Raw genomic sequence first — 245,319 nt, 5'->3', positions numbered from 1 at the left:
CTGTGTAGCAGTTTATGACGGATTAGATAACCATGGAGTCCTCCATTTTGTTTGTTGTTTCTGCCTTACTCCACTCCCCTCAACACATCCAGAAAGCTGATCCGTGTCAAACGTGTTGATTTGTTGTCTCCTTACTTTAAATAGGACTGGTTCGGTATGTCTGTTGCATAACCAGTCTGTTGCATCACAGAGGATAGGATGGTCAAAGTGAAGTGACCCATGCCTGACGATGTCCAGGCCGGATCATTTCAGCTCTTGGTTCAATTCTTCCCCCACAAACCCACCTCACAGCTGCTCCTGCTTCCAGAGGTCCGCGGCCCAAAGTAAACCAGCCAGTGAGGCCTGAATAATGGTGGGTGTCACAATGCATGGTCTAGAAATAAACCAGTTTGAGCTTTGAAGTTCAATACTATCTCGGCTACCACCTGTAATGTAGCTGGCCTCATTCATTGGATCCTTCTTTTGACTAATTTCTTCTGTTAAATGATATTTTTGTTTGCCTGGCGTTAAAATACCAGGGATAATAGTTTCATGTTTTCCAGTAACCTGAGTAGGAAGTAAAAACAATTACCTGAAACTGTTGACAGATTGTTCTTTAGTCTGATGAAACCAAACTTAAACTTGGCCACATTTGGCACAAAAACAACTCAGCATAACCAAAAGAGCGCCACAAACCACTGTGAAAAGGAACGGTGGCAGCATTATTAACTTGGCGTAGTTTTTTCAGATGGGGCTGTCTTTCTTCAAGATGGACGAAGTTATGAGTATTTTCAGTACAGCATGTCCTAAACATGCAGGATTGAACAGGAGTCCCAGTGTTGACATGAAAACAAGCAGACCTTTACACATGCTTGCACAACAAACACGCTCTGCTTTGGGATAATCTCTGAGTTTCCTGGAGTCGACATGGAACCACATCTTTCACTCATTAAAACATCTCAGTAAAACATTCCCTGTGTTCCTCTCCTGGACAGATGTGCACTGGAAAATAAAGTTGCATCACTCCTTCCCCCAACATCTTCCTCCTTCATGGATCAGCGGAGCCTAAATCTGGAACAAAGACTGGGGGAAAAAATACGAGGCACATGGCAGCGAGATGCTGTGTGCAATTACTGCTAATGATATGCCTCCATGCAAGCTGCAGCCTTAATTAACTTTGGAGGAAGCCAGGCCTGTGCGAGCTCAGCGTGAGGGGATGCAGACCCAGAACTTGAAGGCAAAGCTAAGAAAGCACACCTGTCCTTGACGTTGCTCAGACAAACACGCCTGTTATCCCAGATTAGACCTGCTGGGTGGTCCTGAGTGAGGAGTAACATGATACGGATATTGGAGGAGTTAAAACTGAGGCTCGCACCAGGAGTTCTGGTCGGGATGAGGTTAACCAGTAGTGGCAGAGGTGGATCTTAAAATGGAACCTGAGGAACGAGGACAATTGCAAGCTGTGCAAAACTTTGCCTATATTCCACTAATGTCGGCAAAAACACAACTTTCTACTAAATAAGAAAAATAGTTAAAATCACACATGAATAAGTCTTTTCTTTGTCTTTTCTGCAAGTAGGAACATTTGTTGATCACATGACTCACATGATGCAAAAATGTGTTTCCATTGCAGTTTTATGAAATACACAAATTTTTAACGTTTTGATGGGAAAAACATGTTTTTTCCTAAGTTTCTATTTAGCAGATTTATTTTCGTAAATTCATAATTCTCAATTACATGATCAATGGAAACACAGCCACAAACACACAGTCAAAATAATTAACAATTCACTGTTAAATGTAACAATGAGCCTCAGGTTTATGGGTTATTGTTGACATGTTAATGCATTAACTTTACTAAAGTTATTCCCAGTTACATTTACTTGAATAACATTTTGGAAAAAATTGTATTTTAGGAATAGCTTTACTGTCCTGTACTTTTATGTTTTACTTGAGTAATATTTTTATAAAGTTAAACATAAAGTGAGTTCTTACAAAACATAACAGTAAAAAAAAAACAAGAACGCAAACTGTAAGATATTTGCATTACCAGCTTTTAGTATTAGTTTCATAGTTTTTTATGATTTGGAAATTTGCAGATGTTTTGGAATCTTTATCTATTTGTTTTTTGTTGTTTTTTTTCATTTCAGTCTCCAGAATTCAGATATAAATTTTTAGTTTTTCCATCTGCTGACATTATTTTTAAGCATTAAGTCAGATATTCTGATCAGTTACTTGAGTTAAATTGATGCATTTTACTTTAAATGTGATAAGAATATGTTAAGTATTGCTACTTTCACCTGAGAACAACTTTTATGTTCTCTACCCACCTCTTCCCTTCAAGTAAATCACCCTTTGATAAGAGAAGTAATTAGTCAGATTTATAGATTATAGCTCCACTATAATCTTTAAATTGATTATTTCACCTCGCTGGAAAAATTCTAATCATTGCATAATCCTTCAATCCATCAAGTTTATTTGTATGGCACATTTCAGCAGTTCATGAAGTACTTTACATCATAAAAACACAAAAGTCTAAAACTGAATCATTACATTTTGCCAAGTGCTGTCATTACACATCAAAATGTTGGTTAGTGTTTCATTTATTATGTTTTAAAAGCAACTCTAAGAAGGTGGTTTAATGACCTAATGCATAAATCATGACTTCATCCAGTTTCTGCCAGCATCATTTTCTTGTTTTCCTTTTCACTCACCGCAGCAGATGCTGTTTGGTTTCTGAAAACGCAGCACTATGGCCTTTTAAGGGCATAAAAACAATGAAAACCATCCCACCCAACAGGTTAGAGTTTATTCAACGCATTCCACCTTTGGCTGAAGTTGCAAAACAAACGGTAGGGCAGCTCCAGAGACACGGCGTTGGTTCCTGTTCAGAGCCGTGCCCAGGAGGACTGTCACTATCTTTGTCCTTGACGTCTCGCAGTCATTTCTCATTTCTGTCGTTTGTATCGACAGGCACTTTTTGCTGCCTGAGCTTTTTTAGACGAAGTCGTTTTTATTGAACTGGGTTAATCATTCGGGGATTGATCGCTGCACTCCTGGCATTCAGTAGCAGATTTAGGATGGTATGGAGTCGGACAACATCCAGAGTTTGATACTTTTAAATCTTCCTTAATAACACAGGTTACCGTAACGTTACAGCATGAATTACACAATAATTACATATTTTCTTTCGTCCCATAAGAGAATGCAGTGATCATGCTGTCAATATAGTAGATCAACATGGCAAATGTTAGAGCACAGCTACACACTCAAATGCACAGAACGTAATAATACGACCTTCGAAAACATGTTTCATAAGATAAGAATATCAGTTTGCAGTTCCTCTGGATAATGAGTTCTGGAACTTCCTGTTCATGGTATCCTCCTTTTCTATTCTCTGCAAACACTTCCAAAACACCGTCAAAATGTAAATACAAAGGGAAATAAATGGACGATGATAAAAAGATAAAGGTAAAGATAAAACAAATAAATGATGATAAACTATAAAAATTCTTCCAACACTAATTAATCACAATTAATTGTGTTTTAATAGAAAACTTAATATTGACCAAATAAGCAAGATTTTCAACTCAAAAACCTCATTGTTGCTAAATTATTGAAAAAATAAGCATGAGCTCAACAACAAAGATATTTTTTGTTTTAAATGTGTTATTTAACTAATTCAACCATCAGATTGGTGCAAAGTGCTGCTTTAAGTAGATCATTTTATGTAAATCCTCCAGAAATGTGGACTGTGGATGCTGACGTTTGCATTGGACTCCTGTGCGCCTGCAACATGTTTAGCATCGAGATGCTGTTTTAGGCCAAGAGGAGCGTCTTTGCTGCATCATTGTTGTTTGCAGATGTCGTACCAGAAACAAGCAATGGTTCTGGCTGGAACCTTTGTAATAAAAAAAATGTTAACCATTTGGACAGGATTAAAAGAAGAAGTCATTTGAATCATTTCTGTGTTGATTTGGCATTTTGTTTCCTGAAAGTCCTGTTGGCCGTCCTTTATACTGTGGGTATATGTGCAAAAGTCCTCAGATTTCAAATTAAGATGTCCTGGTATCTGACATTTGGATTCCCAGGACCGTAGGAAAGAAAAAGGCCTGCTGCGTTACAGATCTTCCACCATAATAAACAGCAGACATCACTTCACGCCAAACCCATTTGCAATGTTTGTTGCTCCTAAGCTGGGCCCACATTACACTATTTTTTCAGACAGGAGTCTTTAACTATGTGAAGGGAACCAACCCGACTTCAGTCACAATCAAACAAACATGTCTGAAAGCTTTGAGGCAGTCGGACATTTCCAAACAGCCCAATTTTCCATCTCTGCTAAGCGAGGGAAAAATACTGACAGGCAGCTAGTGAACCCCTGCTGGAAGTCTGCTTTCGCTGAGCTACATTTCCGTCCACAGTTCCTAAGAACAGCTGTAAACAGCATAGTGGAGGAGCATTGTTGCCATAATGAAATGTCGAAGAGAGCTTCTTAAAGAGACAGAGGCTCGATTCGTGAAGTACAGCACATTTATAGCAACTGAAGGTGACATAGTGACCTGATGGAAACCGCATAATACCGGCTGTTTGAAGCCTTAGTGTCCTGCTGCAGTGTGAACAGAACTTTGCAAATGATTAACGGTAGGAAAGCTTCTCCAACTCTAAAGATGGAGCTAAAAAAACAATATTCATGATCGTCCTACTCATGCTAGAACATCACAGCAGTCGCAGTTATTTCAAAGCGCTTTATTAAGCAGCTCTTCTGGGGTTTTCTTTCTGTTTTGTCTGAAAAATTTCCAGTCCTTTCCAATTGTGACTCATGGCCTTCAAGAGAGAAACTCCATGAATGACCAAAGTATCTGGGTGTGGCTCCAGTTGACAGTTTACATGACAGCCTGTGGGTCAAAACATGTGACCTGGATAATCACAATCCAGGCCCTGGCAGGAAGCAGCCGTCACTTATGATGGACTTTAAACCTGTTAAGCGCTCGGCGTGTTAGTGTCTCGCCTCCTCCCACCCACTCAGACACGTAGCGCTGCTTCAAATATTGACACAACTGGACAGACTGAGTAAACATCAAGACGGCCTTCTTTGTGAAGGCCGTTTTTTATTTCAGGGCGATCCGCGCCGAGGCCGTGAGCATGCATGAGTTCTTCCCTGAGTCCTCTGGGATGCGGTGGTGGTTCTGGTTCTGCTGGGCCTCCCTGAGCAGCTGTCAATGGGCCCCAGGGACGGAGAGTGAGGCAGAGGCAGGGAGCCGCCCTGCCCCCATCTCTTACCAGCCTGCCTGCAGAGACTGAAGGAGGGGGATGGGCTTTCATGCTCAGACATAAAAAGGGAGGAAATTATAAGCTGCTCCTCTGAATAGCCATACAAAATTTATTTTAAACATGCAGATTTGTACAGACAACACAAAGCAACTGAATCTATTTGTCTTTTCCCTAATGCATCCATTACTTGGCCGTTTTAATTCTCAGTCTCCAGCTTTGCTCTGTTGTCTTGAAAATCACAATTAATCCAGTGTTTAGTCTGCTTTAATTGAACTCTGGGTTGGGTTTGTTTGGAGAGGTGAGACTGCGCAATCAAAATCTGATGCAAACCAGAAAAGCAAACTCTGGTCGACCTACAAAGTTAGGTTTCAGTTCGGGTTTGTTCAGTTTCAATCTGTGTAACCCCAGTATTATCATTCCACGACCCAAAATTCTGTTTGTCATTCAACCTTAAGAAATACGGAGATTGTTACATATAAAAATGTTTAAGTCCCAATGATATGGTGTATAATGCAAGAACAGAGATGCAGTAAATTGAAAGCCTGTCGCCGTCCAGTGCTGGGCTATCTGTCTTTATCAGTTTATCCAACACTTTGTGTGACCGGCGCCAGTTTTATATATTTGTGGTTATGTAAGCGTGCAGCAGATAAGAGCTAAAGAAAGAACACAAAACCATACATCCATAACAGTTTCAGTGAACTCTGGTGAAGTTTCAGAGTGTATGTGAATGCTAAGTGGACCAGAGACTGCTCCAAAAACAGGAAGAAGACTCTAGCGCAAGGCTTTCTGGGTAAATAGAACCTAAACAAGCATGGGACTCTTGTCCCAGCAGGACTAATGGGCCGTAGGCGTTTACCAACAACAAAAGACAACTGCCAAAATCTGAGACTGCTTACTTTTTATTTGCTTTGTTGTTAAGAAGGAAATTGTACTCAGTGTCTTCTTCAGAGGGTTTTGTGTTGTTTTCTTCAGCAGTTCTTGGTGCAGCGCCCCCACAGGTGAGATGGGGAACAGAGAGTTTAATTCGTTTGACGCAGTGCAGTGTGAAAGCGAACTGTACCAGAGAAAATGTAAGAAATGTAGCGATTTTGGTCCCAAATCACACTGAGTCTACCGGATTATGAGATGTGGGAAAACCCTGAGAAACTTTTGAAAATTTATTCCCATAAAATCAAAACCAGTCACGAGTCTTCTTTACACGAGATACGAAGCAAACATATTCTCAGATTGTAAGTTTAATGATGCATTTAGCTCAGGAAACAAGACTGGGTCACAAGAGATGCTCACAATAGTTTTTATGTTATTTGTCTTCATAAACGCAGTAAAGGTTTCACAAAACAAAAACTGTATCATGCATTTGGAATCAGTGGAGAATAATTCAGCGCATCTTTCATCTCTTTAATAAGAGAAGTTTTCAAACAGCATCCAATCTAATATGCCTATAAAGATATCAATAAAATGAGAAAAGCTTCTCGTTTAAACAAGAACAATTTCAACATTAAAACATATCAATCATTGAAGAGTATTTTTATATCTTCTTACCTGAAAAGTTACTCTTCAAGTTATTTTTTTCACATTTTAAGTTTAATAACATGCTTGCTTTAGAAACTAGACCTAAATACTTTGTCCGATTTTGTGTTTTTGAAGTGTATAATCTCCTGAAATGTTGAGGGTGAATGTGTTGTGGTAACAGCAAAGGTATATTTAGCTCAAAAACAAAACAACACTCGACATCACCAAAAGGCAACTGTAAAACAAGGTGGTGGCAGCATCATGTTCTGGGCCACTTTTCTTCAGATGGGACTGCGTAGGTATTTTAAAGAGGCTTTGAATTACACCAGATGAAGTTGAAATTATTCAGTCGCAAAATTTCTTTTTATTTTGACATGATTGTGTTCACTGGACGTTTTATGTTCCTGCATCTCTGTTTGTTGTCTGATCTTTCAGACTGTGATCTCTGGCTGCTTTAGGAAATCTTTATTTGTCTATTATTATGATCCGCAGCACGTTCTCAGCGTCAAAGTCATCTGGCACAAAGGAAGAGGACGTCTGAAGATCATGTGACTCACACATACTTTGTATGTGTGAGTCACAAACACACATACAGATCTGTTTCCATCATATTCCAGAACGGACTAAAACTTGGTTTTGGTTAATCTATGTTGAAGCGCAAAGCGATTGTGCAACTAAATGATTCTACAGTTATTGCTTGTCAAACATTCATCTATCTGGTGAGACGAGGGGGAAAATGTGAACACTATCTAGAGAATTGTTTATCTCGAGGGCCATCTTACCACTTTCAATGATTGGTCTTTCACAGTAAAGTGATTATATAACAAACTACTTCACTTAAATCCAATTTATTTTGGCTTTTCTCCAATCTACATGGGGTCGAAGGTTTTTATTTATGTTCAAGTAAATACAAAAGCGGCTGATTACATCTGTTTCAATTTTGGGTTACGTCTGCATGGGAATGTTTTCCTCTAAAAAGGAAAGGTTTTAATCTTTTTTTGGCTCCTTCATTGTCTCAGAAACTGTATTTCAGGGGACCCCGAGCGAATGTTTCAAGTGCATGGCGAAAATGTTTGCCTGGTTAAGCATATGACTTCATATGCTTCATATTCTCATATCAGATTCTCATCTTCCTTAAGGACTCCTTCTGAGATTTCTCCCATTCAGCTGACTTCTCTGAATTTCAACCACCCCAAATAGCAAACAAAAGGAGAAATTTTGAATGATGATGTTGATTTTCTGCATTGTTTTAAAACAGTTGTTTTAGCAAAGGAAACAAATGAAGACATTCAGTTGGTCACACTAATTTAAAGTGATTGAATTCAGAGTGAAAGGGATATTTATGACATTTTAATGCTGGTAATGACATCCTGGCTCTACTCCACATGCAATTTTCCATAATTTTCATCGAGCTGGCGCATTGTATATGTCACAGTCAAACACTAGCGACTAAGCAAAATCAGACACAATCATTGCAAATTACAGCAATGATTGTCCTTATTAACATTATGAGGTACGTGTGTGAAATTACATTTTTATGGTAATAGATAATTGTGATTTTCTTGGAATTTTTCCACAAAAATGGTCAAAAACGTTTGGTTTAAGTGACTTCTAACTCCCACCTGTAGGTGGCAGTATTTCTTAATGCTACACTTCTGCCTCAGGCTTGCTATATCTCCAGTTAGCTGTGAAGTTGTAACTCGAAGCAGGTTTTGACCCGAGGCAACAGCGCGCTATTAAAGAAGTTGGAATTTCAACATGGCGACCCCCATAATCATTGTTCGCGGTACGTAATTTCCAGCTTTGCTTTCTGTAAGAAAACACGGCTTTCAACTGTTCAGTTTATAGTTGCAGTCACCACATGTGACATTAATTTTAGATGCACTGTTATATGTGTGTCTTGTAAAATAAACACGTTTCCACCACATATTACTGGAGGAGGAGCGGCCATATTGAAACGCGATGTCAGCCTTATGAGTCGCAACTGGGGAAAGTTGGAATTGTTCCCAGTTTCCCACTTTGGAGTTGATTTTTCCGACTGGGAAGTCAGATTTTATCCAATTCCAAGTACAAGTGGAATGCAGCATTTTCCGTAATTAATGTGGTGAGTAATAAAATGGAGCTATTTAAGTTATTTAAAGAATAAAAATATTCTCATCCTTTTCCTTCTATATGTAGATTTTGGAAAGGGCCTGGATGTCCCTTTCATGTCCATGTGAATGTTTGCCTGCAGCTATGCTGATCCCATCTGTGAACCCTGCCTCCTCACAGCTTGATCCCACCAACACATCTATTGTTTGACTAATCCAGACTATTAGCACTGCTGCACCACAACAGGCTCTCGCCCGAGCTCCGGATGGCTCCTGAAACTCTCTCCTCTAAACTGACAGCAATCTAATTAAGTCAGAGCGTGCTGCAAGTCGGTACATGACAGTCAGTGCATGACAATGGCAGAATCCAGAGGATTAGTAGCATTTTGGTAATGGGGTGAGGCCAGCCAGCCACAGGTGGTGATATGAAAATTACTACAGTTGTAAGATTGATCACATTATTATATGTATTATTGGATTTCATGGCATCGAGCAGTGCAAGATTGAGAAGTGAAAGAAAGACACATCGTCAGCATTTTTACACTGCAAAAACAAAAAGTATTTTTTAAATCTAGTTTCCAGTGCAAACATCATAGTACATTTGAATTTAGATCAAACTAACTTGTCAGTAACTTTTCAGCATAGCAGATTGTTTAATAACTCCTTAGTATTGATGAGAAAGTACTAGATATAGGTTTTCTAAATATTTCCTATATATAATGACTAGATATTCTTGACTTATATCGTCACCTTTGTAAAATAATGGCCTAAATTGACGGTTTAGGCAACAACAAAAAGATACTTTTTGCAAAATCTGACTTCAGACATTATTTTAGGAAGGTTGAATGCAGCAGCAGAAGATTCTTTAGGATTTTATTTGTCTGTGAAAATGTCACCCTAAAAGATTTTTGTGAAGATCTTCTACATTCTAGAATTGTGGTCAGGTGCCACAAAAAATAATTTAAAAGGTTCAAAACGCGCCCCCACGCCGCCCTTTTCACACCCTTGACCTGCACTTCAAATGAAGGAAGTTGGGATTCTAGTTTTGTCCTTCAGGCAGTTTTATTGATTCCTTCAGCTTAAGTTTGCAAGGCATTTCTCTTCCTGGTAAAGGTCAGAAGCGATGTCCACTCTGTTGAGTATTTCTTCTGAAAATACATCATTTCTGCTTTCACTTGTACTTTTTCTAAATGTGAACACACACACACTCATAAATCCTTTCCTCTGTCCTCCTCAGCCTCTCTGCCGGTTCTCAGCAGTTTTGCTATAAACTGCTTTCTTCGAACGCCTGGAGGCTTGTGGTGTAGCCAAAGACTTGGAAGCGCACATGAATAGTTCATGCAGATAAAAATCACGTATTATGACAAGGTGCGGGCATTCATGTGTTTACCTCCAGGGCCTTTGCTAACTGACCTAGCTCAGCTCTCTGCTGGAAGAGAAACTGGATCTCTCTTCTCGTTGCGGTTAATCCGACTGAAAGTCAGAGGAGCTGAGTTTGCAAAGCGTCCAACTCCTGAACCCTGGAAGCTGTTGATTCTTCACTATTCCTGCTGCTGTGTGTTTTTGCATGCTCAGATATGTGAATGCGTAGCTTTACTTTGACATAATCTCCAAACTGAGTGCTCTAATTGCATGTATCCACTGAATCCTGAGATTCAAAAGCTGGAGAGGTTTCTTTGTAAACAGGCCGCCCTTCCCCCCGCGTTGAAATTCTTTAGCCTTGTAAGGCAGATCGGCCTCAGATGTTGCTCCAGAAGAGAATAACCACAACTCGCTGTGTCTACTGTGCACCACCGCCCAGTCCACAGAGGATAAAAGACTCTCGCTTCATTTTCAGTCCAACATCTGGAGAAATGCACCGTCTTTCTCCCGTACCAATGAGCAAACTGCTTTAGGCCTTGAAGCAGGATTGAATTCCCAGAGGAAGGAAATGCCAGTCTGCACATTCATACCCAAACCAAAGCTGCTCAGTCATTATTTCTGACTGCTCATGTGAAACACAGAGACCTTTTTTAAAGGTGACCTATTGTGCTTCCTTGAACAGATTAGGATAGGTCTATGGTCTATGAAAAATCATGTTCATTACATTTTTGGCCCAAAATTATTCACAGATAATGAGATTTTAGTCAGGTAACTTCTGTCTATGAGCTGTTTTGCTAACTGACCTAGCAAAATAGCTAAGTCGGTTAGTGACAAGACTTCTGGATTTAAAGTCTTGTCACTTTAAATTCAAAATAAGATGCTCCTAGCCAGGCCCCCACAACTACATGTTTACACTCGCACATAAAAATGTCTCCAAACACATGCACAATGATACATCCGTACAGCTTTGAAAAGAAAAACTAGAGTCTCCTACAAAACCAACAGGAATGCAGCAAGTGCTTTCTGGATGGTCAGTCAGTAACAAAGTATTTCCAGAAGCCATTGTGCAGGTCATAAAACCAACTGACCAAACATGCTGGAGTTCAGCTGGGGTTGCTAGGTGAGGGACGTTTTTGAAACGGCTCATTTTTCAGACATAAAAAAACATTAAGTTATTGGTAAATCAACTTGTTTTTTTTTTTTTTTTTAAGTACTTGGGCTGTAGAAACCCAAATGGAAGTACAAAAATGTACAAAATGTGAGTTTTGCACATCGAGTCGCCTCATCGTCCAGTGAAACGTCAGGATGATTTCAGGCAAAGGGAAAGGAAAAGTTGCTCCCTGGCAGCCAGCTGGAAGTTGGACCTTGTAACGGCTGCTTTGTGCCTCAGAGCAAGTTAAGCTTGTGGTTTCGTCTTTCTCTGGTGAACACTTGGAAATGTTTACCGTCATCGAGATGAAAATCAGATATGAGATGACACAGATGACTGAGCTGCTTAGAAAAACCAAGCAATTTGTTTTGTTATTAATACTGAAACTAAGTCTGCATTAAATGATAAACTCTGGTGGATTTTTAACTGGATGGATGTTAAAATTTGACTATTTAAGCAACATTTTTTTAACCTATGCTTGTGATTTCTCCCATGTTTTTTCATTGTGTTTCTGTCTGCTGAAACCACGCCGCTCCTCCCCCACCTGGTCCGACTACTTACCTGTCACGCCTGAGCTAATGAGCTCCCTCTGGTTTGTCTACCCCAGGCCATTTTATGCACATAATATGGAAAATTTGTTTTCTGTAGAAGGTGATCAGACTTGCAGAAACACAACAGAACAGACACAAATATTGTTTGTGCATTCCTTTGCGTGAAAGGCGTTCATTCTCTCAATGCATGCATCAATTTTCTTCACACAGTCTAAACCAAAGACCCGCTTTGCCCTCAGTCGAGCTACATAAAAGTTATATATTCGACAAAGCTTCATAGCCTTTTGAAAAAAAGGCAACCTATTTTTTTAGAATTTTTTTTTTTTTAGGTTTTACAATAAAGACAATACAGAAATCTGTAGAATGTGACTCTTAAGTTTTTTTTCCAGAGCATATCTAAAATATTTGGAAGCTCTAATGCACTTTCCAATCCAAGGGCAACATTTATTTTCCTTGATGGAAAAAAGAAAAACTGTAGATGTTTGTGCAGTAGAGCTAAATTGATTTCTTCTGTGGATTAATGTATATTAAAGTGCATTTTGTGTTTGAACTATTAATATTAGGAGTTAAATGTGTTTTTAGATGGAGTTTCAAGCTGATTCTCGCAATTATCAGTGGTATTTCCTAAACCCTTTTATTTATCTTAAACAGGGCAGCTAGTAAAGCTAAAAAACTTTCCTTTTCAAAACTATATTACAGCTGGGGGATTTTTGCTGTTTTTGAACAATTTTACAATGAATGTCAATGCTGTGGAAAAATTCCCAAATCTGTAGATTGCAAATGTGTACCATCTATTCTGCAATGCGGTGAATTCGCACACAAGTCTTAAAAGAAGCAAATCTGACCTCAAAATTCATATAGTGAGGCTCCTGTTGCAGAAAGTAGCCAGAACATATATAAATGAGGCTCTTTCATCACTGCTGGCTGAAGGATGGTGGTGAAGTCGAGCAGAGATGCAACACATCTCTCTCCCACAAATCCCTGCGGACACAGTGGTATCTAACAGCCACCTCACAGGTTTCCCACTCTTCTCATCAACGACAGCTCCAAGCTTCAGTCCACCACACACCCACACACGCACACACACACACACACACACCCACACACACACACACACACACACACACACACACACACACACACACACAACCACATGCACAGGGTGATTACCCTGTGCATGTGGGGAGGAAATCAATGGCTGCCTCTGTGCTGAATCGCAGTTTAAGCCATCCCAGTTAGACTCTTTCAGCCGATCAGCATTATCCTTCAAATGTTTAAATGAACCCTCCCAACCAGAGGATGAATGTATCTTTGATTTGCCCCTTAATCTGAGCAGCAATTACACACTCCCTAATTATATCTAGTGCAATCTGTGTTTAATTTGATAGCAGACCTGAATTTGTTATCGTCAGTGTTTCCATCCACAGTTCAGGAGAAATGGAAAATCTTTACGTGATGCCCGGCAGTGCAAGACATCCACATTCAGCGAGGCTAACTGCCCATATCCTCGCCGCTTATGACTGTAATATTAAAGCGAGTTGGGGTTTGGATTGCAGGGGTGGAAACACAGCAGCGTGCGGCTCTGCAGAACAAATGCATTTAGGTAAAGAAAACTACTTTAAAGTCAAGACGCATTGAAAACTTAATAGTAATTTTTGGCATTGGAAAACATTAAGAATCACAAAGTAAACTGATAAATTAAGTTCTGATCTCCATAGTGTGATAATTAAAAATGTTTTCAGAGCTGATTTTAAAGATCTGACTCTTTCTGCATATTTCAGGATTTCATTCAGTTTGTTCCAGAGCTGTGGAACGTAAAAAATAAATGTTTCTCATCTGGAAACAATGAGTCCAATTAGTTTATAGATGATTCATATTTAGGTCCAAAAGCATTCATTGTGTTTTAGATAAGAGCATTTTAAAATGCTCAAATTGGGAGCCAGTGCTGGGATTTGAGGGAAACAACACAAAACTTCTGAAGAAACCAGTGAGAATAATATCCTTCTTTATAAAATGTAAATAGCGTCAGATTTTAGCGATTGTAGGATTTTTCTTTTATTGTTGATAAAAGACTGTGTTCCATTTCTCCTGGTAGTGTGTTTGTTTTGGATTTATTTACCCAGAATGCCTTGCACTGTAGTCCACTTCCTGCTTTTGGAGCGCTCTCTAGTCCACTTGATGTTCACATATGCAACAGATTTCACAACAGAGTTCATTTGCGCATTCACACAAACACAAAGTCTGATTAAAGGTGAATGCACCTTTAGATGAAGAGCACAAACACGAATGACCTTTTTTTTAAACTCAACATAAAGAAAATATTACAATGATCTAATCTGGTGAATATTTAAGCACTGTTTTAAAAGCAACTCAATTTGACAGGAGCTTCCTGACTTTTAAATCTTAACGTAAGAATTTATCAACAGAAAAATACATTTTTGATTAATGAGGTTAATTTGGTCTGTTATTACATTTTCATGGAAGATGTAAAACATTTAAGGGTGACAAAAAAGTCAGCACTGCATCGGGGAGCACTTCTCACGTAAACAATTGTAGAGTTTTTTTCCCAACTTACCATATTTTAATACATTATGCATCACTATAGTTAGCTAGTGTTCATTTTTAATATTTAGCAATAATTCTATTTTTAAAATGTGTTACGGTTGGTAATGTGAACTCATCTAAAGTCTGTCGCAATGAACTGTTGCATCTTTTGCAGAAATCTTCAGCAGTAAAATGATCATAGCTTAACTTTCTCATGTAGCATTATTTTAATTTATCTTCTCAAGGAAAAATAAGGGCTTTATGCATGTTTGTAGTGTGGTGAAAGTGACTCATTCGGTCACATGTGGGGTTGGATTCAGTGGCCATTAAGTCATTTGCGGTTTGGTATTTTGTTGTAGGGAGACGACTATGAATCAGCCAAAAGGATTTATTACCTTTGTTTAATTTACAGCCAACTTTACAGCTCAAAATGTGACTCCGTGAACAGTTGAAGGAGAAATGTCAGATTCGTATTCTGTTTCACCTTCTAGAGGAATCTAAATGTGCATTTACAGGAAATAATCAAACCACTTTGCAATTAAAGATTAAACCATTCGTGCATGAAGGATGTAGGCAACCGACTGCCAGGATGAGGTTTAAAGAGAGCCTGCTAATACAGGAATGTATGTGCTTTGCTTTTTATGCGCTCATTAAAGCACTCCTAGGTATTGTACAAAATCCAGAAGATCACTTGACAAAAAGGTCAAGATGAACGTTTTTCTGAGGCAAATTAAACATCGTTCAACGCAATGCCATAAAATCACTCGTACTCTCCACAGGAAGTTTGATTTCTCTGAATTTTAAATGTTTTATCTTACAGTAAAAGCGCTGCCATAAGTTCTCTGAATGATTTCACAATCCTTTTCTTTCAAAATATCCAATTGCTCTGCTGACTAATGGAACAGGAAGCATGAGACGTACAACAGCGATGACTGAATGTTTGCCTTTTATGAGCGGTTGCAAATGACTCAGCATCCACTCATGACCTCCAACCACAAAATTATGGCCTCAGAGCCGAGCCTGGATGACACCTGTAAATTCTTCATCGTTTCACAAGAAAAAAGAAATGTGGATATCAGCACAGAGTCACTAAAGAGACGCAGATGGTTTTGTTTAATGCTAACCTAGTTGAGATCATGTTCAATAAAAAATACCTACAACTCTCAGGTAGTTTTATTTTTTTAATATAGTCTTTAAGTGACCCTTAGTTTGTGCTTAATGTTCAAGAAATATCCAACACATCTTTATATTTTACACATTGTTAATTTACTATTGTTAATGCTAGTTATCAAATCTTTTATGAGCTAATATTGTGACAGCAAAAAAAGAAAAGCAAAATTAGTTTTATTATGTTTCAGTGCTTTGACTCGGTGCTGTAGTTTCATTTTTTTTAAAACTGTTCTTATAGTTGCGATTTCAGTCTATTTTTATTAAAAACGTTTAATTAGGTTCTCAAAATGTGTTTTTAGTCTCATCCCCATGTTTATTCATAACTGAAAAAATGTACTTTCTAAAAATGCATTTCTCAGAAACATTGGTGTGGCTTTCAGAATAATTATATCTTTTATAATTATGCTGACAATATTCAATGAGGAAGCTGTAGATGAACTTTTTTACATCTTTAACCATCAACGAGACAAAATCAGCTCAAGATGTCAATTTCTTTTTGTCAAAAGAAGATGTTATATATACATATATATATAACATTTGTTATATATATATACAAAATGAACTAAAGTTTATAGTATTAAAGTAAAAGGATGAGTTATTAAGCCATTATTGCAACATCGTAATAGGTGGAAGTGAAACAACTGAATATTTATCACACTTTGAGCTTTGTTTAACCTTACAGTTTCTCCAGTATTATGAGATAATCTAGATTATGACTCTGTGACCTTTAGATCGTACAGTTTCAGTGTAATGAAATGATTAAACTGCTATCCCAACAAAATAGCACCACTACCTAAAATGCTGATATGACTAAATATTTATAACCAATCAACATAATTTCAAATTTAATAGCTATCATATCAAAACAGTCTTGAATTCTCAAGACAGTGAGATAATGAAAATGATCTTGAGATCTTATTTGCTGAGTTAATTTCACCTTGTCACATTATTGTCAACATGAAATTTTCCTTCTGAGAGATTATTGCGCTCTGTAATCTTTTGGTTTAATTGCCAGGCCTGCAGATTAAAGTTATTGCTTCATTATGGCAGTTTTTGACTGACTGAGATAAATCCCAAGCACCAAAGTGTGTGCACAGTCTTAGCTTCAAGTATAACATGAGTGGTAAACAGTAAAAATGACATAAAATCAAACCATGTCAAATGTTTTCTTGGTTGCTAAAATTGGCAGAACAAATAAACTGAGCTTCTTGAATCTGGAGGAGTCTGGCATGTGTTCTGTTTCTCTCCATTGCCAACGTTGCTTTTTTCTGGTTTGTGGGTTTTTGTGTGTTTGAGTTCTGGTTTCTTGAGGCGCTGTGATCTTTTGTTTTCTCCTCGTACAAAGTTCAATCTTAGTTTTAGTGCTTTTACTTTCGCCTCACTGATGTTGAGTTAGATGTTTTTTTGTTTTGTTTTTTTTTTTACTTTGTTTTGTTTTTAATGGAGACATTTTATGAAATGATCTTTAAAGCTTCAAAAACAGCTAAAGCACTTTAAAAAAAACACCCAACTGGTTTTTGGCAATAAATTCATATGTTTTGTGTCTGGAAAATGAGCCATTTCAAAATCCTCTGGAATGTAAAATGTAACAGCCTGAATTCTAGCAGGTGTTGGTCAGCTGGTTTTACAATGGCTGCTGGAAAAGACCAGTTTTTAGTTGTTGATCCACCAACTAACTGAGCAAACGAAAAGACTCTACCTGAGAATGATTATGTGCAAATAAATGTGACGCGCAGCTTTGTGTAGCACATACTTATCCTAACCTGTTCAAGGAAGCACAATAGATCACCTGTAATGATTGGATATTGTTAAATGTGTTTAACACACCTGGCCTCAAACTGGGGTTCCCACATCTGTTGTTTATTTTGTTTCACTTCCTTACCTTCCTTTGTCCCTCACCAGATCTTGTTTCCTTTTTGCCGTCGGTGCACGGTTAGCTCTGTTTTAGAGTTTGGTTCAGCTCATTCTTTTCACATCTTTGTTCTCTGCATCTGCCGCCTCTTTGGTTTATAAAATATATTAAATTCCAACTGTGAGATGACCACCACTTTTCTGGCTCTTTTGAGGCCCGGACTGACTTTATTCACTGCTTTGAATTCGTCCTTCGAATTATTGACAAGTGTGGAGGTTTGGAAGGTCAGCAGGTTATGGGTAGAGGTAATGATGTGGAAAGCTGTGCCGGAGGAGGTGGCTGAAGGTGCGAGGGGGGCCGTGACAGCTGTCACACAGGAACAAACGGCTCACTCTGTGAATAAGCGCTTGGCGATGAAAGGTGGGGGCAGGCGGAGGCTCCCTCACCCCCCAGCTGCTGCAGACTTGTCACTCAGGATGTTATCATCTGGACTGGATGCTGGCCGTCGGCTCGGTTAGTAATCGCTGCACATTGCCACGGTGACTGTACGGAAACAGGAAGTGAACAGGGATGACCCTGCACTGCTTTTTATGATGTAATGAACCAAAAATGTCTTAAACATTCTGGACTTGGTGACTTGTTTAGACAGAGAAGGATGTTGAAGTCTTTCAGTCGTGTTGATCACAAATGTAGACGATGCTGCACCAAGCCAAACCAATGTTGATGAAACATAAAGTAATACCTAGTTAAATGGGCTCACAAAAAGAGACCAACTAATCTGTAATTCATTGGTTAGATAAATCCAATGCTGCCACCTAGTGGTAAAATAACGGAGCACTAGGGCCAATAAGAGATCAGTTTTGTTGAAATTATGAGAATAAAGTACGGGAGACGAGTAGGGCCACTACATTTTTTTTTCTGAGATTGAAAGCTAATTTTTTTACCACAGTAAATAAGTCTAAACTTTCTGATTATTTTTGGTGGGACTTTTTTATTTTATTGACTGACACCAAGATCACGATGCCTTTAAACCATTTTGGAAAGTCCATCTGCTGATATTGTCATCTTTGATTTACAACATTAGAGATAAATGGAGGCCAGTCTGCATGTACCTGCAGAAATGTCCAACCATTAAACACGTTCTGGGCCCAAAGATGAATGTGTTTTGGTGCAAAATGTGAGAATAAACTCCAATCAGTGGAAGCAACAGTCATGTTAACTGCGCATGTGGGACACTTTCAGCTCGTTTGCAGTTTACACTGGAGATACGAGTCGCATCTGAAAGTGTGAACAACCACGCCAAAAAAACAAAAAACAAATCGGATTTGACAAAAACCTCAGAATTGATTCACTTCATCCTGCAGTACGAACGCTTCCTTTGCTACACCAGTTCAGTCAGAAGGAATGGACCAACATTACAGAATTCCCAAAATGTTTGATCCGAGTCATATAGTTTGAAATGCAAGTACACCGAAAGGAACAGAAACACATTTCAGCTGCACTGTCTCGTTATTCTTACATTCATACATTGAACTATTAATAATAATAATAATCCTGCCCGTCAGACAAAGAGGACGGTTGTGTTTTTCTTTGTAATTTAAGTAAAAATGTCAAACAAAGCAATTGCAACATTTTTAAATTGAAAATAACAATTTACTGTGACCTTTTCTAATTATACTGTATTTTTCTTTAAAAAGAGTTTATTATCAGAAGAAAAATGGGAAAGTAAACCTTTTTTATGAGGGTCATGATTTCATTAGAGGTGCTTGTGCTCCCTCTAGTGGTAAGTAGAAGTTTTATCATCACATTTGGACAGTAAGTGGCACAGAAATAAACAGTAAAATATGAAACTATTGGACATATTTTGAAGATAATCTATAGACATATCCACCTTTCTACTGATCAATCACTTTTAATTTGTTTAAATATATCACTGTATAAAAAGTATATTAAAAAAATATTCTATTTATATCCTTTATTTAAAATGCTTTACTCTTCCATAGTAAAAATAACGATTTTATTCAGACTGTGTAATGTCAAGCCACAGCATCTCAGTCAGTTTTATACCAGGCTTTGACTAGGCCACTCAAAAACCTTCGTTTGTTTGTTTTGGATCATTATCACAAATGGATGTTTGGAAATTGTCCTTTGAATTTCCAGGTTTTTAAGCCTGGAAAAGGAGTTAAGTGAGGATAAAATTAAAAAATAGTCAATGGAAAACAGAAAACATGAAAACAGATACTGAGCAGAGAACCAGGAATGAATTAATAAAAAGAATAAACAAGGTAACAGTCAAAAGCAGAAACACAAACAACCCAATATCATAACAAGTATTACTTTTGGGTTTGGAGCAATTTACTTCAAAATACATTTTCTAAAAGAATAAAATGTTCAGTTTAACGTTTTGTCAGACCTGGAGTCAGCCTAAGGTTAATCAAATTTGCACCTAAACTGACTTATGAAAGAGCAAAATGTCCAGGTTTGGGCCAAAAATGGAAAAAACAATGAAAAATGATAATTTTTCAACAGCTGCCAACCCAATGGGTGATCTGTGTTGTGTTGGACAAAGCAGGGAATGGATTTTGTCTGCAGTAATGAAAGTATTTCTCCTGTTTGTTGTGGTGAAGAAGAAACTGAGAGACAGTATTCAATTCATCAACCATCACAATCTGAAGAGCAAAAACACAAAATCTTACCCAGTAGTTTTGCTCTAGTTTCTAGTGCAGATATTTTAGCAAGCTTGAAATTGGACAAAAACATTTCAACAAGGTACAGGAGCTTGTTTAAAGTAAATAATTCTTGAATATTGATGAAAAAGTACAAGTTCCACTGACAGATTATTTCACTTCTTGTTAAAGGTAAATTAATCTGTCACTGTGTTGATTTCTACTGCCATCTTCTGTAAGAAAGCGAGAATGCGCCCAATTTTCCTCATTTTCTTCTCTGATCGGCTTTCCTGCGTCATCATCATGACCTCAGATTCTTTATTCCCACAGAAGATCAAATAAAACTTTCATCTTCGCCAGATGGTGCCTGTGATGATGTATCGATTCACATCGAACTTTAAACTTTTATTTCTGCTCAATTGTTCTTTCACTTCAAATGCAAACAAAAGTGTCTTAAAATCAAAATCTTGTGGTCAGAAGGTGGAAAATTCATTTCTCTAATCCAGCCAAAGCCTCCAGTCGATGCCAATTAAGCCCCAGTCTGCCGGGACATTTACATAAGGCTCTGGAAGCAGCACAGACCGCGGCTTGTTTCCCGATTTGGCAGCGGCTGTTTCCTAGAAACACACAAGCCTGTTTTCAACACCTTCAGGAGCTTTGTGTTTGACAAGCAGCAAAAACACACCAAATGGACCTAATCCCTGAGGTTTATACTTAGAACAGCTGTCTCATTACAAGAACCCTGGATCACCGGGTCGCTTTCTTGATGTGTTTCCAGTTATGCTTTTAGTTTTCAGAAGGAAAAGGTGATCCACCAACAAAAGGACATGTTTTATGATTTATTTTACTGCTGCAAGTAAAATGGCTTTTTTATGGTATTGTGGAATAGAAGTAAACCATCTGTCAGCCAAAAGCAAATGGGTGAATAAAGAAATGAGCAAACAGAAATGTGAGGATGTGAGCAATCAACAGGATCCAGTTTATATCCAACGATGGTCCCATGCCTCTGATTATGAAATGAAATGAAATCTTTATTTGCAGCCCTGGAAAAAAATTAAGACACAACTCAAAATGATCAGATGTTACTTTTTATAGGTACTCTGTATGTTTGAATAAAATGAACATTGTTCTTTTATTCTATGAACTACTGACAACATGTCTCTGAAGCAAAAATTTAGCATTTATTTGCAGAAATAGTCAAAATAACGAAGAAGATGCAGTGCTCTCAGATCTCAAGTAATGCAAAGAAAACAAGTTTATATTAATTTAGAAACAGTAATCCTATTTTTTTCACTCAAGAAGAATTCAGAAATCAACAATTGGTGGAATAACCAGGAGGTTTTCAACAGGGTTCATTTTTATTCAGAGCTGTATTTAAAATGTCTGAGAAAAACAAATAAGAGGAAAACAAAACATACAAATAATAAAGATTATGTATAGCTGTTTCTTCTATATGTCCTCATGACGATGCCTGTTTTATGAAATGAATCAGTTCCTCCTGCTGCAAAACAGCCCCACAACATGATGCTGCCACCACCATACGTCACCTTCTGGCTGATGCAAGGATCATTGTTTTTCCTCCAAATATAACAGTGGTCATTTTGGCCAAAGTTACACTTTAGCTTCATCAGACTGCAGGACATTTATCCTTGTTTCCACATCTGGATGCTAGAGCGCAGCAAACTAGTAAAGCTCCTACAGGCCTTCACATCTTCTCAGGATCTGAAAATGACATTTACTTTGCTGAGATTTCCTTTTTAAATCATTTGGAGGCAGCAAGAATGTTTTATTTTTGTTCATAAAATGGTCACAGTGGGGCTGAAAACAATATAGTAACATTTTATGAACCAATTAATCCAATCCCAATCCAGTGCAGTTTTGGTTTAACATTTTTACTGCTGCTTCCTGTTGACTGAAACTTATATTTGGTCTCAAAATGTCCCCAGCTCTGTGCTGCAGCAGGGAAGGTTGCATCAGTTTCTCTCTCTGCTAAAATAAAAATGATTCAGGCCGTGCTTCTGGCCCCTTTCAGAAAATAACTGACCTCTTCTCCCAGCAGAGTATCGTGTTCCAAATTAATTGGTAGGGGAAGGCTAAATTAGTAATGGAGCAATATTCTGAAGTCCCCACTGGGAGCTCAGAAATAGGTTTCCTCGCAGTGGGATCCACTCTGGCCAAGAGAGGGAGATGGAGAAATATGCCAAAGATTTTAAGATCACAGTCCAGGCAGAACACAAAAAAGCTAATTTTGTGCTCTGACCCAACTAAAATGATACGATAGGATCGACTGAAGCTTCCAGCCAATCACAGGGCAGCAGATGGACTAAATGCCCTGCTTAACTTGTAAATGTACTGATTCATGTTGTATTTTTTCTTGTCAATAATGTGCAAATCAACATTCCAGTATGTCATGTTCCATAAAACATTTATTTTATCCTCAGAAGTTTGCATAGTGGTCTGCCTATTCTGGTTTTGACAAATGGAGGAACAGAAGAAACAAGCTGAGTGGCAGAAATTAAAGAAAATAAACTCTGTCTCCATGGGAAAGAAAAAATAAAATATCTTCAACTAGAGAATAAATAATTACTTGATGGAGCGAGACTGTTTTAATCCCACGGGTTAATTTGAGTTTTGTTTTTACAAGTCTTTCCTGTTTTGATTCTGTGTTCATTAACAATTTCTCTGTCATCTTCTGTTGCTTTTCTATACTTCTGTCATTAAACAGTCCTCTGTTTACTCCACTTTTCATTCTATGTAATAGCCTCACATGTTCCTGGCTCCCCTGCATTTATTTTCCTGTCAGTATCTGTTACTTGTTGGTAGATCTTCGCTTGCCAGTCCTGCAATTGTCACACCGCTTGCCACTGTGTTTCTGCCTGTCTGTTTACCTGCCACTTTGTGTTTCTTCCATAAGTTTAATTTGCTTTTTTTTTCAAGAAAACCTTTAAAAAAATAAAATAAAATTCAGTTTTCCAGTTAAATACATTGACAAATCTTTGGTTAAAATTTAGTTTCTTAATTTTACATCAAACCAATTTGAAAAAGCAACTCGGTGGATCTGGGAGTAATTAAATTTTTTATTTATTAAATAAAAGGTTTGTTAATGAAATACTGGGTCAGATTCACTGTTATCCATTTTACTGGTTCTGTCATCTTTCGCTCACTCTGGAATAAAAGTTTTACATTTAATTGGAAATAGACTCTGGATTAGATCCAATCATGAAACAACAGACACCAATTTAAGAAGTTTAGTTGAAGTTTCATCCTTCTTCCTTTTCCAGCCGCTGGAAAAAGAAAATGAATGATTAAATGAGATTTAAGTCAGTGGAGGAAAAATCATGAGATGATGCTGTGAGGTGTCTTATCTACTGAGGATGGTGTGGTTTGCACTTCTGTTTATCAGTGATGATGTAACGTATGTAACATCACAACCTGGAAATCTCACACAGAAAGGGCCTTTTACTTGACAAAAACGTTTTTTATCAACAATCTGTTGAAATGTCTCAACAAATTGGTTGGATGAGCTTTTATTTTTGTCACAAACTAGATTGGCAAAAATAAAATAAAATCTTCTAGGATAAAAACCACAGCTGCTAGAAAAGAGAAGTCTGAAAAATACCGCAGATAATTTCCATTAGACTTTTTTTGATGCCCATTTTGAAGTATTTCATTAGAAAAGGTTGATGGAAACCACAAAATTCAAAATAACTTCCTGAATTTCGCAGAAACATTTTCACACTTGAGCTGGTTTTGGGCTTTTCTGAAAAAGAGTTAATGCGCAAAAGGGGAGACGGACACATATTTGCTGAATAAGTTCTGACATATACTTGATTATCACAACCATGCATAATGTCAACATCTGACAAAATCACGGACTGCATAGCCTGGTTGACTCGATCCAAACCACTTTAATATATTTTGCGCAAAATTTTAAAAGTTCATTAAAAATCCCTTGACTGATGGATTGAAACACAATTACAGGCAGACTTATGCTTCAAACCCTTCTGTAAAGTCCCTGTTTTATAGGTATCGACGCTGTTGGTCTTAGTCAAAATTTCTCCTCTACTTCTAACTTTAAGTAAAGCATAATGGATTCTTTGATCTCTCACATTTGCTGTTTTTTATGCTTCAACATATTTCTGGATTTTGGTTCACACATTGATGTAATTTAATAAAGCTTTCATGATCTACATAACTGTAGAGGAAAGAGAAACAGATTTTAATGTGTTGGTATTTGTCCTTTAAAACACAGTAAATAATGTTACGGTTTCCTAAATTATGGTTCACTGAGCAAAACCTATTCCAGCTGTTTTCCAACAATGTGTTGTTTGGTGGGTAAATATTTCACTAAAGTGACAGGAATATTTATTTGAAGAAAGAAAACTTTTGCTCCGGCACGTTAAATTCCCAAGCTAGCAAAGCAAACGTCTCATGAGACCGACAGATCAGATCCACATGACTGATTCCCCGAGTTGCAGCTGGAGATAAAAACCTCAGATTGACTGAGTCTGGATACATTATCATGTGCTCCCTCGAAGACATGTGAACGCCTGATAATTTTCCAGGTTTGTCTATTTTTAGATAACTGAATTTAAGTCTTAGTAAGATCGGGGTCAAAGTGCACATATTTGCTAGCAGTCTGGCATTTAAACACAATTTTTTTCCATTACCCACAGCAGACACGGGGGCTTTGTGGGCAGTGAGTAGAGCTTCTTTATCAGTGGACACCACACACACACACACACACACACACACACACAACACACACACACACCACACACACAACAACACAACTCACTTGCGGACTCCTATTTGGCATTTTCCATCTACAGAACACAGTGCAGTATTTACTGACCCATATGCACCATGTCAGGACTAATAACTCTACCTGCCCAGACTTGTGCATGCGTCTCATGTTACTCTGTTTTAAGAACAGATCCACTCAGTTTGACCAATAATAGGAAAAGTGGTGGCACACAATGTCCGAACCTGGGTTGTTTTGATTATTTGGTTCTAGTTTCATTATTATTCTGTGTTCCTTAGTCTTTTTCTTTGATTAGATCAGAATTGTTTCTAATTTACTTTAGTTCAGTCCTTCTTACAGTTTCTAGTTATGTTTACTCCTCGTTACTCTAGTTTAATTAGGTCTAGTTATTCTTTAGTGTGAGATTCATTTCCTAATCCCTTGTGCCATTTTTCTCTCTTTCCCCTCACAACTGCATCTCGTTTCTAATCAGTCACCTGCTCCTCGATCAGTGATCAATTTTCCCAGTATGAATAAAACTCATTCTCAGTTCCTTCTTGCTGTTTCATAAAAGTTTACTTCTGCAGTCTGTATGATCATCCACTACATCAAGAGCCTGTAGTTGGCCCTACAATGACATTTTATGGGTTTGTTAGACTTCTCTTAGCTATTTGCAGTCTTGCCTGGACAAGCAGTCAGTCAAGGCTGCTTGTCTGCAAGCAGGTTTAGGTTGCAGACAAGGTAGTTTGCTTTGAACGTCTTCTACTTTAATCCATCCCATGAAAGGGATCAAATCAGATTCTTTTGGGACCTAATTTAATCCCTTCCCCTCCCAAAGCTGCTACAAACTTCTTTCCGACATGCAGCCTCAGGTAAATCTTTCCATGTTACCACAGTGTTTGTTTTTATTTCTCATGGGAACAAAGCATTGCATTTTTAAAATCATGTTTCACAAAACATTTTTAAAAATTTTCTTCCGTTTTTGTTTTCTGCTCACATAAGGCAAATATTCAGTCTGCACTCAGAATGTAGCCTGAATATTCAGGATGTCCTCTAATAAACCTTTCATTTTTAACTTCTATTTGTTTGGATGATTTACAACAGACTAAGACAGTCTGTCAAATGCTGAGCTTAGCAAATTTTGAGGTTTAAACAACTTGCAGATAATGCCTGATAATGCTAAATTCAGTGCAGTAGGAGCTGGAATGACAATCGGCTAAAGAAGCATCATCATATTTGGATTGCTTTCAAAGCTGCTTTGAGCCCTTTTCAATTAAAGCTCTCGATGTGTGCACACACAGAGTAAAAAAAAAAAAACACACACACACATTAGTAGTAGTATTAATTCCTGCTGTATAAATCCTAGCATGCTTTTCCACAGCTGAGTCACTGATTACGGATATTCTGCTGCATATCATTTCCATGCATAAATCCGCGTGTGTGACATAAGTAGTCGCATACATTCTTGTTCTTCTATGCAAACTGAGGACTTTGCATTAACTTCCTTTATTTTAGTAATTGCCTCTAAACCTAACAGAACAACATTCTACAAATGTCCTCCCTCTGTTGGTGAAAGAGGTCCTCAATATGCAGAATATGCAAAAGAAAAAACACACAGATGTGTTTTTATATCTTCAGCAGGACTTTGCATTGTCATCCATTCATTTCTATAGAACCAAACAGGAAAAAGCAGCATTCAGCTTCTATGCACCACAAATCTGGAACAAACTTCAAGAAAACTGCGAAACTGCCAAAGGTTTCTCTAAATCAAGACTAAATACCCACCTATTTTGAGCTCCCTTTGATTTACACTGAATGGAACACTGATCAATATATTTGCTGGATGATTTTCATGATGGCCTTTAAACAAAATTCAATATTTATTTTATATTTCATAAGTAGTGACTGTATTGTTTTCATAATGTGAAGCACCTTCAACTGCCTTGTTGCAGACATGTTCTATATAAATAAACTTGACTTAAGCTTTACTAACCCTGACTAGTCTTATCCCTAAACCAACCACAACTCTGTATGTGCAAGGAAAATGGTCAAATACAATGCCACACACACACACCCACACCCACACACACACCCACACACACAGACAAACTCTGTGTCTCTCATGCCAGACACAGCTGTGAGCATTTACATTTTGGTGAGAATCTCTTGGCTCTTCTCATAGACACGTGTTATCCATGACTGTAAGCTCTCCATCCCCCAATAAAAACATGTTAATGTTGTTAATTAAAGCAGCACAAGCCTTTCAGTGGGAGTCTGAGGGCCACTATAATCTCTACAAACCTCGACACTCACTACATTCAGAAATATAAGGTTTAACTCACACACACTGCAGACACTGCGATACCTTGAAGACATTTAATATTTATTTATTTATGCTCAAGATAGTCATAATTGAACTGTCCTGTTAAGGTTGTTCTAAATTATTTATTCTTAATAATTTATTTTTTGATTTATGAAACAAATACACATTGAGCAACTTATTTAAAAAAAATTTAAAATTATTTTAAAAATGTTTTGATCTTGAACAATCAGCACCTTTTATTAAGTACTTTTTAACTTTATTTGGATAGCTACTTTTTAGCTTTACTTGAGTAAAAACATGTCAGTAGTACTTGATTACAGTTTTTTGGATTCTCTACCCACCTCTTTAGGAGACAAAAGTTGGACTGAAATTATTATAAGTGTACCTCATTGAGTTTGATTTAAATAACAATGATATAAAAAGATGTTGCATGAGTACAAATTGAGATAGCCCAATCAAATGGCGCACTGTCCGATAATGAATGACGTCGAGGCGGTGGCTGAGGGGGATCCTGTGTTTACGGTGCGCGGGCCCTTTAAGAGAGTCCCGTGTTTCCATTGGCACGGTGACGTCAGAGCGGCGAAGGACTTCAGCCTATCCTCGGCTAACGATGAAAGCTACGGTCCTGGCACGGCGTCCAGCTTCAGGAGGGGGAGTTTTTTTACACAGCTCAAAAAGGTTGGAAAGCCTTCCCCGCTGAAGCCATCTAGCCGCTCACCGTGGATTAAAACGGGAAACTTTTCACGATGATCCTGAGCGTGGAAAAGTAGCAGCCGCCGCCGCAGAACACGGAGCCTCTGTCACCGCAAGCAGCAACTCCTGGTTAGATGCACGACCACTGCTAAAGGAGAGGGGAGGGAAAAAAATATGCTCCAGCCGAGCCTCCGCGGCAGCAACAATCCCGGTTTCAAGCGCAGGTTCCCCGCGTTTTAACCGCTTTCCTGAACGCGGCCGTCGGCCCTCCTCCTGGTTCGTTTCAAGCGCCTCTTCGAGCCTCCAGAGCCCGCCGTGAGAGTCTCAACTGCCGAGCCTCCAGATGGCAACCCTAATGGCAGGAATGTCGGCAGGAATGTCAGAAGAGTGCGGCGCAAAAATACTGCTGGTGACAGCCAACGTTGGATCCCTGTTCGAAGATGTGAGTGTCTCTGTTGATAAACACACCCGGTGGCTTTTGTTTTCTGCCCCACGCAGTCCACGCCGTGTCCAGGTTGTGGCTGAATAACGGGTGATGTTGACATGACTCGGACCGTTATAGTGTCGCCTATAAAGGCGTCGCCGGTTTCCCAGGACACCGGCGCGTCCCAGCATGGATATGGTCAATAAAGTGTTGCGACATTTGTAGAGAAAAAGCTCCTAGAAATCTACTTTAAATATAAATCTTATGTGCAGCAGCTCTATGAAAATAAGTAGCAAAAAATACACTAACATTTACAGACGAATGTGGAAATATATTCTCCTTCCTATGAAATATAGTATAGAAGACGTATAGCTTATGAACTAGACCGCACTTTAAGAAATAAACATTTTCTTTTCATTTCTACACCCTGTCTAGCTGTTTTGAATGTTTTTGTGGGTTTGCGGTATGGTGAGGCGATACGGATTTGAAGATTTATTGCGATATTTTGTGGTATAACAATACAAGTGACGACACAAACTGTTTTTTTTTTAGTTAACTGTTTGGCTGTGACTGCATTGCAGCCTCACAAGAACAAATAATGATCTTAAAATGGATAGCATTTCTAAAATGCTTCTTTTAAAAAGTGTTTACTATCACTAAAATGCTCATATTTAACCATATGCTCATATTTATTGAAACAGCTTTATTGATCAAATAGTTGAAAAAAATACAAACCATAACAAACCTGAGCACATAGACAGTTTTTAAACACCAACTTATTGTGACAACAATAAATCAAAATCCTATCATGATGATAAATTTATTACGATAAATGGAAGATGATGCGATTTTCGGCATATTGACAATATGGTGACACTGATAAACTCAATTTATACATTAAGATAATTTTAAAAAGCAAATAACTTTTAAGCAAATTAGACACACTCCTCATGGTGAAACACGGTGGTGGTAGCATAATGCTGTGGGGAGATATACCGTGGGACAGATTTTTTGTTTTGCAGCGAGAAGGTCCTGGGTTCGAATCCCAACCTGGGTTATTACTCATAAAACAGTTTCAGACTTGTATCTAGAGGGATAATTAATCATTTATTATATATATATATATATATATATATATATATATATATATATATATATATATATATATTATATATATATATATATATATAAAAACAGACTGTCAATTTCCAGATTTTCTTGCTTTGTCTTTCATTTTCTTTTTTTGCCACTCTTGCCACAAATGACCCCCGACCCGCAGCATAGACCAACCAGCTGCAGAGTATTTTTATTTTAGAAATAAAAAGTGTGCTCTGTATCAAATCTGCCCTCCTGTGGAGTTTCGGGGCGATTTGTTGAGTTTTCTCTGAAGTTTGTTTTCAGAGACTCTCTCGGTTCTGATCATCCTGCATTAAGGATGCGAAGCAGAACTGAGGGAATAATAGCAGTTCAACTTTCAGAGCCAGCCTCCTCCTCCTCTTTCCTCCTCTCACTCATGTGAAGCGCCGATCCCAAACATAAGGGAAGAGCTGTCTCCAGCACTGGAGTAAGCCTATAAATAGCTTGCCTCTCACCAGCATCATGTTTTGGCTGTCGTTTTTTCCTTTTTTCCTTCTCTAGACTAATAAGCGACTTAGGCAAAAATGCACATTTGAACATGATTTCTGCGATGAGTGGGTGAGCTGCTCACACTTAAGGCAAACTGCAGTCTGATGCGTTGGTACCCCTTGTGATGAATCTGTGGGCTGAATGAATTCTTTGTCTTTAAAAGCTGTTTCTATTATTAGCACTCTTATGTGCTGTGTAAAGCGGAACTGGTTGACCCTGATTTAAAAAAAAAATAAGTAGGAAAATATTTTTCCCTTTCACTTCTACTCCAAGACGCGTTTCCATCCACATTCACATTAGAAAAGGTTGATTGGAAAAAGCAAAATTGGTAAAAAAAAAATCTTTTGACAATATGGAGAGCTTTTGGAGCTGGAATTCAACTGGAATTTATTGTGACAAATATAAATGTTAGAAGAAATTTAGCATCATAAATGCCAATCTTAAGGTGGTTTTTGGCTGTTCCAAGAAGACTTGATGTGCTTTAAAGGCAGATGGAAACACATTTGCCGAAAACAATCAAACGTAACAAACACTAGTTTGGATGGGGGATTTCTGCATTTTTCTGATGCGTACGTTCGATTAGGGTTGAGCATTTATAGTATCGTTTATCATTTATTGCAATACACTTATCATAAAAATTTTGATTTATTGCTACAATAAATTCCAGTTAACGATGCTTAGAACCTCCCAAAACTGCACCTATTGTGGTATTGATAGGTTTACTTTCTTCTCTATTATTTGGTCAGCAATGGCATCAATAAATTTAAAAAATACAGTCACAGTTTAAATGATACTTTTTTTATGTGGCTGATGTCCTAAAGAAGCAGATTATAAATGGGAATGTTTTATAAGCGCAGTATTTGTGGGGCTACAATTGCTGTGACACACAGTCACCTTTTTTGGCACAATAATACCACAAAATATTGTGATAAAACTTTAAGATCGTATCGCCCACCCTTACAGTGCATCCTGGTTATTGACCTCATCATTTTGCAGACAGAGACGGTGGGTTGGAAACCAGAAGGAAATGAAGTTATTTTGAGATTATCCCGATTTATGATTTAAACTTTTTTTTCCTCCCATCACAAAATGTAAAAACTGTTTTTTTCCAGTTTATTTCCAGTGCTATATCTGGTGTTGCTGTCAGTATTCTTATCATATTCAGTAATCAGAAAAGTTGAGATTTGACTCAAAAGCGTGAATTAAGCCCCAGTAAATGCAAAGTTAAGTTGGTTCTTTCCACCTGCTGCCTATCATTCATCTTTTTGGAGCAAATTATAGCATCCTTTAAAAATGACGTCAGGATTTATTTTTTTATAGTGAGCTGTTTTAAAGCTAATCGGTCAGCAGCGTTCTGCTTTTCCAGTTTCCATTGTTACCAAGGTGGTGTGCAGTTGTTGAGCTTTTCTCTATACACCAGAGATGTCTCACACAGATAGCGCTCAGTTCAGTCAGCGGTGCCTCCATGCAGCTTTCCTCCTCTACCTGCATTGCAGATGAATTATTTAAGCTTCTTCAAAATGCAAAAATGCTCCAACTTCGAGATATGAAAGTACAAAAAATACATAAATGAGACAGTTTGAAGTTTCTGGCTTTTGTGTGTTTTCATTTTCTGTTTATTTTTACTTTAGCATGACTCAAATTGATGCAGACCATCCTCTACTTGTATTGTATCGGCCACAGCAGTTTTGTGCTGCCTATTTATAGTAGATTGTAAGTTTCCAAGCAGCAGTGGAGGGAGATAGCCGTTCAAGCAGACAGCTGTGTCATTGCCTGTAGGAAAAAGTCAGATGCAATGTTCTTATTTCAACTTTTGTTCCTGTTGTTAATTAAATAACGTTTCAGTTTCCCTCAGGCGGCTGCTGATCTCATAACGACAGCAAACTGGTTTGTTTGGTATTTAGAACAGTCAAGATTTAACCTGTTAAATGTAATTTTCTTTGCGCCAGTTACACGAGAGCTGTCAGCTGTTTCCACAGCTTCACCCCTGGCTAGAAGAAAAACATTACAGTGCTGTGAAAAAGTAACTACACTCCAACATTTCCGATCATCAAAGTAGATTTTAATGTAAGATAAATTAAATTTAGATTGTAGAAACGTCATAATCCATTTTCTTACAGCTTTGGTTGTAAGTGGCACTTTTTTGTTTTTTATTTATTATTTTTTGTCATATTTTATTTTGGATCATTAAAATATCTTTCAGTTCCAGTGTGAAGTATTCTGTACAAAATTAAAGTTTCTTAGACTTTGAGAGGTATTATACAAAAAAAAAAAAAGAAATTAGTAGATTATTGATACTAATAGGAAACAGAAAATGCTACACACGTTGTACTTTGGTTTGGTTTCATGAACTGTCACCTCCTGAAATCACGGCTTCCTCTGAATTCTCCTTCTTACAGTAAAGCATCTTTTTCTGCATCGTTAATCATAGATGTAGCGTCTTAATGGAGCTGTCGCTGCCGTGCTCGCTAATGGACTTTGCAGGGAAGATAAGTGGAAGAAGAACAAATCGGCAACTTCATAAATGAAGGGTTGTGTTATGAAGTGGAAGGACTGCAGGTCTGATGGAGTGACCTGAAGAACAGAGCCAAACTGAGGATAGTTACGTAGTTATAGTTTGAAACCTTAAGGGCTCAGTGTTCGTTTGTTTACACAGGTGGCTCTGACTGTCGATAAATTATAGATGAGTTGCTCAGTGCTGTGATATTAAAACAGAACCTTTCAGATTTGGGAATTCATGCTGGAAACAAAACGATTTGGCAGAAGAAGCTGAAAGATGAATGAAATCGAACATTTCCAATTCAGGTTTGGCTTCGTTAAAATCACAAAGAAAATATTACTGACAAAATTGTTCAGATTTGTCAAATTGCTTCACTTAAAGCAACTAAAATTGAGTAGAAATTAAATCGGTGGCCAAATTGAAACGCTTCATTGTAAGCTGTAAAGATGTTATCTTATTTTATACATCTACACGTTAACCCTGGGTAGATCCATTTCATTTATTTCAACTATTTTAGATTAGACAAGTCAGGGGAAATTTAGCGGTAAAAGCAGCATTTTCCCAGAAGTTATTGCAATAAAGAATAATGTTTTGAGACACATTTCAAATAAAATAATAATGATGGCATAATAATGCAAGAACACATTCTCAAAGATCAGTCAACTTCGATATCCAACAAACATTTAACACTGGAGCTGGAAAACATTTTAAATTTCACACATAAACAAAACACCCGAAAAACAAATAAAATGGATACTGAAGTCCCTACAAACACAAATCCTTCAAAAAAAGGGCTAGTTGAGACAAAAGCATCAGACTGAAGACTTTTATCATCCAGTTTTTGGTAGGAAGAGAGAATAACAGAAAAACAATGATTAATTATTGATCTCGTTTTCATTTACCATGCGATTCATTCATTTATTGCTTATTGCAACAGACTTGGGTAGATTTAGGCACACAAGATAAAAAGTATTTAAAATATATAAAAACAAAGTTAAGAATAACTTGCTATAAGCTAAAGTTAAAATAATCAGTTAAACATTCTGTGCAGTTACCAGAAATAACCAAGTAAGATCATTTATAAAGACAGAAATACACAGTGCAAACATATATTTATGCGTTAAAGGTCAGTAGATTATTTACAATTTATTGCAACTAAAAACTGTGCAAACAGTGGCAGAAATGTTATTTGAGATGAGTAAAACTGTTCAAATAACAGCAGGGTTGTGAACACTTAGTTTGTTTGGAGAAGTGATAGTCGTAGAGTAACAGCTGCTTGAAGGAAGGATCTATGATAACGCTGCTTTGTGCACTTAGGATGCAGCAGTCGGCCACTTTGTGCGGCTTCTTCTGTGAAGCTTATCTAAAATTTCCAAAATGAAATTCCAGGGGTGCGCAGATTGCAATTTTCCAGCCGATCGACAACCTTTGAAATGCCTGACCCGTCATTGCAATTTTCGCCGTCACCAGTTTTTATTTTTTGTCTTAAAAATGATTAAATGTTGCAAAAATTCTGGGGTTCACTGTACATATCTTACGTCCCTCCATTTTGCTTCTGATTGCAGTTTGTGACACTAGACACCAATGAAATATGACAGATTGTGACCTTTGGTCAAACCAGAGTAACCCTCAGCAGTTTCAGGAAACGGGGGTGAAATTGTGACGAGTCAAGATCAGGTTTAGAAACAAGTTGGATAAATATGTGGATGTGTACTAATTTGAACGAAACACCTGCTGTGTGAACACTTTGTGTTTCTATATGATGTGTTTCTATCTGTAAAAGAGAGGAAGTCTTTGTGAAGACGTAACCTTGTAGTTCCTGTCTTTTCTTTTTTATCTCTGCAGCAGCCATAAATCCTTCAGACTAAATGCAGCTTTTAGTCACATGGTGGATGGTGTTGAATGTCCTTATTGAATAATGCAACTGAGCATTCATGTTGCAATGCTTCAGTCCAGTGGCGCCATGTGGACGTTTGATTGAGTGTCAACAATTCACACAATAAAGGGAAACTCTGCTGCACAGACAAAATTTCTGTCTCTGTTACAGTTTTTTCCAGCGTGACGCTGTAGGGGTGGAAAAGTTCATGAAAGAAATGTCAGATGATTCTATTTCTGATGGCTCTGCCCTGCTTCCATTTTGTTGTAACAACCAGCTAGGATTTTCAAAAGAAAGTAAATAGATAAGTGCATCTGGACTGTGATTCTGAATGATTAGCTCTGTGTGATTAACAGGCTGCGTCAAATTATCCTTTCCAAGCACCTGAGCTGTGAATTAGAGGGCGGTGCGAGTATCGCAGTCAGCACATTTCACGTGTAGCAAACGTTCATTTCATAAAAGAACGATGAACCAGACTCAGCCTCCCTCTTCACTCCAGGTCGAGTTGAAAGGTTGAGAGTTGAGGGGGTTTTCTGATTCTTTATCACTGTTCCAGCAGAACATCGATCAACGTCAATGGAAACCAATTTACGGCTGATTCTTTATTCCCAGTTGTTTTTCTGTCTCCACAGGATGCAGCTATAAACCTGAAACACTAAAGCTTATGGGGACTCCTGAACTTGAAACAGATTATTTGCAGAAAGCAGTGAGATTTCACATTTCAATTGAACAAAGATGAGTGAAGAATTGGTGGAAATGAACTGATCTGTGAGACGGATTGTGCAGTCGTTCGATATATTTGTCTTATACGTGCTGTCATTAGCAGCAGACTCTTTGCAAAAGAGTCTGCTGCAAAGAGTCTGCTTTTTTGGATCAACAGTAGCTACAGTTAGAGAGCTTTGGATTAACATAATTAAGTTTTTATGGTTCATTGGTTTATTGAAACCACTGAAAACATTTGGGTAGGGCTGAAGTGATTAATTGTGATCAAACAATTATTGAAATAATCATCCACTAATTTAGTAATCGACTAATCATTAACAGGACCCAAAAAAAACCCAAATATTCAGTGTTAACTAAGCCAAAACTCTGCATAATATATATACATTTGATATAAAAAAACCTTCCATTTGTTTTATATTGGATTACTTAAAATTTGTTAAAGGAATTTGAACTGTATTACCTTATTTAGCCAATAAAATATTTGTTTTCTAATTTAAAACAGCAATGGAATTATTTGCATATTTCAATGTGCTTCTAATGTTGTATAAAAAGGACTTATCTGTATTTTGTGCCAGTTTTTTTATTTGATCGTAAAAGTATTTGAGAGAGTAATCGATTACTTCAATAGCTAGTTTGCACATTTTGCTCTGAAAAGGAACTTCTAAAAGTGGCTTGTGAATGAATTTGTCTTTGAGGCTTAAATATGGAATATTTTAGCTTAAATATTTTTACATTTTGTAACCCCCAGTCTTGATTTATCTTTTCTTTTTTGTTTTGCCATTGGCGAATGTGAAATATCTCGCCAAAGTAGTTTTGTTGCTTGTTTTAACTTCATGTCTTAAAGCTGTTTTTACATGGAGTGCAGTTTATGTTCTGTTTTCCTCGCTGCAGCCGTGTTTATTGGAAGAATTTGGCTCCACTGCATTTGTAAACCCAAACTGTGACGCTTTAAGAGCCTCAGACGTTCGCTCAGATGTACATCCACTTCACTTTCTCAGAAGTTTCTCTCTCTATTGCTGTGTTTGTTAACAGTCAACACGCTCACACCTGCACATCTTCATGCTTTGCTCTGTCCTGCCGTGTTTTATCTTGGCAGCTGGCGAGGGGATGCGGCAGAAGCTGAATGATTATAGGAGCGCTCATACCTCTTTTATCACCACAGAAGCCAAATTTCTTCAGCAGCTGCCTCGTGCCGTGGCTGAAGCCGGACGTGAATTGAGGTTGTGGTCGCTACTCTAGTCCATGTTACCGAAAATAAAGAAAGAAAGCTTTATGATCAACTGCTGTAGAGGTCGATTTGATCAGATGAAGGTGGATTGGGTTCAAGAAAGCTTTGAAGTTTTGCATTTTAAGAATTTTTATCTTTAATTCAGCTAAAGAAGAAATGGCAACAGGTAGAAAATTATGTAAGTGCGACTGATGATTAATAATTATTGTTCCTTTGGGGTTATCTGATGTCAAGGTATATTTTTTTTTACCTGCAAGAGTCGTCTACAGTAGAAGCAGGGACCGGGTCGATTGGCATGCTTTTTTTGTCTGTCGGCCATATTGGATTTAACAAAAATTATTTCTTGGATTTGCAGCTGATGGCCAGTAGTTGATAATGTATTTTATGATGCATTAGTGTCCACTTCAGTGGTCTCTGTGCATTTATGACATAATAATTCACAAGAAGCACAAAAAACTGGCAAGTGACCACCATGAATGAAAGGGTAAATAATAATCTGTGAAAAAATCTAGCTCCTCTTCCTTCTACCAGTGCTCCCAGTGCGTACTAGAAACAACCAATCAGAGCTAGGAGGCGGGTCTTAGCGCTGTCAATCATCCTCAAGAAGGTGTGGTGCTTTCACTGATTGGAAAAGGATTTTATTTCTAATGTCACAATATTTTCTAGTGTCACAACCCCTAATGAAGGGGTTGTAATTTAAATCATAATTAATGATTTAAATTGTTGGATGATGAAAAACCTTTTTACAACTGTTGACTCAATAACCTGAGAAGGTTTTAGGTTGAAAGAAGGTGACGTTCAGATGGCGAGAGATCACTATCCTGATGTTTTACCTCCACATTTCTTCCATTTCCAGTGCTATAAGACAATGTAACTGCTTTGTTGTACTTCTGTTGTAGCCTATTCACACTCAATAAGTCATTCCCAGCTGGACGGGTGTTTATTTAACCTCAAGTCTTGGATGGGGGAGTCTATTTTCCCTGGTCTTTGTACAGTCATTGGTTGGGAATGGGGCTATTGTTTTGCTACTTCTGCTTCCACTATGGCTTCAGCAAGAGAAGCACAGACTGGTCTGGCCAAGTCATTAGGCCAAGTCTCATGAAGGCCGTCCTTATCCTGCGTTGTCGTCCTTTAGGACTTCCTGCTCCAGACTGTGTCTCTGAGCGCCGGGGGTTTCTCTGCTTCTATAAATACCAGGTATCACTGGGTCATGCCCATACATTAAAATTTAAAAGAGAGCTCCTGCATCTTGCAGTTAGTGTTTAAACATTGTTTACTTCCCTTGTCAGTCAGAGTTGAGTCTGGTTTCCCTTAAGAACTTTTCCCAACCAGCCAGTATCAGTATTTCACTGCCTCTGCTTCCCATTTAAGGCAAGCAAAGCCATATTTCAGAACTACATACACAAACTACTGCATACCTGCTCCTGGTATTCCATCTCTGCAGATGTAGCTCCATATTTTCCAATGGACTGAAATGATTAATCATGATTAATTGATTATTGAAGTAACGATCAACTGATTTAATAACAGATTCATTGTTAACTGGAATATGCAGACTTTAAAAAGGGTATTTGCTAATTAATTAGCATATTTCTTGCAGAACTGTGCAAGAACTATGTATACATTTTGCATTTAAGATTAAAACCCCTTCATCTGGAAATAGGTTCCACCCAAAACTCTGTAAGTTGCAGTTTTATCGTCATCTGACTCGATTTATGTAAATAAAATCTCCTTCTAAGCACCTTTTGATATCCAATTATTAATCAATAATTAACAGGTCAGCCCTACCTTTTATTGATAAGTCATTTTAGACAATAAAATGCTTATTTTCTTATTTAAGAGAAGAATTGGATTCTTGTTTGCATTTTAATGTATTTAGACCATATCAATTTTTTTTCTATCTTATTAATCAATTAACCGTCGGTAAGATTAATTGGTTACTTATATTATGAGTAGTTGCATTAATTTTTACTCTATAGAGACAGAAAAGTGTGCATTGCTCCCTAAAGTTATGCAAATACTTTATGTAGAGCATTAAAAATTTGTTTTGTGGCTGCTGCTCTTGTCGCCGAGTCGTGATGCATCCATATGGCTCGTGTCGTTTCCTTCCCGCACATGCAAACGGAGGGTGAGAAGCCGCAGGGGGTGGCGGTGGCACTGGGCTTTGCTCCCCATCAAGAGTTGGTGCCTGCTTTAATCACGTCGTCATTAGTCTCCCACGCTCAGCCACGCTTTGGGGGAAAATTACGGCCTAGAACAGTTGAAAGCGTCGCAAACGGAGATGATGGAGGATCACTTTAACAGCGTGTAATGACACAGAAAAGCCTATTTAGGCTTATTATTAACCAAAACAACAGTGATGAAGTTTCTTGTTTCAGCTGTTGAACATGGAAAGTAGATTTTTTGGCTCCAACGTTGGGATTTCAAGAGATTTTAGTTTCGCATTTATTCGTTTTAGCTCCACCTGGAAACGTTTAAAATAAACTGCAACTGTGTGCAAAGGTACATTCATTGACATTTCCACACAATTAGTGGCAACATTTTTCAATCTAACAGAATGTTGCTTAACAGGTGGGTGAAAAGGTAACAAAAAACAAAAAAACTTTTCTTTTTAGCAGACTCCTTTAAACTTTGCGCTTTTATTGACTAATTAGAAATGGCGAAATTATTTTTAACTTAGTTTTAATACGTATGTTTTATATATATTCACCTTTATGGAACTTTGCAGTCGTGCAAAATTCAAATTTAACTGTTTATCTTTAGTTCGTCATTCAGTTTGCTGTTGAGAGATAAATACAGGTTGATTCTATCCTAAGGTAAATGTTTCAAAACTAACATGGATCTGTTGTACACAAAACATATTTTTTACAAAACATATTTTTTACAGCGTAAACAAGGATCTGGTTTCTGCAAATACTCGGTAGCAGCTCTAGTGTTTCTGGCTTGTTGGTAATTTTACACGCAGTTTTCCTTTTCAACAACATCAACAGGTAGGTTGCAACAAGTTAGTTTTGTTGCTTCACTTCTTAGTGTCTGACTGAGCCGTTTGTAGAAGAACTTTGCAGCCGTGAAGCTCATCTCGATGGCGCTCCGGCTTTGGGTTGTTCGTGTTTGTGAAGCTAATATTTAAACAGATAGTTGTGTCTCGTGTTGATCTGGGTGTTTATACCTTCACTGCTGGAGATACCAAAGCTTTACTGGCCTTTTTTGAGCTGTGCTCAAACATCAGCAGTCCTATGAAGCGCTGCTGATGTTTCCCCATGGTGAATCAGAGTGACCACTCCCCAAATGATTTCCGGTGTGTTTTGAAAGGACGCAGGGGCTTTCTGCCAGTTTTCCATCAAGCATGCTTCTATTGTTGTTTGCGTGGTTCCTCTCACTGCCTTATCTCTGCCGGCCTTTGCCGAAGGTTATCTCTCGCTCGTCCACTGTGGACAGTGAAGTTTCCACTGCAGACAGCTCAAACAATACAAACCCTCCCCACTTGTCTCCACCAGGTCTGTAGCCCTTCTGGTGGCTATGTTTAGATCTCAGTCAGAAGCACATATTTGCACATATTTGTCCAGGACATCCTATTTTTTTTCTATATTTATGTTGTTGATAGAAAAGATCTTGTGGACCTTGGAAGTTGTTTGGTCTGTGGTTACAAAGTGTTCTCTGAGATGTTTGCCACACTCAGAGATAAAAAAAATAAAAAGTGAAAAATGGATTAATATTTTAGATCCCTGCTAGAGATTTGAGTTGAGATAATGCTGCCATGTTCCTTTAAAGGAACATGTTTGGTTTTTGAAAGCTTAGAAACCATAGTCCTGGTCATAATTTTACCTGAGTTGCAAAATGTCATATTGAAATTGTTGATCGGTGAACTCCAGAAAACCGCAATCTGGACACATTCGAACACGGCTGAAACTTTCAACTACTGATGATATGGACCATCCATGCCTTAGGGAGAAACATTTAATGGTCAGAGAAGATGCCTTCAGTCTCTGCACCAACTGTGTTGCAGGGTGGTGACCACTCCATACTGCATCTTTTTGCAAATTTTGCCAAGAAGAGTGATCAAGTACCATAACAGACATTATAAGTACTTAAGTATTTCTGTCTTTATCAATGTTTTTATTGAACTGCAAAAGTCTGAGAACAAGACTCCAGTTGTTCTCAGAAACTAGGAAAATCAGGAAGGTGAGGAGCCCCTGGATTGATAGGATAGATAGAGGAAAGTATACTTCACACTTGGTTTGTAAGCACACACTCGTTTGAAGAGCTCTCTTGGCGGTTTGCCTGCAGCCTGTCAACGCGTGCCGACTAGCGTCCGTACGTTTCCAGGGCTCCATGGAGCTGGCCGGCCACATGCCCTCTGAGCAGATGGCACCATCTCCACCTCTCCTGCTCCGTGGCTTTTTATTACCCAATTTGGCCGGCGGGAGGCTTGTTGGAAACGGAAGGCGAGTAGCTTCTTAAACGGGAGCACGTTTATATCTTTGTGCTTTTACAGGTGTTTGCTTTGCTGGTGTTGAGATGGAAGTCTTCTTAATTTGTATAAGAGAAATTTTCAAAATGGATTAATGCATTGGTTGGTGGATTACACACAGATTCCAGTGATGATGATGGGGAAAAAAGGGCAGCTGCCTGAGGGGTTTAAAATTGTCCAGTACGCATAAAAATGTCTGAAACCAAGCAGCGTGTTCGTTTTACAAGGTTTGGCATTTGTCCTGTTGTTCTCTCCTGTAAAGTGAGCAAATACTGAGTGCTTGCCTGCCTGTGTAAGCTGCCTATCTTTATGGCCATCAAATCTAGACCTACAGAGAGATAAACTCATGGAAAATAGTTATATTTTCACAGGCGGCAATGGCCCGTGACTCTTACACCCCTGACCTAACTGAGCCGAAATGTTCTCTTCCTCCTTTACACATGTAATAAACAATAGAGTGTGCTAATAATAATCTTAGTTGGTTTTAAGTCTGAGAAGATAGAGATCTTACTGTGTTTGTTTTTGTCCGAGTGACAATCTTAAGAACAGAGCTGCTACGCAGAGCAGGGTGAAGACTTCAAGCTTCAATGGTTGAAGCGGGACGTGAGTAGCAGACTGAGACTGCTGTTTGCCCATTGACGCTTTTTATTACATGAAAACAAGCAAGATGTACATATTGTCCCATCTGTTCACCTACTGGAAACTATTCACACATAAGAAAATTTGGTGTGTGTCTCTTTGCAAAATGGTGTAAAAGTGGTTGGATATTCACATGGCTAGAGTATGGCCAAAGCTCCGAGTGTGGATTTATTTAGTTACTTGGTCAAATTCTTTGTGAAGTAATTCACGCAGCACACAGGGAAGTGGCTGGCACTCTGAGTTTCTTTTCTGATCAGCTACATGTAGTGAGAAAGTGATTAGACGCAAGGCAATAAAATAAAAAAAGTGGCTGATGATGGAGGTCATGGTTATTAACTTTCTTATTTCTGACTTCCTGTTTAGATAATTGTGTACAAATGTCTACATATCCAGTAATGAAAACAAAACTGAGGGTAGTATTTGTTTTCCTGGTGCTCCCCAGATAGCTTTTCTGTTGATACCAAGAGTTGGAGTGATATCTAATCTACAGATTGGTCCAAACTACGTCCAGATTGGTGCATTCTTTCTGTGGGATCAGCTGTTTTTGTTAGCGTGTACAAATTGTTCCCTCAGAATTTCGGACAGCCTGGAAAAATCTTGAAATTAAGTATTTTCCAGACCTCAAATTGAATAAATGAAATAGCGTGGAAAAGTATTGTCAATGCATGTTAAAACGCAGATTTGTTGCCATCGTAATATTTTTGTACAAAAAGCTCTTGAATACAGTAATTACACATTGGTATTATTATTATTATTATTGCAGGCTGAACATGGTGTAGTTGTTGGCTCTGTCCTGGGTTTAAATCCCAGTGAAAGCTCCTCTGCATGGAGTTTGCATGTTTTTTTCTGAGGTTACTACAGCTTCATTTCAAGGTTCATGCTAGTTGGTTATCTTAAGTTATCCTGAGGTCTGTGATTGCATCTGTGTGTAACTGGTTGGCCAGAATGTGCCCAGTCACATATTTTGGATCATTATCTGGGTTTATCTTTACAATGGAGTCAAAGCAGAAACCCATTAACACTTTTGATGTATCAGAAGTCATATCATAATTGCTATATTCAGTAACATTATTGCATATCAAACATTTTCTTGGTAAGTTGCAGCTATGTTATTATTTAATTGTTTGTGATTTAAAGTGGAACCACCATGATCATTTTGGAGATCTGAGCCTAGACAACTGTGGACTTTGGCTCCAGAAATGGGCAGGAACCCTGAAACACATCAAGTACCTGTGGATTAAAATAAATAACATCACATTTATTAAATATTTATTAAATATGGCTTGACCATTCAGATGTATCTGGAAATTTGACCAGATTGAACTTAAGTAATCTTTTTAAATGGCATACATTTAGCCTTCTCACTGTTAATACTGTGTATGAAGAATATCACAATTTAATTGTTCAAACACCAAACAATATGTATTAATATGCGCAGTGGAAACCATTTTGGTTTCGGCAGTGTTTCTTTTTTCCGCTCTTTGAGGCACAGCCAATCAACACCAAGGAAAACGAATGGCGCTCCTGGATTGGCTGCTTTGCAAAAACCACCCAATAGCATGCCAAGTAGGATTGCTTCTAGGTATTTCAGCTGCATATAGTTGAAATATACAAGTGTCCTCTACAAAATAACAACAACAGCAAAAAAAAAAAAAAAAAAAAAATGCAAAGGTGAATTTTTCTGCCAATAATTTGGAGACTCGTTCCAATGAAAAAAACAAAAACACTTTAAAGACAAGTTCTTTATGGCCAAAGAGGTCTGTAAATAGATTGTCAGAAAGTAGTCCATCAAACAGTGTTGGTTCTTGAAAGAATTTTTTATTGTTTAAGTAATTATGAAAAGTTTTCTCCAGCAGAAAGCAGGTAACTGTGACCCCCAGTACTGAGCACCAAGCAAGGGAAACGAACTCCACTCCACATGTGTCCAAGAAGTAACAAACATTTTCAGGCGACTGATTAGATACATTTTTTTAAATAGTTTTTTGTTTTGTTTTTTGGGAGTCCTGCACTTTTCTAATGCCGTCCTGGAAAGCTCCCATATGATGGTGTGAAGCAGCAGTGGTCACATTATTGCTGTTTTCTTTCTCTCTCTGTTTGAAAAAGACATGTAGGGACATAATTCTGTGGTTGGATCAGCTGCTTCACACCTGTTATTTAACAGAGTTTATAAAAACTGGGTAGTCTTACCCTGAGTGATGACAGAAATGCTTGTGTTGTATTACTCAAATGCCATCCAGCCGAGGCGCAGCGTGCGAGTGTCATCTTTACATGTTATTGTTAGCTGAACCTGCTCTGAATGACTCAGCTAATACACCATGTTTTTTTAGCACATTGAAACCATTTAATCTCTCCTTAATTATCAGCATTTTATGTCCAGGCCTGCTGAACACCATCATATTAAAGCGAGTGCCTGTATTTATCCCCTTAGTGCCTTCAGTCCCTCGTCAGGGATTGTTAATGTGATTATCATGAACAAATCTGTTGATTGTCCGTGTTGTGAGGTTGGGATTGTTTTGTTTGTCGGTGTGTAACTGAAGGAATGGGAGAATGAACATGTCTGATCTTTACAGGTCTCTGTTGATAATGTCTAAGCAGTCTTGTGCATCTTCCATGAAAGAAATGGTGATTGTGAGAGGATTTATCAGCGGAGTCTGTCTGTATCTTTGTTTTCAGGAAGATGAACTAAAGGTGCGTTGAGTTAGATGGCATGTGTCTTTTTACCTCTTGCTGTGTGAATTAGAGGTGAATCAGGCTGTCTGTGCATCCTTAAAATATCTTAAATTCATTAAAGAAAATGTAAATTAGCCTTAAATATGTTAATCATAGGTCTTTTTGAAGTGGTGGGACTATTTAATCTAATATATTCTGTGTAGGTTTTTTCTTGTAGGACTTTTGTTTGAGGAAAATGTTTGGGTTGTGCAGATGTCGTTATTTAATGTGTTTTGTGATTCAAGATAATTAAAGTTACCAGTAATAAGCTGCTAAAACTAGCCATTAGAAGCTAGCATATGATTCAAAAGCTAAAAGCTGCTGCTCTTTGGTCCTCTGCATTTCTTATTTGCATTTCTGTCATGACATAGGTCTGAAATTTTATTTATAATGATCTTAAAAGTCTTAAGTTTGGGTTGGTGAAGCCTGCATAACGCCTTTAAATGCTAAATTGCTGCCACTCTTGCATCTGGAGCAGAGAGATTACATTTCATTGTGTCTCCCAGTTCCTGTTGACGTGTCTTCTGAGGAAACGTTTTTGCTTCTCATTCTGTGTGCGACGATACTTTGTGCTCAAAAGTATTTATATCCTATGAACAAATATCTGTGCATTTGTTTGGATTTTAAGAGATGGACCAAAACTAAGCAAGAGGCTTGCAATTACAGCTGTAGGTGTTTTGGTGTTTCTACCAGCTCTGCACAGCAGCTCGAGTTCAGTCATCTGAACTTTGACTAGGCTGTTTCTTTATAGCCATGGCTGTATTTTCAGAGCTGCTCTTATAATTTTCTCGCAGGATTGTTCTGCATTTAGCTCCATCCCTCTCCTATAAACACTGCACAACTTTCCATTTATTGATTAAGAAATAATAGAAAGAAATTATCACCACAGAATAATGCTACCACCACCGTGGAAATGGCATCGTCTGAACAGAGCAATGTGTTGTACATTTTGTTTTGACTCTCTTGTGTGACCACATCTTCTACGGACTCTGATTGGTTCCCTTTATGTTTTTACTTCTAAGGCGTGAACTAATAGTGGCCAAAAAAAACTAACTAAACTCGTATCATTCAGATTACACTGTCTTAAATATAATGTGGCTTGAGTCTTAATGAAATAAATCAATAAATCTAGTCTGGAATGTGAAACGCGACTCGTTAAAAGCAGAGCTCTATCCATGTTATGGAGAATATCTCTACTTTCTAGCGGTTTTTCCACCATTTTTCTGCTTTAAACGCTCACTAAAGTCCTCCTCATTTCTCATAAAATTGTGTCACGTTAGCAGTTCTCCTATTGAGGGGTTTTTTAAGGACATCAGAGTAAACTTTTCCCTGCAGTAACTACTTTTTTGTTACAGTGAAGTGTTTATATCATGAGAAAAATGTGAAACAGCTGAAGTGTGTGAACACCTGAAAATAATTGTTGATTCCTGACAGCCAGGGTTCATTTTAAGCACACAAAGATCTTGTTTCTGACTTGGTTCTTGTCTAGACAACATGTGAATCATTCAACTGAGGGGCAAAGTAGCATTTTTCTTCACATATGTGCCCTTTGTGCACACTTTGACTCCTCTATTGTTCAAATACCCCTCATGACCAGCGCGTTAACATTTTTGTGGTTAGAGAATTTATTAACTCCTCCTGAGATGCTTTCCAGCCACTTCACTTGCCCAACAGCCCCTCTGTGATGTCGCTTCTCAAGAAAGTTGCAAAACCGAGTTGTGAAACTGCTCAAGAGTTGTCATAAAACATAAGCGTGATCACCGCTTGCCGAAAAAGGAAAACGACAAAGAGGAGCGTGGCGTTGCTTACGCGGGGGGCTGTAACTCTGCTGCACTGCGACGTCTGTGGAAGCAAACGGGGAAAACCTAAAAGCAGCAAGAAGAGAAGAAGTCGGATTCAGGAAGGAGAGGTGGGGCAGGGAAGAAGAATTCGGATGCAGGGCCAAATCCATGGGAAGTTTCTCATTAGCCGTCCAACACAAACCTTAACACTGATGTTCTGCATCTGCTCTGGTCAGATGTCTTTCCTGGACGCTGTCCAGGGTGTTTCTCGCAGCCGGAGACCATTTGTGGTGAACTCGAGGTGTGACTCTTTCTCCCGAGTTTTTCACGGCAGCCTCTCTCTCTCTGTTTATTTTGGAGGCCTGGTTCTCTGTCCGCCTCGGCCAAGGGGGAAACATTGAAATGAGGGACGAGTTGGAACATGCTTATAGCTGCAACTAATGATTATTTTAACAAACGATTATTCTGATAATTAATTGAATAAAAAAATGGCACTTTCTGCAGTTTTTTCATTTGATCACTTAAGCCTTTTTATGCAATATTAGGAAGATGCAGTTCCTTTTTAAAACAAGAAAAACATTTTGTTCTATAAAATGCAAGGTTAACATCACCATGTGAAACACTCAGCGCTTTCTGTTTGACTTAACCTCAGTTCAGTGTAGTGCTGGTCTGTTAACTAGTTTCTGGATTAACGAATTAATAATTGTTTAGCAAAAAGTGCTTATTTTGATCATTTGAATCAGGTGAAACTAAAAACCACTTCAGGAGTTTTTACAAAGAATGTTTATTTTTCTATCGTAAATGCAAAATGTATATATGTTTAGAACAATTGGGCTGAATTACTGCTCTTCTTTTAGCGTATAGTCTGTTCTCCAGTTAACAGTCAATTACTAAATTAATTGGTGATTATTTCAATGATGGATAATTATGATTCATCTAATTATTTCTGTCTTGGTCAGGTTGTACTTTTCCAAATGAATTAAATGACTGTAGAGCATTTTATCGAGGTGGAAACCAGTTAGCTCCCACTGCCTCACCTACTTGTTACTCGCCCACTTTAATTTTTTCTTCTTTCAACTCCCCACTCACTCCCCCAGCAGGAAGAACCCAATTACAGAGATATCAGGGCCACGCTGGAAACCTGACAGCCTGTGAAACGTCTTCGGCGTCACACAGAGACAATGTTTGTCCTGCAGCAGCGCAAACAGGATGCTGTATGCAGACAACGCCATGAGATAACACACTGCTCTTCAAGAAGGGAAGACGGAAAAAAATTAAAAAAAAACTGCATGCAAGGAGGCGGGAAGACTGCTTGGACAAAGGGAGGAAAAAACAGCTGTGAGACTGACGATGCAGAGGTGATCTGATGACCTCATCAGGAGCTTCAGCTCCGTTCTCGAGAGTTCAAACCCTGCACAGGAAGTAGAGCTGTGTGCAGAGTAACCTGTTGCGTAGACATTGCCTTGTTTTTCTCCTCCTACTCCTAACCATTTCCTGTTGTCTCCTGTCGAGAGTTCACTTGATTTAGGGCAGCAGCGTGATGAATGTGAGTGACGAGTCATAGTAAAGGTTCAAAGAGAGACGAAATGTTATCGTCACAAAGCAGTGGGTTGAAGGATGGTTTTCAGACCCTTCCCCTTCCTCTTGGCTTACTTTTACAGCAGCGGTGCCATTAAACTAAATCAGTCACTGTTGACTGGTGCTTTGGTCTCAGCTTGCCCATTTCTGTTGAAGGACAATTTACAGAAAATTCATAATTCGTGTTATTTGTTGTTTTTGTATTATTTTATTTCACGTTTCCCAGATATCTTGGAGGCCTCTGACTCTGTGTCCTTCTGAATAAATTTGCTGATAGCTCACCACAAGGAATGTGAACTGGTTTCTGCTCAACGTTTTTCCCCTCACAAATAACCTCTGCATTACTTCCCTTTGAAGATGAGAACTCGTCTGACTTCTGCTTGTGTTTCTTAACTATGTCCTTCAATGAATAAGTCTTGAAATATTCAGAGTTAATTTCACGCTATTGTAGTCGCCACACCCTGAAGTTGACATTTGCTTTTGAAATGCCCCCCCAACCCCCACTCACACACATAACTTCACTTAGAGATTGTATTTTGCAGTAGCACAGGATTACTTGTGTTTCACTGTTGCAGCTCGCTAAGATCAATGCCACAATTCCTTCTCCTTTTGTTAGTTTTATTGAATCAATACTGCTAATGTGCCTGACATCAACACCCATCCGGCAGGATCAATTTTACAGTCAGTGCTCGACTTTTAGCTGCTATGCACAAACATCCGGATATAGAGGAGCAAAATCCTTCTCTATTCCCGTCGAGCGTTTCTTCACAGATGCCCTGAGAGATGGAAAGCTTCTGAGTCGCATTTTAAACCAGAGAAAGTATGCCGCAGCCTAATTCTTGTACTCTGTCTTCTGTTCCTAAATTATGCATGGGTTTCCTAGGATTTTGTATTCTTGAAAGTGTTAGCAGAACCATGTTGGGCGGAGTCCCTCAGGATGTGTTTTTAGGCCATCTGAGCACTTTAGTGGCTCACCAGTTGACACTTTCAGTTTCAGTAATCAGACTGGGTATTTCTAGGGTAGCAGGGTTTTTACTAAGCCTTTTCAGTGCTTGCTTAGCAGTCAAAGCATTTATACTTGTTTATTTTCCAGGCATATAGAGCCATTTTATAGGAAAATCTATTAACAATGTTACCTTCAGCTGTTATAAAAATGCTGTATCAAATATGACTTAAATAAATCTTGACTTTTTATTTTAACGCCTTGAGATTGGGCCTTTGTTTCTTTTTGAAACTCCACCTTCAGGAAGTCATGAGAACATCTCTCCTCTCTTAGCACTTTATCAAAGTTTGTACCAGCGTTGTACTGAGAAGAACCTTGTATAATGAGCTCATCAGATGACCAGTTCTACCAGGTGTTTGCTAATTGCTTCTGGCTAGTTTGAAGGAGCTGAGGCAGAAGCTTGAAAGCTTTTACACTTCAACTCTGAGGAGGAGCTTCGTGTAGGTCCACCCAGGCGTTTTGCACAATTGAATGGTTACCATGATGATTAAAGGATTTCTCAAACATGTATAAAGGAATCAGCAACACTACAAGTATCTTTTAGATTATAACATGATGTAAAGCTCAAAAAAGTAAATTTTACATAATACTACCCCTTTAAATTACATATTTATTTAATTAGTTTATAACAGAAAGTTTAGTGTTCACCTTATTGTAAAATCTGATATCTAGAGCTCCAATCATCTTGCACTTCAATGTAGTACAAGCTGAGGTTCCTAGGTGAGGGACTGGACTTTAATGGGGTTGCTGGGTAATGGACCGATGCCTGCTGATTTGTGACGACACATTCCAGATGTTGTTGAGACAGATCATTTTTTAAGGCACCGAAATACTAACTTGTTCCCAAAAACCCAGACTGAGTGTTTTTTATTTCTTTAGAAGCAGAGTCCCAAATGGAAGAACAAAAATGGGAATTTTGCAAGAATGTTCCCCTGTAAGACAGTCAGGGAGGGATAAAGTAAAAATAATAGTGTGAAGAAGATTTGGTCTAAACACCCTGACACTGATGAGAATCTGATGGATGCAGGCTGAGAAGTGTGGATATCTTGGGAATGAATCATGGCTGTACGCAGTTCCTTTAATCCAGTACTCTAAAGCTAAATGGAAACTTTTAAGGCTTTTATTTACGTAATGCTCAGGTTCAAACAGATCTTTACCCCGTTGATTCATAAGAGAAGTCCTGGAAACAAAAGAAAAGTAATTGAAACTAACCTTTTCAGTATTTAACTGATGAACCGGTTGAACTTGTTGCCGTTTCTCCTCCTTGATTTTGAGCCAGATTGAAAATGACAGTTGCTGAAAAATTAGCGTAAAGGTTTTATCCTGCCTAGAAAGAAAGATGGAGCGGGACGAGAAAAATGGTCTCCTGTGGCTTTGGGACTGTCGGGGATTTCCTGCTCTTTGTCATGTGATTGTATTAGGACAAATAAATAGTCCATGACCTTTTCTTGGGTTTCCAGTGGGGCAGATTATTTGAGGTCATGGGACAAGTGGCGTTTTTGGGGAAAAGACACTGTAGTCTTCTCTCAGGATTCCTATATTGTTACAATGTGAAAAGCGAAGCAGCCATGTCAGCTCCTTCTGTGTAATGGCTCTGTTGGGAGCAAAGTAAACATTAGGATTAACCTTCACAGAGTTGCATTTGTCAGCGTTTATGTCTCAAATGGAGGAGAAACCGACTGAAAAATGCCAATTTAACCTGAACCTCAAACACATTCAAGCTTGTTTTGAAGATGTTCTGCTTACTGAGATGGTAACCAGGCATCCGCAGCATTTATTTTTATTTCTTGACTTCTCTTAGTTACTGATTTTATGTGGAAAGTCACTTGACTCTGCTGGGAAGTAATTGCCGCTCATTACTTTCCTGGAAAAAATAGGAAAGTATTTCATCCTACTGCTAGTTCAGCAGTGAAACTAGCAATTTTTCCAGCTGTTTTTTAGTTTTTATTAAGACTTAAACTAAATTCCCAGAAGGAAATTACACTGTTGCAAACATGAGAATGTGATTATATTTCAGTAATTTACTTAAAAAAATTAATGCTCATACAACACACAGTGATATATTTACATGATTATGACTTATTGCTGACTTCCACACCCATAAAGATACATTTTTAATGATGATTAATATATTTCGGCTTACAAAATGTTAAGGAAGAATGCAGACTTGACAGTTATTGCCACAAAAAGGTAATTGCTTAAAAAGGTTAAACTTGACAAGTTGCTGTACCCAAACATATTCATGGAAAGTTGAGTGGAAGGAAAAAGCATTGAGAGGATAGACAAGCACATGTAGTGTATATTTATGCACATGCTTTTCAGTTGGGTGATATTTTTGTCTCCCAACTGAGTTGTACTTTTGTTTGACTTTTTGTTCCTGCAGTTTGGCTTGTTTCTAAATTGCCCTTCTGTTGATTAGGGGGTGTCTGAGATTGTAAAAGACAAAATGAAAGTGTAAATAACTTTGTCTGCCAGAGTCTTTAGTAATTATAGTTTTTAGTTGCTTGTTCCAGAGAAATATATTGTTTTAGATAACCTGATCATAGGTTTTCAATCAGCCTTTAGGTCTGTAATTACAGCGTGTGAAACATCCTGCTTTGAGCTGCAAACGCAGCAGGCCTCCTCATAAGAGATGGTCTTTATCATAGATGGTAATTAGACTCTGGATTGACTGTCAGGGTGTTTTGTGTTTCCCCTGTTTGACATTTGTTGAACTTTTATAGGCAAACCTTTTCTGGAAAATATTTGGTGCCTTTTTTTATGTAGGTGTGATCGTTGAATGCAAAGAAATAACGCAGTAAATTAAAACAGAAACTGCAGTTGATGCAAGGTGACGATGTAATAATTTTTCTAACTATTTATTTCTTTAATTAAATTCAGCTTTCTTTCTTAAGTTCACATCTGAGTGAACTTAAGATCGAGCTGCTCGAAGTGGATGATTTGCAGAAGAGCTAAAGAGTCGACTTTGAACAAAGGTATCAGTCTGGGGAAGAATAGGAAACAAAACTTAACAAATGCATTTTGTTTTAGATTCCCCACAATCTCCCGCAAATAACTAAAATACACAAAAACTCTAAAAGTGTCTATAACTGCCAAGTTTAACAGTTCAAATCCTAAATACACATTAATATGCATCAGCAGTGGAACTGGCGATTATTTTGATTATTTTGATGATTAATCAGATAAAAACATGGAACGCTGCATATTTATTTATTTTTTTAGCTTTTTTAAAATTCAGTATTAGATATGCATTAAAAGATGTAAATAAAAAACTGTTTCTTTTTTTATTCAAAACATATTTTAATTGCCTAAAATGCAATTAAATAAATTCCTTTAGTAAATGTTTGATCATTTGTAGCAAAGGATTCATCTGCAGGTTAAAAAAATACTTTGAACAATACTTATCAGCTCAGGCCTATCTGCTTGACTAGACATCAATATTATTTCAGTAATCAATTAATCTGATTCAGTCTTTCAGACTGGATGCATCCCTAAACCCAAATGGTGCCTTCATAAAATATTATTAGAAGGGAGTGAAAACTTATGCAAGCCCGATTTTGTCGGTGCTTTTATCAACTGAAAACGCTGTATGGACTCAGTTTTTATTTATATAACTCACTTCAATTAATATCCTGTTCTGTTTGGTTTCATGTACAAAATAAAATCAACAAGAAAAAGTCCAGATCACCGATCAGAGAATGAAATTGTCCCGATCTCTTGTGTATCCAATTCAAATGCTCAGTCATGCAAAGCTCGAATTGTCAATGATCTCATGATTGTAACTTTGTGCTGAAGAGATATTTGCATCATATTGCAGTGCTGAGTTTGCTGGTGTGTGTTGAGTAACACAAGGCAGAGGTGTGAGTGGGAGAATAACGCACACTCTTTGTGTGTGTGTGTGTGTGTTTGTGTGTGTGTGTGTGTGTGTGTTTGAGATAACAGCTTTGTCAGAGGTCCCTTCGGGGCTGCGGTGGATTGCACAATGCAGCATTTTTCACATCTGCGTCTTGTCGTAGAAAGCTGATTATGATGTCATGCAAAATATTCTTCCATTTGCAGAGATCAACAATCTGGTGACGACAATCTCCATCAGGATTGTCTCCTGATGGATCCTGAACCACAGCATGACACAGAACAGCTCACACCCTCATGCTGTGGGGGGAAAAAGCTTTCTGCTCTTACAGCTGTGGTTTCTGAGTGCCATAATTTCCTGTCTGCTGGAGACACGAATCCCAGCTGACTGCAGTGTTGAGTCGCTCTTCAAGCTTCATGCATGGGCTGCATAAACGTCATCATTCAAATGCAACTGAATAAATGAGAAAATTATATATTATCACAGACTCATTCAACGCAGAGTGATATCTTTCTATTAAATTAAAAATATATATATACATTTTTGTTTGCTGTTGTAATAAGCAAAACATGAATTTCTCTTTCCACCACAAGTCTTCAGTCTGGCGCTTTAGTCTCAACTAGCTTATTTTGAAGGACAATTTTGTTTACAGAAATGCTATAATTTATTTTATTTGAAGTGCTGTCATGATTACTTGAAGAGTTAATTGCTTTAAGTTAATTCCTTAATATTGTTGAAAAAGTACTAGCTATAAGGGAAATCATCTGCCAGTGAAATAATGCATTTCAACTAATAAAAAAAATTTCTTCATTTAAAACAAGCTCCTATATCTTGCTGAAAGTTAGTTCTAAGTTAGTTTTGTCTTATTTCAAGTGCACAAGATATTTGCACTAGAAACTAGACAAAAATACTTGGTAGGATTTTGTGTTTTTGCAGTGTACAAATATCAGGAATGAAACTGTAACCAGTTACTCTCCCTAAGCTCTTCGGTTTATGGGAAAGTCAAATCTCTGTGCAAAGGATTAACTGTAGTGATGATGGGATTTCCAGTCAGAATACGAATCTGCTATAACTTCTCAGTCTGTTGCAGTTTTAGTTTTTAGTTTTTTTTCCAAAAGTCCCATCTAAATATGTTCACATCTCTGATATTGGCCATTACTGAGAGCACTGTATGTAGTCTTACGACTGATAGGAGAAAAGTTTTCTTGACATCTGAAGATGTTCTTACAGGGTTTCTGCAGAGACAGTAGTTTGCTGCTTTTGAATAATCATTTGTAGCAAATAATTTCTAGAACGTTTGATTTTCCAGCTTTAGCAGCAGGTCCGTCGGTTTTTCACATCAGATGATTTCATCGACTCCTGATCTCAGGAGTCGATGGTTCACTGGTTTCCTGGTTCACAAAAACTGTTAAAATCTAACGTGAACAGCACAACTCTTTACGCATTCAGAAATTATTTTCCCATGTCTGTTGTTTAAAGGGAAATTTATTAATTTCAGTCTCTGAACACTTGAATTGTTGTTTTTTCTTGAGTTTCTTAATATTGTTGTTTTGAGACGATTTTATGGATAATGACATACTAATACAAGTTTGCCCACTCCAACCAATACATTTAAAAAATGTGTTAAAAGAACACTTAATGCTGGAACTGGAAGATATTTTAATGGGACTGTGAAGTCTCTGTAAACAAAGTTGTCCTCCAAAAATTTTTAATTATCAAAATGAAAATTATTTAGCTAATTTAATCCGTCCCACGATTAATTGAATTATCGATTATTGCAACAGGTTTTTATACTTAGCAGCATCCAGACTATGATCAGAAAGGTAGAGATTAAAAACCGCTGCAGATGAGGAAATCAGATTCTTTGGTTGACACTTAAGTCAAATTAAATGTTTTTCTTCACTGCAGCTTTTAAACAGGTTAATTTAATACTTGTTTTTGTCAAAATTATTGTAAATCTAGGCTTCAAATCTGATGCACTACAGATTAAGTGGCTCAATCTGAATACATACATTTTGTAACAGTAGACTTTGAAGTTTTGTTCAGGTGGGCGATCCTTTCTCGTTACCTTTTCCTGCAAGATAATTTGTCTCATGGTGACATAAATGTAATATGTGGGCAAAGAGCACTTCAGGGAGACATGAAACGCTTCGTTTGAAGCATACCTCCTCCTTACTTCCACCTTTTCTCTCTTGATGGATGAAGACCATCTCACAGGAGCCAGCCTCGGTCTAATTTAAGGTTTCAGCGCGGGTTTGCTCTAATTAAATCCTTAATGAGCCCCCTTGATGTGGAGTTGCATGAAACACAGAAGGGACCTTCCTCTGCGCCAGCCGGCCTCCGCAGAGCGACTCGGAAGAAGAGTTGTTTTCAGCTCCGACCTGTTGAAGGATTCTGGGGCAGCCTATTCTCCTTCATCGGACCCCCTCCCTCCTCTCCGGACCTCCAGCTCCATCCAGCCAGGGTATTTTTAGTCCGCTGCGTGCTCCCTTGAAAGCCAATAACCTCCTTTCGAACAACTTGTCAACACACAAACACACTCTTAGCTTTTCATACACAGGAAAAAAAACGAGATGTTAAATGCTTCTCCTTTCATCCTAAAGCCAAGTAGGCTTTATTTTCACCTAGGAAGTGGTCGGGGTCTTGTTCGTAAGAGGAAAAGTATGCTAGCACATCAGAGCAGTGGAAAGATTAGGTTGGGAAAACAAGCTTTATGAGGTTTTTGTTTCCAGACACGTTAATGTTGTAAAGTCAGACTCAGATTAATTGCTGCATTTTTGCATCGCAAATCAGGTGTTCAGATCGGTGTGTTATCATGTGTTGTGGTGGAGTTTGATTTGATGAAATCAACTTTTCTTCTGTAAGCAGGAAAAATGCTGCTCAATTTGCACATAATTAAATATACATGACATTATTTTCATCTGTTTTTGCTTGCTGTCTCCGATCGCTCCATTAACACCAGGTTGAACCCAATTCCATCTGTCGTCTATAAATCAGTTAATTGCATGATAAACTAAAACTGAGTTTGATCATTTCCATTTGGTTGGTTGTTTTTCTAATGTCTCTCTTTTCCACCAAACACTGGATGACAAAACTCTGGTGCATTGGTCTCAACTGAACCTTTTTTGAGACAGAGACATCAGTATCCATTTTATCTGTTGCTTTAGCTGTTTCTTTATGTATTTTGGGATTTTTAAAATGTCTTCCAGGTTCAGTGGTAGTCACAAATGCAAAAAAACAAAACAAAAGTATATATTTACCCATGTTTTTGTTTTATTATCCCAAAGGGAAATTTGATGTCATAACTCATGTCATTCAGTAGCAGTCAGTCTCGCGTCGAATCTAAAGTAGCCTCTGACTAAAGACTGTTGCTCTATATCAGTCTGACATGTTAACATCTGAATTTTTGGGCAGCATTTCACATCATAAATTGTTGCCACTAGCTGCTAACCTGTCTCATTTGCTTTTGCCTCTCCCATTTCAATCTTTGTGTGGCTGTATTGTTAAGTTGGGTAGAGAGACTCTTTTTCAACCAACAGACACAATCTGGCACTGGTCAAATAAATGTATATGTTTTGTTCATTTTGATGCCTAATTTACCACCATCTTCCTCACTTCTATAAATTCTGCAGACTCTGCTGCTCAGTTTGTAAGACAGACTGAGGTCAAACTCCCTTGACCTCACACTCACTGAGTTAAATTTGTCTGTTAAGGCCGATGAGTCCAGACTTTGTGCGGGAGTTTTTGGGTGGATTATTTTTTAAAATGCTTCCATGTGGGATTAGTTTTTGATCTGTATTGTTACAAACATCTAATAAAAGCTGCACAATCCAATTTCAGGTTGTATTCAAGCCTTGGTTGTTTTTTGGTTTGAAGGTTAGACGTTAAACCTGGCTGGGGTTTTATTTCCAGCAGTGGACTCGTATGCCTGCGATTAGTATCAGGTGTAACCAAGCAACCCGGGCTTTTTTAAGGCTGCTCATCTCCACTCTCTCTTATCAATTATAGAGTCTCCAAGCAGCAGACCTTTTTTTTACATTAGTGTATTTTCTACTTGCCGAGGAAAGAAAGCAATTGTATTTGGAGACTTTTTGATTGCAAGGATAATTTGTTAGTTTTAATGATTTAGTTTAACTGCAGAGCTGAATAATTGCATAACAAACTGATTCAGTTATTTTAAAAGCAACAAAGTTAGTTTTCCTATTGGCACTTAGTAATTTTTTAACATTTTGCTTTCGGTCCAGTGAATATAACTGGTCCGATTTACATCCATCTTGTGTTCAGGAGGCGAAGGGTATTGTGTTGGTTATGTGGCATTTGTTTGGTCATGTGACGTTGATTGTGTCTCTTATTGAAAAGATTTGTAAATATCAGTTATTGGCCCAAATGTTCCTTATCTGTGCATCTCTTATTTGTTTAATACTTCCAAGATTGGGACATTTGTTACATTTTCAGTGGCTGCGGTTTAAATTCACTCTGCACTGAGTCAAACGAAACAACCCCTTTGAAAAATCTGTTCCCCTCCTCACCTGTGGTGGCGCTGCACTAAGAACTACGAAAGGAAACGCCTTCAAATTCCGACAGAATTTGCATCAAGTGAAGCTAAAAATACCAATTAAGTTCTGAATGGAACATATTTACAGACAAACAAGGTTTGTCATCTAATATGCAAAATGTTAATATTTTTGTGCGGTTTTGGCTTAATTAGTGCTTTGAGTTTGTTGTTCTTAAAAGAAGTTGGGATTTTTAAGTTTATGTACTCCAGTGACATATTAATCAATTACTGAATTAGTTAATGATCATTTGAATAATTGATTAATGGGGATTAACTGTTTAAGCCCTAGTCAACGGTACAAACATTTAAATCCCACCTTTTGGGAAGGCTTGAATTCAGGCCTGATTTGTTTTGCAGCACAGCCTCCTTGTTCCTCAAAGGGGGTGAAATCTAGGCCATCCTCTCAGAAAACAGAAGAGACGGGAGGTGGAGACAAGTGAGCGAGTGAAAGTTCCTCTGAAGGATGAAGAGGAGCAGCGCAGGGTTTGGGTATATTTATACCACCCTGTCTACGGAGCCCCACTTTCTAATTAACTCCGAATTAACTTGTGACGAGTCGAGGGTGGGCAGCTTGGATCCGTGGCTGCAGATATAAACGTCTCTTCTCTTATTAGCCCAATTTGTCGGGCCTCTGAGGGCCCCCGCCGGCGCTCCTCTTAGCCGCCCCGGAAAGTCCAGCATCTGCTCCCCAGAACCGTTTTTGCTGCACATCAAAGCTGCAGCATCGGACTTATCTGGGATGATGGAGAAAAGATCTCCAGGGTCTCCTGCAGCCAGCAGGCGGTGATGACATACTTAAAGACTTGTTTGAGAAACTGTCACTGGAACATGTTTATTGTCTTGTGTTGTTATATAAAGTGTAACACAGAAACGAATGAAAGAGATGAAAGCAGGCTGTTTGTTAGTTTCATCAGGTATTACAATCAAAACACAAGGGCATAACTCTAAGGCTGGAACTGGCGATTATTATAGTTATTTATTATTCAACCAAATAATTGAAAAAGAAATTAACATATTCTAGAGATTTTTCATTTAATTACAGAAATGTTTCTTTTATAATATTAGAAATACAGTATATTAAAATATACAAATGTAGCCAACAGACTTCTGATTATGTTATGCATGTATGTTTTTTACATTTTATGTCACTTATGGCTATATTTGTGTTTACTAAAATTTAACACCTTGGATGGAGTCGCTTCTCAACCACTAAGCTACTTCCTCTTGGGGATCAATAAAGTATATTCTACTCTACTCTAAATGAACAAATAAATTAATTTTTTAAATAACAAAATTTTCTTTTTCTTAACTTTTAATGCAACAACAAGCATTCCTTTAATGTATGTTTGTATATACAGCACACAATCTACCTGCAGCTAAAAAACAATACTTGAAACATCAACATGTGAAAAGTTCAGCCCTTTCTGCTTGACTCAACATCAATATTAGTGATCTGTTGATTAATAATAGCAAACAGTGCTTAATAGGAGAATTTGAACAAGGTTGACTAAAACGGAGGACTTTTGGTTATAATTAATATTTAATAATATTTATAATACTTGCTAAGCCTGGTGGTTGGGCAGTCGTTCATCCAGTAGCCCGCCATGTTTTTGAGTTAAAAAACATTTAAAGTTGACAGGACATTTTAAAATATCACTTGATAATTACCTTTATGTGTTATTAAAAGATTGGAAGATTAATACCTGAACACCAGTGCTTAGCCTGGGGGGCACAAGTACAGCCTGGTGGCCCGCCAGGCTTATAATACACTGGAGGAAAGCCAGTATATTTTGTAGACTTCTGGCTTAATTACTGCTCTGAGTGTGTTCTTTCAATAAATCCCCCTTTCTCAGAGACTCTATATTCCAGTAAACAATTAATCTACCACTAAATGAGTTGATCGATTTAATAATCGATCAATCACTATTAATCTGATTAATTGTTTGAGCACTACATGACTGTTTGTTTGTGTTTCCATTACCATGGTGGTCCGGTAGCATCTCCAAGGTCGGAACTTGTCTGTTCCTCTTCGTCTGCATCTGTCTCACTCTCCGTCTCTTCCTCTGTCCCTGTGACTAATGACAGGCTCCTCCGCTCGTTTCCTTATATAGAGCCACACTGTATGATCTGCCTCAGATTGGGGCAGTGCAAACACTCACCGAGTCCTGCAGGATTCAGGTGCCCCTTTGTAACATTAAGATCAACATTTAACAAGCATTTCCTCTTTAGCTCATTCGATTCTGTGTCTTTTAGTCAGAGTGGACTGGGCGTAGTTAGAGATCTTCATGTTAACATAAAGATTTGTAGCAAAAATGTTGTTTTTGTGACTTTATTACTTTTATTTCTAACAAAAAGATGGTGACTATTTCTCGCTTATGCTAGATTTATGAGCAGTGCTATGAAAAAGTTTGTGTCCCCTAGAATGTTTCTTCAGTTTTTCCTACTGTTCTGAGACCCGCCAGGCTGAACATATTAATGCATATTAAGATATATTTGGTGTTTGAACTATTAAAATACAATCAAGTATTTTGAAAGGGGATCTAAAGTTTCGGTGGATTTCATCTGTTTGTGGGTGACATATCAGACCGAATACAATACAGCAGGTTGTATTCGGTCTGTATTGTATATTGGTCTGCATATTGATAAGCTTTTATCAATATGCTTGATAAAAGCTTCAAACATATTGAAGCTTTTATCAATATGCCAGGATATCTGCAGGATAAGCTCATTAACAATGTCATTGTCAACTACTGAACATCCCATTGAAACACCTTTGTGGAGTGTTTGTGGTATTGAGAGTTTTGGGAGTAAAGCTCCTTTGCTTGATTTTGTGGAGTTCTTATTTTTGTTTAAAGTAGTAGTTTAAAATAATTACCAGACAATTCATCACATCAATGAGGTATTTGCTAAGCTTTGTGCCTGGTTGCCATCTTGGGCCAAAGAGCCTACTTTTGTATTATATTTGCTTTTTGTAACAAATGCCAACAAAGCCTGTGAATCCCCCAAGAGTTCTTATTATAGACTGGTTGAGTAAGGAGAAACTTTCTCCCTCTCTTGCCCCCCCCCACCTCACACACACACACACACACACACACACACACACACACACACACACACACACACACGCACACACGCATGGCCGTTCATCAGACCTAGTTATCGACATTGGGAGATCTCTCCTTAAATGGTAGACTGCCCAGGGCCCTGCGTCTGTTTCCACCACGCAGACTAAATGAAGTCCAGGTCTGGGAATAGCCTTTTAAAGAGGAGGGGAATGCTGGATGGAAAGAAAAGTAAAAAAAAAAAATGAGAGAGAGTTGTAGAGGAAAAATGATGGTGAGAGGCCCTGGAAAGGTTTTGACCTTTAAAGATAATGTAATTGAATAGAAACAAATAGAATGATTAATTCAGTTGTTGATTAATTTATCACTTATTTTCATGATTGTGTAAAAAGAACTGCAGATTTTACATTTTAATTCTATTCACACAATATTAGAGACACATTAAATGATGCACAGAAACATTTTATTGCCTAAAATGCAATAACAGCATTCCTTTAATGTACGCTCGATCATTTGTCAAAGGACGCACCTACAGCTAAATCCATTAATAAGTGATTTAGCTGGTGTCTAATATAGATATAGTTTTTGCACTGGGTGAAGTTAAAACAATGGCGTTTTGGGTAGAACATATTTACAAAGATTTTTTATTTTTTATCTTAAATGCTAAATGTTTATATTTCTGGTACAGTTTTTCCTTAATTACTTTGTGCTTTGTTCTTCCAAGAAGTTGACATTTTTAGAGTCAACCCCTGTTGATTAATTGATTACTAAGTTAGTTACTGATCATTTGAATAATTGATTAATCACGATTAATTTGGTTAATCATTCCAGCCCTAATCAACAGTTCAAATTCCAACCTTTGACGGCTTGAATTTAGGCCTGATTTGTTTGGCAGCACAAAATTATTGCTCTGTGTTAGCACACCCTTAAACGGAAACTGATAATAAAAGAATTGTCCTTTTTATTTTATTGCTAAAGCTACATACATTCCTGTCACCAGCAAAGGTAAAACTTAACAACTTTAAGTAAATTTCTGTTTGTTCTTTAGGAATTTTCCTGCTGTTTTCTCATTTCCACTCTTGAGTTCATGATAAATATTTGAAAGAAACAGTTAAGCCCAATGTTATTCCTACCCATAATAGTGCAAAGGAAGTTTAAATTAGAATTTGTATCTCTGTGAATTAGTTTGGGCTTCAGCTTATAGGATACTGACAAGAAGTTAGACTTTTTGGCTTTCGAGTGAAATTTCAGGATCACCCTAAAATGCACTGAAACATTCCCAGGTGACCTACTCTAATACCTTAAATGCACATGAATGTTTAAGTACTTTTTAATACAACTTATTGTTCACTGACATAAACCTAAAATTAACAGGAGGTAAATCGACCAATAATTTTTCTGCTTGGTATTTAAACAGATTTATAAAAGCACGCCTAAGGGAGCTGCAGAAGGAGTCTGCAGCTCCCTGCTTACTCTGAAGGAGTAAGTTTTCCGGACTAAATATTTTCGTTCCCAGTAAAACATCTTGTCCCGGTTAAAGTCTTTCAAAACTTCGTGGGAGACGGTTTTTACTCTCTAACATCAAACATGAGTTCCTAAAGATGTGGTGCAATGTTTGCAGTGAAACACGGTGGTGGCACAGTGGAGCTTTGGGGTCATTTTTCCACAGGTTGAAAGTCTGGGTTTTTCTTGAGGTGGTTGAAATGTTGTACAACTCTAAATGCATCTAACAATTATTAACAACTGTTAACCAATTTTTGCTAGAAAGCAAAATTCTAGCGAAATTTAGCTTTCTAGAAGAACATACTTGGGGTCTCCTGAAGAGGGCTCTGAGTTAGAAATTTTCTACTAATCTGAAAGATTTGGAGACGATACTGATATTAAATGTTTTTATTTGATCAAAGGAACTAAAGTGTTGGTGTACACTGGGTTATCAGAGGTGAAATCATTCTAACACCCTTGTTCTTTCTGCTTTCCTCATAGCGGTCACTTTCCACTGCGGTCTTGAACATTTTGGAAATGGAAGACTTTTTAAAGTTGTTTCAAATCTATTAATTGTATTCATTTCCTTTTTCTTTCAGACTGAAAATCTGCAGAAAGTATGGCTGAAAGAATTTTTTGAGGTAAGACGCAAACTCAAATATTCAGCAGTGATTCCATTAGTTTTAGATGACATTAGACTGCATTACCCAGCATGCAAGTGTCTCTGCTTATAAAGAGAAATAGATTCTGTGGTTTTGTCCATCAGGACATAAATTGATCACTTAATGGAAAGTAATTTCTGAACAGTTTCCCTGATGATGTGCATGAATGAATCTGTGTCAAGTTTCAGTTTTTTTTTTATGTCACATTACAATTTGAGTTTGCATCTGGCACTTTTGTTAATGCTGTATTTAAAACACATTATTGTTTTTCTGTCCTGATTTATATATATTGCATGTCAGAATTGCATGGAAATGTATTAGAATGTCATTGTTGAAGCCTTTTGAACATGTTCATGAAACTGAGTGAACCCTATATTCATTTCTTGTTTTGATATATTTATTTCCCTCTTGCTAATTCTTCCTTTTAACTATTTTTTTATGTCAGTAAGGCAGGTTTCCATTGAGCTATTTGCTGGTTTACTGTGGTGTTATGTGCAGTTTATCTCAAAACTGACAACCTAAGGAGAGTTTGATCGTCAGCAGCAGTGAAAGTGAAAGTGATGTGTCAAGGAAAATTGACAGTCTGTCAAAGATTCGACAGGATTTCCATTGGTTCTCAAATTTTTTAGCTTCTAATCCACATAGAAAAAGAGCATTGTGACCCAGATTATCTGAACTAGATTATAGAGACTGTGGAAATGGCTTCCATGTTGTTTTCTCTATTTACTTGGAAAGCAATGATCTCTGTGAAATGTTTGAGTAAAATACCTCCTGGAAACACCTTGTAGGTAAAAAATTCTCCATTTCTGCCTGTCAAACCTTTATCTTTTATCTATTTTAATGTGTAAAGATTCAGACTTAAAATGAGTTTGCATCTGCTTATTGTTTCCTTCATGTCTCTCAAGCATTTCCCCATTTTTTTGGGTTACAACCACAAACTTCAATCAGATAGTGGTGCATAATTGTGAAGTGAAAGAAAAAATTTGCAATGTTATAAAAATTAAATGAAAAGAAATGCATTTAACCCGGATACCTCTACATAAAGTTAATCTTCGAGATGGAGAACAAAACGGCTAGGTGATTATTTGTGTTGCGCAGCGCTCTTACTTCCGCCTTCGAGATGTTGATGAACATTGTAGTTTTAAACATTCAGTCAGTACTACAGGTTGACATCAAAGCTTCTGGATGTGTTAGTGGCCTAGTCAAAGTCTGGACATATCTCTTATTGAGTTGCAGTTCTCAGGCTATTTCTATCCAATCTGACTGAGGTTGAGATACTTTGTAAAGAAGAACAGGGGAAAACATCTTGATGTCTGCTGGTAGAAACTTTACCCCAAACTACTTGCAGCTGTAGTTGTAGTTATATATAAAAATCATTGACTTGAGGTTGATGGGGATTTTTTGTGTTGTTCCACATAAAGTTTGTGGTTTTAATAGGAAAAATTGTGAAAAACTCGTGGGGGTGCCAATGCTTTTGGAAGCCAGAAAGAAATCTTTTGTCTTGGAACTAAAACAAATGCACAATCATTAATCAGATTCTTCTTCTTCTGTGGTATTGAGTGAGACAATGGATGTGTGCTCTGCCTGCACCTTCAGCTGTTATGCACCTACATGACCACAAACGCTGCAGATCAGCAGATTGATTTCCTTCTTGTTTTCCAGCTGTGCATGAGAGCTGAAGCACAGATGTGTTGGTGGAGCTGGTATCTTGCCATTTTCATGACCTAATTGCATTTCTTTCTTTTCTTTTTTGTTTCTTTTTACAAACATTTGAGCTCAGTCATGTTTCATATCACAATGCTTCACCTGCTGAGGAACCCCTGACTAACCACCAACTGTTTCCACTGGGTTAAGGGAAGCGAGGCAGCTGAACCTCATAACTCCTGTCAGAAAGTGCTGTTGAATGCGATAGAAAAGAGAGATTGAATGAGACGATAACGAAGCAAAAACAGCATTCGATCAGTTAAGAAAGATGCCAACATGGGGTCCATTGAGGTCAGTTAACCCTTTGTCGCCTGATTGAAGGAAGCGATGTATCGAGAGAAACCCACGCTGGCCGCAGGGGGAACATGCAAACTCCACACAAAGGTCTCAGCTAGAGACTAAGCGCCAAATTACTGCGCTGTTACTTTTGAAAACAATTTGGATAAAGATAAAAACTCTATTCTTTTTCTTTCTTTGTCTGATGATTTAGTAGATGCTTGTTCCTCTTTCGTGTCACAAAATGAGGGGCACAGCTAACGATGGTTTTTCTAATTGATTGGTTTATTGAATGAATAAATTGGCATGTTCTGCAGATTTTGCATACAATTTGTATACAATATTAGACATACATTAAAAATTAAACAAATAATTAAATTTCTTTTTTATACTGGAAAATAAATTTTATTACCTAACATTAAAAAATGTAGCATTCCTTTAGTAAATGCTTTGATCATTTGTTGCAAAGGATGCATCTGCAGCTAAAAGAACTAATAATTGGACAGAAAAAAGTGATTTTTTTCTGCGGGTGAAGCTAAAACTAAACCATTTTGAGGAGTTCTGGGTGGAACATTTTTATAGATTTTGTACATTTTGGGCCTAATTATTGCTCTGTATGTTGTCAAATTACTTTTTTAAAAGTCTGGATACTCCAGTTAACACATATTTCAATAATTGATTATTGGTAATTAGTCCCTTCAATCGTTTCAGCCCTACATGAAACCAAAACTCAGTTTTTTGTTAAAACATCAGCAAACAATGTCGTTTCTGACTCACATCATTTGTTCTGACCTGGGTGTGGCTTCTTCTTGTATGAGTGGCCTTTCAGTTCATGTAGGACTCGCATCCCTTTGGATGATGATGTGAAGGTTCAAAGGTCGCCTCCTGATATCTTGTCGGGTTCATTTTGTAATTTTTTTATATGATGTCACATTAGGAAGGAGGGAGTTTAAGCTGCTTTAATGTTAGAAAATTAACACAATGAAGGTTATTTCCTGTTTTTTTTACCTTGTAGTTAAACATCCAATCATGCTTAGAAAATAAAAGTTCAACCAACTATCCAAATATATCACTGGCAAGCAGAGTTTGAATGCATAACACTTAAGATATTGCATACTGCTGACATGCAGCCTTCGTTACGGTTGCACAATTCGATATGTTGTGCAGAAGAATCCCTCCAGCAGAGATGGCAGCAGCGGATCCAGAGCTAAATCATGCATGCTCATCAGCAGTTGTGCAATTCTTGCGTCACTGATCAACACCCTGAGGCCAAAAATAATCGTTTCTGGTAGTAGCGTGTAAGCGTTGTAGCAGCCAGTCTGTCGACAAGAACAGATTTTGAAGGTTGAGTTGGTGATATTTTTTCAACAGGAAGTGGTTTGACCTAGAGAAATTTTCCATTCGCCGCTTTATTGAAGAAGAAAAGCAAAGAATTGCTGCATGAGAGGCAGAAATTAATTTTCTCTTCATGAATTAGAAGCACATCATGCAATTATATCCAATCACTGTTAGTTGTTGGATATATTCATGTTTTCAAAGAAATGATGTCCTTGTCAACCCAACAGAGTTTACTGCAGTTGATGATTTTTGCAAAAGTTAGTTTGAATAATAACTTTCCAGCAAATATTTTTTTTTTAATTAAAGATGATTGAGGTTTTTTTGCCTGCAGTGTAAAGCAGCAAGCAGTCTCTAAATAGATCGATATATTTTCAGCTTTCTGCAACCCAAACTTCACTTTCAAGTTGACGACTGTCGGCGTGCCTAAAGCAGGTAGATGTCAAAACAGCTCATCACAGAACAGCCTGAAGTTTCCATTCACTCACCGAATCTCATAACGAAACTGAACTTTTCTTGATTTGCTTGAATTGTTGCTGCTTGAGGCCAGAAGGCCTTGTATGAGTGGATATAAATTTTCTGTTTAAGTAGTTTTACAGGTTGGCAGAGGAGAAACGGTGAGAGTTTCTGTAATCACTCTATTCATAATGTAGTTTTTCTGAGGAACTGAGTTACTTTGAGTGCAGATCTTTGCTCAGTTTGCTGATAACTCACTTTTATTTTTGCTGCTGAGAAATGAATGAAACTCTGTCATTAAATTAAATTTAATTCGGATCTGAAATACTGTATTCATCCCGTAGAGAAGTTAAATGTCACCATGTAAACTAGGTGTATTCAGAGAGTCGTGGACAGTGATGCTTTGGTCAGGAAGGATCTCCTGGAGCAGTCAGGTTTGCAACAAAACGGAAGAGGCCTCTGACCGTAGACTGTTGCTTTTAAATGCTAACAGCTCAGTGTCCTGACATCAAAGACAATATTTCACAGTTATATGACCTGGATGAAACAAGCACTGCTAATCTATCTCATTTGTTTTTGCTGCTCCTCTTTAAATCTTTGACCAGCCGAATTGTTAGGACGCTGGGCAGAGAGACGTTGGAGTAGGGGATATGATCCTTCTCTTTTAAGATCGATGGAAGAAATAGTTTGCACTTCCTCCTTCTCTCTGCTCTGCATCTTTGAAGCCTCCTTTTCTACTCCTATTTGTGGATTTAGGGTCAAAGTTCAGGTATTTTTTTAGCTTTTTATATGTTAACTTCAAATTGCAAAGTGTTTGTTCTTTGGAGGTCCAGATCCGTCGTTTCAGGAAGAACTTATTTCAGTTTCTAGATGAACAAGTATTAGCAATTTTCAGATTTAATTGGTACAAAAGAAAACAAGTTTTTCTACAGAAAGTCGTGTTTAATGTAATAAAATTGGAACTTTCTGCTTAAGAGAACTCTGGATGACTGGCTTCTTTCAGTGAGTTTTCACTTTCAGTCAGAGTTACTGGTAAATCATGGCCACATACCAAACTAATAGATTAATGGATTTCCTCATATTAACTGAAAATGCATAAAACAGATTGAGGATAATGCAGAGCTAATAACCAACAAGTGAATACTGATATTCATGATTAGATTTCCTGCTATCTGCCAGAACACTAAGAGCCTCTTAATGGCTGTTTTATATTTTCCAGATCAATAACGGGGATTTTGTCGAGTCTTATGATGTCCGAAACGGGAAAACACTGTTAGTTGATTCTCTTTAAATGAACTTTTGTATCAAGAAACTGAAACCAGAACGCTAATTTAAGTAACCGTACCCCGTGGGTTTTATGTGATCGCTCACAGCAAAGTAGCAAAGATAAATGTTTTATTTTAAAATGTTTTTATAAATAGAAATCTGTGAAGGAGTGATGTGGATTTGTGTTCTATCCCACCGAGTAAAATTCACGTTTCTCTGCAACTACAGCTGCAAAAAACTGAAACTGATTAGATGGAAATCTGTTAGCATCAGTTTTTCAGGATTCACAAAGGTTTTGCCTGCTAAATGTTTAATTTATGGGTGACTTTTATGAACAATATGCTTTTTATTTTTTTTTACATATATTTTTGAAAACAATCAGTATAACAGGAATCCATTAATCTGTGAGAAAATCGATCTCCTCTGCCTCCCTGTGGTTCATATGCAGAAATACACTACTCTGTCATAAACAATCAATCATAGGAGGATCTTAAGACTGCCAATAAGGCTCATGTATGTGCTGCTCACAGCATTCCCCTTGCTATCTGTTATGCTACAGTTAGTTCCTCACATTGAGTCTGCTGGGAATGCTAAGGCTGTTTTGCATAATCACTAACAATGGCTGATAAATGATTAAACTGTTTCTACTCCATTAGCACACTGAGGAGTGCATACACAAACTTGATTGACAGCGCTAAGACCATTCTCCTTATTCTGATTGGTTATATTTGACCTGGAGCAATGCATTTCTGAAGGTGAAATTTTCCACTGACGATTTGTCTTGTTATACTGTCAAAACATAGTGTCAGTTTTCACAAATATATGAAAAAAATGTTTAGAAAACCTGAATACTGCAACCTTAAATAAAGGTAAACAGGAGAAAGTGAATGAAAATGTTGAAAACTGCGTATCCTTTCCCTTCCACTTCACAGTAACACACAACTTTGTGTTGGTTTGTCACGTAAAATGCTAACAAAATGCATCAAATCTTGCGGTTTCAGTGTGACAACACGTGGAGGTTCAAGGGTTATGAATACTGTGTGTGCTGTGTGATGTAAGCAGAGCTGCTGCTCTGAACTCGGTGACCATTATTGGTCATCAAGTTATTCATTCAAAATGAATCCTCAGGAGTTTCATTTTGACATCACAACTTTGTTTATATTAACACAAGAAGACAAGCTATAGATTTAAACACACAGAAGGTTTTTCACTGCATTTCTTTTTGTGTTTTATTTATTGTTCTATAGAGTCGATTCTTGCACATATAGAAATAAAGTCGTTCTCAAAGCCGGAAGATTCGGAATCTGTTTTTATTGCCTCTCTGCAGAATGGACTGTAATGCATCAGAGAAATGTCACAAGGGGGTGACTGTACAGAAAATCCCCCTCATTGCTCCATTTTTCCCTCAACTTCCCTGCGGTTTCCATTGAACACACTTGAAGGGTGTTATAGTTGGACGCAGACTGGTTACAATAAACAGAGCTGCTCCCAGCAGAGCACATAAACAGGGGAGAGAAGACTTTGAACTGCTCACGCCCAGCTGTGCAGCGCCTCGGATCGAAATGCCGTCTCCGCTGGCTGGATTCCTCCATCATCTGATGATGCCTTACAGGAAGGGATAGTGCCTTCGTTTGTGGGAACTAAATACTGATAAGGACGCTTGGATTAGGATTTAATAATGTAGATCAACATAAAGCAGAGCATAATTACGAAGTACAATGAAAAATTACTTTAGTTTTTGAAGACCTTTTTTTCTTTTTGCAAATAAAAATCTGAAAAGTGTGACCTTCATTTGTGTTTAGCTTCCCAGAGTTGATAATCTGCCAGACACTTACATAAAAAAAGTGACATTTCTGCTCATTATTCTTTGCAGAACAAGTCAGAGTCAGTAAAATTAAACTAAGAAATAAGATCTGGACTCTCATCTCATCAAGGATTTTTGGTCTAGTTTGTAGTGCAAATATCTGGGTATATAAGACAAAACTAACTTACAAATAACTTTTCAGCAAGATATAGAAGCTTGTTTTACAATATATAGATGGAAAAGTCCTGGCCCCTGATCCTAGTTCATTTAATTTAAAATCAGACATTTTTCCCATGTTATAATTAAAATAATCTGCCAATGGGACGAGTATTTCTCTCTGCGATTCTTTTTTTCTTGCAACTCTTCTGTAGAAATCAGATTTGGGAAGTATATGACTAATAGCTGCGTGGCAACACGGCCCATGCTTTATGTCAACCAGGTGAAGCTAAAACTGACACTTCAGGACTTATTGGACAAAACATATTTACAGACAAAGAAGCTTTTTTTTAAAAAAACTTAAAAGCAGAACATTTATATTTTGCATGGAGTTTGGCTTAATTACTGTTCCAAGTATATTTTCTTTCTGCAAAGTGCCATTTTTTTATAGTCTTTATACTGCAGTTAACTATTACATAATTATTTTGTTACGTTTTTCTCTCGCAAATGTAAAATTTTTAAGCTTCAGTAAATAGTCTTGGTCTTCCTTGTAAATATTTGAGGGTTATTTTTTTGGCAGAGATGCACTTCTCTGTTGCCAATTATTTCCCTTTTTTCATTTACAATGGCCAGAACACTCCATCAGTTTCTTTGTGAATGCTGCAAGTTTCGTCACTAAGGGACCTAAATTGACTCCTGGTTTTAATTTACCAGCTTTTAGTATTCTCTTGAATCCAATTAAAATCTGGTAAAAACTGCTTTACAACTGTTACCTGACCCCCAATTAGCAAAAACAGTGTTAGCTCTAGTATTAGCCTTTTTTTTAGCCTGGGTTTTCAACTTGCTGTAATTATTACTGCAACAAGCAGGCCCAAGCAGACGGATTACTGAGGGATTTTGTTGCTCATGTTTGTTTTACACTCGATATTGGATACATCACGTTTGTTTGTGTGTGTGTGTGTGTGTGTGTGTGTGTGTGTGTGTGTGTGTGTGTGTGTGTGTGTGTGTGGTGTGTGTGTGTGTGTGTGTGTGTGTGTGTGTGTGGGAATAATGCACGTCCTGGTGCATCGGTAGAGGAATTCTGTTTGCACTGGACTGCAGGCTTGTGTGCTTTGGAAGAACGTGTTATGGTTGCTTCTCTCTCTCTCTTTCTCTCTCTCTCTTTGTGTGTGTACGTGTGCGCGCGTGTGTGTGTGTGTGTGTGTCTGGAGGAAAAAGGAGGGCAAGGAAAGCATGCGGTGGGAGAGGTGTGCCCCTGAGTGAACAGGCCTCATGCCTGTAGCTCCATGCCAGCTCCGTGTTGCTGCTTCTGAGCTGACGTCATGGAAAGAAGCATCTGAATCTGAACTCTGCTCTGCTGGGAACAAGTTATCCACCATCAGCCAGGATGCTAGGCTACTCATGCTAATGCAGCTGTTAGCCTGCTGACTGACTCCTCTGTGCTACAATCAGAAACGCCTCAGTAGATGGAATAAAGAGCAGAGAAGGTGAAGTTGACCCATACTATAAACTGAGTTAAATATGTATGTGTTTTCATCCATATTTGATCCATACAAAAAGTCAACTTGAAATCACTTTTTTTTAAAGAAAAAAAGTGATTTTTGATATGAGTTGAAGGAAATGGCTTCACCAATAGGCACAGAACAACAATGTTTCTTTTTTAAGTCTGTAACAATATTTTTAGGACACTTTTTGGATTGAGAAGAAATTTGTATGATGAGATCAGCAGATGTGCAGTTTCACCAGGTGTTTTCTAAAAGGTGCTGCTACTAGTCTGCAGGAGCTGAGAGAGAGCAAGCTTTTCTCAGATATGAAAGAATCAAAACCAACCTTTTTCCACTTGGTTGCTTGCAAATCACCTTGTTCTTTCCCAGGTCAACAGTTACTTCTTTAAGGTAATTGCTAATATTCTACAGTTCCTTACAGTCCTGGAAAGACAGCAGGGGTGTACTTAGTTTTACAAGAAGCAGCTTCTCATTATTGGCTTCACCTTTGTTTAATGAATAACAGCAATGTGCAAGCTGTTGTTTTATTTTGTGGACCTTTTGGTGGATTTAAGTAATTCTGGAACATGCTGTAAACTAGCTTATCATTTTCTCTCGATATAATTGAAGCGTTTCCAGCATCTCTGAGGGTTGAAAAATGCAAATAAATTAACTTAGAGACCAGATGCATAAAAGAATAGATTTCTTTTAAATTATAACGTAGTTTCTGAGGATCCTTGACAGCCTGTGTGAACTCTTTGAACCTTTATATATTAGATTTCTCTCCTTTATTGGATCATATAAGTGAGGCAAAGAAAGTAAAACAACTCCTTTCTTCTCTTGCCAGTGAGTCCAATCAAATCTTGCATCAAGGCTCTGCTTTTCTCTCACAGTTTTGCAATTTAAAAGCTTGCATACACGTAAGCAAAGCAGGGTCATTTGCCTGCCTCTCTTGTGTGCGATAGACTGGGCTAAATGGGAATCCACCACTGCGGCTGCAGCAGTTTAAGCACCACTTTGCATCGCGCCACATTGAAATCAATGGTCGCCTGGCTGATTTGCATTGGAAACGTCTCTGAAGGGAGACGTGTCAGAGATGGCGTTGCACAGGGGCGATTCTAAGATCTGACCTTTAGGGATGCTCAGCTCCCAGCAGGGCGAAGGCCCAAGAGAAGTTATTTCACTGCTTATTTACATACATTCACATCAGAAATTAAATAGTTTTGTCCAACTAAAACTGTGAACAACTACAAACAGGTCTGGAAAAAATTAAGAGACCACTGTACAGAACCTCCTGGTTATTCCACCAATATTGATTTCTGAACTCTTCCTGAGTTAAAACATTAGTCTTTATGGAAGTAAATATGTGCCATCAGGATTTGAATAAAAAATGCCTCTGAATTTTCAACGTAAAAAAATTCAGTGATAAAAAATTCGCTGTTAAAAATTCAACGTCTAAAAATTCACTGTAAAAAAAATTCAACGTCTAAAAATTCGCTGTAAAAAAATTCAACGTCTAAAAATTCGCTGTAAAAAAATTCAACGTCTAAAAATTCGCTGTAAAAAAATTAAACGTCTAAAAATTCGCTGTAAAAAATTCAACGTCTAAAAATTCGCTGTTAAAAATTCAACGTCTACAAATTCGCTGTAAAAAATTCAGCGTCTAAAAATTCGCTGTTAAAAATTCAACGTCTAAAAATTCGCTGTAAAAAATTCAACGTCTACAAATTCGCTGTAAAAAATTCAACGTCTAAAAATTCGCTGTAAAAAATTCAACGTCTAAAAATTCGCTGTAAAAAATTCAACGTCTAAAAATTCGCTGTAAAAAATTCAGCGTCTATAAATTCGCAGTAAAAAATTCAACGTCTAAAAATTCGCTGTAAAAAATTCAACGTCTAAAAATTTGCTGTAAAAAATTCAGCGTCTAAAAATTCGTTGTCTCAAATTCAACGTCTAAAAATTCGCTGTTAAAAATGGCAAGGTTACTTCAGGTCACAGACATGCGCAATGGACGTCAGATTCCAACACCCAGCCAATCACAAGACGCCACGTCATAGAGAAGAAATACCAGCATCAGGGAAGCTGGCGACTATGGAGGCGAACGCTAACCCAAAGGTGAGTTTAATGCTTTCATATTTCTGTAGTACATTTCATTTTGCGCCTGAGGTTTGATACATTATCTTAAAGCTCGATTTAAAGCACGGGTTTGGTCCGTTGTTAATCTTACAGCATGTAGCGCAGGCATATAACGTCTCGCTACCTCCTAGCATCCAGCCCCTCCTAGCCTCCAGCCCCTCCCCGCTGTCCCTCACCCAACTTCCCCCGTTTTATTTAAAAAAGAAAGAAACTTGGATCTTTAAAGAGAACTGATGGGTGGCGACTTTCTGGGTTGTTTGTATCTTGTCTTGGGTGAAAACTAAGAAGTGACTGAAACAGTGCTTGGGCCATTTACATTATATTCTTCAGGCAGTGATGGTGAGTGGTTGATAGCTGGTGCTTATGTCACAGGTGTCAAACTCCAGTCCTCCAGGGCCGCTGTCTTGGAGTTTTTAGATGTGCCACACTACAAAACGCTGGAATGAAATGATTTAATTACCTCCTCCTTGTGTAGATCAGGTCTCCAGAGCCTTGCTAATGATCTAATTATTATATCCAGGTGTGGTGCAGCAGAGGCTCATCTAAAAGTTGCAGGGCAGCGGCCCTCCAGGACTGGACTTTGACACCCCAGGCTTATGTATGTCCATTTAGGACACAAATAGTGATAGTCATAAGCATTGACTTCAGCTACACAGAAATTGTCTTCCAAAGGAATTTGGCATGTTTTAACGCTTACATTGTATTAAACACGTTTTAAAAAATTATTTTTTTACCCTGACCTTACTTTGGTATTTGTTTTTGATGCACTAGCTCTTCAATTACCATATGGAATTTAAACTTTTTCCTGTAACTACATTAACTTATGTTTTTTTCTCTTAGACTGGTATAACATGCGATGCTTCAAAGGCCATTTCTTGCTGTCCAGACCATCTCCTCCAAAAACCTGCAACGGAGAACCCCTGGCTGTTGAAGATGGACTTAAGAGATAGAAAAAGACATGGCTCTGCATACTCATATAATCATGTATATCATTTGTACTCTCAATTCCTCTAGTTTTGTCAAAGTCATATATCTGATTTTGACAAAACTAGAGGAATTAGAATAACAATGTTCAGAGTAGATACTTCATTTGTCTGAGTCTGTGCTGTTTGTACAGGCAGTTTTAAATATGAAACTGAAATTGTTTTTATGCAAAATTTTATTGAATGTACTTGCATGAGTTCATCTATGCTTGAAGTATTACAAAATAAATTACCTAAGACAAACTAACTTTCTGATTCTTATGATGCCAGAAATTTAAAGTACTACAACAATGGACAAATGTACCTATTAGCTTCCTTTTGAGTTAAGAAAAAAACAAATTATAAATTTTAAACACTTTAGTTCTGTAACAACTTCCATAAAATCACTAAAATTCACATTTATGGTAACATAATCAGAATTTTCCTTTACATTTTATAAATGTGAAGATTTCCGCTCTTCAAAATAAGTCATGCTTTGAATTTAATCACAGACAAAATCCTGATTATGATTAGTTACCTATATACAGTCAGATGTTAAGATTTATACAATTATTATACACAGAATTTAACTTGATTGAACATAATTACAAAAAGGTAACGTGAAAAATAATTAAATTCAAAGTATGATTCATTTTGAAGAGCGGAAGTCTTATTTTGAAGACAACTTTCACACAGTAAAAAACTGCTCACAAAACTGAACTGCAGCAATATAAATGTCACATTCAGAAGACGGTGATGTGGCTTTACTGCATTTCTTTAGGCTGCCATTTGTTCATCAGTCAGTTGCAAATTAGACTTTGGTACTGTGACGTTTGACTCGTGAAGAGGAAACCCGCTGTCCTTCCATACAATTTCTGGAATTTGTACACCTTGGAAAACACAAAGATTTGCCAATTAATACAACAAAAATGACAAATTTTAGCATAGCTCAAACATTCTTTGTCACCAAAAATATATTGTGGAGATACAAAATAGTGGGAATTTTAATTGCACCCGAGTCTTCTATAGACTAATATTGACGACTCAGGTGCAATTAATAAAATTCTGTCGAAATTTTATGTAAATACAATATTGCAATAATAAAAGAAAAACTTTTTTCACCTCCTCTGTAAATTTCAAAAATATTTCTCCTTAGGGACATTTTTTGTGTGTAGCATATTTAATGTACAAAACATTTTAAAGTGCTTTACATGACAAAACAGACACAATTATTAAATTATGATATTTAATCTAAAATTAGTTAGCTGACATACTTAGAAGCATGTTTTCTTCAAAATGAGTTAAAATGAACTGAGAAAACAAAGGGGATTGTTTATAGTGTTTTATATATATATATATATATATATATATATCTATATCTATATATAGATATAGATATATAGATATATATATATCTCTATATATAGATATATATATATATCTATATATATATCTATATAGATATAGATATATATATAGATATAGATATATATATATATCTATATATATAGAGATATATATCTATATATATATATATATATATATATCTATATCTATATATATAGAGAGATATATATATCTATATCTATATATATAGATATAGATATATGTATATCTCTATATATATATATATATATATATATATATATATACATATATATATATATATATATATATATATATATATATATATATAAGAAACAGAAAAAAATCAGAAGAGCATTTCACTAAATGTATGGGATTAATAAACCTTAAATCAGTTTATGTGTGTATGTGTGAAACGTGTCAGTTGTGTTTGTGATTCCAGGTGTCTTTGTTCATCACCTTATCTATAAAGGTTTATTCTGTTGGGCTTATGTACTGCTTAATGTGTAAATGATGTAATCTGAACTTATCAAGGTAAAAGTTCAGGTTAAGGACTAGTTCTTATTCAAAATCAATATTCATAATTTTTGAATTTTGATTTCCTTTGGCCAGGATGGGGATTGAACTCATGACCCTGGCATTTTAAGCACCACGCTCTGATCTTCTGAGCTAACCAACCATACATTATGTTGTGTTTTCCTTGAACTAGTAGAAACTTACATGATTTTAACAAAGGTGCAGACATTTTTCAAAATTGATATGCATAGTGTTTGATTTACCATGATTTTGATGTGTTGATTTTCTGAAGACTTTAGATTTCATTTGGTCAGGATGGGGATTGAACCCGTGACCTTGGCATTATGAGCGTAGGGGATAATGCCTAAGCTCATAGGCATTTGGGGGCCTTGAGTCCTCGACGTGGACATCGCGGGTTCGATTCCCGGACCAGTTGATATTCACCGCATGTCTTCCCCCCTCTCCCTGCCCCCTCCCTGTCAGCCTAGTATCAAATATACTCTGGAAGGGACAAATACCAATACATAAAAATACAAAAAACACAAAAAACCACAAAACCAAAAAAGTAAAGAATAAGCAACGGAATGGAAAGTGCGCAGAAACCAATAGCTAATATAAACATTCGTTCCCATACGTCATCCGATACTTCCACTTCATCTGAGAATATTGGGGGAGTTATTCCAGCCTTAGGAGTGGTCTCAGAAGTTGAGCTGTCTGGCATAGTGAAAGTCCTTGCAATAAAAACGTGCTGAGTTTCCAAGAGCTAGTTCGATATGAACTGGTGTTTTGAAACACAAGCATTCATAACCTCAGGTGTTCTTTGATCTAGAACCGCGTGTCATAGATGAGGTCATAGCTGCAATGAGCTCACTGTGGTTCCGTGGGAATGTTGCTCTGGAGACGATCAGATCAGTTCTGGATGGCCCATCCAGAACTCAAGGATGGGTCAAAGAAACATAGCCTTCTGTTGAACAGGAGACTGACTGAATGTTAATATGTTTCTGAAAAAATAACAGATACACTAGAAAAAACAATTACGAAATTATCTGCTGAAAAAGAAAGGCACACATTAAATATTAATAAAGCAATTCATGTGATGTGAGAAAACTGTCTGCTGCAGTTAGTTCCCCACCAGGCCACTAGACGGCGGACGTGCTAAAGACGCTAAGCTGCAGTCATCATTCATTTAGTATAAATTCTTCAGGACACATCAATGCATGACTGCAAGTTTATTGCTAATGTTCTGCAAAAATGGCCAAAAACTATTGCGTTTAACTGATCCACTAACAGGATGGAGAAAATGTCCACACCTGATGTTTGTGCAAGAAACAAACATGTTCAGCTTTTCAGATTAAAGTTAGTGAAGGCAGGGAGTCAGTCTGCATTTAATTTTAATTTCAAATCGACATTCAATAGTTTTTGATCCTGGATTAGTGAAATAAAATCCCAAATAGATACAAAGATAAAATTTTTGCGTGGATGTAGGAATCTTCTATTAGCAGATAAAATGTCTGAGGCGAGGTAAAGGCTTCTGAAATCCTGACGGCTGAGTTATTTACACAAACGGGAGTCTCCTTGGATGTCTGACGTTGCCAGGAGTCGCGTCCCTGAGACGGAAGAGGCGGGGCGAGAAGACACTCCTGCATATCCTGGTGTGTGACATCCTCAGGAGGCTGAGAAGCGGCCCCATGTGGCAGGCCTCTGTTAGCCACGGCAGCATGTCAGGACGGGCTCCTCTCTGCCCCGTCCTGACATGCGGAGCAGCTGTCAGCGCTGACGCCTCGCTCTGTTGTTACGCATCAGTAGCTGCAGAATGCAGAGTCAATATGCCTGCTGCAATGTAAACAGTTAGTGTAAACCGGGCGTGTGTAATTGGACGCCAGTAAAAGGCTTTCTGTTTGTAGAAGAAACTGGTAATGAAATTACTTACTGGTTCCTTACACTCACGCATCCATGTTTGTATTAATGCCCATGTTAGGACTTCAGATTGACTTCCAGTCAGTAAAACTTTGTTCCATATTTACTTAAATTAATTAACGTAGTAGAGGTCTGACTACTGCTATAAGTATGTTGTTCTTTCAGAAAATTGCCTTTTTTAAAATGTATTTTATGTTAATCTATTCTGCTAGTTTAGTTGGCGAATATTTCAATTATTGATCAATCACTGTTAATCCGTTTAATTGTTTCAGTCCTTATTCTGACCATATTAGTGACTTCATTTATGCCTACCCTTAACTTTAACCATAAGCAGTTTTTTCCTATTCCTTAACCTAAACTTAACCCTGTACTCTTAGCGCCGCTTTAAGACGGGGCTTTGGTTCCCATAAGGCCCATCCGTCTTCAGTTGGTTAATAAGTATAGCAGAACAAGTCCAACACAAACAAGGACACACAAACACGCATCCTTCATATCACATTAGTTGCGAGCTGCTTGGGTTTGTGACCTTTCCCGTCGTTAGATTGATAGGACCTCAAATGGCTTCAACTTTGAGCCATTTGAGGTCGGCACTTTTGGGTCATCCAGTTAAGTGACAAGCCTTAGGTTGATGGAAAATCTATAGCAGCACCGCCATACATTACCTTTATATGATTGGGGGGTTCTCTGCCCGCCGTCCACAGGGTGGACCCCTGAGTGCCTGCAAGTGCTGTAAATCACTCCGTGCTATTGATTTTCCATTAGAAATCGGCGGCTCTGAGCCCCTCTGACACGCTGCTCACAAACACCTTGCTGGGTGGAAGTGGGAAGCAACATGAGGTCATGTGACTCGGGTCGAGTTCGCCGAAGGGAAACCATGAATCTAGGATCTGTTCCTGTTTCATGCAAGAAAGCTTTACAGCAAAGAGGAAAACTATTTTACAGTTTGATCCAATCGCTGATTCCAAGTGTCTCATCCAGGACTCAGCTATTGGGTTGTTTTGGTGAAGTTTTATTTGTTTATTATTATTATTAAAACTTTAATAATCCCAAGAACTTATCTGAAATGGTTAACAATTTAATTAGATTGCCCTGACTGCAATCTCATTAAATATTTGTAATTTTAAATGAGCTGTATCAATTCTATCAACAAGAGAGATCAAATAGCAGCCAGACTTTCTTTTTTCAGGAGTTTTATAGTAAATAAAAGTAGCATATGTTTGAGTTGGAAACACTTCAGCAATGATTTCCTGAAGTAAATTGTTGTCTTCAATTCATCTTGAGGAGAGGTATTGAAACCTTTTGCTATGTTGGCTAAAAATTTCAGTACCGCTGGGTGATGAATTTGTATTTTTATTTGTTTAAAAACACAAAAATGATTCTGTTCATTTAATAGGAACATAGTCAGGTTTATATTAAAATGGATTTATAAACCATTGTAGATCTAAAACATAAAAACAGTCTTCCTGGTTTCCTATGATTCTATTTCTATAAAAAGAAAACAGCTAATACAAGACAACAACTTAATTTTTAAGAACATTTTAATTTGTATGTTACACTTGAAAAGAATTGCAAAACTATTCTTGAGTTCAAGTTGTGGAACATGTAAAATCATTCCAAGGACCACGAATGGCCCCTGCTCCTCACTTTGGACATCCCCAGTCAATTTTAAGTCCAAGAATCTCTTTATAAAACTATTGCTGGGTTTTATTGAATGGCCACTCAACCCTAAAAACAGTGAAGTGCAGATAACTTGAAAATGAATTTTATGTTTTCTCTGTTGGCTCGAGTCTTCCCGGAAACGGAGACGCTGCAGCTTGTTGGCGTAAAGTGACGCCTGATTTTCAGTCACACACTCCATGCATGCACAGCTGCAGCAGCATAAGAGACAGGAGATCAAAACAGAGATGTTTGATTATTAAAAACGTCTCAAGATGTTTCTTCTTTACATGATAACTGTTTTGACCCATTTCTTCCTTTTTCCTCTTTTTATTGCAGACAGTAAAAGCGTTCAAGCCCCACTTCTTGGCCCTGCACTGTCAGGAGTGTGGTGGGAAGAGTTCGCTCTTATCCTTGAAGCCGGTGAACTATTTCATCGAGTAAGTGTGTCACTTATTATCCGCTCTAATTGATTTTACTGTGGAAATCTGAAATAGAAACTGAGCAAACTACTCCCCCCTCTGGCCGCTTCGCGTCACCTCTGGTTTGTTGTGTAAAATGAGATTTAAATGCTCCATTATCAGTGCTCCATCGGTTTATCAGTGTGTGAATGTGTGTGTCTGTCAGGGCGTTGATCAGCTCTGACGAACTGACGGACTACAACAGAGCCCGCATCTACATCGACAAGACCCAGGAGAGCCCAGAGTATTACACGGTGAGCACAACAATTTATTCAGCCCAAATCTGTTTGTTTCCATAAATTGTGTGTTGCTTGTCTAAAGTGCTCATCATTGGGGTAATTTGGGATATTTTATTCATTTGTTTAGCAGAATAACGCTGTGACTAAGCTTGAATTTTGTTTTTTAAATTAACATTTGATGTGTATATATACATACCCTTCCACCTATACTTTGTTAGCAAGTTGAACCTCAACCAAAGGTAATTTATTTGCATCAACCAGGTGAATATTTAGAATAAAAGAGAAGTTTCTTGGATTGAAACTCAGATGAATCGTGATGGCTCGATTATTGGAATCAACAAATTTAGTCATCGTTAACTGCAGCATGCAGGCTGGAAAAAGGCCACTTGCTAAAGGAGCAACATAGTCAGAGCAGCAATTAGGGCAAAATTGTATATAAAAAAAAAGTATGTTTTGCATTTAATTTGAAAAAGTGTCTTTCTGTAAAAATGTTCTACCCAAAGCTGCTGAAGTAGCATCGTTTTAGCTTCACCTGGCTCAAATTCTGTAAAGAAAATCTCATATTAACACCTTTTGCTATCAAATTATTGATCAGTAATCAAAAAATAATCAACAGATCAACTTTACACAAAGTGTTGATGTGGTCAAGCAGAAAGACATGAGCTTAGAGGTATTTTTTTACTGCAGATGCATCTCTTGGTAAAAATGAAAACTTACACTATATGCTATGTTATTGCGTTTTGTAGACTATAATTTTTTTTTGTTTATTTAAAAAGTGTGTGGTGTCTAGTTACATTTAATTGAGTACCTTTTTGGAAAGTATTTACTTTTAAGAGTAGTTTTTTACTTTTTCTGCACTATAATTTGTATTTTATTTGAGTAATATTGTCAGAGGAAGTACTTCGCTGTATATACATCACTAACTATAAATTTAGTTTCAGAAAGTCTATTTTGGAAAAACTTAAATTTAGGAATAGTGCTTCTGATTAAATCTAGTTGTTTTATTATTGTATGAATTTTTATTAAAGTTTTGTCTATCAAATGAACATTATGTTAGATTTTGCTTTTGTCTTCCATAATTTTGTATTTTAAATCAGATGTTCTGAACAGGTATGTAGTTCATTAGTACCCTTTTCTATCAAATACGTTTTTACTTGATTAATTAACTACTTTTTCTTTACTTGAATAAAAATATGTTGAAGTGGTAGTTAGTTAAAATGTTTTGCTAATTTAAGTGTAAGTGCTGATAAAAAGTGACAGAGCTCATCTATTATCACTGATCCACGTCAATTTATTAATTTCTTTTTACTCCAGTAGTCAGAACTTATAAAGTTTTATAAAAATTACTAAAAAAACACTTCTGACAGAAAGTGTGAAGGCAATATTACCATCGGAAACCATCGGAAACGTTATTATTTATCTCTGTGTCGTCCGTTACCTTGGTGATGACCCATTCATTAAAGGCTCATTTTGCTATTTTATGACTCAACTGTGCTGTGGCAGTGATTGCAGATGGCCACCAGGGGGCAGCAAATATTCAGAAATAAAGAGGCCAAAAGCTGAGAAAGCGACTGCTGTTCAAAATCTGGATGACATTTATACAGAGATGGACTCAGAATTAACTGTCAAGTGAATGATAAACATAAATTTTACTCTAAAAAGAAAAAATATATTAAAAATATGCAGTTTTGGGATAAACAACAAAGTAGTTCATAGCTAATTATAAAGTGGTGATAAGTGCTGGTTTAATTTCAGGAAACCTGGTTAGCATCTTGCAAAGCAATGTGTGTATAAGAAAACTGACACTTCAAATCAACCTGAACACAAGAGGTGAAGCACGGTGGTGGCAGCATCATGGTGTGGGAGTGTTTAAAACTTGTGAGAGGCTGCAGATTTTGACACTGGAGCGAGGTTCTCCTTCCAGCAGGACGAGAGTAAACATCCAGTCAAAACCTGCAAAGAATGGATAACTTAAAAGTCTGTATCATATTTTAGGATGACCTAGTCAAAGCCTACAATTAAATCCTAATGGGAATGAGAGGCAGGATGTAAAGAGGAAGATCACACATGCTTTCTGTCCAATCTGACCGAGATTGACATGTTTTTCAAAGAATTAGTGGGAAAAAGTATTGTCTTTATTTTGCTTCACTTCAGAACTATTCTTTTTTTCCTGCCACATAAAATTCTAATTCTGGAGCCAAACAGTTGAACTTAGAGGTATAATGTTTAAATCTGAGGCAGCATTGAGCTTAAATGTTCAATCAATAAAGTAATTATCTGCGTATTCCTATGGAGCTTTCACAACAACAATATATGTGTGTTTTGTCTATGGACGACAGCAGCCTCTCCGCTGTTTCCCCACGCTCTGCTGCTTCTCCACAAACGCTCATTAATCAAAGCGCCTGCAGAGTCACATTTGCTCTTTTCAGAAAAAAATTATTCCAAAACCCTGGCCTTTTCACAAACATAATTATCTGCCGTTTCGTATAAGCTCCACCGCCATTTGTTCAGCGCTGTTTGTCTGTACATTAACCTTTTTAGTCCTACTTTGATTCCCATCAAATAGAGATAGCAGTTTGTGCGAATCGGCCGGCGGAAAGAGAAACATCAGACGTGTTTCCTGCGTCGTTGGTATTGAAATCCCAGCAACAGTAAATATGAAGAGACTCTCCAGTCGTTTCACACACCGGGCTTGCCATTTAGCTTTGATGACATCACCGTGTTTGTTTTCCCAATCTTCGATCTGTTCTCTTCCCCTCAAACGCGCTCCTGGGATAATTGTTTGTTGCCCGGCCCGCCTGTCGTTTTTCAGATAAAATAAGCCGGAACGCTTCTTTTTCTTTTTTCTTTTCTTTGTGCTGTTGTGTATGAAGCGTCTTTTAAAGTAAAGGTTTTGGATGTTGTGAGTGTGTAACGCCCATCGGAGTGTTTACGTGAGTGTTTTGATGGATGAGATGAACGCGCGTGTGTGACACTCAGTAATGAGACTATTGATTTATCTTCTCTCAAATCTGAAAAACTGTTTGATAATCTCATGTTTTTCTGAGATAAAGTTTTCACTTTGAATGCACAGATTTTTTAAAATAAAAACTATTGAATAATTTTGTATGGATCAAAACATTTTTTCAAAAGTGAATCCACTTCATAAGTCATAGATGTTTAATTTTTGTTTGTTTTGATCATTCTGGCCTAAATGGAAAATATTTTTAATCCTGGAATGTGATGTTATGGACAAATTGTCCAGCAGATGTTTGTCTACTAAAGAAGCGGACTTGTTATTAAAAAAAAACATCTAGTGGAAGGAAAAAGTGCAATTAGACAGCATCTTCTCTGGGCCATTAGTTTATTTGCATGTGTCATGTACCTCCATATATTGAATGGCAGGTCTTTTAGGAGATTTTGTTGAATGAAATGCAAAAGTTAATTTCAATTGAAAAGAGTAACAACATCTTGAATGTGCTTCTCTTCACAATTATTCCACAAGTTTAGTTATTCCTGTTGCCTGTGCAAACTTTTCTTCCATCTTTTTGCCCTCCACTCAATTTTCCAGCTTTTGATGCAGAAATTTGTGAAGAATCATTTTTAATCATTTTTATTTGGTTTTAGTTAACATCCTGATTTCTTGAGGAACAAAAATAGTTTGTTTTTTATTAGCTTTAAGGGGGTAAACATTAAAATAAACAGAAATAAATCATTAAGATACATGACTTCCACTTTTTGGACCAAAGTACTAAAATACATGCCAGTTTTTTTTTTTATAACAAATTCTGTTTAATTTGGGATATATTTTGAATTTAAATTGACTGAATTTAAGCTTTGAGATGGTTGAAAAGATTCACATGAGGGAAAACAAACTTGTGTTTCATAATCCTGAAGCCAAATCTGAAAGACAGAGTGCAGATCTCAGCGGGCAGCATTAGCCTGGAGGAGCTTGACTGACACGTCCGGCGGTTTCACGGCTCTGTTAAGGTATACAGCAGGTAAAATGTCAATTAGGAAGACCCGCCCTGATAACTCAACTCCCAATCCACTCGTTCTCGCCCATTAATATTTATCGGAGCGATGTGAGGCGGCGTCACCAACTCCTGACATACAAACCGGAGCCGCGGCGTCCCTGCAGCTTAACGGCAGCGTCCGCCGCTGTCACACAGTTCAATCAGGCCGCCGACACACACACGCTGCCTCCTCTGGTTGGAGTTGTTCCAGGGCATTTTAATAGGAAATTAAAGGCATCCCTTGCCTGTGTGTGTGTGCGTGTGTGCCTGTGTGTGTGTGTAGGGTGTGTGTGTGCCTGTGTGTGTGTGTAGGGTGTGTGCCTGTGTGTGTGTAGGGTGTGTGTGTGTGTGTGTGTGTGTGTGTTTGGTCTGCAGGACAGGAATGAGATCAGTGACAGCGGATAAATCAGGATCTGTGCCTTGACAGGATGCTGCTGTCTCCGTTTACCCCGGGTTCATGCGCACACATGAGTGCAGATGAAATGTCCTGACATGATGGAGTCCGCTGAAGGACTGAGTCCAGTTCTGTTTCCGTCCTGGACTCAGGAATTTCACAGAAAGACTCATGTCTGAGTGTATTTAAATGGTTCTTACTGATGTTGAAATGTTAAATGACACACTCTCAAGTCATCATTGTAGCAACAGGGCAGGTCAAAGTGGTTTACACTATAAAAGCACAACACAGTATTCAATTATGAAACAATTAGTAAGTTTTGTTTTATCAAAAATATCATGAAATATGTTTGTCAGTATTCCATTTATTTGTCATAAAAGACAACTCTAAACAGGTTGAGTTTTAGCCTTGATTTAATTGAACTGTGTTCCAGCAGTTTTGCTGTTTTCTGGACGTTTGTTCCAGATCTGTGGTAGAAGCTGAATGCTGCTTCCCCATGTATGATTCTGGTTCTGAGGATGCAGAGCAAACCAGAACCAGCAGACCTTCAGTGTGTTATGGTGCTAATTTATTCAGTGATTTATAAGCTATTTATAAATAACGTTTTAAAGTCCTTTCTCTGAGGCACAAGAAGCTGGTGTAAGGGCTTTAGATTTGCATTCTGGATCAGCTCCAGCTGTTTGATTGTTTTATTTAGCCAGAGCATTGAGGACACTGTTGCAGTAATCAGTGTGACGAAAGATAAATGTTTGAGTGAGTTTTTCTTGATCTTATCAGGATCTACAGAAACAAATATGTAAATTAAGGACTTCTGGCATTTATTAGCAGTAATCAGAGAGGAAATTCTTAGACAAAATGAGGAAGACATGAAGCTTTGCTCACCAGATTTGTAACTGGACTTCAGCTGGTTACACTGAGGATTAATGGCATAAATGTGTAGCGCAGGTGCATCCTAAAGTAACAAGTATTTTTGATCCAGTTTCTAGTGCAAATATCTTAAACTTCTTTGCAATATATAGGAGCTTGTTTTATCCCACAATTTCCAAATATTGATGAAAAACTACTAGTTTCACTGCTAGATTATTTCACTTATAATATGGAGAAAATCTCCTGTTAGAATTAAATGATTTGTCAGCAGAACTAGTATTTTTTTCATCATTGTAAGGTATTATTTACCTTAAACAAGCTAAAAAGCTTGTCTTGCTATAAAGTTACTTGTAAGTTAGTTTGTTTTAAATACTAGGACAGATTTAGTGTTTTTTGCAGAGCAATAGCTCCTCATTCATCCCAGCAGGTCATGTTTTAGCTAAAATATCCATTAATATCTCTTTTTTTGTTTTTAACGTGAAGTTTTGTGTGAAACATGGTTGTGGCAGAACCATGCAAAGAGGATGCTTTTCTGTGTCATGCACGGAGCTGATGGAGAGATTGATGGAGCTAAATACAGGACGTTAGAGATAAAAAAAACTTGTTCAAAAAGAGTTCAAGTCTCTTCCAGGCCAATCCCTCTTCTTCCCGATAAATCAAGGCTGCTCAAGGAGTTATTTTCTCCAGAGGAAGCAGCAACCCTTCGCTGTTTAAAAAGCCTCCACATAAAGAGGCTAAGATATTGAGAACTAAATCCGAGCTGGCTCTTATTTCAATACGGCAAGGAGCGCGGCGCCGCCTGAGGCCACTCGAACGGAGTAAATGTCAGCTCAGTAATATCGGCCGGGGCATAACTCTCCTTCGCCATCAGTCATGCCAGCAGGGCAGCCATAAGCGCGAACACGCACACACACACACCGGATGACAAAGCCACACAGACAAGCCGACGGCGTGCACGGCGGGAAACACACTGGTGCGTGGAAACGGGGCTGAGCGGCGATCAATGAATCTGCCATCAGGCCTGAGTTATGGAGCACAGAGTGTGGGCATTCCTTCTGTGAAAATATTTAGGCTTAAAATGTAGATGTAATTAATGGATTGTGTAAAGAGGTGAAGGAATTGATGCGTTTCTGACAAGGAGTCAAATTCGAGCCTTTGCCCTCGTGGATTGTAGCTGAAACTCACGCACTTGCACACACACACGCACACACACACACACACACACACACACACACACACACACACACACACACACACACACACACACACACACACACACACACACACGCACACACACAGAGGCAGCTTCTCGTCGTAAACAGAGCTGATAAAGTGTCTCCCTGTGAGTGTGTGTGTTTGCAGAGTAAATCAGTGGTGTTGGAGGTGCAGGATGTTGTGTTGTGGGGGTGTCCGAGTGTCTCCGGCCTGTAGATAATGATGTGATTGCAGCAACGAGCAGGCCGGGCGAACCTCGCCGCCGTCCATTATGATGTGCACAACGCTCCCTCCCCGACCCCTCCCCCACGCAGCGCCACCCCGCTCCCAAAGCCACCCCCAGCCACCGAGGGGGCAGAGTGAAGGTGAGCCTGTCATATCGATCTTTTTAGTGCTAAAATATGAGCCACTTTACTTTGCTCCCCGGCGCAGTGATGTGAAAAATAATAACTCGGACCCAAATTAAAAATATTGATTGCTTAGAAGGTGTTGAGAGCAAATAAACACTCCCTGAAAGATTTTTATTCCTAGCTGTCCTGCGTCCAGCTTGTCCTGGCCTGCCCAGTGGAGAGGAGGGTCAGGGATGAGCCGCCATGTTGTCTGGAAAAAGTATTCACACCTTTTGAACCCGAACACATTTAATTTTCTTACAACCTAATGGTGGGGATTTTATTGAATTGTTTATCATTTATCAAGATAAGTTTCTTATAAGAATTTTGATTTATTGATGTCACAATAAACTGAAATTAATGATGTTTAAAAAAACCTGAAACTGTTTATATTGTCGGAATGACTAATTTGACTATTTTGTTCACTTTTTGCTAAATGAAAGGATCAATAAATTTGAACATGTGTGTTCAGTTTTATGATAGAAACTACACTTTTATGTGCTTTCATATATTAAATATATACATATTGCTATGTATTGCTTCATAAAGTAGAAGCAATAAATAGTTTTTTTTGTCACTTTTATCACTATCATAATAGTACCACAAAATATAATGATAAAACTTTAAGTCCATGTGGCCCTGCTCTATTACAACAAACTTTTATCTATTTTATTAAGATTTTATGTGACAAACAATTTTTTCAGCTCAAAATGTGAAAAGTGTGGTGTGCATTTATATATATTTGAACATTTTACCCATTGATATATATGAAATAACTCAGACTCAGTTAGATTGAATGGAAAGTGTCTGTTAGGTGGTAGAACAGGAGAGCAACACTCTGTAAAAAAGTAAAAAGAGAGTAAACAATTGAACTGCAAATAAAAGTTTAATTATCAACAAGTCGTTTGAATACAGAGATAAAGGTAGAAAAGTTTAGGTTTAGTAATTTATTTGTGCTTTACTGCTAGTTGAAATTAAACGGGAGCAACTTAAGGGTGTGAACAAACCATGTAGGCATAATTCAACATTTCATTTGCTTAGAAGATGCAAGATGCAATCATCATAAATAGATGATTTGGACTTTTGATCTTATCCAGGAAGTATCTTTAAACATGGCGTTTGAGAATGTCTAATCTAAGCCAACCTGTTTCAGCTTTTTATGGATATACATTTAATGTCTTTGCATGTGACACGTTTTGGCACTTTCTCTACATTGACTTTCAAAAACAGCTATAAACTAACTTGTGTTGCTGTCACATTAAATCCCAGTAAAATGCAATTAAATTAGTCTACAACACAAAAAAAAGATTACATTTGCAACGGAGTTTTGTTGCTCTCTCATCCAACTTCCATCTCTGTATTGTTCTCAGCACAAATCAACATGCAACAGTCTTTTCAAATACTCTCTAACGCTGATTGATTGCATTTTGACTTTGTAATCTGGCATTAGCTTCGCTTTATTCAAGGTCCAACCCTTCTCCAACAAGTCATCATTTTTGTCCACATCCCAGCCTGACTTTTTTTTTTCTTTTTTTATGCCTTTCCGCCTTAACAGATGAGCTGACACGAGGGCCATCAAACGGGTGGGAAAACAATTGCCACAAGGTTAATTTTATTGCTTGCTCCATGCATTTGTGAGCAGGCGGGAGGTGTCCTCTGCACAGACCCTGATGGATGGCCGCGCCGAGCGGGCAGGAATGAAAATGAGAGGGGAGAGGCCAGCTGAGGGAAGGCAGAGTCCCGCTGCTCCCACCTGAAATTGAAATTTTTTTCTGACACGCTCAGAATTGGTATTCTGACATATAAGAGAAGAGATGTTTAATTTAGTTTGATGGTGAAAGCCGCAGTGTGTCCCCCTTGATTGTGTTTTACGACGCTCTCTTTAGCTCATATGTCTGGAGAAGGTTAATATCCGCACACCCTAAAAGGTGGATGTCACATTGTCCAGCCTGTGGGAAAATAAACTACTTAGTGTGTCTAAATGCCGTCGTAATACTTGGCTGTCCTGGTCGCAGGTTTTATTGATCGCCCACAAGGGCGTGCTTGGTGTTTTTGGGTGGCAGGTCGGGTGGACTAAGTATGTGAAGTAGCGTAGCATCTCAGAGCTAGGCGTGGGGGACGATCGCATGCCGCCTGTTGACATCAGTGAGAGGAAGCACGACTGGCGATATCGCCTCTTCTGCACTTGAGCCGGCCTTCCTGCTGAAAGCTCACTTCTGTCTGCTGGCTTCGGGCCCTCACTCCGTTTAGTGTGCGACTCTGCTTCTCAGTGCGGACACACGTCTGTGGAGCATTGCTGATGTAGGGGTATCCCTGGGCAGCGCTTTGTCTATACCTATTGATTGCCCCTCCGCCAATAGCTGAAGTTGCGTCATTTGCATGGCAAGGTTGACCCCAGCAGTCAGCGGTCATTATGTTTTTACTGGCTTTGATTTTCATAAACGCTCTGCCTGCGAGAAGGCCCAGTCCTCACATCCGCTCAAAATATGTTATTCTGAAGAAATCTGCACAGTAAGATCAAAGATTCAGGCATCCTGACAGTCACACGATTATAAAAGTGGGTCCTATTGAATTTCATCCGTCTATTTGTTCAACCCTCAATCCAATTAACCAACCACCCGACCCTCACCCATCCAACCGATCTTCAGTTCATCCAACTCACTGATCCTAAATCCATCCAACCCACCCTTAATAGATCTAATTGACCCAGATTCCATCCAATTGACTGATTTTTAATACATCCAAATGAAGATAAATAATTAATATAATATGTCATTTGTTGGCCGACTGAATTAATTTAAGATTTTGATTGTGTTTCCTGTGTTTCACTTTTACTTTACTAAAGTGCTTGTATTTAATAACAATAAACTTTTATAAATGTGTTTCTTTTGGTCATTGAGTGATCAAAGCTCTGCATTCTCAGTTCTTAGTCCATGGAACAATTTCTGTGGCTGAAAACAAATACGTCATCTAATCACGAAGACTTCGCCAGCTTTCCCTAGTCCTCTTCTGGGGCAGATCATGCATCGAGCCGGGCAGAACTGACCTTAATCACCCTCAGTGGAGTTCTCTAACAACGATCAGTTACATTGATCAGAGAAAACCGAAAACCTCCCACCCCTAAAACCCCGCATCGCCTAAATGAGCTGATAATTAATACGAGCTGGCTCCTGCTAACACCAGTGAACGGACAGAGTGATGGATCGGACAGCTTGGATGCTAACCAAGACGCTGCTGGGCCTTTTTTCTGGCCCTCTGGGTGTCCTTCATCCTGTCTGATCAGAGATGCACGATGCCACCTGCCCTGCAAATTAAGCACTCTGGGGTTGCCTTTGTTTTTACAGACCTGATCACTATTGGCACGTATTTAATAATTCATGGAGCAGAATGCCGATGACAGAGTTTTGGATTTGTGCTTCACAGCTCGATCTTGTTGATTGTTTCTCGGATCACTCTTCGAACCCTAAACGTTGAATCACGTAAAGGTGTGTTGTAATTATTAATACGTCTCATCATTCATCTGCAGTGATTAGACTGTTTGCTAAGATGCTGTCACTGAGGTGGTTTGACAGCCGTGTCGCCAAACCGCGGCGTCTTGTGACGACTGTTTACTCTGAACAGTGACGAACACTTCCATGACTAATCCTTGCCCCCGGGCTCCAGCCATTTTTTAAATCACTGCACTTCCTTTTGGTTTGTCAACACGTGACTCATTAGCTCCTAATTAAGAGACATAGGGCTCCTTCAGGATGAAATTCTGTTAGCTGCTTCATTAGAGTGTCTGAGTGCTTCACGGGTTTCTGTGAAACTTTGTGGGTTTCATGATCATTTGGATAGAACCTGAGAACATAGAATCATCCAGGACTGGCCATTTTTTGAGAATCACATCTTATTTTCAAGTGCAGTTTCCAGGAACCTTATTTTGTTGTTCTAACAAATCTGGGCTCTCACCAGCATTACCTGATTTTACGAGCAGTGAATGCCTCGTTGTATTACAGTCAGGCCCAATCATAGAGCAGCTGACACACTCATCATTTATTTAAGAAATTTAAATTTTACAATTGTGCCTTTCATGGTGGAGTTATATTTGTTCTGATTTGTTCTTTTTTTAGATTTTGTTTGTATTTTTTGGTCGAGGCATTGCACGCTTAGTTTCCTGTAGCATTCTTTGACTTTTTATGACTTGAGAAAATTAAATTTGTTATGGTTGTTGTCATGGTTACTAATTGTAACAACTGTCCAAAAGTGTCCATGGCAACAACCATAACAAATTTAATTTTCTCAAGATTGTCATATGAGACTAAACTGACTATTTATCTTAAATATACTTTGATGACATGACTTTAATAGCCTTTTAGAATAAAGTATTTTTGAATTAAAGTGAATTAAAATAAGAAATTATGATGTTCAGTGTAATGTGTAAGTTATTGAAGCAGAAACTGCTGACCAAAAATAATATAAATTCACATTTACTAAAAATACTTTTGAGGATCCCAAAGAGTAAGAATCTCTTATTGTCTAACAACTTGAGTAAATCTGACACGTCATTGAATAAATTTTAAATATGTTTGTGGAGATTTGATGATGCTGCTGTGCTTTTTCAAGGCTTTACCGACTTGCTATATTTAATGGACCATGACTTAAAGTAAAACCTGAAGGAGAATGTCCAACAATCAGTCAGTTTAACTTTTTTATTTTATTTTATTTTTTTCATTTTTCCATTAAATATTCCCTCTGGCATAAAGTCAGAAAGTGCAAAGTTCTCTCCTGGTGTGTAATTGGTATTAATTGGTGTATTTGTAAAACTTAAGTAGCTGTCTGGCGCATAAACGGCCAACAATGTTATCATTTTATTTCCTCTTCACTTCCACATCACCTCACTTGAGACAGGACTCCCACAGAGACAAGGTTAATGTTGGGTCTCATTTATTTCCCTCTAACAATGACTCCAAACAGCCTTTCAAAAGCAGAACGTGGGATTGAGATGAAAATAATCCAATCACGCAATTACTGCTTGGCTTGATTCTATAGTTAAGTGCATTTTTATTGTGTAACGTTCCTTTTTTTTTTTTTTTTTACTTTTGCACCCTCTCCCACCCTCTCTATTTACCCTGCCTTCCCTCGGCAAGCGTTCTCTCCCTGCCACTTCTCATCTAATATGGCCGTAATTGGGTTTGGCCGCACAAATCAGATTTGAACAATTGGGTTATCGTCCTCTGAAATTGGAGAGGTCTCTGGGTGGAGAGTTGAGCTGCTTTTGTTAAGCTCTGTCTTTCTGGTCTCAACATTGTGCGGTGCCGGTTAAAGCGGTTTACCTGTCACTGTGGACACGGCTCATAATTTAGCCCCACCCCCAACCAAACTACTCATGTGCGTGAGTGTGTGTGTGTGTGTGTGTGTGTGTGCATCTCACACACCGATCCGCCCTTCGTCTCTCACCAGGCAAATAACGACATTTGAATCGAGCATTAACGGGCTTAATTGCTTTAAAATTGTCGTTTTAATTTACACTGATATAGTATTGATCACCCAAGCAGAGATTAAGGTCCTCAGTGGAGCGCTTGATGTGGAATTAAACAGGGCCGGGTCCTCCTGGGGCCCGCCTGGCCTGTCCTGCCGCAGCCAGAAGAGGAATGACATCCCTCTCCTAATGAACTGGCAGCATGCGCAGACATGAATTTCAGGCCCCGCCGGAGAAGCGGGGAAATAATGGGGTTTGGGGAGACATGGCGGGTTATTCATTCACTGCCATGCACCAATTCTCCTGTGATTCATCCCCAGACCCCCTGGACCGCCGCTGCCTGTTTGCCTGGCACATTCAGGCAGCCTGACCTTTCTCCTGCCTAAGTGTATATAGATGTCCCCCTCTCCCTCCTCTGGGAACACCTTGCTCCACAGAAGGTGTCATCTAGAAAGGGAGCGAAGCGAAGGAGGGGTTGAGATCTGTAATCCAAACATCCCCCACATTGGTGGAAGTGGCGGTTCGTGATTTTCCCCGTCATGGTGGCTCAGCGAGCTATCTGACGAAGATGCTTCCACCTCAGGGGAATTGATCTTCTCACATGAGCCCGGTGTCACGCACAGCTGCTTGATATCAGGGGGAAATCGTAACATTAAATCCTCGCAATTTCTGTGCGGTTTGAACAAATCCTGTGGCTCCTGGGATAAGCTCTGTGTTGTGAACCAATTAAAATAACCTCTTGACTCTCTGGTGAATGCACTCAAACAATCACATACTGGATAAGTGCTTTGAATGACTGGGAATGAGGAGCCAATGAGAATGTTGTCTTAAGGTGAATTGGGTGACTGCATAAATAGCAGGTAATTCCCAGTTTTACATGGGAGTGAATTACTGCAAAACACCTGACCTTACCAAGTGTTTTTGGTCCAGTTTCTAGCCTAAATGTCTCAGCCAATTTGAAATGAGACAAACATAGCTCAAAAGTAGCTTATGGACAAGATACAGGAGCTTGTTATAAGTCAATAATTCTTAAATATTGGTAAAAAAGTACTAGTTTCCCCTGGATTATTTCACTTATAACATGAGAAAAATGTTTTTTTGGTGTCACACTCCACAGTTCAATGATTGGGGGACAGAAAAACGTCACTAGACAAACTAGTGCCTCACTTTAGTCGTCATGCTACTGTGATGCAGTCTTATGCATTTGGATTTTGCCCATTTAAGAGTCCATCTGGCACTGGAAACGCTCTCCTGAATGTGCCAGACCACAAAATAGCACACCAACCACTATTTAATGGAAACAAGTGATACGTTTAACCCAGAAAGCCTTTTTGAGGGACTGACAGTTATCTCAGATTCACTGCCTGCGAAAGCTTGTCCTTCCAATCATCAACAAACCTCTTTAATCAATCAGTAAATAAAGTTTATTTGTATAGCAGATTTCAGCAACATGACAGTTAATTGAGTTCTCCATCATGGAAACATAAAAACATCATAAAAAATTGTGAAAACCAGTTACAGAAGTTACATTTGGTGGAGTGAGACTCCTCTGAACTCCAGGTTTGCCCTTGAGCCTGGTGGCTCCTGGTACCTCAGTCCACCTGAAGCCCCGGTTCAGACTGACAGAAGGGGGGATTGTTTGTGAGGTCCCTAATTGATTGCATTACCTGCAATCCTGACGATGACGACTAAACAGAACAAGAGCTTCCCCTCTCTCTCGGCTGACTCGCCATGACGGATCTCCAGATGCCTCCAATACGCATAATGGACTTGGCACGGCCCGAGGGTGGCCGGGCTAGGGCCTTTCTACCCCACTCTGTCACCCAATCATCTTATTCTAATGCTATTGCATTGTTTAGTCAACCAGCCGTCCATTTACATCAAACCACAACCACACGGCCACAACGCAGGAGCACTTAATAGAATTAGCAGGTATTGTGCAGCACATTTTAAACACATAGAGCGTTTTAGAGACACGCACTCAGTCACTGCCTCCCACTTTGAGCTGGGTTTGTTGTCAGAGGAACGGCATCACGAGCTCTGCATGGACAAGCCGCCGTCATTAATCCACTCTCTCCCCACTGTGGACAGTTTATTCACCTCCTTAAATGTTCAGCCAATATTATTGCCGTGTTTATGTTATGTACTGCATATTAATAGCTCATAAAGCTCATTTGTTCCATTATTGAATCATTTTTCACTTGCTCTTTATTAGGAAACAGGAGGCCAAAGCTTTTAAGTGAAACAGCCGGTTCTTTTATTGGGCTCGTAATTTCCCTAATCGGATTTTTGGGGGGGATGTTCGTCCAGTCGGTTTATAAATAGAAAAGCAAAAATGGAACCATCTCATGGCTTGGAAATTTGAAGTCATATGGCCCCTTTTTGCCCTTGACTGAAAGCATTATGTTCCCGCTCAAACTCCCGTCTCATTCTGCTAGTTGCTTTCACATGCGTCCGCCTCAGTTTTACCAGATTTCCTGATGTCTCTTAAACTGTTTCCAATAAAAGCAGCAATCTGCTGTCAGCGGGAAGGAGGGTCCAGCTCGCCGTCGTAAGGAGCGCCCTTCTCGCTGTCCTCTCCTTTGACCGATGTGTTTTTGTTTTGAAAATTAAAGCAGGGGCAGGGAGATTCGGGTGGGGTCGGAGATACGATGGGCTCTGGCTGATGACGGGCGGCACAAACATAAAGACAATGATCCCCCTCTGGAACGCTGGTTTCCGTCCGATGAGTCCTGCGGTGAACGTGTTTGTGGGCGGAGCGTCAAGTCACTCATGATTTATAGGTTCTGGATCTTTGAGACACAAACCAAAATGTATTTGCTACAGTTTCCCAAAGAAACAGACTCAGTGTTTTGTAAATACGGCTTATATTGAGTGTTTTGGCTGTTTGGCTGCAAAAGTTTGGAATTTGATTATTTTCTCAGATCTGGAAGGAAAGAAAAGCAATTTGATGATGGAAAAAGATAAAAAAAAATAGTTCAATTTTCATTTGCATTCTTAGAAATATCCACTTTTGCACTCCTCCATCCACTTCGGTCAGTTAATCCTTTTATTTGTCCAAACATCCGCCTTCCTTCATTCATCCATTTTTCCTTCTTTTCTTCTGTTTATCTAGCTGTCTGTGTATCTTTTCTTGCTTTCATTGGTCCTTCTGTATTTTCTTTCGTACTTCTGTACTTCTAATATAATGCTGTGCTTCCTTCCTTCCTTTCTTCATCTAATTTTCCTTCTTTCGTTCATCCTTTCATTGTGACACATCATTAATGCCTGAAGACATTCAGTTGTTGTTTGGTAAAAATTACTCAGTCACCAGGATCAGCAGCGTTTGACCTCTGTGTGACCTCCAGATCATTCCCAAGCGATGTCTCATGAGGCTATAAAGTAAAACATAACCATATTCCAGGGAATAATGTCTAACAAGTGGGAACTAATCTAACACAAAGGGTGCCCCAGTCAGTAAGGGTTCCTGCTCAAGTTCAAGACACAATGGCACCCAGTGTGCGCCATGATGTGGCTAATTACCAGCTCATTAAAGGCCTCTCTAATCACATTAGAGCTTATGCTCTTTCACTTAAATTCTAGCTCTTGATTTTAACAACCTAATTACATTTTCTGATGAAGAAAAAAAAACTTTTCAAAGCAAAACCTGGCTGAGTGGAAATGAAGCGATTCTGCAATGTCAGAGCGGCCTGAATGTTGTCCTCTGGGTTTGTGGACTAAGTTGTGGATTTGAGAAATAGGAGCAGACTTTGTAAAGCGAGTGCATAGAAGATAATTGTAGATAATTGTGTGGATGATTAATGCTTAGGCTGCTTAGAGCTGATGATGAAAAATCTGTGCCAATAACTCCTCTACAGAGGCTTTCTATTGAGAAAAATAGGACTGATAAAAAAGCAATTAATAATAGTACTGATATTGCTCTGTCTTCTAATTATTACATTTTCCATAGATCTACTTAAATAAGTTTATTCCAGATTTGTGTAAATGTGTAATTTTGACACTACTGCTAAAACAAAGTTGACCTTCAATCACCTGAGGAACATTTCCAGGATCAGAGGACAAATACCTCAGCAAGATTTAGAGAAACTCATCCATTCATTTATCTTTAGTGGCATTTATTACTGCAACAGCATCTTCACAGGGTTTGCCCAAAAAAAATCAGTCCTCCAGCTGCAGCTGCTGCTCAGGTTCTCACTAACACTAGTAAGTAAGAACTGGCTGCAAAAGTTCTCAAAAAGTTCTGCAAAAGTTCTTGGAGGGATTCTTTTCCTCCAACTCTACAATTATGTACATCACATAAATTCCTAAAACACATTAACAAAATGCCACACATCCTAAAAGAGTCATGAATTTATGTATCTAAAATTAAGAATGTAAAATGTCTTACACTGTTTGGAAAAATCTAAGCAGGCCTTAAATATGTTAATCACAGGCCTTAAATTTTGTTGTGGCAGAACTATTTCATCTCATTCAGTTTATTCTTCTCATGGCAAAAGTTTGAGTCATTACGTTGTGTGACTTGAGGCAGTTGCAGCTACCGCTAACTCGCTAACTAGCCACTAATAAACTCTTGTCAGGTTTTTGGTGTCTAATATTGGTAAATGTCAGTTTATTGCCACTCGGTTGGATATTGTAACATGTATTTTGAGTAATACAATTGGGACTTCTATGAAGATGCAGTTTCCTTTTGTACATTTTTGCCATCACACAGATTATTAGTGGTCTTAAAAAGTCTTAAATTTGATTTGGGGGACCCTGATTGCAGTTTGTGTTTGTAAAACATGTAAATATTTAAGGTTTCTGAATAATATTGCCTGTAAAGGCACCTGCACAGACTGAGACAAAGCAGATCCACATTGTGGTGGGGTGATAAAGGATGAGGTGGCACCTGGTCATGGGTGGAGCTCTCACCCATGCAACCTGCTGCAGACATGCCTGCATGGGCCCCCATCCAAATCCTCTTTTCCTCCCACATTTTCTGCTTGTGAGATGTTTACAGCAAAGCAGACGTGGGTTTGCTGCCACTTTCGCTCCTGGCACCGGGACCGGCAGTTGTGTTTTTTTTTTTAAAGCTGTCTTTTTAAAGCCCGGATGCAGAGATTGTACGGATAAAAAGAAACATCTGCGCGAGAAAAGTCCCTCTTTTTTATTTATTATTATAATAATACAATAAGACGAAAAAGGCATGACATAATTTCTTGTTATCTAAGAAGCTGAGGCTGCATTTACATTTGCTTTTTATGCAGCGTCCCTGCGCTCTCAGGGCCGATGCACTGGAGTATAACTAAGCTAGCATGGAGGATATCCAACCATTTAAATCAAGCCTCTGGGAATTTTACATAACACATCATTGGAGAGCATTGGTTTTTACATAAAGACAAAGAAGGCCACAAAGAGGCACCGGACGGCCGTCTTAGCCCGAGACGAGCTGCCGCATGTGCTCCTGCAGACTCGTCTAAAGCTTCACGCTCCCGTGCTCACTGTTGTGCTCCGAGAACGCCTCTGCTCATACCCAGACAGCACACAGACAGAAAGCTGCTTATTTTTTTATACATCCCAGGGGGTAGAAAGGAAGAAAAAAATATTTTTCTGAACATGACCCTGAAACTGAACCTTCTCCTCTGGCGCGGTGGCCTGGACTCCACAGAGGCGCTATCGAATCTCTGTCCACAGAGATGCGGCAGGCCGGGAAGCGGCCATATTCTATAGATGTTTCATGGTCATGATTTACACTGGTTTTTGTTGTTTAGGAAGAGTTGTGCGCTTGCTGAGGAAGGAGGAGGCTCTAGAGATAAGTTTGGGAGGCATGTGATGAAGTAGCGCCACTGAAATGTAGCAAACAAATAATAGATTCTAGAGCTAAAGAGCAGCGACTCACTGGACAGCCAGGAGTAACTCGCTACAATGCCTGTGGCGGCCAGCAGAGGGAGCCGAACCCTGCAGCCGAGCAGAAACTGAGATACATGATGAGTCTGAAACCAGATACTTAACCCAGCACCCATCCATCCGTCCGTGCGTCCATCCGTCCGTGCGTCCATCCATCTAATCATCCATCCATCTGTCCATCCATTCATTCATCTATCCATTCAACCATCCATCCATCACCAACCTATATGAAGCTGGGTTCATTTGGTGCTAAAATACTTTAAGTTAGGTATTATGAGGCTTAAGATGCTTGAAAGTTTAACATGAGAAGCAAAAAGCTTCTACCTATGTCCCAATCATTTCCTACATTTAAAGGGTTTTGGTCTGAAACTTCATACAAGGTGGCATCAAAAAGGTCTTTAAAAAGTCTTAAATTTGACTTGTTGAAACATGTGGATGCTGCGTAGCCCTTTAGACATAGATAGTTGTTGCCACCATCATCAGTAACAAACTTTTCCTTTGGATCACATGTCACTTAAAGCCTACTGAAAAGAATGAATTGAAATAAATAAGTTGTACTTTCAGTCAACAAACTTTTTCAAACTTCTTTATCTGATTCCAGTAATCAGTTAAAATTATATTGCTTCCAGCCTCCCCACAGCCTGTATAATCCTAATTTAATCAATTCCTTCACAAATGAGACCGCATGAATAGGCACGTTATTGAATCAGATAAAAATATAGATTGATGAACAGTCCATGACAACATTAGCAGCCTTTCCAAAATGGAGGAATGAAGAAAGAAAGAAAAAAATGAAAAGAAGAAGAAGAAGAAAATCAATGAGCTCAAGGAGCTGTCGTTTCCATGGAGCCTCCTTCGCTAATGGGAATGCTTTTATAGATGGGAAATTACAAGTTGAAATATTCTTTTTGATTATTGGACATCCATAGCCAAATATGATTTACATTAATGAGCATAAGTATATTAAAGACTTTGTACCCCCGACATCTGAAACAATTGAATAATGGCTTTGGCAAGCAAGCAGTGGCAGAGAATGCAGGGAGGAGGTAATGTCATTTTAATTACTAATGGGTATCTTCGTTGTACAGACTTTGATTTTTCATTTTTAGCAACAATCTAATAAGGCAAATATTCATCATCTTCATATCCCCTTTTAAAATGATGATTTTGTCGAGCCAAGACAGCATCGTCGTTTAGAGAAAGTGACTATTTATGCGAGCCCCCAGATCAGCGGGTCATTTGAAGATTGCTTTTAGAAGACGCTCTTCCTGCGAGGAAGGAAGAAAGGTCTTTTCATGCCCACTCGCAGATGTCCGATACACTTAGTGCTGAGAAGTTGACCTTGTTAGCAAACTAAATTTCTTCTCAGAACCTTTAATTGTCTCCATATTTCTCTTTGCTGTTTTTAATGAATGGACGTTAAACGAAGTTTGGAGGTCACGCATGCATCTTAATTTAATTGTTGGCCGCTCCATTTTGACCTGAGCTTCATCAAGGATCCGAAGCGTCTGAATCGTGAGCTGGGTAAACCAGGAGGCGGAAAGATGTTTTAAAGCTCTCCATTTTATTAAACTTCTCCTTTTAATGGCAGCAATTTACAGCTCTGCAGTCAGTTACACTAAACCATTATATAAGCCCAAAACTGTTCATACCCCAGCAATATTTTCATTGTCACAACACAATTCGTAAACGTGGAGGCAGCATTCTCGTTTTGGAGTGGCCCAGTCAAAGCCCTGTCTTGAATCTGACTGTCTGTAACGGGAACTAATGATTAGGGTGATGGCAAGTAGGCCTATCAACCCTCAAAGACTAAGACATAAAAACCAGAAGACATTCAAACATGTGTTAATTGTTGCTGCTCCTTTGCCAGAACATTATTGAAAAAGAGATTTTTAACCTCAATGGATTTTTATCCTGGTAAAATAAAGGTAAGTAAAAAATAAAAAAGCAAGGCAGCACTAATATGATTTCTGTAATGCAATAATAGACTTTAGCATAGTTTGTTGGAGAGGCGATAAATTATTTTTGACATAACATTTACAATAGAATTTTTATGAAAACATAATTTTTTTCAAAACCGCTTTATCAATACTATGTGTTTTAATAATTTTAATAAGTTGGCTGATATTTACTGATGTGCTGGGTTTTCTCCACCATGAAAGAATCTTCAACCTTTGAGGATCTGAATGAAACTCAACAACAACGTAAGTGTAAAAAAAATAAAATAAAAAAAACAAAATTATCTGTCGGGTTTTATTTCCCAATCCCAACCTCCACAGAGCCATTTATTGATCGTCTCTTGCACGTGAACCCCCGCAGCTCCACGGATCAGTTATGATTTTTCAGCCCAGTTGACTTTCAAGGCTTTTGGCGGACCGTTTCCGGGCTTCCACTTCATTATTCTAAAATCTCCCAGAATGCAGAGCGACACACGCTCATGATTGATCTAAAAACCACTGATTTTATTTTCTTTTGAGGAAAATATTATGGATGGGTCTAAACAAGGCATAATTGGCCAAACCCACAGCAGCGCCTGACCTGCCAACAATCCAGACCGACTCCCAAGGTTGGCTGCCTCCCTGGGAAATATTGTGCATTAATTTCATTTAGTCTCCCCTCCAACATTCAATGGTAGAAGTTAATTAAATTGCTTGTCCATTGTGTTCATCCACTTACAAAGTTAATGATATTGTGCCGGGGAATTAAAGAGCGTTTTATAAAGCGCTCGGGATGGGAGCTGGCAGGCACTACATTGCCCAGTTGAACCCTGTCAGTCGGCGGGCTTCTGGACCCCCTAATTAGCAGTGAAATGGATGCTTCCATCTGCCAATTTCCTGCCACGCTCATCAGTCGTCCAGTCGCTCCTCTAACCTGCCCGGCAGAGGGGTCTAAAGCAATAAAACCATCACAGCAGCGACATTCATCAAAAAAAAAAAAAAAAACCAGAAACAAAGTGAATACGAGTGTACATGATATGACTCAGACTTTAAAGCATCTTGGGTATAATGCTGGATTTTTTCCCCCTTCAGCTTAATTCTGATGGAAGACTTTGATAACTTTGTTAAATATCTTTGATACATACAGTAACAGCACCTCGTTTTTTTAGTGAGAGACGGGTTTGAATAAATGTCCTCTGATGCATGTTGGATATCACTGCTAATCAACAGAAAAATAAAATGTCTGAACTCATTTATTTATTCTTTTATATAAAAAAGGCAGCAATGTCCTAACTGGTGAAAATGATTTATGCCAACGTTCAATCCAGCCTTTTTGTTAAAGGTACAGTATTATGCAAAATCAACTTTTGTTTAGCTTTGCATCATGTTATAATGTTCCCTCATTAAAAACTTACCTGATGTGTTGCCTTCATCCTTTCATGGATCTTTGAGCAATCATTTAATTACCAAGGCAACGTTTACAAATGGCTCAATTTAAGTTTGCTTTTTAATTTAATGTGAAATGTTTTATTTCTCATCTATTTTTACACTTAAAAAGATTTTTCATACTTCAATCTACAGGTGTTTGAATCTTATTGCAAAAATTTTTTTCTTATTAAAAAAAAAATTCATTAGCATTTTCTCTTTCAAATATTTATTTTTCTAGCTAAATAATTGTTTAATCGGTAATTTGATGACTCAATTATAGAAATAATTGTATATAATTATCTGTTTATCTGTTTAACTGCATCGTTTTATTGTGCTTGAGCTTTTAAATCATTATAGCTTAATTTTTTGGGGGGTTATGTTATTTATCACTGATGTTCAGGACTAATTCAGTTTTGGCTGGTGTTAAAAAACTTTATAAATAAATTTGATGAACTAAATTTGTTCAAACCAGAGTTTAGCTCATAATTTGTGCTAAAAAAAAGTTGAAACTAACTTACAATCAACTTTTCATAAAGATTTATATTTACATTTTATATTTTTACAGATGTAAAAGCGCTAGTTGTACTGGCAGATTTTTTTCTCTTTTTATAGGAAAAAATATCTTGTTACAAGAGAAAAAAAATCTGCCAGTGGAACCAGAACTTTTCTATATTCAAGAAATTTTGATGTAAAACAAGTGTATTTATTTTGCTTATAAGTTAGTTGTAAGTTAGTTTTGTCTACTTTCATGTATTCTGAAATAGTTGCTCTAACAATTTGAAAAATACTTGATTTTGCGTTTTTGCAATGCAAATGTAGCATTTAGTACAGTGGCCATAATGCACTGCTTTGGGTTAGTATTGATAAAAAAGGGGTTAAAACGGCTAATCTACCTGGTGTCACAAATTGTACAGGATCAGTTTAAATCCTAATTTGTGGTATAAAGCAATTTTCTCTCAAGCTTTGCACGTTATTTTCCTCATTGGAGAAGGAAAGTAAATCTAATCTTAGTTGTAATTACCTTGTAATTAGGTAAATTCACATTAACTTGTTTCCTCTTTGTAGAGTGCAGTCCTTTCCGTTCTTCCCCAGAGCCCCTGGCACCCCCTCAAGTCCCCCAGAGACGAGTGTCTCTCCAGGCCCCTGACGGAGGCCGCTTTCAAATCACAGGAAGTGACAGAAGAAGTTTTAATGAGAGTTTTGTCTGTGTATCCAGTCAGGCCTACCCGGCAGCCGATGAATAATAGACACTGTGGCTCAATACTCTGAATACTCAATCAATGGCACTGCAAGGCGGGGAGGTGAGAGGTGCTTGGCAAACACATATGGCAGTTTGGGAAGGCTGCTGGGCTCTGGAGTGGCAAAAAATACTAAAGCTTCTCCATCTGTATCTCTGGACTGGAAGAAAAGAGCAAGCCATCTATTGATGCTGCACACTTTAGTGCCATGGTGTATTCCTTGCTGGGATGACAAACAGGCTGTTTGTGCAGAGAGGCTCCTGTGAAGGTGCAGTTTGGGGCCAAGATCCTGCATATCAATAGGGGCTTCAGCAGAGCTTTGGATTCTCCACATCAGAAAGATGTGGCTTTTGAGTCATTTAGATGAATAATAATCTCTGATGACTTTTGTGGATATTATGAATCTATTAATCAGTGCTGTTTGACCTTTCTGACATAACATTTGTTAAAGTGGCAGAATGGTGGCAGCATGAGCAGCATTTAGGGTGCATTCACACCAGCCTCGTTTAGTCCTCTTTAGTCTTACTCTAGTTTGTTTGCCTAGAAAGTCCAGTTTGAAACGCTGGAAGTTTACTTCCAAACAAGCTCAAATCATCATTCTTCTAGCACTATGTTTGACAATTGTTATGTTTGGTTTTCTCCAGAAGTGGCACAAACCAAAATTATTTTCTTTTTAGACAGGAGAGACTTTCTCCTTCAACTCTTTCAGACACACTTCAGTCTTTTTCTAATTATTTTGTCATAAACTTAAACGTTTATCATGCTGAGTAGTCTGGGTGCAGCTCTTGAGTTGTTGCATTTTCTCAAACCATTGCCACTCTATAGACTCTACTGTTTTGCACCCTTTAACCAATGCTTCTATTATCTCAGTAACCATGTTTCCATTAACTTTAGAATTGCACAAATTGATATTACCAACATAAATTTGCCTAATGAAAACATGTCAATTTTTATATATATATATATATATATATATATATATATATATATAAACCCTTGTTTTTGCAATAGATTGGACTGTTTTGTTTTGGACTTATCAAAATTTTGCAGAACTCCAATGGAAACTTTTTTTTTTCAATACACAAGTCACGTGATCAAAAGCCAGATATTACTACTGGGAAAAATGACAAAGACGATGACAGGAAGGAGGACGATGATTTCTTATTGTTCCAGACAACCGTTGTACAGCTGTGTGTCATTTGATTGCATCGAATCGGCGTCTACATTTTTCCCAAAATGCCACACACGTAGCCTCACCAATGCCTGAATAAGACGCCAACTTCTCTAATTGCTGATAGATCAGAGCTAGCATCATGTCTGACTTATGAATATATTTCATGTAACTGTTTACATCCGTCACTGCCAAGTTTTTTAAAAACGTACCTTTTGAATAAGTTTACTCACATGTAATTTTATTTTCATTTCTTAATAAATGGAAACATTGCAATTCTGAAATTGTATTTTATCAACATTAGATCACTAAAGCCAAAGATTTTTGCACATTTGTAATAAAAACACATCTACTGATGACGTCTTTCTGACGAAACTGCCAACTCCTGTTTTTATAGAGATGACTTCAGTGATAGCTGTTACTTTGCCTGTTAAATCCAAGACATTTTTCCACTTTAAACCTTTTTGGGCCCTCACCACTGAGACTGAGCATCTGCAGGGGCGACAGAGCATTACCCTCTGAAGTCTCACGGTGACACCGCCATGACACCGGAGTGTGTCGGCCCCCGTGGGACTGACCACTCTTCCCTGAGCGCAGATTGTAGGCGAGACCTTGAGGAAAAATTATTACTTTTATGTTGGCTTTATGGCTCATTTTTCACATTAAATGCAGAAAATCTATGCGGGGGTCAGAGAACACCTGGTTCTCCCTGCCGGCCCGCGGCGCTTTTTGCAACCTCTGGTATTGATGAAACATTCAGCGGAGCAAAGTATGCGGGCTATGTACTGCTGCTTTCAAGTCTCTATTTTCCACCGGCCAGTCTATTGGGACTTGTTCAGCTCGTATCTGCTGGGCTTTTGGAAATGTCAGCCACACACATCCACACACACACACACACACACACACACACACACACACATACACACAGAGTGGTGCACAAAGCCAGGCTTGTGTCAGTGTGTCCTTATCTGTGAGCCGACATGACTTGTGATAAGAGATAGCATTGGCAGAACAGGTCATAAAATCCCAGCTTTTATGGCGCGGTTATTGTCTTTCTGTCTACAATTATAGCGATTACTCATTTCCCCTCACCTGCTCCCCCCTCGGCCCTCACAGCGCACTTAATAGACTGCATTTTGCTAATGGAAAATTAAGTAGGCGCCGTGGCAGTGAGGTTTATAAATATGTAAAATAATCTTTTAATTATTTCAAGTGAATCTGGCAGCTAATCAATAAAGAGGGACGTGACAAACATACGTTTGACGCGGCCATTGTAAAGCCACTGGTAAGAGATAAGCACGGCCTGTCAGCGCAGTCCGGCCCTAATGAATATTTTGAGGCTGTCATGCAAGGAGAGAAATGGATTAATTGTGGCCCTCGCTAATATAATGGCTCCTTCATGAAGAGTGCAGGAGTGAGGAAGAGGAGCAGGAGGAGGAGGAAGGAGCCTGGTGGCTGCTGGGTTCAGAACCCCAGCGTCAAATGAATATTTATGAGGGTTGGGGTTAAGTAGATTTCTGCGATTACACGGGTAGCCACTTAGGCACGGCTGTTTATCATTTGTTTGATAATTGATTTAGCCGGTGTCATATTAATTTTGGTCATAGTCGTCTGATCTGAATATCCTACAGAAACGCCACCTTCCTCCGAAATATACACATTGAGCATTTTTAATTTTTAAAATGCTTTAGGAAAATTCTTGTTAAATTTTCTATTTTGCGATAATTTAGATCTTTGTATTGTTTACAATGAAACAGAAAAATGTCATTTACATGTAGACAAAGTCCGTTTCTGGTTGTACCAAATTGAAAAAAGGCCCCAAGCTGCTGAAATTCTTAGAAATAGCATTCCTATGGTTCAAAAGCCGAGAGTTTTCTCTTGCTGTGTCATAGACTACTGCTCCTCCCCCACTTGTTGCTGTGTACTCCTAGCCACCTTTAATGTACTACATTGTTATATATTTAAATACTGGTGTGTCTTTCCAAACTGCATTTTGTCCAAAGGCATTTTAAAGAAGCAACAAGGAAAGGGAAAATTTCATATACCCCAGAAGAGTAGAATTTTATCTAACAATTGAAACCTTCTAGATTCATTTTAGATATTTAAAAATATTTTTTGGACATTCAGAAGTTGTTTTTGCAAAAAAGGAATGATAATTTTTCACTGATAAAGGTGCAGATTAAGATGTAAACACTTAGATATTCAATGAATAATAATACCACGTGGGAGAAAAAGGACTTTTTGATAAAAATGTATTTTTTTCTTTATTTCACAGTAACCTACTCTGTTGTATAAAACAGACCATACAAAAATGCTAAATCTTTTCACGAAAACTTGAATAATTATGCAATTTTTAAAATTATTATTTTAACCACAATATGCCCTAATATTTTTCAGCAGTAGGAAAAACTGTTTCAACCTGAAATTAAAAGCAGTTACATCATGTTATCCTTTTTCCTGTAAATTTTACGTCTGTGGACTTTTTTCAAGGTTAACAATATACCATAAGAGTCTCATACATGTGAAGTCCATCCATTTTCTACCGATCAACTGTGCTTGGACCCGTCAGATAAATTGCAGAGTGCAGTTTAATTTGTTATTTAAAAAGATATGCACCCTTTGTCTCTTTATTTTTGCTTCACCAGCCTCTGAAAAATTCCCATAAACAACAGCACTTAGCACGGTGCCACCGCCTTGACAAATGGCACCCATCTCCCTCCCTGCCTGTGTTTTCCTATTTATCTCCCAGTCTGGTGTTGGCACCTTTAAGGTGAAAGACAACATAAAGAGAAGCGAACACAAATAAAGCGCAGCGGCCGCCTTCCTGGAAGCCGCTCTCCCTCCGCGGTGAAGTTTTGACCTTGAGTCTCGCCTTCCTCCATCACGGCTGGGAAGAGGGAATGACGAAGGGGAAGGGGAGTGGGTGGGTGGGTGGCGCGGCGGAGGTTCGGGTCACCAGCCGCAGTTCTCATCAATTAAATGCACGATGGTGTTTTGTGTCGGCTGAACTTATATGTCAAGGAGATGGGCAGGACCTCATGTTTGTGCTTTTGACAAATCAGCAAATGTTTAATCTCAAGATGTGCCGGCGAACATAAATAATGCAGAGGAACGCCGTCCCCCGCGTAGAAAAAGACGAGAAAAGATAAAATCCTGCCTCATGCCTCTTGATTTTTTTCCTTTAGCTCTTCTCCCCTTATCATACACGCAGCCTTACAAAAGTATTCACCCTTTTTGCACCATTTCTGATTTTTGTTATGTTACAAACCTAAGTTCTTTGGATTGTATGCAACAGACAACATGGCTAAAAAACTTAACATGATTGAAGAAGTCAGTATTGATAATGTTTGATTTAAATATTTGAAATATTGCCAAACTGCCACAGTTTTCACTCCACATCATTATTTTTTTATTTTTCAAGTTGCTGTGAAGCACAGTGGTGGAACCTTAAACTGCTGCTGCGCCAGTTACTCAACCGGTTGTTGCTAGGCAACCAAAGCGTGAGCGAGTTAGTTGATTCCACCAACCTTGTTTAGAGAGCCATGAGAGGTTGAGCAGCTGAAGCCTGTCTTGACAGCACAAAGCATAGATGAACCATGACTTCAAGGCCAACAGGAAGAAAGAATATGAGAAAAAAATAAGTTTAAGGCCTTACAGTTGTTTATAAGTTATATAGGAATGAGGCAAGACTTAGCTGTAAGACTGTGGCTTGTTTATTGTCATTTAACAACAAAAAACAATAAATGTCAGTTTGTTACGAGAACCTACCAAGATGGCTGCCAGATACAAAGGATCCCAGAAGTGTGATGTCAGAGGAGGACTATGTATTGAATATTCTGTTATTGATCACATGTCTAATTCAGTACATGAAGTAGTGTTTGATTGTAAAATGACAGATAAATTGCACATAATTTCCAAATGTTTCATGAATAAATTCCTCAATTTTAGTGCTCTTCAGTCAATACTGTGTGGAACCTTTTCATCTCAGAGGGAGAACATGTTTGAGCATCAGCCTTGACGTCTTGCCACAGATTCTCAATTGGATTTAGGCCTGTGCTTTGACTAGACCATTCCAGTTAGGTATGCACCAATAATTTGACCTGGATTTCCTTAATTTTGGGAAATTGGCGATCGACAGATACATGTAAAGCCTCTGCAATTGCTGTAGAAAAAATAATTGATAGTTTTTCTTTAGAAAAAATAATAGTCATCAGAATTGAATTGATCAAGCTCATCTTGATTTAGCATTTGATTAATTGCTTATTGCAACAGGCTTATCTTTATACCTTTTTAATATCAGGACTGATATAAATATTAATACTGGACTGATGCATCTCTCCTTGAAATTATTATTTTTATTCATGAATATTTTCATATTTGCATCAAACTTAGCTGTTTGTGTCCTCTGTTCTGTTTTTATTTTGTTGGATCAGCTCTTTCCAGTAGATCTGACTCACCAGCCTTCGCCCCAGTGTTTGCTCGGGGGTGTTGGTGGTGGCTGGGGGGGATAAGGGGGAGCAGGACAGAGACTTATCCTGAGCCAAAGGTCTGCTATCTCAAAGACACAGGGGATTGAGCTTGAGCTTAGCCTCCATTTGCCCTAAATGTAAAGAGGCCAACAGAAAGCAGTGTAGTGGAGTGTGAACCGCATCAAATCCCCCCCATTGCCGCTCTCCCACTTCTTCCCACAGACTTTGATTGGCTCGTCCACCGACTGGGAAAGTTTCCTGATTGTTCGGAGGCAAAATTAAGATTTTAAGCCTATTGAAGTTGATCTTTGCTCATTGAAAAGTCCATCTGAATGTGTGCTCTGAAAGGGTAAATTGTTGCATTGGAGGAGTGCAGAAAAAAGGGGAAGTGTACTGTACTGGCAGGACGCTGCACCTGTCGCTGTGCAGCTGATGGTGTGTAGCGGTTCTGGTGGACTGGGTCTGTCCGGCCACGTTGCCAACCTTATGAAGTCAGTGGTTTAATTAGAGGGACAGGCTGAAGGTTTTAAACTCACTATGAAGAACGGCAGCTGTTTTAAACTTGAGCTAATTAATCACATTAATGTTGAGCAATAGTTGCGGCATTGCTGACGTCTTTTCAACCTGACATCGTGTTGGGCCTGAACAAGCTGTGGCAATCTCCGTCCGTCCATTTGTTTACTGACGGACCGACCGCTTATGAAGGCTCCGTGTTTAAGTTTTGATCATTAAATAAAGATTTGTCCTGAATTCCTGCTGATCTTTTTGTATTTATTCTAAATGTTTCAGTCAGTCCTTTAATTCCTTCTAACATTGTTTCCTCTTCTCTCTCTGCAGGCTCTTGGAAGTTTTTACTTTATCCATGAGTCTGTGAAAAGCGTCTCCGAGTTTGATTTCGATGGTGAGATCACACACATACACACACCTCCAGCACACACCACAGATACATCACCAATCCCTAGAAATGAATCCTTGTGTCAATCCCATTTACCGTCTATTCTTGCTTCCATCAGAACCAGTCAGCTAAGATTGGCTCTTGAGATAATACGGAGGCAGCAGGACCGGATGGTAATGCTTATTAATATTAGGATTTAATTCATACAGTTTCGGGGCTGCCGGTAATGGCGTTCTACAAGTTATTGGACAGTTACAGCGGTCTCATCAGCCCGCCGTGTCAGAGGGCCTCGGGGTCCGGCGACCGCGCTAATTAAAGAAAGGATATAGATGTGGAGGCGCCTCACTTCCTATTAGACATCAGATCAGCTTTAGCACCAGTGAAGGACAGGGCGGCGGCGTGGGGGAGGGGTCACGCACATCTACAGGCAGAAGAAGAACTTCAGTCAGAAATTTTATATTTTGATCATTTTCTGGAGTGGAATGAAAATGTTAAATGTTAAAATAATAACCATTTTACTCGGCTTCTCTGTAATTTAACTCTTATCTGGGTTTGTGTCCCTTGGGAAAAGACAAATAAATTCTAATTAAAAGTAACCGTAAATTATTTTTCAACTTGGTAAAATATGTTATGGGTTGGCTTTTGCAGGCTGGAATGCAACGCAACAACTACACCTTTCTTTTTTGATTTAGTTGTCACATTGTGTTTGGTTGTCGTCTGTCGGCATCCCAGAAACGTCTGTCTGAGTGACAGACTGTTTTGTCCACTCAGATTGTGACAACACGTCTTTTCCACAACCCTAAAGTCAGATTCGGTTCTGAACACCGTCTGGACCATCCCCCCCAAAGACATTCATCTTCTCCTGTTGACGTCAATATTTCATTGGATTTATATTTAGCATCGTTTTGTTGCTGAAAAATGAAAGTTTGACTTGAGATCTAATTTGGCCTTCGGTTAAGGCGTTGCAGGTTTATACTATTGTTTCCTCTGCTTTTGGATTACACCTGCAGCTGGAAGACATTTTGAAATGACATATCTACTTTTGGATAGCTGACCGGTTTGTTGTAACCGTGGCAGCAAAGTATTGTTTTTATAATTGGGAGCAGCTGATTAGCTCACATTATACCTAAACTACAACCTCCAAATCACAGAAGAGTTGAAACACAGGCTTCATGTATGCAGAGCACAGAGAAAAGGAGGAACTCTTGGCCAGAAAGAGATTCAAAATGAAGCAGCAAAAGCAAATAAGGTGGATTAGCAGTGCTGGTGTCAAGCAGAACATGTTACTGTGGAATTTTGAGTTGCCTAAATATTGAGCTGTTAGCATTTCGTGACATTAACGAGACTGTCATACGTCAAAAGTCTTCAGTCAGAGGTTCCTTCATTTTTAGTTGGAACACTGACTGCTACAGGATATTCTTCAGATCCGCAACATCGCAAACCACAATTTTTCTTCGAAGATGCTTGGATGAAATGAGTTATTACATTTAATTCCATTCAAACAGATTCCAAACAAAGTATTTTTCAATTGGATGACCACAAACTAATAATCAGTCCAAACTTTCATTTCCCAACATTCTGTGCCATTCATCCATTCATCACATGTTACAGTTATTTTACCATCTTGTGATACTGATGAAATTTAATCAAAAGATTGATTTGGGGTTTGAACACTTATGCAACCAGATTAATGCTCCTCTTTATGTTTCTTTTCTGACAAGATATGTCTCACGATACACCGAAAAAAAAAAAAATCCAAATTGACTATATTCTTCATATCATGTAAACACAACATTTTACTCTTGGTATGTGTTGTTCATTTTTTAAGAAATGGTTTTGTTTTGCTTGATTTAAGAGAGTCCATGTTTTAATTTTGGCTTCATATTATGAGATCAATGCAACTGTTTTATTAGATATATCATCACTTATTAAACTGTTTATCCTTCCTTCACAGGCATTAAATATTTTATTCACATTTTAAAAAGCTCATTTTAATTCTTTTCCTGAAGTTCTTCAGTCTTGCCAGCAGGTGGTGCAGTTGCCACTCACTCGTGAAGTCTCCAAATGTAAACCAGTTTTTTTGTGACATTTCTCTCTTTTTTTCACCGTTTTTCTCCTTCACTTCTTCCCCCTCCTGTCCTTCTCTGTCTCACCTCTTCCTCCTCCTCTTCTTCCTCTTCAGACGGCAAATTTCGGAAGGTGATCGGGAGGGATGTCGGCATAATGAGCCCGGATCGGTTATCGTTACCCATGGTGCAGAAGGAGAAGTTCCCAGCGGACTTCTTTCCACAGGTGGGAAGAAATAAAGTTCATAAACACATGAATACTTTTTTTAACTAAATATTATTGTTGTTTTTCCATCATTTTGGATTAAAAAAAGTTTTATTTTTCATATGCATGCTCAGTTTGAACATGAATTACACCTAAAAAAAAAAAGGTCCTGGTTGCTTCCCGCTGATCGCTCCGCTGTGTTTGGTTTTCCTGTCAGACGGCAAGCCGCACGCACAGTGCCGCAGTGCTGATGTAGTAATAAAGAGCACGGCGGCCCTCGTGTCATCCCTGCGCTCCCCACTCATCCGTCAACCATGCTCCGACGGCCGCCTCCGCGAATATATGCAAAACAGATGGATACGGCCCCTTCACACACTTCCCCTCAATTTCCGTCTCTTTCACACACTTTAGGACCCCAAAAACACACACACATCCACACATGCGCACTCCCCCACTATCTCATTGTACATCCTAGAGATCCACAGAAGCAGCTTCAGGATCTCCTGATCTAGAAACAATTAAGGAGTGAAAACATTAACGACAAAGGCCCAGAAACAGCGTGAAAAGGATGAGTGGGAGCACGTGCGTGTGTGTGGGGCAAGCAGATGAGAAAAGTTTTGGCCCGTGATAGATGCCTCTTCCCCAGCCTGCGTATGAATCTGGGATGATGCTCCAGAGAGCACCACTCCACATAATGTTAGCCCATTTAAAAAGAGCAGATTTGTGTAGTCTATCAGGGTCGCAGAGTATTTTCCCCCTCCCTCTCTTTCTCCCTCCTCCTACGACCCCTCCGTAGTGAGAAATTGGTTGTTATCATAGATCACAGATACTGCTCAAACCTCTTATGAAAGATGAATTAATTTCACTAATGCTTTAATGCAAAGCTCTCATGAGGGAGGCAGACTGGTGATAACCCCTGCCTCGTCCCCGCTTCCTCCACCGCTGATTTATGCCCTCTTTTAGTAGATGAAACTGCCTAGATTTGCCATCCATCTGCAGCTTTGAGGAATCCCATTACTCCAGAGAAGGGATGTACGGGGAGGGTTGTTGGATCGGAGGGGACGCCGTGCGGAGTCCAAAACGAATCGTTTTAGTTTTGGGGCTCACACAGCTTGAGATCTGAGGAGGAACTTTGGCGACAAATGTTAAAGGAGGAGCTGATTTCTACCTTCTGATGAAGATTACAGTACAGAGTGACGACTCAGGTGTCCATGTCTTACCTTTACAAGGAAACATCACAAGGACTGTCATGAGCCCTCAGATGAGTGGGAATCATTTTCAACAGTCTGTTATCATCAGCTGGGTCACTATCACAAATCTGCGCAAAACTTTGTCAATATTCCGCTGATGTAAAAAAACACAATTTTGCGATTGCCATTTTTCCAATAACTAAGAAAAACAATTAAAATCTCACACAAATAAGTTTGTTCACGTGATAAGTCATTAAAAAAATCCCTGTCATCATCCTTCTACCACTTCCTGTCGTCTTCTTCATCTGTTCCACCAGAAGTGACATCCAGTTACAACAACCGCTCTTTGGATCTCTGTAAAAAGGAGCAAACGTCCTTCCAGCTGCACAGCATCCAGAATAAAGAAATAATAGGAGGATCACTGTCTAAAGAAGAAATGCCTCAATCACAGAAAATAGCAACTAACATAACCAAGCAAAAGAAAAGTAACAATTATTTCTACTCTTTAAAAAAAGACTCAATAAATTGCTGATTATTTTTATTGTTGTATGTTATGGGGTTGACGATCCATTCAGTTCATCATAACGTCCTCATCAAATGTCAGCAATATTTTAGGATTTGTTTTATTTTTTCAAGATTAGTCAAAAGTTCAGTTCAGGTTTGATTTGTTCATTTATTAAACATTTTGAGCTGGTTTATTTTTAAGGTGTTCCTGAAGCCAAAACAGCACTAGAATGACTCAGATCTTAAATGGTGCTTTAAAGAATCTGTGTTCAGTGAAATGATTCACTTCAGATTAACTTCTTCAGTTTTCATGTGTTTTGAACCAGAGAGAAAGAAATCGAAATCGGCTGATCCACAAACGTCCTCAAACAAAGTTTAAAATAATACAGCACAGCTGTATTTAAACAAAATAAAATAAAATTTTCAGTCGGAGAATCAAATGACAAATAAACAATTGAGGTGTTTATGGTAAATTGAATTTAATCGGTGTAAAAAAGCAATAATGCAGGCCATCACTTCTTTTTCACAACCGGCTCCTGAGTCGTAGCAACAAGGCAACAAGAAAGACAGAAAGGAGGATATTTATTGAAATGCTGAATAAAACGGAATTGGCCCAAATCATGGGGCGCATTTCTTTTGAAAGGCCTCTGTGATGGATTTGGACGTCTTGTCGTTCTCCGTTGTTCCGTCCATCTCCACCTTCCCCCGTGGGACTGAATGTAAATACTCCTTTGGCGCTACGTGCGTCCAAAAGCCACTGCATCATAAGGATTTGTCATTGCCTAATATAAATAAAGTATACGACCCAGACCTTAATGTGCCCTTGGTATTGATTGTTTTACACAGGCGAGGAGGGGGGAAAATAAGTGAGAGAAAGGAAGAAATGAACAGACAGGCTGTAGATCAACATCTATATGAGTTTGTTGTTTGGCACCATCAGTGCGTCCATAAAAGCACCAACTTTTTATAACCTTTTAGTGCCCCCTGTAGTAAGCTTCTGTTTCAGCACTTTGATTACTTTAAAGTTCAGACCTCCATGGAAGTTAACTTCCTTCCTGTTTCCTCCCCTCCCTCCGCCGTGATTCATGTTTACGTTAAGGAGATGAAGTCATTTAAAGCGGCGTCGCTTGTAAAACGCTCGCCGCGTTTATCACCAGACAAGACACCTGTGACACGGATGCCGTCCTCCGTGACAGGCGTGATCCATGAGACGGCGAGGAGCTCTCAAATGAGAGGCTAATGTCGAGATGAAGGCTTGCCGAGCTCATTTTCGCAAATAGAAGGCGAGTAAACTCTGCTGCAGGGAGTCGCTTTGCGGCTGTAAACCCTGTGTGGGGCCCTTCTGTTATTTAGTGGGGCCCCTTGCAAGATGATGGAATAAGGATAGATGTGATCGTCTACCGAGGCTCAAATCAATCAGTGTTTGTGTGTATTACTTATTACTGGCTGTGCATTTCTGTCCTGCACCACTAAAACACTCCCACCCCCTTCCAAACATCATCCTGCCATAATGTTATTTATGGGGGTCAGGCTTTCAGCTGGAATATACAAAAGGTCAAAGAATCAAAAGAGATGGACCAGGAAATAGTCATAGGAGGGTGTTGTGAGGCTCTTCTAATAAATCCTGACATTTAAAAAAAATGTCTGTAGTCACAGTTGTGTAGTTTTTAGTTGTGGGATAAAAAGAATGGCTTGTAGCTGTTTTAAAATTACACATACCAACCCACAAATGATGAAAATCCCATTTTGGCACCCAAACACAACAACAGATCCACATTAAATCTCTGAAAAATAGAAGTACATCACATTAATTGGATTAATCGTGATTTATCTATTAGTCAAATAATCGTCACCTTGTTTAGTAAACAATGAATCATTAACTGTAATACACAAACTTCAAAAATGCCAGTTGCTGAAAGATAAACATATTCAAAGCAGTTATTAAGCCAAAACTGTATAAAAATATATAAATTTTGCATTTAAGATGAAACAAAAAAAAATTCCCATTTCTGAGACTGAAATTAGACTTTAAGAAGATTAGCAGCTGTTTTAACATTTTTTCCCTTGTGAATAGCCTTCATCAAAGCGCAGTGCTGAACTTCAGATGGTTTGGAAATGGCCTTGGAGCCATTCCCAGATTGATGGCCAATGCTGATGTCTTTCTGTGTTTGAATTGAGCCTGCTTTTATAGACAGTCTTTCCATGATTTTGCTTTTGTGATTATTTTTTATTTTTTTGCTATCAAAATCGCAAATTTTGTGCTGCTACTTTGCGCTTATTTATGACCGTAAATGTGACTGTTTGTTGCTCACCATATCGATCTCAGGCTATTAGTCGACAGTTTTGTAGAAGTAAGAAGTACTGCCACCTTCAGGTGGGAGTTAGCAGTCACTTAAGCCCAATGCGCTTGACCATTTTGGCAAACAATTTACTCAAAATTATAAATTGGCAAGAAACAAATGCAGAGAGTTGTTCATTTTATTTTTATTTTTTTGTGAATTTCTGCAATCCTGTAACTGTGGAAGGACTGATATATAGTTGGTTTGAGTCTGTGATGTTTTTCTGTACAAATTTGAATCGTTTTAGAACTGAAAGGAGGTGTGCTTTCTTTTCATCATGCCAGTATTTTCTTGAATACTTCATTTTTCTGCCATCTTTTACCCCTCTGTGTGGGTCTATGCTCGGCGGTCAGTCTGTGCATCGCCCAACGTCCTCCGGACGCGACCCTCTCTGCAGCCGCCGTTCATCACTGTCGCAGGCGGAGACGCCATCACTGACCTGTGGAAGCTGAGCCAATGTCACCCTGAGCCTCGTGGCCTTCCTGCTGCCCCTCGCACCCACCCACCAAACCCCCACCCACATCCTGGGATGACATTATTATTTGCACCCAACATGTCACTCCGTCAGTTTATTGTTTTCAGGATTACTAACGGTTAATTCAGCTACTGATTAGTCTATCGATTATTCTTACCAATTAATTAATCGATTAATCACCTGTCCTGGTTATTAATCGATTATTCTGATTATTAATCGGATAAAATGACACATTATGCAGATTTTTGATTTAAACCTTTTTGATATATCAAATAGCTCAAAAAGTGCAAAGAAATAATCAAATTCCTTTTTGATATCATAAAATAAACTTTTTGTTCCCTTAAATGCGACAACGTATCATTAAGTTAGTGTACTCTTGATTATTTGTAAAAAAAAGATTAATATGGAGCTTAAAATATATTTCTAACATCAACATGTTAGAAGCTGAGCTGTTTCTGCTTGAACTTGCATCAACACAGTGTAGAGCATGTCTGTTAATTACATTTTAAATTACTGATTAGTAAATTAATAGCAAAAGGTACTTCCAGAATTAGAAGTTAAAACTTTGCCACTTGTGTTATTTTTAATTACAGAAAAATTTTTAATTTTGATGTAAATGCAAAATGGATATGTCTCTTCCAACAGTTTTTGGTTTAATTACTGCCTTGAGTGTGTTATTCTTTCAGCAAAATGGCCTTTTTGAGTATTTACACTCCACTGAACAATTAATTGATAACTACATTCAATCTATTCATCGTGATTAATCCCATTAATCGTTTCAGACCTATCTTTTTTACTTGATAAATGGATTTAAATTCTGTCATTTTGGTTGTTAATGCATAATATTGAGTGTACCTGTATTGCACTCTTCCTGTCAGCCGCTAGATGCTATCCCAAACTGGACTCTTGTCCCAGACGGAACCGGTTTCATTGCTGCAATGACTGAGAGCTGCCTTTCTGTTTTAAAGTGCGAGACTTTGCCTTTGTGTGTGTTGTTTGTGTGTGTTTGTAAGGAACCGGGGGGTCAATCAGTCATATGTGCAGGAAATGGGGTAATCTGGGGCCAGGTGTCAGAAAAGTGATGGATTTTAATGCTGTGATCGTAGTTAATGGCTCTTTAAATTAAATCGAGATTAATCGTCTCTGGCGGCAGTCAGATCTCGTACGAATCCCCCACCGCCATCCCTAACCATCATCTTTCCACCTCCTCATCCTTTCTAGCGGCTTCCCTTCCTTCCACAACTTTACAAGCTGAGGGATTTGTTCCTGCTGTAAAGTAATCGTATTGTTCTGAGGATATAAAGTCCATTATGCCTGTAGTTACTCAGCCTTTATTGTGCGTGTTTCTCCTTTTTATTCACTTTCTGAGTGTGTAAGGTCAATCTGTTTTTCCAGAAGGGTGAAACTCATATCTAATTCCATTTGCTCTTTTCAAAACCACAACATTGGACGAGTGAGTTATAATTGGGCCCATGCATCCTGCAGAGGCAGTATGGATTAATTCAAGTATGCTAATGTAATTCAATTTGATACAGTTAATCTTCTACTAATGCAGATTGAAGGATGCAAGGCGCAATCAAATACCTCTTAGCCCTTTAATTTGCATCTGGGTTTTTTAAATAAAATTAGTCAATTTGTAATTATGCGACCTGGCCTATAATTAGTTTATTTATCACCGCAGTTAACTCCCGGAGAGGGAGAGAGATCGACTGGAAAAGAAAGAAAGAGGTTGTGGAAAATAGAGTTATTTATCTTATTCCGAATGAGAAGACTCACAACATCAATTTGTCTCTCATTTAATAACCAGCTTCCTGGTGAATCATGCGCTGTTTGATCATGTGCTGCTGGGGAACGAAGCAGCTGGTTTGATCCGATCTGTCCAGGACAAACCCGGTGAGGTCTGATCCAAACAGATCACACTGCAGGAGGTGTGACCTCTGACCTCAGCTTGGTCTGGTGTCTTTTCTATAAATAGGTCAGAAGTTGTATTCCTTTTTTATTGAGGTCCAAGCCAAGTTTATTGTTATTTTATTGCAGTTTACAGGGAAAGAAATAATATTGCAAGTTAGCAAATCGAATATTTTAGGATCGCATTAAAGAATCCAAAAAGGGAAATTTACAATATGTTGACATCAAACACACTGATACATTTGAATTGATTATTTATGTCCATTTTAAAGACTGTATTGTACAACCAATGGAAACTCAAAATTCAGCTTCTTCATAAAACTTGAAAATTATATTAAAACTATTATCTTTAAAACCATTATGTTATAAGTCAAACATAAATGTTATGAAAGTTCAGTTTCTGTCATAACAAGAAACTTATTTCAAGAAATACGTTTGGCAAAGTTACATCCAATAATATTAAAGGAAAGTTAAACGGAAGAAAAAACTCTGACAGATTGAAGAATTTGAATAATTTTGGGGTTTTTTATATGCCCTCATGTGATGCTTTATGCTCTGTTACACTAAATTTTGAGACTGAAGATAAGGAAGACCATGGATGCTAGCTTCTGCAGTAGCAGGTATATTTGGTGTTTCAAATATTGAAGAAGCCAGTCACAGTTGTTTTTTTAGTCTTTCTGTCTCCGACTTCTTTGACTTTACTCCAGATCAGCAACTAGAAGGTAAAAACATGGACATAGTTGGGTGTTCCAAGACGATATAAATCATAAATGCATGTCAGAATTTATTTTTAAATGTAGAAAGGAGGCTGAGATTAACTTGTATCAACCCAATTGAAAATCTTTCTAATATGCTTCAAATCCAGGTCTGTGGAAGGAAACCGACCAGCTTAAACAAAAAAAAGTGATCAAATATCTCGCTCAAAAAGCATTGCATTTCAACAAACCACTTCTGAAATGAAATACTCTCGTCATCTAATAGCTTCCACTCATCTTTCTGTCAAAATTTGCCTGATAACAGGTTCTAAACCGAGTCTCTTTGTTCTGCAGTGCCAGTCGTCCAGAAAGGGATTCCTCAGAACTCGATGGGGCCTTTCCAACTGGTGAGTTTTATTAACAGCCGTCTAACAGCAACACGTCCCACCCACCTCATCACTGCTCAGCCTCGAGTCGTTGCAGCTCTATCAGCACGATTAGGGCCGCAGATCCAGCCGTGTCAGTCGCGTCTGACGTCTCCCAGGTTAGACGGGGAGAGCTCCGTACGTACCGTACCCTCTGTGGGCCCTGCGCCACCGTATTTGATTAGACGTAATCCCCTTAGTCAAGCAGCTGCATATGACAGATGACAGAAAACATTAGATGCAATTGAACCTGCACGGCATGAATAGAAACTCCCAGTGTGCAGAGGCGGCGGGGGGATGGGGGGGATTGTAATCTAATAGAGGGATGACATGAGGACTAAAGAGCTGAAACGGTAAGCATTTAATAGGGGCATGACGTTTGACAGCAGCGGCAGGGAGAGGCCGACCGGTGAAGAATAGGAGATCAGATCTGGGACGGGATAAACACGTATTGTCTAAGCCATGAATGTTGTCATTTGTTCAGGATGTCACTGCAGAATAAACCTTGAGATACGATCAATTCCTCGGACCGATACAATCAGCAGGGAGGTGTTCATCAGCACATTGAGTCGTCTTGCTCCCCCCCTAACAGGACGGGGTGAAAGAAAGCCAATCAGGGGTTTAAAATGTCACACGGCTTTTCTAATAAATATCCTTAAGGCTCTGTTTAAACAATAATAATTAATAGTCTGCTGTGAAAGGGATGTTTCGAAGGAAATGTCGGTCACAATTTTTTTTTTTTTCCGTCACAGTGACTTCGATCTGGTCAACGTTCACCTCTTCCACGACGCTCACAACGTTATGGCCTGGAAGGACAGTCCTTCCTCCTACGCCGGGATCAGGCAGAAGGCCGTGAGCTTTATTCTACAAAGGTAACGGACCAGCAGGAGACATCAGCCATTAAACACATGTTGACAAAAAAAAAAGCAATATTTTCAGTTGAAAAAAACTTTTTGATGTTAAATTAATGAATAAATGAACATGTGAGCTCAACAACAAAGGTATACATAGCTTTTATTTTGTTATTTAGGTTATTCAACCGTCAGATTGGTGCAAACTGCTGTTATGTCCATTCAGGATCTCCTGATGCTTCACTGAACGTCTTTGAGCAGATAGTGTTTTTAGGAATGTGAACTAGCGTTGGGGATGTCTGCTGGTGAAACATGTTTAAAATTAGCATTGATGGGCTATTTTAGGTTTGAGCTCCTTTTAGCACAACTTGGACACAATAATCTTTCCCAATGTCCCATTAGACTGTTTTTTGAAGCAAAAGCTAGCCCTCGTCAGGCGAAGGGAAGCAGCTTTGTCGTTCATCGCTATGGTTTGTGTGTCAGATTCAAGGACGTACCGCAAATGTTCTGGTCAAAATATCAACTTTTGTTTATATTTTGGTCTTTTCATTCCTCCAGAAAATCCAACTTTAACCATAAAGATGCACCAGGTGGTTGCTAATTGCTGCTGACTAGTCTGTAGGAGCTGAGTGAGGGCGTCATGGGGGAGGCGTAAGCTCAGAAGCTTGGAAACTGAAGGAGCTTCTTTCCTTGAAGGCGGGGCTTGATCCATCCAACCATGGAGATTAAAGGATTTTCCCAAACATACATGAAAGAATTAAAGCAACATTGCTGGTATTTTTTTGATGAGGAAATAACATTACAACATGATGTAAAGCTCAGAAGCTACATAATAGTGTCCTTTTAATTTCTCTGCTCTTGCTGACGTTGTAATGATTTCTGCATTCAGTTCAGCCTCCATTCAAACGGGCCACCGTATCCCCCTCCTGCTCCATGCTAATGTGATTTATGGCGTTTCCATTTGGAGCGGGGCGGGATGATGGAGTGCACGGTGCCACCCCTGCTCCCTACCTGGCCGTGCTAACTCAGAATAAAAGGCCGGTACCGGCTCCCAGCCGCTGACCTCCCATTCAAACGCTATAAGAATGCATGACACAGCTCCCCTCCACCTCCGCTTTGAATAACTGCGTACATGCATATGGGTGGAATACACGGCCATTTCTGCCAGGCGCTGGTTATGAGGTCCTTTCTAATCTCACAGAGGTGACATTTAGCCTGTACTTCTTTGTTGATTTAATGAATGAAGGCCTTTAATGGACAGCGGAGTGGGAGTGTTTACAGAATATAGCAGCTTTTGCCGTTTTTATCACGTAGTATTTCACCTGACATGATGTGGTTTTTAAAAGGACCTTTGTTGTTGCTCTCCTTGAAGTGTTTTCCGTAGGTTTTTACGGCTTACGTCATGCTTTTTCCGTGTTTTTTCCGCTTTAGTGCCCTAGTAAATCCCTCTGTAGGAAAAACACAAATGTTGAGCTTTGGAAGAATTTCCACTTTAATGTTGATGAAGAGAAAGTTAGTCTGAGACAGAGAAAGAGAGGGAATGAATTCCATCCATCTCCATTCCTCCCATATAATTTTCCACATGTGAAATTTATTAGATTTTCTTCCCCCTATGCATTATGGGAGATAAAAAATAAAGTTTCTTTATTTCCCTGTGAACAATTCTCCTTTTATTCCAGGGTTGAGTTTGTGAGGTAAAAGCTGGAGTTTGTCCACATTTGTCAAAAACTAAAAAAGCAAAGGCTGCATGACAAGCATCTCACTGCTTTCCCCACACATCACTGCAGGCTGCAGAGCAGAGCGCTGCCTTTTTGATGCGACTTAATAGTGGCTAAACGCCTTTCCTCAGCATTGTTCCCCAGAGGCCTTTAAGTACTTTGGAGATAAACAATGTTTAGCAGTTAAAAGGGCCACTGAGGAAAAGCCTTATCAGATGTGTTCTCAATGGGCTGTAAGCAGCATTATTAGGCCAGACACAGATAAGGTGCAGCCTGAAGCTCGGTCTAGGCGGCACTGACATGTGATCGCAGTGTGTACGCCATCCCCTCCCATCTCCAAGTGAGAGATTAAACCTTCCACTGGAGAGAGAGAGCGAGAGAAGGTGGGGGGACTGGCTTTAGGTATTCCCCCTGTCCCTTTTCCTGCTTTCCTTCTGGGGGTAGGAGTCAGAGTTAGGACAATGGCCAAAAAGATGGTTCCCAACCAGGCGTTGAATGGAAACACTGTTGGTGGTAGCGCCTCATTCAAAGCCCGGCCCTGGAACATTGTCCCCCCAGATCGGTGGAGTAGAATGGAGTTTGCTGGTGGCTGCCAAAAGGTTAGCAGCCTCTGTGAAAGGAGCGAGCCATTATTCACTGCCCTTTACAGAAGCCGAGCAGCCTTTGTGCTCCTCCTCCCCTTCCTTCTGAAAACCACCGGGTTGTTTCTCACTCCGGTGCTCCGGATCTGCGCACGACGGTTTCAGAGAAAGTGAACAGGCATGAAAAGTGCTGCACCCAACGTCTTTCCCTTGCAATACCGGGAACCGTGAAATTCCATACATTTCCAGAATTATAAACCCATGTTTTTCCCCACTTTTAAATGATAAATTGTGAAAGGGAAGAGCAGGCATGAATGTGAATGGATAAAATCTGGTTTTTCATACTTATACAAATCTGGAAGTTCAAATTCTACATTGTTCCCATTTTATCTGATGGCGTACTTAATTCAACATAAATATGGTACATAACACTCAAAAACACAACACTTTACCAAGTTTTATTGGTCTTGTTCATTCCACATGAAGAAACATCTCATGAGATAAACACCTGAACTTAACTGCATTTCTCAGCAAGAATAATTTCATGTACAATTCGTTTTATTTATTATTTTTTGCTCCAGTGATGCTAAACCTCAGATTATTCTGATGAAAAACCTTGGCTGTTAAATGATAAAACCAACACCTTTCCCTCAATCTTCCTTTAAAAAAAAAAAAAAAAATCTCCTTTGTGTGTTGAAGTTTGTTTCTTTTTCCAAGCCCCTTTCAGAGTGGCTGGTCTGGTTCAGGGGAGAACAGTTTTACATTACAACTGTGAAATCCTGGTATAAAGGCTTCCTTTGTGATGCACCATTATTTTCACACAAATATAGTCCATTGTCACAGTGCTGAAGTTAATTTGATCAACATTGGGGACATTTAACTGTTTTGTTCGCTGAAAAGACTTGTTTCATGCTCATTTTCGGGGCCATTGAAAAGGAATGATTGGCAGAAAAATAATGTTGCCGTTAACAATTCAAAGCAATTAGTTTCCCATGGGGAGGCAGTGGGCTGCACTGGCCACCACACAGCGATGCTTTGTCATTTTATGGAGGGTCATCAGTCAACTGTCACAGCGTCTCAAAGAGCCCTCCAATCTAAATGTTTCCCTTTAGGCTTTTCCCAGAACAACAGGCTGAAAGAGCCGAGAGAGGCCAGCTCATCTCCAGCCAATAGACATGTTGAGCAGCAAGAGGGAGGAGAGGATAATCACGAGCAGGTCCTCCACAAAGCCACAGAGAACTTCTCAAGGTGTTCTTGTCTCTGCAGACATTATGCTAATATTTCCATATGCAATTAACACCTTGCGATGTCTTAAATCCATATCAATAACATTTTCTGTAGATTTGACCAACTTTTACTAGAACGTCCAAATGAAAATTTAGATACATTTATAGAATTTCAGTCATTCAAGAAAAGTTTAACCAGAATGGACAAACCTCATGTAAAAATGCGGTTTACCATTTTTTGTGTTCCTTTCTAGACAATGTTGTTACTTTACAGTAAGATAAGCAGATTATGTAATCAACATTTTGGAGCTTTATATCTTGTTATAAAGTTATTCCCTCATCAAAAACATACATGAATGTCGCTTTGATTCTTTGATGCATGTTTGAATCTCCTATGGCAAATATTCAGATGTGCTTAAACACTTGCTCTCACAAAGCTCCGCTTTCCTCACTCCGCTCCTTCAGACTAGCAGCAGCAGCAACCAGCAAACACCAGGTGGAACTGCAAGTTTTCTGACTTCATTATGCAAACTACTTCAGTCCAATGGTCCTAAGAAAGGTCATAAACATGGAGGAGTTCTGTTGTGATTACTTGCTAAAGGTGGAGCGGTATAGGAGCTACTTAAAGAGACAGAGGCTCAATTTCAAGGCTGTTGAAAAATGTTGATTCCTTTATTTTTAATCTATTTTGATGGGATTGTTGTTATGTTAAAGACTCATTTTGGGTCAAAGTTTTTGTGTCAGATGACTTCATATTTGACACTAGTCTATAGTTATCTCAATAATTACAAGATGCCAAGTTTCATTGGCTGCATAAAAAGATCCAAATCATCACCGCTTCATCACTATCCTTGACATTTGGTTAGAAATACTGACATCCTACGTAATAACTCCAAATTTGTCATCTGTCAAAAGGACATTTCTCAAGTTCGGTGTTGCAACAATGTTGTAAAGTTAGTTCCAGATTAGAGTACCACAGAAACTGAATGCTGTTTCTCCATGTTTGGTTCTGGTTCTTCTGGAAAAACTTCCAAGAACCAGTTTATGTTTTCGTAAGCCTGAACATTTGAAATGCTTGTCAAGTCAAGTCTGAGATGGAGCCGTTTCACTGAGCATGACCAGTATGGTCTTTAGATGAATTTGCCGGGGCATTTACAACCGAAACAAAGGTTTGCCACATGAAAATAATCTATCAGATTGTTTTGAAATTAGCTTATAGCCATCAGCAAAATTATGGGTGGCAACAATTGCATCTCTTACATCATTGATGATTCCATTGTGGTAACACACTCTACACAAAATTTGTGGAACATTTATTCGAATAGCCAGAATGATATTATCAATATCTTTGGAGACTTGTATTGTCTACCAACCTGTCTCCTGGTCTCTTATTCAATTGGACTTTCTCTTGAGTGGTCCCTAACCTCTGTGTGACCGCTGTCCACTTATGTACCCCCCACACACCACATCTTTCCTGCGTGGTGTTCTTATTGGGGTGGGCGTTACTAAGGAGATGGGTGGCTAACTGCGGGGCGATGCTGTGGTTGTCCAGCAATGTCAAAGGTCCTGTCGGAGGCCAACCGTGGTCCATTCAAAAACGCCTCTGGCAAATTCTTCACAATGTTAACATTCTCCCAAAGTCTCGGCATTTACTTACAATGGATGAAGGTGTTCAACTAGGCTATTCTGTGCAAAGCAGAACCTGATTTGCCAGCGTATGGTCAGTCAGCTAGTCAGTGTAATCGTGACACGGCCCCACGCTGCACCCTCATAATCCCATAGAGACCTCCTGTTATAGCTGTCAGTCATCAGCATATAATCTGACCAGCAGCCACTGAGTGATTGGGCTTGAGAACAGAGAATTGATGAGTTCAAGGAGATTCATACGTCATAAACAAGGGTAATAGTAAAGTCTGAAATTATCATTTTTAAATGTTAAATGCATGTTTATTTATTTCAATAACAGTTTGTTTGCATGTTAGAGAAAATTAGAATCAGAAAGAGAGAACATGCACTGGTTGCTTTTGTGGTGATGGTAGTTAAAGGAGCCTGGGAGCAAGGTTCTGGGCCATGTAATAAATTAACGTCTGACCCTTATCTTTGTGTGGCCCTTCGGAAGGCCTGTGGAAGGCCCCAACCCGGGCCCCAGTGAGAACGGGGCCCTGCGAAGAGGCTCTTTCATGGGTGTCACCGTGCGATGAATTGGCCCGGAGAAAGCATGTTTATAGACTGAGCAAAGGAGTGCGTCTTTGTGGGGAAATGTCACTGACACTGGTACAGTTTGCCTGAATGGACTATGATGATGAGGCTAATGGAGGGGCCCCACCAAGGGTGAGGGTCAGCAAATTGGGAGGGGGTTTGGAGGGAGGCACCCCTTAGCTCTGGACCCCCCACCTTCAAGCTCCTTTCATGCCTAGTAGCTGTAGCTAATGTTGCAATTCTTCGATCCTCCACAATGGCCAAGGAAAAAAGTCAACTTTCACAGTGGCGGCTCACCATGAGTGCTTTAGGAAATGATCGTGTAAACAGAGTGTTACCTTCTGACCTGTGGCTGAAACCTCGCAACCGCAGACAAAACAGCCAGCCTGTATTAGACATGCCTGTTAGCGAGAGAAAGACAGCAAGCTGTGGAGAAACATTCACTTATGACTGTTTCCTTCCTTGACCCATTTACTTATCGGTCTTTTCTTTTCCACTCCTGGTCTCAGTAGACAAATTCAGACGTTTTGCTCTGTTTTTAAAGGATCAGATGAAACTCTCTTCTCACCCGAGGCGTGTTTGAGTTCCCACAGTTATAAGAACGTCTTATTAGCCGTGTTACTGCTCTCTACTTGGCTTGGCTGGATAAAGTGTTTCTATACAGCTCAGTCTCTTAGCACCAGCATGTCGCGTCGTAAACGACACCAGTCCGAGTTAATTAATGAGCTGCAGGACACTCAAACACTCACAATCCCTCAGTATTACTGTGGTAATAGAGCATTCTCAGTCAGTAAGCTTTAATTTTGTGGTTGCAGAAAATGTTTTACTGATGAGTCATGAAGGTGCTGACTTTAAAATAATAACTAAAACATTTTGTCTCTAAATATCACGTTTTTGTTCTGTTTAGGATTTTCATTTTGACTGATGTTTGGAATTATTTTTGAATTCAAAGTAAAAAACAACCACATTATTTCCTAAAACAAAAATAAACAATCAATATATCAGTTGGTAAAACTATTACTTCAAATTTGTAAAAAAAAAAAAAAAAAGTAAATAAATAAAATTGATCCCTCGTTAAAATGTTTATAAAGATGAAACTAAATTGGTTTCAAGAAATTATTAGTGTTGCAGAGTTAAGTGTTGTAAAGTTGTTGATTTTGTTCCCAGTAAGTTTGTTATTAAAGAACAAGCGTCTACATCAATAAATAGATAAGTAAATAAGAAAAGTTATGTGATGTGATGAAAATAAAACATTTGAATAAATAAATGAATGAATAGAAAATTAAATAAATAAATATAATTAAAGAAAAAATATGTAAATGAGGAAATTGTAAAACAAATGAAAAGTGATTAGATAAAAGGAAGTTTTCTCAGTTTTTATTGAACTGGTTAAAGGAAATAAAGAAAATAACCAGATTCTGCTTAATCCGATGCAATATCAAACTGAAAGAGTTTATTTTTTTTTCCTTTTTCTGTGAAACCTTTTCGCACCTCCTTGTCGCCCCCGTCGGGCTTTACGACAGCCGGCCAGACTGAGACCCACCGCCGTGAAAGGCTTTCTCCTCTCTTTACGGCCTCATAAATATATTGTTATCTGCGCCTGGGAAGTCAACGGCGAGATTTATTCGCACGATTAGCAGAGATAGTGAGCCAAGCATCCTGACTCATTAATTAAACAAGAGCGAGCTCTACATCCACCTTAATTTCCAATCTCTGCTCAGGAGAAGAGCCACTTTTAAGTAGGCGATGAGGTATAGGAGTTCATTATATGTCGCTTAGGTGCATTTTTTAATTTTATTATGTATTTTTAAAGCGCTGGGATGCTGGCACTCCGATGAAGTTGCATGGATGAGGAGGAAGATTTACGCACTGGGAATCTTCTGACATTGTACTGAAATAGTAAAAAGAAATCTGCTTCTTTAAAACTTTATGTAAGTGACATAATTGGAACACCAAGCTCTTCCAACGATCCAATATCATATGTTTGGTTTGAAACAGAAATGACAATATAACAGAATTCCAAATGTAATGACATTAAATGCAGGGGAAAACTTTATAAGATGATAATTCCTTAAATCTAAATTCCTAGCGTTTTTGTTTTGCTATTCCGAGCATTAGAGCCGACCCGAACGGAGTCGTGTTAGTTCGCCATCCCTTTGATCAGCTCAGCAAAGTGAATTTTCTGTCGTTCAAAGCAGCATGGAAGATTATTAATTTAGAGTCAGCTGCTAATGAACTGTCCTGCATGATCACTCAAGACGCCTTGCAGGGATGGGAAATCCACCGCAGACAAATCCCAGGGGACGAAGGAACTTGTTGCTGAACACGAAGGCCCCTGAGCTGTTTCAGAACTAGATTATCGGAATAAAATTACACAGACGTGGGGTTTAATCTCACTCTTAATGGGCGAATAATTTGTTTCTTTCCTCAAGATTTGGATTTATAGTATAATTAAGTTTTGATTCTCCTTCAGACAAAAAAGAGCTATAAACATGCAGGAAATTACCAAAACAAAACCCCCAAAAAAACATGGGATTATAATTTGTGGTTTGAATCTTGGTAATAATTTTTAAAATGCATTGGAATAAATGTTTAGTTTTTTTATTGCAGTAGCATGATCTGACATTCCCACATCAAAAAATGTGGAAAGATTCCAACTTTGATTTCATTTACTTAATAAGTGCAGAAAAAATGTCATAATCAGTTATAAATATTTCTAGTAACGCCACAGTTAAAGACCCCTCTGGTGTCAGAACGTGTTCATCCCTCTTCAGTCAATATTATACGCATTATATTTTCTGTAACATGTTGAAATGTCGAAAGACACAGTGACAAACCGTTTCCGACAGAGGGCGTTAGGATTTTGTAAGACATGTCCTGATATTTCAGATGGTTCGTAATGCTGTGCAGGTTTTGAAATATAAAGAGACCCACAGCATCACTGCCCCTCCACCATGCTTTACAGTTCCTGTCAGTCTCCACATCAACCTGATCGGCTTGATCGACACATTTTTTGAAGAGTTTATCAATCACCGTCACGTCACTTATAAACAGCTGGTTTGCCTCTGGCTAGAGTCAATTGGTTGTTTCATGGTGATGCCCAGGATGTTGTTCTTTGCTGTAGTTAGCTTTCCTCCAGCTCCATTTCTCTTATAACCTTTTTGACTCATCCCTTCTTCTTTATTTGATTCAGTTTGTTGGATCCATCTCAATGTTGCAGTAGCTCTTTTGAACTGGAGTCAGGCACCTCTGGCTTGCCTTTTTTTTCTGTTTTCCTGTCTGAATCTCCTTGAAGGTTGTTGATGTTAGTAATTTTCCTAATTGTAGATGTTGGCATGTTGAGGTGATGAGCTATTTTCCTGTCATTTCCTGACTTCTGAAGATGTTTTTTCACTTTTTCCACAATGAATGATGGAGTAACAGAAATCATCTCTCAAATCTGTTTATAAAAATAAAACAATAACTATATTGTTCATTAAAAATGTGTTGCAAATGGAATGAGGTGACCATGGTTAATTTGTAGCTTTTGGGAGAAATGGGAGAATAATGGCAGAAAATGTGTGTCTAATTTAAAGTGAATGATGAAATATGCAAAGTTTGAAAACGTTACTTTACATTTATTATTACTTCAGCAAAATTCCTCATTTATAGGTAAACCATTGCTACATGTTAATGTTTCCTCTGTTCTGATTATTTTCCTCCTTGTTGACAAGAGATGGAAACAACATGAAACATTTTTTGATGTTTTGCTCTGTCGATTTTCTTTTTGAATTGATTTTTAAACAGCTGATGTTATTGCAGGTGAAGAGTGTTGATTGTGTGTTTGTTTCCACCAGGTGGGAACAGAATAAAAAATAAAAAATAACATTTTTAATTTTATTTGTGGTACTAGTGATTCTGTAAAAGGAATGTGATTTTTTTTTCTTCACTAAATAACATCTCTCAAAGTCAAATTTTGAGTTTTGTACTTAGATTTTATTTAATTTTTTTAGTTCTGCTTCTACATTAAAGGACTTGTTTGTTTTTACAGTGTACCAATATGAGTGGAGGAGACTTAACATCACTGTCTCATGATTTTTGTAATTAGATGCAAATCAGCAAATGTTTTTAAAGATTGCAAGACATTTTTAGAATAAATAAGTAAAAAAAAACACTAACCCCTTAAATGAAGTTGTTGAGTCCACCAGGTGGTGCTGTAAGCCTCATGATCTGAATCCCCCTCCAATTAAAAGTCTCCAACAATTAATACTGATGGCTGTGAAGTTGCTTTGCTTGTTCAGTTTTTTTTCCAAGAGCATTTCTTTCGATTAATTTGTTGCTGGATTTTATTTTTTTTGCAGGCTCTCAGACGAGAAGTACAAGAAGGTGCCATTCTTCCTCTTCGGGGACTTTAACTTCAGGTTGGACGCCAAGCCACTGTTTGAGGTTAGTGTCCTTTTTGTAATACATGCGTGTTTTAAAGGCAACAGCAAACACTGCCAGCTTCATGTTGATGTAGAGCGCTTGTGTGTACTACAGGGCAACTGCAATATAGTAAAAGTGGTTTTAGTTGTGCGCGGTCGGCTCAGAGTTATGAGTCATTAAACACCTCCCCGTTGCAGCCTGAGCTGTGTTTGCCAACTCAGTCTCCAAGTGTATTGTTCTGTTATGGTGCCATTTACTCCTCCTCCTTTCCCTTCTCCTCTCGTTGCAAATGAGGCCACTGAGAACTGAAGCAGTGCAGTTAGTCTGCATCGTCCATGAGAAGATGGCGGAGGGTGGGACAGGTCATATAAACCCACCGCAGACAGAGATATGTCCAATGATAACAGAGTGGGAAAGACACTCTTTTCCACCACAATGGTCCTGGAATCAGTGGGACTGGTGAAGGTGTAGGCTTCAACTAGAACCTCCATTCAGAGGAGCGGGAAGCTCCCTCAATGGAGGAATCAAATGCTCAAATGACTTAGGAAGCACTTTAGCAAAGAGTAAGCTTTCTGCAGTTTGTCATCTGCCCACTACGGCAGTGGTTCCCAAAGATTTTCTGGGTCTCTCCTATGGATTATAATAAAATCTCCCCCCAAAAAGAAAAAAAATCAACTGGGCACACACACCATTCAGCCAACCTATACACATCTTTTGTTTTCAAACTCCACTGAAGTTTATTTCACACTTGAAGTTGGAACAAAACACACTACAAACCATCTTTACAGTGACACACTTTTATGTAGCTGTTTCTTTTTCATTCATCCATACTGCTTCCCGCGCCCCCCACCGCACCACCCAGGGGCCGCGCCCCACACTTTGGGAACCACTGCTCTCGGGGATGACCGAGGCGTTCCTCGTTCACGTGTTTTTCACTCCATCAGGGGGCATTGATTCATCGCCTCGGAGTTAGTGCAGAATATTGGATTTTGGGATTGTAATCGGATTACATGGACCTGCTGGTCATATGAACGTGTGTTGCTTTGGAGGTAATAAATGCAGGAACGCTCTCTGCTGCTGCAGATGGGAAAAACACTGAGGCTATTCAGTAGCAGGAGTCTGCAGTTGCATGTCACCCGGCGCACATTTAGGTTGCCACATTGACGTTATTACCCTGATATCTTATCAGGGCTCTTCAGGATAAAGGATGCCAGGTTCACAGCTTTAAAATCTACAAAAAGCAGATATTTTTATGGTTTCTGGATGGAGGTGCAGAAGAAAAATCTGTTCTGTGGAGAATCTCAATTCCCAGTCCTGGCGATTCTGAATCGACTTTGGTCTGCTTAATTTTTTTGTAAAATAATATTTTGAATAATATTTTTTTTATTATAGAAAGACCTGGCAGGTAAACTAACTTAGTGCTGGTAACTTGAGCTACAGTATTTTATGCACAAACAGATTTTTGTCATGTAATTCAAGCAAAAATATTTAGACTGTTTTGAATAGAAAAATTTGTTTCTGAATTAAAAATAATTTCTGAATCAAATCATGACCCTAAAAGTCAGAGTCAAATTCAATCAGTAGACAGTGAAATATTTGCATCTCTAGTTCTGGATGAAATAAGCTCAAAAGAAAGCATTTTGTTATCCTGAAATCTTTCCTTCTCATTTTTTAAAACTTACATTAATAATTTAAATACACAGTTTGATAATTTTACTCCTCAGATTATGACTTATTTATCTTTGGTTAAAAAATAAAATCCTGGAAAAGTTGAAATTAAATATTTCGGACATCTTTTTAAGTAAATGAATTAAGTAAAAAGAAACACGCACAAAAAAAAGTAAAATATTCTTATTATCCTTTTTTTTAAAGGCTAAATGGGCATTTCAACAGGCTTAAGCAACAGGAAAATCAGCTCCTGTTTGATGGTAGAACCTGGGATGTTTTTGGTTCCTTACTTTGAAATGGGAATAACATTTGTAGAATCGTTTTAGAATTGCAAACTAAACTAAGAGAAGTAGGTTTAAGTCAGACATCCATTCAACTCACCTAACCAGACAGATCACAGCAACTCTCAGCAGATTGAGCTTCCAGGTTAGGAGTCATCACAAGGTGCTGATCAACCAGTCAGAAGAGGCTTTAGGGAACAAGTTCCTAAAGGCTCCCTGTCGGGTATAAACAACAAAAAAAGGTGCAACATTATGATCATGGAAAGATATTACCTCTTCTTCATTTTTCTAATGATGAAGAGATCATTGGTCCAATGATGAAGACTCTGGGTAGTAAGGGAATATTGTATCATCAAAGTTGATCTCTTGGAAAAAAGAAAAATTGAGGAAGTAAGAAGTTTAGTAAGTTTGATTAAGCCTAACCTGTGATGGGTACAAGGCTGGGATAGAACAACTCCAAAACTTCCTTTCCTGTGGATGTTTCACAGTGGGCAGTATCTATAAATAGCAGTCCAAGGGAGGAATAACACCCAACTGATGATTGATTACAATCAACACAAGCTTAAAAATCAGGTTGCGATTTTTATTAATTAAACAATATATAAATCCTTAAATATTGAACTGTTTTATACAGTTTGGTATTGTCTCGCTCCTCCTTTTACTGAAATATTTCATTTTTTAAAAAGTCTAAACACAAGAACTGTAACCATGAAACACCGACAACAAGGTTTGAGGTAAAGTTCCTTCAGACACTCCATTTTCCACTTTGCTAAAACACTCTGGCAGTTGATTGGAGGACAACAGCTGATGATGTCATCCGTTCAGAGGCTTCATAAACCCGTCTGATCGGCCTGTCTGATCCGAGCTGCAACCCGAGTGTTAGCGGCCAAGAGAGCTGTGATGTCACTGATAAACAAATGGGCTGGAACCTCTCCGCAGGATGTAACTCACAACTCGGAGGCCGTTCTAAGCCCTTTAATGACAATTAATGTCAACAGGACAATTAGTGCACATCCACTGAAGTGCTTAGCTGTAGATTGGCTGCTGGTGGATCGATCCGCCATACTTATCTGCAGATTGATTCAGACACGGGGAGGTTGGCCTCTCTTTCTCGGTGTCGGGGAGTCCTCTTTTTATTGCTTTATTGTCTTTGTATCTCAGTCTGGAATCATTAAAAGGCAGTAAAATATAGCTGCATCTTACTCAGTTGGAAAATAATCAAAAAGTAAATGTATTTCAGTAAATCAATTCCAGAAGTGAAGTTCATATAGACAGAATATATACAGAGTAACATAGTTACTGTTGATGATTGACGTTTTTAGTTAATAAAACCACAAATTCTTTGACAAAAAATTAACAATAAAAGTAATGTATGTATAAATATTTGGTCAGTGTTTATTTTGTATAAATTTCTGCCTCAATGCAGCAAGTACCAGGTACATTCGTTTCATTTTCATCTGGTGCAGTTTGCTTTCACACTGCTCGGGATCGAACCAAGCAAACTCTTTGAAAACCAATTCCTCACTTCGCCTGTAGTGGCGCTAAACCAAGAACCACAGAAGGAAACAACTTAAAAGCCTCTGAAGAAGACACTGAACACAACCTCTTTTTTTACAAAATGCAAACAAAAATGTAGAGCTTTGAAATTTTAGCAGTTGGAAGATTTCTTTTTTTTTGTCTTTGTTCAAAAAAACTACAAGCCATTTGTCCCGCTTGCACTAGACTCTCACGTTTGTTTTGGTTCTATTTACCCAGGATGCCTTGCAAATAGTCCACTTGGTGTTCACATGTGCATTCGAACCTCGCCAGAGTTCACTGCTAACTGAGACAGAGGCTTTCAGGCGGACCAGAGTCCGCTTTTTTGGTCTGCGTCAGACTTCAATTACACGTCTCCACAAACGAACCGGACTTTCTAGACATAAAATGCACCATAAAATATCTGTTGTGTTGACTGTGGGCAGAGACGTGTTAGTGGACCTTCCTTGTCATATTTTTTTCTTCTATTCAATGATCCAGCGATGTGCACAGATGCAGGACCTTGTCAGCAGCCCGCTTCTTTATCAATTACCAATTATGGTTCTTCTTTCTTGTGAAGGGTGTCGGTGTCAAGTGCAAAGTTTTCCTCATGATTGTGTTGGCCATAGTTCTTTAATTTAAAAAAAAAAATTGCTGTTTTTTTGAGAAGCTGAATGTTTTATTTGCATGAACCACAGTCACCACAATTAACAGGGCTAAACAACTAAAATATATAATTGCGTGCAATCAATGTAGTTATGATTCTTAGGTCAAATAAATCAATATATTAGTGATATTGAGATCTACTTACAGGAGCAAAATTGAACAGCCAGGATGATTATGCTCTTTCTATCCTACTCTACCTTTGGTTCATTGTGGTTGGCTCCACTTTGTACAACCATTATCCAGTCCTCATCTCTCCTGCATTAAGAGACGACGGATGGCTCAGGGAAATGTTTAGGTCTATTGCTGAAAAGGAGCTGGATGTGAAAGGCTGCGGGGCTGTTATTGTCAGGAGACAAATTCCAGGTGGCAAATTCCCGACATGCTTGTGCGCCGGGATCAGTAACCACAGACCTGCAGCCGCTGCCCCCCTCCCATCCAGCCCAGGCAACCCCATTAATTGTGTCTGACAGAGGGAATTGGTTTCAATTGACCCCCATTCAGCAGGCCTTTGACTGGCAGACAAAAGACACAGCCACGTGGAGACTAATGCTGGGGTTGAGCAGCCTGGAGGTGGTCCAGGCCCCACCGGCCTCCTCTTTCCTCTCCCATGGGTCTTATCATGCATCGGCTTGATCACGCTCTGCATCGCTGCTGATTAAAACAAGAACTCACAAAAGATGTCTTTTGAACATATAGTGTGAATCTGGGATGCTCTGCAGAGCACCTCCTCATGTGCATGCTTTAAAGACTCATTAAACTGTCCTGTTTGATCCAAAATTAAGCCAGTTGTTGTTGCTGGAGTAAAGACGTAAGCAAAAAGAAGTCAGATGTTTCTGATACCGGTTTTATTTGTTGTAGTTCTTTATAAGCCATTGCTTATTATAGAGGTTTGCACAAATGAAGACAAACACAAAGGATGTGGGTTTTGAGATGTACTTAAACCTCCATTTAAAAGACTCATTAAAAAACAAGTCAGTTCTATAGCAGTGACTTTCACTAGTTTTTGTTTTGTTTTTTTTTTGGCTTAATTTGCTCAGAAGTCACAGTTTTCATTTCTTTTATGGCTCCTTTTCTCCACAAAATGGAGTTATTTTGCCCTTTTATCAAAGAAAATCCAATATTGAAAATCTGGTTTAGCTTTATTTGTCTGTTTGATCAATTTTAGAGCCATTTACTCTGATGTGTAAACCCCACATCAAAATGTTAAAGTGTCTCTCTTTACTAAGTGGTATTCATTTAAAAATAAATCTAGTGACTACTTTCCTGGCGAATTAGTTAAATTTTTAGTCATTAAGAATGGGATTACAAAGTGCAGCAATAACATAACACCAATGTGCTTGTCTTCAAGTCTTAGCTTGTCTTAGTCTTAAAAGTTAAAAGTTCATGAAATAACAGAAAAAGACTTAATAAGTATGGTTTATGGGAAGGTTTTTCTAGAAAAGGACAATGGCTGCAATTCGGTTTCAGTTTTATGTATGTAGCCGTAATTCAGAACAAATGTCATTATCCCACATTCCCATTGATCCTAATTCTCAAATAGTGCATTAAGTTCAGTTAATTATTCAAATTGACTTTAAAAGTTTATATCCGAGGAAACCCAGCAAATGAAGTGGCAGCATTCACTGCTCTGGGGTTTAACGCCTTCAGAAAATCACTTAACAGTTAAAAAAAACAAACAAACAAAACAAACAGCAAATGCAAACTCAAGAATAGAAGAAGTAGAAAGTTAGAAAAAGCATAACTTTGGTTTTACAACTGTTGTCTGAATTAAGTCCACATCTTCATTTAAACAAATGAGGTTGAAGTAGAGATTTTTGGCCCTAATATTCAGCAACATGCTTGTGTGCAATTCAACTCAGCAAGTGAGCACAAACAACTCATATCAAATGTGAAGCATGGAAGTGAAAGCACATAATTTTACCAAGTATTTTTGGTCTACTTTCTCATGCAAATATGTTGGTACACTTGCAATAAATCTAAACTAACTTAAACGTTACTGTTCTGCAAGATGCAGGAGATTATTTTAAGTCAATAATTTCTTAATTTTGAAGAAAAAGTTCTAGTTCCACTGGGACATTAAGAATTTTTTCCAATATTATAAGTGAAATCATCAATTTATTTTTTTTTTTAGATCAATTTTGAGGAATTATTGATGTTAAACAAGTTCCTGTATCTTGCTGAAAAGTTACTTGTAAGTTATTTCAAGTGTACGAAGACATTTGCGCCAGAAATTAGGCCAAAATACTTGTGTGTTTCATCAATGTGGAGGGTTCATGATTTGGGTTTGCCCTGCACCCTTGTAGTCATGGACATGAACATGCAGTTCTCCGTACTCCCAAGTTTTAAATGCTGTATGGAACCTTAAGAGCTCTGTGCAGCAACAAACGCCTGCAAGCCAAAATGAAATGCACATTTAAATCACAAGTTGCTTTCTCAGTTCGGACTCTCAGCCAGTAAACCAGATCTTGTAACTGTTGTTGACACATTTATACACAAATACACATTTTGTTCTTGGCTTTCTATGCTTCAGGCAAGAAATTACAGCAGTATGTGTTTCAGGGAGACTGCTGGTATGTGCATGTACCCCCCTCTCTCGATGTGGCCATGAATCAGCCGCGTCGATGACAGACTCGGGGCCCTGTGCCCAAATTCCCAGTATATTTAAAATCCCTCCTAATTAAACTTAATAGAATGTAAATTTAATATCTGCAGAGATTGTGTGCTGCTGGCCGGCTTGCTCCAATATAAGGATTGATAGAGGCCAGCGGGAGGGGTTAATTGCCGACTTGATCTACTGTCGCCCGGACATGGTGCGGGGCTGTTTTAATTGAGGCTGATCTGTTGGGCAGATTTCATTAGGCTCAGCTGGCCTCTCACTTATTGGATTAGCATCCCCCTGTCGGCATCAGCAGGAAGTGCAGGGGGAGGCCGGAGCGGGGGGAGGCCCCGGACCGGGCATCAATCTCCCTTCCTTTGTCCTGTGTCCTTTCTCTCACTTGAGCAGCATGAAATTAAAGGTGGGGCCCTCGACTATCCCTTGCTGAAAATGAATGCTGTAAGATGCCTCGTAATGACAGACCACTGTGATAGATCATTCTTTTTTTTTGCCGCGGAGCACACACTCACACTCACACGACAATGTCAGGACTGATAAAAGCAAGCAGTTTTAGTGTAAGGATTAGATACGGGTTAGCATGAATGTCATGTTTCAGCTTAACTCAGTCACGCATTGCTTTTAACTGTTTAAAAGCAGTAATATCAAGGTCCGTTAATAGGAAAACAGATCCAGTTAATTCACAGAAATATAAAATCAGATGAATCTATTTGTCGAGACAGATTCCTGTTTGTTTAATCACATGGATAATGATCACAGCCATCCAGAAACTGCTGTAATCTATGAATTCTTGAGACCGACCCTAAAGTAGCCTAAAACTGCCAATTTAAAAAAATTGTGTATTAATATGCATTAATACACACAGTGGAAACCATCTTAGCTCTATTGCAAAACTAATTTCTTCAGTCTTCCTTCAAACTGCTTTTGCTTTGGAATATTGTATCTATATGAAGAAATCTGCAAAGACTGAACTCAGAAATGTCGGGGTTTTCATTTTAGTGATTATACAGAGCAGTAAAATGCAGTTTAAGGTGAAAGCTGGTAAAATGCGATCATTTCAAGAAAGTCCAGCTAGTTGCATTGAGTTGTTGACTTTGCAGCAATCTCTCCTCCAGAGCAAGCATGTGGCGACAGGGAAAAAAGCCACAGCTCAGTAAAAACAGCCTTCTACCTCAACCAGCTGAGGGTTTAACACAAACTGGTGATTTCTAGTCAATTCTTCTGATTATGAGTCTTTTCTGCTTACAGTCAATAAAAACGCAACGTTTAAGATTAAAAGTTTGCATCAGACCAATTGAAAAAAAATTTCACAGAAATGCTTACGTGAATTAAAAATATGTTTGGTACCTGCTTCAAGGTTATTTTCATCTGACAAACAAGCCTCTCCATAGAGCATATTTCAGTTTACTGAGACATTCATGTTGGGGCTACTTCAGTGGTTTTGTCCACCAAAGTGATTAAACACTTTTTTAACGCGGTTAAAAAAAACCTAAAGATAATTGGAAAAACAAGGCTGAGTGAGGTTATCATAATTCATGGATGAAGGGGTTAAAATAAATGATGGGGGAAAATGTAACCCCATGCTTGTTACCTTCAGCCCCAAGCCGAAACCACCAGCAGTTCATCAGTTCGTCGACGGCCGCTGTCCTGGCTGCTGAACCTAAACTTGCTAAATAAATTTGTAAATGCAAAACAATCCCTCCCCCTCTTATTCAGGCCGACCGCAGCTCGCATGTGTGTGCGCTGCCGGATCTGGCTGGCTATAAATCAAAAGGCAGTCGGTGTAATTAAGTGTACACTACATTAGTCAGGCTAATTAATTTTGGGGGCCATCCATCCATTAACCATCGGGCCAGCACTGATTGGGTCTCTGTACTCTGGAACCCCTGACACCGGGGACTCTCCATGGCTGCTCCAAGATATACTCATGCAGATGTATATAAAGGAATAAATATGACAAGTTCGTTGTGATTTAGCTAAAAAGGGAAGCACATTTCAATAAATGGGACAGTTTTATGTATAAACACTTACTGGAGAATGCCTAGCAGGGCTGTATTTGAGTATTTCATTGCTTGGCCAAACTGTATTGACAAATCCTTTGCGTATAATGCCTGACCTACTAAATCAATATCGTTTGCTGTGAAACACAACCCTCCTAACAACGTCTTAATTGTGCTGGAGCATTACACCTCATCTGTTTGCGGCTCTGCAAGTCGAAGCAGAATTATTAGCCTTTATCCATGCCTATTTATTAGCCTCCCAGGTGATGCCTGTGGTGATATTTCCTCACAATACAATGCAGACATTTTATCTGGCAAGAGGAGTCCAATCTATCACAATGAGGGCCTATTATCCCACTGATAACCCATCTGGATATAGAAGGAGACTATTCTCTCTAGACAACAGCCCCTGTTCTCTCTCTCTCTCTTCTCTCTGTTTGCTTACTCTGCTAATGAATACAGCTCTGGAGACACAGAGGAAAGAAAGAGTTCAGCAATGAGGGCGTAACTTGAGCGATGCGGCTTTGATGGAAGCGCTGTCCATATAATTAAAACGCTGGCAAATGAAGAACAAGCAGTGGCTTCTGTTGGCGCTGCTCATTAACAACAGGCCGTTTGAGCCCGGCGCCAGTCATGCTATTGCCATTGTGTGCCTGGAAGGGAGGGGGGCAACTGTGACTGGCAGCTAGGAACACAGTGCCAACGGTGGGACAGCGTGACAAACCAAGCCAAGGATGAGCGCAGAGCCTGGCACCAGCGGGGTGAGGCAACGTTGGCCTCACGGATTGGTCCCGGTCAGGGACGTAACCCGAGTTACCCCTCAGTCCTTCACGGCTGCTGCAGACCCCAGCTAGGTTTGTTTTTACTAGTCCTAATAAACAAAACTGAAGTTATTGTCTTTCGGCCTAAAGAGGAACGATCCAGAGTCCCCACAAAGCTACTACAAACGATTGATCAGGCCTGAAATCTGGTTCAACCGATGGATTCAGACCTGAACATTCAGAGTCACATAAAGACAATTACAAAGTCGGCCATATGTCACTTGAAGAACATTTCCAGGATTACAGGACTAATTTTCCTGCAAGATCTAGGGATATTCATCCATGCATATATTTAGTTGCATTGATTATTGCAAAAGTGTCTTAACAAGTCAACCAGACAGCTGCAGCTGATCCTGAATGCTGCTGCTGCCATTCTGACCAAAACCAGGAAGATGGAGCACATCGCCCAGTTCTGTAGTTCCTACCTGTATTACCAGAAGCTCTGAGAACAAATTATAATATACTTCTGTTAGTTTAAAAATCACTGAATCATCACCACAATACGTTAAAGATCTGTTGTTGTTGTAGCAACCTTTCAGTTCAGACCTCTTCGGTCTGATGGTTCTGGTCTGAACCAGAAGCAAACAAGGAGAAGCAGCGTTCAGCTTCTATGCAACACAAATCTGGAAAAAACCTCCAGAAATTTGCATGCAAAAACAAACAGAAAACAAAATGCCTGTTGTAGATTGTGGGTCTTATGTAATTTGAAAATCTTTACTTTTTTCCTGTGAAGACTAGTTATGTTTCCAAAACCAGTTAATAAAATTTAATTCTGTTACCGGTTAGAAACATTTTATTTGGTTCCTCATGTAAAAGGGGGAAAAATATATAAATGTCAATTTAAATAAATTTGCTTGTTTTGTTCGATGAAGTGTATTGTTTATGTTCCAATACATAAACAATAAGTATTGTTTATGTATTGTTTATGGAGGTATGTTTACTGGAGGTATGTTGTCAAGATACCTCCAGTATCTTGACAACATGTATTGTTTACTACATTAGTATTGTGGTGTTGTAACGAATGTATTGTTTACAATACATTTGATCGAAAAGTATAAATTCATATATGTATATAAAAGTTTGTTTTTGTAGCTTCTGAAAAGTTGCTAATTATGTCATAGTTTCCATTCATTTCAAGCAACGGTGGAAAAGTTTATCAGCGTTCCAAAAATGTTCTTAAAAAATTTGTTTGGAGGTCCAAACTTTTTATAATTTAAAATAATACATAATTAATTCAGATTTAGTGTTCTGCTGCCTGTAAAGTTAAATAAATGTGTTTTTGTGCCAACACTAATATCTCAAATCTAATCACTGAAAAAAAAGAAAAAAATCTGATCAAATTTGAAATAATCTTGTTTCTCTTAATCTTCTCAGTATTTTTTCCTCAACAAAGCAGGTTCTGTATTAATCATCATATTTGTGTTTCTTTTGCTTTTTGACATTCAGTTTGACTCGATCTTTGAAGTGAGTGGGAAGGGCCAGCGTCAGCTAACAGTGACGCTCTTATTTACTGCAGATGAAATGTGCCATAAACTGTGAAGGATAGGGATGCCTTTGTGCCTGGTACATAGTGTCCATCTTGTATGATGTCAGTCTATTTTTGACTAATGCAGTCCTCATCCTTTGGAGAGCAGAGCACAGTAATTGTTCTATTTTGAAGGATGGAGTGGCTGCTCGAATAACACACGTTGTCCCCAGGGACGGGGGCGGGATTTCGTGCACAAACATTCACTGCATGCATCATTAATTCTGGCATTTTAATCATCCAATCATTGTGATAATGTACAAGCAAAGTATCCAGTTTCTAATGTCTTGCACAAGCATTTAAGCCCTTTGAAATTTTTTCCATTTCCTTGCAACCAAAACCTTGAAAGAACAACACAAATTACATTCAACTGTGAATTGGAAAGAAGATGAATCAGGGTATTAAATTTTCTTTACAAATAAAAATCTCAAAAATGTGTCAAGAATTTATATTTACCCTCATTTTTTACTCCTTTACCTCCAGTATCTTGACAATTGCAAGCAATGCAAGAATCTGGTCTGTAGAAAACCTTCTTAGCACATCAGCCTGAAGATATTTTCCTCATGGTGAAGCACAGTGCTGGTAGTATTATGCTGTGGAGTTTGTCAAAGTTGATAAGAAGATGGTCCATCATTTGAAATCCTACTAAGTTACATTAAAGTTTGTAGTTGCAATGTGATAAAATATGAAAAAGTTTAAAGATTGTAATTACTTTTGAGAAGCAGCGTATCAGGATGTTTAAATGATGCAGAGTCACAGATATTGATGCTCAATTTTTATTTATTTATTTGTCTTTTTTTGTTTGTTTGTTCATACCAATAATTCGCTTCAACCACAGTCAGACTTCAGTGTGAATGGTTCACAATCCCGAAACGACCAGCATTCGCAGAAGAACGTTGATGTCACACAGCATAGCTCGGTTTCCGAAAGTAATAATGGATGGAGTAATTCATGGATCAATTTTAAAGTTATTTAGCAATAATATTGCCACAAAATTATAACAAGATGAAGGAAACTAATAAAAAGAAAGCGATGGATTGTTCGGACTGTTGAGAAAAGCTGGATATGGGTCTGAATGGATTTTTATTCTGCTTTGACTTTTTTGTTTTCTGTTGGTTTAGATCATTTCTAAGTTCTGTTAAAGGAAGTTAGATTTAGACATGAGTCCAAACAGTCAGCAGCAGAGTGATGTTCCTCCAGAATGGCTCATTGTATCGCCGCTGTAAACCCGCTGCTGGCAACGCTGCCTTTTAAACTCCTCTGCCCAGTGACATTAACAGTCACCAGGCCCCATTCACACTCGCCCACAAATATCCCATCATATTTAAGAGGGCCTATTAAGGGCCGCATTGAGAATTCATGGGTCTCATGCTGTGATTTATCTGCGTCGACCACGCCGCCGGGCCCTTTCAGAAGGAGTGGCTGCGGGTTTTGTCTTAGAGAAGGCCTAAACAATGCCAAATGGGTTCATTTCTCCGAGAAGGGCCTCCTCCTGTGGTGGGTGGAGGGGTGGCCAGTGAGAGCTGGGGCCGGCTCAACATCTGTTTGTGTCCAGAGCCAGGCGGGTCGGGAGCACAGCGCGCCCCGGCGGCCCCCTTCTCCTCTCCGCGGGGGTCTTTGTTCCCGATTTCATGCTATCACAGCGGCAGCATGTTTTCCTGCGCAGAGCTGTCAGGGGCATAAAGGGCCCTGAGTGGGGTCACATCAAGAGGGATGGGCATGAAAAATTGGTAAAAGGTATCACAAAGCCCACCCACTAGATGGTTGCCTAGCATCCCCCAACAGTCTCCCGGGCTGAAATACACCCCTCTGTTTGTCCAAATGATGTTTGTCCGCTGGTGGACAAACATTATCTGGATGAAATGGTGTAAACAAATTAAAGGCTGCTGCTCAGAGTGAATCAATGTTCTCTGTGTGGAAGGAGGGTTTTTGAGCTTCCCCTCCCCAAAAACGAAGCCTGTTGTCCCTCTTTTACATTCTCAATAAAGAAAAAATAATTAAAATAAAATCTTTTAATAACAATAATACGATCCTGTGACATAATAAATCCTACTGTTTGCTATTTGTACTGCGCCAACAAAGCTTTGTCTTTTTCAAGGCAAACAGAAATAAATGTATTGAATGCCAGCATAATGAACTCAGCATACTCCCATGCTTATTGGACCATCGCTAATCACAGATTGGCTCTTCGATGTTCTGTAATTGACTCAGCAGCAACAGATTGCCTCGCTGTATGTTTCCTTTAATTGATTCCCACTTAGAGGTGCAGCTGAAAAAGTAAATTAAATGAGTGTGCAGTGTTTTCAGGTGCTTAGCATGTGTTTATTTTACCATCAATGACCCTGCTCTTGGCTATATTTAAAAGCATATCATCATTGATGCAGTCTCAAGATAATTCAGTTCACTTTTATGTCAGAAGTTAAGAAATATGTTTAAAAAAGGCAGCAGAAAGTTGCCAAAAAGCAAAGTGTGACATTTGGACGATCAAGCTGGTGAATTAGTGCATAATTCAATGATCATCCAGGCAGGAAATAGAGATATCAGTTTCCAGCTCCAGTTGGGCTTCATAAAGTGAAAGCTGTTGTGTGTTTTTATCCAGTGGGGATAAAAACAGTTGACCTAGCAAACCAAAACCTTACAAAGCTTGCCCAGTACCTCTGAAGTTTGGCAATTTGATTCCAGTTTTTATTTTCCCTAAGGATAATGACGCATATAATAAAAAAAATGTACTGCAGGTGCTTTAGTAGGGGTATTAGTTAATTACCAGAGCAAAAATCTGTCCTCCCCATCTGTCTTTATTTCCATCAGGCTTGCCCAAGTTTTTGTAGCAAAATCTTCTGTGCACTCAGCAGAGTAAACCCCCTCCGCAAATACCTGAAATCTATGATTATTTAAGATCCTCTATAAAACTGCTTAGTTTAATTGTTCAAACACCAAATATACTTTGATATGTATCAATACTCACTGTGGGAATCAACTTAGCACTACCAGAAGCTAACATCTAAAGTATTTCTTAGCTCCCCTCCTACTGGTGCACCCAATCAACACCAAGGAAAATGATTGGTGCTCCGGTTTGCAAATATCAGCCAATAGTGTGTCAAGTAGGTATTTCATCTTCTCACGCTGCATTCTCTTTAAAATATTTCAAATGTATTTGACAAAAAAGTCAAAATAAGTGAACCTGCAAATCCAATGTACATCCTTTTTCTTTCCTGCCAAAAAGAAAGCTACACGTCTTTTTAAAATATTTTTTTGTCAAGAAAGAAATCCGGTCTATGTAGCTTTCAGTACCTAAAAGCAGAAAGTCTATAAATTATTTATATTTCCTACCTTAGGTTTTCTAGCTCTAGATCGGGTGCAGTTTTGTTAGTTACTGGATAAAAGCTCGCCTGTAAACCTGAGGTGTTAGAAAGAAAACAAGATATACCCATTTGGAAACAAATGCAGCGGACATTTAAACATATGGCTGCTGGACAATGTAAACCCGCCCAGCCTCGTTGAGAGTTTAGGAAAAGCCTGTGTGTTAAACAGTCTAGCAGACATCTGCCGCGGTTGGTTTTCAAAGTGCTGACTTAAAGTGGCACGGGAGGTTTCTCAGATTAAATCTCTCATTAGGATTTCTTTGTACAGGTGGCAGTAATGTGTCAGGAACCTTGCCTGAGACAATGTCCTCTTCTTGCTTGGGACTAATATGCCTCAGGAGAGCCAGCCCTCTTTTTACTGCCACTGTTTTTACACAGAAGAACGGCCACAAAGAAGCATCTGGTGGCCTTTTTCTTGCAGAGAAAGCTTTTCCTTGGCCTTTGTGTCTGCTGCTTGTTGGGAGCATATGCTGGAGAACTGGAAGCAGAGATCAGGAGCTTTGGGGAATTTCTCTTCTTCAGGATGTCTTGTTTAAGTTGCTACGATTTTGTTTGTTGGAAACTTTACTGAGAATCATTGGAGAAAACTTCCAAATAGTTCTGTCTTCAGAGCTCGGATGGGTGGTGTGTGCTTGTGCGCGTGCAGCCCCTTGAATAAAAGAAGGTCAGGGGGGTCAAAGTGATGAATTTTTATAGGCCTGTTCTCTGTGTTTCAGGCCTGTCCCTTTCTCTGCGCGCTGCACTGCTTCTGAAAGACAACCATGCAGGGCAATTTGTCCTGCAGGGCTCTGCAGAATGGGCCAGCAGAGGAGTTAAATGCCAGGGACACACACGCACACACGCATTCAGGTTCCCTCACACACACATACAAACCCTTGGTCCTGTTGTCCTGAATGATTTGTGGCCTGTCCATTATCCATTTCGAAGGGACAAATGCTTTTGGTGGATTTCTGAAGGTAAAGGCAGAATGGCAGCCCTCAGTGCTCGCCTTTTGTTTTTAGAGAAGTTTCCCAGATGTTATAATGCACAAGATAAATAGGGCACATTATCGCTGCTGTGCACGCCCTCCTACCTCTCCGATCTTGGTTTCGGCGAAGGCGTGGCGAGGTGGAAGACCTCCTACGATGCAGACACCGCCATGAGCTCTTAGCATCAGTTCTCACATCGTCAAGCGAGTTCATGGGAAGGGGATAGCATAACTGAGGGTTTACTGGGGTCAGCTGCCGACCAGCAGGTCACACAGAGACTAACTTTGCGGTTGATAATGTGTCCACTCTCACCTCTCCTCCATGCTGAATCCTCTCTGAGCTCTGTATGTGTCAATAATGAATCCACTGTGCTTGGAGGCATTAAATTAGCTCGCCACAAGCAGAGAGGAGAGGATAACTCTGGCCGGAGTCCAGCCAGATGAGGTGGGAAGGGTCACAGCTGATTTACTGGCCATCCTGTGTAATAGCTTGTAGGAAAGCAGGAGACCAAATTTGTTGTTACCTACTCAAGCTGCACTCTTTCACCCCATTCATGTTGATGATGAAGAACGGTAACGAGTGGGGGAAAAAAAGTGATCGCAGTGTGGAGCTAGATGAAGCCGCCAAACCTTAAATCTTCTAGCAGCGCTGCTTTGCATGTCAGCAGACAAGTAATGGTAGATTCTGACAATGCCACTGCCCCTGCTGACACAGAGTCGCCCCTGTCCAAATACTCTGGTAATGAAGAATGAATAGTTAGCTCATTCTCCACCTCTCTCTCTTGCTGCATCCATACTCCTTGTCTCATACTTTTTCATGCTAAGTGATATTAAGGGCACACCTGTAGTTTGGTACTCTTCTTCGATACTGGACCCTTGGCTATTGAGAAACGATTGCTTGTTGGAGGCCTGGACTCTGTTGAAGTTTTAAATGATTTGATCGCTAACATTTGGTTGTGGTGTAGGTAATTCTGCAGCTTGATTGTGAAGGAAGTCACCCTATGAAGCTTACTAAATATTGCGTCCATTGTAAACAACCATCCTGTTGCTCTGAATTTAATTGCTCAATATTTGAAGCCATTGTCCAACATACTGAATGGCTTTGTTCACTTCTTCCGATATCTTTGTCAAACTACAACAACAGGCTGACTACAATTCAAAACATGCAGAAACTCTGTCAACCACTTCTTCTGTTCACTGATTGGCCAGAATCAAATCCATTGGTGAAAAGTCAAGCTCAATAGGATAAATTCCTGAAGAAAAACTGAAGGGAGATGAAGATCAAGTGGAATTACATTGGAAGACCATGGCTAGGATGATCTGGATGAAGAAGACCTTTGGAACACCATTCTTTAAACAGATAAGACGAAAGCAGATTTGTTTGACCGTAATGCATAGCACTATCTTTAGAAATGACCAACCACAACACAGAAACCCAAACACCCAAGTACAGTAGTGGAGGATTAATGATTGGAGTCATACTCTTTCAAGTGTAGTTTTTTTTAAATCTTTCTCTTGAGTATTCTTCTTCTAACTGGCGACCTCTGACCCTTTTGTGAGTCCTTTTTTGGCGTTATATTAGGATCTCCTAAATGTTTCAGCTGGACACAGGGGATGGCGTCCATTGGCCAGCACTGCCATCCACATAAGGCTTGTTTGAGTGCTGGGGGACTGGACCTTGGTCTTTGAAGTGAGACAGATTGCTTTTAGCTTGTCTTCTTGGAATAGAGAGCTTCCTCCTTCCACAGTCAGGAGATTATCCTCCATCGATGGACAAAGCCAGAGCTGTCCTCAACAGCACCTCCAATCTGTGGCGCTCGACAAACACTCAGTGCTGACCTCTGACCCATAATGCTGAGTCACCCAGCCATCTCCACCCCCACTGCTTGTTAATATTTCCCATTGCCTGCCTTCTTGGCGCTCCTGCAAGCTAATAAGCAGGCATCAAACAAGGAGTCAATTGCAACCACACAAATTATGTTATTGGTCGTAATGTCATTTAGGCTGATCAGCGTCTACATGTAATACATTTAAGGAGCACCAGCTTTGAAGGGAGCTGTCTGTTCAGAGACTCTGCAGGAGCACCTGGACCGGCCATGCAGCTGGCGGTACCAAGGACACATCAGTGCTCTGGTATGGCTTTAAGTGACAGCATGGGGTTCTCATTTTCCCATCTCCATGGTTGGCGTTTGCTGGCCAAATCTTATGACAGGAACGCCGGGGATGAGTCGAAGCTCCTAGAGGTTTATCCCTTGCTTGAATGAGCCATTTGGGAGACCATAGGTTAGCAGTGATCAATTGTGTGCAATCACCCGCCCTCGGCTTCACTGATTCACTGATTGTTCCATCGTTGAACATATGGATGGATCAATCATTTTAATGTGAGCTTGCAGGACTATGCAAATGTGCAAAGCCGGGTAGCTAAAGGAGAGCCTGCATCAGTATTGATCTACCAAACTTTAATTTGTTAAAATATTTTACTCATTAGGCTCTTGTGCATGTAAGATCCTCCTTCTCCTGCGTCTGTGTTGTTATTCCTACAGGCCAGCTGGAATCATACATTACCCTGAAGCTGAAATAATTGAATTCAGCCAGGATTCCAAAGAGTAATCGTTCTTGGAAAAGACATTTTCCTACAAGAAAAGGAAGCATTAGCTAATTGTTGAACTGTCCTGGCCGAACTCTCCTGGCACAAGCTCAAGGCTCACATAAATACAAAATATATGGAGCTATCTTATTACTAGGACATACATTATTACTGTTTTTACTCTGCAAATTATGTGCATGATCTGTGAGTTTACAGTAGCTTGCAAAAGCATGCATACCTCTTAAACCTTATCAAAATTAGTAAGAGTTCAACCACACAATCTCAGTGTATTTTACAAGAGTTGAAATAGTATTGCACAACTGTGAGAATACTTTATGTATTTTCTTTATTTAAAAAAAATTAAAAATCTGAAACACTGGTCAACAGTGTGCAGCTTTTTGTTCATTATTCTAGCTCAAACTGAGTAAACTTTGATGGAAAGTTTTTGTGAACAAAAACATCCATAAAGGTCTGATTAGTGGAGTTCATGCCTGAAAATAGTGAACTGGATTCATACCAGATAAGTTACACACTGATGGCCTCTAGTTAATTATCAGGTGACTATATGAACGCAAATTAGGGATGCACCAATCCACATGTTTTAGCATCGGCTGATTCTGATCTGATACAGAAAAACAGTGCTGACTTGACTTTAAATGCTTTTTAACAAAACACACAGACACTTATGCATAATAAATACACCAATAGCTTCACAAATTTTGACAAACATGTAAAAAATATACAACTTTAATCAGTTCAGTCGGAACAATTCGGAGTATAACAGAGAATCTAAAATAGAAATAAACTAAAACTGACCAAAACATCAAGTTGACTACCTTGGCCAAACATTTAAAAATAAACTGCAACAATAAATAACGAAGCATGATGTTGCACATAACACAACGCATAGATTTAGACTGAATAGATGTGTCATGACTCATCTGCCACATTGTCACCGATATATGATCCGAGTCAAATATTAATATTGAATCTTTGTATCTCTGACACAAATCTAGTCACCTTTCCATGCTTTTCAGTATTAAGGAAAATGTGAATAACTGCACACAGTTTTTCTTTCACAACCTTCTGTTGGTAGGTCACATAAAATCCCGGTAATAAACAATAAAGTTGTGGTTGTAAGCTGGCAAAATGTGAAAAAGTTCAATGGACCTGAAGGCTTTTTTAAGGTGATGGATCTTTACGTTCGTTGGCATTTCAAAGCTCCTTTTTGCCTGTGGAAGCGGTGGATTTGATGGGAATTTAAAGATTTCTAAAGAGGAAAGGATTCTCATCTAAAAGGATTCTTGTCAAATTAACAAGGTGTAATTAAAAAAGCAAGACAAAAGTGATTTTTTTTTCTTCAGCCTTTTGCAAAAGGTTATTTTTTTAGGATTTCTGTTAACTAAAATGTGTTTGGTAAAGTCATCAGTGACAGCAAAAAGGACTTTCTGTTATTGTCTTAGCTAAATGTGGCTACAATGACTTTTTGACAGTGAAAGCATCTCTTGCCCTTCTCACTAGCTCCTTCTTTGGCCTATTCATTGCACAAAGCTGCTTAAGCACGCTTAAGCGCATTAGCATTTGGCTGCCAGGGGACCATATTGACCCAGCATTTGGATGGCCTAAATGAGTGAAAGATGGAGCGATTTGTTGGGGCTTTAGAAATTTCCTTTTGGGAGTGGAGGGGTACGAAGGAAGCGGTGAAGGGGTGGGGGGTCGTCTTCAAGGAGTTGTTCCACTTTCTCTCAGGGCACGGTGTTTGTTCTAATCTGGTGTGCCATTTCTTCGTGGCCGAAGCAGGTCTGATTTGTGACATTTCAGCCTAAAGAGCCTTTTTCTGCCGGCTATATTGGCTTGACCCGATTATCTAATCTGTGCTTTGAATTTCAATCAGGTTCCCCTCAGTCTCTGCTGTGTGCTATGGGAACCTCTGGCTAAGGGATTTCCTTATTCAGCTTTCTTCAAACACAGATGGCCGAATGTTTAACTAATTGTTAAGAGAGTTGACAAAGCCGAATTTAACCCTGCACACAGTCCAGGGGCTCAGTACATAGTCCGGATAAAGAGGAGGACAGTGAGGTGGGAGTTTGTGGGACAGTTCTTTAAAGCAGGCATTTGAACGCAACACAGTGTTGAGGATAAATTAACATCTGGTTAACAGTGAAACTTGCTCAATGTGTGCATTTTGTTATGTTTCTATCTTTATATACTTGTGATCAGCATATAGTATAAGTAATTCAAACACTAGATTCTAGGTTTAGTGACGCTGAAACATAACATTAATGATTTTTAACTGCTGTAATTAGATATATAATTTTTTATTTATTGTGTATTTGCTAGAAGAATCAAAATTGTTCTCAAAATTCAAATATTTAGCTTCTGGCTTTTCCAAAGACATAAACTTGTTTGAGAATTTGTTGACTACAAAGAGAAGAAAAAATTAATTAATTAACCAGTTCAGACCAGGAAGTGTGTTGTTGACGTGAAACTTGCTAACACCAAATTAGTGGAGAAAATCTGGAATAAATCTTAACTTATGGGTCCAAAGTTCCAACCAGAACTCTATGTATGTTTCTGTTTTTCATGTTTTTATGATCGCTCACTCTCTCTGTCTTTGTTTCTTCCAGCATCTCTGTTCTTCCAGCACGCTGGAGGTCATCACAGACACCAACTATGACAAATTAATGTTCAGAGAGACTAATAACGACCGAAAGGTTAGTTCTCTCTCACTTACCTGAATCGCTCTGTGAAATGTTGATTATCTGTAATTAGGTGTGAAACCTGTCTTATCAGACCGTTCTGTAGTTCTACATTTCTTCTACCTGTCCCACTTTAGTAAAGGTGAGGTCCTGCCTCACCTCAGCAGTGGATAACGCAGTCCTGCCTGCCTTCGTTGCTCACTGATGTTAATTAAGTCTCTAATTACTGAGTCCTCTCCTCATTATTACTGCCATTAATCAGAGCACATTTCATCTCTTCCCTTTCATTTAGGTTGTTCTTGAAGTTGAAAAGAAGACTTTCAATTACATCAACCCGAACGTTTTCCAGGCAAACAACGGGACCTCGGTAAGTCCCGACCCTTCATGTGCTCGGCTTTCCTCTCATCTTCTAGGAACGTACAGCGATTTAGATTTACCCTAACAGCTTCATAGACTCTCCCTTTTTCACTGTGATAATGGCAGCTGCTGTTTATAAGGATTTAAACTGATTATCTGTGAAGTACAAGATGAAAGAGGCACAGCACAGTGGTTTGAATAGGTTTCAGTGAGGCTAAAATAAGCGCATGCTGAATGAATGTGTCACAGACAGACGCCCTGCATTCAGTAACTCTGTCCTAACAAAGCAATCCGTGTCTTATTATTTTGGCGTTATTGTTTTAATAACCTTAAGACCAGATCTTTGCTGGCAAATCCAGTTCCAGGGTGCCACCAGCGTTAATCGGAGCCGCCCTGGAACTGGATTTGCCAGCTCTGGAGGATAGATTTAAGATCCGTTCTTGCAGTTCACCTTCATGGACGGTGTTTGAACCCACATGTCTTTGGAGTAACTTTGTGTGCACACAGGCTGAGTGTTAAGTATGTGCAGCTGAAAGCACCTTTTACATTCCTCTACTTTTATATGGCTGTATATTACATTAAGTAGTTCAAAGTCGCAGCTTGTTAAATTCCCCAGGAGTTACACACGCACATACACACACATGCACACCTACACACGTACGCATGCACACACACCTTCAAATCAACAGAATGAAACATGAAGCCAGAGCTTATTAATGCTGTTTGACTCATAATATAAAACGTTAATATAAGCCCCCGGGAAATAAATCAGCAGTCATTTATGAACCTCCAGAGGTAAAATAGCTAAAAATCATCAGACATAAACTACATAAACAAATTTAAGGACAATCGTGGAGAAACAAAGTGATTAGAAAAGAACATAGCAGGAATGCTGTTTATCACCCAACACATAAATATGCTAAATGAGTTATTTCAAAATTATACACTTTACATTATTAGGATGCATTTTTTCCCCCTTAATCATTGTTTTATGGATGAAAACAGAAAGTCCTGGCTGGATTATAAGCAAGCAGCAGATGGCCCAGCATTTGTTTTCCTTCTGGTAACTAAGATTTTTCTGTTTTATCACTTTTTGCCTCTTTTGTAAAACCCACATGAGGTTTTTCTTCTTTGTTTTTTTGCTCCCGTCTGATTAGGATGAATTTTGATGTGAATTTACCCTGGAATAAGGTCAGGTCAAGTTTATTTGTGCAGCACATTTCAGCAACAAAGCAGTTCAAATTACTTTACATGACGATACATCATGTCAAACAATGATGAAACGAGCAATGAACATTACATTTTGTCAAATGCCATCATCAAAATTATACATCAAATATATTTATCAATGTTCTAAGGAGGGTTTTTAGTTTGTTTCAGACCAGAAGACCTGAGTAAATTTAAAGGTTAAAACAACAATAGCAGCTCTGTAATGTATAAACCAAACTATGTATGAGTTCCTGTAGTTTTTGTTGGAGCAATAGTCATTTAATCTTGTAAACATTCGTCAGGTGATTGAAGGCTGACTTTGTAATTGCATTTATGTGTTACTGAAAGTTCAGTTTCCTTATAAAACCTAAGAAAAGCTTAAAATTTAGTAGTGAGCTTTGGCCATAAGATGTGGATCATGATTCAAAGAATGACTTTCCCGGTACAATCAGGTAAACACAACATCCTGCATTGGTTGGCCAAAATCAATCTTGCAGGAAAAGAGAGGACTCTGTTGTTTGAAGGAGCTCACAGTAGAGCCACTGCTTCTCCACACTGAGAGTCAGTAAGTTCAGACATCTATTCAGGATGCCTCCTGGTGTCTTATCTGTGACAGTCAAAAAGATGAGCTCTAGCAAATAGATGATATTCGTTTGATTCTGACGGCAATGCAGAATATTCAGACAATTCCCTGTGGGAGCTAAAATGGCCAACAGTGAAGTTATTGATGTTTTCTTTGTGTGTGTGTGTTTATTAAGAAATTAAGTTTAGGACTGTTGTAGTTTCCAGCTAATTGACATGTTATTATTGACATTGACAGCTAATAACAGGGTACTTGTTTCTTTATTACTGCAGCAACATTTTCACTAAATGAGGTTGTGCACCATTAGGTTTGTTGCATGTAAATCACCAAAAGTGCATTTACACAATTTCATTGGTATTTTCACGAGTCTCAAATGGATCATGGCGGCCATGTTGGATTTTGTGTAAAAACCTTCACCTTTTTAACATTAAAATTATTCCTCGATACCTGGATGGTAATTTTTCTAACTTTAAACTTGGAAATTTGAACTTTTGAGTAAAAATGCTAAATAAACTGCAGTTGCATCCTTAGCCAGTCATCCATTAGATCCTGAGAATGTTTATTTTTTCCACATCTTTTGTTTGTTTTCAGGATGAAAGAAGCTGAAAAGCTTCAGATTTATTTCTACTCCTGCTTTAAAATGTCTGATTGGATGGTAGTATTTGAAAACCCGGGAACATGAGCCAGTTTGTGAAACAGTTTCTGCAGGAGGCTGATGTCCCCCCTCTGCCTTCAACTTCACCTTCTCCTCCTCCTCCCTTCCTCCCTCTCCATGTCCTCAGCAAGCAAGACAAGATGGATGACATAATGGGAGCATCAGAGATAATCTGATGGTCATGGTCTAGTTAAACACACCGTGTTATGATCCTTATAAAACAAACTACCTTTCCAAAAGGATAAATGTCCCACCTCCCACTCCTCCACCGGGGTGGGGTAGACGAAAAAAATCCATTGCATCCTTCATCAACTGCAAGACTTGTACCAGCTTGACAGAAATTTAATTCGAGGCAGCTCTTGAAAATAATTATTGTATTTTGAGAGGAGTAATCATTGGCCGGGACATGATTGAATGTGTCCATGCCTATTGACTTTTGCTATGATTAATAGGTTTGTTTAGTCGATATTCCCATCGAAATTGTATAATTAATTATCCCCGGTGCTGTCACGGCAGGACGATGGAGAGCCCTGATGAGTATTTGGGAAGATTAAATTTTCCAGGCGCTCGCAGCGTCAAGGGGCACCATGGGGCCTTGCTCCGGCGGAGGGATGGGAGGAGCACGACGTTAGCTTGCGCACTTGTGTGTGTCCGCGCACACATCTGCACTCCTGCAAATCAGTTTCCTCCCTGCAGCACACACCCGCGGCTCAGTCCCTCTCCCCCATCCGCATTGATTTTGTTTCACTATCTCTTTATTGTAACTTTATCAGTGTGGTGTTGGCAGATGGGGGACCAGGATGTGTTTGTGTTGTGATGAACCTTCCTGTCCGGCGTGCCTCTGCTCGTCATGCTGTTGGCGTCGGCCCTCGGCATTACTCACAAACCAGGAGATGTTTTAAACAAGAAGAGGAAACGCTCCTCCTGCCCAGAGTTCGCCCGTCGCTGCTCTAAGTGGCACTTCAGAATCAATGCTGAATAAAATCCAACATTAAGGGATTTAGAGTGATCCAGCAGTAGTTCTGTCATTTGGCAGGAAAATGTTTGTGTCACTTTATCAAAATAGATGGCTCTTTAGCTTTACGTAAATCTCCTGGCAGAAATTAAATTTGGAATATGTCATTTTACATTTTCAGTCCATTGTATCAGGAATCGCTTCACTAAATCACCAAGAGACGTGAAATAGTTTGCAGATTTATTTTACCAGCAGTAAAATTTTCACCAGAGTTTTCATCAATTAGCTTTTTTTACAGGCAAAAACTAAATAAAGACTCATTCATATGCCTGAGATTTCAGTGAATAAAAAGTGAGATGAACATATTAGTATTGGTTCTGGGTCAGTTTGTCACTTAATGTCTCCAGTTTCTACCAACACCTTACTTTATTTGGTCACTTTTTCCTTCTAATTTGTATCTGTAAAAAAAATGTTTACTTGAACTTATTTATTTATTTGTAGTTGATTATTTTCCTATAAATTATGGAAATATATTGTCATAAACATTTTCAGTTCTAACCGCTGAGTTTAAGAGTGACCTGGCCAAAAACGGCACAGCATAAATTGACATCAATAACAAAACAGACAATAAAAAAAATATGAAGTGCAAAGAATCTGACAAAGAAAGAGCAGGCATTATTATTGCAGTGACAATTTAAGATTTAGAACTGAAAGATTTTTAAAATAGATCAGAAAATTTATTTTTCTTGAGGAATTTTAATTTGAGTTTAAATCCCTGGATAGATTTAGCTTTTTTTTTTTTTGTCCAACAGGCTTAAACATTTAATCAAAAACACTGAACAGCATATTAACTACACAAAAAATATATTTTTATAGCATTATGTCAAGCTTATCCTTATAGCTTTGATGCATATAAAGTGTTTTAATTTGAGACTACAACTCTCAGTACAATATTTATATTTGTTTACAAATAAATATAGTATATGTGTTTTAAATCTTTTCAGAATAGAAAATCTAAATAAAGTTATAAATGTTATTGTGTTTCTGTGCATAAAATAGCCCCTTAAATGGTATTTTTGGGGCTAGTCGATATAAATATTGCAAATTTAATGAACTAAAACTGCGATTAAAGAAGATTAAAGTTTGACTTAATTTAAATGACATTTTCCTGCTGATGAAATGATTCCTGCTGCTGTTTTTCTGGGAGTGGCTCATTCTGTTCCCACTCCACTCTCCCGTCTCGCGCCCACGCCACTGACACTTTTTTATCGCTTTTCCACACAAAATAATGAAGATACTATAAAAAGGAGTGGGAAAAATATGGCCGCCTCAATGAAAGCCAAGAGAGATGGGTAAAAATCAAATTAAATGACCTTTCACCCCAGCAGTTATTGATGGTCTTCAGTGGCAGCAGGTGTTGTCACAGGGAATATTTGACAATGCGTAAATCAAAGCACAATTACAGGTGGTGGACATGCTCAGAGACACTGCATTGCCCCATTTTTTATATTTTTTTTTTGCCCGTCTCCTTAACTATCGGCATCGATCTGATTTAGGAGGGAGCGGATCATCCGAGTGCAGTCAGAAATTTGAGCCCATGACAGGGTAGTTTTTGCCCTGACACTTCCTCATCTTTTTCTCCCCTCGCGTTATTGCCGGAGCGACATTATCTCGCGCCGACCCTTCTCCACAACTCCCAAGGTCATTTCTGGTTGACAAACTACAGCCGGCTTTATAATGTCACAAGCCTTGAACCTCTATAAGCTGTGTTATTTTTATTTTTTTTTTAATTCTAAGCTGCCAACGCAGTAGAGCAGCGGCGCATAATGCCTAATCGACCTGGGATGAAATGTAGTGTGAAATTTCCGGCCGCAGGGTTTTCCGTTCATCTGGATGAATAACTCAAGATTCACTTAAGGAGCATGCTCACGATGAGCGTACACACAGCCATATGTTGCTCATCCTGTGTCATTTTGACTCCTCCATACATTATAGCATGAGCTGGTGTGTCCTATAAAAACATAGTCAGCAGTAAATACATATATAAACTAGTTGCAGGCCAGGATGTGATGACCTTGAATAAAAATACCAAGTTTTCATGATGTTTTCAAAAAAAAGTAAAGAAATGGATTGAATCACTTTTATTTAAAGCAAAAAAGCAACAATTATTTTTATTTCTGCTAAATTGAAACGAGCATCTGGAATTGCATTCGTCTATAGATCAAAATAAAAATTGGTAAAAAATTTAGATGTAGTTTTTAGCTTAACTTATTGAAGCTGAATGCGGTACATTGTTGCTATTCAGTTACAAATTCTTAACATTTATTTTTTTCCCAAAAGTAACTAAACTAAAGTAACTCTCTTCCTGTTCTAGATGACTAGTTTATCCTGCCTCATCCAACCCAAAATCAATTTTTAACTCTTGTCTGGCATCACTTCAGCTGTTGAAACATCCAGTTGGGTCTCTTTGTCCAGTTTGGATTATTTTCCCACAACATGATACTGCCACCACTAAAACCTTTCTCCAGATATTACGTCCACGTAAACAGTAACTTTCAGCCATGCTCAAAGGCGTCCAATTTGGAGCCCCACACTTTGGGATCCACTGCTTTCAAGAATCCAAGCATCACTCCAGATATGCATTTGAAGATTGAATCACTATAACATGACATAAAGCTCAAAAAAGTTGGTTTTATATAATCCCCCCATATAAAAGTAACACCTCAGAACTTGACGAGATTAATTTACCCAACTTGTGTAAAGATGTTCACTTCAATGCATCATTAACAGATATTCTAGGGTCATTTTCACTCACCTTGAAGGCTTTAAATTATTTTTGTGAGATTGAGAACCAACATTTGCAGCTCAGCGTTGTTTTATTCGATCGGCTGAAATTCCAATATAGCAAAAATAATACTGGTTAAGCTTTTCAAACACATCCTCCAACATGGTGATTTAGAGAGTACAGCAGAGTGTGGGGTTGCATCCTCTGCTCTGCCATCCCTCATCCACAGTGTGCGAGTCTCTCCCGTGACCCCCGACCACCCTCCCCCCCCACGGCGGTGTGAGTTTGATGAATGCGGCACATCTGCCCTCCTGAACCGCTGCGACTCTGTCTGGGAGGCCGCCGCGGCTGCAAGTAATGGCTGCTGTTCTACACCGCTGCCACGTAATCACACCCATGAGCACGGGCGAAGGCTTGCACGGGAGTCGTTTATGAGCGTGTGCAAACAATGCAAAGACGTGAATATGTCACTACAGATTGGAGACAGCCCTTACCTTCCACCGGTGTAATAATTCCTGGACGTCCTTCCAAATATCGGCCATGTGCGCCGCGTCGTCTCTGTTGATGTTCCATTATGTACCCATCAACATATTGTCAGGTTTAATGCAGCAACATGATGTCATTAACGTCAGGCCGGCTATACAACCCCTGTCAGACTCACGGCGGAGGATGTCCTCGTCAGGCCATAATTGTTTCCCGATGTCGGAATCATTTTCGGTAGCGTAAATTACCAGCAAACCAACATGGCTGCCCTTCATCTGCATGTCTTTCTGTCCGAAACGGGAAAGAGGGCAGGGCTGGAGCGAGGTCCGCAAAGGGTTGCTGGGAAACGCGGCTGTCAGTCTCACAGGGAGGCAGTCATGCAGGTGCCCTGACTACCTGTTCATCTCCCAGATAATTAATGTGTACAAGGAGCTGCTAATTGCACTTTTCACTAATGATTTATGGGTTTTGTGAAAGGTGGGAAACTGGGGGAAGTGTGTGTGTACACTCTAGTGAGTGAGTACAGCTGGGTGAGGAGACATGATTGATGAAGAGTGTGTGGATGCTGTGTTGTTATAGAGAGACACACCCCAGTTGGCGAGAACTGGTGACACACACACACACACACACACACACACACACACACACACACACTTGGTCAACTGGCATCAATACCCTGCACCTCTTTCAGGTATGTAGGAGTAACTAAATGGACACAAAGATGAGATGGTCCAGTTTGACTCCATCACATCCTTACCTTCCTGAGACCATAAGGCCGGGTGATGAATGGGTATTGACTTCTCAGCTGAATCAGATAATGCTGTGTGAATTCAAATAAACTCGACTGTCTATGAGTTTGTTAAAGCCTGGCACTGTTTCTGAAGGGAGTTGGTTCTGATATTCTTGGTAGGAATTTAGATAGAGATTGGAAAAATAACTGATTCCCAACTTTATTCCCTGCCCATCCATCCAAATCAACTCAGGATCCAAACATCTATCTTTTCATTTATCCGTTTGTCTTCCTATGGTTTTTAGAGAAAAGGCAAATTTATTTTCATATTTATTAACACAGCAATCCAAAGTACTTCACAGAAAAAAAGGTATTAAGGTTTTGTTTTATACTTTGTAGTCTAATAGACTTTGCTAGGTTGGGAATCAAAATTGCAGCATTTTTTACATTTTTGCTTTCACACTGACTCTGTCAAACAAAACCCTTTGAAAAGACTTGTTCCCCTCCTTGCCTGTGGTGGCGCTGCACCAAGAACCACTGATGGAAACCATACAAAACCCCCTGAAGAAGCCATTGAGCAAAACTTTCTTCTTAATGAAATAAATGAAGCAGCATCAGAGTTTAGTGGTCATAGGATTTCTTTCTTGTCTTTGGTAAAAGATGATGGACCATTTCTCCCACTGGTGCCAGACTCTTGTGTTTGTTTATGTAGTCCACCAAAGTCCGCTTCCTGCTTTTGGAGTGGACTCCAGTCCACTCGGCGTTGACATGTGCCTTCCAACCACACCAGAACTGAAGCCTGGGTCCGTAGGTGGACAGAGTTTGCTTCACACACATCAGAGTTTGATTATACAGTCACACCTCCTCAAACTAACCAAACTTTCTGGACAAACAAACTACAGTTCAATTAAAGTGGACTTAACAGTTTAATTTTAGGGTGCAAATACACCCTAAAATAACAAAAAAAAAAATTGTCAGGTTCTTTGGCCAAAGCCTCCATTAAACAACAATGTTTTCATGGACCAAAAGTTTCTGCACAGTTCAGGTTTTCAGACAGTTTGTTTCTGAAACTGAAATTTTGTATTTGGGTGGAAACTGGAGTTTCTGACTGTGAGCCAGAAAAAAACCCTGCTTCATATTAACTCAATTAGTGATCACAAATTAACTTAATTAGTTACCATTCATTACCTGCTTATTCATGTTTCTCTCTTTATTTCTGATTTTTATTTATTTGTTTGTTTTGCTTTCCCAGCTTTTACAGTTTGACAAAGAGCTGTCGATGTTCAAGGATCAACTGGATGAGATGGAGATCACTTTCCCACCCACGTAAGAACCACGGCACTTTTTAGCACCTTTACATCGCAAACATGTTGGTATAGAAACATCTGTAATCCTCTGTTTTATTTAATAACATGTTTACCGTCTCAAAGCAAACACTGCAGCTTTAACATCTTTTCTATGTTAATATGTTTCTGCTTTGTTGAACTTTTTGCACTACATGACATTTGAAGGTGTTTTAGCCTGCAGGGCATGAAAACTGACCTTGAAAGGTTTAATATTTTATAGAATATAACATCCAGTTTTAGAGGAAACTATACAGGAAACCAAATTACTTCACCAGACTTTACATCAAATCACGAGGAAGTAGTTTAGGCCATTCCTAAATAATGGTTTACAAAAAAATAAAATAAAAAAAAAGCTTTTTCTTAGTAGTTAATTGTTAAATGCAAAGTTTTTCTGATATCACTATTAAAACCATAACAACCAGAACACTGAAGGATTTTATGCTGTAAAACCATCCACTTATTTTGCCTTTTTCCACACGTGACCACATCTGTCTTATTTAAAATAGCATGTTTTCTTGTCTTACTCATTTTGAAGAGTAGTTAAAATGTCACATTTATTGCAGACAGTTATGAGTTAATAATTATACAGTCCTAGACACTCTGGTCATCTTCCTGCAAAGTGTAAATTACAGAAAAATATTTGTTACTTAAATTTTGTGTGAATATTAGTGGATTTTTGTAAAAACAGCTAAAAAAATCAAAAACTTTCCTTTCCTTCCAAATAAATATTTTCAACTTGAAATTATTTTACTGCAAAACAAAAAGATTAATTTACCTAGGATGAAAATAAACAAAGCTGGCGCAATGTCATTTTAATGGTTTAAAACACATCTTGTAGGAATACTTTCAGTTTATTCCTGATTTAAATTCAGAGCAGCTTATTAATATTCTGGACATGCAAAAAACTCTTAAAAATCAAACTTAACGCAGTATTTTGTTGTAGTGAGCAGGCTTTTCATGCTCTGAACACTCTAAAACCAGAAGCAGACTCTGTCACTTTTTCTCCAGGCGGTACAATAAAAGCTCTTGAATTCTTGCTTTATAGGGATCAGTATGATTGCACATGTTCCCAAACGGCTCCCGAGTGGATTCGAGTGTGCGTGCCGCACCAAGCGCCACGGGCCGCATTGATAACGCTGTCTCAGCGGGACGAGGTGGAGACGGGAGCCGGCGGTTCTTCTCCTCCTCAAACAAATGCATTTGCAATTAGCCCTTTCAGAGGAGAGGGAGGGCAAACATGTGGCTGGCGCGGAAATATGTTTCGGGGAGCGTTGCGTTAATGGCGCTTGACCTTTGCCGTCGGTTGTGACTCAATCAGTGCAGATAATGAAACGCTGTAATCAAACAATAATTACTTGATAAACTGCTCTGGTGGCAGGCGTGGGGCGGCGGGGGATTTTAACTTGTCTGTGTGTGTGTCTGCGGATGTGTGGGTGTGAGGAAGGACTTTGGAAACATAGGACGTTCCAAATTTGTGTGTGCGTGCGTGTGTGTGTGTGAATCGATTAGAGATTGCTTGTGTGTGGCTCAGTCACGGCGCTGCGAGTCCCTGATTTTTAAATGACTCTGTGTCTTAATCAGGGACCCCATTTACATCACTTTGCATAAGTGACAGGTGGATTTATCGTCCTTTTACACCTCCCGACTCTTGCACCTTTCCATATAACACTGAATCATCTCTCCACAGGGAGGCATGAACCTGCTGCAGCAAAAGAATACAAATGATGTCCTCACACTTGAGGCCATGATGAATCAAACAGATGAAACGCGGGAGCGGCGTATGAAATCCGATTTGATCAACTCTTAGTCTGCCACAAAACACATCATTGTCGAGCTTGTAATGTGCAGCGGTGGCCTAGTTAAACTTAAACAACCCGTTTCTGCCTCTCTGGTACCCTTCCCCCTGTCAAGCCTCACCGATTGCTCACCATCACATGCTCTGTTCAGGACCGTCCCCTCGCCATCTGTGATGTTATTACTCTTTTCTTTTTTTTTTTTTTATGCCGGCCATCAGAGCGGAGCCTCACCGCTGCACACAGGCATGCACACACACGACTCACTTTGCTCCCAATCTATAAATCAATAATAGTCACAAACATTTAATCTTTAAGGTAATTCTCTCCGTGGATTGGATATCACAGTGAGATAGCCTTGCACAAATCAACTGAGGATTTGACAGAAAAGTGATAAAAATGGTGAAACGTGTAAATGATATAGATTAATTTCCGACAGACAGATGGATTTCAAGTTTTTTTTTTTTTTATTATGGTTTACAGCTAATGGACACTCAAAATTGTGTTTCTTATATCTATTTATATATACAGTATATAAATGTTCCATAAAACCATTAAAATCGATGTGTTCAAAACATTTAAGGTTTTTTGGGAGATAGCTTTCTGCTCTGCAATATTTTTTATAATTTTAATAATTTTGTTCTTGTGTAAATTATTGCATTTTTCAGTTCTTAAGGACTGGAGCTGAGTGACCCAGATGTTAGCGTTTCTGAGCCCAAAATTCCCTCTTCAATTCAATTAGAACATGATTATTTATTTTTCCCTGAGTTAAATTAAATGCTATCATATATTTTGGGCAGGAAAAATCTACAATAGCAGTCAGTCTTGCAACAAATCTGATGAGGCCTCTGACTGAAGCCTGCTGCTGTACAACATGCTAACAACTGAATATTTCTCAGTAGCATGTCCTGCATGATAACCATCAGTTGCAAGCACAATTGATCCATCTCATTTGGTTTGCCGCTCCTCTTTCTCTGGCCCTATGATTAGAAAACTGCACAGATCTTGTCGATGAATCTTGCGTTTATTGTTCAGGATGGACAAAAAAAAAATATTATTTTCCGTCAAGTTCTTTAAACATTTACTAAGTAGGTATTTTTCTTTTTAATGGGGAAAACTTGAAAAATCTTTTCACATTTTGGATTTACAAAAACGTGCGTATCCCTTCAATCTTTATTTAACCAGAAAAAAACTGCTTGAGAGAAAATATTTACACAAAATGGTTAAAACAGTTTGTAACAGTAACTAAAGTGTTTCAGATTGGTTAATTGTTCAGTACATAAAACAAAATAATGTTTTGTTTTTCCTTCTTTTTATTCAATTTTCTGGGCCCGCAAGTCAAATGTGACTAAACGTTTGGGCACCTCTGACTTATACTATAATACTTATTGGTGCTTAATTATTTTTTAATATTAAGATATTATTATTGAGATGCACCTGTTTGTCTCAAACCTTGAGTTGTGAGAACAAGACAAAAAGGTGATGCATTTTTCCAAATTTTTTTGTAAAGCAGGAAATTCCTTCTCTCTGCATCTTTGCAGGGGCCGTAAATTTCAAAATATATATTCCTCCACTTTCAAGAAGTCATCTGTCAAAGTCGGTGGTGACACGTCTGAGTACTTGGGCACTGGGGTGAGGAATTTGCCCGGGTCTTGTGACAGTTGGACCTGGAGCCAGTCGGCTGGCGTTCCGACGGGCCGACCAAGCGCCTCAACACCGTCAGGGTGACGCAGGCAGGATCGCATGTCCACTCGGGGAGGGAAAGATGAAACTATTACGCTTATCGTTTATTTAGAAACGGTTTCTCTATCAGCTGTAATACATGAAACTGCCAACCAACCATGAGGCCATGGACTGCTGCACAGCCGTTATTAAAAGTAATGGTAAGTTTTACCGCAGATCATAGTACCTTTTATTTCATATTTTAATGGCATAACATAGGTAATATCCCCCTAAAAACATACAAAAGTACCAGTAACTTATTCATGTATTTTGATTGATTTAAGGGAAAGCTTTTAGTACTCCTCTGATCTGATTTCTCTTCTGTTTTTTTTGCACAAGATCGATGCAAAAATTGAATTGGTCCCCAGCTTCTGAAGAAAAAAGAAAGAAAAAAAGTAAAATAAATGCAGAGGCTGATGAGCGGACCGTGGAGGGAGAATGTATTCGAGCCGTAACGTGGTTACTGCAGTGGGCTTTGAGGGAGATTTTGAGTGACATCAGACGAGCAGCATGACTCCATCAGTGGCCATATCATGAGTGATTTCAGAGCCGGAAGACAATATGGAAGAGGGGAAAGAAGTCAGATAGATTTCTGAGGGATTTCTGTTGGATTTTCAGTCATTTAAAGAATGAAAGCAAAATTGGAGGTACCTAAAGCACATGAAACCAGAATATTAATGATTTACTGATTACTAGTATCAATGACCAGAGGTGCATAAAGTCAGGCTCGGAGTTTGAATCCATGTTTAACCTCAGGATTTCTTATATTCAGCTTTCTTCCTGAATCAAATTTGTAATCTCTGAATAATAGTAAACTTAAGATGATTGAGTTCACCTGCTAGTATTTGTTGTTTACCGCCTGAATTTATTATAATCCATTGCTCCAAATTATTTGGTAGCTAATTTATTGCAACTCCTTTAATTTTTTTCTTCTCTGATTTGTTTTATTTGAAAACTAAGCTTTGGAATTCAGAAAGTCCAAACTAAGATGAAATAAACCAGCAGTTCCAAACACCAAGGGTTGATCAATAATGTTTTGGATATTATCAATCCAAAACTATCAATAACATCAATACTAACTGGATCGAGTCTGGGCTTGTGAGATCAATACTTTAGTTTCAGATTCCCTCTTGAAATTGTATTTAATTTGTGTTGTAGCTTTATCAACTTTACCCCCAAAAATTATTTGCTCTCAAATTATATTTTTTTATACTTTGTTTTGGAAAACAATGCACACAATTGTTTTTCTATTGTTTATCATGTTAATATGTTGTAAAAATATTTAGTAAAAACCTTATTTACCTTATCTGAATTGTGTACTAATTTTTAACAAAATAATAAAAACAGAAAAACTACAAAAGTACCAAAAGCTCAAAAGTTTGATGATATATTAAACTTAAATAACTATAAGTATTGGTATTGGTATTGGTATTGGTATCAGCGATACTGGAACTGTATTTACTTTACCAGATCAATACCAAAATATGCAGTATCGCACGAGTTGAAATATTTTGGCAAAAGTGAAAATAATATGAATGAAAGTACCAATATGCTGGTTTGCTTATTATTCTTGGAAAAAAACTTGTAAGTTACAAAATATTCACCTGGGTGTCTTTTGGAAATAAATTATAAGTTACAGAAAGTAACCCGGAAGTTTTTGGAAAATGGAGAAAATTACTTGTAACTTATGGGTTGAATTATGTATTGCTACTGTAATGTTTTAGTTTATTATACTGTGTTCATTTTGATAGTATTAGGTTCTTAATTTTACAAAAAATGTAATTTTGAATTTGGAAAGAAAGCTGCTTCATTTCAACAGATGAAACGTAAATGAAAAATACCTAAATCTGTTCCAAGCTGACGTTCGTTGCTGCAACATTGACCTACAGTATAAATAAAGCAGGGAATTGTTCCTAAATTCTCCTCTCCTAACCCAAACATCTCTGTAGGCTTCTGTAGTAAGACTGGTTGACAGATCTTAGTGGGACCAGGGTGTCTCTATTGCTGCTTCATTGTTTGTCAAGTCTAGACATGAGACGCAGCAGAGGAGCCCAACCTGACCTAGAGGTCGGGAGGTGAGCTGTGTTGTGAGACTGAAACTGATAAATGCTCGATGCATTGAAAGCTTCTTATGTTTTCAAAGCTTCAGAATGTGAGAGTGTGAGGCTAAATGTTCCACTGCTGTGAAGAAACTTAATGTCCAGAGAAACATGAAGCCACCTGCTAGTTTCTGGCTGTTTTCCACACCTTATCTATGAACAGGCCTCTTCCTTGCGTCCCTTACCGCCTGAATGCCGGTAGAAATGATCTCACCCTCTCTGTATGAGCATTTGGTTGTGAAGACATTAGTTGAACAGCCCTTCTGTTTGCCCCACATATGAAGGAAGCTGCTTGTTTTCTGCTCTCTGACAGCTGTGCTGCTCCACAGCAGCGGCACGTGACTCCGTTTAAGGAGCGCCACTGATACAGTGGAGCCACAACGTTGTGTTAAAAAGTGCTCCACTGTGAGTGTGTGGTTTGTGTTGGCTGCTCCCGGCGTTACGGCCTGATCTACTGAACAGGAACATTGTTTTACAAGCAGCAGCGCATCCATCATTCTAACTACTGGAGAGCCAGTGGAGATGATGAGGGGCGACTGTGGCGATTACAGCAGAAGATTCGCTGCTGTCATATATCGTCGCCTCTTGCCTGAGACGACGCTTCTTGAGATGAAAGCTTTGTTCAAAGCGATCTTGCTCAGAGAGGCTTAAATGGACGCCATCTGTGTCCTCCTGTCTTCATTTAGATCAGCTAAAGGCAGAAGTTGTCATTGCTGAATCCCAGAAAATCTGCAGGGCAACCGACGGCGTTGCACTCTGTTTGCGCTCTTCTGTGCCAACATTGTGCCTGTGAGCCTCCCAGCTCCACACATTCAGCCTTGTTGATAGCATTTGGCTGATCTTCTTGAAGCTTTCTGTGTGTTGTGTTTTACCAAGCTTCCCCTGACAACTGCGAGCAAACATAGATGTAGAGAGGCTACGAGTCATTTGAAGGCAACGGATTCCTACTTCCAGCCAATCCCATCGACGCTGACGCCCATAACATCATGTCTCGCATATAAAAACTCTTTATCTTTGGCTTCCTGACCTACCTATATCCTCAAGTTTATATTGCACTCATTAAATACTCAGTAAGTAAATAGTCCACTGTTTGGCCTGTCACTTTTTCACTATATAGGGCTTTTGCTCTGGAGATAAGAGTTCAAATGGACTTTAAAATCAAGAAAAGACAGATTCATAAAAATGCACTGGGTGTAGCTATGTTAGATATAATAGAGCAATGTATACTCTGAGGTGTCTATGCATATTTTGTTTTATTGCAAGCACAAACTTTTATGTACCCATTTTATCTCAATAAAATACTTTATTGGGATTTTATGTGACAAGGAAGTGAGCTGGAGTTTTTTTCCAGGTAATTTTAACACTAGGTTTTAAAACAATATTCTATAAAGGCATATGATTCATTTATTTATTTATTCATTCATAAAGCACTTCAGTATTGTGTGTTTTCGAGGCACATAGTGCTTTTCTATAGCACAATCAAGTGATTATATTAACTTGTTAAAAAAAATTATATATTTAAGTTCAATTCACTTTATTTTGGTAAATTATCAACATTAAACACAGAAAATAAAACTAATATTAATTAACAAACCCATAATTTACCAAAAAAGGAATAGGCTGAAGCCAAAGCTTATATTTTCCTACCCTGTTCATATACTTAGCAGCTTACTGTCATAAAAAATGGCTGTATCTATCAAATATGGCTCAAAAGACATTTTACTTTGTAATTTAACACCCTGAAATTGGGCTTCTGTCCCTTTTAAGAAATTCCTGCTCTGTCTGAAACTCCACCTTCAGGAAGTGACATCATCGCTCCTCTGTTAACCCTTTTACAATGTTTTTACCAGCATTGCACTGAGAGGTTGTTGTGCGCAGTTTCAGCATGTGTTGCTAATTGCTGCTGGCTAGTCTAAAGGAGTTAGTGAAGTAGACACTTTGTAGCTTGGAAACAGCGACTCTGAGGAGAAGCTGCATCTTGAAGGCAAGGCTAGGTTCACCCGTTCATTCTTCACATCTAATGGTTGCCACGGTAGATTAAATGAATCAAGGCAATACCCCAGTTATGTTTTTGATGAGGAAATAGCATTACATTATGTAAAGCTTCACAAAGTTGATTTTACATAATACTGTCCATTTAAAAATAAAACATTTTCAAAACGATTGGTTACCAATTTAATTTAGTGCCACGTTGTGGGAGGTTTTGGGGGTAAAAAGATCAGAATTGAGCCGTTCAGACTGCCATGAAAAAGTTAGATATGGGCAGAAATAATCGGATTTGAAGTCCAATATTCACCAGATGTTCTTTGTGCAATCAGACATGAAAGAATGGGCAAAATGTCAGCATCTGGGGTAATAAAATCTAAAAAGATAAACTGCAAAACGTCAGTTACTGGCTGTAATCTGGACAAAATGTGAAAAAGTTCAGGCAGTATAAACACTTTTGCACTGTATATAAACATTGCTTCCCAGGTTGCTGGGTGAGGCCAGGTTTCACCCCATACGTCGGGGCTGTCCTCACCTTGCCAAGTTTTTTTTTTTTTCTACTGTTGCAAGACAAACAAGCTGACACCAGCAGCAACACATGTGAGTAATGTGCCAGCAGCCAAGTCAAACATTAAACCCTAAACCAAGCATGAATGAATGAGCTCTCCATGGCTGCTAGCGGGGTCCTGATAGGAGACCGTACACACATGTATCATCTGCAGAGTGGCCGGCTGCACAAAAGAATGGATTAACTGTACAGTCTCAACAACAGGCATCCATCAAAGGACATTTTTCAGCCTCAACTTGAACATGTGCTTATTGTTAAACTTGATGTGGCTGGCACAACTCTGGGAAATATTTCATTTATAATCGTGGGTGTTGGACTCATTTCTCCATGTTTGATTTGTGTCCGAGAGGTTTTAGCTGTGCTGCGTTAGCTATTATCAGCTGCAGCTTAATTAGAGTAATTAGCCTTGCTGTAACCCACACACCCTCTCCGACAGTTTACCCTCCAAGATAAGTTTGTGAGTTTCCTTATCGGACGCATCAATCACTTTGTTTGCTGCTGCACTCATGCTGGACTCATAGAAGGGTGCGGTAACAGAAAAAGGAAGTATACACCTGCAAATGTAGAGAATGGGAGTTTAATGGTTACATCTGAGTGTTTTTAATCATTTTTTTACAACTAGCCATCATCAGAAGTGGCCAACCTGTTTTGTTCGGTGGAAGTTATCAAGCGGGAGTTCATTGTTTGAAGGAGGTGAAGAGGGAAACTTGATTTTCTCTCAATCTGTTTAACACCAAAATGACCCCAATCTTGTTAGTCAATAAAGCTCCGAGACCAACCCTGGTTGTTCTCATCCCGTCACCTCAGGAAGCGGCGGCGTTCAGGCCACCCTGAAGTGGAGCGGCTCTCAAAGCTCTTTGAAGCCTTTGCTCTTTTCCACCCTCACTTCTGTCTGATCCATCTTTATCCCCTCTCCTCTGCCTCCCGATCTCTATCTGTTTCACTCATCCTATTCTTCAAGCTCTCTTTTTATCCCAGGATCACTCCTTCAGACCTTTGATTTGCATGTCAAAAACTCCATGCCTCCCACAGCCCCTTCCCCACTGAGTTTGAGTGTTATTAATGCTAATTGGAGGCGGGGAACTCCTTTAAGAAGTCAGCTGGTCTGTTTGTACACCTGGTGGGATGTGTGTGTGTGTGTGCATGTGTGTGTGTGTGTGTGTGAGAGCCAGAGACATCTTCTGGTTTAAGGTGCAAGTGCAGTGGGGGAATTGAAAGGTTTATTTATGGGTATTGTAAACATTTATTACATACCGAGATATGTATGACAAGAATTTGGTTCTAAGTCTGTCGCAATAAGCAATTAATCAATTTATCAATTATTTGCATGGTGAATTAAAATGAGTTCAATCATTTCCATTTTTATTATTAACATTTTTGAAGGGCAATTTTATTTTACAGGCTTCATAATCATTCTATATATGGTTTCAGTTGTTCGTGATTTTTATTTTCTTTCTATTTATTGTTTTTCATTGTTGCGTTTTATTTTGGATATTTAAAATGTCTTCCAGTTTCAGTGTAGTGTTTTGTACAAAATTAAAGTTTATTACACTTTCAGAGGGCAAATAAAATCATTAATTTGTCTCATGTTGTAACTCATACAATAGATATATCTTGTGCAAGAAGGAACTCCAGTAGCAGTCAGTAATGCATCGAAGCTGAAGAGGCCTCTGACAAAAAAAAGAACCTGCCACAACAACTTGTAATTTAGTTCCATATATGTAAAACAGGAACTTGTGTCACTTCAAAAACACAAAATTTACCAATCTAACCAATCAAATCTACCAATAGAACTGATACTTTTTCATCAACACTTAAAACAAGCCTCTACATCTTCCTGAAAAGTTCATCTTAAATTATTTTGTCTAATTTCAAGTTTACTAAGATATTTACACTGGAAACTAGACCAAACATACTTGGTAAGATTTATGTTTGCACTGATTAACCTGTTATATATTTAAATAAAGCTTAATTTTAGATTAAACAGGCCACAGAACATACTGTGGTCAAATAAAACATATCTGTTCAATACATGAACAAATACCATATATAAGATATATTTTCTCATATCTTAATAACAGTTTCTATCATAGTGCTGATCTTTACAGCCCAGTGTAACGTGTATACTCCAGAACTGAGGAGTGTTATGGAGAAAGGCTAAATGTTGTCCTAATGGCCACAGAGATGATTATTCTGGTATCAGTTTACATCCCAGCTCTTGTTGTGGTGAAAGAACTAAAAAGAACCGCACTGAAAGATATGATATCCTTCACTACAATGTCCAATTAAGCTATCAAAGCCTGGCAAGTGTGATGAATAAAACCCCCAGTGTCTGTGTGTGTTTATTTTACCATTAGGGTATCATTGTCCTCAGAGGAGAGTGGCTCGGTGTTATGCTACAGTTAGCGCGCGTGGCACTGAGGGAGCAAATTGGATTGGTATTACAGTATGTAAGCCTGCTGTTACATCCTGATGAGCGCAGACAAACAAATTGGATTGGTGGCGTGTAAATCCGAAGCAGTTTGATGAGCCGGAGGGGCAAATTGAATTCTCAACAATGTAAATCTGCATCAGCTCGATGGCTTCCCGCCCGACTCCGCCACTTAAATCACGCGATTGTTCCCCCGTCGTTTCCAAGGCACAATCGCTCATGGCCATTTGCTGCGGCGCCTAATCTGTTTTTGATGACCGTGCTGGGGTGTCGCTGTACATATGGGCAACTGAACGTCCCTCTGGCCCGCTCTGCACAAATCACACTCGTTCTGTTTTACTTCAGCCTCCGACACACACACATATACGCAACCTGTACATTTGGCAGAGAAAGATTGCTTTGATAGAGCCATCCTCGTGTGTTGATTCAAGTGATTACTCAGATGTTTGGTGATATTAATGGACCTCCTGTTTTCTTCTGATCTTTATCTGTGAGATGACAGATGATATTTATTTCTCTTTTCCAACTCTGATTAATACACGTTATGTTTAATGGCATCTTCTAAGGAAACCACTACCAGGAGTGAATAGTTTTTCCTGTTCATTTGTTGCTCTGACTGTTGTGTTTGTGTTTCTCTGCAGTTATCCGTACAGTGAAGACCTCAGTCACGCCAAGCAGTATAACACCACCAGATGCCCCGCCTGGTGTGACCGGATCCTCATGTCAACTTCTGCCAAATGCCTGATTGCTAAGGTGAGCAACTGACTTTTGATTTTAAAAATTTGCAACCAACTTTGCTTTTACATCTTGAAAATTATAATGTCACAGGCACAAACTTTAAGCCAAATTCGTCTGGATAGCACTTCAAACTTTACATAGTAACCATTTATGGAAAAAGCAATAAACTGGTAACATTTCACATTTGATTATGTCAAATGTCATCATCAAGCAAATAAACATCAAATATATTGATCAATATTTCAGTTTTTATGAATCAAAGGAAATTCTAAAGAGGTGGGTTTTTAGCTTTGGTTTAAATTAACTCAGCGTTTCGGCAGTTTTGCAATTTGAAAACGGAATGCTGCTTCTCCATGTTTGGTTCTGGTTCTGGAAATGCGGAGTAGACCAGAACCAGAAGACCTGAGTGGTCTGGAAGGTCGACACGACAACAACAGGTCTATTTTAATGTATTTTGATTATTGGGGCGCCACCTGCTGTGGCCCCCGTCCTGGAAATCGGGTCAGAAATTGGCAGAATAATCTTGTCATTTGATCCAGATGCTGCAACAAGATGATCATCCTAAATATACAGCCAAAGATTTAACAGAATGAGTTAGATCAAGGCATATTGGTGTGTTAAGATGTCCCAGTCAAAGTCCAACAGACACCCTCAATCCTATTTGAGGCTACTTTTGCAAAATTGTTGAAGAAAAACCCCTAAAAGCTCGTTAGTGTCACTGCAGTAATGTGTTCTCTCCCAGCTGCATTTAAATGTTAAATGAATGAAATGTTTCCTCCATTTGTTCCTGAATGTCCTTTTGACCCACTGAGCCAAGGAACAGTGTTTATCCCAGCACTTATAGAGTTCTGCTGGGCCCCATCTTCTTCATAAAGCCTCGTCTTCCTCAGAGAGTTGAACCCCTGTTTAACTTCGGATCCGCCTAGAATTACAAACAGCAGCCAATCTGCCGCCTTTCTGCTTCTCTCACAGCCAGTGCTGCTCTGTTTCTCCCCCGACTATTTAATTTGTTTGCTGGATTACAGAGTGATCCTGCATGCAGCCGAGCAGCGTTCACACACATTTGGTTTTACTCCTTGACAAATACATCTTTAAACCCAAACCAGCCAGGAACCCAATGAAAAAACATAAAATTTTGAACTTTTTGGACTTCTAAGTCTTAGTATTTTAGTGTGTGGGTGTGGGAGAGGTGCAGCAGTGTGTTGTACAGAACCAGCCCACAGTGGGGGGGCTGCTCAGGAAGTTTGGCTTTCTTTTGTCTTCAACAAATGAGAAGAAATTCCTTCCTGATCTTTCTTCTCCAGCGACTGAAGCTTCAATGGAGATCTGCAGCCTTCCCAAAACATCAAGGCTGATCTCTGGAACAAAAGGTTGAGAAAACAGCAACTTTAAAACACCTGCAGTACGAGATGTCACAGCGTAATAAAACTGGCCCGGTGTTTCCAGATTGTGAAATAACTTAGGATTAACTTCAAGTGTACAAAATGTTATTTGGAACAGTCATTATACGCAAAGCAAAGAAGAAACTGGAATTAATTTCTGCTTACAGGAAAAGGTGCCCAGAAAAATGACTAAACACACAAAAGCTCAACTTCAGGCTTTAAAAAAAACAAAACCTGGCTACCCACTGTCAGGCATGGTGATGGAGTAGTGGTTCAATGGGCTAACATGAATCACTCCTGTTGTCTGTGTGACTGCTACAGCTTGACCCAAAGGTCAAGGTCATGGTATGACATTGATGCCAAACAACAAATCCACTGGAGAACAACTGGAAATGAAACAAAATAGGTGTTAAAATGGTCCAGTCAAAGTTCAGACCTCAACTTGACTGAAATGCTGTAGAACATAAGATAAATGTGCAGAAATTGGAAATCTGCAAACCTTTTATTTTTTCCTTACTTTTAATTTTTTCCTTTATTCCTTATTTTTTCTTTTCTTTTTTTTCCCTTCATTTTCTTTATTTTTCTTTCAAATAATTTTTTTCTCTTTGACATTTCTTTTTTTCTTTGTATCTTTTGTTTTTTGTTTTCTTTCCTTCTTTTCTTTTTTTCTGTCTGCAAACTTTTAATTACTTAAATCTATGAAGTAAAGTCAGGTTGGACAAAATTCTTCTGCAACAGTGAGCGAGTCTGAAAACCTGAAACAGAAAACCTTTACTGAGTTATTGCTGCTACAGACCTGCTGAAATGTGGGATTTATTTTTGTTTTTCACATTTTGATATAATAAATAATGTTTGTTTTTATGATATTTATTAATTTGTTGGGTTTTCCAATCCCAGGAGGATTGCCAGCTTTCCACTTGAATGAATAAGCCTGTCACAATAAATGATTAATCAATTAATCGCATGATAAATTAAAATTAACTCGATAATTTCCATTCTGATTTATTTTTTTTGAAAAGCAGTTTTTATACAGAGACATTGTAATAAATTTTATTTATGGCTTTAGTTGTGTATGTTTTTTATTTCTGTTTTATTTATTGTTTTTGGTTGTTTTATTTTGGAGTTTTAAAATGTCTTTAAAGTGTCCATTTTCAGTGTTAGGTGTTTGTTATAAATTAGTTTATTCTTCTTTGCATAATTGCACCATTATCAATACATCGCTTCTCTTTTCACAATTTATAGTTCTGCAAAATTATGACAGACCTAGTTGTAAATAGTTTATCTCTCTGCAGAATGATGAACTTGAAAACAATCCTAGCAGCTTTTCCTGGATTGGTAATAAAAGGCTATTGCTGCTATCTTTCCATATTGTCAGAAATTATAATGCAAATTGCAACAACTGTAATTTATGTGCACAAAACTTTGTGCACAGATCTGCTAATATCAAAAAACATAATTTTGGAGTTTCCATTAAACAAGAAACACAATTAAAATCTCATTTGAATAAGTTTGTTCACACCAAGTTATTGAAATCATGCTGCCCCATGTCTCTGTCCTCTACTTCCTGTCCTCTTCTCCGTGGTTTGCGCCAGTAGCAACACTGTAGAAAAACCTGTTTGCATTGCAGTTTAGCAAAATAAAACAATTTCAATATGGCCACAAAAACATTCTAGTGCCACAACTTTTTTTTCTTTATTAGGGTGTTTCCATTAAGCACATTTATTTTTACAATGATATTTGATCAATGGAAACACTGATGATGATGCTCATTAGGTATATTATGCAACTGCTTTCCTTACATCCTCATTAGTGAAACCCTGAAATAAAGAGGGTGTACTTTCTTTCGCTGCAGGTACATCCAGTCTCCTTTATCAACTTAATTTATCAGAATTATGTTAAAGGTGATTCTCGCTCACAGCTGGCTGCTTGTTTGCTTTCCTCGCCCTGAAGTGCCGGCTAATTGCTAGTAATGCAAGGCCGGAGTGGAACAGTTTAGTGCTTTCGCAGATTGGCTGATGATTCACGGAGCGCCCACTCCCAGGCTCTGAGCATACAGATTGTTGAGACATGGGCCCGTAAACAGCCCGGCATGCGGCGTCATCTATCATGGCACGGTCGGTTAACTCGCCATCATGTTATTTTCTGCTTGCCGAGCCCTAACACGCCAAAGGTTGCCTGCTGGCTGCGCGGCGCGGCACCAGCTCCGGGAGCGCCGGTAATGAATGTGTAGCCGAGCGAGCGCTCCCTCCCTGCCAGAGGAGCCCCCGGGTAATTTGTTTATCTGTCTAAAGATTACGCAGCCCGAAAATCCACAATTTTATGCTGCCTTTGTAAATTACCAAGTGTGTGTTTGATGAATGAATCCCAGGCTTGCGGGGGAAGGAGGAGGGACGCCCGTCACTTGAATAGAGAGGTGGCGGCTCGCTTGGAGAGGCGGCGGCGCGCTGACCCCGCGCCGCTGCCGGATCTCTGAAGTTAATTCTGAATTTGCTTTATCGCTCATTCTCCAACTCCCTCCTCAGAAACAGGACTGCGGATCTGTATGCGTGTGGCTGTTCAAAAGCTCTTTAGTTCAACCAGACGCGTTATGATTTATTCTCCAGTCTGAAGATTCATGAGTGAACCGGCATCAGGCTGTTGGTGTGTGGAGAGGAATCCAGAAACAACATTGTCTCCCACAGTGGGAATGAAGCAAATACACAATGTGGGAATTATTTCTGCTCTTTGCTTCTTCGCTCTGAAGGGTTTCAAATCATGTAGATCTAAAGTTAAAATGAGAAATTGGAATGTTTTCACAAAGTTAACTGTTTTGAGACTTGCGTCCATCCATTTTCATTACTTCATTATTTTCAATTACTTTTGTGTCGTTTACATTCATAAAAATCCCCCAAATATTATTACAGCTGAAATGGATAGAAAAAACCCACAAACACGTGAATGCTTAAAACTGCTTAATAATTCAAACACCAAATAATATCCATTAACACAGTGAGGAAACTAACAGAAGCTAACATCTACAGTGTTGATTATTTCCATCCAGTCAGTACCAAGAAAAATAAATGTCTTTCCTGGATTGGCTGCTTTGCAAACGTTGTTGACTCTGTAAGCAAAATGTGCTTGTCTGAGTGCGTTTCTGCTGGTTTTGCAGCACTAATACATTTTATTTTTCTGTCTCTGCAGCCAGAAGATGGGAAAAAGGAGGGAGAGCAGGAAAATGAAGAGAATGCAATAGTGTATGATAACATTGGGCCAAATGTCTGCATGGGGGACCACAAGGTAACACCAGGGGCTCCAGCCATTTTTCTCTGTCATTGTAAATGAATCTCCCTTTAAATGTTGTTGAAACTGGCAAGATGTGGAGGAGGCTTTCTGAGAAATGCCTTTTCAAAGTATTGTTAAATAATGTCTTATGATCTTATGGGTTTGAAAAAAAAAGTGCACTGCAAAGGCAATTCTCTGCATCAACATTTTATTGCAAAACACGTTGGTGGCACCGTCATGCTGAGGGTCTTGTTTTTTGTCAATGTCATTAATGTAGAACAGTTTTAAATTCCAGTCAGTTTTGATCCTGAGGCGTCCTTAGAGGGATTTTATCTTTCATCATCACACTATCTTTCATCATCACACTTTTGTTGCATGTTCATCCGAACATGCAACAAAATAATAACTCAATGAGAGAAAATTTAGGTTGTTTTCCCAATTTTTTATAGTAAATGCTGTTTCAGAGTAAAAAAATTAATCTGTTAGTTTGATTCTAAAATGTTCAAACACGTATTGCACATTTCTGCCAGGAATAAATATAAACAAATTATTCATTTTCAAATATAATGCTCTCCAAATCTCAAATAAGTCATTACAGTTCAATAAAACTAGTATGTTTGAAGGCTTAACTTTCATCAGTCAAACCAATTTGCTCAGCAATATATTAAATACTTTAGTAAACTAAACATTTTACAGCTGGATATTACCTGTCTGAATAATATCGGTGTTTAGTTTCTACGCATTGGGGAAAACTAGCGGGAGTTTTTAAAACAATGTGCCAGAGTCAGGCGTTCTCCTCTGGTTTACCGAACCCGAAGCGCCCGGCCAGCCGGCAGACGGTGAGGGGAGCCGGCTGTTGCCCTGCGTTTTAGTCCACTTCCTGCTTTTCCATTCATCAGAACAGAGATCTGTGCTTTTAGACGGACCATTGTTGCCTTTTTTCGTCCACATAAGAGTTCAATTTTGCAGTCAAGCCTCCCCAAAAGAACTAAGCTTTCTAATCAAACAAAGTAGAGTTGGATTAAACAGGGCTGGTGTGAATCCACCCTGAGATTTGCAATGGCCTAGTCAAAGGCCAGAACTAAATCTGATTGAAAACTTGTGGGGATCGTTCTGTCCAAACTCCTAAGATTTTTTTTTCTTAGGAGTTTGGAGAGATACTGCATGACAGAGTACAGAAACACATTCAGGTGCCTTCAGTTAAATCTGTTCTCATGTAAAGGCACCCTGGACACTAAAAAAAAAAAAGTGCAGCAGCCTCCAAATCACACATCAGTGCTAAAATCTCGGCTGCCTCTGTTTAAGAAGTGTCCAGTGTAGTTGACACTCAGGCCCAAAAATGTGCGGTGCTGCTGTGTGAGTTTAACCTGCATGTTAAAGGTGCTCAGAGGTCAGAGGGCAGCAGCGAGTCCTATTCCCACAGAGCAACAACTCACCGGTTTCTTTTTCCTGACTGTGGTTTGTCTCCTTCCCCCCTGCCAGCCCGTCTTCCTGTCCTTCCGATTACCAGCGGGGAAAGGTAATCCTTATGCATGTTCCTGCAGATGTTGTGTGGTGCAGTGATTTCGTGGTAAATATCATTTTTCTTTTTTTTTTTTTTTATTTAACATTCTTTCCCATTGTTGCAACTGTTTGCTTTGATTTGCTTGTGTTTTCTCTCCCATTATCTCACACCAAAGTACTTGTAAGAGCAAATGTTTCCTATCTGAAGAACTTTTATCCAGAGAACTTAAAATGCATCGATCATTTTAAGATGCTTTCTTACAAGCTAGACTTTAATTTTTTTTTTATTCTAACCCATGAGTGAATGTCCTATAAGTCAAGTAGTGCAAAAGTATTCATACTACTTGGACTTTTCCCCATTTTGTCACCTCACTATCACAAACAGAAGTATTTTGAAGTTTGTGAACAATCAGTGCAAAAACACAAAATCTTGTCAAATGTTTTGTCTAATTTCTAAAGCAAATATCTTAGTACACTTAAAATGAGACAAATAACTTTGAAGTAACTTTTCAGAAAGATAGATAAGCTTGTTTTAAGTCTATAATTATTTAATAGAAACAAAAATCATATGAGTTCCACTGGCAGATTTTTTTTTCACTTTAAACAGGAAAAATATTTAGCTATGAGAAAAACTTGGATTTTTATCTATATTTGAGAATGTTTTACTTGAAAGAAACTTATTTATCTTGCTAAAAAGTTACTTTTTAGTTACTTTTGTTTTATTTCAAGCACTCGAAGATATTTGGTGGGATTTTGAGTTTTTGCAGTGATGGAGTTGAATAGAAAAACAAGTGGAAAACGTAAGACTAGAATAGGACAATGACCCTAAAAATGAAAAATAAGTAAATCAAAGTCTATTGAAGTGTTAGAATGGCCTAGTCAAAGTTCAGACGTTCATCTAATCTAAATTCCCTGGAGTTTGTGGTTGTGATGTTGCAAAATGGGCAAAAGACTCATGAATATTTTTGAAAAGCATCCCAACTCTGCAAAAACACTAAATCTAAGTATTTTGGTTTCTAGTGTAAATCTCTTTATACAAGTTGGATCAAAACAGAACAAACTTACAAGTAACTTTCATGAAAATACCAGAGCTTGATTTAAGTTAATAATTCGTTATTAATATTAAGGATTTTATTACTTAAACAAGCTCCGATATCTCACTGAAAAGCTACTTCCAAGTTAGTTTGATGCGCTAAGATATTCAGACTAGAAACTGAACCAAAAATACTTCGTAAGATTTTGTGTTTCTGCAGCGAATACTTTTTAAAATGAACGTGTAAACGTTTTATCTTCCTTTTTTTCTCCTCTCCCACAGGGAATTCTTGCCAAAGGGAGGTAGAACATATTCCATGAAGAGCCTATGTGAAAACACCTGAAAAACATACACACACGCGCACACACACACACACACACACACACACACACACACACACACACACACACACACACACACACACACACACATGTGCACGCAGTTTGCACATGCACACACTGAAGATCCCAGACAAGCTTCTTTTATTTTCAGCGGCGCTGAGTTTTCCGGACGGCTCATCCGTGCCGTTTTCTCTCCATAAAACACTCGTCGCGATGCGGACGAGCGCCAGAGGAGGCGCCAGAGGAGGCGCCAGAGGAGGCCCCGGCTCCGTGCCACAGACGCACATTGCTGACCTCACCGTTGCCATGCAACCCCATTCCCCAGAAGAAGAAGAAGAAAAAAAGACAATCAGGCCGATGAATAAGTCACCCTTTTTTTCCATGCCTCGTTTCCAAAACTCTAATCCAAATCAGTCATACTACATGCTTTTAGACATTTTACTGGCCATTTTTAGGTATGCCTAAATGTATAGAAGCTACTTTTCAAACAGTATGTAAGGTGTTAAACAAAAAAAAACAGAAAAAATAAGAAAAATGTGCAATGCAAATCATGTATATCTATATTGTTAGGTTTATTTGTACATTTGACAGTATAATATAGAGCCTTGGATGGTTTTAGTGCAGTTCTCTGACCAAACTTCGCCGTCCCTGTTGGAATAAGTAGGACTTCTGATCTTAGTTCATTATGAAACTATATGAAACTATATACTTTTCATCCTGTTGCCTGACACATCAGTGGACTTTTTCATTTTATATGCTGTTCTTTTTAAAGAGATAATTTATGAGTCGCACCAAAACGTTTGTGCTGCAGCGTGCGCAGATGCTGAGTGAGCGGGAACGCCACGGAAAGCTTCGGATAAGTTCAGGAAGAAAAACTCTTTGGTGATTTATTGCCTATCCAAGAATGTTTTAAGCAGTGCCATAGACCATTCAAGTATATATATATATATATATATATATATATATATATATATATATATATATATATATATATATATATAAGTGTTTGATATAAATACCACCCTCACATTATGTCGTTATTATTCCTATTCTAACTTATTTCTATAATATTATGGTTCTGAATGTGATATTTTAGGCTTGGGTGTCCCTTAAGATGTAAACAGTTTTTGTTTTTTGTTTTTTTTTGTTACTGCATTGTGGTGCCAAGTATCCTGCACAGACATAAAGTGTGTAAGAGTTGAGAAATGTCATCTGTAAAGGTGTTTATTTCCAAATGTAAGACTCTAAACCCAGAAGAAGAAGAAAGCAGGGAGATTTTCTTCTTCTTCTGTGTGGAGCCCCCAGGACGAGCATTAAAGGGGGCAACCGGAGATGGCAGCGTTTATATTTTTTCCTTCTTTTATCGCGTTCGTTCACCACACTACAGGTTTCGGACTGTTTAAAGCCGTCGGACCGATTCTTTGTGATTTCTTTATTCGTTTCATCTTGATGAATCACAGCAAGTGGAATTTTTAAATGTTTTTTCTTTTTTTTTTTTGTGCCAGCCGGAGAGTTAAAGTCGTCTTTTGTGTTTGTTTGTAGGCAAAAAAGAAGCTTGTTTTTGTTCCTGCTGGTCATTCTTAATATGCTGTAGGAGTTTAAGCCACAGTTGTTGTTTTTTTCTTCACTCTATGTTATAAAAGCAGACAAGAGATTTTATTCTAGCCCCTTCTGGAAGGCCTGGCCTCTATTATAGGTGATGCAGTTCTTAAGCAATAAAAACCATTAGAGCTCAACTCGTGTTTTGTCTCTTTAATCAGTTTCTTTATTCAGAAGCGACTCACTTTATTGTATGTTAGGCTTTGCAATTTACTTGTCCAAGTTAGTTTTACCAATTAACTTTTTATAGAAATTGTAGAGATGTATATAGATAAAATTGTGAATTGGAGTATAAAAAAAAACATAAAGAACACGTATCTTCATGAAGATATTTTTTAAATTATGCAAATTTCTTTCACTATTAATATTAGTTTGATATTTTAAATCAAATATTTCATTTGATTGTAGGTTTACTACCAAATTTTAAAAAATGTAATCTAATGAATCGATTCCTGATTGGCCTGATGAGGCCTCAGATTTATGAGGTCAGCTGCAGTAGCAGGTACTGTCCACAGAGGGCGCTCTTCCGTCCAGCAGTACCACCTTACATTTACTGAGAACCACCAAAAGCCAGTTTTCTTACTTAAATCAGAATACAAAAAAGAATCATGTTAGTTATTTCCAAAAATTTAAATTTTTTTCATAACTAATATTTTTTTAAATTTTGTTCCATTTTCTATAAAGCCCATTCACACAGTAAAATAAAACATAAAAAAAGCTTGTTAAATAATTTATTCATAATACAAAGTCTTGTTTTTCCTTCCTATATTCTTCCTGGAAGCAATAATACTTTTTTTTTAGATCAACATAATTAAAGTTGCTGCAGTTTTCTGGCCCGCTCCATAATGAGGTAAAACTCAAAACTCCTCTGAATGAAAACAAAGGGAAGATGTTAAAAGAAATGGTTTTGCTTCCTTGTTTTTACAGTGATTATTTACAGCAAGTATTTTCTGCCTGCACTTCTCTGCGTGAAGAGTTGAATAAAAGGTTGAGAAAACGGATTAAAAACGTAAACAGCGGGTCAAATAGCTGAGGGAGGGAGAGAGACATGAAGTTTGAACCAACATAACTTATCCCGTATAAAATATATACAATCTCACTTCACTCATCCCAAGCAGACAACCCCTCCTACACTCCCAAAAACAAAAGGCTTAATAACTCTTGCTTTTTTTTAGCACAGCGGATTTACCCTGGTTAAAGTGAGCTTCAGAACCTCACAGGCCCGTTTACACCATGCGTCTGCAATCCGGATCAGCATGGAGGCGGTGTGGTGAAAAAAATCATAACATCTGACAAAAGATGGGGGCTGCTGTTTAAAGCAGAAAAAAAGTTACTTTAAAGCAACAGAAATGAGAAATTTTGAACTGGAAAATTTTTGATTATTGTTGAGACTTTTCCTGGTCGACACCAATTTTTTTAAAAGGAATTTTTAACTAAATAATCCCCATTTATGCAATGAAGCATGCATCCCTGACCCTACATTTGATTTATATTAAACTGAAAAAAGTGCATCAAAGAGCAAGTTGTTGGTTGATGTGTTAACGTGCCAACAACAAAAAGTAGCAATTCTTAGTTTTAATGCATTTAGCAAATCATTGAATCAGAGCCAATCAATGAAAAATCGGCTGATTCCGATTCCTGGACCATTAATTGGTGCATTTCTAGTTGGGGAAAATGCTTTCATGCATGAATAAGGATGATATTTCTGTTTTACAATGGATTGAAAACTAAGAAAAAAAAGTTGAATACCATTAATTTTCTCTTTTTTAATCTGTTTTATTCCTGTATCGACCAGGAAAAGTCTGATTGGTGCATCTCTAATAACAATAAAAAAAAACAAAAGGTCCTGAAGTTCCCTGGAAATTTGGGTTATTACTGTTGAATAAATGAGTGAGTCTCGCTGATCCGGATTTAATATTGTGTTTAAATTTGCCGCCGCAGTTAAAACTCCCACTTGGCAAGTTTCTTCCTCAGTTTTACTGTCCTCTGCACCGACAGAAACTTGGACTCTGTTTTTTTTTTTCCTTCAAGTTCAGCTCGGACGAGGAGTTCTGGAGCGCCTGGTGTCCAGTTTAGATGGAGCCCCTCTCTCTGGCATTTTCTCTGCCCGAGCAAAATGAAACAAAAAAAAATTATAAATTGCGCTTCCCGTCACACGCAGGTTGCTATGTCAGGTGGGAACTGAGTGGGACGGGTCTCCGGCGCTGGACGCCGCTGCTCTGTCCATCACAAGGTGTCCGAGCTGTTACTGCAGGGGCTGATCAGCGCCAGGTTGCTGGTGGCCTTGTGCTTCTTCAACAGTCTCGTGATTTTCTCGTCGTCAGAGTTGGGGTCCAGCGGCTTGTTGTACTCGTCGTCTTCCTCGTTGTCCGAGCTCTCCTTCATCTTCTCCGTCTCAGAGTCGTGCTTCTTCTTGGCTGAGGCCATCTCCGCGGCGTGTCTCTTCCTCCACTTGGTCCTCCGGTTCTGGAACCAAACCTGGGGCAGTGCAGAAAAAAAAAATCTAATAAATGATGCAAATATTCACCTATTATCTGTTACAGTGGCTGTGAATTTTAATTCATTTTTTTAAAAGACGTAATTCTGATTACCTTTACTTGACTCTCGGTCATTCCTAGGGAGTAGGCCAGCCGGGCTCGCTCGGGTCCAGCCAGGTATTTGGTCTGCTCGAAGGTTTTCTCCAGAGCAAAAATCTGCTGCCCGGAAAACGTGGGCCTGGAGTGTTTCTTCTTGCCGTCTTTGTCCACCATGAGGTTTGCCTGAGCTGCAGAGCACCAGACAGAAACATGGAGGGGAAATAAATTCAGAAAATTCCTTTAATTTGTCCTGTCTCAACAAAAATATCTTCCAGATTGTCTTGTCATATATCTATTAATTTAAAAATATATAGACATATTTTTTTTTTTACACAATTGTGATTTAATTTACATCTATATCTGATTTGTTAGAATGAAAAACTCAAAAAGTCATGAGAGAAACTTAAAAACACATCAAATATATAAAATTATCAATTTAAAATTAAAACATTATATTTTAAAACACCTTGTTTTAAATCAACTGCACTGTATTTCAATTAGAGCACTTTTAGCTTGACATAAAACTTTTTTTTACAGTTAATATATCTCAAAAACACAATAGATTTAATAGCATGTCTCACTGATTTTGCCTATTCCTGTTATCTGTTTTTAAAGCTTTTATTTTAAAGCGTTTTGCACAAATAAAATTTAAAAAATCAACTTGTTCTAGTTTGTGCAATAAAATCTGGTCAAAGCCGACAAATTAAATATTATAATAATTTGGGTGATCAGGGTCTTTGTAAGGTTGTTTAGTAAAATGTGTATAAACGCGACAATAATTTAGTCGATAATTCAAAATAAAAACTGATTTACTCAATGATGGAAAAAAATAAATTTTATAATATATTTCAGGGTAGGGTGGAAAATCTAATGCACCCAATAATAGCTGCAGAAAAACTAAATTTACTAAAATGATGGCTAATAAATAAATAAATAATTTTAAGAGCGTCATTACTTGGACACGGAACCCGCGGGTCCCTCCACGGGGCGCCCTGCATCACCCCGGGCCAGAAGATGGGCGCCCTGCCGGGCAGCTCGGCCAGCGGCTTCGGGTACCGGGACACCGCGGGGCTGAAGTACATCCCGGCCGCTGTGGTCGCCGCCAGCCCGTTTATCCGCGGGAAGCCGGACAGCAGCTGCCCGGCGGTGGTGATGGGTCTCCCCAGAATGTCGCTTATTCCATGCGGGGTTCCCCCGGAGATCTGCGAGCTGAGGTTGGACAGCGAGGGCGCCTTGAAGCCCGCCGGGCTCTGCTGCAGCGCGTACGGGAACAGCGACGTCTTCATCTCGGTCATGTTGTGCAGCGCCGCCAGCGGGGTGCTGCCCAGAACGAACGCGCTCTGCCGGTTACCGTCCATCTGCCCGACCGCTAACATTTGTAAACATGAACCACCGAACTCACTTCAGTGGAAATAAAGGACTTTTTTAATTTTTTAAAGGCGCTGTTGTCGCTTTTCCTCCCAGAGTGTCCTGGATGTCGGAGGAAGAGTCGGGAAAAACTTCTTCTCTCCTGGGAAGTTCAGACCCGGATGAAACCCCCCCGGAAAGTGTCTCTCCGTGTTTGTTTAGGTCGCGGTCCGCCGCAGGAATCCTCGCCCGAGTCAGCCGCCTCGATGATGTTTTTAGTGGTTTTGATGGGAACCATTAAAGAGTCTCCTTTTCATCCCATAAATTGACTCGCTCTCTGCTGGAAGGGAAGCGGGACTCACTGATAACATCACAACCACCTGCAGGCGCTCCCTTCTGATTGGATACCGCTGAGTGATGCTGCATTCTGATTGGAGGACCCGGAGCCGCCGCTGATACGTCTTAGCCTAATGATATGTTCACGTATCGTCGGAAATAGAACATTTGTATTTTTACTGCATTTGTTTTTGTGGTGATTAATCAGTTAAGAGCCTGAAAACCATTTCCCCCCGTCTCCTTGTTTGTCAATATTTCCTGCACTCATCCTCTTGTAAGTTATTGTTGCTTATTAAATATATTATATATTTTTTTTTAAATCACAAACGCAATCTTTTCAAAAATCTCTCGCCACCTGTTTCAAGATAAGACAGATAATGTTATCTAATCAATATTGACATATGAAGATGTATAATCAGAGGTATCTGCATGTTTTGTTAATCTGGGATTCTCATTAGATAATTATTAATAATTTAAAAAATAGTTCATTTGATTCGTATTTTTAAATACAAAATATGATACTATGATGGAATCTCATCTAGAGCACAAATAAAAATGTGACATTTTTTCATAAAAACAAGACAAAGTGGAACAAAAATAAGTCAAATGTTATGGCGCTTCCCTCCCGTGACGTCACTACCCACCAGGCTATTAGTCTCTCATGCAATTAATTAAAGCAGCAACTCTTTATATGCTTAATCTTGTCTGAATTATAAAAGTGGAGCATTTATATTTATTTTAACGGCTCTTTTATGTTCATGTTTTATGTGAAAATATTTGTGGCCATCTTTAAGGCGTACAGAACAAACAGCGCCTCCTACAGGTAAAGGTAACAACAATTAGGATGCGTAAAAACTGGATTATAACTAATCCCTGTCATCCTGTGATTTTTTTTTTATTATTATAAACGAAAAAAAAAACTAATTTAAGTTACTGATACATTTTGAGACGAAAAAACCCCCGCAAATTTCTCAGTTTTAAACATATCTAAATGTTGATCAAACTTGTTCTTTGCTTATTTGTATGTTATTATTGTCATTATGTATTTGTTCATAACAACCACAGCCACTTACAAAAACATATGAAACCCCGATGCGAATAAATCTCACACATCAGTCATTTTAAAACAAATTACTATTTTTGAACTCACATAGGTCTTAAAGTTTTATTCACAAGAAATTCTTCCTTTCTGTCATTGATAGTTATTATCAATAAAAGTAAATCAGTAGAAAGTAACATTTCAGATAGTTATATCATAATATTCAAATACTGATTATCTCACCTTTAAAACATAGAAATTGCATCCAACATTAATAAATGCTTCAAGTTATCTGTAGATATTGGTAATTTATTTTATTTTATTTTTTTCTGTCTAAAACTGCTTTGAAATAGTCAAAATCAATATCTTTTATGACTTTTTCACCTGTCATTTATTTATTGATAATGCAAAACGTTGCAAATTAAAAGTATCTGGAAGAATTTTACCTTGTACATTTTATAAAAAATCATATTACCAATAATAATTCTTTCCGTTGTAAAGTGTTAATATTTTGTAATATTAACCTGGATTACTTTGAATATATCTATGATGTTTTTCATTTTGGATAGCTAAATTGAAACATATTAGTTGTTTAAGAATGCGATCAGGCATAACATTATGACCAACTGCTAAATAACAGATCAGGTTTTCTGTGACATCTGGCGCCAGAAAGTTAGCAGCAGATCTTTTAAGTCCTTTAAGTTGTAGATGAGAGGAGTTGGAACAATAAATCCCACAGAAGCTTGGTTAGATTGAAGTCGGAGGCCAAGTTAATACCTGCGTCTCAGCACTTTTCCATGCATCTGATGGTCATCAGATTGTGCAACAAGTGTTCCTGGAGGGAACTTTGTTGAGGTTTGACATGGAAGATCTTTGGTGATTCAGCCAAAACATTTCCACACTCCTTTTGTCTCAATGACAGCAGCTTTTCTTTACTACATCAGCACTTCTAGAAGAGAGAGTGGCACATCTATTTAGCACAATATGAAGTTTATGATGGCTTTAGGTTTTCTTGATATCAAAGGTTAAGATTTTCTGTGCAAAAGTTGACGTTAAAGATGCTGGTCGTCTATTTTTTTCCCCGCTAATAAATATACAACAGCCATAAGAAGACAGGTGAGAAATGAAGTATGAATTTTCATGCATTTTCCAAGCTTACTAAAGGCGAATAAAGCTCTGCTAATTCAGGTTTGTGTGTATTTACGCTGATGACATCACAAGAGACTCAATCATGAAGTTGCACAGAGATTCACCCAAGTTAAAAAAGAAACATATTTGCTAGAAGTATGATTGCTCAAGATCTTGTCTTTTCATTTTACAGTACATTTTCCTGCTGGTACAATGAATGCAAATAAAATGAAATAATAATAAAAAAAAATCTTCAAAATGAGAAATTAAAAACATGCAGATAGAAACAAAACCGGAAAAAAACTGAAAATTGTCGTAATTTAAAACAAACCTTATCAGTTGCCTTCTGTGACGTCATGAAAATCTTGCTGGGAGGAAAGATTTGATCTTGATTAAACATGCATTTAAAAAACAAAACAAAAAAAAGAAATACAGAGAGAAACTGTTATGTGGATGACAATTTATATCTAAGATGAGTTTGATTATTATTTCATAGCAAAGTCTGGCCAGCGGCTTTAAACTTGACGATAGTGTGAGAAAAGTGATGTTGGAGGAGACCGTGAACGCATCATCAGCTGCAGCTTCTTCATGCTGGTGATGAGCTCTCTTCTCTCATGTGGAAGTAGTTCGTTTCTTCCACAGAAAAGAAGATTTACGTTTTTACAAGAAACATTAGAATCAAATTTAAAAACGAACTGGTAGACAGTTGTTAAGAAAACTCAGTTGACTTTAAAGTTTGCTTCTTTTTTGTAGATTTAGAGGACGCTGTCTAAATTCATTTTTCACTTTCAATGTATAAACTGTTTAGACTTTTATTAATCATGCAGATGAGTGGAAAGGAAACATTTTAATTCATATTATGGATTAAAACTTGTAAAGTCTTTCATTTAGTCCTAATTTTAGGTGCTCAAAACAAACATGATGCTTTTACTTGTGAGTGGAGCTGCGCTGGAGAGAAAGCGCCGCTCCACTCATCACACTGAGTGGTGTAATATTTTATGGAGATGTGAGGAGCTGGAGAGAGTGAAATATGGCACTGTTAGTGTTTAAAAGGCTTCTGCAAAAAAATAAATAAATAAATAAAAATTGCACCTTGCGTCTGATTTGCTCACGGCGGAGGGATTGTGGGTTTTAAGAGGTTTTCAACGCGACGTGATTCACAAGTTTGACTGTATTTCTTCAGGAGATGCAGCAGGCGCGCGTTTTCCAATCCTGTAAATGGCCTTCTATTTCTAATTTATTCTCCTGTATTTTCCTCTGATTGTGTGCATTTATTTTATTATCCTATTTGAAGGTCTTTTTGAAATGATCACATATCGGAGCAAAATAAATATCTATAAATAAGTGACAGAAGCGCCGCTCAGCCGCCGGAGCAGGTTAAATGTGGTTCTCATCCGGTGGGAGATCAATGGCGGAAAGATTGGTACTTTTTTTTTTTTCCTTCCCTTTTGCGCCTCATCTGCAGCCAGACATGAAGCTGACAGGGTGGTGATCACTGCAAATGTAACAGTTCAACTCAATGGATGAGCTGCATTTCTGCTTTTATTGTTTTGTATGAACGAAAAGTTAAACGGATCTAATAATAATAATAATAATAATAATAATAATAATAATAATAATAATAATAATAATAATAATTTTTAGCATTATCATAACACTTGATGTCATAAAGGTCCATATAAATATGCGTTTATTGTTTTCAATCGACTCACAGAGACTAACAGATTGTTTGTTTCCAATAATTGACAATTATTCAGAGGTGTGGTGCGTTCACGTCCCGTCTCTCTGTGAGTTTGTCCTCACTAAAATGTGGTAAAACATTTTAAATATGAGAAAACGTTCAGAACATGTTTTTGTCACGAAAAAAGAAAGAAAAGAAAAGTCAAAGGTTCAAAGTGTTGCCATAAGAAAGTCATACCGACAGGAAGGGGGAAAAAATCAACAGGCGCTTTGATAGTTTGATCAATGGCGCCCTCTGGTGGTAATAATCCGAAACAGCTCAAAGTGTTGAGTGTTGAATTCAACACTTTCTATTCAGGGAAATTTCTCTTTTTGTTGTTTACTGGAATAAAAACATTTTTTTTTTAAATAAATAAATAGTGATCAAAACGTTTAGAATTGTAATAAAATCATTTTATTTCTGAAATAAAATGATTTTCTCTTATTCAAATCACTTATTTTTATTTCACACAGAAAAAAGACATAAGTGACTCTTTGGGTCTTCTATAATGACTCTTTTGAACTTTGAGTAAAAACTATAAAGGACAAACTAATGCGTTCAAATATAAATATAACAAGAAATGCAGCAATGTTTAACTTTTTTTCATGGAATAATTGAAAAAAAAAATCATAAAAGAATGATTCTAAAATACCAGATTTTTTAAAGACCTATTTTTATCATAAATTGGTCAGAAAATGTAGGCTAAGTAAATTCATGATGCTTTTAAAAAAGAGCAACAAATTTTCTGTTATGATGCTTTTCAGATATCATTTGCGGCTTATAACGAGTTTTAATTGGGTGGAGTTAGGGGTTGTAAAAGTTGCACAGAGCTGCTCTAAATAAAATCCGGTGCAACCAATCAGAATAATAAAAAACCCACATTGATGTAACAATGTAATCTAAGTATAAATAGAGTTGTTTGGTGAAAGCCTCAAAGGTTTGGTGAAGAAACAGCTTCATGGGAACAAGGCAACAAGGAAAATGACCTGGAGATGTTTAAAATAAAGGCAATTATAATATAATGTAACAAGCTTTGAACATCATAAACACATGACACAACTCTTAGCCTTCCAGGACATATTCCTATGTCAGAGTGGCCAAGTCAAAGTCCAGACCTAAACACAACTGAAAATCTGGAAATGTGAGAATTGCAGACTTCCTTACAAATAACTTTAGCTTTTTTTTTGCAACAGAATCAGAGCAGAAATGTCAAATGTATGAGATATAAGTATGATAGCTCTCTCTCTCTGGAACAAAACCTAAATCATCGTCTTGCCAAAATTGGAAATATTCTGTGCACAAGTGATGCTGAAACACTTGTCCATGCATTTATTACTTCCAGGCTGGACTTTTGTAATTCTTCACCAGCAGGAAGTCAATTAAAACCCTTCAACTGATTAGACATGCTGCTGCCAGAGTTTTGATTTAAAATTCAAGAGAGCGATTATATTTCTCCCATTTTTTATTGGCTCTACTTGTAAGAATAGAACTTTGCTTTTTGATAAAGCAGCTCATAGTCAGACTCGTTTAAGTTTTGCTGAGGTATTTAGGTCGCTTTGCTGCCAACAGGCTTGGCTGCTGGAGGACAAACTGACCACATTCTCTCACTTTCTTCTTCTAATACTCTACAATTTGCATTATTTATGGTTACTTCAACTGTTAACTTTGTATGTTTTGTCAGTATTTTCCTCTGCATAGAAGCTCCACCTGGTCTGGTGTTGAGTTTTGCTGTGGTATCTTACTGGAGGTGAGAATGCTGCTTTCCTTAGATAGAAACTTTTCAAACTATTTGACTTAATGCACTGATCGATAATGAATGAAACTTGAAATTAATTTAAAAATAAATTACATTTTTCTAAAGTGTTTCAGTATGACGTGCCGTGAATAAACTGAGTGCTTTCACGTGTGGAAACACTAGATGGCGCCCTGCAAACAGAACACAACCAGGAAACTGTGAACCGGTTCAAATAAACTCAACATTCAGCCTGAGAAGAAAGAACCGGTCAACTGAATCACCTCACTATAGAAACACAAACAGATTGTTATAATAAGACCAATGTGTCCCTATTAAATTAAAGTCAATTTATTTTAGGTTCACTAAATTAGAATATTATTGAAAAGTTCATTTTTCACAAAGTGGAACATTTGATCAAATCAACTGGACACAGATGGATATTTGAAAACCTTTAACAATATTAATAATAATATTAATAATAATAATAATAATAATAATAATAATAATAATAATAATAATAATAATAATAATAATAATAATAATAATAATAATAATCTGCTGATTTTAGAAGCAGATGAAGGTGGTGACTGGATGTTTGCATTGCTACTCTAGAATGCTTTCCTTTCTTCTTTCTTTCTTTCTTTCTTTCTTTCCTTCTTTCTTTCTTTCTTTCTTTCTTTCTTTCTTTCTTTCTTTCTTTCTTCTACAATATTAAATAAATTTGTGAAGAATTCATAAAACTCTAAAATATTTGGTGCATTTATTGACCATTTTTGAAGTTATAGAAGTTGAGTGAGGATATCAATTGAAACCAGGACGATTCAACCAAACAGAAATTAATGAATTTTTTTTTCTCATATCTTTATTGTACATATGAATGGTTTAATTTGCATGCAGCAGTTCTCATTTAGGTCAACAACATGCAATGCCTGTTCTGAATTCAATGCAAAAGGTCAGTGTGTTCATCCAAAGCTCCTCATGTTGCTAGTTTAACCCCTCAGGTGCTCCAAATTTCTCCCGCTCAGACTATGAAGTTCACTGAAATCAGCGGACACTGGGTGGGTTTTACTCTGAGACGTTGAGCCCCGATGCTAACGCCTGCAAAGACTATATAGGCAGATCAAAGATCTCTCTGCGTTGTCATTTTTCCTCCTTTCTGTGACCATATGAAGCTGCATCAGACCATGGAGCATTAACCTGGGGGACCTGAGGGAAATGAATGTGCTGGGTGCTGCAGTGCAGCTGTGATTGGCTGGAAAGCTTGGAGAAACATTATTTCTGGCTCCATCCTGGGGTTTATTTTGCTCCGCCAAAGTCGGGGCGAAACACAGATCCTAAAGATTTTGAAGATCTTCCAGAAATAAGACTGAGTTACCTCCGCTGTGGCCCTGCAAGCATGAGCAGGTTTAGACAGAAACAGGGAACCTCGAAGAAAAAGAAGCATTTTAAATGTCATCTTAAGAAAACAACAAATACCGAAGACCAAACAGTTTCACTGATTTCTTGGCTTTTTGTAAAGGATCCTGTTGACGCAAACAGCTGATATTTCTGGTTCATATCTATTTGCTTTTGCCATTTGACCTTTGCCCCCTAAGTCTCAGATGAACCATCTTTCGTCACATGGTTGCTCTGAATCACCATTACTTCCTTTGACTTTCACACTGAGATCCAAAACCAAACAGGACAAAACTCCCTTTGTTGCTTTGACTGCTGATCTCTAATTGAATGTTGTGACTGCATGAAAGTCGTCACTCTGCTCGATGTCCAGAGCGACGTAAATGTGACCTGATTGGCTCACATCCTGTTTGCCGTCAAGCCCCGACACATCCGCAGAAATCTGTCTGTTCTACCTCTGGTTGGTGAGGAAGAGCCTTCAAAATAAATCATTGAGTAAGAGTGCTTAAAAGATTATTTTGTATCTGTCAAAGAGGATTAAACAAGAATGATTTAACTGCTGAATATTTATTAAATTGTTGTTGTTGGAAGATATTCAGTTTGTTGTGCAATTTATGGTGCGAATCAGAGATATGTCACCCAATAGTGCTTTCTTGATTTCTAAAATTATTTATTTTCTTGCGTTTTAAGCTTCAGTTCATTTACTTCTAACTTCAACTTTTCAAAACACTTTGTTGCAAACACCTGATGAGTTGCATTGACTCCCATTCCTCCCAAAAATCCGAACGCTACGTTGAAGCGGTTCAGACTTTTGCAGGTGTTTGTAAAGTATCTGATCTTAACAACCCACAAAGGGAAGCATGGAGCTCCTCCAAGAACGGCTCTATTCAAGCTGCACCAGATGAAAACACCTGCCGATGATCGGCTGACGAGTGACAGAGCCTTAAATTCCTCCTTCACATCAAAGTGATTCTTCACTTTGAGATCTGCTGGCCTCGGGCGTCTGCCTCAGACGCTCCGAGGCCCTGAAAGAAACCATTTATTTGATTTCCTGCACGGCTCAGACTCTGAAAATAAAGAAACACCTGCTGAGATTTCACAATCACTCAGACACTCAACCATAACAGCTATCATCTTCAGAGCAGAGGTGTAACAGGAGATGGTAGCATGTTTCACATGTTCTGACACCTTGGTGGAGATGTAAAGAGAATGTACAGGTGCACCTCAACCCCTGAATGCTCTTTTAACTTAAATGTACATGTGTATGCATATTTCTATTATTGAAGGTTAATCTTAGATTCCTCTGACAGGTTTTAGGCGACACTTCGTTGACCTCTTGTCTGTTAAGAAACAAGCTAAATATATTTTATTTTTAGACTCTCACACCTGCTTGCATCCTCAGTGTGTCTGCAGCCAAGACTTCGAGTCCCATCATTTCTTCACCCCCCGTTGTGGTCATTACATTTTACCAATGTTGCATTTTATCCTCTATTTCTTGTGGATACTTGTCAATGTTTCCCCCAGAAAACCTGCTAAGTCCAGATGGTAAGCAGCGTTTAATGTGTCAGCTGTAAACCTAGCTGAGTCCGTCTGGTTACCGGTGTATGAAAACCTTATTTTAAATAAACAAAAGATGATTAGCCTGGTGGAGGGGCAAGTAAAGTCTGGTGGCCCGCCAGGATTATGATACACTAGAGGAAACCCTGTTTGTGTCTTGTGGGCTGAAAAGCAAACAAATCAAAGAAAAACACAGAAAAAAGTTTAAAATGCAAAAAACTTTTACTTGAGCCAACTTCAAACATTTTCAAGAAAGTCTGGATGACTTAAAACTTCTGCAAAACACTGTAGACAGACATGTTTCCCAAGTCATTATGTTTCAAAGGAGTCAAGAGGGAGTTTTTTTTTTGCTGAAATTACACTTTTGGATGGGACTCCTGTGGATTAACAGTTACAACTATAAAGAGTTGTACAGTAAATCTGAATCACATGAACAGTAAAGCTGAACAGATGACACACACGTGCTCTTCAAAAACCGCCGTAACGTTGCAGAGAAAGAAAATAAACGCCAAATCTGAAGGGATTTGGCGTCAAAGGGAGATTAAAGTTCTTGATAGAACTGGGTGGATGTGATTAGGAAAACAACACTAAAAGGTTCCTACAGCTGGGAGGCAGAAATGATTTAGACACAACAGCCAAATGATCACAGATCCCCTCCCTTCTCACTCCCCTGCAGTGTCTGGATTGAAGGTGTTTGATGTAACTTCATTCGCTCGCTGAGAGTTGGAAATTAGATATCTGTCGATTGTGAAAGATTAACCTTTTCCTAAAATGTTATTGCCTTGGAAAAAATGTGGTTTAGAGTTATCTGAAAGTTCATTTGTCAGTGATTTCCAGCAAATGATGTCTGTGTCCTTTTGGTGAGACAGTTTGAAACTCAACGGGAAAGAAAAACGCTGCTTGTCTGGGGGGGATTTCATTGATGCAGAAGAACATAGAACATAGCCGGTCGATAAAACGAGACTTTAAGAGCATCCAGGGAATTGAGTTCCATATGCACAATAAGAAAACACAGCAGTTTCATGTGGCGCCTGTGAAACTGCTCTCATAACCGCACACTGCAAAACTTCTAAATCTCGCTTGCAATAAGATCAGACTAGCTGAAAAGTAGCTTTTCAGCGATATATAGGAATTTTTTTTAGTGCATTATTCCTTAAGAGTGGCAGATTGTTTCATTTACAATAATCTGTGGAATAATTAGAATCTTTACCAAGTATTTTCGGTCTAATTTCTAGTGCAATATACTTGAAATAAGACAAAACACAAACACTTTATTTGAAAGGGTGTGCATAAGACTAACATGACTCTGTCATAAACATGAAGGAGACTTCATGAATGTTTAAAACAAATGTCATGAAGTTAATAATAATAATAATGTTTTGACAAGTTACAAGTAACTTTTCAACAAAAATATAGGCGCTTGTTTTAGGTCAACAATTCTTCAAACTTGATGAAAAAGTACTAGGTCCACCAGCATATTATCTATTTATAACAAAACATTTTCCCCACATTATAAGTGAAATAATCTACCAAAGGAGCAAGTATTTTTTATTCTATATGAAGGAAATATTGACTTAAAACAAGTTCCTATAACTTGCAGAACAGTTACTTGTAAGTCCGTTTTGTCTCATTTGTACAAGATATTTGCACGAAAAATAAATACTTTGTAAGATTTTGTGTTTTTGTTGTGCAATCTGCACAGAGATTAATGCCACACTTTCTGTTAGGCAGATATCAAGGGTACCGTCTGGGTCGTGCACAAAAGTCGTCGCGCACGCAGGGTCAGACTGATTGATTGCTCCGACAACCAGAGTTCGCCGCCGCTGGTGTTCTCCCACCTCTGATGCTGCTCGAAGGTCTCGGCAGCCGCCTCACTTTGGACTTAAAAAAAAAAAATCATAAAACCCCCCCCGAAACTTTTTGCAGACATTTGTCAAGGAAGGTCTGTTGATGTCAGCTCTCCTTGGCTGCCTGTCGGTCCGCCGTGGCTGGCTGTTATTGATGACAAAGCAAATAAAAAGTGAGAGAATTAGAAGCACATGAAGCATAAGGAGTTCATCCAGATGAAGACAAATGAGTGGCCGGCAGCGAGAGCGCTGGCTTCTCTAAGATTTTAGGCCAGGATTTACAGTCTTCCAATTACTGTAAAAATCTTTCAACTGTGAATACAAGCATAAAATCTGTACGCTCTCCTCTCAGGTTCCCATTAGCCACTTGCATTTCAGGATGACAACCTTCTTCAAGATGACCACATTTCTGAATCTTTTAAACCAATTATTCTTATAAAATGTTGCTTGTTTATGTCACAACATGTTTTCAACTTTGATCATGCTGTTCATACAACTTTAAAATGATAATATGTAGCAAAATCAGATGCCAAAACTGCTATTTGTGAATCTCACACCAGTCATTAGCAGGAAGGAGAAGAAGATTTGTGATGTGGTTTAGCGGCTTAGCAATGTAACAGTTTAGTGGTTTAGCACTAGTGTCTGCTAAATGTCTTTTTATTTGTTTAGCCTTAGCTTCACTTATTTTTTTAAACTTCTGCTAAACCCCTAAGCTCTCAATTGATTCTTGTTTAGCAAATTAGGGGCTAATGAACATAATTTTTTAACTAGCTGTGCCCAGCACTGGAAATAGCTGCTGCCAATTTTAGTGCAGACATGTATTCTCCACAGTGAGCAGAACTAAATGGTTTAATTATAGTTTTTAAATGGGATTTAAAGGTTTCTGTAATTACTTGCCCTCTAGGGGGGTTACTGTAGTTGCCCCTCAGGACAGCAGAGCAACATTTTTCCCCGTTGTGTTGGACAACTCATTTGGTCCCTAATGGAGACGAACTGGTCGAAGCGTTCAGCAGCAGAGGAAAGAGCGGATGGCCGCCTCTCATCACTGCTCCATTTCATTACATTCATTGCTGAACGTCAGAAAACCTGACAGGATTGTTGAAAATTGCTGCCAAGGTAGAAACGTCATGTCAGGCTTCAAATGAAGACATACGGTCGCGGTAAGAACGAAAGCACACACCGGTCCATTTCTACAGTTTCACATATAAAAACAGTTTATTTAAATCTAGCGTCAAGTGCACAAAAGCACAAAGAGGTTTTATTTAAGGAAAAATCAGAAGAGCTGTGTGTGGACATGGCTTGCAAACATATTATTTGATGGGCCAGCAAAATGTGTAAAGAATTGGAAGGAAAATGTATTTTTTAAATTTTTTTCTCAAATAAAAATTGATGACATCACATTTGACTCAAGTCCTGCTTAAATTCATGACTCTTCCTCTCTTCTATCGTCGCTTTTGTTGTGAAAAATCGACTGTAATAAGAAGTTTGATTTATCGGGAGAAGGATAAATTCCACTTACTGATGCTTAAAAAAATCCCCAAAACTGACAGTATTGTACGAATAATGTTTTACTTTTTCCTAAAATCTTTCCAAAAAATATGACTAATTGCAATTTATGTCCTTCCAGATTGAAATTACATTTCTGGACCTTTCAGTTGGGTAGTTTTTCAGGAGCGTGATTTGTGTTTTTGAAGCACAAAGAAGTTGTAAATAGTTTCTTTTAAATCACTTTTATCATTAAGACAAATGTACCAACAGATATTGTGACAAAATGTTCAGTCCAAATCCCCCTACAGGTAACTAATTATGACACTTTCTATTTTTAATCTTGTTTAATCAACATGGGCACTATGAATATTTTGTATTATTTTGTTATTATCTCCTCACCAAAAGGACTAAAAAAGAGAGCACAATTTTCTTTCACTATGACTGCACAAAAAAGGCTTTTTCAACTGAATTGAATATATAAGTAATTAGGAGTTGTGGGATCTTGTCAACATGTTTTTATTTAATACTTTTTACAAATAAATGCTGCAAATTAGCACATTTTATGCACACTTTTTCTGTTAGTCATTAGGAGTCCTGGTTAGTTTATTAGGAGGTTTCTGAGCAGAATAATGGTTTGGAAATTATAACAACCCCTTTCAAGGACACAAACCTGTTCTCTGATGTTCTCATTACCTTAGAGCTCCTGATGACCTCAAATTGTGTGATCTCATGGTGAATGAAGAGAAAATTTCAGAATGGGAGGATTGTTGGTAAGTGTGGAGTGAAATGAGGCCAGAACCACATTCGCCATGTCTGACAGGCTAATCTCTAATCATAAAAATGGCTTCAAATGAAGGCATTGTTCAGCGACACGGACACGGATTCAGACTAATTTCCAGCCTCACCTGCAGAACTGATTGGGAGAGTAAAAGCGGGATGAGACTGAGACCAAACGGTGACCTGGCTTCCTTTCAGTCTCTTTCTGTGCCTTTTGGTGTCAGCAAGCCTTTCAGAGCTGAGAAGAGAGTAAGAAAAAGATTTCAGCTGCAGAATTTTAATAAGAATATGCTCAACTTTATCAGCGAATACATACAGAATAACTTAATAAAGTACAGCATCAGCAAGCCCTTATTAGTTTCCATCACAGATCCATAACTTCTTGTAATCTTTAAAAGTTCTGCTTATTTATCTGTAGAGATAATCCATCAAAATCAGGTCTACAAATTCATGCCAGTCAGCAAAGGAATGCAAGGACGTTTAAAACTGTCCAAGCATTTATCTCTAACCTACATTCACAGAGCAAAACAATAATAAGTCCTAGATGTCAAAAATCACTTCACTGTCTAAAATAAAAGAAACATTAAACATTTGAAAAACAGTTGGATATTTACATACACTGAATATAAAGACACACATCCTTTTTTTCTTGCTGTCTGAAGTTAAAGCTTTTCCCCAAGTCATACAGTTTAAAACATATGTAAAGTTTTGAATTTGCTATGCCAGTCAGTCACCACAAGAGGCAGCAGCTGCTGCTGCAGCCACTTCCTGTGCTGATTGTTGTCACCGTTTATTTACGTTTCCACTGAGTCGAATACATCAGGTTTAACACAAAGTCTTCTGTTTCAGAGCACTCAGTAACATTGTGCTTATATTAAATTGCAGCAGTGAATTAACGGTATTGAAGTATTTAGGAAGCTCAGAAAATTGACTTCAAGTGGCAACCAGGTACAACATGGTGGTTCCTTAAAAATGACAACTTTTATTTCGCATATTAAATAACATACTTGTACAGTTGTCTGTTTGAAATCACTATGTAAGACCAGAAGCTCTCAATGAGTTTTATTCAGCTGGCTGCACTGAGGGCAAAAATTATTTTTTTGATTTTAAAGGTTGAACTTTGACCTTTCAAATCAAATTGTGTCACATTTAACCTATAGGTGGAAACACTGTGCAAAATAAATTTTGTCCAGGTTGTTCTTCTGGCCTTCCAAAACATGACAATTAACACTGTTTCAGTTTCTGATCTTGACAACCTGAATGGTTGCACTTGCAATGCATCTTGGTATTATTTGGAGGTGAGAATCTTTTTTCTTTCTTTTAACTTTCTTTTGACTAGTCCCTTTTAGGGATACAAAAATAGCCGCTATTTCGCAGTTTTATCCTAACAAACTTGGACTGGTTACATGTTGTTCTGTTTACTTGCTGAAAACAATGAAGGACTGCAGGTGGAAAACTCAGGAGTCTCAACAGAAATCAAACAGAAGCCCCATTAATCTGCTCTCACTCGCCCTCTGGGCCCCATGAGGCTTTTCTTTACAAGCACAGCTATGCATGCAGCTTTATACTGCCTGTTATCCCCACTTTACTGTAAAACGCTGTCATGGTTTAGATTGAATTTCCTCATCTAGGTGACCCTCTGTTACAGGAGCTGCAGGAGCTCCACTCATGACACGCTCCCCTGAGGCTCCTGCTCACCACCCATTTAGTGATTCACTTTGGAAAAGCTGTCACTCCTGGGTGGGGAGGTGGAACGGTGTACTCCCAATCCTCTGTTCTCATGAATTCACATGAGGCTGGTGTCTCTGGTTTTGCCTTGAAAAAAAGAACAGCCTATATTCATCAGACAGATTCCAGGTTGAGGAGAAGCAACTCCAGCTCATCTCACAGCTGCAGCGTAGGGATGAATAGTTCATTCCACTGATTGGTGATTAAAATAGTATTTATTTCCACCTTTGAAAAAGTATGTGTAAATTGTTAAATGCTTCTTTTGACAATGTTTTTAGATGTCCGGAAGATGAGTTGTTTCAAAATCCTCCTGACTGTTGAGTCACATTGAATGGACACTGAGCCGTTACCCACAACTCACAGAGAGCTCCAGGATGTTTGGTTAGCAGGTTTAGCACCGTCTGCATGGTACAATGGCCGCTGGAAAAGACAAGTGTTATGTTGTTGACTTTGCATTCAAAAACCACTTGCTCTATTCTCACTGGTTGCACAGGAGGCTTTACTTTTGCTTTTCAAAGATGTACGGTTGTATAATTTTGAGTAAACATTGAGTTGGCAGCCTGGGTAACAGCAACTTATTTGGATTTAAAGTGACAGGATGCTCTAAAACAGCTCAAAATAGATAGAACTGAAAGACTAAAATCTTATCTAACAATGATTTTGTGCAAAAAATATAATGAATGTTTTATATACACCATAAACCTATCCTTTAAAATGTTAAAGACACACAAACATCTTGTTCAAGTAAAGAAGATGTGTGTTTATCTTCAAAAGTCAGGAAATTACCCCAAGACAATTTCTCAGCTGAACTTGCAGAATTATAAGAATAATAGAAAAAGCTGAAATAACTGGAAATGTGACAGGAGAACCAGCAATTTTCTCGCCAGGGAGGATAGTGATAAGAGCTCACTACAATAAATTAGGGATGCAGCTCATAGTTACTTTAGTAGTTATTAACGTCATTCTGACAGTTAATCAAAGATTTAAATAAAGTAATTCAATTTTAAAAAATGTTTTAGGGGATAAAATGTTTCATTTATGCAAATCAGGTGATGCTGAAGCTGAAGTTCTGAGTAGAATTGGGTTGCAGAAGCAGCAACAAATTGTACTTTTTCTTGTTACACATCTTCACCAGGCATCTCAATACATTATGAATTAGTTGATGACCTGCTGAAAAGCAGACCAATTCATTACAAAACAACAATTCATCACACATGACCTGCAAGACCAGTGAACAAAAACACCACTGTTTCCACTATAATGTCTTGAATGCAATACCCATGCTTACCCTGGTCACAGAGCTTTCAACACAGCCACAAATATGATACTTTTATTTAATTTAAATAAATTGAATTCATTTTAAACTCAGGAACTTTGTGTATCATGTGATGAAATAGCTGCAGTATTTTCCAACAGCGATCAAGCTTTTATGCAACAGGTCATAACTGCATTTTATGACCTAATACCATATGTTCAGTCTGAATACAGTTTAAAGGGATGCAGAGGCCAGAGGAAACGGATGCATGACCTTGTGGATAAATAATAATAATAAAAAATCTGTATGTTGAATGAAGGACAAGCAGAAGAGCACAGATGTGAAGACATGGTCTGATTCTTTTAATGTGGAAGATAGCTTGCATTCAAAGCACTTTGAACATGGAGCATAACAACCAAACAGATTTCAACCATCTAAATCAACAAAATCATAAGAATCGACAAGCAGCAACAAAAATTACTACATTAGTCTAGATATGCATTTCACTATGTATCAGATTAGAGCTTGGTTTGTGCACATTTAATCTAAAACCAGCTGTCTTATGAATACATTCAGCTTGACTCCATCATTTCCCCCCATTGCATTCCAGACTAAAATTGCTCCAATGTTTGGTAAGATACTTACAACTTCTAATTACCTCTCAGAACAAAAAAATGAACCATCCTTTTAATTGTATTGTCAAAATCAAACAGAAGTGGATGCATGCACTTCTGCTTTTTTTGGGCCAAACTTAAATGTTTCAGGTCAAGCAATCGAATTTTATTTTGAAGCAAAGAAAACCTGCAGAGAGATTTTATCATTTAAATAATGATTATATGATAGTGGGCAACTGTTTACGACGCAGAGGAAGAATTTTAACTCCCTCTTGCTTGCAGAATTACTTTTATTTAGCAGGCAAAGTGCTATACGTCATAAATCACATATAATATAAAAACAAGCATATAAATGACAAGAGCCTTGTAAAACAAAATGGCTTTCAGATTGTTTTTAAAACGTCTGCAAAACTCATAAACCAGGTTTAAGGGTATGAAAGGCAGTTCAAGGTCGCGCCACGGCATCTCAATCAGATTTAAAGGTTATAGAGAAATTTCTAAAGGTGATATCACACGTCATACTCCGGTAGATTCAGTGTGATTGAGGATCAAAAGTCCAATATTTGTTATAGCTTCAGCTGCTGCAGTTTGCTCTCATACAGCACCTTTAAAAATACCTGTTCACCCTGACAACACAAAAACCTCTGAATACGACACTGAGCGCAACTTCCCATCTCACAAAATGTAAACAAAAAATGGACTGGTGTCAAACTTTAGCAGTTGAAAGATTTCTCTTTTGTTTTTGGTAAAACTATTTCTCCCTCTACCGTCAGACTCAAGTTTGCTTTGCTTTATTTTTTCCTAGAACGCCCTGCAATATGGTCCACTTCCTGCTTCTGGAGCGGCCTCCAGTCTGCTTGGCATTCACATATGCATTCAAAATGCGGCAGAGTTCACTTCAACTGAACTAAGGTCGAAGTTTGTGAGACTTTGCTTTGTTGGTCGACATCAGAGTTCGATTGTCCGTTCACACCTCCCTAAAGAACCAGACTTTCTAGAAAAACAAACTAGAGTTCAATTAAAGCGGACTAATCCAGGTGGTGTAAATAGACCTTTATGTCTTTTGGACTCCAGAAAACCACAGCAAACATCCACACATGGAGAGAACAGAATCTTCTCTACTGAATTTACCATAGGAGTTCATACACGAGGTCATAAAATAACCCACAATAACATCTAAAGTACTTCAGTGTCCTTGATTGAACACTAAAACCAGAGAAAGCGCAAAAATAGGATCGATGAGGACTGCGAGGTTCTATTTTCCATCCATTTGTCTTTCTCTACTAAAGCCCTCTAAGTCCTGTTGAGGGATGAAGGTGGGAATCAATCCCAGCGTCCAATGGGTTGGAGAAATGCTCCATCCTTGGTAACACATCAGCCAGTTATTGCTTACATGCATAAATTGCATAAATTCCTCTTTTCAAACCTTGGGTGCATATGTAGAATAAGCTGAACTGTGTGTCACAATGTTTCATTAAAGTCTGCCTGGATTCTAACAGCTGGACTTCCTGTTTTTGCTTTAAAACAGGTTTTATCCTCTATTGAATCCACAGAGTGAAGCCAAAAGGAACTATGGATATCTTACATCTTTCTCAGTTTGCCACTGAAACAAGAGAATAAGTAACATTTATTACAATCTAAAATTCCTTTTATGTTAGTAAAAAAAAAAATGTATTGTGTATCCAAAAGGTAGTTCATTTAATTACCATCCTGGTGTTTCCCCAGGGATTCACTGGACCTGGTTTGATGTCAAATTGAATTATGTGAAATGTTTAATAAATTGTCTGACAAATTAGATCATGCCGGCTTAGTCCACTGATTCCAGGCAGGATGTTCGTCTAAGAAAGAATGAGACCAGATTTCAGTTGCACAGATCAGTGATATGAGAAGCGCTCATGACATATTTTTCTAAGGGATATTCACTTGACTGGCTCATTAGCCTTTAAGCTGTTCTCTTCAACCTCTAACATGGATCTTTGCCCATTTTACCAATCTGTCAGGCGACTGATGTTTCTGTAGCTCCTTACAGTGAGACTGGATGCAGTTCATGTTGAGAAGAAATCAAGAAATGAAGCTAACGATGCAACCCTGCAATGAGAAGCAGGTACAGATGATAGATGGATGAGTTGGTCATAAGGACACGATCCAGCCAATCTTTCCAGTTAGAGTTGGTTGTGGCCCATAAAAACCAAGATAATTCACTAAAATTAAAGTTATAATGTCATATAGATTTGAGTTCATTACGTTCAATAGTCTACCTCCAGGCAAACATAAGCCCCGCCCACTTCAGGAGATGGTTACGTGTGAAGTTATTTGTTTTTACACCGAACAAACTAGAAACTACTGTGATTTATTTAATACACCTTCTTTATTGTATAATCTTGTAGAAGTTCTTGCTGGTTTATTGTGTTTTTCCAGATGTAATTACATTTTTCCTTTTTATTGAATTTAGGATTTTATGTCTCTTTAGTTTTTCTCCCCCTACAAACTTTATTTTATGTTTGACGCTATAATTTTTATTGTTTTTTTATGTGGGAGATTAACAGCATAATAACTGAGTCTTTCTGAGGGTTGACCTTCATCTCTTCATATATTTTTGTTTCATCATGTTGGTCGGTGATCCATGTTTTTTTTTTTTTTTACAGTCTCTTGGTTCTTAACTTGTCCTGTATCTACAGCTGGCATGTAATTTTAAATATTATTTTCAAACTCTCTCATTATATCTATTTTAGTGTAATCTTGGAGAAAAGCATTTTGCCTTATCTCAAAATTTCTCAATGACCATATTTTATTTCACTGGATCTGTTGGTTACATTTAAATTGGATATTTGTACAACACATTTCAACAAGGCAGTTCAAAGTGCTTTTAACCATAAAAACATAACAGTTACCAATTAAGAAACAAGCAAAAAACATTACATTTGACATTATCAACCAAATATTCATCAAATATATTAATCAATGTTCCAGTTCCTATGACTCAAAGGTGACTCTAAGCAGGTGAGTTTCAGCCTTGATTTAAAGGAACTCAGTGTTTCAGCAGTTTTTCAGTTTTCTGGAAGTTTGTTCCAGATTAGAGAAGGATGAAAACTCAATGTTGCTTCTCATGTGCTGAATAATTTTCAAGCGACTTAAATGGGAGAAAATTCAAAACAAAGCTTGCTGAAATATAAATAACGAGAACATTGGGAACAAAAGCAAAATTGTCAGCTGATTCATTTAAATACAAAACCTTTCAGCTGAACATGTGGCTAAAAACACTGAAATTGATGCAAAGCCCTCTTTTGAAGAGTAAAAAAGTGAAGACACTCCAGAAAAGCAAAGAAGCTGATTTACTAAAAAAAAAACAAACAAAAAAAAAAAAAAACATCTTTTGGCTGAAAAGTTCAGAAGAAGCATAATTTTTGGCTTTTTCGCATTCACACAATTAAAACTGCAGCATGTGACTTCATGAAATTATTATGATTTTTGTTTTTTTACATGTTTGTTAAAATTATCATTATGTTGGGTCAGAATACTGAAGCTCCTCTGCTTTCTCCCAGTGCTCCCACTACCAACTGCAGGAATGCACCACTCAGTCAGAAACAACCAATCACAGCCAGGGGGAGGAGCTTAGCAGTGTCAATCACTCTTGTGCTCAACCCTTCCCCTTGTTCTTTGCTAAGTTACAGTTGGTTCGCCACAATGTAGCCTGCCATGAATGCTAAGGCTAGTTAGCATGAGCTTATCACAGATTACCAGCTTCATATTCATCCGTCATAACATGGTGACACTTTTAAAAGATATGTAAAAGACATGTTTTTTGTAAAAAGTATTTACTACAGCTTTTAATTCGGTTTTGTTCCTCTTTTCTATTCACAAATTGAAATAACTGAGTGAGCATGGCATCGCAGGGATTGTTTTGGACTAATTGAAAGCTTTTTATTCCTTCTTCTAAATGTAACTTGTACATATGTTGTGTATTTTTCCTTTCTTTCTTCTATGCAAAGGGTCAAAAGGTTAAATTCAAATTCACAGAGCTCCTAGCGTAACCTGTTGCAGGTAGTGGCCTTCCCTCACTTAAACGACCCAAACAAAGTAGGTTACGTTGCGTAACACTGAAGGAGGAGGTGAAGAACATCATGTCTTCTCGGTCCCCATGTGGCTGCAGTCAGAGGAAGAGCGAGGACGCCTGTGTTTTGGAGGTGACACTTGGTTTTTCTCAGCGCTGACAGATAAACATCTCCCTCCTCTCACAAGTCTTCAGGCAAACAGCTGAGACTGGCCCCGTTTCAGAAGCTCCGTCTTCGCCTCGCTCGCCCTTCGCTCTGCCCTCTTGACATGATTTGAGCTTGATCTGAAATTTGCAGCACGTCTGACTGAGGGAAAGGGAAGGCGTTGTGATCTTTGCTTATACTGCGTTGTAACTGTGTCCCAGGTGCATTTTGTTGACATAAAGGGGCCGAACATTCGACCGTTTGACAGGCTTCTGTGGAAAGCTAGTTTTACTCCCTCATCTGCAGACAAAAGTATTGCAATAATATAACAAAACGAGAACAAGGCTCAAAACAAGTTCATATAATCTCGGTGTGGTGAAATGATCAATTATGCATCATAAAACACCATGTAGATACTGTGCATTTATTCCCAAAACACTTTTTTTGGAAGTGACTGCAACCGGAGACATGCATCAAGAGGCATCCAGTCTGGATTTCCAGAGGCAGTTAAGGTCCCAACAGACAGCCAGCTGCTCCATCGCCCTCCTCACCTCAGGCCACCACGCTCATTTAGTAACACAGAGATGCTCATCACAGCCACATGGGAGGCTAACATTTATCTAATCACTAATTTCACCTTCCCTGCCTTGGTAAATTACATTTCAGGACAAAATTATAGCCCCAACTGTGATCATTTCTCTCATTATTTTACTTTGCACACAAAAAGCTACCAGGGTCAACATTATTAGCCCACTAAACAGCTGTTGCACAGTGATGTGCTTTAATTTTGAAACGCTTTCGGCTTGTAAAATGAATTCAAACTGGATGTGTCTCCTAATTCAGATCCAGTATGAGCACCAAGAGATTTAACTCTGAATTGAGAAAGCATAGTCTCAAAAATAATTCAAGTAAAAAAAAAAAAAAAAAAGAGTAATTGTTGATTCTCAAAAAGCTAGAGGACAAAAGAAATTCAAAAAGAACCACAAAGCAGAAAATTACAACAAAAAAGAGTAAATCTCTGCCATAAAAGCTCAAACAGACTGAGATCAAGCTCGGAAATTTTATTGTAAAAGCAAAAAAATTTCTGAGCTTGAAAAATTGCTGGAGAAAAATGCAGAAAATTTTCGATTAATCTGAGAAATGTAAAAATTCTTGGAAATTCATGAGTTTCAAAAGGCAAAAATGTTCAACTTGTGGATTTTTTTTTAATTCTCAGATTAATATCAAAATTTCAAGGATTTTGTCATATTTTACATTGACCAAAGCCTGATTTTATCACATTATTACATAATATGGCATTACAAGCCATATTTTCTGTGCAGTTTGCACAGAAAAATGCAACTTGTGATGTGCAAGTATTAAAACATCTTAGTGACGTTATAATACCACTGTAGTAGCTTTTGTTGGACACAAAAGCACAGAAAACAGATACCTGCTGGTTAGCAAGAACATGGCAGTTCTCAGACTGCCTTCAAAATAAAATATGGTTTCCAGCCACGATATGAAAGGTTAAAGGATAATGTCTGGGGTGAAGTGAGCTTTAAAGACTCATTAGCATGTAACATACCAGTGCTAAACATGTGCAAGGTGTCAGGAAGCGAGATGTGAAAAAGTTTTCCCTCATACCTGGAAGGGATCCGATATTTACAGAGCAGTGTGGAAAGGTCAAAGCTGTGCAGCAACATTGGGAACCCACTTGTACGATACTCATCACAATACAGCTAATGATCGGCATAATGCCTTGCTCTCTGACTCAGCACAATGCTGAAAGGTTAGGACAGCACCAAAGTCATTTACTTGTGCGATCACAAAGGTTGCTGCAGCTTCATGTTAACTGTTGCATATCATTAGCATGTGCAGCAAATGTTTGGCTTTGTGCACATTCACAAAAGAACAATTAGCATTTATATAGGTTACAAGTGTGAAAGGCGAAACTGATTAAGATAACTACAGGATGGGTAAATGCTGAGGTTTGACACATGTGACTTAACATTTAATTATGCTCCACATTCCAGTTTTCTTCACAGATATATTTAAGCCAAGCAGTTCAGTCCAGTAGTAGGTTTATGATATCAAGATGAAGGGAAGGATTTGAACTTTTGCAGCTTTTATTTCTGCGCTCTTCAATAAGATTGCATCCAGCTGCCTGTGACCTCACCACCACCACCTTCTCCCGATTGACCAGTAGACTAATGTGAATAAATGCCAATCCATTTACTTCATCTGTGCGTTTCTAGGAAGGAACTGATAATTATCGTTCGTCTCCTGGCGGGGGGTGGTTGTCTGGGCCTTTCATGTGACAGATAAGAAGGCAGGTAAAATAAACTGGGGAAGGGAAACGTGTAATGTCATTTCGGCAGACTGGCATCTGAAGAAAGGTCCCAGATGAGTCGCCAAAATCTTTTTCCTTACCATCAACTCTCCCTCCTTAATGAACACACAGATGCAAAGTCGGGGTCACGTCTGTTTGATCTCTTTGCGTTCTGCTCAGGCTGAAGGTGAAGGAATGATTCGGACACTATCATAGGTCATCTCTGCTTCACTTACAGGCAGACCTGCTGTCTGCTGGGGTTTATTTTAATCACACAGGCTAATGATTTCAAAAGTTACTTTGAAGTAAGTCAGTTAATTAAAACTCAGCTGAAACCTGGAGATTGAAAGCCACAATTGAGACATAATGATGGTTTTTGTTTCTCCAGATTCAGAGCATCAAACTTCACACTTTAAAGAAGTGACAGAAGTTGATATTCCGCCTAAATCAACTACATTTGTCCACATTTGGCATTGTGCAACACAGTTTTCAATGCACCAGCATGTACTGTATGGTTATATAGTAAACAATGTCATGAAAGTTTGATCTTTTTTTTTTACGTTTTGTTTCTTTCATATTCACATAAGTTTCTTTCTTCCAAAACTTCACCTGTGTTTGGTGATATTGAAGCATTACTTCGGTGTAAACCTACTGGATTATTGGTCACAATCTCCCAGATACTGATTGGTCCGTATTTTTCTTTTTCACGCTTTGTCTGACTTTTTAGTTTTCTGATTTACGATTCTTAGAAAAGTGATTAATATTTCACTATTTCTCCCCAAACTGTATTCATCACTCAATTCAAAGCATCTTAGACATAAATTTAAAAAAACTATTTGTTATGTAATGGCACAACAAAGAACTCACAGCCTTTAGACTTACTTATTTAAAATCAGAGGAAAACGTCCTAACCTACAGTTCACCTATATTAAATAGTTGGTTTCTACTTTAACTGGTGGCCTGTCATTGATTTATATCATTACATCAAATATATACATCTTCAATATTACAACGGTTTTCTCAGAAAAGTGAAACAAACAAACAAAACCCACCAAACAAAGGATTTGTTTTTATGTCGCAGATTATATAAATTTTTCCATAATACCAAAGTAAAAGCAAAAATATCTCTATCATGCTACACAGACAAATCTCATTGTATTTTATTTGGATTTTATGTGACTGGGAGAATGGAGGAAGAATTATACGAGGTTTTCGCAACTTTTTCAACAAGAAATAATCTGAGAAGTTGTTTGTGCACAAGTAGTTGTTCTTCTATTCAAGGGTTTAGATCAATCCATCTAATCTAACAGAGCAGGAGTTATTCTGCAAAGACAAAGGAAACAGAAAGTATTTCCAGGCAACGCTTCACAGAGCTGGTAGATTTTTCCAACAGTTTTACAGATGCGACGACGGAAAAATGTTGCAAATTATTGACTGAGGCAATAAATAAAAATGCATGCCACACCTTCCAGATTTTATTGATTTAAAAAAACCCTCAATAAACAATGTATCATTTTAATATTTCTCTCACAATTATGCTTTAATTCTTATCTATCATATGAAATCCCAATAATATACACTTAAGGTAGTGGTTATAACATGGCAAACGTTACAAAGCATTGCCATCTTTAAGTATATAAGTAAACAAATCTGAGATAAAAATTTTACAAGGTTAGCAATAAAAAAAGCCAAGCTTATAAAGATTACTTTGATTTATTTGTTATTCCTGCAAAAGACGTTTTGTTACCAATGTGACATTTTAAAAGCTTAACCTACAGATGCTTTTTGACCTCACTTCTGAATGAAGCTCCATTTGCTTTTCTATTCTGGAAATTTCAAACACAACTCAAACAATTTGGTCTTTGACTTTGCCATCCCACAATCCTCTCTGTCTCCACATTCAAAATGTTGCTCTCCAAAGCAGGTTGTCAAATGGTTTTCCAATCAGTTTGAATTAGTCCTGGAAGCTGACAGTCACCGGAAAGTCGGATCTACTGGATGAGCCCCGAAATCTTTGAATTAATATCTCAGCCTGAAGATATAATATACACACAGCCCTTCAGCTGCTGCTCAGCTCTTTCTCCTGCACTTCATTAGTAAAAGTAAAGCCAAGTCTTTCATTTGACAGTTTGACAGATACATCCTGCATTTAAATGTGCTGCTGCAACAAAAGCTCACTCCTTTTTTTGGGTCACCCTGGCACTGGAGATGCTCTTGGGTGCAATTTGTATTTGATATCAAGTAATATATGACCCAGAATCTGTTAGAAAATCCTAAAGTACTTGTAGCTGGGCACCAGGTTTTCGCTTCTATTTGCAGAAAACTTTCACATCCCCTCATGTCTTGGTGATTGTTTGGCAACTTAGAGCTTCAGCTTCTTTTTTGCAGGATTCAGGTCTGACAAATTACCTCACTCCATTAACCTCAATGTTATTCTTCTTTAGCCTTAGAAATTGAATGAGGAAATGTCATCAAAGCAAAGCTTAAAGTACAACATCCACATCAAAATGAGTCCAGAGCCACTTCAGGGTTGCATAAACTTAGAAAATCTTTCGATGATGATAACATTGTGACATCAGTTGCAACATAATGCCTCGTTTTGCTCATTTGCTTGCTTGAGTAAGTTCAACTATGTAAATATGACATTAGCATGAAAATGCATAATTATTGCACTTCACTTACAAACACAAACTTCAGTATATTTTGTTTCACGTGATTAACAGAGTTTGTGTACGAATCTGTAGTAAGATTTAAACATTTCTGTTACTAGAGTCTCTTCTGGTTTTGAGCTATTCAGTAGTGCATGTGTTTGTGTAAAGCTGAGTGTGTAGTAAAGGATAGTTTATTTGTTCATTGACTCAGAAGGTATGCACTTCATAAAAGGTGTTTTTTTACCAAATAAAAAGAAAAGCAAAAGAAAATGGACATAATGTTGCTGATATTTGAAAACAATTTTGAAAGTATTTCCAAGAAATACTCACTTTCTGTCTTATTAATTAGAAAAGATGATTCATATGGAAAGATACAAACCAAGCAATCATAAACATACACATTTCCTCATCAACATTTGACATCTGAAGCACTGATGGGATGATTTTTCTTGTGAACACATGAAGCCAGATGGCAACAACATGGAAAAACAGATATTTTTCATTCTAACTTCTTAAAACCTCTAATTAGATGCATTAGCATAAATGGGCACAAGTATCCTTTTTTATTTTTAGGTGTGTGTTTACAAAAGGATGTGCATAATTCTCATTATTAGCATTATTATTAGCATTTGTCTTGTGAAACTTTAGCTCACATCTATAGTTGATTCAAAAATGTAGAACATTGAGTTACTTTTGAGGCCCAGAGTGTTTTTTTTTGATGGTTATCGCATACAGCGCAGCTTTAAACTTACTGAACACAAAATCAATTTTTATTTCTTATTTCATTTTTGGTAGGCACTCAGCACCGTGAGAGAAATCTGAATAACACCATCTATGTAACTGTAATCACAGATTTGCTCAGACTGATGCAAAAAACCCAGAGCCTGTTTCTTTACTCTGTAGGTGAGTTGGAGCATGCTAAGTGGAGACCACCAAGAAAACAAGCATATAAATTATTACTGTTCTGGTTAAGGCGTGAATCAACTTGTAGTTTCCAAAGACAGAAAATACATATTTGTTTAGATGTCAGGAAACATCTATTTTCATTCAAGCTTGAAAACACAACTTCAGCAGCAACAACTTTAGCTCGTCCCTTTCTATGTAGCTTTATCAGACTCGCATTGCTGCTAAGGTATATTGAACCTTTTTTTCCAATATTTTTGTAAACAAAACGTTTCCTCTGGTGTTTCTTAGAGCAGCAACACCACAGGAGAGAAGGGGAACAGAATTTTTGATTCATTTGAAAGTGTGGTGTGAAAGCGAAGCACACCAGGTGAAAATGTAACAATTGTTGTAATTTTGGTCCCCAATCAATCTGAATCAACTGGACTATCAGGCATGAAAAGAACCTAAAAAACTGACTAAATGCATCCGAGGGCCAGAACACCACAAGCTGGTTTTTTCTTTGCAATGATGCTTTGATTCTTTTCACTTTTCAGGCATTTTGTTGTAGATTTGCTGCTGTTTGGTCAAACATTTGGCCAAACAGATGAATGTCTGAAATGCTGGTTCAGACATTCATCCATAAATGAATCCCAAACACAGTTTCAAAGAAGAGCTGTCCAAATGATGAACTGAAAAACAAGTACAGAAGGTATGAAGAGATGTGAACACTGTAGTCCACTGCAAGCTGTAATCCAATCAGCTGTGCCTCAAAAGGCATCTTGGAAGTTTTACAGAAAGTCATGGAAAGTATTTTAGTGAAAGTTTGACTAATTGGAGCAGCTCTTTTTGACTCTTTGCGAAAAGCACAAGGTTGAACTTGGCAGCGGTGCTTTAAAACAGCTGCCAAACAAAAGCTCTCATACGGAGGTCTTGACAGACAGAATGGGCAATAAATCCTCATTTATGTGATGGTCACTGAGGTGTGACAAGCTGGCTTCCACGAGACGGAACTAGATCAAAGACTGGGCAGAGATGGAGATGGCTGGATGGACATTCACCTTTGGCGAAAGGTTCTGTGCAGACCTGACCTTGACATTCTTCATCTTAATGTGGAAACCACAGAAGAAATGTCATGTTTGTAGGATTTCTGAAACAGATGTGGAGCTAATTTTGAGTCTTAAGACTTCAAAGACTTTTCAGTAAGTCACTGTGTAGAAATGATCCTAAAGTTTGCTCCTCTATTAAGCACTGAACTCAATGTCAGGAATTTTATTTCTTCAACTGCAGATAAAAGGTAAAACAAACAGCTTTGAAAAATCTGATAGAGATTTGGAGAATGCAACAAAAACATAAACTGGATGCAGTACTTTTTACATTTTTAAGAAGTGTTCATTAAAGGGGACATATAAAAAAATTTAGATTTTGTAAATTTTTGTACTTTAATTTGTGTCTTAACAGCCCAAGCTCTTAAAAAAAACAGCTGTTTTTTTAAAACTATAAGTTCTTTGTTTTTTGGTGTTTGGAAAATGAGCCGTTTCAAAAACATCCAGAATATAATGTCAGAAATCAGCATGTTCTGGACATCACATAGCAACTAAAGATGCACAGTTATATTTACTACACACTCAGCTTTACACAGTTATATAACTGTGCATCAGTTTGCAGTGATTTTCACTTGCGAGTGGAAGCACTGAGTTGAGGGCCGCCAGCAGTTTATTTGGATTTAAAGTGACCAAAAACTCTAAAAGAGCCCATTTAGTAAGGAGCTCAAATTCAGGAGTACCTGTTGATTTGGCAAAGCAAAGGCATGTTAATTTCAAAACAGTAACCACAACTGAGTGAAACAATGGACTGACCAACACTTAGAAAATTTAGAAAATCCAAGGGACTCAGTTGAGATTTTAGAAGCAAAGTTATGGATTTACAGAAGTTGGGAAAGTTTTTTTTTTTAACCATTTCTACGCCAATTTAAACAATCGCATTCAAACATCTGTCATTGAGATGCATCACAACCTTACAAGGCCTGGAAGAAGGATCTAACAATCACAGCTAACTGAAAGGACATTGCTAAGGTTGTTGAGGAACAAGAGGCTCAAGTCCACTATGATCAAGTCCACCATGATCTACAGTATGAGAGGGGAACAAATGGACCTAATTTTGATTAATACTAGATGTCCACTGTGAGCAATTAGTACACAGAAGTGCCTAATTACCCATGAATAATAAATTGCTCACCAAAAAAACAATAAAAACTTAGGAACATGCAGCTAAAACAGAAAACGTAGGTGGGCAATTAAAAACAAAAAAAAGAATGTGAGCAGAAGGCAGATGCCCAGCCTTCAGTCATTATAATAAAACTTAAAGTTTAAGTTTCTATTTTAAGTTTCTATTTCTATTCATCCTTTTTTTGATTAAGTTTCTATTCATCCTCACAAGGATAAATAGTTCAGTCAATGTGATTAACAACACCAGCACCAGCTTGTTTTGAATTGAAAAGTGTCTAATATTTTAGCATAAATACTGTAAAGGCTCATTTAATTTGTTCACATTTATGAATAAGAAACAAGACGAACCACAGGCTGAGGAATATTGCTCTCCTGCTCACATGATTTATCCAGAGACAGATAAGAGATCATTAGAAACCAAACTGTAAATCCAGTTGAGATTTCACAGTGGAAATGAAAAGAAATGGTGCAATGACTCCATCATGCAAAACTGATAAATCACCCTCAATCCAAAAATGTTGAAACTTGATTCAGACAGCAGTGTGAATTCAAAACTTGTAATAAATTACCATTTTTATTTGAAGGAATTATCTACAATGCGATTAGATTTAGCTTTGTTTGTCAAAATCAGAATACTTAGTATATGTTAAATAATAGTTTTATGTAAGCTCTGTAATTCTTTTTCCACTAAAAAATAAAACTAGTGGTGATTCTATGAGGGGGAAAAATGCTTTTACCACTTCTGATTACAATAATTTCTCTTTGGGGTCAATAAAAATATTTCTGAATTTAAATTCTTAATTTGTTCTCTGTAATTGACTCATTGACTTGCTGCAACCTGCTGGGTTTAATTAACTGAACAAACCAATTAGAATCCTTTTGTAAAGTGCCTTGAGAAATTTGTTGGCTTTATATAAATAAAGTGCATTGAAAACAAGTTTATTCTCATGTTAAATAGATATTTTTGTGTCACTTCTTTTGAGTGAAAGACTCGGTCATTTAATTTGCGTGGGGGAAACACCGGACTTGATCAAGCTGGGATGCAGGATTGAACCAGCAGCGGTGGTAAGAGGAGCGGATGAGCGGGAAGCAGCTGCAGTGATGCAGGGGCTGCCTCTATATAAGACCCTCCAAGATGCCTCCCCGATCGCTTCTTTGCGCACCATCATCGCCTTTGAGCGCACCTCACATCCTCTGCTCCAGAGCCCCTCTTTTACAGTCGCCACTGTTTGATTAAGTCAAGCGGATTTGTCGGTCTGCGGCGCTTTTGGCGATGTCCGGATTTCCGCAGAAGTTTGTGGAAGCGCAGCGCCGGAGCGCACAGGACGCGCGGCGCAGCCACGGTCTCCAGGAGTGACTCCGGAGGGAAGTTTTTCAACATGGGGAAAGAAGAACAAGCGGGATTTTCTACCCTTTAAGGCGTCACATCCTCGGGCGTGGACAATGGACACCCTGAGCCTGTCAGTGAACGCGGTCTCCTCCACCGTGGCAGCGGAGATCCCCACCACCGACGACCCGTTCAGCGGACCCATCAAGAACATCGCGCCGTGGAACTTCACCGTCCTGGCCGTTGTCATGTTCGTGGTCACCTCGTTGTCCTTGACCGAAAATTTCCTGGTCATGTTTGTCACTTTCAAGTTCAAACAGCTCAGACAGCCCCTGAACTACATCATAGTCAATCTGGCCATCGCGGACTTCCTGGTGTCCCTCACCGGCGGACTGATAAGTTTCCTGACAAACGCCCGGGGCTACTTCTTCCTGGGGAGGTGGGCTTGTGTCTTGGAGGGCTTTGCCGTCACTTTCTTTGGTAGGTTGAGACTTTTGTTCTGTACTTTTTGCACTCTGTGGACGGATAAATTGCAAACTCTGCAGCCGTAGGCATCAGAATCTGAACATGATGAGTTTGATAACTTCAGCAAAATTCCCACTGAAGCTGACTTTTACCACGTACTCTTACAAAGAGGAATGAATATCTGTAAAATATGTCAGAATAATTTAGAGCTCAGAAAGTCTTATTAGCTTGCTTGAGCAGGAATACTCTTAGAAAAAAAAAAACCCAAAACATTTAGTGAAATCAAAAATATTCTCTGCTGATGCGCCAATCACAATTTTTCTGGTTTATATTGATTCTCAATTTTCCTTGCAAATTTTTATCTTCATAGATTATAACACATAACACATTAGAAGTAGCTCTGAATCGATCAGAAAATGAATAAATGACAACATTATCACATTTGCGATTCAAACATCCTAGTATCTGATTTAATTCACTGAACAATTGCATCAAGCATGCATTCATGTGTTTAGAAAATTGTGGAAGCCCTTATGTTTGATTGGTTTAACAAATATTTAAATTTGATCTTTTTATGCTGCTCAACCCAATCAGTCAATCATTCGAAAAGAAGTTATTTCCAATCCCTGGCAGATTGATTGGTGCATCTCTGTGATGTAACATATAAAAACAATGGAGTTACATTTTGTGGTTGGTGGATATAGTTTAAGAGAGAACAGATTGCTAAGTTTATTTTGTGCATGCAAACAAATGATTAGGATTGGTAATAGAAGTGGAGTTAAAGTTGAATAATAAAAGCAGTGAAAAAATGCATGTTGATATGAAATATGTAGTATTTTAGGGTAACTTAGGGACTACATATTTTCCACTGTCAGAATCCAGCCACATACATTGGAGCTAACTTTAACATATCCAGAAATGACCAGAACAAAAAGGGTGTGAGTTCTCAATGAGGAAAATAAAAGTTCATTTTTCAGTTATTAGCAAAGTAAAACTGCTGACTCTGCTGTCTCTATGATGCAGAGATAAAATAATACAGTAACATGCTGTGGATTGTAACAAAAATGGGAGATTTATGGTAAAATTTCTCTGCAAAACACATAAAAGAGTTTCTGCTTTTTGAAAATGGGTGCAGTTTTTGGCTACTATAAGTAAAGGGATGGATAAATCTATTTTCACACCTCTCTGCATCAGAATCACAGCTTTCTTTCAGATCACACGCTTTACAGGTGAGTGTCATGGCATTAATTACTCCACAGATTCCCAGAATTCCTTTAAAACTGGCGTTTATCACCTGCTCATGAACAGGAACTTCTCGGAAAAGAATCCAAGACGTAGATATCTGTGAAAAATGTCACAATAACTGTGACATTTTGCTGTGTGTGCAGCAATTTCACTCAGTTTCTTTGAGCAGTCATGCACGGAAAAGGTTATCGTGTAAAATTTGAAAGTCTAAACTGACTCACATCTGATGTAGAAAGGACGCACCAATCAGGTCAAAGCAGGCTAATAATGACTCTCAGTGTTCCTGAAGGTCATTTTAGACCAGTTCTAGTTCGTAGCATTACCACTAATAAATGATAAACATAAACTATACTCCAGGTTGTTTGATTGAACAGAAACTCCAAAAAGGAAATAATTCTGTGACTATTCTCATTTCTATATCACAGCATTTACTCCTTGTTAATAAACTCTGAAAAGTTAAATTACCTGCTGTTCATTTACGTTTTATAAAAATTATAAAAGTTCTTAGTTGAAAATAAATAAATAAATCAGGAGAAGTTATAAGTTTTCAGATGATTCAGAAGAAAATCTTCTGAGTTTTTAGCTGAATGATTTGTTTATCATGGAAAATGTACCAAACAATGACATTTTCTGAATAGTAAGTAACTAGTAAGTTATATTCAAGGTGTATCATTGTAGCATTTACATGCAATCTATAAAATCTGGAGTTTAATCGTGTGAAAAAGAAAGTCATTTTGTCAAAAAGTTAGACAAGACAAACAATTATCGGAAGCAAAATGAAGAAGTAAAAGGTGAGCCAAAGGAGTGTTTCCCCTTGTACCAGCTAAGTATCTTGCTAGATTCACATTCTCAGGAAAATGCCAAAAGAAACAGAAAAAATTAAAATAAAATCCTCTAATAAAATAGGCAGTATTTCTAACATTTTTTGTTGAAATAGCAATTTTGGACTAATATTTGACACCCGAGTCTTGCAGGTTAAGCTAAATATTGTGAAGCTCACAAGTTAATTTTCCATATATTGTTCAGGGGTAAAGAGACAGCATTCAAAATGCTGAATAAGAAGATACCTGCCTTAATTTTTAACTTTTTTGAACCTGCAAAGTGTTTGCTTTGGTGCTGCACACTATAAAAACAGATTCACCAAAGGTGAGCCAAAGTTATGCATCATCTGCAGAGTCCTACTGGAGTTTTCTCACACACTGTGCTGCATATCGTAGATTACCATCCCAGTGAACACCAGGTTAACTAATTCACTGGGTTTTGCCTTCCTTTACTAAAGCACATAGGGAGCTCCGAACGCAGCATGACGGGAATCTGGTGAGAATAAATGCAACCAGGAATACCTGAATAGTTCGTAGAAGTCTGTTCTTTCTTTCACTTTGAGGAGAAAAACACATTTCTTTTGATTCCCCTTTAGAAAGGTCTCCCTGGAGGTGGAAGGACTTCCTCATCAGGATATTACACCAGATTAAAATCAAATCAATGCTTTAATTAAACATTTCCTACTTTTCTGCAGTGTGTGTGAATCTGTAGTGCTGTGATAAAGTAAAACTACGACCAGATTGAATGGTTTGTTCGAACAACACTTGGAATGGTCAGTCGGAAACTTCCTGAAGACGTATAAAAAACAGCTATGGATGTTGATGGCACTAATTTCACATTTGAACCTTTATGCCAGATGCTCTTGTTAGAAAGAAGGCGGTAATTAAACAGCCAGTTTCCGCCTGCCTCCTTTGTCCTTTGCAGTAAGTCTATCAGGCAGATACAAAGACTACCTGACTACGCAGGGATAAGTAATTAACTCCAGTCTCTCAGAGTGACTTATTACCACAATTAAAGGCTGCCTTTTTTAGCCCCATTAGCAAGCAGCAGAACACACCCAACCCAGATCATTAAAGTATTTCCAGAAACATCGCAGCAACGTTGACCTCTGGGATGTCTGCTTAAAAAGAACCATGTGTTAGAGACCAAAAAGGGATGCAAACCCCCCCGTGAGCTCATTTTTCTGAATCACACACATTAATTACCGGTGTGTTTGTGGTTGCTGATTTCCTCAGGGATCGTGGCGCTGTGGTCCTTGGCCGTCCTGTCCTTTGAGCGCTTCTTTGTGATCTGTCGGCCACTGGGGAACATTAGATTGCAAGCCAAGCACGCCATCCTGGGTCTGCTGTTCGTATGGACGTTTTCCTTCATCTGGACCTTCCCTCCTGTCCTGGGCTGGAACAGATACACTGTGAGCAAGATCGGAACCACCTGCGAGCCCGACTGGTGAGACGCTCTAATTTTGTTGCTAATGTTGAAAGATGACCAGCTTTATATAAATACCTAGTATTGACCTATTGATGTTGATCACAAATCAATATCAATAGAAAACGCAGCCAATAAATGTTCAATAATTTCACTTCTGATCCAGAACTGCACAGCATTCTGGGGGATGTAGGCAGATTGAAAGTGTGAACTGCTCAACTTTTCATAGTCAGCTGAGCAAGTTTGGTGGAATCAACCAACTCACCTCCTCTTTGGTTTCTCAGCAACACCTGTTGCGTAACTTGCAGTTTCAGGTTTCGTCCCCCAGCTTCATATTTTATACCTAGGGACAGGTTTTTATCGCATCGTTTATCGTGAAAAAATTCTTACTGTGATAAGAATTTCATTAAAGTTAAATAATAAAACAAAACTTACAGCGTTATCGGAAAACTTAGTTTCTGCTATTTTCTCCACTTATTCGCACTTATAAGAGCATCAATAAATATGATTGAAATATGATTATGTGCACTCACTTATTAACTTGTAGAAATCTGAAAAGTGTGGCTTGTATTTGCATTCAGCTGCTGTGTGGAGCCGCTTTTCACCACATTTCCAGCTACAAGTATTCTGGTGCCTCTGCCGGTTTTGTAAACCTTCAGCTGGTCACGCAGCTTTATTTACCTGTACAAGACTAAATGAAGATGAATACATGGTGCTGTTTTCAATCCTCACCAGGTTGGTATTGTAAGTAAGAACGTTTTTCATAACTCATCTGGTTAAAAAAAGGTAAAAATAAAAACACTTTGCTTTTTTAGGGGGTGCTTTGCAAACATTTTGAAAACCCATTATGATTATATTTTTCTTCTGCAGTTATGAATGATTTTTCTTTGTATTGTGGTATGTCATAAAATCTCAATATAATACATTAAACTCAGTGGTTGTATTGTGACAAAATCTGGAAGACTGGAAGAATTTTTACAGGCGCTAAGTTTTATGGACTTTTTTTTATATACTAAGCTAATTTCGGTAGGTTTCCGCCTAATAATACCCACCAGGTAATTACTTTTTATCCACACACCTTCTACACAAACAGATAAAGATAATAGACATGTTGCACACGGCCCAGGGCCTTCAATCTGATTGTGCTTCATGAAGGGAGCTGAGAAGCAGGCCTACTGTAACCCTCTGCCCCTCAGGGAGCCATCTGGATAATGCTATTTAGATGTTTTGATCAAAGGCGTACAGATATAGAACTGAGTCTTGACCTCAAGCCCAGAAAGGAGATTTTCTTCTGAAACCACAATGTGGGAGAACAAACGGTTCACACAGAACAATTAGTAGATCTCTCATTGGTGAGTCCAGACACATGCATGAGCATCTGGTTGCATAATGCCACAGGTGAGTAGAGTAGCACTACTTCAAAATGATAAAATGATATAACTCAAGAACAAGTCAAACGTTACAGTGCAGTAAATGTACTCTTGCAAGTAATTTTAAAATAAATGTAACAGAATAAATATAAGTACAACAGGAAGCATTTGGTTAAAAGCAGATCAGAAATTTCAGAGGTGTGTGTGTGTGTGTGTGTGTGTGTGTGTGTGTGTGTGTGTGTGTGTGTGTGTGTGTGTGTGTGTGTGTGTGTGTGTGTGTGTGGACCAGGTGCTGCAGCATCATCAGTCTGGTGAATTTAAATACCTCATTAATGTGAAAAATTTTGACACTGAAAATGATTAGATCACACATCTGTCCTGCAGCCGTATTCATGTGCGAGACTAGAACATGTGTCAAAATAACAGTTTGTAGTTGAAATCTGTGGTAAAAATATGATTAGAACAGTTCAAAAAAGATTATTCCCCTTATGCAAACAAACAACAAAGAAGAGTAAAGGCCTAACTGGCTTTGATGCTAACAGCAAGGACTAAGCTGGTCTGCCTCTAAATAAAATCTAGTGCAACCAGTTGACTTCAAAACTCAGCTGATAATGCAGGGTGGCTCCCCTGGGTGTCATTTATTCTCAGTAAAATGCTGATTTCAGAACTTGAGCTCTGAACAAACAGCGTCATTAAGACCAAAGAACACAGCAGGTCTGGGAGTAAAGTTGCAGAGTAAACTAGAGGTTGGTTATAAACAGTATCCATGGATTAAAAGGCCAACCATAACTCTGGAGGGGCTACAGAGATAAACAGTTTGGTTTGGAGAAAACTAGTTTGTGTTCCTCACAGATCTTTAAGACTGGCAAGAAAAAAAAACATTTTCTATCCTGTTTGGAGTTTTCCAAAGCAGAGGAAACATCAAACAAGTGACAGAAGGTGTTCTTGACAGATGAGACTCTCAATCAAAAGAGATGTGAGAGACAAACTAACAGTTAGCATAGAGGTGGCAGCATCATGATGTGGGGATGATTTCTGCAGCAGGGACAGCTTCATCTTGATCTATCACATAAAACTTGAAAAACGTACATTGAGATCTGTTGTAACATGTTAAACGGTAGAAAAGATCAATGGGTGTGAATATTGAAGGCACCATTTTTAAATTTATTTAATGAGAAGTATAAGCTGGTGGTATGCTAATGAACTCAATTAGACTAAGGAGCTAATAGCCAAAGTGCTTGTTTCAGGGGTTGCTAATGACAGTAAGAGTTAAATATTTCTAAAGATGAAACTAATTAAAACGTCATATGTGTATATATATCGCCCTTCAGCTGTAGAAACACTTTACTCTATTTACTATAGTATTTACTTTACTATATTTTTTATATTCATATTGATTACCGGTAGTTATATTTAAATGGGACAGTTCATATTGATGAATGTACAATGTTGTCGAAAATATACCGGAGTTAGAAAAAGAAAAAATGGCTTGAATTTGGTTTGGACACGTTTAAGAAAAAAAAAAAACCTTTAGAGTGTAAGTTTCACTAATGTAAGACTGTTTAAAACGATACAAATTCATATATTTATCTTTAATAATATTTTGATTTAGTTTAAAAGGCTCATCCATTAATTAAATTTGCTGAAATAAAGCAAGAGTGAGCAATATGCAATTTGAAAAATTAGGAAGTTTGTATTTTTCTCCAACCACATACACCTTTGATCAGTTTTCTTGAAAAATCAGACTAATTAGCTTGTTTTTCAAAAATTATTGTGTGATTAATTTATTGTTGAACAGCTAAACACACACACAAAAAAATGAAGCAGTTTTTGAAATTTTAATGACAGCTAAATTTTGTGGCTCCTTAAGTACTTTGAATTTAACATTTTTTGTAGCAAAAAGTTTGAACACCTCTGCATTTTATGGTGCATTCAAATACATCTCCTACATCACACTACTGCTGTAAAACTGAGTTTAACAGACACCTAAAAGTCTACTTATCTAATTGGTAAATTGTAGAAGCAACATCTCCTGGTCTGGGTCTTACTACAACTCTTCTGTTCGTATGGAGGCACAGAGTCATGCTGCTCTATCTGCCAGGTGGATCCCCAGAAATTAATCTGAATGGTGTTTCATTAGAGATTCGTAGGTGTTCTTATGGAAACAACTTAATTAGGCTAAATTGCTGTCCTGAGGGCTCTTAAGTGTTCACAGAGATTGGTCTCAGCTGTGAAATTTTCCATTTAACTAAAGCTCAAATGAGGAGCCAAACTGTGATGTTTCTCTTGAGTCACATAAAAGCTCCAGAATTTCACAGCGTCTCATAGCTGGGAATTGATTGTTTGCCTTCTGGTTCTAAAAGCGACACTCAATTAGTGTAGCAGCTGATCCAAGCATCCACTCATTACCTTATCAAGAAATACTGTAACAGTAAATTACTAAATAGCTTACAGTGATTATTAATGTTTTTTTTTTTTGTCTTCCTCTTCATAGGTATTCAACCAACATAACAGACCACAGTTATATCATCACTTTCTTCGCCACTTGTTTCATTTTTCCACTTGGAGTGATTTTCTTCTGCTATGGGAAGCTCCTCAGGAAGCTCAGAAAGGTCAGTTCTGAGTTGGAAGACACTGTGTGCAGGATGCTGCATAGAATTAATGTTTTTTTATGATTTCCAGCATTAGTGATAGATGACATTCAGTTGTGAAGTGCATAGTCAATCACAGACTACAATTGGAAAAACCTTCAGTAGCTACGTCTCTATTACAAAAGTCGATATACTGCTAATGCTGAAAAATTCAATTTCGCAATTGCAGCATTTCCTTTAATTTATAAATTCTGTCAAAATCACACGTCAGTCAGATTGTTCATGCAATAAGTTAAATGTTAAAAAACATGCTGCACTTCTATCCTCGTATGACTTCCTGTCGTCCTCTTTGTCTTTGCCTCCAGTAGTAACATTTGCTTGTTGATCACTTGGCTAGTACGCAAAAAAGTGTTTCCATTGCAGTTTTGCAAAATATATAATTTTTTTTACAGCTGAAAAACCAGCTGGAGCGAAGCAAGATCAGGAATTCCTCTCGGTTAGAGTCTTGCAGACTTCTGAGCACTTCAGTCGAGAAATGTTCCCCGTTTTCAAAACTTTGGCTGAAGTGGTGCTTGTAATCCCATCTCCAGTGTAGCACAAAGCTACATGTCTCATTAAACTGAGAAATTAATTGAGTACAAGCTAGTGCGCAATTAAGGTCCATGCAGATCAGGAGAAAGTTATGAGACTGTATACTACATGAGACTCATTTTGGTCACGTGTCCCTGGAACCTTGTTCTCTAATCATTGTCTTTTATGACCATGAGAGACTCAGAACAAAGAGAAATCAACATCCTGTAGAGAATCACCTGAAAATGCCAAAGGAACCAATCGATCCTCCAAAAAGACGATCGTATATAGGCTCCAAAATATGTTGATTATTTTGGGCAAATAAGTCAAACTGGGTATTTGTATATCTTTACAATTTCTTCCTTATATGTTCATCAAATGTTCCTGTTTATAAATGCTGATATTTTTTATATGACCAAGGAAAGGGTAGAAACTGACTTTTTCTGCAAAAAGAAAAGCACACAACCCTTTTGTTGACATAATTCATCAATGCATTAATAGTTTCTGTTTCCTTCAGGTATCTCATGGTCGTCTGGCAACTGCCAGAAAGCCCGAGCGGCAGGTGACCCGTATGGTTGTGGTGATGATTGTGGCGTTCATGGTGGGTTGGACCCCTTACGCAGCCTTCTCCATACTGGTCACAGCTTATCCCACGATTGAGCTTGACCCAAGGGCGGCTGCCATCCCGGCTTTCTTCTCCAAAACAGCCGCTGTTTACAATCCAATCATCTACGTCTTTATGAATAAACAGGTAACGGTTCTCTTCAAGCAATATGAAGAAACATTATCACAATAAAGAGCGTAGCAATATATTTTTATGTAGCTAAGCATTTCTTGCTAAATAGAGATGAAGTATAGATGAGCACCCAAAGTTTGAACCTCTCTAATTGGTCGCAAAGAAGACCTCGACTGGATGTAAACAGCATTTAGCAGAGAGGAAATGATTTCAACGGCCTCAGACAGTCATGTGACACAATTAGGACACCCTAACCTCCAGAGAAATGCTCAAAAAAATGGTCTGAAATTATTTTTGTGGAATACTTAATACTTAATTTAATACTTCTTCTTTTCGACTGTGACTTTATGCAAGCAAGAATACACAATTGCATAAAAAGTGTATTACAAATAAAAAATAAACATTACGCTGAATTCTCTCCAATATTTAGAGTTTCTGTAGACTTTTTTCTGTGGCATCAATGGTTTCAGAGTGAATGCCTGGACCTGAACATGGTGACAGTTGTTTTAAAGCCTCCCCTCTTGTAGACTATTTCCTATAAAGTGGAAAAGCTGATTTGAAATTCCTTTGAGATCTCTTTAAATCCCCTACCAGACTCATAAGCAGTTAGCTTCTTTCTAGAGGGCTACAGCAGCTCCTTCTACCCCACAATGGTGTTCACATTCACTCCAACAACGAGGATACTAAACCAAGTTTTGAACAGGATAAACTTGTGGGTCATGTGTTCTTGTCATGTGGGTCTGATTAGATGTACATTTCTGTAATTTTAGCCCAAAGCAGACAGAGATGATGGCCACTTGTAATAGTTTTTAGATGACAGAAGTTGCATTTTCTAAATCTATCTTGGAGGTTTTAAAAGTTTTCTTGTAAGTTTTATTTTATTGTTTTATTATTGAAGCAAGTCCTAGTTTCCTTCACATGACTGTATATGATTCCAGCTGACCTGCAACAGTCGGTTGTTTTTTTTTAATTTTTCTACTACAGGGTGCTTCCAGGGTACATAACAAGGTGAGCCCAAACAGTCTGAGGGGATTTCCATGATGCATGACTAACTCTGCTGGTAGTTTCAGCCAACACAAAGCTCAAAAGTTGCTTACTGTGGAACGTCTTTGGACCACATCACTTCATGAGGCTGTTTAAAACCAATTTTACGAGATTTTTCGAACAGGTTTTAACCTCTCAATATCACCTCAGTCTGACAGTTAAGATATTTTGAACATGCTAAAGATTTGAGTTGAGTTTGTCATGTTATATTCACAAATTTCAGTTTATGTCAATGGGAGTTTCTATTTCAGCTGAATATGTTTTGGGGGTTTGTCTGTATACAGTATATTCACTTTGCAAAAAATAGCTCATTTGATAAAGAATGTCTATGATCATCACTTTTCAGCTCTTGCCAGGAACTAAAATTGGATTTAGGTCAATCTAATATTGGTAGACAAAGGGGCTCCTGCTAAAACAAGGTAATTGTCGGGCTGGAAGATGAACCTCCGTTCTTGTCTGAAATGTTTTGCAGCCTAAAACAGGTTTTCTTCTAGGAGCTCTGCTCCATCCATCTTCCTTTATCTCTGTTTTGCATTTCGACAAAGCAGGAATATTTTGAAGGAAATTCGTTGCTCAACATTTTCTTTCCGAGTGCAAGAGTAAAGGGGGCTTAGTACGAAAGAAAACTATGATCTCAAATTTTTTTATTTGTAGAATCAGCAACTACGGTACTTGGTGTTGGTGTGCCACATAAAACCCAACTTAAAAATATTGAAGTGTGATTGAAACCTAAAAAATTTAAATACCTCAATAAATAAAATAAATAGATGTTATCTTGTAAAGCACCACAGATTCAGCTATAATTGACATTTAATGCCCTTCTTGTCTTGGGAGTGTTATGGAAAATTTAAATGCTGTATGTGAAAAACTAAAGACACCCCTTCTTCCTCTCTGTAGAATTTAAGAAGAAATGTAAGAGTCAGGTGGTGCTAAATGATTTACTCATATCCATCAGTACCTCTAAAGAAACCGCCAAACCCAATTACATTTGTAATAAAGTACTTAGTCCACAAAGCATGAAACAGAGAATTTAAAACAATTCTTCTGAAACTAAATATTATATGTTTTTGCTTTTGCTGCAGTTCAGGAAATGCCTGATCCAGCATTTTACCGGCATGGGAACCATCCCAGAAAGCAACATGAATCAGACCACAGAACGACCCGGGATTACTGCCGAGAGTCACACAGGGGAAATGTCTGCCATCGCAGCCCGCATCCCTGTAGGCGGCACCGTGTCTCCCCGATCCGATGACTCTCCAACTGACTGTGGCTCCTTTGCTCAGCTTCCCATCCCAGAGAACAAAGTGTGTCCACTGTAACTGCAAGCCTTCTTCCATTAGGTGTCATTTTTCTCCCTAAGAGCGAATATTACCAGTCTGTCATCCAGCTACGGTGTGCTTCACAAACTCTGTGGACGCTAAGAGAAGTTCAAATAATTAGTCAATGTCTTGGTTATACTTTGAGGGCACTGGGCACTTTTGGAAAAAAACCTTCATTGTTCTCTGGAACTGTGGAAACGTTTTGTGCTTTAGTCTGTTTTAGTAGTTTGTTATATTCTGTTTAAAATAGGGGCAGAAAATAGAGGTAAATTATATATTCAGCCTTTGCCCAGTAGGCCATTTGTAAATACTGAATACTCCTCTCTCTTCTTCTTTTTCCCTGACGCACTTCCTGTTTATGAATCACATCAGAGGGCACTTCAATTCAACTTCATAGTGCCTGTATTTAAATCTCAATGTAGCAGTGGATTGAAGAATCTCAACATCAGTAAGTTAAGGACTGGTCAGTGTATTTCAAAAACCACAGTGCATCCAGGCTTTCATCTTGTCCTTGCCCTCTCCTTTGAAGACTCCTGAAAGCGTCTGCACAGAAAATGTTGATTTCCTATGCTGTTTTCAGGGTTTGCATTGGCAGCAAGCTTCAGTCAGCTTTTTGTGTCAAAAGCACGAAGCAGACTTTGAATTGGGAGTTTTTCTATTTTCTTATTTTAGTGTTTATTGCACTGACTAGTTTGGGTCAAGGCTTTCATCTTTATTGAGTATGGTTGAGTTGTCTCACAAGTCTGCCATTGTTCCTTTTGCAGTTCCAGAATCAAAGTATTAATGAGCTGCTAGCAAGAGATCAACTCTGCATATGAACAGGACTTGTCTAACAAGAAGTTCTAAAAACTTACTGGCCACTTTAATACGGGCAACTGCTCATCTGTTTAGCGTTAGAAAATAATGTCAATTTTTGGCCATTCCTAGCTATTAGTAAGTACCCAAAGTCTTTTATTAATGGAACTGCATGATTTGTAATTCAATTGCCAAGTTGAGGTACCAGCTGTTCTTCAGGAATCAAATGCAAAGCACTTTCTGTCTGTCAATTGTTGTAGCCAAAATCACAATAACTAAAACTACCAATAACCTAACACAGTAATGTAATGCAAATTTACTTCTATTGCAACAGACCTGCCTGTTTTCTGGACACATTGCTCCAGAAAATAGGCCAGATACCAGATACTTAGTACCACAGAGTATCTGCAGGTTTCAGCAGTTTCAATTTAAGACTTTAAATGTCGCTTTGAAAGAAAAATTGCATAAATGCCACTTTGAATAAAACTTAAGACCAAAAAAACTATAAAAATATGGATGGTCCAGGAATCCTGCTGAATTACAATCAGGCATAGCATTTTTATTAATTTTTTTACATTTCTGGAGTCTTTTTGTGGCTCTTTGCAGGAACTTTGTGCTTCTTCTCCTCACAATGCAACGTTTTTTTTCCACCGAATGCACCTTACCTCGTATGGGTTGGCAACAGAAGTGACCCAGGGGCCACAACTAATATTGCTTGTTGATGCCGACCAGCAATAAGTTTTACGCTTAAAGGGTTCGACAAATGGAGGTCGACGCTCCTCCCTTACCTTCATTTCCTACAGAATTTATACAAGGAGGGGAGAGTTGCTTGCCCTCCTACAGCCAATCGACTGATGACATGCGTGTGAAATTTTGCTCTCGTAAATGTAGAGGTGACAAGAAAGATGAAAGATTTTCAACGTTGTCGCTATTGTTGGGTTTCATCCATTCATATGTTGCTCCCATCACTTGGGATAGACATAAAAAGGTAGCTAGCTAGTCAACCAGGAAAGGCGTATTAGCAGCTAGTTAGCTGTAGCCTCAATCCAAACTGATTGCAACAGAACAAAATGAAGATGTCGACACACAACTTCAACTTCTGCCAGTTGGAAAAGTCGCCGGAAAAAAAAAGATATTTAAAAGACTATTTACAAAAGGAAATAGTTCTGTCATGCCAAATTTAAGACTTGCGATAGAGGTATCTAAAGCCAGCTTGTGAATTTAAGATTTTTAAGAACCCTAACTTTAGATGCATAAATTTAGGACTTCATAAGAATGCACAGACACCTATTACCAACTGAGTGTTGTACAAACACTTTAGCCTTCCTTGCTATCATTGCTCAGCATGTCCGTTCCTTCATGATCTAATTGTATCCAACATCTGGCATCTCCTTCCACCAGGTAACAAGACTCAAATCATTTCTTAGACAAGAGTTTTTTCACTCTATTCCAATGTTCTCTGCAGTCACAACTCCTTTTGGATATTGAGCAGACAAATCTACCACATGTCTGATTCCAAAATCTCAGAAGAGTGTAGACAATACCTTGCAAATGTAATCAAGGCAATTCTAAGGGCCAAACTGAGTCACACTCACTATTAGCACAGTGTTCCCTGAAAGTTGGACCGCTGTGTTGCTAAGTCTAGTCACTGTAACAAAAATGCAGTGGACTAGAGTTGCTTTGGTAATTAGCCATAATTTCTATGTTAAGCAAAAATCAACAGCAATACGGAAGTCAAATGATGTCCAACGAATGAGTGTTGGTAATTGCTGGACTTTGTGTTGCATGTTTGTTCAATGTTATTTGGTATATGTCAATCACTGTTAGTTGCTGCACAATGATACTCTATGTGTACACAATATAACATTCTGGTGTCTGTGTGTCCCAGTCATGTCAGGCATTTCTATACAAAATCACATTATGAAGGTGTGTACATCTGTGCTATATTTATTGTGATGCATTAATGTAATCATAACAGTATGGGGCCATGGTGATCACAAATGCTAAGTTTGGTGACATCCTTCTATAATATTACCACAGTATTCTGCGTGTCTCTTTTGAAATTGGTAAAAGCGGTTTTAAATTATACAAACAACGTATAACAAATATAAATGATTTTTGTTTGCATGGGTGAAATCAGCTTGCTCCTTTGGATGTTTCAGAGTAGAGCCGCTATTCCTGTGCATCGACAGGAGTCAGTACACTGAATCTTCGCTGTAGGTTGCTCCAATGTTGTAATGTTCACATAAAATGTCAAATTTGTATTCAAAATGTACCGTTTGCATCAATGTTTTTAAATCTCAAATTACAGTTTGCTCATGCTGTTTGTGGATTCTCTCGTCTTTTCAAGGGGCAGTGCTGACTTAAAGCTGTGTATCCTTGTATGCCATTGAAAAGCAGGGAAAATATAAACTAGCATGACTGGGGTGTAAGTGTGATTTGTGTTGAGAAAGCAGAAAATCGTGGCAAATTTTCAAATCCTCAAATACCCAGCAAAACAAAAAGGGTAACAGATAGTGAGCACATCTTTGAATAAAATGGTGCTTACATGATTATATGTAAACTTTGGCATAAATCACAAAGAAAGCAATATCCCAGTGAGTCAAGAAGGTCAGAACAGAAATGAGACACATCAACAGCAGGAAATACACATGGTGTCCAGGGGCTTTTTTTCATATCGCCTTGAAGATGAGGTGGGATATAAATCAAACAAACCTGCCAGTGTCACATTTAAGAGACTCCACAGCATGCTTTTAAGAGAAAGGGAGCACCTCCACCATCTTTACAGAAACTTAAGCTCATATTGTCCAACTGCTTCTGCAAAAATAAAACATGTAAAACTTTGAGAATGAACAAGAAAGGTCAGCATACCTGGGCAGAATGATATTAGTAGCCTGAAAAACACCCAGACAGCCTCAGTTCACCTGCCCATCACAACTAAACCACAAAAAAAAAAAAAACCCATTGCAACACAGCGCGGTATACCAGTCAGCTTGTTTACTGTATGGCCTGAAACATGACAAAATCATTCCATTCTTCACTTAACTATTTGCAAACAACAACAAACATCTTGCAAACATCTTAGCTAAAAGAGTGTAAAACGTTTTCTTCTCTGCAGCAACTTTTAAACCGTAAATCAACCGAAACTCTGTGAGAACCTCACCGTCCTCCATAACAGCCGTGACGTCACATAAAACCAAGCTTTCCCAAAATTATCACATAGATTTTGTTTAAATAAGTAATAATTTCATGATAAAATTAAAGGCAATAAAATGAAGAAAATAAAAAAGTAAAAAGACGTAATTGCAAAGTTTACATCAAGCCTGAAAACATAATACTGTTCTGCTCTTTGTGAGGAAAAGGTTTGCCGTTTTTTTAGTCTTCATATTCCTGAACATTAAAAAAAACACTTGAACATGAATTGTTATGCGTGTGTCATAAAGCCGACAGAGTTAAAAAAAGACTGTTTTTTGCCGTTAGTTTCACATATGCAACATCTAGAAGTACAATTTGCTCTCCCTCTTTGTGTTTTCGTGAAAAGTCTTGTTTCGAGGAGTTTAGACGTGCATCAGATTTTAAATATTTGTCTGTCTTCTTTAGCTGGAGGAAAACCAGATGTAGCAGAACTACATGATGTCAATTCAAACAGCCCCAGGCGTCATGGTGGGATTTTATTAAAGTGTCAGTAAATTGTGATATATTTCAGTACGTAGTTCATTCAGATTTCTCAGTGGCATGTTTTTCTGCAATGAATGAAGAGATAAAACTGATGTTTGAGTCTGATATGAAAGTTATTCCTCTTCTGGGAAAAAAAAAACACTTTAAACAAACAGAAAGCTTAATGAAAAAAGCCTGTCTGTTGTTTGAGCTACAAACAGGATATTTTTCTTTATCTTCTTTAATACCACAGCTCCAAATTGATGTTTTCAATTACTTTCCTCCTGGTCCCACTGAATAAATCAATATTGGTGCTGATGTTCAAATGCAGTTATGACACTGATATGAAACATAGCATAACTTGTGTTTACTGAAATTTGGCAGCATATTGAGGGGAACTTGGTGCATCTACCTGAAAATGTTATCGCATACATTTATGATAATTTGATCCAAAATGGAGGAGCATTTTGTATGAGATTAGCAGTAAAATCCATGTTGTTTTGTTTATGGTTTGACAGATTTAGTTTTACACTATTTACATTTATTGATTTATGCTTATGTAAATAAATTACGAGGGGAGCCTTTACATCATTCTCCTAAAGTTTGCCAAAAATTGCAACCAGTAAGTACCAGCACAACTTAAAAATACACTCTGCAAAATAAATCACTAAGCAAGAACAAAGAAAGAAAAATAAAGAAGAAATACAGGCCAGTAGGAGCAAAAAGTTGAAGGGGAAGGTTGCTTGAAAGAGTCTTCTTTTCTTTGTTGCACAGCATCACTGTTGTTCTCAAGTGGTCCTTTCTTTCTTCTCTATCCACCAGACAACCTCTATCCATCCTTTGAAGCAACAATGACACCAGTGGCTTTGCATCCATCACGGAAGATATAATAAATATTTACAAAGGCTGTCAAACCACATTGACAGCTGAGATGAAAGTGTCAGCTATAGAAAAAGACAAACAAGGGAAAAAAAGACGACGTACAAACCGAGTTCTCTGTCCCTCAAGGAATAAGTTGATGTAATGAGCGAGACGTTCAGCAGAGACAACAAGAGGAGCTTCTCTCTGTTTCTGAGATGATGACTTGATGATAAATTATGCTACATGTCTTGAATGACTTCAGGGAACATACTAAAACTTGTGTACGTGTTATTTGTTTTGTTTTCAGTCATCATGAGCCCCACAAAAACTGCTTCTTGAGCAAACCCACATTAAGGATTATCAAATCAAATTAAGGTCTCTTGCACTGTACCAGAGTAGTTAGTTTCATAATTGTTGCTCGTTTTAATCAGTTGAGATACCAAGAAAACAACAACCCCCCTTCTTTATGCTTAAAATCTCATTAAAGCATATGATAATTCACCTATAGGGAACTTTGAACCTTATAAATCACTAAAGGTGCTTAAACTCTCATCTAATGAAAACACAGACAGGGACCGTTCATCATCTGTGTGAGTCGAGTGACAAGAAGTGGGTGGAATGAAGGTGAGGGCTATGGACAGCAACCTCAGCTCATCTGTCTTGTCTGATAAAGTGGCTGGGACATTCTCTTATCTGCTGCAGGGGAAGAGTTATAACAGTGCTAGTTTGGTAACTGGGATCATGCTCATGGGGGAAAAAAAGGATTGTGTAAATAAATATCTGGTGTTAGCTCAGCAGGACACATTCAATCACATTTTGATATCAAACATTTTTCAGATGAGGATTTCAGTGAAACGGTTCAGGAAAACTCATCGCCTTATCTGAACAAATTCAAGCAAAGTTTTAACACACCTGTCAGTCCTGAAAGCATTACAAATCTATTTCTGAGGCTTTGGGACTCCAGAGTAAGAACCATTATCGACAAATGGAAAAATAATATAAGAAGGAACTTCCCAGAAGAAAATGGCCAACCAAAAATACTCCAAGTTATCAGAAGGTCACAAAAAAACCAAGAAAAAAGTCTGAGCACCAGATGACAAATCAGTTGATGACAAAACCCTAATCATGTCCTTTATTACAGAAATAAAGGATTTTAGAATGAAAAAGAAAACAATTAAAAATAAAACTGAAAACTGATCTTTAAGTTGACTTCTCAAAAGAAAAAGAAAAACAAAACTGGAAACTAGATTTAGAATAATAAAAATTTTCACCATATGTAATAACTTATTGATATCAATACTTTCTGGCAGTTTACTTTTTGTATGTCAATATCCAATATATATTACAAGTTATAGTTACACACTTTTATTAAAGATTTTCAAGATGATTAGAGAAGTGCAATATGATTATATGGGGAATGTTTCTGCATTATTCAGGGTTTAAATATGGAACCTGGAAAAAACAGAAAATGTAAGACATGGGATGATGGATGGATGGATGGATGGATGGTGGATGGGTGGTGGGTGGATGGATGGATGGATGGGGGATGGATGGATGGATGGATGATGGATGGGTGGGTGGGTGGGTGGATGGATGGATGGATGGATGGATGGATGGATGGATGGATGGATGGATGGATGGATGGATGGATGACAAAATGGGTTTGGAAATAAAATACGAGAATACACGTTTCCAATCTCTTTTGTCTTTCTTCCATTCTACAACAGATGCTGATTTTGAAGTTCCAGACTCCGTAGGAAACGTGTTTCATCATCAACACGTCTTGAGATTATATTAAACAGTTTGGAAAAAGTTCTCAGGGCTAAAAGGTTAAACTACAAGTGTCTCTTTTCCTAAAGATATTTCTCCACTTCGGCTTTTCTCCGTCTAAGAAATGAGACTTTTGCTTCGGTCTATTGAGGATGACATCGACTTATGAGATTGACATCAGTTGGACAGGAAGACTTTGGTTTAAACATGATGCTGCTAAACCTGGAAGCAACTCAATAAAATCATTCAGTTCCAATCAATTAGACTGTGATTTGTAGGAGAGGGGACAGTTTTGACTTGTGGATCACTGAGAGCCTGAGGAGAAGGCAAATATCAGAAGCAATTTGTTCCTGTCTGACTCTCTAATTGCAGGACTCTTCCTTAACAATAGATTGATGGCTGCGTTTAAGGACTACTTTCTGATGAGAGAGTCATTATCCTCTCACCAAGACTTCCAGAGATCTCACTGAGAAATTGTGCTCCAACACACTGAACTAAAGACTTTGCCTTTTCTTGTAAGGCAGCAGTTTACAGATAATTTCAAATCCACCTTCAGAGCAGAACGACAAACAAAAATTGGACTAGCTCTTATTCTGTGTGTGTCCAATACTTTCTACTGGCACATCCATTGATTAAACTTGAGTGAATGAAGTTGCTGGGATAAATGAAAAGTAATCATTTCTAGACCAACAAAACAGAAAGCATTTCCTTAGAAGGTTTTTCATTAAGGCACATAAATAAATTAGGGACTACTTTGTTTTGTTAAAATATTGCGTGTACCTGAAAAAAATTCACAACAAAATTATTTTGTTTCAAGTTGGAAAAACATATCCTCTGACTACTTTCAAGTTTGGGATTTTGAACACAGCTCACATTCTGTTAGGAGATTTAAGAGAACAACAGGTGAATACTAGTAGTAAGCTTATTTATAGATGCATGCCAGTATATCCTGACTGCCATGGGGGCTGAACCTCCAGCTCTTCTATCTTAGTGACGTCCCGGGCCGGATCAATGAAGCACTACTCTTAAAGGGGATACACCAAATTCCTGGAATATAACTATTCCAGGAATTATGTCAGTTTTTTTCTACGTGATTAAAAAGGGAGATTAAGGATTTCTATTTCCCCTCACACTTTTAAAACCCATCATTAATTGATTAGGTGTCATCATTTTGTCAAGGCTTCTGTGTTAATATTTTATCTCTGGAAAAAAGGCGAAGGCAGGACATTCAGAGTCTTGATGAAACGGGCCTGAATGAAAAGATCCTGCTTTGTTGGTGCTGTTGCTTAATTCGGATGAACGAGACTAAAAATAGATCCAAATGTCATTGATAGATATTGGTAGAAAAAAAATATAATGACCTCAAATCTCCCCTAAATTTGGCTCAGATAAAATTAGTTCAGATTTTACAACGATGCTCTTCCCTCTGCAAGACAATAGAAATCACAGAGAAGCAATATTCTTTGGTAATAATTACAATATTTCTATGCAGTGATGTGTTAATCTACTAAAAGCATCAACTGAACAATACATTTAATCCAATTAAGAGGATTAATTGGATTAAATGTCAACAATGGATCTTTTTCAAATTTCTTCAACAAAGCTGCACATTTATAAGCTTCAAGTACTTTAGATTTGCATTAAAGAGGATCCAAACACAGACATTTACAGAGCACAATATTTTAAAAAGAGTAAACATAAAGTAACTTACAGAATGGATCACAAGATGACGTCTCTAAAGAAAAAAAGAGCCCAGTCACCCAATGCACACACACATTGATATTTCTATGTAGAGGTTGTGAAACAAATTTTATGTTCAACTTGGAATACTATCCTGTTAAATAAATTAATAGGATAGTATTCAGTAATTTGATTAGCTAAGTGAATAAATTACACACAGACTGATGTCTTCAAGCTAATAAACATAATTTAATGCTAGAATATTAGATAAGACCAAAAATATAAGTGAAAATAAAAATGTAGGCCTAATGATTTTTTATTTTTAAAGTCCAACTGCAAATGGAAAACAAAAAAAGAGGATTCAATGTTCTGTAAATAAATGTTTATGCGATAAAATCCCAGAGATGATTAGAAATTGGTTTGTTGATTTGTTCCCTGTCTGACGGCTGCAGCTGTGGAAGATGATCTCTGACAGAAAATCACCAGCATAAGCTGGAACACAGGCCTGAGCGATGAAACATTGATTTTCAATGCAGATTTTGCATTTGGTGCAGATTTTGTTAAAACTGCACCAAACAGAAAACACTTATTCCCATGAAAGAAGCAGTTGTGCCTCCATTCTTGCATTCTTCTGGAATTATGATTGATTACATAAAAGTTAATAAAAGGGAGAACATTTGGTAAAGTATGACAGAAATGTTAGGCAGAAGCAAAACTATTACCAAGGGAATTTTGTCAAAGCTACAATAAAAGACCTATTGCCTGGAAAATCACATTTGTTTGCATATCAAATGAATAACAGGGTCCACGTGATTTTCTATAATGGAGACGACCTTGGACGCTCTAAGGAAAGAAAGTGAACCACTGTGCAGTAAGTTCGTATATTTCTTGATTTATTTCATCATTCATGAATGTCCTAAGCGTATTATTAGCGTACATGCTGTAGGCTATAACAGCTTACTGTATGATAAGATGCTTTAGCACAAACATAATTTCAAAGGACATGATTGTTTATAAAAAAAATTTTAAAAACTTGTGACAGATGGCATTATGGTTGCTGCCATGTTTAATCAGATTACAGTGAATGTAATTTTTCTCAAACAGCCTTTTCTTGAATTAATGTCACAAGTGAGGAAGATAAAGAAAAGCTCATCAAACAATGTATACTGGGTCTGTTCTCTACATCCAGATGACATTAGTTCTGGTCCTGTTAAATTTCCCCATTGTCAGTGTGACTAAATTTACTTCTTTGGCACTGCAGTTACTGGGTAATTAAATAAAACTTTAACGATAATGCTGTATTTTTGTACATACAGTGATATTTCGTATTTAAATGTCTAGTTTAGCTTGTTTAGTGCTTAAATTTCCCACTTGTAGGACTATGAAAAGTTTATCTTATATCTTAGTACCAACGCTGTTAACCTGAGTTACAAATTAAAAGTTTAAAAGGAAATTAAGGCCCTGTGTTTTCACAATTTTGATTGCGGATTAATTTTTTTTCTATGAAGCACCAAAACAGTTTAAAAATTTGATCCACGATTAAACAGAAAGCAATGATTCTCCCACTGCTGAAACACCCGTTTCTGTCAACATTGTTGATATCCATTGCATAACCAATAACAATGGATTTTAAAATATTTAATGCCCTGGGGATATGTTCAGAAAGACCAGTCTGATTGCATGAAATACAGCTTCTTTGAACCATTGTGAAAAACATAAACTTTTTGACACCAAAGGTTACACGTGATCCCCTCAAATCCTCTGCAAACCTGAAGTGATGTAATTTTCCTTTGAAGGTTTTATCAATAGCGCTCTGCTTAGTGTTTTTCCAGAGCTGCCCTCTGTTTTCTAAAGATCTCAACATTCCATCCATAAATCCATACTGCTGCCCCAGCTATTGTGGAGCTGCAGGGCAGTTCAGCCTTGAACTGCTGACTACTATTCGTTGTGTCATTTGAAGTAGGAATGTGACCCAAAGTCTAGTTTGTGGTTCTGTACGTCTTTCAGTCCAATTTCCGGGCTCAAAGCAGTACTTTGACAAGAGTCATTACTTTTGACCCCCAACAACTTCGACTTATTTTCCAAATTGTTAACACCCAGCACATAAATCCACATAAATACAAACTGTATTTAAAACAATTTAAATAGTTATTTAAGTAGTTAAATAACTATTTATTCCATTTATAAATAACTTTTAGTTATTTATCTTCCTTATTTATTCTGCAGCAGTCGTGTCAGGAGGCCAAACTTCAGGTTGTGTTTTAGTCCCACCATTACAAAAACCTGAAGTTTTTTCACTGATCACTGATTTTCTTAAAAAAAGTAAACATCTAAAACATCAAGGTCCCAAAGATCTTGATGTCAAAACAGTCACACATCAAAAGGCTTGTGACTTTACATGCAGAGAAACGCACAACACACTTTCTGTAATTGTATTAAATAAATTTAAAACTATCTAATTCATTGCACTTCAAAATAATACACTACATTGTTGTTTTCTTCAACATACAGAATCAAAGTAAAAGACATTAAAGTTTCCTGTTATAAAATGGCAAAATGTGACAACCTGAAAGTCTGTTCTCAATTTTTAAAGCAGTCTTACTCGGATCTATCTTACTTTGATTTAGTCTGCTGGTTTGTCTTTCCTGTTAAAGTCCAACATAGAATCTGGACATCTTGTCACTTTGAATCATGGTGTATATTCTGCTTTTTTGAAACAGGTTTACACATAAACTCAGCAGCAAGCTTGCTCAGGTGTGGTGGTTTTGAGTCAGTCTCTGATTCTTCGGCAGCAAGCCAAATGGCATTTGCTACATAAGAATACAGTAGTTTGGTGAAGGGGATGATGACAATTTATTTTATGTCACTTTTTGCAATTTCTCTATACATTATTGACTAGCAATGTTTGTAAAATATTTGTTTTTTTTCCCAAACTGCTGCATGCCTGGTTGTTTGGTGTAAACACTGTTCAAGAGGCTGTATCTGCTTCAGCCCACCGGCAAAAGTGAAGCAAACAGGATCATCACAAACACATGGTGTATGATGCATATTTGTTATTCAGGGCACAGCTGAGCCCCCAGCAGCAGATGCAACAGTCAGACTCACAAACCTATACATAAAGGGCTTAGCATACAAGGTTACTTCTCTGAGGGCACAATATACTGAGAGCACCTAGAGGTAAAGAGCATCATAGTAGATTATGCTGTCATTATGCTGCAAAAACAAAATCTTACCAAGTATGTCTGTTCTAGTTTCTAGTACAGTCAAAACAGGACAAAACTAACTTACAAAGAACTTTTCTGTGTGATATAAGAATTTGTTTCAAGCAAATTCCTTAATATTGATTAAAAAAAATGACTAGTTCCACGAGTTTACTTGTAAAAAGACATTAACTTATTTACATTGACTTATTGCCAAAAAAGGTTATGTATTTTTGGAGACCCAAATGGAAATATAAACATGTGCAAATATAAATTTTGCATCATAGGTCCCTTGTAATGTTCACTGGTAATGGATCAATTCAAATACTAAGTATAAATCATAATCTTAAAGAATGATTTTAGTTATGCTGAAGTCCTGCTGGTGATTCCCTTGCCATACTTATAACAGCCTGAATAGTAACATCTGTGAGACCTGGTTTTCTTTTTTCCTTGAAATGTGGGAACCCAACATTTATTAGGAGTGTCAATAAATGTGACTGCTACTATACATACTCTCCTCTAAGCTTGTTAAAACAAAGTTAGAAGAAAATTGGTCTGCAGCTAGTGACAGATGATGACTGTTGAACTGACTCATTTAAAAGTTCAAGGAATTTAAGGTGCATTCCTAACTTTTTCTCTAAACTTTCCTTGTGTGCTGACGTAGCACCATTAAATACCATGTTCTGTAACTGTCCAGCAGCAGAGCAACTTCAGGGAAATATAGTTTAAGACTCAGGTGTATAGCTGCTTTGTTATCGTTCTCATTGTGGATCCAGTTTCCTCAAAACTCTGAGACTCTTGGAGAGGTGGAAGCAGAGACAGGTAGATGGCAGATGATGAGGTGAGACAGGCGAAGAAGTTATTGGGGGTTGGATGGAAGCACCTGGAGTATGAAGCCCCTGAGGGCTGTCACTAGTTCATCTCATTGCCGGTGGGGTCAGTCCTCCATGCACATGGTGTCAAACACGATTACAGGTCATTTCTCTGCAGCAGTGACTGGCATGAGGCTGGATAATCAGTGAGTGGCCCGGCCTGCCATTTACGACTGCTGAAGGGAATCGTCTTCAACATGCGGCAATGAGAGCCTCCTGTCTCAGCTATAACTTGTCAGGACTCTGGTTTTTTGGTTCTGTTTTTTCATCTTATTTATCATGTTTTAGTTCACTGTAGGTTAGCCCTTCATAGTCATTTTAGTTTTACTATGTGAAGTTATTTATTATGGTTAGAATTGTCTTGTTATTGCTTCCCTTATTTTCAGTCCTTCATGTTCTTTCTAGGTTCTTTTATTCTATCTCTGAGTCTATATCTAGTTTTCTTTAGTGGTTCCAGTGAAGTTATTTCTTTGTAAGTCTTTCTAGCTTCCCCATAATGTTTCCTGCTTTCTTATTTTGTCCCTTTAGATTTAGTTGGTCTTTATGTCTGAATCTATGTCCATTTTTCTTTAGCAATTCTAGTTAGGTTATTTCTTTGTTTAGTCCTGGCTCTACTTAGTTCTTATTAGCGTTAGATCAGCCTTCTTCCTGTTGAGGTTGGTTTATGTTTTCCCTCATGTCTTTTTCTCTTCTAGTTCATCAGGTTTTCTTTAGTGTTATCTCCCAGGTGTTTCCTTCTTTTTGCCTTTTTGTGCTCCCTTGGATGTTCATTTTTGTAAGTCAAACTCTGATTTTGTTCATTAAATACTCAAAACCGCACTATGTTTTTACCTGCTGCTTTTGGACCCCACCACACCATATCATGACATTAGCACCATAAATAGAATGACTGCAACTCTACTGTTGATGGTGTTCCCTGACAGTTTTTCTAAAAAGTGGAGAAGACTGACTTGAATTTGGAACTAAACCCTTAGATTTCCCTGTCAGCTATATTATGAGAAACTTCTAGGTATCAGCAGATATCAGCAAAGTGGTGAAATGCTAAATATTTAAAGGTTCGTGGACACACCACAACCCTTTCCTCCCTCATAATGGAAAGAGAGAGACAATTAATGCTCAGTTTTACCTATCACTTATTATTTTCTTTGTGTTAAATAGTTTAGTATCTTGCTCCAAGTGTTTGCTGTAGTTTTGGACCCCTAGGGAGGTAAACACTTTTTCACAGCACTGTATCCAAATAAAGACACACTTGTTTAAATTGTAAGTGTTTTAGTTAAGGTCTTGCTTAAAATTTGTGCTTTTCAAGTTTTCCAGTTTCTCTTCTGCATATTTGAAAAAACAGAAGAGTATCTGTTTTATCAGAAATATCTGAGAAACCATTAGGATACACAGGCATATCTCAGCAATTAAGAAATCAAATAGATGCAAGGCAAAGGAAAACACAAGAGACCACAGCAGCCAATGGGGAACAGTTAGCAGGATGAGAAAGCAATCATCTCATTTTGCACAGAAACTCAACTTAACTTCCAGCAAATTAACATCATCTCCTCCACTAAGGAGCTATTTTCCTTTACTAATGAAAGACCAGAAGACTCTCATTAGCTCAGCATTCTTGATCAGAATAATAATTTGTTAAACACTGAGAAAAAAAGATGAATTATGTTCTGACTACTGATGGATGCAATTAGATGAAGAATGGTACCTAATGTGACTGCAGGAGCCAAATTATGCACCTAAAAATGTCATCTGAAATGTGCAAACTGCTGATATTACACCTATAAAATTAATAGTACATATTAGAAGGGAACATAAACTAACTCATCTGTATAGAAAGGAGCAGAAAATGTGTATTCTTGACACTGATGTCTCTGCTTTGAAGACTAATGCATCAACTACTGCTCCTATACGTTCAGTGGAGCCTCAGCCTCAGCCTCAGTAGAATAGAAAGAATGACTGTAGGGAAAAAACAGCAGTCAAATCAAATCCAGGATCAGAGAATAAAACCTGACATGTCTTGAATTGTTTCAGGTGGAAGGAGAACAAATCAGGCTGACATGGGAAACAAGAGAACGACTTGAATGTTGGTTTTGATGTAAGCAAAATATAGTTTTTTTTATTTTTGTGACAGAAAATTCATCCAAATGTTTCAGAGTGCCAGTTCTGCGGACACTGTTAATTTCATAAAGAAACGCTCCAAGTCAAGAACTTGATGCAATTAACTGGAGATTTGATAGATTTCCACCATTTGTCTTTAACTGATGGTTTGAATTTATCTACCTTCTTTTTTAATGTGGATTAACTTAAGTCACGATTCAACTCGATCTGAATCATAGGGAAGACAATTAGGGCGACAGAAAAGTCAGAATTAAGAGAAAAATATAGTCTGAATCATTTTAGTTCTCTAATTCTCTTCTAATTACAAAAAGTTTAATTTAGAAAGGCTAAATGTTTGTAAATATTCTCCCTTGATATAAATCCATAAAGTTTGGTTTCTATCAAGATGCAAGAGAAAGCAAATTCCTCCATCCTATGTGATGATTATGTTTGAACAAGCGAGGAAATTAGTGAAGTGTTTAACATTTATTAAAGGTTTAAAAATTACAGTAGCTGCAGGGCACCACTGCAATGGCACATAAGGTGGCAAAAAGTTGTAAAACAACTTCAAACCATTTATATTCTGCTGTTCCTTTCTTAGTGTTGACACACGCAAACCCATTGTTGGCGTGTGACAACCGATACATCTTGGTTAACCCGCAGAGCAAAGAGTCATATATTGACCAGAATGTCCTGCAATGTAGCTAACTTCCTGTTTTGCAACGGTCTGTAGTCAGCTTGCATTCAGACAGGTTTCTACCGTTTCAGAGTCCACTTCAACCAGACCGTGACCTAGGATTTTAGGCGGATCAGAATTCGGTTTTTGAGTCTGTTTTGGAAATCAAATTTGCATTCAGACCTCCCCAAAAACTCAGACTTTCTAGACAAACGGATTAGAGTCTGATTCAGGATTCCAATCCTGGGTGAGTCTGAATACACCCCAAGTTTCTTAAAATTTGAAAGTCAAACCAAACTGAAAATATTTATATTAGTGTGAAACAATGCAGTGTCACTAGATATCAACAGTCTACAAATTCATATGACTGTGTTATATTTGGTGCAGCTTTCTCAGCCAAGAAACATTTGTTTTCCAGAGTGGAGGAATCTTATTTGAGGCTGGTGACCAATCAAAGCTCCATATCCACATGTATTGCAGATCAAATATGATTAAAAACATGAGAGAACATTAACTTTTTCTTCTTAAGTGATGATACACATACTAATTACTTCATCTATCGCTGACTGGAAGAACAACTTGAATCTGCGGTTTTGAACCAGGATATCAACCTGCCTTATCATCTCCACTGGTATGGACAAGGATCACAGATAATGCAAATATATTTGGTGTTTTCTATACTGTTAAATAACTGAAAACAAATTATTTGTGTAGGCTAGTTGGTCATTCTTGGGTTGTAATCCTCTGTTGGTTTGGGGGGAATGACCCTGATGATGGATTAATGAATTATTACTGATCATAAAAGGATTAAACTACCCTATTCATTATTTCTTAAACCTGAGATCACACCTGAATCGCTGGTAGTCCTTCTCAGAAGCCTAGGTTTTCTCTCTGATGCTCAGTGGTATCTCAAGTATAAGTGATTTAAGGAATTTCTTCTTTTAGGAATTTATTCTTAAATCACTTATACTTTCCTGCTTTATATTACAAAATAAAAATACCACCCTTCCAATGCTGTCAGATATACACTTTACATGTATATTTTTCAGCTACATCCGCTTTGATTCTGTATTTGTGAGCAAGTAGTGAGACTTGTTTTCTGAAAAAAGCATGTCACTAGCTGTAGGAATAATCCAGATTCACTTGGAGTGCATGTTGAACATTCACCTGTTGAAGCCACATGTGACACTTAAGCATGTCTAGACACATCAGAGCCTCAAGAGGACATGTTCAGAGGTGTCAGGGTATTATAAAAGACGAAAAAAACAAAAAACTACTAATCGCATACCACAACAAACTGCTTTGCTGAAACCGGTACTATCAAAATACAAGCTGCAAACGCAGTAAGTCCTATTTCAGCACCGGCAGGAATAAGACAGACAGAAAATTGAATTCTGGCAGCCAAAAATTAGGGGCACAAAACAATTATATTTTTATTCTGACTTAACTTTGATAAAAACAGACACTTGGGTGACATTACAGCTTAAAAACTACCACTTGGTTTCTCTACATTCATGATGCCTCAGCAAGACTCAATGACATGTCTGGTTTGCTGAATTTGACCCAGAATAAACGTAGAGGACTCTTGTTTCATTTATCTCTCTTCCAGCTTTTTTCGTCCCTGTCTCTGATGTGCTGCACACTCTCTCTGACCTAGTTGCATACATACGGTGCATGTAAAGGTCAACCAAGAGGCAGGAGAACATCCTCTGGCTGATATTGCGTGTGTTAATATTTATAAAGCTTAAGCACTTCAGAGGTAAAAGTAAAAATGTTCTCTTGGAGCTGTCTCATGTACAGGCTGGCTGTGTGTATCCAGCATATAAGCTTGCATGTGAAAAAAGACTAAAGCAGTGCAGAAACAGTCAGGAGTTATGTCTTGAGAATAGTGGGAAAAAGAAAAGCCTTTTTCAGCAAGACTCTCTGACTGCACTGTGACAAATAAGCTGTCTAAACATAGCATGCTGAAACAATTATTTTGTAAATGTTACATTGGTAATCAGCATTTTTATACTCAGCCATACAGGAATAAATTGTGATATATTTTTTCTCTGCAGTGATGACAGTTTTCAAGCCAAAGCCATATATTTCCTGTTTTCCTTTCAAAAGTAGTGATTTTTTTTATTCTGCTCAATATGACAACTGCATAAGTAAAATAGGACATTTTACATACTGAAGAACTGAGCAGCTGATGGAAAGATGGCATTAAGGAATCAGGTCAGAATGAACTCCAGTATTAACTTTAATATGTTTAAAGGCCATTTTTCATCATTTAACAACTTTTCTTTGTTTTATTCACTTCCATGTTAAACAAATTAACCAAGCACAAGTCAACATATATCTCCCTAAGAATAATGATATTACGTACATAATATAAAACTTGGGGACATGTGAGACGACCCTCCCAGGACGAAAACACTGACACTCATGGGAGTTCAAAAGGAGAACATTTACATGCTGTTTTGTCCAGGGAAAAGCAGAAAATCTGAATAAATATTGCATAAGAACAGCAGTCTGGAGACCTATCAAACCAGTACCCTATCTAGACATTTACAGAGCTCTATGGGGAAACCAGTCAGTATTTGATCAAATGGTGAATGGCTACTCATAAGATTAAAAAATGCTAATAATAAAAAAAAAACCCTCGAAAGTCTTGTTGAATGGAGACATGTTTCCATGGGAACCACATCATTTTTTTTAAGATGATGTCATAGTTCCACCTGTCTCTCATCTGAAAGTCAAAATTACTTCATAAAATTGTCCTACAGTAAATTTTAGACTAACTAAATAACTTTCATTCAATTGATGTACAACTTAACTTAATAACATTTAACTTTGTCAAATGACAGAGCAAGCAGTAACACCCAAAGCTATTTAAAATTAAATTTCAAATTTAATTAGGTCCTACACATATGAAGCTTTCACTGGGAGTCCAAATTTCAGAAGCTGGTCTTCTGGGATTTGGTTGACTCTAACACTGATATGCTTGAGGAAGTGGATGTTGGTTGAACGTATACGTTGATGCAGGTGTATGTTCATAAGGTGAAAGTTCACAATGCTCTTTGTGTTGATTTGTTGCTTATTCTCCACAGGGTTCTGAAGCTCATTTAAAATCCTGTCTTCGTAAAAGACAGCCCACAGTCTCTGCCCAGTGGGAGGCTCGATCAAAGGAAACACTGGTGTCACTTTGGGGAGCGGTATTTGGTCAAGCACACAAATACGTTTTTTTTTTTTTATTTAATAGTAAAAGGGCATACAATTCTATACTTCAGTGCTTTGTACATGCACACTTCTACAATCCAAACTGGTTTCTGGTTGCAGCTTTGAAATGGCTTCTACTCATGTATGAAAGGAACAATTTTCTATCCAATTAACTTGAGGCAGCAACGTAAACATGATTATGTTTCAGCTGTGTATTTACTCCCACTGTGACCTCTACATTAAGTCAGTGAAGCATTTGGATATTTGCATGAGGAGAGAAACAATGTGGTAGTAATCTTATAGTTCTTTCTATTTTAGTTTTAGCTTAATTTGAGCTCAGTGTTTTCATTAAAATGGTAACATGTAAAAATCCTGGCATTATTTTTTTACTCTGAGAGCATATTTTTCTCAAAGGGATTTTATTCTAACATTTGCATTTTAAGATGAAATTATTGAAATTAATGTGTGGATACAACTATGTGTATCTGAAGCATTGTTTTTATTAAATGATTGCTTAAGAATCTCCCAATTAATGGGAGCTCTACATGGCTGTCAAGTTACAATTTGATTATAAACAAT

General features: G+C 38.2%; 3 protein-coding genes across 4 annotated transcripts; 2 read left to right on the top strand and 1 right to left on the bottom strand.

Moving 5' to 3' along the window:
• Window positions 1-27,797: 27,797 nt before the first annotated feature.
• On the top strand, window positions 27,798-179,540 carry LOC129359605 (inositol polyphosphate-5-phosphatase A-like). 2 transcript variants are annotated; one of them, XM_055029349.1, is made up of 16 exons: window positions 27,798-28,352; window positions 62,020-62,061; window positions 79,455-79,555; window positions 79,743-79,830; window positions 109,103-109,166; window positions 111,343-111,452; window positions 118,897-118,949; window positions 119,720-119,839; window positions 129,883-129,967; window positions 150,580-150,666; window positions 150,944-151,018; window positions 159,661-159,734; window positions 170,995-171,106; window positions 175,654-175,749; window positions 177,217-177,253; window positions 178,553-179,540. In XM_055029349.1, exons 1-16 carry the CDS (start codon window positions 28,254-28,256, stop codon window positions 178,588-178,590), a joined length of 1,281 nt encoding a protein of 426 aa, XP_054885324.1. In that variant the 5' UTR covers window positions 27,798-28,253; the 3' UTR covers window positions 178,591-179,540. The 2 variants fall into 2 exon arrangements, with proteins under 2 accessions (XP_054885324.1, XP_054885323.1); XM_055029348.1 differs by having other exon boundaries at window positions 177,217-177,304.
• Window positions 179,541-180,926: 1,386 nt separating this feature from the next.
• nkx6.2 (NK6 homeobox 2) lies at window positions 180,927-184,457 on the bottom strand. Its single transcript, XM_055030299.1, has 3 exons — window positions 183,742-184,457; window positions 182,802-182,974; window positions 180,927-182,688 (listed from the first exon to the last, which is right to left on the bottom strand). Exons 1-3 carry the CDS (start codon window positions 184,160-184,162, stop codon window positions 182,437-182,439), a joined length of 846 nt encoding a protein of 281 aa, XP_054886274.1. The 5' UTR covers window positions 184,163-184,457; the 3' UTR covers window positions 180,927-182,436.
• Window positions 184,458-214,276: 29,819 nt separating this feature from the next.
• Window positions 214,277-229,188, top strand: valopa (vertebrate ancient long opsin a). The gene is made up of 5 exons (XM_055030101.1): window positions 214,277-214,827; window positions 218,115-218,325; window positions 222,169-222,286; window positions 223,353-223,586; window positions 225,698-229,188. The coding sequence occupies exons 1-5, from the start codon at window positions 214,464-214,466 to the stop codon at window positions 225,932-225,934; spliced, it is 1,164 nt and encodes a 387-aa protein (XP_054886076.1). The 5' UTR covers window positions 214,277-214,463; the 3' UTR covers window positions 225,935-229,188.
• Window positions 229,189-245,319: the final 16,131 nt, after the last annotated feature.

The sequence above is a fragment of the Poeciliopsis prolifica genome, unplaced genomic scaffold, assembly GCF_027474105.1.
Source record: "Poeciliopsis prolifica strain line A6 unplaced genomic scaffold, Auburn_PproV2 SCAFFOLD005, whole genome shotgun sequence".
Classification (NCBI taxonomy): Eukaryota; Metazoa; Chordata; class Actinopteri; order Cyprinodontiformes; family Poeciliidae; genus Poeciliopsis; species Poeciliopsis prolifica.
Note: the sequence above shows the minus strand (reverse complement) of the source record. Positions and strands in the feature narration are given on the sequence as shown.

Coding starts and splice junctions, on each gene's coding strand:
- LOC129359605 (XM_055029348.1), top strand. CDS start 28,254: ATGGCAACCCTAATGGCAGGAATGTCGGCAGGAATGTCAGAAGAGTGC. Junction 109,167..111,342: donor CTCCGAGTTTGATTTCGATG/GTGAGATCACAC, acceptor CTTCCTCTTCAG/ACGGCAAATTTCGGAAGGTG. Junction 171,107..175,653: donor CCAAATGCCTGATTGCTAAG/GTGAGCAACTGA, acceptor CTGTCTCTGCAG/CCAGAAGATGGGAAAAAGGA.
- nkx6.2 (XM_055030299.1), bottom strand. CDS start 184,162: ATGTTAGCGGTCGGGCAGATGGACGGTAACCGGCAGAGCGCGTTCGTT. Junction 182,975..183,741: donor CCCGCGGGTTCCGTGTCCAA/GTAATGACGCTC, acceptor GGTGCTCTGCAG/CTCAGGCAAACCTCATGGTG. Junction 182,689..182,801: donor TGACCGAGAGTCAAGTAAAG/GTAATCAGAATT, acceptor GCACTGCCCCAG/GTTTGGTTCCAGAACCGGAG.
- valopa (XM_055030101.1), top strand. CDS start 214,464: ATGGACACCCTGAGCCTGTCAGTGAACGCGGTCTCCTCCACCGTGGCA. Junction 218,326..222,168: donor ACCACCTGCGAGCCCGACTG/GTGAGACGCTCT, acceptor TCCTCTTCATAG/GTATTCAACCAACATAACAG. Junction 222,287..223,352: donor TCCTCAGGAAGCTCAGAAAG/GTCAGTTCTGAG, acceptor TGTTTCCTTCAG/GTATCTCATGGTCGTCTGGC.